This window comes from Salmo salar, chromosome ssa21, assembly GCF_905237065.1.
Source record: "Salmo salar chromosome ssa21, Ssal_v3.1, whole genome shotgun sequence".
Classification (NCBI taxonomy): Eukaryota; Metazoa; Chordata; class Actinopteri; order Salmoniformes; family Salmonidae; genus Salmo; species Salmo salar.
In genome coordinates, this window is record NC_059462.1 from 38,295,990 (window position 1) to 38,584,347 (window position 288,358).

The following is a 288,358-nucleotide window of genomic DNA, read 5'->3' on the forward strand; positions in this document are numbered from 1 at the left end:
GCGACCATCTCTGTCGGCACCATTTTTACACATCTTTATCATTTTACACGTCTACACTCATTAACACAATAGAAAGGTAAGATTCTTTATTATCTCTCCATGGGCGACGGAAAGAAACAAAATGGTGCAGTTTTAGGCCAAGTAGCGAAGAGTGATGCGGCGCTGGAGATGGGGGTGTGAGCACGTAGGTCTGGGCAGGTATGAAGTAGTTGATGTTTGTGTGATGATGTTGTTGTTCTTTGTATGTGTATGTTATATATTGTTTTTAAAAAAACAACATTAAAATAAAATGGATGAATGCAACAACCATGTCTCTATCACTAACAAATTCAGTCATGGGTGGTCACTCTTCAATTTACACTGAACAAAAATATACGCAACATGTAACGTGGTTGGTGTCATGTTTCATGAGCTGAAATAAAAGATCCCTGAAATGTTTTATTCACACAAAAAGCTTATTTGACTCAAATTTTGGCCACAAATTTGTTGACATTCTGTTAGTGAGCATTTCTCCTTTCCCGAGACAATCCATCCACCTGACAGGTGTGGCATAGCAAGAAGCTGATTAAAAACAGCATGATCATAACACAGGTGCACCCACATGACACCATGTGTATGGTGTCATGTGGGTGAGTGGTTTGCTGATGTCAACATTGTGAACAGAGTGCCCCATGGTGAAGGTGGTTATGGTATGGGCAGGCAAAAACTATGAACAACGAACACAATTACATTTTCTCGTTGGCAATTTGAATGCACAGAGATACCGTGACGAGATACTGAGGCCATTGTCGTGCCATTCATCCACCGCCATCACCTCATATTTCAGTATGATAATGCACAGCCCCATGTCGCAGGGGTCTGTACACAATTCCTGGAAGCAGAAAATGTCCCAGTTCTTCCATGGCCTGTATACTCACCAGACATGTCACCCAATGAGCATGTTTGAAATGCTCTGGATCAGCGTGTATGACAGCCACAATCAACAGCCTGATCAACTCAATGTGAAGGAAATGTAATTTTTTTAATAGGGATAGACATCCCATCAGCGGGACACCTGTCGACAACATCTGGTGATTCAAATAAATAATCGTAATATTAAACATTTATGACATTTACATTTAAGTCATTTAGCAGACGCTCTTATCCAGAGCGACTTACAAATTGGAAAATACAATTATCTTATATTGGTTAAAAGCTTAAATTATTGTTACTCTAACTGCATTGTCTGATTTACAATATGCTTTACAGCGAAAGCATACCATGCGACTGTTTGACGGCGCCCCACATCAACATATTTTTCAACCAGCACAGGCTTCATAAAATCACAAATAGCGATTAAATAAATCACTTACTTTTGAAAATGTTCCTCTGTTTGCAATCCCAAGGGTCCCAGCTACAACATGAATGGTCGTTTTGTTCGATAAAATCCTTCTTTATATCCCAAAAAGTCAGCCATCGATATCAGTAATCCACTCGTTCAACATGTAGACAAAGGAATCCAAAAAGCTACCGCTCAACTTTGTTCAAACAAGTAGAACTACGTTTCTATTTAATCCTCAGGTTCCCTAAAATGTAATTCAACTATAATATTTCATATGGACAGAAGTATGTTCAATAGAAAACTAAAATTAGCAGGCCCACCGACAGACTGATTTTCCACTGTGACTCTTTGTACCAAAACTCCAAATTCTTCCTCGTTTTGGAAGAAACAAGCCTGAAACCTTGAACAAAGACTGTTGACATCTAGTGGAAGCCATAGGAATTGCAATCTGGGAGCTAGAATTGCATAGGATCCATAGCTTTCCATTATTAGAGCCTGGGATCTCAAAATAATAAATAATTCGGTTTGGTTTTTCTGTGGATTTTCGCCGACCATATAAATTGTGTTATCGTCTCATACATTATTTTAACATTTCTACGGACTTCAAAGTGTTCTCTATACAATGCTACCAATTAAATGCATATCCTGGCTTCTGGGCCTGAGTAACAGGCAGTTTACACTGGGCACATCAGTCAGGCGGAAATTCAGAAAAATAGACCCTAGCCCTAGGCAAGCCAGTTAAGAACTAATTCTTACTTTCAATGACGGCCTAGGAAAAGTGGGTTAACTGCCTTGTTCAGGAGCAGAACAACATATTTTTACCTTGTCAGCTCCGGGATTTGATCTAGAAACCTTTAGGTTACTAGTCCAACACTCTAACCACTACCACTAGGCTACCTGCCATATCGCACTGCATGAGGCAAATGATGTTCACACCAGATACTGACTGGTTTTCTGATCCAAGCCCCTATCTTTTATTAAGGTATCTGTGACCAACAAATACATATCTGTATTCTCAGTCATGTGAAATCCATAGATTAGGGCCTAATGAATTTATTTCAATTGATTGATTTCCTTATATGAACTGTAACTCATTAAAATCCTACAATCCTACAATCCAAGCTTGATGCCCTCAATCTCACACAAATTATTAATGAACCTACCAGGTACCACCCCAAAGCCGTAAACACGGGAACCCTCATAGATATCATCCTAACCAACTTGCCCTCTAAATACACCTCTGCAGTTTTCAACCAAGATCTCAGCGATCACTGCCTCATTGCCTGCATCCGTAATGGGTCAGCGGTCAAATGACCTCCACTCATCACTGTCAAACGCTCCCTGAAACATTTCAGCAAGCAAGCCTTTCTAATCGACCTGGCCCGGGTATACTGGAAGGATATTGACCTCATCCCATCAGTAGAGGATGCCTGGCTATTTTAAAAAAGTGCCTTCCTCACCATCTTAAATAAGCATGCCCCATTCAAGAAATTTAGAACCAGGAACAGATATAGCCCTTGGTTCTCTCCAGACCTGATTGCCCTTAACCAACACAAAAACATCCTGTGGTGTTCTGCATCAGCATTGAACAGCCCCGTGATATGCAACTTTTCAGGGAAGTTAGAAACCAATATTCACAGGCAGTTAGAAAAGCCAAGGCTAGATTTTTCAAGCAGAAATTTGCTTCCTGCAACACAAACTCAAAAAAGTTCTGGGACACATAATTGAGAATTTCAATAAGCATTTTTCTATGGCTGGCCATGCTTTCCACTAGGCTACCCTTACTGCAGTCAACAGCACTGCACCCCCCACAGCTACTCGCCTGAGCCTTCCCCATTTCTCCTTCTACAAAATCCATTCAGCTGATGTTCTGAAAGAGCGGCAAAATTTGGACCCATACAAATCAGCCGGGCTAGACAATCTGGACCCTTTCTTTCTAAAATTATCTGCCTAAATTGTTGCAACCCCTATTACTAGCCTGTTCAACCTCTCTTTCGTGTCGTCTGAGATTCCCAAAGATTGGAAAGCAGCTGCTGCCATCCCCCTCTTCAAAGGAGGGGACACTCTTGACCCAAACTGCTACACAACTATATCTATCCTACCCTGCCTTTCTAAGGTCTTCGAAAGCCAAGTCAACAAACAGATTACCAACCATTTCGAATCCCACCGCACCTTCTCCGCTATACAATCTGGTTTCAGAGCTGGTCATGGGTGCACCTCAGCCACGCTCAAGGTCCTAAATGATATCGTAATCGCCATCGATAAGAAACAATACTGTGCTGCCGTATTCATTGACCTGGCCAAAGCTTTCGACTCTGTCAATCACGACATCCTCATCGGCAGACTCAATAGCCTTGGTTTCTCAAATGATTGCCTCGCCTGGTTCACCAACTACTTCTCTGATAGAGTTCAGTGTGTCAAATCGGAGGGCCTGTTGTCCGGATCTCTGGCAGTCTCTATGGGGGTGCCACAGGGTTCAATTCTTGGGCCAACTCTTTTCTCTGTATACATCAATGATGTCTGTCTTGCTGCTGGTGAGTCTCTGATCCAGCTCTACGCAGACGACACCATTCTGTATACTTCTGGCACTTCTTTGGACACTGTGTTAACAACCCTCCAGACGAGCTTCAATGCCATACAACTCTCCTTCTGTGGCCTCCAGCTGCTCTGAAGTGCAAGTAAAACTAAATGCATGCTCTTCAACCGATCGCTGCCTGCACCTGCCCGCCTGTCCAGCATCACTACTCTGGACGGTTCTGACTTAGAATATGTGGACAACTACAAATACCTAGGTGTCTGGTTAGACTGTAAACTCTCCTTCCAGACTCACATCAAACATCTCCAATCCAAAGTTAAATCTAGAATTGGCTTCCTATTTCGTAACAAAGCATCCTTCACTCATGTTGCCAAACATACCCTCGTAAAACTGACCATCCTACCGATCCTCGACTTCGGCGATGTCATTTACAAAATAGCCACCAATACCCTACTCAACAAACTGGATGCAGTCTATCACAGTGCCATCCGTTTTGTCACCAAAGCCCCATATACTACCCACCACTGCGACCTGTACGCTCTCGTTGGCTGGCCCTCGCTTCATACTCGTCGCCAAACCCACTGGCTACAGGTTATCTACAAGTCTCTGCTAGGTAAAGCCCCGCCTTATCTCAGCTCACTGTTCACCATTGCAGCACGAGCTCCAGCAGGTATATCTCTCTGGTCACCCCCAAAGCCAATTCCTCCTTTGGCCATCTCTCCTTCCCGTTCTCTGCTGCCAATGACTAGAACGAACTACAAAAATCTCTGAAGCTGGAAACACTTATCTCCCTCACTAGCTTTAAGCACCAGCTGTCAGATCAGCTCTCAGATCACTGCACCTGTACATAGCCCATCTATAATTTAGCCCAAACAACTACCTCTTCCCCTACTGTATTTATTTATTTATTTATTTTGCTCCTTTGCACCCCATTATTTCTATTTCTACTTTGCACTTTCTTCTACTACAAATCTGCCATTCCAGTGTTTTACTTGCTATATTGTATTTACTTTGCCACCATGGCCTTTTTTGCCTTTACCTCCCTTATCTCACCTCATTTGCTCACATTGTATATAGACTTATTTCTCTACTGTATTATTGACTGTATGTTTGTTTTACTCCATGTGTAACTCTGTGTTGTTATATGGTGTCGAACTGCTTTGCTTTATCTTGGCCAGGTCGCAATTGTAAATGAGAACTTGTTCTCAACTTGCCTACCTGGTTAAATAAAGTGAAATAAATAAAATTAAAATAAAAAAATAGTTGATGTTGCTGGATGCAAGGCACTCTGAGAAATATCTGAAAAACGCTTTACACTATGCATTGTGTTAGTTTAACACTGTTCCGGTGTCTGTGATTTAAAACTGTGTTCATTTTAAAAATGTTATAAACACTGAAGAATTTTCTGCATAGGCATAGGGTACATGGAACAAAAGGTGAGTCACAGAACAATTGGAATAGTCTGGTTCCAGATCTCATTTGGCCGTTGTCATGCCAAATAACAACCATCATAGGAGTTGGCAAGGCAGCACAAACAAATCTTCAAGCAGCCCAGCCTGACTAATGACTAGCTGAAAGGGAATGAGAGTGGGAGGAGAAGGAGATGGTGAGGGGAATGGGAGAGGGAGGAGAGGGGGGAGGTGGGAGAAACCACTGACAGGTTCTTGATGTGCTGGAGGGAGCCCAGACACCTGAACTGACCCTTCGCCGGGATGACCAGAGTGTACACAGAGCCTCACAGTCCTCCATACTGCAACACACACAGTAGAGGTTATAGAGGGAAAATGGATCCTTAGGTATCATAATCTACAGCATATACCGCAACACACACTATATATACAAAAGTATGTGGACACCGCTTCAAATTAGTGGATTTGGCTATTTCAGCCATACCAGTTTCTGGCAGGTGTATAAAGGTTCGAGCATACAGCCATGCAATATCCATAGACAAACATTGGCAGTAGAATGCCCTTGCCGAAGAGACCAGTGACTTTCAACGTGGCACCGTCATAGGATGCCACCATGCTGAAGCATGTAAAATGTGTCTGTCCTCGCTTGCAACACTCACTACCGAGTTCCAAACTGCCTCTGGAAGCAATGTCAGCACAAGAACTGTTCGTCGGGAGTTTCATGAAATGGGTTTCCATAGCCGAGCCGTCGCACACAAGCCTAATATCACCATTCACAATATCACGCTTTCTCTGGAGTGATGAATCAAGCTTCACCATCTGGCAGTTCGACGAACTAATCTGGGTTTGGCGGATGCCAGGAGAACACTACCTGCCCCAATGCATAGTGCCAACTGTAAAGTTTGGTAGAGGATAAATAATAGTCTGGGGCTGTTTTTCATGGTTCGGGCTAGGACCCTTAGTTCCAGTGAAGGGAAATCTTAACACTACAGCATACGATAACATTGGAGACGATTCTGTGCTTTCAAATTTGTGGCAACAGTTTGGGGAAGGTACTTTCCTGTTTCAGCATGACAATGCCCTCGCGCACAAAGCGAGGTCCATACAGAAATGGTTTGTCGAGATCGGTGTGGAAGAACTTGACTGGCCTGCACAGAGCCCTGACTTCAACCCCATCAAACATATTTGGGATGAATGGAAAAAGCCGACTGTGAGACAGGCCTAGTAAGCCCAACATCAGAGTCCGATCTTACTAATGCTCTAGTGGCTGAATGGAAGAAAGTCCCTGCAGCAATGTTCCAACATCTAGTGGAAAGCCTTCCCAGAAGAGTGGCGGCTGTTATAGCAGCAAAGGGGGACCAATTCTATATTAATGTGCATGATTTTGGAATGAGATGTTTGACGAGCAGGTTTCCACATACTTTTGGTAATGTAGTGTAAGTGTATAGAGAATTCTATTATATTTTTTTCTATCTGTCAGACATAATTTCTTTTGATTACATTTTTGACTATCTGTTTTTCCATGTATAAATCTGTTATTAAAAGCATTTCTTTGGCCTAATAGCAGTAAGGCCAAATTCAATGTTTCATAAAAAAAACGTATATGTGTTTTTTGAGAGAGAGAAAGAGAGATGTCAGCACTTCATGCATGAGTTTAAATATCTACAGTATGTCTCAATCCATGGAATGTCAACTAGATAAACAATTAAATAGTTTCATTATTGAACAATATTGAAAGGAAGTTGCTTTTCAAAACCCTTCTTTGTTTATCAAACCGAAAGAGTAATGGAATCAGAAACCTCTTCAATATAAAAAGGCAATCAGAACAACAGTCTGAACTACATATAATTTCAGGGGAAAGATCTTTTGAACATGGTTTCAGTTTACATTTTAGTGATTTAACAGACACTCTTATCCAGAGCGACTTACAGGACCAATTAGGGTTATGTGCCATGCTCAATTTTCATAGTTCTGTCATTGACTGTATAAAGGAGGTGCAGGATGAGCAATGTAAAAATCCTCCTGGCTATCAATTTTTGGACAATGTCTCAAAGCTAGAGGAAATGTATGTATCAGTTAACTGTGCATGATGTGTTGGTGTAGTCCTACCATGTCGTTGAAGAAGTTGATAGCTCAGTGGAAGGGTTCTCCTATCCCAGAGATGTGTTGCTGTCTCTTGATGCCGCTGTGGTGCTCATGGACCTCGTAGATCACGAAGCTAGCCGTCATAATAGAGTAGCTAGTCAGGACACACAGAGCCACCAGGATACGGTCCATACCTCAAAGGGGGAGACACTCTAGACCCAAACTGCTACAGACCTATATCTATCCTACCCTGCCTTTCTAAGGTCTTCGAAAGCCAAGTTAACAAACAGATCACCGACCATTTTGAATCCCACCATTCCATCTCCGCTATGCAATCTGGTTTCCGAGCTGGTCATGGGTGTACCTCAGCCACGCTCAAGGTCCTAAACGATATCATAACCACCATCGATAAGAGACAATACTGTGCAGCTGTATTCATCGACCTGGCCAAGGCTTTCGACTCTGTCAATCACCACATTCTTATCGGCAGACTCAACAGCCTTGGTTCCCAAATGACTGCCTCACCCGGTTCACCAACTACTTCTCAGACAGAGTTCAGTGTGTCAAATCAGAGGGCGTGTTATCCGGACCTCTGGCAGTCTCTATGGGGGTGCCACAGTGTTCAATTCTCGGGCCGACGCTTATCTCTGTATATCATCAATGATGTCGCTCTTGCTGCTGGTGATTCTCTGATCCACCTCTACGCTGACAACACTATTCTGTATACTTCTGGCCCTTCTTTGGACACTGTGTTAACTAACGAGCTTCAATGCCATACAACTCTCCTTCCGTGGCCTCCAGCTGCTCTGAAGTGCAAGTAAAACTAAATGCATGCTCTTCAACCGATCGCTGCCTGCACCTGCACGCCTGTCCAGCATCACTACTCTGGACGGTTCTGACATAGAATATGTGGACAACTACAAATACCTAGGTGTCTGGTTAGACTGTAAACTCTCCTTCCAGACTCATATTATGCATCTCCAATCCAAAATTAAATCTAGAATCGGCTTCCTATTTCGCAACAAAGCATCCTTCACTCATGCTGCCAAACATACCCTCATAAAACTGACTGTCCTACCGATTCTTGACTTCGACGATGTCATTTACAAAATAGCCTCCAACACTCTACTCAGCAAATTGGATGCAGTCTATCACATTGCCATCCTATCACAAAGCCCCATATACTACCCACCACTGCGACCTGTATGCTCTCATTGGCTGGCCCTGGCTTCATATTCGGCACCAAACCCACTGGCTCCTTGTCATCTATAAGTCTTTGCTAGGTAAAGCCCTGCCTTATCTCAGCTCACTGGTCACCATAGCAGCACCCACCCATAGCATGCGCTCCAGCAAGTATATTTCACTGGTCACCCCCAAAGCCAATTCCTACTTTGGCTGCCTTTCCTTCCAGTTCTCTGCTGCCAATGACTAGAACGAACTGCAAAAATCACTGAAGCTGGAGACTCATATCTCCCTCACTAAATTTAAGCACCAGCTGTCAGAGTAGCTCACAGATCACTGCACCTTTACATAGCCCATCTGTAAATAGCCCATCCAACTACCTCATCCCCATACTGTTATTTATTTTATTTATTTTGCTCCTAAGCACCCCAGTATCTCTACTTGCACACTCATCTTCTGCACGTCTATCACTCCAGTGTTTAATTGCTATATTGTAATTATTTCGCCACTATGGCCTATTTATTGCCTTACCTCCCTTATCCTACCTCATTTGAACACACTGTATATAGACTTTTCCTATTGTATTATTGACTGAATGTTTGTTTATTCAATGTGTAACTCTCTGTTGTTGTTTGTGTCACACTGCTTTGCTTTATCTTGGCCAGGTTGCAGTTGTAAATGAGAACTTGTTCTCAACTAGCCTATAAAATATATAATTTACTTAAATATACACTACCGTTCAAAAGCAAAAAAATGTGTCCATTAAAAAATCATAAATTTTATTAGAAATACAGTGTAGAAATTGTTAATGTGGTAAATAACTATTGTAGCTGGAAACGAAATATTTTTTTTATGGAATATCTACATAGGTGTACAGAGGCCAATTAACAGCAACCATCACTCCTGTGTTTCAGTGGTACATTGTGTTAACTAATCCTAGTTTATAATTTTAAAAGGCTAATTGATCATTAGAAAAACCTTTTGCAATTATGTTAGCACAGCTGAAAACTGTTGTGCTAATTAAAGAAGCAATAAAACTGGCCTTGTTTAGACTAGTTGAGTGTCTGGAGCATCAGTATTTGTGGGTTCGATTCCAGGGTCACAATGGCCAGAAACAAAGAACTTTCTTCTGAAACTCATCAGTCTATTCTTGTTCTGAGAAATGAAGGCTATTCCATGCGAAAAATTACCAAGAAACTGAAGATCTCGTACAATGATGTGTACTACTCCCTTCACAGAACAGCGCAAACTGGCTCTAACCAGAATAGAAAGAGGAGTGGGAGGCCCCGGTGCACAACGGAGCAAGAGGACAAGTACATTACAGTGTCTAGTTTGAGAAACAGACGCCTCACAAGTCCTCAACTGGCAGCTTCATTAAATAGTACCTGGAAAACACCAGTCTCAATGTCAACAGTGAAGAGACGACTCTGGGATGCTGGCCTTCTAGGCAGAGTTCCTCTGTCCAGTGTCATTGTTCTTTTTCCCATCTTAATCTTTTATTTTTATTGGCCAGTCTGAGATATGGCTTTTTCTTTGCAACTCTGCCTAGAAGGCCAGCATCCCGGAGTTTTATTTAAAAAACAAGGACATTTGTCAGTGACCCCAAAATGTTTCACTACATTTACATTACAAATTAGCTATTCATCACCATCCAGCGTGACCCACAGCTAGTGCATTCATCTGAAGATAGTCAGGTAAGACAACCGCATAGCACAGTCGTATCCCAACCACGCATCACATACAGTGAGGGGAAAAAAGTATTTGATCCCCTGCTGATTTTGTTCGTTTGCCCACTGACAAAGAAATTATCAGTCTATAATTTTAATGGTAGGTTTATTTGAACAGTGAGAGACAGAATAACAACAAAAAAATCCAGAAAAACGCATGTCAAAAATTTTATAAATTGATTTGCATTTTAATGAGGGAAATAAGTATTTGACCCCTCTGCAAAACATGACTTACTACTTGGTGGCAAAACCCTTGTTGGCAATCACAGAGGTCAGACGTTTCTTGTAGTTGGCCACCAGGTTTGCACACATCTCAGGAGGGATTTTGTCCCACTCCTCTTTGCTGATCTTCTCCAAGTCATTAAGGTTTCGAGGCTGACGTTTGGCAACTCGAACCTTCAGCTCCCTCCACAGATTTTCTATGGGATTAAGGTCTGGAGACTGGCTAGGCCACTCCAGGACCTTAATATGCTTTTTCTTGAGCCACTCCTTTGTTGCCTTGGCCGTGTGTTTTGGGTCATTGTCATGCTGGAATACCCATCCACGACCATACATAATACAATACATAATACAATGCAAAAAAATACAATACAAAATGTCTGTGTGTCTCTTCACAATCCCTGTCGTGCAGTAAAGTGTTTTTGTATATGTTTTGTTTATATCTGGTTATATTTCTAGCTTGAGTTACATGGGGTGGCAGAGTTCCATTTAGTCATGAATCTATTTAATAGTCATTACAATTTATGAATCGGACTGGAGAGAGAGGGGGAAGGATGGAGAGAGAGCGTTAGGGAGGGAGGGGAGAGGTCACTAAGCTGGAGGATCACACAGCTAAGCATCCTGTTACAGACAGAAGTGGATGGACCTCCCCCTTCTGCGTGCTCTTTGTGGTCTAGACCTGGTTACTAAAAGCACTTTGTGACAACTGGTGGTGTAAAAAGGGCTTAATAAATACATTTGATTGATTGATTGATTAACTGATCACAAAGCCAAATGTCCCATGTTTATTAGTCCTGCTACAAACTGTCCTGTGTCCTTATTTGACAGGCCTGGAGACAATGTTAGTTTTCCATGCCAGCAGAGCCAGTAATTACTCTGAATGGTTCAGTGGAGAAACCCACAACAAACAGCATTTCATTCATAATAAATGATCTCTCACAAACAGAAATGTTCCAACTCCAGATGTTCCAACTTCCAGCGCCACGAAGAAGGAATTACTGTTTTGCCAACACCCCCTGCCAGAGCTCTCCTTACAATTTATGAATCAAACCAGCTGCTTCCTGCTATTGAAACGTCTCAGTGATAAATAAATATTGTACGAGGGATTGTTGAGAAGCATCATGGGGTTGGCAGACAGATTCATAGTTACTAGCTGGAGTCCTTTAAGAATATCACCTACTGTGTATTTGGTGCCTCCTCATTCATTTGTATCATTGTTTAAGCCAATTAATGTAATGATAGTAGACATAACAAATATTTGTGATTTTGAGTTCTCGTCTGAGAGAAAAGTTAAAAGTCAACTTTAAAAAAGCACAGCATTTGACTCAACATAGGCAGAACAAAACTAGAACTGTGTGTGTGTGTGTGTGTGTGTGTGTGTGTGTGTGTGTGTGTGTGTGTGTGTGTGGGTGGTCGGGAGACTGCCACACTGCATAGCTTACTCAATTAAGGCAAATTGGCAACAGTAGACACAGCAAATATCAACTACTGATTCAGATTTCTCATCTGAGGTTAAGAGTTCATAAAAACTCAAGAGATCTTAAAAAAATTATGATGATGATGAAAGAACTGGGGAACATCTTGCTCAAAACAGGGTTCTCCTCTCTGCTCTGTCAGTTCCTCTCAGTTCAAAATAACCAAAGCTATCTCAGTTTGTGGGTGGGAGAATCCTGCTGCACAATTTTGAGACCAGAATTTTTAAGGTCCCGAGCAGTCATTCTGATTCCAATGTAAAATAGCCGTTTGTGTGGCTAAAGTATCACCATAATATTTTGGGGGGATAGAAATGCAAAATAATAAACTGCACGCTTTCTTGACGAATCGTAGTGGGAGGACCACACAAAATGTCATCGCGGAACTCCAAGTTTACTTCAACATGGTATTATATCAATATTTGTGCATAAAAGCATTTCCACCAACATTTCTCGCATAATGAACACAAAAAGATCCCACCAATTAATTTTATCAACACAAAAGATCCCACCATGTCGAAAAAACAAATTACCTGTCACCGTTTATAAAATTGTACCAAAATGTCCTGTTTCCATCACAGCTGTTGTGATAGATTTTTTTATATATACAGTATGACTTTACACATTGAACCTGTGGGTGAAAACATGGTTACATATGTATTTATTTTTATATACAGCTCCTGTTTGGCACATCTCTTGCGATGCAATTCGCAGCAGCACTGATGAATGTGTTGACATGACAACTGTTTTGAACGACCCTTCCCCCATTTTTGCTCCATGCTAGCTGAAGACCTAACTAGCCAGTAACCATTTAACACCAGACACATATGAAAGAGGAGACATTCAATGCATTTGGAAAGTATTCACACCACTTGACTCTTTCCACATTTGGTTACGTTACAGCCTTACTAGAAAATGTATAATAGTTTTTTTCCGTCATCAATCTACACACAACACCCCATAATGACAAAGCAAAAACATGTTTTTAGAATTTTTTGCAAATGTAAAATGCGTAAAAATTGATTGTTGGGTATGACATTACAAGCTTGGGCTCCTGAGTGGCGCAGCGGTCTAAGGCACTGCCATCATTGTAAATAAGAATTTGCTCTTAACTGACTTGCCTAGTTAAATTGAAAAAAATATATAGTAACAACAACAAAAAAGCTTGGCACACCTGTATTTGGGGAGTTTCTTAAAACCTGTTTTCACTTTGTCATTATGGGGTATTGTGTGTACAGTAGATTGATGAGGAAACATTTTTTTTAAATCCATTTTAGAATAAGGCTGTAACGTAACAAAATGTGGAAAAAGGGAAGGGGTCTGAATACTTTCCGAATGCTCTGTATAAGTATCTTTGCCATAAATGAATAGTGTAAACTTTTAATAACAGTTGAAGTCGCAGCTTTACATACACTTAGGTTGGAGTGTTTAAAACAAACTATAATTTTGGCAAGTCGGTTTGGACATCTACTTTGTGCATGACACAAGTAATTTTTCCAACAATTGTTTACAGACCGATTATTTCACAAAATATTCACTGTGTCACAATTCCAGTGGGTCAGAAGGTTACATACACTAAGTTGACTGTGCCTTTAAACAGCTTGGAAAATTCCAGAAAATTATGTCATGGCTTTAGAAGCTTCTGATAGGCTAATTGACATCATTTGATTTCCCTCTCCGAGTTGGGCATCTCTGGCGCGGTTCACTCTTGGATTGCGTCCTACCTGACTGGTCGCTCCTACCAGGTTAAATGACAAACGAGTAAGTTGTTTTGCTGTCGGTAGCTAGCTAGCAATATAACCTCTCCTTTTACACAAGGCAGTGTTGTTCAGTACATAACAATTTGGAGACCGAATCGGACATAACAGAGCTTGCTAGTAATACTACAATCCAAGCTAGCCAAATTTAGCTAGCTAGCTGGCTAGCTGTGTTTGCTATACCTAAAATGTATTGATGTTATGTTTGAGACTGAGGCCCCTGCGGTGGTCGAATGGTTCTGGCGCAGAGAGGAGGTTTGGAGTGAGGCTCATGTGAGGCTCCAGCGTGCCGTCCGTTGCCAGAAGGAGCAGGCGGATTGCCACCGCAGTGACATACCCGTGTTACATCCTGGTGATCGCATCTGGCTCTCCACCAGGAACCTCCCACTCCGCCTGCCCTGCAAGAAGCTGGGCCCCGGTCTGTTCTCCGGAGGGTCAACGAGGTGACGTATAGGTTACAGCTTCCCAGTGACTACCGTATCTCACCTACATTTCATGTCTCCCTTCTCAGGCCGGTGGTTCCTCGTCCCCTGGCTGATGCTGTCCCACACGACACTCCTCCACTTCCCCCTGGACATCGAGGGAGGAGGCCGTCAGATCCCTACTGGACTCCTCTTCACTGATTACCCCCCTATATTTGTCACCTCCTTAGTTCCATTCCCCAGGCAGTATTGACTATGTGATTCATGTCCATATGCTACTCGTGTTTGTTATATTGTTCTATGTTCCGTTTATTACAGGATCAGTGTCCCCTCCGCGGGACAGTTGAGCTAACGTAGGCTAATGTGATTAGCATGAGGTTGTAAGTAACAAGAACATTTCCCAGGACATAGACATATCTGATATGGGCAGAAAGCTTAAATTCTTGTTAATCTAACTGCACTGTCCAATTTACAGTAGCTATTACAGTGAAATAATACCATGCTATTGTTTGAGGAGAGTGCACAGTTGTGAACTTGAAAATGTATTAATAAACCAATTAGGCACATTTGGGCAGTCTTGATACAACATTTTGAACAGATGGTTTATTGAATCAGTCTAAAACATTGCACATACACTGCTGCCATCTAGTGGCCAAAATCTAAATTGCACCTAACCTGGTATAGTACATTATGGCCTTTCTCTTGCATTTCAAAGATGATGGAACAAAAACTGAATTTTCTAATGTGTTATATTCTCCGACATTAATTTAACATTTCCACAAACTTCAAAGTGTTTCCGTTCAAATGGTATCAAGAATATGCATATCCTTGCTTCAGGTCCTGAGCTACAGGCAGTTAGATTTGGGTATGTCATTTTAGGTGAAAATTGTAAAACAGGGTGTGATCCTTAAGAGGTTATTAAACTCACCACCTGCACTTGCTTTCCGACTCCCAGCGTATACGTTACGCTTATTCTAAAATGCATTAAATCATTTTCCCCCTCATCAATCTAAACACAATACCCCATAATGTATCCCACAAAGTAAAAGTAAAAAATTGTCAAAGACTCCAGCCACCCTAGTCATAGACTGTTCTCTCTGCTACTGCACGGCAAGCGATACCGTAGTGCCAAGTCTAGGTCCAAGAGGCTTCGAAACAGCTTCTACCCCCAAGCCATAAGACTGCTGAACAGCTATTCAAATGGCTACCCAGACAATTTGCATTGCCCCCCCCCCCTTCTACACTGCTGGTATTCTCTGTTATTATCTATGTATAGTCACTACATGTACATATTCCCTGATCATAATTCGATCCTCCTGATTCCTGCTTACAAGCAAAAATTAAAGCTGGAAGCACCAGTGACTAGATCAATAAAAAGTGGTCAGATGAAGCAGATGCTAAGCTACAGGACTGATTTGCTATACACAGACTGGAATATGTTCCGGGATTCCTCCAATGGCATTGAGGAGTACACCACATCTGTCATTGGCTTCATCAATAAGGGCATCAATGACATCATCCCCACAGTGACCGTACGTACATACCCAAGCCAGAAACCATGGATTACAGGCAGCATCCGCACTGAGCTAAAGGCTAGAGCTGCTGCTTTCAAAGAGCAGGACTCAAACCCGGAGGCTTATAAGAAATCCCGCTATGCCCTCCAACGAACCTTCAAACAGGCAAAGCGTCAATACTAAGATTGAGTCATACTACACCGGCTCCGACATTTGTCGGATGTGGCAGGGCCTGCAAACCATTACAGACTACAAAGGGAAGCACAGTCGAGAGCTGCCCAGTGACACGAGCCTACTGGATGAGCTAAACTCCTTCTATGCTCGCTTTGAGTAAAATAACACTGAAACATGCATGAGAGCACCAGCTGTAACGGAAGACTGTGCGATCACGCTCTCCGTAGCCTATGTGAGTAAGACCTTTAGAAAGGTCAACATTCACAAGGCCGCAGGGCCAGATAGATTACCAGGACATGTACCGCGAGCATGCGCTGACCAACTAGCAAGTGTCTTCACTGACATTTGCAACCTCTCCCTGTCCGAGTCTGTAATACCAACATATTTTAAGCCGACCACCATATTCCCTGTGCCCAAGAATACTAAGGTAACCTGCCTAAATGACTACCGACCCGTAGCACTCACGTCTGCAGCCATGAAGTGCTTTGAAAGGCTGGTCATGGCTCACATAAACACCATCAACCCACAAACCCTAGACCCACCCCAATTTGCATACTGCCCCAACAGATCCACAGATGATGCAGTCTCTATTGCACTCCACACTGCCCTTTCCCACCTGGACAGAAGGAACACCTATGTGAGAATGCTATTCATTGACTACAGCTCAGCGTTCAACACCATAGTGCCCTAAAAGCTCATCAATAAGCTAAGGACCCTGGGACTAAACACCTCCCTCTGCAACTGGATCCTGGACTTCCTGACGGGCCGCCCCCAGGTGGCAAGGGTAGGTAACAACACATCCACCACGCTGATCCTCAACACTGGGGCCCCTCAGGGGTGCGTGCTCAGTCCCCTCCTGTACTCCTTGTTCACTCTTGACTGCATGGCCAGGTACGACTCCAACACCATCATTAAGTTTGCAGATGACAAAACAGTGGTAGGCCTGCTCACCGACAACAACGAGACAGCCTATAGGGGGGAGGTCAGAGACCTGGCCGTGTGGTGCCAGGACAACAACCTCTCCCTCAACGTGATCAAGACAAAGGAGATGATTGTGGACTACAGAAAAAGAGGACCGAGCACGCCCCCATTCTCATCGACGGGGCTGCAGTGGAGCAGGTTGAGAGCTTCAAGTTCCTTGGAGTCCACATCACCAACAAACTAACATGGTCCAAGAACACCATGACAGTTGTGAAGAGGGCACGACAAAACTTATTCCCCCTCAGGAGACTGAAAAGATTTGACATGGGTCCTCAGATCCTCAAAAGGTTCTACAGCTGCATCATCGAGAGTATCCTGATTGGCTGCATCACTGCCTGGTATGGCAACTGCTCAGCCTCCGACCACAAGGCACTACAGAGGGTAGTGCGAACGGCCCAGTACATCACTGGCGCCAAGCTTCCTGCCGTCCAGGACCTCTACACCAGGCAGTGTCAAAGGAAGGCCCTGAAAATTGTCAAAGACTCCAGCCACCCTAGTCATAGACTGTTCTCTCTGCTACCACATTGCAAGCAGTACCGGAGCGCCAAGTCTTTGTCCAAGAGGCTTCTAAACAGTTTCTACCCCCAAGCCATAAGACTCCTGATCATGTAGTCAAATGGTTACCCAGACTATTCAGATTGCCCCCCCCCCCACCACTGTCACTCTCTGTTGTCATGTATGCATAGTCACTTTAATTAACTCTACCTACATGTACATATTACCTCAACTAACCGGTGCTCCCGCACATTCACTCTGTACCGGCACCCCCCCGTATATATTGTTATTTTTTACTGCTCCTTTTTAATTACTTGTTGCTTTTATCTCTTATTCTTATGCATATTTTTTGAAACTGCACTGTCGGTTAGGGGCTCGTAAGTAAGCATTTCACTATAAGGTTTACACCTGTTGTATTCGGAGCATGTGACTAATAACATTTGATTTGATTTGAATTACCTCAACACCGGTGCCTCTGCACATTGACTCTGTACCAATACCCCCTGTATATAGCCCGCTATTGTTATTTACTGCTGCTCTTTAATTATTTGTTATTCTTATCGCTTACTTTTTTGTTGTTGGTATTTTCTTAAAACTGCATTGTTGGTTAAGGGCTTGTAAGTAAGCATTTCACTGTAAGGTCTACACCTGTTGTATTCGGTGCATGTGACAAATACGATTTGATTTGAAAAACAGAAAAAGGAAATATCACATAAGTATTCAGACCCTTTACTCAGTACTTTGTTGAAGCACCTTTAGCAGCGATTACAGCCTCGAGTCTTCTTAGGTATGATGCTTGGCACACCCGATCCTCTCAAGCTCTGTCAGGTCAGAAGTGGAGCATCGCTGTACAGCTATTTTCATGTCTCTCTTGAGATGTTAAATCGGGTTAAAGTCCGGGCTCTGGCTGGGCCACTCCAGGACATTCAGAGACTTGTCCCGAAGCCACTCCTGCGTTGTCTTGGCTGTGTGATTAGGGTCATTGTTCTGTTGGTAGGTGAACCTTTTACCCAGTCTGAGGTCCTGAGTGCTCTGGAGCATGTTTTCATCAAGGATCTCTCTTTACTTTGCTCTGTTCATCTTTCCCTCGATCCTGACTAGTCTCCCAGTCCCTGCTGCTGAAAAACATCCCCACAGCATGATGCTGCCACCACCATGCTTCACCGTAGGGATGGTGCCTGGTTTCCTCCAGAACTGGCCAAAGAGTTCAAACTTTGTTTCATCAGACCAGAGAATCTTGTTTCTCATGGTCTGAGAGTCCTTTAGGTGCCTTTTGGCAAACTCAAGCCTGCTGGCATGTGCCTTTTACTGAGGAGTGGCTTCCGTCTGGCCACTCTACCATTAAGGCCTGATTGGTGGAGTGCTGCAGAGATGGTTATTTTTAATACAATTGTGCAAATGTCTAAAAACCTGTTTTCGCTTTTTCATTATGGGGTGTTTTGTATAGATTGATGAGGACAATGTTTTATTTAATCCATTTTAGAATAAGGCTGTAACATAAAATGTGGAAGAAGTCAAGAGGTCTGAATACTTTCCGAATGCACTGTATGTACAACAGCTAGCAATATCTATACCACAATGCAGTTATGAGCATACTAGGCATTTTATAATATACTACAACATCAGTCTAACTGAATATGGATGTTGTGTTGGTTGAATGTTCCAGGCAGGTTCCAGAAGGTTCTACAGCTGGTGAACATCTTATTGTGTTGGCTAGTAGCAGCTGGTTTAGCAGGCTTTGGCACTGCGGCGATTTTCTTCACCACCCACTGCTTCGACCTCTTGCAGAAGATTTGTACTGCAAGTCTCCTGGAAAGACATGAACACTGATCATGAGGATGTGTAGCCATACAATAAACCATATTTATCTGTAAACAAAAAAGGGTACAGTAGACTGGTATGTGTTTTGTTACACTCAGAGTCAATAATGGAGCATTGAGATTGGCTGTCAGCAAAGATGTGAAAAGTTTGAGGGGGGTTTAACTTGTACAGTCTAGTTGTGTATTGTTGTGTATGAGCACCTACTGTTGTGCTGTTCAGTAGACAAGCACTGCTAACAATAGAGTGATGCCAAAGAACTGACTGCAAGGGTGTGAAAAGTTTGAGGAGCACGTGTCTTGTTGACAATTTAGTGTATTGGTGATTTTGTTTTCTCAAGAGGGTATTGTGATTTCATAAATAACTTTGGCTGTCCTGGCTTGTTTCAAAGTCAGATTATGTTGTGCTTCACCTTATTCCAGGCTGAACTTTCCTCCAATGGGTCTACAGGCTCTGTACTACTAAAACTGGTGTTAAGGTCATCATCAGCAGCAGGATTAGTGTGTAGGACACACAGTAGTCAGTGATTAGCCAACATTTTACTACTTTGTCCCCATCAATACACACCCAATCAAGGTGCTATTTCCACCCAACCCCATCGTGTCAATAGATCATACATACTAACCTTCACACACACACACAATACCTACCCCCAACTGACACCAGTCAGTCACCCACACCATCCACTCCTTACTAATACCTATTTTTCTCAAATGTTGACTTCAAGCCTTGAATGAACAATGAACTAAGCCTCCATAATAATGTGATTATCTGAGGACAGCGCTCACCACACAAAACATTACATACAGTTACCAGCCAAGTAGATTAGTCACGAAAGTCAGAAATAGCAATAAAATTAATCACTTACCTTTGATGATCTTCATAGGATTGCACTCACAAGACTCCCAGTTACACAATAAATGTTTGTTTTGTTCGATAAAGTCCCTCTTTATATCCAAAAACCTCAATTTTGTTGGCGTGTTTTGTTCAGTAATCCACAGGCTCAAATGCGGTCACAACAGGCAGACAAAAATTCCAAATAGTACCGGTAAAGTTCGTAGAAACATGTGAAACGATGTTTATAATCAATCCTCAGGTTGTTTTTAGCCTAAATAATCGATAATATTTCAACCGGACAATAGCGTCGTCAATATAAAAGAAAAACAAGAAAGGCGCGCTCTCGGTCGCGCACAGCAAACAGCTCTGGGGACATCCCACTATCCACACACTCAAAGTTGTCATTCTCCCTAATTTTTCAGAATAAAAGCCTGAAACAATGTCTAAAGACTGTTCACAACTAGTGGAAGCCATAGGGAACGGAATCTGGGTTCTATCCCTTTAAATGGTGGATAGGCTTTCATTGGAAAAACAGCCATTTTAAAATAATGGCACTTCCTGGATGGAAGTTTTTTGCCTGCCATTTCAGGTTTGTTATACTCACAGACATTATTTTAAAAGTTTTAGAAACTTTGGAGTGTTTTCTATCCAAATCTACTAATTATATGCATATCCTAGCTTCTGGGCCTGAGTAGCAGGCAGTTTACTTTGGGCACGCTTTTCATCCAGAGGTGAAAATAGTGCCCCCTACCCTAGTGAGGTTAAATATGAATGCCCCATTCAAAAACAATTGAACTGAAAACAGATATAGCCCTTGGTTAACTCCAGACTAGACTGCCCTTGACCAGCACAAAAACATCCTGTGGTGTACTGCATCAGCATCGAATAGCCTCTGCGATATGCAACTTTTCAGGGAAGTTAGGAACCAATATACACAGTCAGTTAGGAAAGCAAAGGCTAGCTTTTTCAAACAGAAATTTGCATCCTGTAGCACAAATTCCAAAAAGTTTTGGGACACTGTAAAGCCCATGGAGAATAAGAGCACCTCCTCCCAGCTGGCCGCTGCAATGAGGCTAGGAAATGTTGTCACTTCTGATAAATTTACGATAATTGAGAATTTCAATAAGCATTTTTCTACGGCTGGCCATGCTTTCCACCTGGCTACCAATACCCCGGCCAACAGCTCTGCACCCCCTGCAGCAACTTGCCCAAGGCACCCCCCCCCCCCCCCGCTTCTACTTCACCCAAATCCAGATAGCTAATGTTCTGAAAGAGCTGCAAAATCTGGACCGCTACAAATCAGGTGGGCTAGACAATCTGGACCTTCTCTTTCTAAAATGATAAGCCGAAATTGTTGCAACCCCTATTACTAGCCTGTTCAAACTCTCTTTCGTATCATCTGAGATCCCTAAAGATTGGGAAAGCTGCCACGGTCAACCCCCTCTTTAAAGGGGGAGACACTCTAGACCCAAACTGTTACAGACCTATATCTATCCTGCACTGCCTTTCTAAAGTCTTCTAAAGCCAATTTAACAAACAGACCACCGACCATTTTGAATCCCACCGTACCTACTCCGCAATGCAATCTGGTTTCCGAGCTGGTCATGGGTGCACCTCAGCCACGCTCAAGGTCTTAAACGATATCATAACCGCCATCGATAAAAGACAGTACTGTGCAGCTGTCTTCATCAACCTGGCCAAGGCTTTCGACTCTGTCAATCACCGCATTCTTATCGGCAGACTCAATAGCCTTGGTTTCTCAAATGACTGCCTCGCCTGGTTCACCAACTTCTTCTCAGATAGAGTTCAGTGTGTCAAATCGGAGGGCCTGTTATCTGGATCTCTGGCAGTCTCAATGGGGGTGCCACAGACTCTTTTCTCTATATATATCAATGATGTTGCTCTTGCTGCTGGTGATTCTCTGATCCACCTCTACGCAGACGACACCATTCTGTATACTTCTGGCCCTTCTTTGGACACTGTGTTAACTACCCTCCAGACGAGCTTCAATGCCATACAACTCTCCTTCCGTGGCCTCCAACTGCCCATGCTAGTAAAACTAAATGCATACTCTTCAACCGATCGCTGCCCACACCTGCCCACCAGACTAGCATCACTACTCTGGACGGTTCTGACTTAGAATATGTGGACAACTACAAATACCTAGGTGTCTGGCTAGACTGTAAACTCTCCTTCCAGACTCACACTAAGCATCTCCAATCTAAAATGAAATCTTGAATCTGCTTCCTATTTTGCAACAAAGCCTCCTTCACTCATGCTGTTAAACATACCCTCGTAAAACTGACTATCCTACCGATCCTTGACTTCGGCGATGTCATTTACAAAATACCCTCCAACACTCTACTCAGCAAATTGGATGCAGTCTATCACAGTGCCATCGGTTTTGTCACCAAAGCCCCATATACTACCCACCACTGTGACCTGTATGCTCTCGTTGGCTGGCCCTTGCTTCAACCCACTGGCTCCAGGTCATCTATAAGTATTTGCTAGGTAAAGCCCCGCCTTTTCTCAGCTCACTGGTCACCATAGCAACACCCACCCATAGCACGCACTCCAGCAGGGGATGACCAGTATATTTCACTGGTCATCCCCAAAGCCAACACCTCGTTTGGCTGCCTTTCCTTCCAGTTCTCTGCTGCAAATGACTGGAACAAATTGCAAAAATCACTGAAGCTGGAGACTTATATCTCCCTCACTAACTTTAAGCATCAGCTATCTGAGCAGCTTACCGATCACTGCATCTGTACACAGACCATCTGTAAATAGCCACCCAACTACCTCACCCCCATATTGTTATTTACTTTTGCTCTTTTGCATCACAGTATCCCTACTTGCAAATCATCATCTGCACATCTATCACTCCAGTGTTAATGCTAAATTGTAATTATTTCACCACTATGGCCTATTTATTGCCTTACCACCCTAATCTTACTACATTTGCACACACTGTATATACATTTATTCTATTGTGTTGACTGTACGTTTGTTTATCGCATGTGTAACTCTGTGTTGTTGTTTTTGACGAACTGCTTTGCTTTATCTTGGCCAGGTCGCAGTTGTAAATGAGAACTTGTTCTCAACTGGCCTACCTGCTTAAATAAAGGTGAAATAAATAAAAAAATTACAAATATTTGCCCTTTGTCCCCAACCCCACTTTTGATCTGAAATCACCATCACCCACTAATTAATGTCATTTTTGCAGATTAAAAGTGTTAGAGCTAGTAATGTATCAATATTTATTTTGAAAAATGTGCTATGACATAGCCAATCAATATATAGCACAACTTTGGATTTCACCCCCCTCTCATAATCGAATGGTTTTTTTGGAAGTCAGTGAGCTTCTCTTTGACCATGCAGTATTGGCAGGTTGAGGTTTATTGTCATGAGTCTTATCCTTGTCCTAGCAAAAGTAATTGCTGTCCTCGTTATGAAATGATCAACTTTACATCTAAAAATGACCATATGTATACTGATTGTTTCAAGCAAAACTACCAAAACTATTGCTGATTGTGAACCTGAACAATCAAAACCAAAAGTAATGTAAGCCCCAATCAGCATGTATAGACCGATTTACCTCAATATTGAGATTTTAACACATAGTAGGGAATAGCATGCCATTTGAGACACATTATATTGGGCCTGCTGTCTGTCCCTGCTAAATAATGCCAGCTTAGGAAAATCAATCTATCAAATAAAAAATGGTTAAATACAGAAAGTCAGTCTCCACATAATCCTTGTTATCTCAGGCTAGAGCTACACCGGTTTCCTTTTGGAGATATCAACTCAGGTTAATGAAAGTAATAAACATTGAGGTATCTTTAAGTATGCCAGGCAGACACAGGAACATCAGGCTTTGGCTTTGATGCCCAACCAAGATAGAAGAAATCTCATGAATACCAATGAAAGTTAGAATTCTCTATTTTTTGTTTACAGGCATAGTAACTCCTTTTAGCAATAAGATATATGATTTTTAGAGTGAACCAAGATAAAGAGAAACTATATTTAGTCTCCAATGTTTATTGAAAATATAAATACATTTGCACAATGAGCACTTGTTGTCTCTCAAATACATTGTTACAATTGTTGGTTAGTTAGCTAGCAATTTTTTTGCCATATTAGCATAGACGTGACATCAGTCCAAAAAAACCACCTCAAAACAAGACATCGTGTCAAGAACCACATAAAACTAGCTTAAACGAGCCACCTATGATTCCCCACATGTCAGCTTCTTGTCATTGTGGTTAGCTTCTGGCCATCCAGAATCACAACAACACACAGACTTCTGACCCATTGAAGTGTGCGCATCAATTTCGTGAGGTTGTCAGCTAACTCGTCTATAGAGACAAAATCAAACAGAATCACTTTAGCAACATTCAAAAGATGAAACCATGACACTGAACAGACTGAGCCAACGATAAAACAACAGTCAGCCAGGGTAGCAGGGTAACATTAGGCTACCACCCCACCCCAAATAACCAACTCATCATCAAGCTATGATGATTTGAATCAGCTGTGCAGTGCTAGGGCAAAGACCAACATGTGCACCCATGGGGGGCCCCAGGACTGAGTTTGGGAAACCCTGCCCTATATGGTGCACTACTTTTGACCAGAGCCCTATAAAAGTAGGGAATAGGGTACCATTTGGGTCACAACCACAGGCTACACTGTGGTGGTGCTGAAATTGGGATGAAACTTCAGTCTGCCTGCCTCAATCCCTGAGTACACCTTTCAACATTGCTGATTGGTATTCAGCCGGCATAGTGATATGAGACTGATGAGGAAACACTACTGCCCCCTGGCTTTAAACAATAGAGCTAAAAGGGTGGAGAATTGGGATGCAGCCCATGCCTTTCAGATTATAAGATCCAAATGGTTGCCCCGTGAGAACCTACACAAAAAGATGCTGGGTTAAAACAACCCAGTGCTGGTAGGTGGTGGGCCGAAGCCGAAAAACGTGAAGTTGATCGATCCCCATCATGGTAGGAGCTGATTTTTTGTATATGACAGTAAAACATTCTTATGATCTCACACACACACACACACACACACACACACACCACACACACACACACACACACACACACACACACACACACACACACACACACACACACACACACACACACACACACACACACACACACACACACCACCTGCTAATTTGCAACTGTTATGTCCTTTAATTATCTCTAACCCACCTGTTCATGTTGGGTGCATTTGCAAGACTCAAACGGTACTGAACTGTATCCTTTGGTTTCCCAGCTGTCAGACTTGGTGCTTCTGGTGCAGACCTATGAAACCAAAATACATGCACAATGTAAACCACAGGCTTGTTCATAAACATAGATTAGTAACAAGTCACTGCCCAAAGGAGATTTAGGGCCAGTTTCCCTGACCCCGATTAAGGTAGTGTTTTATTGTGAAGACCCTTCAAAAAAAACTAAAGATATTCACAAGGTGAACCATAGGCCCGTTTAAAATGGTAAGATGACCGTATAACCGATGTGAAATGGCTAGTTAGTGAGCGGTGGTGCGCGCTAATAGCATTTCAATCGGTGACGTCACTCGCTCTGAGACTTGAAGTAGGGTTTCCCCTTGCGTCACAAGGGCCGCGGCTTTTGTGGCGCGATGGGTAACGATGCTTCGTGGGGTGTCAGTTGTTGATGTGTGCAAGGGTCCCTGGTTCGAGCCCGGGTTGGGGCGAAGAGAGGGACGGAACCTACACTGTTACTGATTCACAACGAAACTAGCCAAACCACTCCAATAACCCTTGTACATACACACACAAATGCATAAACATATAGCAGGAACATCGTACAGGTATTTCCTAACAGACAATGCTCTCCATCAGGAAATAAATACAAATGAAAATCCACACAGGAAATTTAAGATTGGATTTTTAACACCCAGTGTTAAATGTAATACTTTCTTTGAAATGTGACCCACCGAAATAGTGCTAAACACTTAACACTGTGGTAAATACACACTCATGACTGTGTTTGTTAGTCACAGAGACATAGTTGTTGCATTCAATAACTTCTAGTATTGAATCCTTCACCAAGTGACACTGCCTAGCTGAACAACTGAAGTGGCTATTATAGCAAAGTCTTGGTTATGATTATAGCCTACTGTTATGGCTTTGTCAACTTTCAATTGTACTCACACTCAACTGTTTTGATCAACTGATAAGATACATTCTGATGTTTTGCCTCTTCAAATGAACCAATACACGTCCTGATCCACCTCGGCATTGAACATATTTGCTTGTGGGATGTCACAATTATGCCAGTTATTCAACGTTGATTGTTTTGTTAGATTTTTTAAAAATAATGATATTTGAGATTATTGTTTTCAAATAACCTAAAGTGAGCGAGAAAAATGCAATTTTTGAACATGGGGTGAGACATTGTTACTAATTTGTAAATAAAGCCAGTTTGTTATTTAGAATGATATATTTCTGTTTTTAGAGGGAGAGAAACCAATAGTCTACTGTCGCCTCATGGGTCTCCAGGTCGCGGCCAGCACGGGTATCAAAGCAGCATCTGTAGAAACACAGTTTGCACTGCGATGCAGTGTCTTAGGCCGCTGAGCCACTCGGGCAATGTACATCATCACCGGTCGGGAGTAGGCTACAGTACTACAGTAAGAGCAAAATAATCCTAACATTTCCACACCTTAATTGTAGTCTAAGTTTCTCTTCGAAAAAAATGTTAGCGTAAACACTGTTTTAGTAAGTAATACTTAATTAAATAAGTATATTTTTCCAGGTGTGCGCGTGCAGGACAGAGGAATAGCAATTCTTACACTATTGTTCTAAATTCAATCACCTTCTTCATTCAGTTAATTGAAATTCAATGTTGAAGTCGTGCACAATTATCAGTTTCTATTTGGTTTATGTCACCCATTCATTGTCAGTTAGAGACACAGTAGTGCCTTGGGACCCAAAAGCATAATCAGTGCTCTAACTCCCCCTTGTGCTGGTCTGGAGCAATGAAGTAGTGACGCAGGGTACAGTACTAAACAACAAATTACCTCTTAAGTCCTGCAGCATAATCTCAAAACTTTAATTTGAGCAACCACTGTACCTTGTCACAACACAATGGATTGGCTCAAACGCATTAAGGAAAGAAATTCCACACATTTTAAAAAGACACACCTGTTGATTGAAATACATTCCAGGTGACTACTTCATGAAGCTGGTTGAGAGAATGCCAAGAGTGTATGTTGTCATCAAGGCAAAGCGTGGCTACTTTGAAGAATATAAAATATATTTAGATTTGTTTAACACGTTTTTGGTTACTACATGATTCCATATGTGGTATTTCATGGTTTCGATGTCTTCACTATTATTCTACAATGTAGAACATAATAAAAATAAAGAAATGAGTAGGTGTGTCCAAACTTTTGACTGGTACTATATATATATATTTATTTTGCAGTTCACCTTAGAACATATTGGCAGGTGATAGTGACTGCTTTGTGTCTGTCTCAGTCCTTTTGTTGTAAGAAAAAGATTTATGTAATCATCGAAAATATGGTATGTGCTCTGATTGATACTCTTGAAAAGAATTTATAATGAAATAATTTCCAAAATGACAGGCATACAAGTGGAAATAATAAAATAAAAGTCCCAAAATTATCATACCATTTTTATCTGTAGAAAAAAAAAAAGATACTGTAACTGTAATCATTGAAAATAAGTTATGTTTATATCTGATCATATAAAATATAGATCATATTCTGGGCTTCATCATAATTACCTGGTCAATCAATGTTCACTATATGGCTTTGAACTTACCTTTAACAGGTCATGCGGGAAAAAAAAAAAAAAAAAAAATGGAACAACAATATACTATATTTAACCACATACCTGTTTTTCCCTCTGTTCGAAGACTGAAATGTCAAACAAGCAACACAGTTTCTATCATAGGCTATTCACAAAGGAAAAACAAAACAAAAACAGGTTCCTCAAGTTCACAAAATATTGTACAGCATAATGCAACATAAGGTAGATTCACAACCGAATACAGTATGAATTGGCCATAGAAGACACTGCCCTTTCAATGCATGTTACATGACCAACAAATAATTCCCTTATAAAATCGCACAGCAATTGAAATACCATTGATTGCAGCCAGATTTGATCATTCTCACACATAACACTAAAAAAGGCAGATATAATACCTAGAAAGTGATTAGAAAGGTGCAATGAGTGTAAACAGGTGAAATTAAAGTGGTGATTTTTAAATCATCTGACTGCCCAGTCTTTGACCATTTTAGCATCACATTCAGTCACAGTGGTCAATGGACCCCAGTTTGCACGATTCTCAAAACAATACAAACATAACACACAAAAAAAAAACTTCATAAAAAGTAAAAAAACATTTACATGCCTATACACAAACTACCGTTCAAAAGTTTGGGGTCACTTAGAAATGTCCTTGTTTTTGAAAGAAAAGCAAATGTTTTGTCCATTAAAATAACATCACATTGATCCGAAATACAGTATAGACATTGTTAATGTTGTAAATGACTATTGTAGCTGGAAATATCTAAACTCGGCAAAAAAAGAAACGTCCCTTTTTCAGGACCCTCCCATGCTTGTTCAATGAACCATAAACAATTCATGAACATGCACCTGTGTAACGGTCGTTAAGACACTAACAGCTTACAGACGGTAAGCAATTAAGGTCACAGTTATGGAAACTTCGGACACTAAAAATGAGGCCTTTCTACTAACACCAAAAGAAAGATGCCCAGGGTCCCTGCTCATCTGCGTGAACATGCCTTAGGCATGCTGCAAGGAGGCATGAGGAATGCAGATGTGGAAAGGGCAATAAATTGCAATGTCCATACTGTGAGACGCCTTAGACAGCGCTACAGGGAGACAGGATGGACAGCTGATCGTCCTCACAGTGGCAGACCACGTGTAACACCTGCACAGGATCGGTACATCCGAACATCACACCTGTGGGACAGGTACAGGATGGCAACAACAACTGCCCGACTTACACCAGGAATGCACAATCCTTCCATCAGTGCTCAGACTGTCCGCAATAGGCTGAGAGGCTGGACTGAGGGCTTGTAGGCCTGTTGTAAGGCAGGTCCTCACCAGACATCACCGGCAACAACGTCGCCTATGGGCACAAACCCACCGTTGCTGGACCAGACAGGACTGGCAAAAAACATTTCTTCACTGACGAGTCGCTTTTTTGTCTCACCAGGGGTGATGGTCGGATTCACATTTATCGTCAAAGGAATGATCGTTACACCGAGGCCTGTACTCTGGAGCGGGATTGATTTGGAGGTGGAGGGTCCGTCATGGTCTGAGGCAGTGTGTCACAGCATCATCGGACTGAGCTTGTTGTCATTGCAGGCAATCTTGTCCTCTTGCTCAGTTGTGCACCGGGGCCTCCCACTCCTCTTTCTATTCTGGTTAGAGCCAGTTTGCGCTGTTCTGTGAAGAGAGTAGTACACATCATTGTACGAGATCTTCAGTATCTTCAGAACAAGAATAGAATGACGAGTTTCAGAAGAAAGTTCTTTGTTTCTGGACATTTTGAGCCTGTAATCGAACCCACAAATGCTGATGCTCCAGACACTCAACTAGTCTAAAGAAGGCCAGTTTTATTGCTTCTTTAATCAGAACAACAGTTTTCAGATGTGCTAACATTCTTGCAAAAGGGTTTTCTAATGATCAATTAGCCTTTTAAAATTATAAACTTGGATTAGCTAACAGAACGTGCCATTGGAACACAGGAGTGATGGTTGCCTCTGTACGCTTATGTTGATATTCCATAAAAAAATCTGCCGTTTCCAGCTACAATAGTCATTTACAACATTAACAATATCTACACTGTAAATCTGATAAATTTGATGTCATTTTAATGGATTAAAAAAATTGTTTTTCTTTCAAAAACAAGGACATTTCTAAGTGACCCCAAACTTTTTAACAGTAGAGTATATATAAAAAAAAACTTCAACACTGCTTTTGGCATGTTGTTAAAGAGGTGTTGAGCGGGGTTTTGCATTGATGAGTCAGTAGACTATTTTCCAGTGTGTGGGCTGTTCACACTCTTTCTCACTGTCCCCACAGAAGCGGTTGTAGGTGGTTTTGGGTTCGAATCCCAATATCTCTCTCTCCTCGTGGATACGGAAGGAGAAGGTTGACACGGAGGTTCCGATAAAATACCTGGGAAATGGAAGGGAGATAGAGGGAATTCAATTCAGTACAACTTTATTAATCCATCCAAGAGCAACTAAGAAAGAAAGACAACTCACTTTTACAAGTATCAAAACAACAAGAAATATTCAACATAACAATAGACTTCACCTTCCCAAATACAATACATCATCCCATACATCGTAGATCTTATTTAGTGTTTACTTCACCCCTATTCTAGTATTTGTTGTATTTGCCAAACACCCCTTATTTTCTTATTAGTGGTACCAACAAGTCACCCCACTTCTATCAGCCAATCACAGTCTGCCATTCCCCATGCACACAATTATTGTGGATAGTCAGGTTAATATAATAGTTTGATTAAAACGTGTACATGCTTTGCAAGAAGAAGGATTTCCCTAATAATCCTGTTTACATGGAAACATCTGAAATCAGACTACCTGATGACTGCAGAAAATTGGCAATCAAAATAAACGTGTTTACATTTCCTAATAATCCTAAAGATTTCTCAGAAAACCAGGTGTCTTTAAATCGGCGTAAGCTCACTTCGATTTTGACCTTATACCGATTAAGATAAGCAGAGTAATGTGTTCACATGACTATTGCATAATCTGCCAAATTACGACTGTGCATGTGTTACAGGGTTTGGTTTTTCCAGTTATGTTTTGAGGTTGGACGTATAGCATATTAGCACGTAGGGCGCACCGATTGGTGTCACTTCGATAGTCAGTGTGTGTTACAACTGTGCTGGTTGCCATCTCATTGGTGGGAAGGTGTTCCACCTGTGCTGGCCCAGGTCCTATTTAAGAGTGGCTGGCCCAGCGTTCCAGTTGTCTTGAGCGATGTGGAGGGTCAACACCTTTAGTTGGTGATCGCTATTTTAAATTCTAGACAAACAATCTTTTTATCTGATCTTCCCTGTTTTCATTTTGTTTGCCTCTTCTTGGGCAAATTTAGTGGGTTTCTTTTAGGTTCCAGTTGTTGTTGCTAGTCAACTTTCAATGGACACCCCCATGATTGTCTTTTAATCCATGCTAAAACCCTGCCTGTTTCATTTTGGTTGTTGTCAGTGACACTTTGTTAGTTCCCCCTTTGTTTGAGCAACATATTTGGTTTTCTTGCTGGGGAACATAACAGCATGTAAACGTACTCTCTGAACCCCGTTCCTGTCTTCGGAGTGAGAAGAGGATGGACTAGTTGGACTGTTCCTCACCAATCTGTATTTGACCTGTGTTTTAGTGTGTGCATCTAATAGTAAGTACTGTCTGACATGTCATTACTTTAGTTGAGTGTTGCTAGTTCATATTTACCATATCTATGTGGTATTTTTCTTTCATGTGTGTCATGCCACTGCTAGCCAGCTAAGCCAAGATGTTAGCTAGTAATGCTAGCTTGTTAGGCCTGGTGTAGCTCACGTATCATTTCAGAGGTAATATTATCACTTATGGACATTTAGAACATTTATGTAGCCTCATGCTACTGTGCACTCTATTTAGCATTATGTATGCATGTAGCCTAATTTAGCCTGTGACTTCCACGTGGCACAGTTACTATTCCACGGTGGTCTTGCGCACAGAGCCTGGTTTCATTACGGTCACGTTTCTGTTATGTGTTTACCAGTAATTGGGCCTTTATCCTGTAAGTGTTTTTGTTTTTGCGACTTATGTTATATCATGCCGTAGCAGTATACTCTTAAGGATTAACATGTGCACTTCAACAAAAGAGAAGCACAAGAATGTCTGCATCATTTGTACTCATCACAGCTCCCTCCCTACAGTATGCACACATTGTGCAACACTTTCATCTGAATTGTGGAATATATACTGTAAGCATGCAGTGTGAGCTGGGAGCTGTACCTGGCATGTGCGCAGATCCATTGGTCGATGATGGCCACGCCCCCGTCTTTGAGTAGTTCCAGGTCCTCCCAGGTGGGCTCGAAGCGTGTCATCTCTGGTAACATCCTCTTCAGCTCCGCCAGCTCTGCACAGGACAGACATATGCCTCATTAGGAACACACTGGTCCTATTATCTAGGTCTAGGACAGACTCTGTCGAGTAGGGTACAGACAGCATAAACCTGCCAAGCCTTGATGTAGGTATTCTCTCTACTGGGTAATAGGGTTGGGGTCAATTCCATTTAAGAGTCTAAGCCCTGTCTAAGTCGGGGTTCTACTAAGTTATATGGAATTGTTTTAAGAAGGTCATACCAAGGATCATTTTGCTATTTGATTTTGAATTTTAAGAACCCTTGAAGTATTAAAATATAAACAAATATTTTATCAAATTATTTTTGGCCTCACTGCTATTAGCCCATACAAACACATTGAATAACAGATTCACTACATGGAACAACAGATAGTGTCTGTCCTATATCTGAGAGATATAAGAAAGATCAGGAAACATTTGTTATGCATTTAACCCTTTATTGTATTTAACCCCTTATCTTTGGCACTAATGAGTCTTGAGGCCTGTGAGCAAAACATGTTCGTGAGTGTCTCCTTTCTATAGAGGGGTCATAATAGTTTGTAGGCTAAACCATTTGGACGCTACAGACGATTTTGTGAGAAGACCGATTTTCGGGGATGTCTCATGGTCTGACAAACACCGCTCTAGCCCTGACAACTTTCACAGTGCGACAGGCAGATTTTTAACGGGAATCAGATATCCACAGGGGGCGCAGACATTGACTGTGGGCATTCCAATTCCTAACTTCATTATTAATATGTTATTTTCTTTGGGCTGCAAATATGAATCACTTTATTGTCAACTCCTTTCATCTAAATTCAACATCAATCTATCTCAATTGCACCAAAGTAAAACAGTACCTTCATCATCTGCATCTGTGGCCACAAAGACTCTGTCTAGTTTGGTTTTCTTCATGAGGCTCATGATCTTCTTCACAGCTCCTTTGAGGCTGGGCACATCCTCTCTGTGACCCCAGATAAAGTCCTTCCTTCTCAGGTGGACACCCAGGTACGGCCCCCCTCTAGCAGAACCCAGCTTATTCTGAGTTTACACACAGAAATGAATAACACATCAAACCATTCATGCCCAATCCAAATTAACCACCAACAGCAAATCATAACTATCCATACCTTAACATGTCCCCCCAATTAATTGTAAAGGTTAAATAGATACAGTAGACCTACATGCTGCTAGTGCAGGAAGTAATCAATGTGGATGGATAAATAAATATAATCTAAATGTACAAGAATTGGATGCATGTGAAGAGGTCTGAAAACCTTAATGAGAGTCCAGTCCTCGTTGTATACAATCTGGTCCTGCTCGTCTGTGGAGTTCAGGTACTTTGCTCGGAACTCATCCCCTAGGAGACGCAGGTGTTTGGCGAAGACCATGCTGCGGCGAGTCTAGAGAGGAGAAGGCATGAAAAGACAATGAACAAAATTGGGAAGTGTTAAACCAAACGGGTAAGGACAATTCATTAAATTAGTGGTAATAAGGTACAATTGTGATGACAGAACAATTAAATAGCAAAAGGTTGAGGCACTAAAATGCCCAATTTAGTTAATCATCTTGTTACTACAGTATCTTATCTACACTGAACAAAAATATAAACGCAACATGTAAAATGTTGGTCCCATGTTTGAGCCGAAATAAAAGATCGCAGAAATGTTCCATATGCACAAAAAGCTTACTTCTCAAATGTTGTGAACAAATGTGTTTACATCTCTGTTTGTGAGCATTTCTCCTTTGCCAAGATAATCCATTCACCTAGCAGGTGTGGCATATTAAGAAGCTGAATAAACATCATGATCATTACAGGTGCAGCATGATAATGCACTGCCCCATATCACAAGGGTCTGGACACAATTCCTGGAAGCTGAAAATGTTCCAGTTCTTCCATGGCCTGTATACTCACCAGACATGTTACCCATTGAGCATATTTGGTTTTCTTTGGATCGACGTATACGACAGCGTGTTGTAGTTCCCACTAATATCCAGCAACTTCGCACAGCCATTGAAGAGGAGTGGGACATCATTGTCACACTGCATGAGGCAAATAATGGTCACACCAGATACTGACTGGTTTTCTGATCCACGCTCCTACCTTTTTTTAAAGTATCTGGAACCAACAGATGCATATCTGTGTTCCCAGTCATGTGAAATCCATAGATTAGGGCCTAATGAATTTATTTCAATTCACTGATTTCTTTATATGAACTAACTCACAAAAATCTTTAAAATTGTTGCATTTATATTTTTGTTTGTTGTATGATTGTAGGCTATCAACCATTACCAAACTTAAGCTACATTCTTTACAACATAACATCAGACTAACATTCCAGTAGTCCTTTCCAGCGTAGTGATCATGGAGGACAGTCTCTGCTCTATCCAACATCACTGACCTGCAGGGAAAGGAAATATGAAAGGAAATATCAGTGAACATGTGCACATCTCATACAGTACATTCAGAAAATCCAATAAAGACTATGCATCTAACTCTAGAATGTTTTTTTTTGTTTTAGTTTAAGTTGGAAATCCACAGCACATGTCATATGGTTGTATTATTAGTATTTGATCTGCCTAAGACAAGAAGATTTGGCCTAAATCAAGCATTCATAAGGGCTGGTTCCATATGAAATTATTTTATCTTCCATGGCCAAACACAGACTTCTATTGACTCACGTTGATGTGATGTTGTTCTGCAGGAGTGGTGCCAGCATGGAGGCGTGGCCCTGAGCTGAAAGACAAGTGACGTTCACACACCTGGTTTCCTCATAGCCCCAGAACCAACCTCTATAGAGAGGGAGAGAGAAAGAGAGGAAAGGTTGTAAGGCCTCCATTTAAAAAAAGGGGCGGCAGGGTAGCCTAGTGGTGTTGGACTAGTAAACGAAAGGTTGCAAGTTCGAATCCCCGAGCTGACGAGGTACAAATCTGTCGTTCTGCCCCTGAACAAGGCTGTTCCTAGTTCCTAAGTTTAAATCAATTTTTAAAAACACAGGGATGTTTCTATGACTGCAACTACCCCATACTCACTATACTACTACTAACACATTTGCTTCCACTCCCATAACAAAACCTTTAGTAGCTGAAGCAAGTATTTACCTTTTCTAGTTCAACTTTGCGAGACATGGAGATAGGTAAGCACAGATGACAGACTTAATTTCCTCGTGCCATAGTCCTTTGTGTCTTTGGAATGCATTGTGCTTTATCTATTGTGTTGCTATCCATCTCTGAACCTGGTTACTGTACCTGTAATAGCCCTGTTTGTCTTTGGAGTACATTAACCGCTCAACGCAGGGTCTCTCATCCACTTTCTCCTCCCATTTTCCATCCGTCCACCCTTCAGCATAGTTCTGTAGCACCAGCACCTGCTCAATAAATGGACCTCCAGACTCTGGAGCCAAAAACATGGAAATATGAAATGTTACTTTAAGCCTGCAGGTACAATGTTTTATAACTTGTTATAAGTTTGTATGAGCCTTTATAACCAGGAATCACAATGCATTCTTATACCCATGGAACAAACATTAACAGAAGAAAATGGAAAGGAGCCAGGCGTCAGGGGAAGTCAACCAACCACAGCAACAAGTAAATGTACTCAAATGTCTGAGGGGTGGTTCACACTGTAGTGTTTACCAGGGTGTTACTGTGCTGCCTCTGATATTTGCATTCCACAATATCCTTTCCAGCACGATCCCAGTAACTATGGTGGATGTATAACCAGGCCAGCACAGTACAGCTCACTTCAGCTCAGCTGCACTCACCGGCTATAAACTCCTCGTATTCTATGACTGGCACGTTGCCCTGAAGACTGGTGAGGCTGAAGAACTCTCCCCAGGGGATCCTTGTCTGGTGGATGTCTGGGCTCTGCCAGTGGTAGAGACGCCCCCAGGGGGGCAGCACCAGCACCCAGTCACCGTGTCTCCTCAGGGTCTTCACCAGGGACGCCATGCGGATGTAGACGTCCCGACGCAGGTTGAAGCCCTCTGGTGGGTTGACATCGTAAAGAAGATACCTGGCAGCATAAAGTTATAGAGATAGAATATTATAGTACACTGCTCAAAAAAAATAAAGGGAACACTAAAATAACACATCCTAGATCTGAATGAATGAAATAATCTTATTAAATACTTTTTTCTTTACATAGTTGAATGTGCTGACAACAAAATCACACAAAAATAATCAATGGAAATCCAATTTATCAACCCATGGAGGTCTGGATTTGGAGTCACACTCAAAATTAAAGTGGAAAACCACACTACAGGCTGATCCAACTTTGATGTAATGTCCTTAAAACAAGTCAAAATGAGGCTCAGTAGTGTGTATGGCCTCCACGTGCCTGTATGACCTCCCTACAACGCCTGGGCATGCTCCTGATGAGGTGGCGGATGGTCTCCTGAGGGATCTCCTCCCAGACCTGGACTAAAGCATCCGCCAACTCCTGGACAGTCTGTGGTGCAACGTGGCGTTGGTGGATGTTGCGAGACATGATGTCCCAGATGCGCTCAATTGGATTCAGGTCTGGGGAACGGGCGGGCCAGTCCATAGCATCAATGCCTTCCTCTTGCAGGAACTGCTGACACACTCCAGCCACATGAGGTCTATCATTGTCTTGCATTAGGAGGAACCCAGGGCCAACCGCACCAGCATATGGTCTCACAAGGGGTCTGAGGATCTCATCTCGGTACCTAATCGCAGTTAGGCTACCTCTGGCGAGCACATGGAGGGTTGTGCGGCCCCCCAAAGAAATGCCACCCCACACCATGACTGACCCACCGCCAAACCGGTCATGCTGGAGTATGTTGCAGGCAGCAGAACGTTCTCCACGGCGTCTCCAGACTGTCACGTCTGTCACATGTGCTCAGTGTGAACCTGCAAACATCTGTGAAGAGCACAGGGCGCCAGTGGTGAATTGGCCAATCTTGGTGTTCTCTGGCAAATGCCAAACGTCCTGCACAGTGTTGGGCTGTAAGCACAACCCCCACCTGTGGACGTCGGGCCCTCATACCAGCCTCATGGAGTCTGTTTCTGACCGTTTGAGCAGACATGCACATTTGTGGCCTGCTGGAGGTCATTTTGCAGGGCTCTGGCAGTGCTCCTCCTTGCACAAAGGTGGAGGTAGCGGTCCTGCTGCTGGGTTGTTGCCCTCCTACGGCCTCTTCCACGTCTCCTGATGTACTGGCCTGTCTCCTGGTAGCGCCTCCATGCTCTGGACACTACGCTGACAGACACAGCAAACCTTCTTGCCACAGCTCGCATTGATGTGCCATCCTGGATGAGCTGCACTACCTGAGCCACTTGTGTGGGTTGTAGACTCCGTCTCATGCTACCACTAGAGTGAAAACACCGCCAGCATTCAAAAGTGACCAAAACATCAGCCAGGAAGCATAGGAACTGAGAAGCGGTCTGTGGTCACCACCTGCAGAACCACTCCTTTATTGGGGGTGTCTTGCTAATTGCCTATAATTTCCACCTGTTGTCTATTCCATTTGCACAACAGCATGTGAAATGTATTGTCAATCAGTGTTGCTTCCTAAGTGGACAGTTTGATTTCACAGAAGTGTGATTGACTTGGAGTTACATTGTGTTGTTTAAGTGTTCCCTTTATTTTTTTGAGCAGTGTATAATACTGTTGTGTTATATTGATGTGCCCGGCAGCCTGATAAACATGAGTTCTGTCAGACCTAGAGCTACAGTTCCCAGGTACCCAGGGAGGCGTTTCACTCAGAGGCGGTGAGGCAGACAACTGTAGCCTGCATTTTGAGCGTTTTAGTGTCATGCTTGTTCTGCAGGTTTAACTTATCTACCACACTAAGTTACTTGGTGATAAAGACTTTATTCATTCGGTTTAAAATGTATTCTGGTTAGTGTATCCGACGCCTTCAGTTTAAAAAAAAAAAAATTACAGATATGACTGGCACTACTGTAGAAAACTAATCTAGTCAAATGTTACCGAACTGAATAGATTGAAGCTAAATGCCTCCCTAATGCAAGAGGCTAAAGAACAGAGCAGGCTATATCTGTGTTTACTATTGCTAATGAGTACGCTGCCGACGCTCCTTACCGTAGATCCCGTGCTGCTGCAGTGGTCGGTGAAAATACTGTATTTCCTGCACGGAATGCATCTTCAATTTGACCCTCAGCGTCTACAGCTCTCAACCCGAGAACCATCAAACACATTTTGACTACAAATTTAACAGAGAAAATCCACAACACGGGCGAATGAAATCCACTGCAGCTGTGGTCCGCCATTTTTTCGTTGAGCCACGCACTTCCGGGAGGGTGAAGCGTCTGTGGTTGCATAGCAACTGCATTTTGTAACGTCAAGGGGTAGATTTTTAGCAACGCTTTTATAGTTTCTTGTTTTTAGGCTGCTCAGTTGTTCTTCCTCGTTCTCTTTCAATACATTGACATTATTGCACATACAGTCAGAATGGAATACAATTTAGAACTTCCCATTCCAGAATACAGCCTAATTCCAGAAACATTCCATTTCAATATATTGACATTTTGGTAGAATATGGCAATGATCGAATATAATAGAATAGGATAGAAAATAATAGAATCGAAAATATTCTACACATTTAACGTTCAGCAAGAGTAGCCTATATCCTGTATCACATATTTTCGAACATAGAAAATAATAGAATAGAATAAGAATAGAATAGGTGTGTCACACCAAAATTTGAGTTTGCTTATTGCAATTCCACCACTTGACAATAGAGGACGCAATACCAACAAAAAAACTGCAACTGCAGGCCACAATTTGGGCGTTCCTGCATGTCAAAATCAAATCAAACTTTATTTGTCACATGTGCCGAATACAACAAGTATAGACCTTGCCGTGAAATGCTTACTTACAAGCCCTTAACCAACAGTGCAGTACAAGAAGAGTTAAGACAATATTTACCAAGTAGACTAAAGTAAAAAATAATTATAAAAAGTAACACAATAAGAATAAGAACAACAAGGCCATATACAGGGTGCACCGGTACCGAGTCAGTGTGCGGGGGTACAGGTTAGTTGAGGTAATTTGTACATGTAGGTAGGGGTGAAGTGACTATGCATAGATAATAAACAGTGAGTAGCAGCAGTGTACAAAAGGGAGGGGGAGTCAATGTAAATTGTCTGGTGGCGATTTGATTAATTGTTCAGCAGTCTTATGGCTTGGGGGTAGAAGCTGTTGAGGAGCTTTTTGGTCCTAGACTTGGCGCTCCGGTACCGCTTGCTGTGCGGTAGCAGAGAAAACAGTTTATAACTTGGGTGACTGGAGTCTCTGACAATTTGATGGGCTTTCCTCCGACACCGCCTATTATATAGGTCCTGGATGGCAGGAAGCTTGGCCCCATGTGATGTACTGGGCCGTTCGCATTACTCTCTGTAGCGCGTTATGGTCAGATGCCGAGCAGTTGCAATACCAGGCGGTGATGAAACCGGTCAGGATGCTATCGAAGGTGCAGTTGTAGAACCTTTTGAGTATCTAGGGACCCATGCCAAATCTTTTCAGTCTCCTGAGGGGGAAATTGTTTTGTCGTGCCCTCTTCACAACTGTCTTGGTATGTTTGGACCATGATAGTTTGTTAGTGATGTGGACACCATGGAACTTGAAACTCTCGACCTGCTCCACTACAGCCCCGTCGATGTTAATGGGGGCCTGTTCGGCCTGCCTTTTCTTGTAGTCCACAATCAGCTCCTTTGTCTTGCTCACATTGAGGGAGAGGTTGTTGTCCTGGCACCACACTGCCAGTTCTCTGACCTCCTTCATATAGGCCGTCTCATCGTTGTCGGTGATCAGGCCTATCACTGTTGTGTCATCAGCAAACTTAATGATAGTGTTGGAGTCGTGTTTGGCCATGCAGCTGTGGTTGAACAGGGATTACAGGACGGGACTAAGTACACACCCCTGAGGGGCCCCAGTGTTAAGGATCAGCATTGCAGATGTGTTGTTGCCTGCTCTTACCACCTCGGGCGGCCCATCAGGAAGTCCAGGATGCAGTTGCAGAGGGAGGTGTTTAGTCCCAGAGTCCTTAGCTTAGTGATGAGCTTCGTGGGCACTATGGTGTTGAACACTGAGCTGTAGTCAATGAACAGCATTTTCACATAGGTGTTCCTTTTGTCCAGGTGAGAAAGGTCAGCATGGAGTTTGATTGAGATTACGTCATCTGTGGATCTGTTGGGGCGGTATGCGAATTGGAGTGGGTCTAGGGTGTCCAGGAGGATGCTGTTGATGTGAGCCATGACCAGCCTTTCAAAGCACTTCATGGCTACCAATGTGAGTGCCACGGGGCTGCAATCATTTAAGCAGGTTACCTTCGCTTCATTGGGCACAGGGACCATGGAATTCTGCTTGAAACATGAAGGTATTACAGACTTGGTCAGGGAGAAGTTGAAAATGTCAGTGAAGACACTTGACAGTTGGTCCGCGTATGCTTTGCGTACACGTCCTAGTAATCCGTCTGGCCCAGTGGCTTTGTGAATGTTGACCTGTTTAAAGGTTTTGTTCACATCGGCTACAGAGAGCGTTATCACACAGTCATCCAAAACAGCTGGTGATCTCGGGCATGCTTCTGTGTTACTTGCCTCGAAGCGAGCATAAAAGGCATTTAGCTCGTCTGGTAGGCTCGCGTCACTGGGCAGCTCGCGTCTGGGCTTCCCTTTGTAGTCCGTAATAGTTTTCAAGCCCTGTCACATCCGACGAGTGTCAGAGCCGGTGTAGTAGGATTCAATCTTAATCCTTTATTGACGCTTTGCTTGTTTGATGGTTCGTCTGAGGGCATAGCGGGATTTCTTATAAGCATCTGGATTACCGTAATTTCCGGACTATTGAGCGCACCTGAATATAAGGCGCACCCACTGAATTTAAAAAATATATATTATTTTGAACATAAATAAGCCGCACATGTCTATAAGCCACAGGTGCCTACTGGTACATTGAAACAAATGAACTTTACACAGGCTTTAACGAAACACGGCTTGTAACAAAAATAAATAATTAGCAGTAAGCTTTAGTTGTCTTTTTGCACTGAGTCAATTCCTAACGCTGCTGTTTCCAATGTCTTATCATCGACTCATTAAGACCAAGCTCCCATGCAGCAGCTCTATTTCCTTTTCCAACAGCCAGATCAATCGCCTTCAACTTGAAAGCTGCATCATATGCATTTCTCTGTGTCTTTGCCATGATGAGGGTGACAAAATGACTACCGTAATCAGAATGATGGGAAGTTTGAGAGTGCTCGATTTAATCTAAACAGTAAACCAAAAAGTTGTTTGACCTTAACCGTTCGGCAATTTCATTGGTCTAATGAAAGCTTCATGCCGGCAAAAAACTGAGCACGTCACAGAATGTGTTTTTTTTTAATTTATTTTTTATTGAAAGCGGGAAAAATCCATATATTAGCCGCGTCATTGTTTAAGCCGCGAGGTTCAAAGCGTGGGAAAAAAGTTGCGGCTTATAGTCCGGAAATTACGGTAGTCTCCCACTCATTGAAAGCAGCAGCTCTAGCCTTTAGCTCAATGCGGGTGTTGCCTGTAATCCATGGCTTCTGGTTGGGATATGTACGTACAGTCACTGTGGGGAAGACGTCGTCAATGTACTTATTGATGAAGCCGATGACTGAGGTGGTGTACTCCTCAATGCCATTGGATGAATCCCGGAACATATTACAGTCTGTGCCTGCAAATCAGTCCTGTAGTGTAGCACTTCCGTAGTGACCAGTTCCGTATTGAGCGAGTCACTGGTACTTACTGCTTTAGTTTTGTACATTCATTCCTGCATCCTCGAGCAAAAATGGACTAATATACATATAAAGAGGGGTTCCTGCAGATGCAGGAATGCCTAGATGCAGGAAGGCCCTGAATTGCAGATGGCAGTTGCACCCTTCTCAAAGATATTGGTAGGCTAACTAATAGGGTCTTCTTAAGGCATTGGACCGGTAGGCTAACTAATAGAGTCTTAATAGGGCATTGGACCACCATGATCCATCAGAACAGCTTCAATGCAATTTGGTATAGATTTTGTGTCTGAAACTCCTTTTGGAGGGATGTGACACCATTCTTCCACAATCAATTCCATAATTTGGTGTTGTGTTGATGGAAAAAGCTGTCTCAGGCGCCGCTCAGAAAACACTGTCTCAGGTGTGTGATCTGGTCACACACCTATACAGTTGGGTTGAGATCTGGTCACACACCTGTACAGTAGGTAGCGGAATGCACATATAATTGTTGCGAATGCCATCTCTCTCTCTCTCTCTCACACACACCCACACACACACACGCTCCTTTGAGACCCCTCTTTCAAGGTCACTGAGATACAGTATCTTCTACCCATGGTAGCCAAAATAATGGACAACTGGGTATTATGACCCTAAGCATAATGGGATGTTAATTGCATAATTAATGCAGGGAACCACACCTGTGTGGAAGCACCTGCTTTCATTAAACTTTGTAGCCTGTCCCTCATTTACTCAAGTGTTTCCTTTATTTTGGTAATTAGCCTACCTGTATCTCCTATCTGTGGCAATGATGTCCATGATGATTTGAAATTGTCACAAGATGGCGGTATTGCACTGATAGATGTGTTCGCTGCCAATGAGTTATGATAAGCTTAAACTGCTGTGCATCTGTGAATTTAGGACGTTTTTTTCTCTCGATGTTTTACTGATGGTGATTAGAGTTGAAGGACGCCTAGCAGCACTTTGTGCAGCCAGCCACTCCCTATGCCCGTGGACCAGAAGTTGAAGTCGTGGAACCGTAGTCCTTATCCACCTCAGTGCTCAAGTGGAAGTCCTCCTAGCCGGATGAGAGACGCGTCCAGGCACATTCACAACGCAGATAACTAAAAAAGACAACGGGGATAGAGGAGCCTCTTTTTTCAACTGAAGGGATATTCCCGGGATTCTTCACTTTCCTCCAGAGTGGATTAAGGGACAACATTTCCAATTCAGAGGCAAGTAGAATATTATAATTTAACATGTGCCACACTATGTGTAGGCTAGCACATTAAATGCTAGCCTTAAGTCTAGTGTTTGCAACTTTTTTTTGTATCACTTGAATGTTAATTTGTAGCCTAATTGACTATTCCGCGTTGGTTGCAGAATCTGAGAGAATCGGACTAAACCCACATTATATTACGTGTCTATGCAGTAGCCTTATTCCCCATTATTTACACTGCAGTCACTAGTCCCTGGGCGTTTATGGTCAAGATTTTAACATAGCTTATTCTGTTCTTCCTTAGTTGATTTGTTCTACTTGTGCAACTAATGCCACGTAACATTTTGCGTTAGACTACCCCCTAAATGTTTGACGCATCCTTGTCTTTTGGTTGTCGTAATGGTTTTGCAATACTTTTTCACTGATAATCGTTTCTGACCATTCATTCCTCGAGGCCTTGTTCTATTTCGGGGGGAGGAGGAGAGATTGGTAGGCTACTGTCAGGAGGGGTGGGTTTACTTTTGTTACTTGTCTCCCCTCGTCCAAACCTATGGCGATTGTGTATTGTTAATCAAAAATGTGAACATCTGCTGTCATTGCGCTGAAGCAGAACACAACTTTGAGAGAACGGTGCTTTTATTGAGATTTGTAGGACAAGGGTGAAGAAAGAAAGTTGCAACTTTTCTAAAACAAAGTAGATGACTTATCGCAGATTTCATGCACTCACGTGGCTATGTTAGTGTCCTTACTGTGGTCCACACTTCACTAGCCGACAAGAATGTGATTTCACACACAAATCATTTACTTTAGTTGCACACACTTTGAAATAGCCTACCCTTTTAATGAATTAGACACAACCTACAGTGATTGCATGACTTTTTGAATTTCTTACTGTACTTACTGCCTACTGTACCACGCCATCAACTTTTTAAAGCATAAAAATACTTTTTTGTTCTCTGAGAAACATCCCAGAGGTTCTCTACTTTTCCTCCTCCTTTGATTCCCATATTAGAGTCCATTCAGAAAGTATTCAGACTCATTTACTTTTTCCACATTTTGTTATGTTACAGCCTTATTCAAAAATTAATTAAATTATATATTTTTCCTCATCAGTCTACACACAATACCCCATAATGACAAAGCGAGAACAGGTTTTTAGAAGTTTTTGCATTGTCATTATGGGGTCTTGTGTAGATTGAGGGGGGGGAAAAACAATTTTAATGTGGAAAAAGTCAAGTCTGAATACTTTCCTAATGCACTGTAGCAGGGGCCAGACATCCATATGAACTTGGAATTTTGGATCATGGAAGGCCCAAAAACATGAACAAAAATTTGTTTAGGTCTGCATTTTCTAATGTAGCTTGGTAGTTAAGATGCAACCAGGATCTGGGTCTCATGTGATTTTAATTTTAAGTACTGGAACCTCACAGGGATTCGAACCCAACGTCTCTTGTCACTGTGCGTCATACAAAGGAGAATTGCCTCCTGTTTTGTTTTCTGGACTCAACTCTGTCTGTTTAGGGCATAGGTTCTATTGTGTCACAGCATGCCTAACAACAAAGGGAAAGCCCAAAAAATGTTTTACTTTCTAGTACGCTTGAAGATCAGTCGCTATGTTTGAAATGCCACTACAGAGTGCTGCTATCAAAGACACTGGTTCAGATGAACTAATTGATTCCAGGCTGACTGCTCATACAGGTCATGTATAGGCTATTATAAATAGGATAAAGGATCTATGCTATAGTCTCCTCAGCTGTTCACTGCCAAAAGACCAACTGTAATTGGTCATAAAAATACCAAATGGACGTTGTCATAACTATAATGGGGAATGGCCCACTCAGCCCATGTGCACCATAAGTCCATCCAGCAAGCCAGAGAACAGTTCCCTTTTTCTCTATTACTGTGGTTTCATCAGATATGACACTGCCTTCATGAGCCTAGTCACCTTTTTATTAGTAGGACTGATCAAACAAACAGGCATATGTGGATGGTGCGGCGCTGCCCTGAAATTTGGGGAGTTTGTTTAAATGGCTGTTTATTTACCCACCTGGGGACAATGAATTGGAAGCACAGCTAGGTGAATTGCTTTTGATAGGGAAATTAGTGTTGTCTCATTTGTATCTTGCTATTTGTCTAATATCTGCATAGTTTATGCTGGTGTTGTCCACCCTTATTTGTGTTCGGCAGTGGTCGAAAAAGTACCCAATTTTCATACTTGAATAAAAGTATAGATATTTACTCAAGTGAAAGTCACCCAGTAAAATACTACTTGAGTAAAAGTCTTTGGTTTTAAATATACTTAAGTATCAAAAGTAAATTTAATAGCTAAAATGTACTTAAGTATCAATAGTAAAAGTATAAATAATTTCAAATTCCTTATATTAAGTAAAGCAGACTGCACCATTTTCTTGTTTTTAAAATGTATGTATAGCCAGGGGCTCACTCCAACACTCAGACATTATTTACAAAAGCATTGTATTTAGTGAGTCTGCCAGGCCAGAGGCAGTAGGGATGACCACGTGTTCTCTTGATAAGTGTGTGAATTTGACAATGTTCCTGTCCTGCTAAGCATTCAAAATTTACTTTTGGTTGTCAGGGAAAAAAGTACAATATTTTATTTTGGAATGTAGTGAAGTAAAAGTTCTCAAATATAAATAGTAAAGTACAGATATCCCAAAAAACTACTTAAGTAGTACTTTAAAGTATTTTTACTTAAGTACTTTACAACACTGGTGTTCGGAACCATGTGTTTGTCCTCTAGGCTGGCCTAATTTCCAGGGGCAAAGTCCCTCAGCCATAGTGATGAATGTTTGCTCGGATCTGCCTGTGGTGATCTGCTGTTGTGAGTACTGAGGTGCGTGTCCTGTGTGTTATGCCGTGTTCACGTGCTAATCGGAACTAGGAAACTCAGAACATTTCTGACTTGCTAACTGGTTGAACATGGCATGTATATAACTACAACCAGTTAGCAAGTCGGAAATGTCCTAGTTCCGACTAGCACGTGAGTGCAGCATTCGCTCTGCCCCAAGAGGTGGTTGTGAGGGTGATGGAGAGGCTCAACTATACTGTCCACTTCAACTGTGAGAGAGATCGATAGATACACAGTTGAATCCAGAAGTTTACATACACTTAGGTTGGAGTCATTAAAACAAGTTTTTCAACCACTCTACAGATGTCTTGTTAACACACTATAGTTTTGGCAAGTCGGTTAGGACGTCTACTTTGTGCATGACACAAGTCATTTTTCCAACAATTGTTTACAGACAGATTATTTCACTTATAATTCACTGTATCACAATTCTAGTGGGCCAGACGTCTACATGCACCAAGTTGACTGTGCCTTTAAACAGCTTGGAAAATTCCAGAAAATTATGTCATGGCTTTAACCTCTCTAGGGTCGGTGGGACGAAATCGTCCCACCTACGCAACAGCCAGTGTAATCCCGTGGCGCGATATTCAAATACCTCAAAAATGCAAAAACTTTTTTTCAAACATATGACTATTTTACACCATTTTAAAGATAAGACTCTCGTTAATCTAACCACACTGTCCGATTTCAAAAAGGCTTTACAACGAAAGCAAAACATTAGATTATGTCAGCAGAGTACCCAGCCAGAAATAATCAGACACCCATTTTTCAAGCTAGCATATAATGTCACATAAACCCAAACCACAGCTAAATGCAGCACTAACCTTTGATCTTCATCAGATGACAATCCTAGGACATTATGTTATACAATGCATGTTTTGTTCAATCAAGTTCATATTTATATCAAAAACCAGCTTTTTACATTAGCATGTGACGTTCAGAACTAGCAAACCTCCGATGAATTTACTAAATTACTCACGATAAACGTTCACAAAAAACATAATTATTTTAAGAATTATAGATAAAGAACTCCTATATGCAATCGCTATGTCCGATTTTTAAAATAGGTTTTCGGTGAAAGCACATTTTGCAATATTCGCAGTAGATAGCCCGGCATCACAGGGCTAGCTATGTAGACACCCACCAAGTTTAGCCCTCACCAAAGTCAGATTTACTATAAGAAAAATTTGATTACCTTTGCTGTTCTTCGTCAGAATGCACTCCCAGGACTTCTACTTCAATAACAAATGTTGGTTTGGTTCAAAATAATCCATAGTTATGTTCAAATATCCTCTGTTTTGTTCGTGCGTTCAAGACACTATCCGAAGTGTAAAGAAGGGTGACTCGCCCGACGCGTTTCGTGACAAAACATTTCTAAATATTCCATTACCGTACTTCGAAGCATGTCAACCGCTGTTTAAAATCAATTTTTATGCCATTTTTCTCGTAAAAAAGCGATAATATTCCGACCGGGAAACCCTGTTTTGGTACAAAGAGAGAGAAAATAAAAACATGGGGTCGCCACGTGCATGCGCCTCAGTCTCATTGTCCTCTGATAGACCACTTACCAAAGGCGCTAATGTTTTTCAGCCAGGGGCTGCCTCAACATCATTCAGCTTTTTCCCGGGTTCTGAGAGCCTATGGGAGCTGTAGGAAGTGTCACGTTACAGCAAAGATCCTAAGTTTTAAATAAAAAGAGTCAAGAAGCCCAAGGAATGGTCAGAGAGGGCACTTCCTGTACAGAATCTTCTCAGGTTTTTGCCTGCCATATGAGTTCTGTTATACTCACAGACACCATTCAAACAGTTTTAGAAACTTTAGGGTGTTTTCTATCCAAAGCCAATAATTATATGCATATTCTAGTTTCTGGGCAGTAGTAATAACCAGATTATATCGGGTACGTTTTTTTTATCCGGCCGTGCAAATACTGCCCCCTACCCTCAACAGGTTAAGCTTCTGATAGGCGAATCGACATCATTTGAGTCAATTGGAGGTGTACCTGTGGATGTATTTCAAGGCCTACCTTGAAACTCAGTTCCTCTTTGCTTGACATCATGGGAAAATCAAAATAAATCAAATTTACTTATAAAGCCCATCTTAGATCAGCTGATATCGCAAAGTGCTGTACAGAAACCAAGCCTAAAACCCCAAACGGCAAGCAATGCAGGTGTAGAAGCACAACCTAAATCAGCCAAGACCTCAGAAAAGAATAGTAGAATTCCACAAGTCTGTTTCATCCTTGGGAGCAATTTTCAAACGGCTGAAGGTACCACGTTCATCTGTACAAACAATAGTACGCAAGTATAAACACCATGGGACCAGACAGCTGTCATATCGCTCAGGAAGGAGATGTGTTCTGTCTCCTAGAGATGAACGTACTTTGGTGCAAAAAGTGCAAATCAATCCCAGAACAACAGCAAAGGACCTTTTGAAGATGCTGGAGGAAACGGGTACAAAAGTATCTATATCCACAGTAAAAGGAGTCCTATATCGACATAACCTGAAAGGACGCTCAGCAAGGAAGAAGCCACTGCTCCAAAACCGCCATTAAAAAAAGCTAGACTACGGTTTGCAACTGCACATGGGGACAAAGATTGTACTTTTTGGATAAATGTCCTCTGGTCTGATGAAACAAAAATAGAACTGTTTGGCCATAATAACCATTGTTATTTTTGGAGGAAAAAGGGTGGAGGCTTGCAAGCCGAGGACCACTATTCCAACCGTGAAGCACGGGGGTGGCAGCATCATGTTGTGGGGTGCTTTGCTGCAGGAGGGACTGGTGCACTTCACAAAATAGATGGCATCATGAGGAAGGGAAATTATGTACACTGAGGGGCAAAAAGTATTTGATCCCTTGCTGATTTTGTACGTTTGCCCACTGACAAATAAATGATCAGTCTATAATTTTAATGGTAGGTTTATTTGAACAGTGAGAGACAGAATAACAACAAATCCAGAAAAACGCATGTCAAATGTTATAAATTGATTTGCATTTTAATGAGGGAAGTAAGTATTTGACCGCATCTCAATCAGAAAGATTTTTGGCTCCCAGGTGTCTTTTACACAGGTAACGAGCTGAGATTAGGAGCACACTCTTAAAGGGAGTGTTCCTAATCTCAGTTTGTTTCCTGTATAAAAGACACCTGTCCACAGAAGCAATCAATCAATCAGATTCCAAACTCTCCACCATGGCCAAGACCAAAGAGCTCTCCAAGGATGTCAGGGACAAGATTGTAGATCTACACAAGGCTGGAATGGGCTACAAGACCATCGCCAAGCAGCTTGGTGAGAAGGTGACAACAGTTGGTGCGATTATTCGCAAATGGAAGAAACACAAAAGAACTGTCATTCTCCCTCGGCCTGGGGCTCCATGCAAGATCTCACCTCGTGGAGTTGCAAAGATCATGAGAACGGTGAGGAATCAGCCTAGAACTAGACGGGAGGATCTTGTCAATGATCTCAAGGCAGCTGGGACCATAGTCACCAAGAAAACAATTGGTAACACACTAAGCCGTGAAGGACTGAAATCCTGCAGCACCCGCAAGGTCCCACTGCTCAAGAAAGCACAAATACATGCCCGTCTGAAGTTTACCAATGAACATCTGAATGATTCAGAGGACAACTGGGTGAAAGTGTTGTGGTCAAATGAGACAAAAATGGAGCTCTTTGGCATCAACTCAACTTGCCGTGTTTGGAGGAGGAGGAATGCTGCCTATGACCCCAAGAACACCATCCCCCACCGTCAAACATGGAGGTGGAAACATTATGCTTTGGGGGTGTTTTTCTGCTAAGGCGACAGGACAACTTCACCGCATCAAAGGGACGATGGACGGGGCCATGTACAGTCAAATCTTGGGTGAGAACCTCCTTCCCTCAGCCAGGGCATTGAAAATGGGTCGTGGATGTGTATTCCAGCATGACAATGACCCAAAACGCACAGTCAAGGCAACAAAGGAGTGGCTCAAAAAGAAGCACATTAAGGTCCTGGAGTGGCCTAGCCAGTCTCCAGACCTTAATCCCATAGAAAATCTATGGAGGGAGCTGAAGGTTCGAGTTGCCAAACGTCAGCCTCGAAACCTTAATGACTTGGAGAAGATCTGCAAAGAGGAGTGGGACAAAATCCCTCCTGAGATGTCTGCGAACCTGGTGGCCAACTACAAGAAACGTCTGACCTCTGTGATTGCCAACAAGGGTTTTGCCACCAAGTACTAAGTCATGTTTTGCAGAGGGGTCAAATATTTATTTCCCTCATTAAAATGCAAATCATTTTCTAACATTTTTGAAATGCGTTTTTTCTGGATTTTTTTGTTGTTATTCTGTCTCTCACTGTTCAAATAAACCTACCATTAAAATTATAGACTGATCATTTCTTTGTAAGTGGGCAAACGTACAAAATCAGCAGTGGATCAAATACTTTTTTCCCTCACTGTAGATATATTGAAGCAACATCTCAAGACATCAGTCAGGAAGTTCAAGCTTGGTCGCAAATGGGTCTTCCAAATAGACAATGACCCCAAGCATACTTCCAAATTTGTGGCAAAATGGCTTAGGGACAACCAAGTCAAGGAATTGGAGTGGCCATCACAAAGCCCTGACCTCAATCGCATAGAAGATTTGTGGGCAGAACTGAAAACGTGTGAGCAAGGAGGCCTACAAACCTGACTCAATTACACCAGCTCTGTCAGGAGGAATGGGCCAAAATTTGCACAACTTCTTGTGGAAGGCTACACAAAATGTTTGACCCAAGTTAAACAATTTAAAGGCAATGGTATCAAATACTAATTGGGTGTATGTAAACTTCTGACCCACTCGGAATGTGATGAAAGAAATAAAACCCCAAATAAATCATTCTCTACTATTATTCTGACATTTCACATTTTTAAAATAGTGGTGATCCTAACTGACCTAAGACAGGGAATTTTTACCACGATGGTTAAATGTCAGGAATTGTGAAACTGAATTTCAATGTATGTAAACTTCCGACTTCAAATGTATATTTATGAAAGACCATTCCCTGTTTCATCATAGAATTCTCATTTTCTAAAGGGGAATGTCAAAGTTTTATCTGGGAATGCTTATGTTCCATTTCCCTTGGTGCTAGCTGTTCCTGGTTGGCATCTCCAATGTGTCGAATGTGGGATAGGCTTTTGGTAAATGGTTTTCAAGGATGGGACCATCACAGGAGGAGGCTACATATGTAGGGATGTCCTTTTTACTACTAGAAGGGGTATAGGAAACACACTAGTCTGTCAGCCTATGTTGTTTATCTGACTGAAACAATTAATTGAAAAATACATACTTTTATCGGGTAATCATACACAACATGTGAACAGCAAGATGATTTGTTGAAGGGACTAGATCACACGTCAGTCACCAGATTTAAGATTGCACAATTTGAAACCCTTGAACTCCTGTGTAATGCCTCATCTCCCTACAGGAAGTATTACTGTTCAACTTGATTCAATGCTACTAAAATCCAGGGCAGCTGCTTTTCCCATTCAGTTGCTGAAACTAAGCCACAGCAGAGCAACATACTGTACTGTAGCCCACTTACAAGACTTCACTGCACAAAACCTGGAAATGTAAGGTACATTAATTGAGGTAATGGAATATTTAAGTGTGCGGTCTCTGCTTGTGTGTGGCTGGTAAACCTAGAACATGTTGCATCACATGTATTTTGTATCCAATAAACAAGGAATGGGGGGCACTATGAAGTTTATGGCAATAACCTGGCCCCCCACAGGGCAGCAAAGGATGTTGTGGCTGTGCGTGTTGTACCCTGTTATGGCAATACTTTTGAGAGGGAGAGGCACATGTGCAGGGAGTGAGAGCGTGGAGGGAGGCAGGGACGGGGACCAGGGGTAATAACCCTGTGGGGTGGTTAGTTGGTAGTTAAAATCCATCAGGTCTGGTGCAGCACATGGATTGAATAGGACAGCCACCATATAAACATGGCAAGGCAGGGCCACAGCATAAAGGGGTGTGGTAGAGGAACCCTTATTTCCACTCTAGCACTACACAGCTGACTCAATAATCAAAGCTTGATGAGTTGTGTAGTGCTAGGGCAACATCCAAAATGTGCACACAAGAGGGACCCCAGGACCAAGTGTGGGAACCCTGCTCTAGCAGACCAGCAGCACAACCAGAAATCATCTGCAGCAGTAGTGATCATCACTGGAGGCTAACAGGGCTGATTGGATGGACTGGTGGTGGTGATTGTGAGGGAGGTAGGGACCACTACCCCGCTGTCTCTCACTGTCAACAAGGCAAAGAGATTTGCTGTGTGGTGGTGGTGCTCTCTAGTTGGGACCCTTTTGTTTGTTGGGGACAGGCATGGTTGGTAGCTTTGCTGAATGGAAAGCAAGAGTTTTCAACCCATAATACGTAGACAGGCACTAACCTGCCCTCTCTAAAACACATCCAGCAAGAACGACAACCATTTATTTAATATTAACTTTCAAACTAATATCAAGTCCAAATAGAGTCTCTGTTGCCCCAGGCTCTGTTGACTTCGGCTCTGACGGGGAATGTTAATGCTGTTTGCTTATAACTTGTTGTTCATGAATATGTGTTGCTGTACCAAATCAATGACCCTTTTATCAGCACTTTACGCTGACTTTCAACTAGAGGTCGACCGATTATGATTTTTCAATACCGATTGTTGGCGGGCCAAAAAAGCCGATTAAACGTCCTTTTTGAAAAAATGTTTAAATACATTTATTTGTAATAATGACAATTACAACAATACTGAATGAACACTTATTTTAACTTAATATAATACATCAATCAAATCAATTTAGCCTCATATAAATAATGAAACATGTTCAATTTGGTTTAAATAATGCAAAAACAAAGTGTTGGAGGTAAAAGTGCAATATGTGCCATGTAAGAAAGCTAACGTTTAAGTGCCTTGCTCAGAACATGAGAACATATGAAAGCTGGTGGTTCCTTTTTAACATGAGTCTTCAATATTCCCAGCTAAGATGTTTTAGGTTGTAGATATTATAGGACTTTCTCTCTATACAATTTGTATTTCATATACCCTTGACTATTGGATGTTCTTATAGGCACATTAGTATTGCCAGTGTAACAGTATAGCTTCCGTCCCTCTCCTCGCTCCTACCTGGGCTTGAACCAGGAACACATCGAAAACAGCCACCCTCGAAGCAGCGTTACCCACGTAGAGGAAGGGAAACAACCACTCCCAAGTCTCAGAGCGAGTGACGTTTGAAACGCTATTAGCGCGCACCCGGCTAACTAGCTAGCCATTTCACATCGGTTACACCAGCTTAATCTCGGGAGTTGATAGGCTTGAAGTCATAAACAGCGCAATGCTTGAAGCATTGCGAAGAGCTGCTGGCAAAACGCACGAAAGTGCTATTTTGAATGAATGCTTAAGAGCCTGCTGGTGCCTACCATCGCTCAGTCAGACTGCTCTATCAAATCATAGACTTAATTATAACATAAAACACAGAAATATGAGCCTTAGGTCATAATATGGTCGAATCCGGAAACTATCATCTCGAAAACATAGATCCTCCTTAGAAACTCAAAGGTTAGGCAACAAGTCTGGTCAAAAGACACACAACTCATAAATAATCATAATACATTGAAAATAGTGATGTACCACATCACTATTTTCAATCTATGTTTCTATGAATGTTATTTCTAAGTATCTCTGTCAGCTCTACAAGGCAATTCCACTGTAACAGAATGATGCTGAAATTAAGAGTTTTCACTTTAAAATGTATGTCACACAAAAATCAATGATTGCAATGTTGAACCATACAACTCTGTGCACAAGGATGACTTTTAACAATTTAAACCAACACTTTTAGAAACACATTTACTTGAACAGTGCAGATGCATATTTTGGTAACAGAATGATGGCACACAGCACCAACTGTCATTCTGTTACCAAACTGTGTTTTTGGAAAATTTTCTGTGGAAATTGTTAAAAGTAGTCCTTATGCAAAGAGTTGTATGGTTTAACTTTGCAATCATCGGCTTTTGAAAAATCTGAGTCTGCATCATTCTGTTACCGTGGACTTGCCCTATATCAGATCATGTTGTTCTTGACTGTCATGGCCAGCAGTATTTTTATTTTTTTATTTTTATTTTTTTTAAAGAATTACAGAACTACAGTTCTAATAGTCTAGCTCAATTACACCTAGCCATTACAATTATGAATTATTTTCTGAAGGAGGAGTATATTGTATTCCGTTGCATGACTCGCCAGGGCGCGTTTACCACACAAAGTAATGTCATTTAGGAGAAAAATGGGCCTGTATTTATGTTCTCACTCTCTGACTGTACTCTGATAGACCGGTTACTGGAGTCAACTGCACTAATGTTGTGCAAACACAAGTATGATGCACGAATCTGGAATCATGGCCAAATACCACTAGTCCCTATATAGTGCATTACTTTTGACCAGAGCCCTATGGGTAGTGTACTAGGGAATAGGGTAGAGGTCGACCGATTACCGTAATTTCCGGACTATTAAGCGCACCTGAATATAAGCCACACCCACTGAATTTAAAAAATATATATATATTATTTTGAACATAAATAAGCTGCACATGTCTATAAGCCGCAGGTGCCTACCGGTACATTGAAACAAATGAACTTTACACAGGCTTTAACGAAACACGGCTTGAAACAAAAATAAATAGGCTTTAACGAAACACGGCTTGTAATAAAACATTTGCAGTAAGCTTTAGTTGTCTTTTTGCACTGAGTCAATTCCTCACGCTGCTGTTTCCAGCGTCTTATCATCGACTCATTAAGACCAAGCTCCCGTGCAGCAGCTCTATTTCCTTTTCCAACAGCCAGATCAATCGCCTTCAACTTGAAAGCTGCATCATATGCATTTCTCCGTGTCTTTGCCATGATGAGGGTGACAAAATGACTACCGTAATCAGAATGATGGGAAGTTTGAGAGCGCTCGATTTAATCTAAACAGTAAACAAAAAAGTTGTTTGACCTTAACCCGTTCGGCAATTTCATTGGTCTAATGAAAGCTTCATGTCGCCAAAAAACTGAGCACGTCACAATGTTTTTTTTGAGAAAAAATTTGAAAGCGGGAAAAATCCATATTAGCCGCGTCATTGTTTAAGCCGTGAGGCTCAAAGCTGCGGCTTATAGTCCGGAATTTATGGTAATCTGAATGGCCGATTTTAATTAGGGCTGATTTCAAGTTTTCATAACAATCGGTAATCGTCTTTTTTGGACACCGATCATGGCCGATTACATTGCACTCCACGCAGAGACTGCGTGGCAGGCTGACTACCTGTTATGCGAGTGCAGCAAGGAGCCAAGGTAAGGTGCTAGCTAGCATTAAACTTATCTTATAAAAAATAATCAATCTTAACATAATCACTAGTTAACCTGTTATGGCTAGGGGGCAGTAATTTCACAGCCGGATAAAAAACGTACCCGATTTAATCTGATTATTACTCCTGCCCAGAAACTAGAATATGCATATAATTATTAGCTTTGGATAGAAAACACTCCAAAGTTTCTAAAACTGTTTGAATGGCGTCTGTGAGTATAACAGAACTCATTTGGCAGGCCAAAACCTGAGAAGATTCCATGCAGGAAGTGCCCTGTCTGACAATTTCTTGCCCTTCTTGATTATCTCTATCCATTACAGCGGATCTCTGCTGTTACGTGACACTTCCTACGGCTCCCATGGGCTCTCAGAAGGCGGCAAAAAGCTGAATCGTGGCTTTGCAGGCTCTGGTTGAAAAAAAGTAGTGGCTGGGTAGTGGCTGGTTACAGTACTGTGAGACTCAGGCTCGTGCCCGCGTCGACCACATGCTATGTTTTCTTTCGTCTGTTTACCTAAACGCAGATTCCCGGTCGGAATATTATCTCTTTTTTATGAGAAAAATGGCATAAAAATTGATTTTAAACAGCGGTTGACATGCTTCGAAGTACGGTAATGGAATATTTAGAAATCTTTTGTCACGAATTGCGCCATGCTCGTGACCCTTATATACACTTCGGATAGTGTCTTGAACGCACAAACAAAACGCCACTATTTGGATATAACGATGGATTATTTTGGACCAAACCAACATTTGTTATTGAAGTAGCAGTCCTGGGAGTGCATTCTGACGAAGACAACAAAAGGTAATCAAACTTTTGTTATAGTAAATCGGAGTTTGGTCAGGGCTAAACTTGGTCGGTGTCTAAATAGCTAGCCGTGATGGCTGGGCTATCTACTGAGAATATTGCAAACTGTGCTTTCACCGAAAAGCTATTTTAAAATCGGACATATCGAGTGCATAGAGGAGTTCTGTATCTATAATTCTTAAAATAATTTATGTTTTTTGTGAACGTTTATCGTGAGTAATTTAGTAAATTCACCGGATGTTTGCGGGGGGTATGCTAGTTCTGAACGTCACGCTAATGTAAAAAAGCTGGTTTTTGATATAAATATGAACTTGATTGAACAAAACATGCATGCATTGTATAACATAATGTCCTAGGGTTGTCATCTGATGAAGATCATCAAAAGGTTAGTGCTGCATTTAGCTGTGGTTTTGTTTTTTGTGACATTATATGCTAGCTTGAAAAATGGGCGTCTGATTATTTCTGGCTGGGTACTCTGCTGACATAATCTAATGTTTTGCTTTCATTGTAAAGCCTTTTTGAAATCGGACAGTGTGGTTAGATTAACGAGAGTCTTGTCTTTAAAATGCTGTAAAATAGTCATATGTTTGAAAAATGGAAGTTTTCGGATTTTAGGTGCGTTTGTATTTCGCGCCACGCCCATCATTGGATATTGGAGCAGGTGTTCCGCTAGCGGAACGTCTAGATGTAAGAGGTTAACTACACATGGTTGGCGATATTACTAGTTTATCTAGCTTGTCCTGCGTTGCATATAATCGATGCGGTGCCTGTTAATTTATGATTGAATCATAGCCTACTTCGCCAAACGGGTGATTTAACAAGCGCATTTGTGAAAAAAGCACTGTCGTTGCACCAATGTGTACCTAACCATAAACATCAACGCTTTTCTTAAAATCAATACACAAGTATGTCTTTTTAAACCTGCATATTTAGTTAATATTGCCTGTTAACATGAATTTATTTTAACTAGGGAAATTGTCACTTCTCTTGCGTTCTGTGCAACAGTCAGGGTATATGCAGCAGTTTGGGCCGCCTGGCTCGTTGCGAACTGCGAAGATTATTTCTTCCTAACAAAGACGGCCAACTTCGCCAAACGGGATGATTTAACAAAAACGCATTTGCGAAAAAAGCATAATCGTTGCACGAATGTACCTAACCATAAACATCAATGCCCTTCTTAAAATCAATACACAGAAGTATACATTTTTTAAACCTGCATATTTAGTTAAATAAATTCATGTTAGCAGGCAACATTAAACTAGGGAAATTGTGTCACTTCTCTTGCGTTCATTGCACACAGTCAGGGTATATGCAACAGTTTGGGCCGCCAGTTTGGGCCAAACTAATTTGCCAGAATTTTGCGTAATTATGACATAACATTGAAGGTTGTGCAATGTCACAGGAATATTTAGACTTATGGATGCCACCCGTTAGATAAAATACGGAACGGTTCCGTATTTCACTGAAAGAATAAACATTTTGTTTTCGAGATGAAAGTTTCCGGATTCGACCATATTAATGACCTAATGCTTGTATTTCTGTGTGTTATGTTATAATTAACTATGATTTGATAGAGCAGTCTGACTGAGCGGTGGTAGGCAGCAGCAGGCTAGTAAGCATTCCTTCAAACAGCACTTTCGTGTGTTTGCCAGCAGCTCTTCGCTGTGCTTCAAGCATTGAGCTGTTTATGACTTCAAGCCTATGAACTCCCGAGATTAGGCTGGTGTAACCGATGTGAAATGGCTAGCTAGTTAGCGGGGTGCGCGCTAATAGCGTTCCAATCAGTGACGTCACTCGCTCTGAGACCTTGAAGTAGTTGTTCCCCTTGCTCTGCAAGGGCCGCGGCTTTTGTGGAGCGATGGGTAACGATGCTTCGAGGGTGGCTGTTGTCGATGTGTTCGGGGCGAGGAGAGGGACGGAAGCTATACTGTTACACTGGCAATACTAATGTGCCTATAAGAACATCCAATAGTCAAAGGTATATGATATACAAATCGTATAGAGAGAAACAGTCCTATAATAACTACAACCTGAAACTTCTTACCTGGGAATATTGAAGACTCATGTTAAAAAGGAACCACCAGCTTTCATATGTTCTCATGTTCTGAGCAAGGAACTTAAACGTTAGCTTTTTTACATGGCACATATTGCACTTTTACTTTCTTCCCCAACACTTTGTTTTTGCATTATTTAAACCAAATTGAACATGTTTCATTATTTATTTGAGGCTAAATTGATTTTATTGATGTATTATATTAAGTTAAGTGTTCATTCAGTATTGTTGTAATTGTCATTATTACAAATAAATAATATTGGAAAAAAATCGCCCATCTTTTTTTTGGTCCTCCAATAATCGGTACCGGCGTTGAGAAATCCTAATCGGTCGACCTCTAGAATAGGGTGCCATTTGGGATGAAGCCATGACCAAGTGCCAAGATGCTTCATCATTCCTTCCTGATAACGATCACAACATGCATCATTTCAAGTTGAATGGCCTTCTGAGCACACTAAGTATTCCCATGATGAATCCAGATCCACTCCCAGAGAAATCCTCTCACCATCAGGGTTTGTCAGTTCATTCAGTGGCGTTAAGCAGTTTATAAATGCAGGGAAGGAGGAATTATATATATATATATACACACACACACACACACACACACACACACACACACACACACACACACACACACACACAAACTCCATGCTCTAGTATCGCAGGTCACTGTCCCAGCCTTCGGTTGCTCTTATCCTCCTCCACCAACCCCCCTCCCCATGATGCATCTCGCTCTCCCTGCTTTACTAAAGCTCCTCAGCATGCCTGACCGACTGCTTCGTCTCTTTGTTTTTAATCGCTGTGATTGCCAACAAGCTGTGATGTTATCTCACAACCCACACAACCTCTGTCCCTACTACGGGATTTGCAGTCAATTAAATGCAATAATGAACTTTAATATCATTTGTTTGCTCACGCTGCACTATCGTGCAAGGTAGACTGGCGCTTAGGTTTGTCTGGCTCGTAGTGTATCATACTGTTTACGAATGTTTTTGTTGACCTTTTTAATTCGTTTTTCATTTAGCTTACATTTATCATGGTGAAATTGTAGTATGGTTGAACTTGTATATCAGGCTTCCTTTCAAGTCAGTATCCAGAAGCTAGACATTTTTAATTTGGCATGCTTTGCATATTTGTTTTTTATTTGTGTGTGTGTGTGTGTGTGTTGCTCTGCCCAAGGGTGTGACAGACTGAATTCTTTCACACTTTGTACCACGCTATGCGAGTGGAAAATCCCTTATGCCCCCACTCCAGGAACCTTTAATTATGCATTATTTTTGCTGCTCTCATCTTGAAATATGGGGCAATGTCAAACGCTGGAGGTGAGCCAGCACCAATATTATCTAGGTGACTTGCTTTGTAATCCCAGGACCAAGACCTACATGTAACAGTCATTTGAAGTAGACATTTCATATAGCAAAAGCTTTTATTTTTTATTTTTAGGCCATGTAATTGAGTTTCTCTTTAATCTTATGGATTATGAATGAGTAAGATGCTTAATATTTTGTCAAACTATGAAATCTATTTGTTTTCGGAACGGAACTGATTTGCTAATGCACTGTAAACTCATCCAATTATGTACATACCCAAATCCTAAGTAGATTTGATCTACAGTTTATGACAACACAGCATTGTTTTACTGATTCTCTTGAACTGGCAACAATGCCCCCCCCACCTCGATAGGATTCGATATGACAGGCAGGGAGGGAGGCTGCTCCATGTTCAGGCAGTGTCTTTAATGTGGATCCCAGGAAGAATAGCTGCTGCTTCGACAAACAACAACAAATGCATCAATAAAATAGGGTAGTGTTGTGTCACTGGCTGCTGATGGTGCTGCCTGGTAGTGCCATTTGAATCTGGGCTGGCAGGGCAACAGCTCATCCAGATCTTTGTTGGAATCATAAAACATATTAGCAGAGCAATTCACTCTCAGCTGAAGTTTAAGCTGAAGCTGACATCATGCTTTGTATTATTCACAGTACGATAGTAGTTTGATATAGGCCATTTACTTGTCTTACTTTTTTTGGGTGGGTGGGGTGGCACTTTACATTTCCTGTGATGTTTGACATTTGATTGCAGATGGTGGATGATGGCAGTCTGCTATTCTAATTAGTCCCAAAGGTATGGCCCATAAATTAGCAGCAGTAAAGCATACACCAGAGGAGGCTGGTGGGGGAGCTATAGGAGGATGGGCTCATTGTAATTAATGAAACGGAGTCAAACATATGGTTTCATATGTTTGATACTGTTCCATTTCTATACTATTCCAGACATTAAAATGAGCCAGTCCTCCTATAGCTCCGTACACCAGCCTCCTCTGGTATGCACCTAGACTAGGCAGTCCCATCCACAGCAGCTGTGGTCTGTTATAAGCTACAGCAAGTCAGGGTCTTATTCATTAGGACACGCAGTAGCAAAATGTATTTGCATGAAAATGAATGTTTCTTATTTGACAATTCCAGGTAGTCCCTTTACATTTCAGTCTGTTGCCTAATGAACATGGCCAAGAGCAGCTGTGGCCTGTTTCTCAGCTACAGCCAGCTACCGCCAGGTGCAGTGGGGTTCTTCCTGTTAATGTATATTACCTTCCTGCTCTAAATGCTTTTGTGGATTATTATTTCCTCAATTAGTCTGAGAGGGTCCATCTGGTTTAAACTGAGGCAAACCACTCTGCTGTTGTCCTATAGCTTCCTACCCAACCCACTGTGAACAGGTAGGCTAATGATGACTGACAGAAGACAAGGCTTACAATTTATCAGTTAAACTGGTTCATAACTAAACAGTCTATTTGCGACGATTAATATGGAGCCGACATGTATTAGATAAAGCTCTAAGATATTTCCTTAGAATACATTTTTATTTTGTTTTCTTGAATTCCCTGATATATAAGCAATTCAGCTTTTAGCTGCCATCTACAGTGCATTCGGAAAGTATTCAGATCCCTTACATTTTCACATTTTGTTACGTTACCGCCTTATTCTAAAATGGATTTATAAAAAAAAATGTCCTCACTAATCTACACACAATACTCCATAATGACAAAACAAAGTTTTTTAGAAATGTTTGCAAATTGTATTTAAAAAAACACAAATGTATAATGTTTTACATAAGTATTCAGGCCCTTTACTCAGTACTTTGTTGAAGCACCTTTGGCAGTGATTACCGTCTCGAGTCTTCTTGGGTATGACGCTACAAGCTTGGCACATCTGTATTTGGGGAGTTTCTCTCATTGTTCTCCGCAGATCCTCTCAAGCTCTCCGGTTGGATGGGGAGCGTCGCTGTGCAGCTATTTTCAGGTCTCTTCAGAGATGTTCGATCGGGTTCAAATCTTGGATCTGGCTGGGCCACTCAAGGACATTGAGACTTGTCCCGAAACCACTCCTGCATTGTCTTTGCTGTGTTCTTAGGGTCGTTGTCCTGTTGGAAGGTGAACCTTCGCCCCAGTCTGAGGTCCTTAGCGCTCTTGAGAAGGTTTCCATCAAGGATCTCTCTGTACTTTACTCCGTTCATCTTTCCCTCGATCCTGACTAGTTTCCCAGTCCCTGCCTCTGAAAAACATCCCCACAGCATGATGCTGCCGTCGGGATGGTGCCAGGTTTCTTCCAGACGTGATGCTTGGCATTCAGGCCAACGAGTTCAATCTTGGTTTCATCAGACCAGAGAATCTTGTTTCTTACTGTCTGAGAGTATTTAGGTGCCTTTTGGCATACTCCAAGCGGGCTGTAATGTGCCTTTTTACTGAGAAGTGGCTTCCATCTGGCCACTACCATAAAGGCCTGATTGGTGGAGTGCTGCAGAGATGGTTTTCCTTCTGGAAGTTTCTCCCGTCTCCACAGAGGAACTCTAGAGCTCTGTCAGAGTGATCATTGTGTTCTTGCCAATTGCTAAGTTTGGCCGGGAGGCCAGCTCTAGGAAGCGTCTTGTTGGTTCCAAACTTATTCCATTGAAGAATGGAGGCCACTGTGTTCTTGTGGACCTTCAATGTTGCAGAAATATTTTGGTACCCTTCCCCAGATCTGTGCCTCAACACAATCCTGTCTCGGAGCTCTGCGGACAATTCCTTCGACGTCATGGCATGGTTTTTGCTCTGACATGCACTGGCAACTTTGGGACCTTATATTATATAGAGATGGATAGCTAGATAGACACAGGTGTGTGCCTTTCCAAATCATGTCAAATCAATTGGATTTAGCATAGGTGGACTCCAAGTTGTAGAAACATCTCAAGGATGATCAATGGAAACAAGATGCGCTGGAGTTCAATTTCATGTGTCATAGCAAAGGCTCTGAATACTTATGTAAATAAGATTTTCATGTTTTATTTTTAATACATTTGCAAACATTTCTTAACCTGTTTTTCCCTTTGTCATTATGGGTATTGTGTGTTGCGCAAGGGGAAACTTTTTAAATCCATTTTTAGAATAAGGCTGTAATGTGAAAGTCCAGGGGTCTGAATACTTTCCGAATGCATTGGAATAAACAACAATTTTAAATTATTGTTTTCTGTACTGTGTGTCTTAAAGTGAGTCGTGTGTTTGGATCGTGGAAGCTTGTGTCCTACTAAGGATAACTTTTAATTTTTTTTTAATAGCCTCATAAGTGTGCCCTCTAGCAGAACAGAAGCCAGAAAAACACAGTCAGGAAGTCCAGTTTTCAACAGAACTCTACCCATTGCTATGCAATGAAGAAAATAAACCTTGGAGTTAGTGATGCGCCAATACGACATTTTTGGCCGATATCCAATATTTACCTTGTCAAAAAAAGATATTGATATTTAAAATGTTTGCGGCCTTTTAAGCATTCTAGTACAGTTAAATAGTTAGACTGCTGCATCCATTGTATTTTAAGGCACTGCATCTCAGTGCAAGAGGCGTCACTACAGTTCCTGGTTCGAATCCATGCTCTATCACATTCGGCCGTGATTGGGGGACCAATAGGGCGGCGCACAATTGGCCCAGTGTCGTCCGGGTTAGGCCGTCATTGTAAGTAAGAATTTGTTCTTAACTGACTTGCCTAGTTAAATAAAGGTGTTACACACACCACACTGACATTTTTTGTTTGTTGGCATTTACACTTAATCAAAACCTATTTCTTTCACTTACTTGCTGTGCCATTTCGTTGTTCATTTCTTCAGTCGTTTCATTCTCAACCAGGATTTCTATGGAACGCCGTTTGGGTCTTTGCATGTCAAAAAAGATACACATCAAATAACACTTTGACGTGTCAAATAAGCTTGTTGACCAATCAGGATCTGAATATGACTACACATCACATAATACTTTAACGCTTTCATTAATTTATGTAGTTATTATACTCAATCGTATTTCATGTGTCACAACGATTCATCAATACATTTGCTATGATGCTGGTAAAGGTGTCTCGCGCCTCTACAGTGCTGATCATAAATAAAAGGTAGTTAGCTCATGGATGCAAACAATGTTCTTCCCCAAAAACATAGCAAAATGACATCTGTTTCAGTAGCTATAGCTAGCTAACTATATATAGCTTGGTATCATCTAAAATAACCCTAATTTATAAGACAGTTCTGATTTGATTGATGGTGGTCGGACCCATCTATGTGAAGCTAGCCACAATACAGATTAGCCACAATAGTGGACTTTGCGGTTAGCCTTCCAAAAAATAAAAGTATGGCATAATTCTATTTGTATTAATTTGCATCACTGTCAATGACACTTACTTTGAAGGCAAACCGCAAATTCCTCTTGTGCCTAATCCTTATTGTGGCTAGCTTTACAACACACAGTCCGGTCGAGCATCGCTAGCCAGATGAAGTTAGCTGGCTGCTTATAATGTTAGTTTTGGGCAACAGGGTCAAGTAGCTGGCTAGCTATTTATTTTCATGAACTGAAGTTCAGTTTCAATAGGCGAACAACAAGTGGCGACCTAGCTAATACTTACTCACAAGGATTCCTAAATCATTGCTAAGAATAATGAAAATGACTGCAGTTTCTACTCGTCATTATTTTCAGGCTGGTTGTATTGGTGCTTCTGGGGTACCAAGCTAAAGCTAGCTACCCCAGAAGTTGCGGTCGAACAAATGATGCTTTACTACCAATGCGGTACTGTAAACACATCGCTCGTGGCCGGTGTTTGCTTGTTTGCAGACATGCTTTGACAGTACTACTGTATCTTTTTTTGACACGCAAATACTCAAACAGCGTTCAATAGTGTGTACAGTTGAAGTCTGAAGTTTACATACACTTAAGTTGGACTCATTTAAAACTAGTTTTTCAACCACTCCACAAATGTCTTGTTTCGGTTAGGACATCTACTTTGTGCATCTCACAAGTCATTTTTCAAACAATTGTTTACAGATTATTTCACTGTGTCCCAATTCCAGTGGTTCAGAAGTTTGACTGTGCCTTTTAAACAGCTTGGAAAATTCCAGAAAATGTTGTATTGTCTTTAGAAGCTTCTGGCTAATTTGCACCATTTGAGTCAATTGGAGGTGTACCTGTGGATATATTTCAAGGCCTACCTTCAAACTCAGTGCTTCTTTGCTTGGGAAAATCAAAAGAAATCAGCCAAGACCTCAGAAAAAAATTGTATACCTCCACAAGTCTGGTTCATCCTTGGGAGCAATTTCCAAATGCCTGAAGGTACCACGTTCATCTGTACAAACAATAGTACGCAAGTATAAACACCATGGGACCGCGCACCCGTCATACCACTCAGGAAGGAGATGCGTTGTGTCTCCTAGAGATGAACATACTTTGGTGCGAATACTGCAAATCAATCCCAGAACAACAGTCAAGGACCTTGTGAAGATGCTGGAGGAAACCGGTACAAACGTATTTATATCCACAGTAAAACGAGTCCTATATCGACATAACCTGAATGGCCGCTCAGCAAGGAAGAAGCCACTGCTCCAAAACCGCCATTAAAAAAAGCCAGACTATGGTTTACAACTGCACATGGGGACAAAGATGGTACTTTTTGGAGAAATGTCCTCCGTTCTGATGAAACAAAAATAGAACTGTTTGGTCATAATGACCATTGGTATGTTTGGTGGAAAAAGGGGGATGCTTGCAAGCCGAAGAACACTATTCCAACCGTGAAGCACGGGGGTGGCAGCATCATGTTGTGGGGTGCTTTGCTACAGGAGGGACTGGTGCACTTCACAAAATAGATGGCATCATGAGAAAGAAACTGTTGATATATTAAAGCAACATCTCAAGACATCAGTCAGGAAGTTTAAAGCTTTGTCGCAATGGGTCTTCCAAATGGACAATGACCCCAAGCATACTTCCAAAGTTGTGGCAAAATGTATTTTTGGAGTGGCCATCACAAAGCCCTGACCTCAGTCCCATAGAAAATTAGTGGGCAGAACTGAAAAGGCGTGTGCGAGCAAGGAGGCCTACAAACCTGACTCGGTTACACCAGCTCTGTCAGGAGAAATGGGCCAAAATTCACCCAACTCATTGTGGGAAGCTTGTGGAAGGCTACCTGACACGTTTGACCCAAGTTAAACAATTTAAAGGCAATTCTACCAAATACTAATTGAGTGCATGTAAACTGACTCACTGGGAATGTGATGAAAGAAATAAAAGCTGAAATTAATCTTTCTCTCTAGTATTATTTTGACATTTCACATTCTTAAAATAGTGGTGATCCTAACTGACCTAAGACAGAGATTTTTTTTACTAGGATTAAATGTCAGGAATTGTGAAACTGAGTTTAAATGTATTTGGGTAAGGTGTATGTAAACTTCTGATGTCAACTGTATGTCGTGAAGCTAATAGCAGTGACTCTATTACTGTGTAACTCCGGTGGGGCAACATCTGAAAAATAACGCACTTGGTAGTGTGTACCGGTGCTCGACCAGTCGGCGAAAGCCAACATCACCCACGACAGAGAACGGTTGATTGTCAAGGGCACTGAATTCCATTATCTTGGCTTTAATGGATTTCGCCTTTGAGTTGTCTCCCTGTTACTCTTTCAAATGACTGCTCGACTTGTTGACTGCTCGAGCCACACAGCAGACATTGTTTTTCCTAACAGAGCAGTCATGTTTTTCCCCCCCAGATATTGGATTATGTTGTTTTTGCAGAGATCTTTACACGTTACTATGAATTAAGCCTCGTGTTTGCATTACACAAACTTGCTGACTTAGTTCTGGGCCCTTTTTCTTAATAGCATCTTAATGTAATAGTGCTGCTCTAGGATCAGTTTTGCCATTAAAGTCCTAATGAATGAGTTAGAGGGGGGACCTGATCCTAGATCAATACTCCTACTCTGTTTTATGAATACGGGCCCTGGACAGGAAAGGCAGCCAAAACTAAAACTGCTGTCTCTGTGGGACCTGAAGGCCTGAGGTCTCCAGAGGAGCTCTTGATCAGCCAATAACAAACACTTCTAAACATAGCCAGCTCAAAATAAACTCTCCGGGATGTGTTTGTTCAGCGGAGGTTTGGTTTGGGGCCGTTTCATTGGCTGCTCCCTCGATGCATGTTGAAATCCATCGAGTCGGTGGACTCGACACAGTGGACTTGAGAGATTCCTCTGTGAATTATGTAATCGAAGAACGGACATCGCACTTGACTTGTGGGTGGGCCATGGACGTCTGCTTTGCTTGAGAGAGGCAGGGTTGGGTTTGCTCCTCAAACTGAGGCTGCGTTCCAAATGGCACCCTATCCTCTATATAGTGTGCTACTTTTTACCAGAGGGCTCTGGTCAAAATAGTGCACTATAGGGAATAGGGTGCCATATGGGATACATTGACAAAATCTGAATGGAAAGACCAGACTCGACCCGTTCAAACAGTTGAAATGACCTCCGAAACACGAAACCTGGGGAGCACAGGGCAACTACCTTTCTTTTACACACACAAGTATGTGACACCCCTTAAAATTTGTGGATTCGGCTATTCCAGCCACACCTTTTGCTGACTGGTGTGTGTATAAAATCAAGCACACAGCCATGCAATCTCCATAGACAAACATTGACAGTAGAATAGTTTCACTGAGGAGCGCAGTGACTTTCAACATGACACCGTGATATGCCATCTTTCTGACAAGTCAGTTCGTCAGATTTCTGCCATGCTAGAGCTGCCCCGGTCAACTGTAAGTGCTGTTATTGTGAAGTGGAAACGTCTAGGAGCAACAATGGCTCAGCCGCGAAGTGGTAGGCCACACAAGCTCATAGAACAGGACCACCAAGTGCTGAAGCACGTAAAAATCGTCTGTCCTCGGTTGTAACACTCACTACCGAGATCGAAACTGCCTCGAAGCGACGTCGGCACAAGAACTGTTCATCGGCAGCTTCATGAAATGGGTTTCCGTGGCCGAGCAGCCGCACACAAGCCTAAAATCACCATGTGTAATGCCAAGCCTCGGCAGGAGTGGTGTAAATCTCACCGCCATTGAACTCGGTGGCAGCGCGTTCTCTGGAGTGATGAATCACGCTTCACTCTCTGGCAGTTCGACGGACGAATCATCTGGGTGTGGCGGATGCCAGGACAATGCTACCTAACCCAATGCATAGTGCCAACTGTAAAGTTTGCTGGAGGAGGAATAATGGTGTGGGGCTGTTTTTCATTGTTTTGCTAGGCGCCTTCGTTTCAGTGAAGGGAGATGTTAATGCGACAGCATACAATGAAATTCTAGATTATTCTGTGCTTCCAATTTTGAGGCAACAGTTTGGGGAAGGCCCTTTCCTGTTTTCAACATAACAATGTGGAGGATGTTATAGCAGCAAAGGGGGGACCAACTCTCTATTAATGCCCATGATTTTGGAATGAGATGTTTGACAAGCAGCTGTCCACATACTTTTGGTCATTTGTGTTTGAGGGGATGGAAAAACTATCACCAAAATATACACAAGACAGTCGGGTTGAGTTGAATTTCGAAAACAAAGAATTAAAACTTAAATTCAATGTTTTCAAGCAAAAGAACACATTATCCATGGAAAATGCATAGAATTGCAGGAAACTAGCTTCAAAACTGCAACATTTTATCTCGAATGCATGGCAAAATGTGTAGAATTTCAGGAAATGTCTCCACAGTGTCAAGATGGGGGGGCCTCAAATTAACTAAAATGTAGCCATGCTGATGGCCGACCTCACTCATTGCCATGCCCCGCCCACCATCTAAGCCCCTTTTTGATCCAGATAAAACCCTGGGTAATATTTAGAAAGCAGGGGAGAGATCAGGAGACAAAGACACTGCTGGGAGTGGCGGTTTTTCGGCCTCTTTCCCTGTCCCCTGTGGACACTAATCCTAGTGCTATAGGGCTGAAGATAAAGAGGCCTAGGGCCACATTCAAGGCCTTTATATCTGGGATTTGCTGTACCACAAACTCTGTGTGTTGTTGTAATAGAGGGGCCGGGGTGAAGCGATATGCCCATCGTCTATTGTCTACAGTTCTCCCGTTTCTAACCCAGTCCTTTTAGATCAGCAATAACAACCTACCATGATGCACAAACATGTGTTTCTAGGTTGGTTGGGCTTGTGTTTTTCCAAAGGTGACACTTGTAATATTAGCATAGTTATCACACTAACTGTAAACAAGCTGTGAATATTTTGTTTTTACCTGCATCACACTGTACGGCACAGAGTTGCTGCCATCATTCTGGGGAAACCAGCACTGTTCTGTAGGCATGCATTTCACACTATGTAGAGCAGTTTAAGATGGCCATTTGTAGAAGTCAAATACCATGCTGGACCTGGATGAGGCAAGTTAATGTGAGGGGATTACAGAAATTGGATCAGCAGGTAGCACGCTATCTGTTCTGGAGCGCGATGGGTTGGGTTGGGGGGTTGGGTCGGAAGGGGCACTGATGGACTGTCCTTGACACGAATGATCCAGACAGACCACAGCTGGACTACTAGAAGTGGACTATGGACATGGGAGGCTATAGACTTCTATAAGGTGGTGGACTGCCAATCACGCTCCCTGTATATCACTATTCCACATTAGATTGCCACTGCACGAGGATGAGTGCCTAATCATACTTTGTCTAAAGTTATGCATTGACTGACAGATGATGATGTCATCTGAAGCAACTATATATTTTTGCTACCAATATTGTGCCACATCCATGTTATCTTGTTTCAACTCTGTCTGTATAATGTATTCAATTTGTTACTTTTCTCTACAGGGGGGATTGCTGATTCCAAAATGGAGGTGAAGACGTCACTTCTAGACAACATGATAGGGGTGGGGGACATGGTCCTGCTAGAACCCCTCAACGAAGACTCATTCATCGAGAACCTGAGGAAACGCTTCGACCACAATGAGATCTACGTAAGTTCTCCCTCATCAAGTTAGAACCATTTTATAACACACACAGATATATCTATATACCACAGATGTATATCTGTATACCAACCCTACATTCTATTCATTAATCTATTCATTCATCAGTTTTAGTTTTATACGTACAGTACCAGTCAAAGGTTTGGACACGCCTACTCATTCAAGGTTCTCTTTTATTTTTACTATTTTCTACATTGTAGAATAATAGTGAAGACATCAAAACTATGAACTAAAACATGGAATCATGTAGTAACCAAAAAATGTTAAACAAATCAAAAATATATTTTAGAATCTTCAAAGTAGCCACCCTTTGTCTTAATGACAGCTTTGCACACCCTTGGCATTCTCTCAACCAGCTTCACCTGGAATGCTTTTCCAACAGTCTTGAAGGAGTTCCCACATATGCTGAGCACTTGTTGGCTACTTTAACCTTCACTCTGCCGGCCAACTCATCCCAAACCATCTCAGTTGGGTTGAGGTTGGCTGATTGTGGAGGTCAGGTCAACTGATGCAGCACTCCATCACTCTCCTTCTTGGTTAAATAGCCCTTAAATCAAATTGTATTTGTCACATGCACCAAATACAACAGGTGTAGACCTTACAGTGAAATGCTTACTTACAAGCAACCAAATATACAGTTTAAAGAAAATATTTGTGAAAAACTAACATAATTAAAAAGCAGCAGTAAATAACAATATCGGGGGTCCCGGTACAGAGTCATGTGCGGGGGCACCAGTGTCGAGGTAGTATATGTAGGTAGAGTTATTAAAGTGACTATGCATTGTTAATAACAGAGTAGCAGCAGCGTGTGTGTGTGTGTGTGGGGGGGGGCAGCAATGCAAATAGTCTGGGTAGCCATTTGATTAGCTGCTCAGGAGTCTTATGGCTTGGGGGTAGAAGCTGTACACAGCCTGGAAGTGTGTTGGGTCATTGTTCTGTTGAAAAACAAATTATAGCTTAGTGGGACTCAAACCAGTTGGGATGGTTTATTGCTGCAGAATGCCATGGTGGCCATGCTGCTTAAGTGTGTCTTGAATTTTAATAAATCACTGACAGTGTCACCAGCAAAGCACCATCACACCACCTTCTCTATACTTCACGGTGGGAACAACACATGCGGACATCATCCGTTCACCTACTCTGCGTCTCACAAAGACACGGGGGTTGGACTCATCAGACCAAAGAACAGATTTCCACCGGCAAGTCTCTTCTTATAGGTGTCCTTTGGTATTAGTTTTCTTTTGCAGCAATTCGACCATGAAGGCCTGATTCCCACAGTCTCCTCTGAACAGTTGATTTTTGAGATGTCTTACTTGAACTCTGAAGCATTTATCTGGGTTGCAATTTCTGAGGCTGGTAACTCTAATGAACTTATCCTCTGCAGCAGAGGTTACTGTGTGTCTTCCTTTCCTGTGGCGGTCCTCATGAGAGCTAGTTGCATCATAGCGCTTGATTGTTTTTGCGATTGCACTTGAAGAAACTTTCAAAGTTCTTGATGTTCCTGATTGACTGACCTTCATGTCTTAAAGTAATGATAGACTGTCGTTTCTCTTTGTTTATTTGAGCTGTTCTTGCCATAATATGGACTTAATCTTTTACCAAATAGGGCTATCTTCTGTATACCAACCCTACCGTATCACAACACAACTGGTTGGCTCAAACGCATTAAGGAAAGAAATTCCATAAATTAACATTTAACAAGGCACACCTGTTAATTGAAATGCATTCCAGGTGACTACCTCATGAAGCTGGTTGAGATCATGCCAAGAGTGTGCAAAGCTGTCATCGAGGCAAAGGGTGGCTACTTTGAGGAATATAAAATATATTTTGGTTTGTTTGACACTATTTTTGGTTACTACATATTTCCTAGTTTGATGTCTTCACTATTATTCTGCAATGTAGATAATAGTAAAACATGTATAAAAACCCTTGAATGAGTATGTACAGTTGAAGTCAGAAGTTTACATTCACTTCGGTTGGAGTCATTAAAACTAGTTTTTCAACCACTCCACAAATTTCTTGTTAACAAACTATAGCTTTGGCAAGTCGATTAGGACATCTACTTTGTGCATGACACCAGTAATTTTTCCAACAATTGTTTAGACAGATTATTTCACTTAGAATTCACTGTATCGCAATTCCAGTGGGTCAGAAGTTTACATACACTAAGTTGACTGTGCCTTTAAACAGCTTGGAAAAATTCCAGAAAATGATGTCATGGCTTTAGAAGCTTCTGATGGGTACACCTCCAATTATGTCAATTAACCTGTGGATGTATTTCAAGGCCTACCTTCAAACTCAGTGCCTCTTTGCTTGACATCATGGGAAAATCAAAAGAAATCAGCCAAGACCTCAGAATAAAGATGGTAGACCTCCAAGTCTGGTTCATCCTTGGGAGCAAATTCCAAACGTCTGAAGGTACCACATTCATCTGTACAAACAATAGTACGCAAGTATAAACACCATGGGACCACACAGCCGTCATACCGCTCATGAAGGAGACCGTTCATCTCTAGGAGATAGAATGCTACTTTGGTGCGAAAAGTGCAAATCAATCCCAGAACAACAGCAAAGTACCTTGTGACGATGCTGGAGGAGATGGGTACAAAAGTATCTATATCCACAGTAAAACGAGTCCTATATCGATACAACCTGAGAGGCCGCTCAGCAAGGAAGAAGCCACTGCTCCAAAACCGCCATAAAAAAAAAAAGCCAGACTACGGTTTGCAACTGCACATGGCGACAAAGATGGTACTTTTTGGAGAAATGTCCTCTGGTCTGATGAAACAAAAATGGAACTGTTTCGCCATAATGACCATTGTTATGTTTGGAGGAAAAAGGGGGATGCTTGCAAGCCGAAGAACACCATCCCAACCGTGAAGCACGGGGGTGGCAGCATCATGTTGTGGGGGTGCTTTGCTGCAGGAGGGACTGGTGCACTTCACAAAATAGGTGGCATCATGAGGAAGGGAAATGATGTAGATATATTGAAGCAACATCTCAAGACTTCAATCAGTAAGTTAAAGCTTGGTTGCAAATGGGTCTTTCAAATGGACAATGACCCCAAGCATACTTCCAAAGTTGTGGCAAAATGGCTCAAGGACAACAAAATCAAGGTATTGGAGTGACCATCACAAGCCCTGACCTCAATCCTATAGAAAATTTGTGGGCAGAACTCAAAAAGCGCGTGTGAGCAAGGAGGCCTACAAACCTGACTCGGTTACACCAGCTCTGTCAGGAAGAATGGGCCAAAATTCACCCAATTTATTGTGGGAAGCTTGTGGAAGGTTACCCGAAACCTTTGACCCAAGTTAAACAATTTAAAGACAATGCTACCAAATACTAATTGAGTGTAAACTTCTGACCCACTGGGAATGTGATGAAAGAACTAAAAGCTGAAATGAATCACACTATTGTTCTGACATTTCACATTCTTAAAATAAAGTGGTGATCCTAACTGAACTAAAACAGAGAATTTTTACTAGGATTAAATGTCAGGAATTGTGAAAATGAGTTTACATGCACCTTAGCCAAATACTTTTAACCTCTCTAGGGGGTGTGGGACGCTTCCGTCCCACCTGGCCAACATCCAGTGAAATTGCAGAGCGCCAAATTCAAAAACAGAAATACTCATTATAAAAATTCATGAAACATACAAGTGTTATACATCGGTTTAAAGATTAACTTCTTGTTAATCCAACCACGGTGTCAGATTTCAAAAAGACTTTACGGCGAAAGCAAACCATATGATTATCTGAGAATAGTGCCCAGCAGACAAATCATTTCAAACAGTTAGCAGCCAAGAAGAGAAGTAACAAAAGTCAGAAATAGCGATAAAATGTATCACTTACCTTTGATCTTCATATGATTGCACTCCCAAGACTCCATGTTACACAAATGTTTGTTTTTGTTCGATGAAGTCCCCCTTTATATTCAAAAACCTCCATTTTGTTGGTGCGTTTTGTTCAGTAATCCATTGGAACAAAGCGCGGTCACAACAGACGAAAAATCCAAAAAGTACCATAAAAGTTCAGAAACATGTCAAACGATGTTTATAATCAATCCTCAGGTTGTTTTTTGTCATAAATAATCGATCATATTTCAACCGGACAATAGCTTCGTCAATGGAAAAGAAAAACAAGAAAGACACGGTCCCGGTCACGCTCAGGACTCATGCCTGGAAATTTCCACTGTCCTCTCATTGAAAGTTGTTTCTCCCTCATTTTTCAGCGTAAAAGCCTGAAACAATGCCTAAAGACTGGCCACATGAAGTGGAAGCCATAGGGAACGTGGACTGCGTCATAGGTCTTTGTATGGTGGATAGGCTTTCAATGGAGAAACGGGCATTTCAAAATAACAGCACTTCCTGGATGGATTTTCCTCAGGTTTTCGCCTGCCATATCAGTTCTGTTACACTCAGACATTATATTAACAGTTTTGGAAACTTTAGAGTGTTTTCTATCCGAATCTACCTTTTTATATGCATATCCTAACTTCTGGACCTGAGTAGCAGGCAGTTTACTTTGGGCACGCTTTTCATCCAAAATTCCGAATGCTGTCCACTACCCTAGTGAGGTTAAACTCAGTGTGTGTGTGTAGTAAATGTACTTGATGCTTGAATGTATGCAAATATGCAAATTAATTTGACTGAGGCAGCTGGGACAAAACCCAGTTAGTGTCAATGCTGTGGTTCAGCTTTATTTTTGTTCCCTCAATTTTGTTTAAAGTGTATGCTTACATTTTAGCCTAGACAAGCTGTCTGCTTCTGCAGATACATAATTAATTGTTCCTAAACTCACTGCTAGCTATGTGCTTAAACCTATTCATTTTCGTCCTTAAACAGTGGCACAGATACAGCAACCTCACCACAGAGCCCTGAGTTTACCAATCAATAAATCACATCACTGAAGAATGTAGATGTCTCAAATGAGGCAGAACATCCAAAGCTCCAGGGATGACTCTGGAGAGCTGGCTCTGTGGCTGCTTCACTTGAGTGAATGATTGGAGCCGACCTGGGTTCAAATACTATTTGAAATGTTTCAAATACTTTGAGCTTTTGCTCCTGCCTGCCTGGAGTGCCAGATGGTCAGGGTTTGCAGTTTTAGGACTATTCTATTGGTCTTGTAAGATCAATCAAGCAAAGACATGATGTTGATGATTGCAAATAACTTAATGATTTCAAATTGTATATTTGAACCCGTGTCTGGAATAAAGGGGCTGGGTGAGGGCTCTGGCTCAGAGCTCTGCTCCTAGGAACACTGCATCTCTGTGGGTCAGCGTATCCAGACGTCAGCCTCTATGATTATTGCTCTGGTTCTCTCCACTACTGACTAGGACAGAGCCAAGCCAGAGAATGTCGTCACCATACTGAGCTGTGATTGGCTGGCTCCCTCGGCTTCATAATATTCTAGTTGAATTCATACAGCTTCCTGTGGGGATATGTGTTTGACATCTTAGCTTTACTCAAATTTCTCTGTCACAAGCTGTAAATTCAGATTGTGTTGTATTGACTCTCAACAAATGAGATGTCAAACTGCACTGAACAAAAATCTAAACGCAACATGCAACGATTTGAAAGATTTTACTGAGTTACAGTTCATACACTGAACAAAAATCTAAACGCAACATGTCAAGTGTTGGTCCCATGTTTCATGAGCCGATATACAATATCCCAGAAATGTTCCATATGCACAAAAAGCTTAATTCACAAAGTTATTTTCAGCAATGCAACAGTTGAGTACGGAGTGGAAACATACAGTGGTGTCAGTCAGTAACATAGAGGTGGGCCTAAAGCATATGGTTGGTCTTAGTCTGTAATAATAACATTTGGGTGGCGCCTTCCTCAACTAGTGGCCTAGCCAGGAGTGGTTTAACCTGCCTGACTTGCTGGCCGGCTGCAGCCTACATTTAGCTACTAATCCCTAGCTGGCCCGTCAGGTCAGTGTCCCTTGTTATTATGCTGTCAATTTTCTTTCTTTCTTGGTCTTTTCATCCCTTACCAGTTGTCATGCCAACCCCTAGTGTCACATGACACCCTGCTCACAACATCCCCTCCTTGGTTTGGTGTTCCTGGGATTTGGATGGAAGTATCTCATTACTGCAGGAAATGTCACATTTTTAACAATTTCAAGCCTTATTTTGCCCATGATCCTTTCTGATGTCATCCATCTGTTTTGATGAGCCAAGCCAAACACACTTTTTTTATGTAAATTTAGGCATGACATTTCCTCTGACTATACACATTCCCTTGAAAAGGTCTTGCCTTTTTATATATTAGATCTAATTAGACTGTTAGACTGTCTGGATTATGATGCTTAGCTTGGAATGAGAAAGTATTTTATTTTCCTCTTTGGACTTTTTAAATTGTTTTTTGTAATTAACTCATCACTGCCTAACTTTCATCCTGAACTTTAAAGAGCTAGCTTTGAAATTGCCCCTTTTTTTGTGTGGGACATCACCACTGCACACTCTTGTATGGGACTAACAGTCATATTCATTATCATCTGATTACTAGTATTGTTGGTCATACTTTGACTCTGGCTTTCAGTTAATAAGCTCATTGGCCAGAGATCTTCCTGTTGAGACTAAAAAGGCCTTTGGCCGCCTCCTTAACATTGCCTTAGATGGCCATCAGATGTGTACAGAGCCATTAACAGCGACCCTACAGTGTTTTTATTTTGCACACTCCATTTGTCTTTGTCCGGCCTCGGCTTCTCCATAAAGTTGATTATGCCTCCCATGTACTTTTTGGCTGTAGGATGTGGTCTTGCCATGGAGAAGGTCTGGCTCGCCTGTTCTGAGTGTGTTATATAACTTCCATTATAACAGAGAGGAGAAAGTGAAGAGGATCAAGAGTTGTTTAGAACCAACTGTAATTGCAGTGTGGTCAATGTAGTGTTTTCAGTTTGATTGATTACGTGGTGCTCTTTCAGAAAGTACTAACTTTCGTCACCCACACACTGCAGTAAGACATGGAGCTCAGAAAATGTCAAATATGAAGTAGTTATGTATCATTCTTAACATTCTCTGAGCAGTAATTGCAAAGTGCATAAGTTCATGTTTTTCTGAATCGGAATTTAAAGGAATAAGATTTACGGTACATAGAGAATGCTCTAATGCTGTATTTAGACAAGGAAAGCAAAAACCTTCATGCCAGTTGGCAGGGACAACAAAGCAAGAAAGACGGTAACGACAAAGGCAATCCAGCATGACGCTATGTTGCTATGGTGATTTCACTTAACAAACGGTGCAAATCCAACATCCGGTAGAAAACAACGCTATGGCAAAAGTTTAAATATTTGAACTCTGGCGGCAAGTTCTGTCTACTGTGGCGACTGACGGCATTCACCGCCAGCCTCGACGGCATTTACCTCAAACCACGTAAACACAGCACAAGAAATTGCACCGGCTATGCTAATGTTGCCAAGCTTACCCATTTTTCCTTCCGACTAAATCTCAGTTCTATTTCCTTGAATTCAGTGTCTCATATCAGCCATCACTATTGGTAAAGAAGTCTCAGAACGACTGCCCCCTCTCCTTGAAGCCACGGAAGTTCAAGACCGACCGCAGTACTGCAGGCATTGTCAGCAGAAAACAGGATCCCCCCTCATTATAGTGAATGGAAAAATTGCTATCTTCGTGGAAATAAAAAATGAAACGTAATCACGGTAACAATTGTTTCTAACAGCCTCATTTCTTTTTTTTGGTTTTTTTTTTAGCAAATATTTTTCTTTTAACTCTGCATTGTTGGGAATGGGCTCATAAGTAAGTGTTTCACGGTCAAGTCTACACCTGTTGTATTCTGTTCATGTGACCAAGAATTTGATTTGACGAATGTCCTTGAACTGATTTTATTTTAAAATCACACAAAGTTAAGGATAATTAAGTTGCTAATGGCAGCCTGCAGTACCCTGGTCGGCCTTCAACTTAAGTTACTCAATGAGGGGCAGCGCTTACCTAGCCTGCAACGTCACTTCCTGGAGTTGTTCAAACTGCGCATGTTATGTCTCCATTAAACACCATCTTAACAGACTTCATATGGTTTCAATGCGCTGTTGAGTCAACACATGGGAATGAATAGCTTTGTCCATTCATATATAGTAATTTCCCCCACCACCCTCTGCCCCTACATTCCTCCATCTACCGGACACCTCTGTGGCAACTTAACCTTTGTTGCCCATCCACTGCTCAAAGCGTTGTTCTCCAACCACCGCGTCCCAGGATTCCACACATATTTCCTTAGCTTTTACGTCTCTTGTCTGTGCTTCCTCCACTCCGGTTTCAGCATGCCTAATTAAACGCAACATGATGGAATTCCCAGCTGGGAAGAGCTGAGGGAGGCAGAAATTAAACTCCTCTCAGCTCAGTGCTTCCCTGAGAGCAGATCTGGGCATGTTATCACTTTCAGACACCACAGCAGTATGCCCTACCTGAGATTCAAACTCTCTGAACACTACTCTATCTCCTACACCACTTGAGGCATCTAGCTAAACACCCTGATGGCAATCAACTCTTGTTCTTTCTCACTCTTACACTTTACGGTCACTTCTGCTTCTGAAGTCTCTCTCTCGCTACACATCAGTATTGTGGTGATCTCTACTGTCACAAATGTCTTAACACTACTACTTACTGCATATCATACCCTGATGTCTTGTTTTCTCTCTCTGCAGACATACATCGGCAGTGTGGTGATCTCCATGAACCCCTACAGGTCTCTGCCTATCTTCACACCAGAGAAGGTGGAGGAGTATCGCAACAGGAACTTCTACGAGCTCAGCCCACACATGTGAGTCCCTGGCCTAGGTCCTTCCTCCACCCGGTCTTTGTTAAGAGCCGTCTACCTCCACCCCACTGCTGGCATGTTGTTGTGTAGGTTGCATCTTTTTGTCAAAGTTGAGGCCACAAGCAACAAAGGCCCCCTGTTTTATAAAGACTTGATGTTTCAGGCAAAATGTCAAACACACAAGTGAACAGCATTGTTTGGTGCACACCATCAGAAATATTTGAGCCCAACAGAAACAATCCACATGTCGGACAGTAGGTTGGTGGAGAGGTTTTGGTTTTGCCTCCTTTGAGTTCAGTTTACTGTTCCCTTTGTGATTCCCATGGACCAGTATGGTTGAACAACTACAGTTCAACCAAATTAACCAGTAATGAGATGGAGGACATGCTGTGCTGCTGACCTACACGCTAGCCCTTGTTTTGGCATACAGACAGTTGGGTAGTGGGGGGCTGTGCCTCAGACCCCGTGTTGTGCCACACGCCAGCGGGTGGCTGTCTGTCCCTCCACAGCGGTGCCAGAACCAGCTCATAGGCCCTGCTACTCAGCCACAGTAAAACGAAGGACAGCGTTCGTCAATTAGCTTGCCTGCCTGCTGTCTCCCTGGGCTGCAGCAGACACTCTGTGGCTCTCTAAGGGAGAGGGGGGGGGTGAGAGAGAGGCCCTTAAGCCGTCCCAGCAATGACAGGCTTCTCACAGACAGACAAAAGAAAGGGTATTTTATTTACACTAGCACTTGCACTCCAAAGGGCCTGCTCCTCTTCCAGAACCCCCTTTTTCTCTTCTTTCTCTCCAAATGCGGTAACTCGGTGACCGCAGATGTGTCCAGCTGTTTGCTTTTGGCAAGCTCCTTCCTGGATGTTTTCCACTCTGTCTCCAGACCCTATAGCTGTTGTGTTCACTGTCTTTCTCTCGCCTGCAGTTTCTCTTCCACCAGCGTCATCAGTCTTGTTTAAAAGAAGTGCTTCAGTTAGCAAATACAGTATTCAGACCACTTAACTTTTCCCACATTTTGTTACGTTAGTCTTATGCTAAAATTGATTCAATCATTTTTTTCCCTCATCAATCTACGCACAATACCCCATAATGACAAAGCAAAAACAGGTTTCTAGACATTGTTGCAGATGTATTACAAATACAGACACACCTGTATTAAGCGAGTTTTTCCCATTGTTCTCTGCAGGTCCTCTCAAGCTCTGTCAGGTTGGATGGGGAGCTTCGAGGCACAGCTGGTCTCAGTTCTCTCCAGTGATGTTTGATCGGGTTCATGTCCTGAGCGCTCTAGCAGGGCCACTCAAGGACATTCAGAGACTTGTCCTGAAGCCACTCCTGCGTTGTCTTGGCTGTGTGCTTAGGGTCGTTGTCCTGTTGGAAGGTGAACCTTCGCTCCAGTCTGAGGGCCTGAGTGCTCTGGAGCAGGTTTCCATCAAGGACCTCTCTGTACTCTGCTCTGCTCATCTTTCCCTCGATCCTGACTAGTCTCCCAGTCCCTGCTGCTGAAAAACATCCACACAGCATGATGCTGCCACCACCATGCTTCACCGTAGGGATGCTGTCAGGTTTCCTCAAGATGTGACGCTTGGCATTCAGGCCAAAGAGTTTAATCTCGGTTTCACCAGACCAGAGAGTCTTGCTTCTCATGGTCTGAGTCCTTTAGGTGCCTTTTGGCAAACTCCAAGTATGCAGTCATGTGCCTTTTACTGAAGAGTGGCTTCCGTCTGGCCACTCTACCATAAAGCCCTGATTGGGTTCTTGGTCTCCACCCTGACCCGATTGCACAGTTTGGCTGGGCGGCCAGCTCTAGGAAGAGTCTTGGTGGTTCCAAATTTCTTCCATTTAAGTATGATGGAGGCCACTGTTCTTGGGGGACCTTCAATGCTGCATAACATTTTTGGTACCCTTCCCCAGATCTGTGCCTCGACACAATCCTGTCTCTGAGCTCCACGGACAATTTGTTCGACCTCATGGCTTGGTTTTTGCTCTGACATGCACTACCTTTCAAAAGTTTGGGGTCACTTTGAAATGTCCTTGTTTTTTAAAGAAAAGCACATTTTACATTTTTTAATTTTTTATTTAACCTTTTATTTATCTAGGCAAGTCAGTTAAGAACATTCTTATTTGCAATGACGGCCTAGGAACAGTGAATTAACTGCCTTGTTCAGGGGCAGAACATCAATTTTAACCTTGTCAGCTCGGGGATTCGATCTAGCAACCGTTGGGTTACTGGCCCAACACACTAACCACCTGCCGCCCCACATTTTTTTTGTCCATTAACATAACATCAAATTGATCAGAAATACAGTGTAGATATTGTTAATGTTGTAAATGACTATTGTTGCCGTAAACGGCAGATTTTTTTTTTTTAATGGAATATCTACATAGGCGTACAGAGGCCCATTATCAGCAACCATCACTCCAGTGTTCCAATGGCATGTTGTGTTAGCTAATCCAAGTTTATAATTTTAAAAGGCTAATTGATCATTAGAAAACCCTTTTGCAATTGTTATTTTTGTGAGTTTTATTACAGGCTCAAAATGGCCAGAAACAAAGAACTTTCTTCTGAAACTCGTCAGTCTATTCTTGTTCTGAGAAATGAAGGCTATTCCATGCGAGAAATTGCCAAGAAACTGAAGATCTCGTACAACGCTGTGTACTACTCCCTTCACAGAATAGAAAGAGTGGGAGGCCCCGGTGCACAACTGAGCAAGAGGACAAGTACATTAGTGTCTAGTTTGAGAAACAGACGCCTCACAAGTCCTCAACTGGAAGCTTCATTAAATAGTACCCGTAAAACACCAGTCTCAACGTCAACAGTGAAGAGGCGACTCCGGGATGCTGGCCTTCTAGGCAGAGTTCCAGTGTCGGTGTTCTTTTGCCCATCTTAATCTTTTATTTTTATTGACCAGTCTGAGATATGGCTTTTTCTTTGCAACTCTGCCTAGATGACCAGCATCCTGGAGTCGCCTCTTCACTGTTGATGTTGAGACTGGTGTTTTTGCGGGTGCACACACAACCTGTTGCAGCATACATTGATCTTCAGTTGAAAGTATTTTCTGTCATTATACTGTACATGCACGAAGTTCCCCTTACTCAATCAATATCTGCCAATGCCATGTCTGATTCTTTCTACAGTACATTGCAGTCTGCATTCAAGGTTGTAGTACTCAGCATGTTTTCAGCTCTCTTCAATTTTCTCAGACAGGTTAGTTTGAAAGATGCCAATCTAGGCTAAAATGGTTAAGGTTGTCCTGACAGTGCTCAACGTTTCTCATATCACTTGCTAGTCAGACGTAGTTTGTAGGCATGTTCAAAGTCCAGAGTTATAACATGGCAGGAAAAGTCAGTGGCTGTAAACACACATCTAACCTGATGCTAAACTATTGAGCTAAGAGGAATAGATGGGGTATAGCTCAACATAGATACAAACCATTGTTCTCCTAGTATGTGTCCCAAATGGCACCCTATTCCCTACATATAATGCACTACTTTTGACCAGAGGCTCTGATCAAAAGTAGTGCACTATGCAGGGAGTAGGGTGCCATTTAGGGAACACCACTAGTTAGGCTGAAACCGAACGGATTTGTCCCTCTTTATTGGGGTGGTTTCTCTGAATGGTCCAGAAGTGGCTGTCTGTCATGGCCCAAACCAAACGCTTCATACATTGATCTTAATCCTCCTGTCCCTGTCATACCATCTGGACCGGTCATTCTGTTTTTGTTTTGTTGACTAACCACCTGCTCTGTGTAACATGAGACCACCGAGTCCAGACCACTGCCACACGTCAAACCTGTCTGTCACTCCATTTCACCACAACTGAAAACTGAGGAAATGCCATAGTCAGGGTTGAAAATAGCTGGAAAAGTCAGTCACTACTACAGCTCAGTTTGAGATTCTGTATGACACTTGACACCCACCCTGAATGATTTTTAAGGTATTGATAATACACAAGTTGGCTTCACCATTATCAATGACTTGCAGTATGAACATCTGTAACAAATTGTCCAGTGTAGGAAATCTACACTGCTACCCTAGTTTATAGAAAGACCCTAATGCAGTCAAAGAAAAATGTATGTGATCAACAGGCTTGTTTTTATGAAGTGAACATCAATTCCCTTCCCCTAAGGTAGATGTTAATGTTTGGTAGGGAAAAGCATTTGAACAGAACATTTGAACAGTCTTTGCCTTAGCTTAGCTGGTATACAGAGCAGACATGCATCACTGCAGGCAAGGAGGCTTGAGTTATCTATCTTTATCACTTTGCACTACAGTGTCTTCAAAGTATTCATACCCCTTGAATTATTCCACATTTTGTTACAGCCTGAATTCTAAAAGGATTTTTTAAAAACATGTTTATCTCACCCATCTACACACAATACCCCATAATGACAAAGTGAAAACATGTTTGTAAATGTTATGATAAATAAATGCAGATCTCATTTACATAAGTATTCACACCCCTGAGTTAATACTTTTGTTGAAGCACCTTTGGCGGCGATTACAGCTTTGAGTCATCTTGGGTATATCAGTATTAGTTTTGCACATCTGGATTTGGGGATATTCTTCCTCGCAGATGTTATCAAGCTCTTAAGTTAGATAGGGAGTGGTGGTGAACGGCAATCTTCAAGTCTTTCCACAGATTTTCAATGGTATTCAAGTCTGGGCTTTGGCTGTGCCACTCAAGGACTTTCACATTCTTGTTCTGAAGCCATGTTAGTGATGCTTTGGCTGTATGTTTGGGTCATTGTCCTGTTGGAATGGAATTCTTCGCCCCACTCTAACATGCTGACCACACCGCCTGCTGCAAAATAAATGTATACATGCATGTTATTCAATCATTGCATCTGCATTGCCAGGCGCTAAAGTAGATCTTGGGTCTATGCTTGACACGCTGCAAGTCCTGCTTCTCCCATCTCCTCATTGGTTTTCAGGAGCATATACCCACGTGGGTGATTGAAAGCTGAACTGAGGTCCACACTCCAGTCCAGTTGGTGGTGGTAATGCACCTTAAAGTTGGTTGCCAACTGCCGTATAAAGTCCAAAGAAGAAGCCTGATGGAGGAGAGATTACTAGAAACAAACTCGGTTTACCATTTTATCCATGGATTAATTGTCAGAGCATTATAGGTAAAATAACAACCTTATGTTTATATCCCAGGACAAATTAGCTAGCTAAACATTTAATGCTTTTCGACCTGTCCCCAAATTAATATAGTTTGTTCAGAGTCCGTTTTGATATTTCAACCTGCGTGTCTTGATCGTAAAGTCGTTTTACTCAGGAGTTGCCACTGTCCGATAAAGCCCAGATTGGTGAAGTGCTGTAGAGACTGTTGTCCTTCTGGCAGGATATCCCATTTTAGCCAAGGAACTCTGTAGTTCTGTCAGATTAGTCATTGGGTTCATGGTCACCTCCCTGACCAAAGTCCTTCTTGTCCGATTGCTCCATTTGGTTCGATGGCCAGCTCTAGAACACTCTAGATATTGTTTTATACCCTTCCCCAGATATATGCCTCATCACAATTCTATCTCGGAGATCTACGGACAGTTCCTTCGACTTCATGATATAGTTTCTGCTCTGACATGCAGTGTCAGCTGTGGGAACATTACATAGACCGGTGTTTCTTTTTAAATCATGTCCAAACAATTTAATTGGTCACAGGTGGACTCCAAGTTGTAGTGATATCTCAAGGTTGATCAAAGGAAATTGGATGCACCTGTGCTTATTTTGGAGTGTCATAGCAAAGGGGTGTGACTACTTATGTTAATTCGATTTCTGTATTTAATTTTCAATACATATGCAAAAATGTCTAAACATGTTTTCACTTTGTCATTATGGGGTATTTGTGTACGTGTGGGGGGGAGGAATCTATTTAATACATTTTGAATTCAGATTGTATCACAGGGTTTCCCAAACTCGGCCCTTGGGACCCGAGTTTGGGAAACGCTGCTGTAACACAACATAATGTGGAACAAATTAAGGGGTATGAATACTTTTTAAAGGCACTTTATGTAATAGAAATATACTCTAGGCCAGGGGTATTCAACTGGACCCTACGAGGCCCGGAGCCTGGTGGTTTTTTGTTCTACCTGATGATGAATTGCATTCACCTGGTGTCCCAGGTCTAAATCAGTCCTGATTACAGGGTAACAATGAAAAAATGCAGTGGAACTGGTTTCGAGGTCCAGAGTTGAGTTTGAGGGCTCTAGATGGACTATTGCTGTTGATACTGGATGAGGAATGGCACATAATATTTAGTGCTGGACTGGGCCTGCATTCTTAGTTCATCTCAGAGTAGGAGTGCTGATCTAGGATCAGCGTTGCCTTTGGATCACAAATACATATGAACAGGGGAACCTGATCCTAGATCAGCACTCCTACTCTGAGATGCCTTATGAGTGAGTATGGGCTCAGGAGTACCTCGGCCAGTATTTGGGATGGTGGTGATTTTTAATCTTCAGCCATTTCCCTCGATTACCATTATCAGATCTACAAGTCACAAAAGACAACAGTGGGCTATGACTAAATTGGGCGTTGAATCAGCTCGACAGGAAAGGCAGTATGTATTAATACAGCTTGTGGACAATGTGGTAGAGTTATTGGCTGGTTAGATTCAAGGGGAATGAGCCGCTCCTCAAGAAAACACTTTATTTTACCACACCAACCTGTTCTTTCAAAGGTCGACCATACAGTAAAACGACAAGATTAAATGAAAGAAACATTTACTTGGCTTAGCAAGATCCCCACACATGCAGCTCTGCTCAGCCAAGTGGTCTTTTACGCTGTGACCCAAAAGGCCACTGGGTATTTACATTTGAAATTAAATAATACATGCACACACACTCAATTTTCATGCAAACCTGAAAGGATCAAGAGTGAAACAAAAAGAGTATCTAAGTGTTCCAATGGTTTTCACTAGGCACATAATCCTGATGTAGGCCTGTAGTTGTGATTTATATGAATGATAAGAAGCCATTAGTTAATTCATCCATGCATGGTTTGATCCTATTGTCTAAATGATTACAAGGATTCTTATTTAAGGGCTGGACAAAATATCATGTCACTGTGTTTTACGTTTTTGGAATAATGCATGTTCTACATTTTGCTTTGTACTGTGTGACCCTAGGGTGGCACCACATGCATTCTAAGTAATTTCAATGCGTCTCTCTCTATTTTGATTTGTTTTATACTGTTTAAACTTGAACCCAAAATAATTTTCTGGATTTTTATCAATTTCTGCATTTCCTGTATTCATTTGAGATAATTTCCACACTGCCACATGGGCTGCACGATATGGGCAAAAAACATCTAGGCTTTATTTTTAACCAAATTTTGCAATTTGACTTGTGATTTTAAATTAAAACACTTGAGTGAACGATTGGAATCATGGAAAAATAATTATTATTATACACCTTCCGGAGACACCTGAAACCCCACCTCTTCAAGGAATACCTGGGATAGGATAAAGTTATCCTTCTAACCCCCCCCCCCCCTTAAAAGATTTAGATGCACTATTGTAAGTGGTTGTTCCACTGGATATTATAAGGTGAATCCACCAATTTGTAAGTCGCTCTGGATAAGAGCGTCTGCTAAATGACTTAAATGTAAATGTAACATGACAATGAATGAAAATGCCAGGGAGGGCTTATTGTGACAGGGAAGGAACTAAAGTATTAGTCAGTGTTTCCTAGGGGATCCTATAATCTTTGGTTACATGAAATGTTTTCTCTTAGCTGCTTCATGTAGCTAACATTGTCATGCTTCACCTATTCCTCTTTGATTTAGAAGATACTGTTGCACAAACAACTTTCAGATTTAGGCCTACACCATCACTGGTATCAGGCTGTATAGCTACGTTTGCGCTGATTCAGTACATTTATTAGCTAGCCAGATGTAAGAAACACAATCTAATAGTGTAATTATAGAAAGCTTGTGCATTTATATTTAGAAGCAAAGTGGAAACCGCATTGTAGTAATCAACATTGTTGCATGTGCTGCATTGACCATGCAGGCTGAACGCAAGTGTCTTGTGGTCGAGCAACAACATGCACTCAATGAGTGATAATAAAAATCACATTTAAGAAACCAAACATTCAAATACTGTTAAGACTACAGGCCTCAAGCTTCACGTACAGGAGCTGTCACCAGCTGTGTGGCCTGAGGTTTAACAGGCTGTGAGGTGCTGATGACCAGGGTGGGCCATCCTAGTGGGAGGTGGTAGGCCACCCCTGGTGTAGTCACACCTTTTTTAGTTTTATGACCAGTCCAAGGAGGGGAAAAGTGGATGAAGTTACAGGCAGTTTAGTCTCCTTCACTGCACACCGTGTCCAGGGATTCAGAGATGGTTCAATGATGTGGACTCTGTTACGGATTTTAGAAAGTCATTTTTTTTCATGCCTGTTTTAAATGGAATGCTGTTGAGAAAACAGTCATCTGTTCTAGCTCAGTTTGGCTCAGAAGTAAGCATTTTCCAACCATGGTGGGTGGGTTATTATGCTATCTTAGTTTTAATATAATACACAAGATTAGGCAGTAAGGCTTGACTGCTTCACCAGTCATTATGGAATGCTATGAAGTTATACACTGAGGCTTCCGTCCATTATTAGAGCCTGGCTCGCTGCATGTTTGCTGCTGTGGTTTCTAGAGAAAAGCCAAGCCCATCACTGTCATTTTATTATTGCCGGGCTAGCTACCTGCTCTGCTTTGAGGAAAAACTGTTTGTGCATATCAGTCAAAGTTTGCTGGACAAATTTAGCTCTGGTTCACGGTTAAATTAGATACGGAATGCTAAGCATTATCATATGGCGTAACAGTCCCTATGAGGGAGTGTACGCTTTCCAGATTTTCCATTCATTGGAAACTACCTGGATCCAGAGGAGTTTCAATCAAAGCAAGATCAAACTAATTTCATGTAGTGCTTATGAATAGGCCTACTAGCATCAGATGGTTTTATACGTTGTGTACATTTGTCAATCTAATTGTGAGTTTTGGCAATGATGACGGATAGATATCCAATTTGTTCTCAGAGGGATGTGTTATGCTGGGACCAGTGTGTGGAAATACAGTGCATTCGGAAAATATTCACACCCCTTGACTTTTTCCTTATTTTGTTACGTTACAGCCTTATTCTAAAATTGATTTAAATTGTTTTTTTTCTAGAGGTCGACCGATTAATCGGAATGGCCGATTTTAATTAGGGCCGATTTTCAACTTTTCACAACAATCGGTAATCAGTACTTTTGGACACCGATTTGCCTTTTACATTTTTTATTTTATTTTTTTAACACCTTTAACTAGGCAAGTCAGTTAAGAACACATTCTTATTTTTCATGACGGCCTAGGAACGGTGGGATAACTGCCTTGTTCAGGGGCAGAACGACAGATTTTTACCTTGTCAGCTCAGGGATTCAATCTTGCAACCTTACGGTTAACTAGTCCAACGCTCTAACCACCTGCTTTACATTGCATTCCACGAGGAGCCTGCCTGTTACGCGAATGTAGTAAGAAGCCAAGGTAAGTGTTAACGGAATTTTATATCTTAATGATAATAATTAGTAATCAATAAGCCTTGACTAATCCACTGGGTTTAAGAATAATTAGGCAAGGACTCAGCTTTCTGCAAAAGGTTCATTCGGCTTTATTCAGAGAACATTCTGTTGTCCAAATAACAAAACATCATATACCAGGCTCCTCATTTACGCACACTCCTCCACACAAACCGTAGATTACATACATACATACATACATGTAACCGATGTGAAATGGCTAGTAGTTAGCGGTGGTGCGCGCTAATAGCGTTTCAATCAGTGACGTCACTCGCTCTGAGACTTGAAGTAGGGTTTCCCCTTGCGTTGCAAGGGCCGTGGCTTTTGTGGCGCGATGGGTAATGATGCTTCGTGGGTGTCAGTTGTTGATGTGTGCAAGGGTCCCTGGTTCGAGCCCGGGTTGGGGCGAAGAGAGGGACGGAACCTACACTGTTACATACACACAAATATTAGATGCATGTTTCACTCCCCGGATTTCTCACAACCGTTAATCACTATCCAGCTCTGCCCGTTCCTTTCCCTCGAGATTAGAGAAACCTTGGAGATGCCTCCCTGCTACTAAAACACCCCTGCTTAAAACACACACACACATTTTTTTCCCGGCCTTCTACTAGACCGTATGGGACTAACTATTCAGTACATTAATTATTCTTTATCCATGCTACATAACTACTAATTAATAATGGATTATTGATTCATTTACCTTTTATTAGACAATTCTTCTATAAGTAAGTTGCTAGCTAGCATTAAACTTATAAAAAACAATCAATCTCAAAATCATAATCACTAGTTAACTACACATGGTTGATGATATTACTAGTTTATCTAGCCTGTCCTGTGTTGCATATAATCGATGCGGTGTGCATTCGCGAAAAAGGACTGTCATTGCTACAACATGTACCTAACCATAAACATCAATGTCTTTCTTAAAATCAATACACAAGTATATATTTTTAAACCTACATATTTAGTTAATATTGCCTGCTAACATGAATTTCTTTTAACTAGGGAAAATGTGTCCCCTCTTGCAACAGAGTCAGGGTATATGCAGCAGTTTGGGCCGCCTGGCTCGTTGCGAACTTTGTGAAGACCATTTCTTCCTAACAAAGACAGCCAACTTCGCCAAACGGAGGATGATTTAACTAAAGCGCATTTGTGAAGAAAGCACAATCGTTGCACGCTGTACCTAACCATAAACATCAATGCCTTTCTTAAAATCAATACACAGAAGTATATATTTTTAAATCTGCATATTTAGCTAAAAGAAATCCAGGTTAGCAGGCAATATTAACCAGGTGAAATTGTCACTTCTCTTGCATTCATTGCACGCAGAGTCAGGGTATATGCAACAGTTTGGGCCGCCTGGCTTGTTGTGAACTAATTTGCCAGAATTTAACTTAATTATGACATGACATTGAAGATTGTGCAATGTAACAGGAATAACGTTTTGTTTCCGAGATGATAGTTTCCGGATTCGACCATATTAATGACCTAAGGCTCGTATTTCTGTGTGTTTATTATATTAGAATTAAGTCTATGATTTGATAGAGCAGTCTGACTGAGCGGTGATAGGCACCAGCAGGCTCGTAAGCATTCATTCAAGCAGCACTTTCATGCGTTTTGCCAGCAGCTCTTCGCAATGCTTCAAGCATTGCGCTGTTTATGACTTCAAGCCTATCAACTCCCGAGATTAAGCTGGTGTAACCGATGTGAAATGGCTAGCTAGTTAGCGGGGTGCGCGCTAATAGCGTTTCAAACGTCACTCGCTCTGAGACTTGGAGTAGTTGTCCCCTTGCTCTGCACGGGTAACGCTGCTTCGAGGGTGGCTGTTGTCGATGTGTTCCTGGTTCGAGCCCAAGTAGGAGCGAGGAGAGGGACGGAAGCTATACTGTTACACTGGCAATACTAATGTCCCTATAAGAACATCCAATAGTCAAAGGTATATGAAATAGAGAGAATTAGTCCTATAATAACTACAACCTAAAACTTCTTACCTGGGAATATTGAAGACTCATGTTAAAAGGAACCACCAGCTTTCATATGTTCTCATGTTCTGAGCAAGGTACTTAAACGTTAGCTTTCTTACATGGCACATATTGCACTTTTACTTTCTTCTCCAACACTTTGTCTTTGCATTTTTTTAAACAAATTGAACATGTTTCATTATTTATTTGAGGCTAAATTGATTTGATAGATGTATTATATTAAGTTAAAATAAGTGTTCATTCAGTATTGTTGTAATTGTCATTATTATAAATAAAAACCGGCTGATTTAATCGGTATCGGCTTTTTTGGTCCTCCAATAATCGGCATCGGCGTTGAAAAATCATAATCGGTCGACCTCTAGTTTTTTCCCCGCTCATTGATCTACACGCACTACCCTATAATGACAAAGCAAAATGTTTTTTGTTTTGTTGCAAATGTATTAAAAATAAATAAGATCACATTTACATAAGTATCCAGACCCTTTACTCAGTACTTTGTTGAAGCACCTTTGGCAGTGATTACAGCCTCTAGTCTTGCTACAAGCTTGGTACATGTGTATTTGGGGAGTTCTTCATTCTTCTCTGCAGATCTTCTCAAGCTCTGTCATGTTGGATAGGGAGCATCGCTGCACAGCTATTTTCAGGTCTCTCCAGAGATGTGTGATGGGGTTCAAGTCCTGCGCTCTAGCTGGGCCACTCAAGGACATTGAGACTTGTCCCGAAGCCACTCCTGCATTGTCTTTGCTGTGTTCTTAGGGTCATTGTCCTGTTGGAAGGTGAACCTTCGCCCCAGTCTGAGGTCCTGAGCACTCTGGAGCAGGTTTCCATCAAGGATCTCTCTGTACTTTGCTTCGTTCATCTTTCCCTCGATCCTGACTTGTCTGCCAGTCCCTGCCGCTGAAAAAACATCCCCACAGCATGATGACCACCATGCTTCACCGTAGGGATGGTACCAGGTTTTCTCCAGATGTGCTGCTTGGCATTTAGTCTTGGTTTCATCAGACCAGAGATTCTTGTTTCTCATGGTCTGAGAGTCCTTAACGTGCCTTCTGGCAAACTTCAAGTAGGCCTTCATGTGGCTTCCATCTGGCCACTCTACCAAGAAGGCCTGATCGGTGGAGTGCTGCGGAGATGGTTGTCCTTCTGGAAGGTTCTCCCATCTCCACAGAGGAACTCTAGAGCTCTGTCAGTGACCATTGGGTTCTTGGTCACCTCCTGGACCATGGCCCTTCTCCCCCGATTTCTCAGTTTGGCCGGGCGGCCAGCTCTAGAAAGAGTCTTGGTGGTTCCAGACTTCTTTCATTTAAGAATGATAGAGGCCCCTCTGTTCTTGGGGACCTTCAATGCTGCAGTGATTTTGAGTCTTATATACAAAGGGTCTGAATACTTATGTAATTATTTTTAAAAATCAATTTGCAAAAATGTCAACCTGTTTTCTTTGTTGTTATGGGGTATTGTGTGTAGATTGATACATAAAAAAATACAAATACATTTAGAATAAGGCTTTAACTTAACAAAATGTGGAAAAAGTCAAGGGGTGTGAATACTTTCTGAATGCACTGCATGTACATGTATGCTACAACATTGTCTTCCATATTAAATCTCATTGGATTGACTAATCGAGGCACAGATGTATGTATGTCACAATGGAGCACAAACTCACAATTCAGTGGCTATGAACTCTGCAGCAGGCTGTGACCAGGGAGGTGCTACAGTATGCTGATCTCTGAAGGCCTTGGCCCAAGACCCAGTACTGCAAACAGGTGTGATCCGGTGTGCGCTCTCTCTTGTGTGGTGGTCGGTGTGAATGAGTTGGCTCACTTCATTGTCATTGCTGAGCTGCTTCAGAGAAACAATTGCACCCCACTAATGATGTAGTTCTCACCCCCACCACCTCTGTAAATAACACTATCACTTGGCTGTACCCTGAGAGCGGTGAATACAGTTTGATTGGGTTTGTTATAGGGCTTGGCGTTATGGGCAAAATATATCACTGTATTAAAACAAATAAAAAATTGACTGACTGTATTTGACGATATTTTTAGTTTTTGAATAATAGATGTAGATTTGCTTTATGAGTAGTGAGTGATCCTAGGGTGGCAACACATACATTCTAAGTGATTTAATGAGTCTTTCTCCATTCTGATTGTTTTATACTGTTCAATTCAACTTCAACTAAAACAAATTTCAGCACTTATCATTTCTGCATTTCCTGCACTCAATTGCAGTGGTGGAAAAAGTACCCAATTGTCATATTTGAGTAAAAGTAAAGATGCATTTTAAAAATACTTATGTATCAAAATAAATGTAATTGATAAAATGTACTTAAGTATCAACATTTCAATTTTCTTATATTAAGCAAACCAGATGGCACCATTTTCTTGTTTTTTATTTACAGATAGCCAGGGGCACACTCCAACACTCAGACATAATTTACAAACAAAGCATTTGTGTTTATTGAGTCCACCAGATCAGAGGCAGTAGATGACATGGGATGTTCTCTTGTCAAGTGCGTGAATTAGACCATTTTCCTGTCCTGCTAAGCTTTCAAAATGTAACGAGTACTTTTGGGTGTCAGGGAAAATGTATGGAGTAAAAAGTACAATTTTCTTTAGGAATGTAGTGAAGTAAAAGTTGTCTAATAACAATAGTTAAGTACAGATACCCCCAAAAAACTACTTAAGTAAAAATACTTTCAAATACTACTTAAGTACTTTACACCGCTGCTCAATTGAGAGAATTTCAAATCACATTTTATTAGTCACATGGGCTGAATACCACAGGTTACACACACCTTACAGTGAAATGCTTACTTACGAGCCCCTAACCAACAATGCCGTTTACAAATACGGATAAGAAATAAAAGTAACCCGTAATTAAAGAGTAGCAGTATAATAACAATAGTGATACTACTGTATATACAGAGGGGGGTACCAGTTGAGGTAATTTGTACATGTAGGTAGAATTATTAAAGTGACTATGCATAGATGACAACAGGGGGGTGCAATGCAAATAGTCTGGGTAGCCATTTGATTAGGTGTAGAAGCTGTTTAGAAGCCTCTTGGACCTGGACTTGGTGCGCCGGTACTGCTTGCCATGCGGCAGCAGAGAGAACAGTCTAAGACTCCAGCCACCCAAGTCATTGTCAATTTTTAGACCCTTCCTCTGACACCGCCTAGTATAGAGGTCTTGGATGGCAGGAAGCTTGACCCCAGTGATGTACTGGGCCGTTCGCACTACCCTCTGTAGTGCCTTATAGTCGGAGGCCAAGCAGTTGCCATACCAGGTAGTAATGCAAGCAGTCAGGATGCTCTCGATGGTGCAGCTGTAGAACCTTTTGTGGATCTGAGGTACCATGCCAAATCTTTTCAGTCTCCTGAGGGGGAATAGGTTTTGTCGTGCCCTCTTCACGACTGTCTTGGTGTGCTTGGACCTTGTTAGTTTCTTGATGTGGACCCCAAGGAACTAGAAGCTCTCAACCTGCTCTACTGCAGCCCCGTCGATGAGAATGGGGGCATGCTCGGGCCTCTTTTTCCTGTAGGCCACTCATCTCCTTTGTCTTGATCACGTTGAGGGATAGGTTGTTGTCCTGGCACCACACGTCCAGGTCTCTGACCACCTCCCTATAGGCTGTCTTGTCGGTGATCAGGCCTACCACTGTTGTCATCAACAAACTTAATGATGGTGTTGGAGTCGTGCCTGGCCGTGCAGTCCTGAGTGAACAGGGAGTACAGGAGGGGACTGAGCACGCACCCCTGAGGGGCCCCTGCGTTGAGGATCAGCGTGGTGAATGTGATGTTACCTACCCTTACCACCTCGGGGTGGCCCGTCATGAAGTCCAGGATCCAGTTGCAGAGGGAGGTGTTTAGTCCCAGGGTCCTTTGCTTGTTGATGAGCTTTGAGGTCACTATGGTGTTGAACGCTGAGCTGTAGTCAATGAATAGCATTCTCGCGAAGGTGTTCCTTTTTGTCCAGGTGGGAAAGGGCAGTGTGGACTGCAATAGGGCGGCAGGGTAGCCTAGTGGTTAGAGCATTGGGCTAGTAACCGAAAGGTTGCAAGTTTGAATCCCCGAGCTGACATTCTGGGATAATGGTGTTGATGTGAGCCATGACCAGTCTTTCGAAGCACTTCATGGCTACAGATGTGAGTGCTACGGGTTAGTAGTTCTTCTTGGGCAGAGGCTCTCAGGTGGTCTTCTTAAAACATGTTGGAATTACAGACTCGGACAGGGAGAGGTTGAAAATGTCAGTGAAGACACTTGCCATTTGGTCAGCGCATGCTCGCAGTACACGTCCTGGTAATTCGTCTGGCCCTGCGCCCTTGTGAATTTTGACCTCTTTAAAGGTCTTAAAGGTCATCAACATTGGCTACAGATAGCGTGATCAGTCTTCCAGAACAGCTGGTGCTCTCATGCATGTTTCAATGTTATTTGCCTTGACGGGAGCATAGAAGTAGTTTAGCTCGTCTGGTAGGCTCATGTCACTGGGCAGGACTCGGCTGTTCTTCCATTTGTAGTCTGTAATGGTTTGCAAGCCCTGCCACATCCAACGAGCGTCATATCTGGTGCAGAGCAATTTGATCTTAGTTCTGCATTGACGCTTTGCCTGTTTGATGGATTGTCGGAGGGCATAACGGGATTTCTTATAAGCTTCCAGATTAGTGTCTTGCTTCTTGAAAGTGGCAGCTCTAGCCTTTAGCTCACTGTGTTTGTTTCCTGTAATCCATGGCTTCTGGTTGGGGTATGTACATACGGTCACTGTGGGGATGACGTCATCGATGCACTTATTGATGAAGCCAATGACTGATGTATACACCTCAATGCCATCGGAGGAATCCCGGAACATATTCCAGACTGTGTATAGCAAATCAGTCCTGTAGCTTAGCATCTGCTTCATCTGACCACTTTTTTTTATTGATCTAGTCACTGGTGCTTCCTGCTTTAATTTTTGCTTGTAAGCACACTGCCATGTAGGGCTGCACGATATGGGCAAATAATCAGACTTATTTTTAACCAAATGTTGCAATTGCGATTTGACTTGCAAATTAGAGCAAAACTGTTGGAATCATGGAAATAGAATGACTATTCTAGTACTATAGTTAGAATATAATAGTGGGCACTTTGAATACAGTGTTTGAGATGACAACGAATTAAAATGCCAAGGAGGAGTGATTGGGACAGGGTAGGAACTAAAGTGTTGATAAGTGTTTCCTAGGGGACCCTATAAGCTTTGGCTACATAGCATGTTTTCTCTTAGCTACTTCATGTAGCTAATATATTCTTGTTTTGTATATTCCTCTTTGATTTAGAAGATATTGTTGCACAAACATGCTGATTTTGGTCTACACCATCACTGGTATCATCAGGCCGAGTTAGCTAATAGTGTCATTATAGCACGCTAGTAGATTTATATTATGAAGCAAGTTGAAAACAGCATTCATCAACGTTGCATGTGCTGCATTGACCATGCTGACTACGCAAGTGTCTTGTGGTTGAGAAACATCAATGCACTCCTTGAGTGACGGGGTGTGACTAGATCTGTGTGGAAAGTGGCACGGAGAGAAGTAAACCATGAAAATTGACATTACACGTGGTGTATCACATTTAACAAACCAAACATTCAAATACCGGTAAAGAAAAACACAAACCGGTCCCTGCATCAATACCGGTATATCATAAAATGCATTATACCGCCCAGCCCTAGTTTGTTATTAATAGTTCAGTAGAAATCTGATATCCTGTCCAGCTTCTAGTGCAAGGGTGTCAAACCGGCACCTGGGTTGTTTGAGTAATATAATGTATTACTAAAACCAAATCGATACTGTGTAGAAATGATAATGGACCTATAATAATAAAGCTTCTTGACTATCCAGCTCACTCATAATCGCGAGACAGTCAGGGAGCATCGAATTTCAAAAACGATGGATAGAGGACTAATTATTATTTATTTTTTGCAAATTTTGATGGCAAGGAAATATCATTGATTTTCAGTGCGGTCCTACGGACCTTGTTGAAGACCCAATGTGGCTCTCGGAGCAAAATGAGTTCAAAACCCCTTTTTCGAGTGTGATGTTGACTGAGGCAGACTGATTAGACCCCTCTTGTTGCTCCACTTGTTTGGGCCTGGAGACTGCAGGTGGACAGGGGATAGTTGAGTAGCACTGGGGGGCCCAAACTGTTTTCTTTCACTATTTGGCTAGAGGAAAAACATGCCCCTAGATTTGGTCAAACTGTGAAGGGGGGGGGGGACTAAAGGTTGTCTGCCTTCTCCAACACAGCTTGTGGATAACTGAAATATGAAGTTCTCTTTTTTGTTATTACTGTACATGGGTTGACGTAAAGGGAAAATATAGCCTAATGCCAAAACTGCATTTTTGAGCTCTGAGGGCTATGGTAGTGTTTTACACCATCTGAAAACATGTGCATCGTCTTGTTATGCAAAGTTGGATGTCTTATGCAAATCAAATGTTTGTCACTTGCTTTGTAACAGGCACAGTTGAAGTTGGAAGTTTACATACACCTTAGCCAAGTACATTTGAACTCAGTTTTTCACAATTCCTGACATTTAATCCTAGTAAAAATGTCCTGTTTTAGGCCAGTTAGGATCACCACTTTATTGTAAGAATGTGAAATTTCTGAATTTCAAATGCCTCTCCTGTGAAGTCATGACTTGCGACATACGCCTAGTTTCCTGAAACGAGTCACATTTGTGCACAACATTTGAGAGAAATAATATTTTTGTGCGTATGGACAATTTCTGGGATCTTTTAATTCAGCTCATGAAACAAGGGACCAACACTTTACATGTTGTGTGTATATTTTTGCTCAGTATATATTGAATGCATTGATAGAAAATATCATAACCAAACAAACATTGTAAATGAGAAATTATAGGAATTAAAGGTAAATGTAGGCCACTACTGGTGATGTACAGTTGTCAGAAGTTTACAAACCTTAGCCAAATACATTTAAACTCAGTTTTTCACAATTCCTGACATTGATTCCTAGTAAAAATTCCCTGTCTTAGGTCATTCAGGATCACTACTTTATTTTAAGAATGTGAAATGTCAGAATAATAGTAGAGAGAATGATTCATTTATTTCAGCTTTTATTTCTTTCATCACATTCCCTGTGGGTCAGTTAGTATTTGGTAGCATTTCCTTTAAATTGTTTAACTTGGGTCAAATGTTTTTGGGTAGCCTTCCACAAGCTTCCCACAATAAGTTGGGTGAAGTTTGGCCCATTCCTCCTGACATAGCTGGTGTAACTGAGTCAGGTTTATAGGCCTCCTTGTTTGCACATGCTTTTTCAGTTCTGCCCACAAATTTTCTATAGGATTGAGGTCAGGGCTTTGTGATGGCCACTCCAATACCTTGACTTTGTTGTCCTGAAGCCATTTGCCACAACTTTGGAAGTATGCTTGGAGCGATTGTCCATTTGGAAGACCCGTTCGCGACCAAGCTTGAACTTCCTGACTGATGTCTTGAGATGTTGCTTCAATATATCCACATAATTTTACTTCCTTATGATGCCATCTATTTTGTGACGTGCTCCAGTCCCTCCTGCAGAAAAGCACCCCCACAACATGATGCTGCCACCCCCAGTGGTTGGGATGGTGTTCTTCGGCTTGCAAGCCTCCCCCTTTTTCCTCCAAACAAAATTATGGTCATTATGGCCAAACAGTTCTATTTTTTTGTTTCATCAGACCAGAGGACATTTCTCCAAAACCGTAGTCTGGCTTTTTTTACGGCGGTTTTGGAGCAGTGGCTTCTTCCTTGCTGAGCGGCCTTTCAGGTTATGTCGACTTGTTTTACTGTTGATATCGATACTTTCGTACCTGTTTCCTCCAGCATCTTCACAAGGTCTTTTGCTGTTGTTCTGGGAATGATTTGCACTTTTCACACCAAAGTACGTTCATCTCTAGGAGACAGAACGCGTCTCCTTCCTGAGCAGTATGACGGCTGCGTGGGCCCATGGTGTTTATACTTGTGTACTATTGTTTGTACAGATGAACATGGTACCTTCAGGTGTTTGGAAATTGCTCCAGACTTGTGGAGGTCTACAATTTATTTTCTGAGGTCTTGGCTGATTTCTTTTGATTATTCCCATGATGTCAAGCAAAGAGGCACTGAGTTTGAAGGTGGGCCTTGAAATACATCCACAGGTACACCCCCAATTGACTCAAATGATGTCAATTAGAATATCAGAAGCTTCTAAAGCCATGACATCATTGTCTGGAATTTTCCAAGCTGTTTAAAGGCAGTCAACTTTGTATGTAAACTTCTGACCCACTAGAATTGTTATACAATGAATTCTAAGTTTAAATCTGTAAACAATTGTTGGAAAATTGTCATGCACAAAGTAGATGTCCTAACCGACTTGCCAAAACTATAGTTAGTTGACAAAAAATTTGTTGAGTGGTTGAAAAACAAGATTTAATGACTCCAACCGAAGTGTATGTAAACTTCCGACTTCAACTGTATATACTAACAGTGAAATGCTTACTTACGGGCCTTTCTGAACAATAGAGATTGAAAATAATAACATGAGTAACGGTAACTTGGCTATATACACTGGGTACCGAGTCAATGTGCAGGGTTATGAGGTAATTTAGGTAGCTATGTACAGTGCCTTCAGAAAGTATTCATACCCCTTGACTTATTCAAAATTTGGTTGTGTTACAGCCTGAATTCAACATTTTATTAAGTTGTTTGTTTTTCTCACCCATCTACACACAATACCCAATAATGACAAGTGAAAACATGATTTTAAATTGTTTTGCAAATTTATTGTAAATGAGAAACCATTTACATAACTATTCACACCCTTGAGTCAATACTTTGTAGAAGCACCTTTGGCAGCAATTACAGCTGTGAATCTTTCTGTATAAATCTAAGAGCTTTCCACACCTGGATTGTGGAACGTTTGCCAATTTATTATTTTCAAAATTCTTCAAGCTCTGTCAAATTGCTTGTTGATCATTGCTAGACAACCGTCTAGCAATGGTTAGCAACTCCAGTGTAGATTTGGCCTTGTGTTTTAGGTTATTGTCCTGCTGAAACGTGAATTAATCTCCCAGTGTCTTGTGGAAAGCAGACTGAACCAGGTTTTTCTCTAGGATTTTGCCTGTGCTCAAACCATTCTGCTTATTTTCTTAATCCTGAAAATTCCCTAGTCCTTTTAACGATCACCAGCATGCCCATGACATAATCAAATCAAATGTTAGCCTCCACCTATTTATGAAGCATGTGACAAACATTGAAATGCTTACTTCCCAACAGAATACAATCAAAAAAATATAATAGCAGAAAACAAATAGTAACACAAGGAATACATGCGCAATGATAGCTTGGCTATGTAAATGGAGTACTAATATGGAGTCGATGTGCACGGGTAAGAGGAAATTGAGGTAGATATTTACATCATGTTATTTGTGACATACACGTGTTGAGCAGATGTTTATTTCAGGTGTAGCAAAATGTTTTTTTCTAGCTCCAACAGTGCAGTAATATCTAACAAGTGATATCTAACAATTTCACCACAATATACACATCTAAAGGAATGTAATTAAGAATATAAATATTTGGGCGAGCAATGTCAAAGCGGCATAGACTAAGATACAGTAGAATAGAATACAATTTATACATGAGATGAGTAATGCAAAATGTGTAAACATTATTAAAGTGACTAGTTTTCAGTTGTTATTAAAGTGGCCAGTGATGATTTCAAGTCTATCTAATTAATAAAACATTTCTTTATTTAACCTTTATTTAACTAGGCAAGTCGGTTAAGAACAAGTTCTTATTTACATTGACGGCCTACCGTGGAACAGTGGGTTAACTGCCTTGTTCAGGGGCAGAACGACAGATTTTTACCTTGTCAGCTCGGGGATTCAATCCAGCAACTTTTTGTTTACTGGCCCAACGCTCTAACCACAAGGCTACCTGCTGCCCTACTCAGCAAAAAAAAGAAACGTCCTCTCACTGTCAACTGTGTTTTATTATAAGCAAACTTAACGTGTAAATATTTGTGTGAACATAAGATTCAAAAACTGAGACAAACTGAACATGTACCACAGACATGTGACTAACAAATGGAATAATCTGTCCCTGAACAAAGTGGGGGGGTCAAAATCAAAAGTAACAGTCAGTATCTGGTGTGGCCATCAGCTGCATTAAGTACTGCAGTGCATCTCCTCCTCATGGACTGCACCAGATTTGTCAGTTCTTGCTGTGAGATGTTACCTCACTCTTCCACCAAGGCACCTGCAAGTTCCCGGACATTTCTGGGGGGAATGGCCCTCATCCTCCAATCCAACAGGTCCCAGATGTGCTCAATGGTATGCTATGGCTCTTCGCTGGCCATAGCAGAACACTGACATTCCTGTCTTGCAGGAAATCACGCACAGAACGAGCAGTATGGCTGGTGGCATTGTCATACTGGAGGGTCATGTCAGGATGATCATGCAGGAACGGTACCACATGAGGGAGGAGGATGTCTTCCCTGTAACGCACAGCGTTGAGATTGCCTGCAATGACAACAAGCTCAGTCCGATGATGCTGCGACACACAGCCCCAGACCATGACGGACCCTCCACCTCCAAATCGATCCCGCTCATTCCTTTGACGATAAACGCGAATCCGACCATCATCCCTGGTGAGACAAAACCGTGACTCGTCAGTGAAGAGCACTTTTTGCCAGTCCTGTCTGGTCCAGCAACGGTGGGTTTGTGCCCATAGGCGACATTGTTGCCGGTGATGTCTGGTGAGGACCTGCCTTACAACAGGCCTACAAGCTTTCAGTCCAGCCTCTCTCAGCCTATTGCGGACAGTCTGAGCACTGATGCGTTCCTGGTGTAACTCAGGCAGTTGTTGTTGTCATCCTGTACATTTACATTTTAGTCATTTAGCAGACGCTCTTATCCAGAGCGACTTACAGTAGTGAATGCATACATTTCATACATTTTTTTCTGTACTGGTCCCCCGTGGGAATCGAACCCACAACCCTGGCATTGCAAACACCATGCTCTACCAACTGAGCCACACGGGACCTGTACCGCAGGTGTGATGATCGGATGTACCAATCCTGTGCAGGTGTTGTTACATGTGATCTGCCACTGCGAGGACGATCAGCTGTCCGTCCTGTCTTCCTGTAGCGCTGTCTTAGGCGTCTCACAGTACGGACATTGCAATTTATTGCCCTGGCTACATCTGCAGTACTCATGCCTCCTTGCAGCATGCCTAAGGCACGTTCACGCAGATGAGCAGGGACCCTGGGCACCTTTCTTTTGGTGTTTTTCAGAGTCAGTAGAAAGGCTTCTTTAGTGTCCTGAGGTTTCATAACTGTGACCTTAATTTCCTACCGTCTGTAAGCTGTTAGTGTCGTAATGACCGTTCCACAGGTGCTTGTTCATGAATTGTTTATGGTCCATTGAACAAGCATGGGAAACGGGGTTTAAACACTTTACAATGAAGATCTGTGAAGTTATTTGGATTTTTACAAATTCACTTTGAATGACAGGGTCCTGAAAAAGGGTTGTTTGTTTTTTTGCAGATTTTCTGTAGGGCAGCAGCCTCTCTGCTAGTGATGGCTATTTAACAGTCTGATGGCCTTGAGATAGAAGCTGTTTTCAGTCTCTCGGTTCCAGCTTTGATGCACCTGTACTGACCTTGCCTTCTGGATGGTAGCGGGGTGAACAGGCTGTGGCTCGGGTGGTTGTTGTCGTTGATCCTTTTGGCCTTCCTGTGACATCGGGTGATGTAGGTGTCCTGGAGGGCAGGTAGTTTGCCCCTGGTGATGCATTGGGCAGACTGCATCACCCTCTGGAGAGCCCTGAGGTTGCCATACCAGGTGGTGATACAGCCCAACAGGATGCTCTCAATTGTGTATCTGTAAAAGTTTTAGGTGCCAAGCCAAGTTTCTTCAGCCTCCTGAGGTTGAAGAGGCGCTGTTGCGCCTTCACCACACTGTCTGTGCGGGTGGACCATTTCAGTTTGTCAGTGACGTGTACGCCGAGGAACTTGAAGCTTTCTACCTTCACCACTCTGGTTCCGTCGATGTGGATTGGGGGGTGCTCCCTCTGCTGTGTCATAAAGTCCACAATCAGCTCCTTTGTTTTGTTGACATTGGGTGAGAAGTTATTTTCCTGCCACCACATTCCCAAGGCCCTCACCACCTCTAGGTAGGAGTAAATTGACTGGGCAACAGGATCGATAATAGACAGTAGCAGCAGCATATGTGATGATTATGTAAATGTGTGTGGCGAATGTGTGGCTGTGTCTTTGTGCCAGCATTGGTTTGTGGTGTTAAATGGGCAGCTATGAAAAATAGACGGTCTACAACTTATCATGAGATAGTTTAACTCAGTCGAGCAAAAACTTGAGACTTCCGTAATATTAGAAATCCCGCACAAACTGCTGTTAACAAGGAGACACCCCTTCCCACTTTGTCTTACCTGTCCGGTCTAGATCAGTTGTTCTCAACTGGTTTTTCCTCGGGACCCAAATTGAATCAGGTTGTCTTGGTAGTGACCCAATATTCGCAATGCAAAAAATAATTGCCAAAATAAAGTCTGGACAACTCTTTTTTTAATGCTATATTGATTGTAAATGTAGCAATTATATTTCAAGGGAACAACATTCCCATCTCATTGTCAATAATTACATTTTGCCCCCAAAATCAACCAAAATAGTGCTGCTAATAGCTCTATAATGAAAGTGCTGTGATTTGAATATACTATTTTATAATTTAATCTCTGAAAAACTGAAGTTCATTATCATTCCTACACACTTTCTACCTAGTTTAAGTAATTTAAGTTCAGACGAGTGTTTTTCATGGAGAAAAAATATTTTGTTCCTCCAACACCCACGATCCACTCAACCTTCCAGGTAGCGGCCTACCCACCAGTTGGGAATCTCTGGTCTAGAAGATGCATGTAGAAACTTGCAAGATATATGTATGTCCTTGTTCAGCCAAGAATCTGAGATACATATGTAAATAGAACATTACCAGTCTTCAGGTCTCGTCGATAGGATAGTCTCGAATGGCGTTCATCCTGTTTGTTCTCTGGTGACTGCACATTCGCCAATAGAGCAGAGGGCAATGGCAGTCTATTTGTTAGCCGACGTAATCTTGTCAGGAGGCTGCCTCGCCTGCCTCCTGACAAGAATGTCCAGAGCTGCTGACTCATGGAAGTAGAAACCTTCATCCAAATCGAGGTTGGTGATCGCTGTTTTGATGTCCAGAAGCAGTTTTTGGGCATATGAAATAATGGTGGAGACATTATGTAGAATACCAAAATAGCATGGAAAAATAAACACACAGAAGCCTGTAAAACAACTGCTATCCACTGCAGCGCCATCTTCATGCATGCACAATATGGTGTTATGGGAAGCTGTTAGCCTGCCCCTTCTGGGTGTTGATCTGCCAAAGATCGATCAAATGAAGTTCATCCTCTTAAGTGACTTCTTAAATGAACGGTTGAAACTGTCAGAGCCGTTCAAATATGTAACCTACTACCGGTAATGCTATAGAACTATTACATAATTATATGCTCATCCCTTCCTCACCTAACCCTACGCTTCCCAGTGTGTTAGTCTGGGAGGGAAGGGGCCCTAGGAGGGTACTTTGAAGGGCTACAGCTGGTCCTACTGTAATGGGTTCATTGTCTCCTTATTGGGTTCCACTGTCATCAGACTCCATTACAGGGTAGAGCAGTGATCTCACGTTGTATGACTCTGACCAGAAGGTATCTTATCTACTAGTGTTGCACGTTATACTGTAACTTTGGTACTTTTTAGATACTAAAACCTGAGAAACGGTTCGGCACTAGAATTTGTTACTTTCGGTACTTCTGTTAAATGTGTCTCACAGATCAAGTCTATCGGCGCAGCTGATGTCCCCCTTATAGCGTGAGCGCACCGTGCCTGCCCTACTTAGCCTGCACTGGGAGTCTTGGGTGCATTATTTTAGCTTCCCATTCATGCTGCACTGAAGTTTACAAAGTTGAATAATGCCACACGGCATGTAGAAATGTAAAAATCTTCATTACTGTTCGCAAAACAATGTCTGTACAGGCTAGAACAAGAACGTGGCGGTAGCTTCCGGCCTTGTATGCAAACTTTCCTTGCTAGCTTACAGCTGAAGCACGCTTCTATTCACTACCCTAGTACTTAGTTTATAATATGCAAACCATAATGCTAAATATGCTGACTTCAAAGCTGATTGCCACCTAACTTTTCATTCTCTTAACCTTTGGGAGAGATGTGAGCCCGATTTATCTATTGCCTCAGCGAACTTGCCTCATGAATGATATCATTACTGTTTAGAAAGAGCGCTCACTTTCACAAAATAAACGGCTTCTATGCAAATGTTGTTGATCAGTACCACATGGAAGGGAAACAGATTTTTTTTTTTTCTTCTCATCTCTAGCCCCATGAAATCTGCAAAAACAAGCTCAATAACTCAATCCATTCACACACTCCAATTGACTATGCGTTCACCTGTATTGTGAATAGGCCTAGGCTACATCTTGATTTACCAATAGAGATTTACCGTTATGTAGTTAGTTTGATTTATTAATGCATACATGGCTGTCTGAAATGTTGATGTAATACATTTTTATTTTATTGATAATGAACTCAAAAGATGCCCAATGATTAACAGAGCAGTAACTGAGTTTATCTGTCTAGATCAACTGCTATTCTGTGACTTTCGCTTCGCTAATATGCCTTTTTTGCTGTGGTTTTGGTATTACGTATCGTGATACTAAACCTGGTTTCTGGTATCGTAACCACACTATCTACCTATCCCTCCTCCACTCTAAGCTACGCAATGACAAATGTTGTCTTTTTTTTTTATGAGCCCTGCTCGTCTATATTATAAGACAGGTGCTGCCCCTTCAACACCCATCATGGTCTTGTAGAATATCCGGCAGTGTCCTTACAGATGGCGTGTCCTGTCTTTTTTTGTATTTCACCAGTGGTGTCCAGCCAGTCAGTTAAGCACGGATTGCGTTGGGCGGGTACAGTTGGGACTGGGGAGTGGGGGGTTTGTGCAGCAGGCAGGGAAGCTTAGTCTCCTGAGGGGATAATGTTATGGCTGTGGGTAATGAGGTAATGAGACCCTGGTTCCCTCTCAGGGCCCACGCAACCCCTCTCAGGGCCCACGCAACCCCACGCTTCCCCTCATGGCCCACACACACACGCTCCATTATGTCATTCAGCTGTGGCCCCAGATCCACCAGGGTATTCATTGGTCCACAGGGGGCATCACAGCTGACTGATGGGCCAGAGGGGGTCCCTCAATGATATTGTGGAACTGCATGGGGGTTTTGACTTTTTCTTGGATAGTAGTGGAGTGGTAGACTACTCCCTAGACTGCAGGGAATACATGCTTTTATCAGTATACAGGTAGAGTTTCTGACACACGGGATGTTACAGTGGCATTATTGGTGTTGTAAATCTGATCTAGAATTTCTATGGGAAACAATAACAATCACAGAGAGCACAATGCATTAGCTTTCCCATACTTCAGCAATAAGTATACTCATCTCTCTCTCTCTTTTCTTTCTTTTTCCCCCTTTATGGATGATACAATATTGTTGTGGCCTGAGCCTGTCAATCATTCTCAACAAGGAAATACCAATGTCAAACCTGTGTTTTGTGATTGGGGGGATCAATAGTTGCTTATCGGGATAGTATTTTGGACTATACATAAAAAAATAATAAGTGGATAAGGAATAACATTACTTTACCACATTGTCCTAGGCTATATGGCCATGAACAATAGGAGAAAAATTCAATTTCAGACTGATTTTCAGATTATTATTAATACACAAATGAATTATTCACATAGGAATTGCATTCTATTACACATCCTATCATATTTAAAAAAATATTGAGGAAAAAAAGTATTATCAGTTCATGAATCTACTTAATTGTATAGCCTAACAAATTCAAGAATGATTGACAATAAATAATTGGTATCAAATTGAAATGTTTATGCATAATGAGTTCATTATCTGAATGCGTCTCTATAGCCTAGGCGTTAACAAAATATTCATACAAATATGATAAGGCCTTGTAGAAAGAGGGTCAATCAAGTTATGTTTGCCAAATTAATGTAACATTGGAAAAAAAGACATAAATCCAGCCATAGATTATATAATCACCATTAAAAAAAAATGTTGTTTATAGATTGATGCTTCTAATTGTGCATGTTGTATAGAGCAAGCGTGACTAAATTCAAGCCCAGTAACTTTGCTCACCGCATCCTCCTTCGATTGTCTCGTCTGGCTGTCCTGAAAAGCCCCCACCTTCTGATCTGCACGATGTGTGTGCGTGCCACTGGCGATGTACATTGCTGGACATGCTAGCTGTTCTCGGCGGCGCATCATCACTTAAACGCATTCTGTTGTGGTTATCGGTTGGCCTACTACTACTGGTAGTACCGGTAAAATGTAAGTTATGAATTGCAAATCACCATACAGCTGAGACACTTCGATTTCATCAATAACATGTCACTTCAATTTGGTTGTCCAAAATACTATCAGCTTGCACTGTCTTTGCTGATGAATGCCCTGATCTCTGGCCAGTCAATTGGTTAAATTACATTGTTTGGTATATTAATTGCTTCTAATAGAGCTGAAAATTATGCCATAACCATGAATTTAACCGACTGATTGTTTATAATGAGGGACGTCCCACGTTTTAACCTGGACACGCAAAAGTAGGAATTTGCGCTGACTTCAGCCATGATAGCATGACACGGAACCCAAACCGGCTGCGCACTCCATCGTGCATAAATGTATTTTGTCCCCCCACACCAAATGCGATCACGACACGCAGGTTAAAATATCAAAACAAACTCTGAACCAATTGCATTCATTTGGGGACAGATCGAACAGCATTAAACCTTTATGGCAATTTAGCTTGCACTTGTTAGCTAATTTGGCCTATTTTGCTAGCTTGCTGTTGCTAGCTAATTCGTCCTGGGATATAAACATTGAGTTGTTATTTTACCTGAAATGCACAAGGTCCTCTACTCCGACAATTAATCCACACATAAAACGGTCAACTGAATCGTTTCTAGTCATCTCTCCTCCTCCTAGGCTTTTTATTCTCTTGACTTTATATTGCGATTGGCAACTTTCATAAATTAGGTGCATTACCGCCACCGACCACGTTCGTCTTTCAGTCACCCACGTGGGTATAACCAATGAGGAGATGGCACGTGGGTACCTGCCTCTATAAACCAAGGAGGAGATGGGAGAGCCAGGACTTGCAGCGCTATCTGCGTCAGAAATGGAACTGATTTCTATTTTAGCCTTTAGCAACGCAGACTCTTGCGAGCAGTGTGGGTGCAATAATTGAATTACAGATTTCAAAATGTATTTTGCGACGCGAGCGATGTAGTCGGCCTGTGAGCGAGAAATTAAACATCTGCACATCGCCTGCAGGTGCAAGTGTGTGTGTTTCATTGTCTAATCCGAGGCTCGAACATGATCTGAGCACGTGATCTGAGGCTGTTTGGTCTCTTGGGTATCAACTTGGGAACGCCTCAATGGAGAGCGGACAGTGCATTAAAAATAGAGTCGCATATATTGGCCAAAAAATAACATCTGATTTTTTTTTATTTTTTGGGGGGTGGAGGAAAGTGAGGCGGGGCATCCGTTAAACAGAAATTCAACTTTGTCCGGCCTTAATGATCAAAACTTGTTTTCTCATGGCTCTCTTGTCCCTCTGTTGCAGACATATAGTGAGCAATAGGTTCAGAACATTGAATCACAATAAAAAATGCACTATCGAATCGCAATACATATAGAATTGTGAGAATCGCAATACATAACGTGTCGGCACTTAACTATCGTGACAATATCGTATTGTGAGGTCCCTGGCAATTCCCAGCCCTACCTGTGTTGTAATGATTTTACATTCAATATGCCATACTATACTTCCAGTGGCAAGGATTTGCTGAAGGTCACAGCCTGGAGCAGATGGTGTGTCCTGGCATTGCCATGTTCTGGGAACATGACAAGTCATGTTCAGGCACAAAAAACAAGAATCTGAAAAGGAGTGAAACAAGGAGGTACGATCTGAACTCGCCCAATAAGGAACTCTAATTTAAATGTTCTGGTTTAAAATGTTTTGCTACGGTATGACTTAATGAACACTACCATAGTGTCGTGTTCAACTTCATTTCACCTCAGACCCAGGACCAGCCTCCTGCCAGAAGCCACAACCCAAGGCAGAGACGGTTAGTATTTATCCCCGGATTTGAACAGGGATTCATGTTTTGATCTGAAAATGACATGGTCACTGCATGCTGCTTCAGCTCATAATATGATTGCAGCCCGCTGTGCCAGTATGACTAAATACAGATATGGTGGAATAACATTAAACTTGCTGAGCCTTGCATGTTTCAAGAGGAAAAGGTGTCTTACTGCAACTCTAACATTTGCCTATCCCTAGAGGAGGACTTGCATACAGAATGGCTTCAACCACATCAGAATAGCATCTGTTGCTAGTGACTGTAGCTACTGAAAGGAAGCTTGTGAAATGCTTGCTTACGAGCCCTTAACAATGCAGAGGAAAAAAGACAAAAGGAAAATCATAACAAAAGTAATAAATACACTAATAATGATAACATGCCTAATAACACGTGGTACGAGTCGATGTGTAGGGGTACGAGGTAATTGAGGTAAATGCATTCGGAAAGTATTCAGACCCATTTTTCTACATTTTGTTACGTTAATCTTATTCTAAAATTGATTCAATGTTTTTCCTCATCAATCTACACACACTACTCCATAATGACAAAGCAAACGTTTTTTGGTGTTTGCAAATGTATTAAAAATAAAACGACCCTTATTGACATAAGTTTTCAGACCCTTTGCTATGAGACTCGAAATTGAGCTTAGGTGCATCCTATTTCCAGTGATGTTTCTACAACTTGATTGGAGTCCACCTGGGGTGAATTCAATTGATTGGACATGATTTGGAAAGGCACACACCTGTCTATATAAGGTCCCACAGTTGACAGTGCATGTCAGAGCAAAAGCCATGCCATGAGGTCGAAGGAATTGTCCGTAGAGCTCTGAGACAGGATTGTGTCGAGGCACAGATCAGGGGAAGAGTACCAAAAAATGTCTGCAGCATTGAATGTCCCCAAGAACACAGTGGCCTCCATCATTCTTAAAAGGAATAAGTTTGGAACCACCAAGACTCTTCCTAGAGCTGGCCGCCCAGCCAAACTGGGCAATCGGGAGAGAAGGGCCTTGGTCTGGGAGGTGACCAAGAACCCGACGGTAACGCTGACAGAGCTCCGGAGTTCCTCTGAATGTCCTTCCAATTAATATTAGAATCTCAGAATATATGTAACTTTGTTTATCTGGCATGGTCAATACTGTCACATATATCATCCAAGTAAGATACATTTGAACATGGTGGCCTGTACACACATCCCACCAATATTGGTGGTTGAAATTAACCTATAGCCATAGTATTTCTATTTAATTTTTGCCCAAGTCATCCCTCAGTTTAAAGTCTGTGTGTGTGTGCGACACCACCTCATCTGTTCCTGTCCTTTCTAATAATAGTATAACCACTGTTGCTGACCTGTCCATCAGTAATAGAATGCTCCAGGGTTTTTGTGATTGCTGGGACCATGCACATTATTTTTATGCACAAAGACCTAGGCGTTTAATTCATGGATCTTAATTAGGGAGGCTACACACATTTATATTTATATATAAATGGGTGAAATGGATGGATATATTATATGGGTGAAATGCAGTCCTTTTAACTTGAAATCAACAGAATGATAAATTATTGTGGAGGTAGTCATTGCTTTTTTAGCATAACACTGGCTTCAGGAGTCATGGTAAACCGAGGGTTGATGTGAGCCACGACCAGCCTTCAAAAGCATTTCATGACTACAGATGTGAGTGCTACAGGGTCACTAGTCATTTAGACAGGTTACTTTGGGTTTCCCTTTGTAAACCATGATAGTTTCCCATCCCTACCACATCCAACACGTGTCAGAGCTGGTTCAGTAGTGTCTTAGAAATTACCACTAAGGACCCCAAAGTCAAGCTAAAATTAATTTGTTTATTCACGCCAGCGGAGAGATTACAAAGTTAGTCAGTATTAAAATGCTGAGTGGGAAATATCTCCTCAGAGCTTCTATCACTACGGGTTACACAAAGATGGCCAAGTGTACCCTTTCTCAGCAAAGCGTTTGCTCCCAGAGACCGGCTGGGCGTTCAGCCAATATTCTGCTCCTACTGAGCCAACCCTGTGAGAGCAAACCTCAGGCACCCTGTCTGCCTATAGCAGGCACATTTCTAAGTATGCAACAGGTCAAACATGTATGATAAGTGTGAGACACTGTAAGCAGAAGGAGACACAGTAAAATTCCATTACAGTAGGGTTCAATCGTGGTCCCATATTGACACTTTGCCTGTTTTGATGGGGGCGTAGTGGGATTTCACAGAAGCGTTTTATTTTTATTTTTTTTCCCCATAAGAGTATTTTCCTCTAGTTGCACTTGTGACATGCTGGTAGAAATTGGGTAAAACAGATTATAGTTTTCCTGCATTAAAGTCACCGGCCACTAGGAGTGGGTGAGCATTTTATTGTTTGCTTATGGCCCTACACAGCTTGTTGAGTCCGGTCTTAGTGCCAGCATCGGTTTGTGGTGGTAAATGGACAGCTATGAAAAATATAGATAAGCTGTAGACCACACTATCTAACAAAAGTTATCATGAGGTATTCTAACACAGGCGAGCAGAACATTGACACTTCCTTAATATTGGAGATCACGCACCAGCTGTTAACGAAGAGACACACACACCCTCTGAGTTTCCCCAGCTTAGCCCTTCTGTCGTGCGATGTACAGAAAAAAAGCTAGATTTATATTTACCATGTCCTTTTTCAGCCACAAAACAGGATGTTACAGTTCTTCAAATCACATTGATAGGCCGCTCTCTACTGATGTAAAATGTATACATTTGCAAAAATGTCTAAACCTGTTCGCTTTGTCATTATGGCAGGATTTTGTGTAGATTATTATAATTATTTTTTAATTTTTATTTAATCCATTTTAAAATGGGTAAAGTAGCAAAGTGTAGGAAAAAGTCAAGGGATCTGAATACTTTCCGAAGGAACCATGTCACTTTTAAACAGACAAAAAAATGAAATATACATTTTTTACTCATATATTAGCACATATAGTTGTTTCAAGCAATAGAGCATATACTTTGAATGCTGTTCTGTAGGGAAAATCTGCAGTTTGACAAATTATCATTTCACTTTGCTCTTTTTGTCACATACAAGGCTTTTGTATTAGAGGTCGACCGATTTTAATCGGAATGGCCGATTTTTAATTAGGGCCGATTTCAAGTTTTCATAACAATCGGAAATCGGTATTTTTGGACGCCGATTTGGCCTTTATTTTGTAATTTTTTTTACCTTTATTTAACTAGGCAAGTCAGTTAAGAACACATTCTTATTTTCAATGACGGCCTAGGAACGGTGGGATAACTGCCTTGTTCAGGGGCAGAACGACAGATGTTTACCTTGTCAGCTCAGGGATTCAATCTTGCAACCTTATGGTTAACTAGTCCAACGCTCTAACCACCTGCTTTACATTGCACTCCACAAGGTTACGCGAATGCAGTAAGAAGCTAAGGTAAGTTGCTAGCTAGCATTAAACTTATCTTATAAAAAACAATCAATCAATCACTAGTTAACTACACATGGTTGATGATATTACTAGTTTATCTAGCCTGTCCTGCGTTGCATATAATCGCTTAGGTACACGTTGCTCCAACCATAAACATCAATGCCTTTCTTAAAATCAATACACAAGTATATATTTTTAAACCTGCATATTTAGCTAAAAGAAATCCAGGTTAGCAGGCAATATTAACCAGGTGAAATTGTGTCATTTTGCGTTCATTGCACGCAGAGTCAGTGTATATGCAACAGTTTGGGTCGCCTGGCTCGTTGCGAACTAATTTGCCAGAATTTTACGTAAGTATGACATAACATTGAAGATTGTGCAATGTAACAGGAATAACGTTTTGTTTCCGAGATGATAGTTTCCGGATTCGACCATATTATGACCTAAGGCTCGTATTTCTGTGTGTTATTATTTTATAATTAAGTCTATGATTTGATAGAGCAGTCTGACTGAGCGGTGGTAGGCAGCAGCAGGCTCGTAAGCATTCATTCAAAATAGCACTTTCGTGCGTTTTGCCAGCAGCCCTTCGCAACGCATTGTGCTGTTTATGACTTCAAGCTTGTCAACTCCCGAGATTAGGCTGGTGTAACCGATGTGAAATGGCTAGCTAGTTAGCCGGGTGCGCGCTAATAGCGTTTCAAACGTCACTCGCTCTGAGACTTGGGAGTGGTTGTTTCCCTTCCTCTACGTGGGTAACGCTGCTTCGAGGGTGGCTGTTTTCGATGTGTTCCTGGTTCAAGCCCAGGTAGGAGCGAGGAGAGGGACGGAAGCTATACTGTTACACTGGCAAGACTAAAGTGCCTATAAGAACATCCAATAGTCAAAGGTATATGAAATACAAATCGTATAGAGAGAAAGTCCTATAATATCTATAAACCTGTAACATCTTACCTGGGAATATTGAAGACTCATGTTAAAAGGAACCACCAGCTTTCATATGTTCTCATGTTCTGAGCAAGGAACTTAAACGTTAGCTTTTTTACATGGCACACCGGGGCGAAAATCTGATATCAACTTTGGAGGGGACAATTACATGAAATTTTCTCAAGAGCAATTCCTGAGGGGGACACCAAAAGTAGTGCTGTAACACATAGCCTACATTGTAATATGGTAAATGTATATTGAGGAACCAAAGAAATAAGGTGTTTGCCGTACTCCTAACTACCGGTACACAAAACTACACAACTAATCACAACAGCAATACCATTGCCTTAAACTGGTGACTGAAGTAAGATTTGTTAAAGTTGAGAGTGGGGGTATCCATGGCATTTTCCAATTATGTTCCTATTTTACAAGTCAAAAAAATTGAGAACCTTTCATAATGTTGCCAAACAAAGACTCAACAAACTTACCTGAGACTCCCTGTCTCTGCCAGTCTGTCCCTGCATATCTGTCCCCAACTCTGCTGTCTGTGCCATATGTTGCCTGCTCTGCCTAATGACAACATTGTGAAACATTTCCATTAGAATTTCATTTCTTTCTTATGAACATTATCAACTAGTCTTTGAGATATTAGGCTACTAGGGTTCTTACTATGCGTTTTGGTGTATTGAAAAATACTCTGATGTCCGTCTTTTATTTTTCTGCCATTTTCTACCTGGCTGGCTGGCTGGCTACACACACAGTGTGTAGGTTATTTACAGTAGGAGATGGGCTTCTATCATCTTCAATCATTCTATTTGGGCTTCGATCTAAAAGGTAGCTAGCAAATGTGAAACGGATTAAAATGACGAGTTGACAGCTGTATGAGTTCACCATTTACACAACATATGCTGCAACCTTTTGTAATTTTAATAGTTTGTTTCATATTGGCAGGCTTCCAACAATAGCTGAATTTGCAAAGCTAGCGAGCACCAATTCAGTTTCAGTGGTGTTTGCTATAATCTTTGCTACCCGGGTTAAATAAAGGTGAAATAAAATAAATAAATAAAAGTTCCCTTGCGACAATTTAGCTTTTGCAACGAGACCATTAAATATATTTAAGACAATGGTAGAAGAGTGTAGTTCTGTTCAGTTTGGATTTCAGTTTATCGCTAACCTTTATCACAGGGACTTTGAAGTACTAACTTACATCATCTGCTTGCTGATCTTGGAATAAATTGACGATAGCAAAGATTCCATCTTTGACGACGCCACATAAATGGAATAGGTACTAGCTAGCTTAATAGTTAATATTTGCGCGCTAGCTCTGCATATTCAGCTAGTGTGTGTGCGCGATTGACTGGATTAACCTCACGTCAGTTACGTGCATTGAGTGCCTTTCAGACAGTAGATACGACCTCTCTGTTACAGAGCAAGCTAAGGAACTGGCAGTGGATCAAACCATTGTGAGGCAAAGGGTGGGGGGGTCGCAATCTTTTGAAACTTAAAAACGCGCTATTAAGTGTCTATAATCAGCACAATTGCTTTCATTGCGTATTATTAATATTATTTAAATTACATAGTTATATTTCAGTGATAGATTGGGGGGGACAAATCATATTTTTCCCAGGATGGGGGGGTCGTGTCCCCCCCCGGGATTTCCACCCCTGATGGCACATGGTGAGAAGCCATTTCAGTGCAGCCAGTGTGATATGCGCTTCATACAGAAGTATCTTCTCCAGAGACATGAGAAAATCCACACTGGTGAGAAGCCCTTCCGCTGTGAGGAGTGTGGCATGAGGTTCATTCAGTTTTACTTTCCTCTCCAACACTTTGTTTTTGCATTATTTAAACCAAATTGAACATGTTTCATTATTTATTTGAGGCTAAATTGATTTTATTGATGTATTATATTAAGTTAAAATTAGTGTTCATTCAGTATTGTTGTAATTGTCATTATTACAAATAAATAAAATCGGCCGATTTAAATCGGCATCGGCTTTTTTGGTTCTCCAATCGGTATTGGCGTTGAAAAATCATAATCGGTCGACCTCAATTTTGTATGGCTGTTGAAATGTGCAGAACATTTCTTGACTGTCATGGGACCTGCGCCTATACTTGGCACACTCCATTGAAGCAGCATCAGCGCTCACAACACACCTCGCATTCTCCTCTCTGATTGCTTCCAATGTCACCAAAGTGCTGACAAGCCATAATATGTCTATCACTTTTGATATAGCAGTGGCTCCCCCATTGAAAGTGGCTACTGTGTCAATGAGGCTTTTGCCCACAAAGACAGTTTTGGGCCATCGTGACCATATTAGAGTTTAGACATTCATTTGCAGTCTGGGGCGGCAGGTAGCCTGGTGGTTAGAGCGTTGGGCCAGTAACCGAAAGGTTGTTAGATCGAATCCCCGAGCTGACAAGGTAAAAATCTGTCGTTCTGCCCCTGAACAAGGCAGTTAACCCACTGTTCCTAGGCAGTCATTGTAAATAAGAATTTGTTCTTAACTGACTTGCCTAGTTAAATACATTTGGAAGTTGGAAGTTTACATACACCTTAGCCAAATACATTTAAACTCAGTTTTTCACAATTCCTGACATTTAATCCTAGTAAAATTCCCTGTTTTAGGTCAGTTGGGATCACCACTTTATTTTAAGAATGTGAAATGTCAGAATAATAGTAGAAAGTTATTTATTTCAGCTTTTATTTCTTTCATCACATTCCCAGTGGGTCAGAAGTTTACATACACTCAATTAGTATTTGGTAGCATTGCCTTTAAATTGTTTAACTTGGGTCAAATGTTTCGGGTAGCCTTCCGCAAGCTTCCCACAATAAATTGGGTGAATTTTGGCCCACTCCTCCTGACAGAGCTGGTGTAACTGTCAGGTTTGTCGGCCCCCTTGCTCGCACACACATTTTCAGTTCTGCCCACAAATTTTCTAAGGGATTGAGGTCAGGCCTTTGTGATGGCCACTCCAATACTTCGACTTTGTTGTCCTTAAGCCATTTGCCACAACTTTGGAAGTATGCTTGGGGTCATTGTCCATTTGGGAGACCCGTTTGCGACCAAGCTTTAACTTTCTGACTGATGACTTGAGATGTTGCTTCAATATATCCATGTAATTTTCCATTCTCATGAAGCCATCTATTTTGTGAAGTGCACCAGTCCCTCCTGCAGCAAAGCACCCCCACAACATGATGCTGCCACCCCCGTGCTTCACGGTTGGGATGGTGTTCTTCGGCTTGCAAGCGTCCCCCTTTTTCCTCCAAACATAACGATGGTCATTATGGCCAAACAGTTCTATTTTTGTTTCATCAGACCAGAGGACATTTCTCCAAAAAGTATGATCTTTGTCCCCATGTGCAGTTGCAAACCGTAGTCTGGCTTTTTTATGGCGGTTTTGGAGCAGTGGCTTCTTCCTTGCTGAGCGGCCTTTCAGGTTATGTCGACTTGTTTTACTGTGGATATAGATACTTTTGTAACTGTTTCCTCCAGCATCTTCACATGGTCCTTTACTGTTGTTCTGGGATTGATTTGCACTTTTCGCACCAAAGTACGTTCATCTCTAGGAGACAGAACGCGTCTCCTTCTTGAGCGGTATGAGTGCTGCGTGGTCCCATGGTGTTTATACTTGCATACTATTGTTTGTACAGATGAACATGGTACCTTCAGGTGTTTGGAAATTGCTCCCATGGATGAATCAGACTCTACAATTTTTGGCTGATTTCTTTTGATTTTCCCATGATGTCAAGCAAAGAGGCACTGAGTTTGAAGGTGGGCCTTGAAATACATCCACAGGTACACCTCCAATTGACTCAAATTATGTCAATTAGCCAATCAGAAGCTTCAAAAGCCATGACATCATTTTCTGGAATTTTCCATGCTGTTTAACCTCTTACATCGAGACGTTCCGCTAGCGGAACACCTGCTCCAATATCCAATGATGGGCGTGTCGCGAAATACAAATTCCTCTAAAACCCGAAAACTTCAATTTTTCAAACATATGACTATTTTACTACATTTTAAAGACAAGACTCTCGTTAATGTAACCACACTGTCCGATTTCAAAAAGGCTTTACAGCGAAAGCAAAACATTAGATTATGTCAGCAGAGTACCCAGCCAGAAATAATCAGACTACCCATTTTTCAAGCTAGCATATAATGTCACAAAAAACAAAACCACAGCTAAATGCAGCACTAACCTTTTGATGATCTTCATCAGATGACAACCCTAGGACATTATGTTATACAATGCATGCATGTTTTGTTCAATCAAGTTCATATTTATATCAAAAACCAGCTTTTTGACATTAGCATGTGACGTTCAGAACTAGCATACTCCCCGCAAACCTCCGGTGAATTTACTAAATTATTCACGATAAACGTTCACAAAAAACATAATTATTTTAAGAATTATAGATACAGAACTCCTCTATGCACTCGATATGTCCGATTTTAAAATAGCTTTTCGGTGAAAGCACATTTTACAATATTCTCAGTAGATAGCCCAGCCATCACGGCTAGCCATTTAGACACCGACCAAGTTTAGCCCTGACCAAAATCAGATTTACTATTAGAAAAGTTTGATTACCTTTGATGTTCTTCGTCAGAATGCACTCCCAGGACTGCTACTTCAATAACAAATGTTGGTTTGGTCCAAAATAATCCATAGTTATGTCCAACAGCGGCGTTTTGTTCATGCGTTCTAGAAACTATCCGAATGGTAAATAAGGGTCGCGCGCATTTCGTGAGAAAAGATTTCTAAATATTTCATTACTGTACTTCGAAGCATGTCAACCGTTGTTTAAAATCAATTTTTATGCCATTTTTCTCGTAAAAAAACGATAATATTCCGACCGGGAATCTGAGTTTCGGTAAATAGAGGGAAAAACAGAAAGACGGGGGCGGCCAGTGCACGCGCCTAAGCCCACTGTCCCCTGATCGGCCACTTGACAAACGCGATAATGTGTTTCAACCAGGGCTTTGAATTACGTCATTCAGCTTTTTCCCGGGCTCTGAGAGCCCATTGGAGCCGTAGGAAGTGTCACGTAACAGCAGAGATCCTTTGTAATGGATAGAGATAATAAAGAAGGGCAAGAAATGGTCAGACAGGGTACTTCCTGTACAGAATCTTCTCAGATTTTGGCCTGCCAAATGAGTTCTGTTATACTCACAGACGCCATTCAAACAGTTTTAGAAACTTTGGAGTGTTTTCTATCCAAAGCTAATAATTATATGCATATTCTAGTTTCTGGGCAGGAGTAATAATCAGATTAAATCGGGTACGTTTTTTATCTAGCTGTGAAAATACTTCCCCCTAGCCATAACAGGTTAAAGTCACAGTCAACATAGTGCATGTGAACTTCTGATCCACTGGAATTGTGATACAGTGAATTATAAGTGAAATAATCTGTCTGTAAACAATTGTTGGAAAAATTACGTGTCATGCACAAAGTAGATGTCCTAACCGACTTACCAAAACTATAGTTTGTTTACAAGAAATTTGTGGAGTGGTTGAAAAACCAGTTGTAATGACTCCAACTTCAACTGTACATTTGCAGTCTGTGTTTGTCTGTGATGCATTCTTTTGAGGAGGTTATCATTTGACTTCCTTTGATCTACAGGTACCATTTTCTGTGCAACCTCTCTATTCAAAAATATATGGCCGCCATGGTTTTTGTGACTGAGTGGATCGTCATCATTTACTAGGGCTTGCTGGTACCAGCACCAATGCACAAGCCTATTCTATAGTTGGAAGTGAATCCTCTCTTGTGCCATCAAAGGATACATGAATGTCTATGATCTCATCCTCCTTCAGCGACTCTGCTATGTCTGGGTCTATATCTTTGTATGCTCTTCTAATTAGCTTTGCAGAACTCTCCATTGACTGTGGTCCTCTCTGAATCTCCCACTAAAGTAGCAGGCAAAATGTCTGTCTGTTGACAATAGTCATAACTGCAGGACTAAATATCAGCATGTTACCCTATGTAAATGTTAGCATATCAGCATGGATTTACTTTATGTAAAGCTAATTTCTCATTAATCACAATAGGCTACAATCCTGTGACACTCTAGGCCTATGTTACAGTCTCATTGTATAGTTATGTTTTCCTAACTCTGTTTATTTACCTTGAATACATTTGCTGGAGAAAGTTAACAAATATTATTTATACACAGCAAGTCACCTAACAATAATGGGCTACTCTCCCTTTTTATTTGCCTGTCATTCTCCTGTCTTGTCTCTGATATGAGCTGAGACGCAAGGAAGGAATCCCTAGGACTTTGCTTATTTTCTTCAAAGCTGCAGAACCAGGTCTTAGTTTGTGGGCTAGAAGAACCATCCTCACCTTTATAGCAAATGCTACATCTCCCCTGGAGCACTGCTGCAGCCTGGAGGAAGTGTAAACACTCCTCCTAAATGCATCACGATCACCTTCACAGTGTGCACATTCTATAGAATCCCTGGTTGGTGGGGTCTTTATTTGTTTTGTCCTGTGGTTAAACACTTAGTGCAAATCAAATCATGTACAAGTTGGTGTATTTGTGACGTGTAATAAAAGCCACTGTTGGCTGTCTGGTTGATCGCTGCTAGCTGTCATCTTCATCTCAACTAATTTGACTCGCTGCTACCACCTCTTCCTCCTCTACCTGTACTGCTACTGCCTCAATCGGCCGATCAGGCTTTTTGTCTTTCATTCACTGCTTTTCTCGCATTGGCTAACTAAGATTGCCTATTTTTGTTTACATACTGTCTGTATATTCTTTGAGATTTGCTCATTTTGTCTCTCTTTACGGGGATTCTTCGCAGGAGATATAAAAATGTTAAAAAGGAAGTGTTGTGTGGCACGAGGCATTTTAACCAATCAGGTTGCCCGAAAGGGCCTTTTAATGCCGGTAACCAATTGGATAAAAAAGCTATTGAATGATATGATTCAACATTGAGAGTTACAAAAAACCCCATTGTGGTTGAAGTTCTACATGTAACATACAAACTGAATTTATGCTAGGTGTAGTTGACAGAGTTGGGATAAAATTATACAAATCAAGTATTTATATACATTATTTGTACATTTTATGAAAGTTATAGTTGCAAAATATCCCAGAATCTGAAAATTGACAGATGGAAGCAAAATCAACATTTTTGCCTGTGGTGTCTGGCCTTAAAATGCACCTCCATCAGAAATGGTGACTAAGATCCTGAAAGCCCTCTCAGGGACACTCATAACAACATGCGCTCCAGAGCAGAGGTTGGCAAAGCCACAATGTTTGTGTCTGGAGGTAGGAGGCAGGGTAGAAGGTAGGTAGCAGAGGGAGTGTTGGCTAACCAGCATTACACAGAGTAGCACTCTTGTTCCTCTAAGCTCCCTCCTACACACAGTGAGAAACACAAGGCAACAGAGAGTGGGATGTAATATCAGCAAGTTCATTGAACTGGGATGTCACTTAATGAAAATCCTCCATAGCAGAGAAGAGCTTTTTATGAGAATCACTAGCCCGGATGAAAGTTTGCACTGAGGGCTGTATGTTTCTATCAGGATGGCTGTACTGTAATGAGACCATGGGTTCAGAGCTTGATGTTTCTAACATGATGGCTGTACTGAACTGAGGCCAGGGATTTACAATAGTGATGACGGAGAGATCTAGACATCTGGCCCACACCCTGGATAATAAGAACATCTACAGTATAGCTGCTGCGTCTCATCGCATGGCTGTGAGATCTGGCACTGAGAGACCAAGTCCATCACACAGACCCTAGCAGAGACACACATGAGAAACACATTACTGGACATGATTAATCTAACCTTGGCTCTAAAAATTCCCCTGCGAATGTTGAAATTATCCACCCATATCCAGTGCGTAATTTCCCTAGAAAGTTTGAGTAATGGTGTTGTGCTATGGGCAACCATTGTACTTTAGACCCTTAGCTTTGTTTGCTTTATCACCGTTTCAGGTAAGAGAGTGCGGTGTTGAAAAGTCAATGAGGAAAAATTACACTCATCTTTTCACTATAAGTACAAAGCCATTACAGTGAAAGCACTCACAAATATCATGGTGATGTCATGGTTTCATCTTGTCCATTCAACAATAAGAACTGTCAGATGAGTGTTCAGTAGGGTCAAGTGTTTTCCTGTGTAAGTCTGCTATGGAGATGTCACAGGTGTGACCATAAAGATACAGCCGTCTTTGACACTTTCGTCTTTGTTTACAGTACAGGCAGTGCAGTACAGTACAGTACATTTGATTGCTTTTCCTGACCTTTTAGTCAGTAGAATTTTGCAAGGTGCTATCCATGTGGTATGTAGCAGGTTTCTCTTGGAATGTAGCTTACATATGTTTCTTAAGTACCTGTCTACTAAAGACATGAGGTGTTTATGGTTATGTTAACATAGCATGTCATGTTATGGTGAATTTGCAGTTGTCCATTACATGCTATCCATTACACCTGGTTGTATTCCTTTTACACAACTTTTCTTTGTTTTAGATTTAACAAACTGCTTTGAATCCAATATATTTTTACAGAACACCTGGCCAGAAAGTCCACGTGCAACATGTATGTAGGTAGTTGTTAGATAGCTACTGAAAATGGCATGTTGGAAAGAAAGTCTACATGCAACATGCATGTAATTGCTAGTGGGCACTTCAAATACACCCTGTTAACTCAGGTGGGTAGAGTGCTCCACTCTGTAGCTCGTGATGTGTTGGCGTAATGTAGACTAGGTGACAGTAGCAGCATTTATTGGCGTAAGGTGAAGGTAGAGTGGGATGAGGGGGCAGTAGTGCTCTCGCTGAGTGTGCCTGCCTCTAGCCTCCGTTCTCCTCCCACACTCGCACCATACTGTGCCCAGCCCAGGGACTATAAAATGCAAATGCAGTACCTCTGTAACTATGCTAACGGCTTTACAATCAACAGCTGTATTTGTGGATACCGACAAGGCCTAGGCCACAGACACTTAAAGGAACAGCCCTAGTCTCTTTTCTCTAGCTTATGGCTCCCGAGAGAAATACGAGGATAGGAAAGAAACTCATAGACTCACTGGAAAATTATTTCAGGCTAAACTATTACGTGGTTTATTGTACTTTTGCAACATAGTACTTAAGAAGGGGTTGATTCTGCCTCTGACTGTTTGCATTGGCATAGTGTGCATTGCAAACCTTGTGACGAAGCTGAAGCAATGTGCTAGACGTCCTTCTCAATGTGTTTATGAATATGGAGGTTTAGAAGCAGAAATATTATCATGGTGAAAATTAAAAATACCCTATTCCAGTGAAAGTGTCCCAAAACCATCTCTGTGGCTGTCCATGATTTGACTCTAGCTTTGAGTAGGAGTAGGTACTCATTTACAGGTTTATATACTGAACAAAAATATGAATGCAACATGTGAAGTGTTAGTCCCATGTTTCATGAGCTGAAATAAAAGATCCCAGAAATGTTACATATGCACAAAAACCTTATTTCTCTCAAATTTTTCACAAATGTGTCCCTGTTGGTGAGCATTTCTTCTTTGCCAAGATAATCCATCCACTTGACAGGTATGACATATCAAGAAGTTGATTAAACGGCATGATCATTACGCAGGTGCACCTTGTGCCGGGGACAATAAAATGTGCAATTTTGTGTCACAACAATGCCACAGATGTCTCAAGTTTTGAGGGAGTGTGCAATTGGCATGCTGACTGCAGGAATGTCCACCAGAGCCGTTGCCCACTAATTGAATGTTAATTTCTCTACAATAAGCCACCACCAACGTCGTTTTAGGTTTTCTGATTCAAGCCCCTACCTTTTAAGGTATCTGTGACCAACGGATGCATAGCTGTATTCCCAGTCATGTGAAATCCATAGATTAGGGCCGAATGAATTTATTTCAATTGACTTATGAGTTGCAAATCAGTAAAATCTTTGAAATTGTTGCGTTTATATTTCTGTTTAGTGTAGATTTCTGTTGATCATTGATTGATTGATTGATTGATTAACCAGTGTCTTTGTGAAACCTCCCTATTCATTACCAGAACAATAATGTCCATCTTTATCTGCTTGTACATATAGCTTACGTAACCACCAAAATGAAGCACAACAGAATAAAGACAAATGGACAAGATTGTCAAAATTGAAATCAATCTTGTTCCTTCCCTGTCACCTTTGACAAACCATGAAGACTATGATTCATTATACTCTTGGGTAAAGTATTTATTTCTCGGGCAATATTGGTAGAAATGTTACAAATGGGGAGGTTCAGGACCATCGTAAGAGGGGAAAATGGAGGGTTGTATTGCGAAAGGAAAGATGGGTTAATCTGTGGACATCGGAGGGTTGGTCATAAGATCAGAAGGAATGGTGGATTGGCTGCTGTGGGTGAAAATCCAGCACTTCAAGAAAGAGGAAATTAGAAATACATGTATAATTATTTAACTACAGGTACTGTAGATGTGAGCGACCTGGCTGTAAGTAGTAGAAGTGATGTTGGTTTAGTTTACTCCAATTAGGGTAAGGTAAAATGAAAAAATACTGCTTCAATTGCAGTACCATATCAACATCCATGTTCACATTAATGAGCATGTCATTCCATTTCAAGGAGCTACTCTGTTTACTTTGAACTCTGACATGGGTTACTGTGTGGGGTTTTGTTGGGTTTTCTCATTTGCTTACATTCCAAAGAATTGACGTGTTTCTCAAACTTTCTAAGTTAATCATGTGGGCTTGGAATTGATATGGCTCGAGCAATGTACATTTTGGATAAGGCCTGTTTAAACCAACAAACTTTGTTTTTTGGCTTGTGGCTGGTACATTGGCAAATGCTACTCATATTCATTAATCGATATGCATCTTACACCCGCATGGTGCCGACTACCGAGGCAATTCCACAGCTCGCAAGTTCGTCATCTTTTCCAAGCACCAGTCCTATTTTTCACCAACAGCTTTACTTCACATTTCAGCGTTAAATATTTTACTGGGCAGTCGCAATATTTGTTTTGGCACATATTTTGAAAAAGTCCCCAATCCCTCTACTTCCCAATGATGTTCCTCTCAAGCCACCGTACCCCTCCTCGTTTCCTGGCTTGAGGATAAGTAAACAAACAGTAATTCCCTCCTCCAGTATGGTGTAGTGTTGAGGAAGAGACTTTCAGTCAGTTAGAGCCACAATGGCAGTGTCTGTAGTGTGATTTGAGCCATGATGAAGCTCAGTGGCTGGCCCTCTGTAGGTATCCAGGCTCATGTCCAGGCCAATGCTTCCTCTGAGACATGTAAGTTGATAGTTGTGTGATTTTTCTAGAGTATTATGCTGTACTATGCCCTCTTTGTCCTCTAAAGAGTGACTGGTTATGTATGCGTTTAGAGCACAGTGAATGGGGTCTTGGACTGTGCCCTTATTGTATACTAGCCTAATGTTTAAAGTGTATTTGAGCATATGCCAGATGAACCCAGTACAGTGTATTATCAAACCATAATTGGATTTAAAGAGCACAACAGTTGCCTATTCAGGAGGAATGCTGAATGAGTGAATGACAGGAGGCTTTTAATGTGCTTGGCTCTTAACTTTGCCTAATGCCCACCTAGTCTCTTCCGCTCTCCCTGCTTCCTTGAAAGTTGTCTTCATGGTAGAGGGATAGGTCCAGATTGTTTGACGTTCATCTCGTTGAACCGGCCGCAGTGTTGCTTTGCTTAATTGCAAGTTGTTACTTGCAAATGTTATATTGAGGACTCACCCTCTAATAATAAACTTCTAGAATCTAGTATCTCAATAGCGGTGTCAGCCATTGACTGATGTAGGATGGACAGGACCGAAGTAATGCTGAGTCACCATGCAGGGCCAGAAGAGACATGAAAAAGCTTTAAAGCTACTGTAGCACCATCAGAGATAAGTCTTGACTTCTCCCTCTTTCCAACATCCTGTCGAGAGGAGAGAGTGTGTTTCTGTCCAAAGGAGATTTGGGGGGAGGGGGGCGGTTCCCCCTCAGAACACAAGCCAGTCACGCACACATGCTACCCCAAAGTATCACTCCCAATTGTCTGTAGGTTGAGGCTGTTAACCAATACCCCAGGGGATTGACCGTCAACTCTTTCAATCGTTTACTAAGGAAATATATTCTCTCCCATTGGGGGTCTAATTTGGTTTGAATTATATGGTTTGTTCTATGACCAAATGTAACACTCATCAATGTAGATGCTATCTCTCACAAGTAGATGTCAAGGTTGCTCAAATAGCCTAGTACGTTAATTCCTCTTGTTTTGATCTAGTATTGGGGAAAACACTTTCAGAAGTTGTTTCACTGCCCTTAGTCAACATGATAGTTCATTGTTCTGTACTTTCTCAAGGATCAAACCAACAGCTTTAAATGTGAAATGTTCTCACTAAATTGCAGTGCAGTTAATAAAATCAAAGCCAGGACCCCCTCAAAGTCCGAGGAGAAAAACACATGATATAAGTAGACGGTCTCCTTTGAGGATACTCCAAAAGACAAAGTGCTTGCATTTATTTTCACTCTGTGGCAGACTTTCCATTGTGTTACTTTCTACTGTTCAAGTTTATTACTACAGAAAGTTACCCTCAAATGTCCTATGTGAATTAGGGCTGTCACCAACAACAAAAAAAGTTTTGGTCGACTGAAAGTTGTGTGTTATTTCATTTTAAAACTTTTTTATATATATATATATATATATGTATGTATGTATGTATGTATGTATGTATGTATGTATGTATGTATGTATGTATGTAGATATATATCTATATCTATATGTATATATGTATGTATATATATGTATATAGATATATAGATATACATATACATATACATATATATATATATATATATATATGTATATATGTATATATGTATATATATATATATCTATATACATATATATACATACATATAGATATAGATATATATCTATATACATATATATACATACATATATACATATATATATATCTATATATCTATATATCTATATACATATATATACATACATATAGATATAGATATAGATATATATATCTATATATATATATACATACATATAGATATATGTATATATATATAGATATAGATATATATATATATATATATATATGTATATATGTATATATGTATATATGTATATATGTATATCTATATATCTATATACATATATATACATACATATATACATATAGATATAGATATATATCTATATACATATATATACATACATATATACATATATATATATCTATATATCTATATATCTATATACATATATATACATACATATAGATATATGTATATATAGATATAGATATAGATATAGATATAGAGATATATATATATATATATATATATATATAGATATGTGACACGCCCTATGTGTTTTAATAAAATCAACTCTATGCTTGTCTGATGCTGTTTGATGACATAAGACAAAAATGACTCAAAAGGGAGCCAGAGATTAAGATGACCAGAAGAGAGAAACCTTAACCTGGCCCGACCAGCTTCATCCCGTTATTGCTGGCTTTCGCAGATTCTGCCATTACTCTCCTGAAGTTGCCGGTAATAGGCTACACAAGGAGTCAGCAACCTTTGTCATGCGGATTGCCAATTTATCTTACAATATCTACTGATTTGCATGCCAGTTATGGTTTTCATATGCACATTTTCATGGAACTGTTTCAGTTAATATATAATAACATCTTTGTAACTCAAGCCTTGTCATGTGGTTAAATTAATGATACAAACCTGAAAGTTACTTCTATTGCCAACTATATAAAAATAGCCTAAATAAAGCCAAGAAATAAAAAATTATCCAGATTTTTAAGAAATAACTATCCTATAAATCACATTGGCTGTGCATGGCCTGTTTGCAACCAACTTGAAACATTGTATTAACTTGGGTTCAGCTCAAAGCTTGCACTTGCAACATTGTATAAAATATTCTAGGCCCTCAGTTTCCTGCACCAGTAAGTTCGGGACAGACACAGCTGTAGACTATTTTGCCCAAGTAATAAGAGCTCATCAGGTAGACTTATTTTATGACGTTTCCACAGGATCAGGTAATGATATTTTTCCCTTTCTTCCTGAGTGGTTATCGTAAGGGAGAGAGCTGGAAAGATTTTTCAAATACATTGAGGAACTACTATCATTCTCAATGGATGTTAATAAACTAACTTGTTTCTCACAAGTGTAGTTTAGGTTGTGTGCTCTGCAAACAACTTGTCCACTCTGACAATGGTAAAAGACTGGAATAATAATATACTGAACAAAAATATAAACTCAACATGCAACAATTTTACTGAGTTACAATTTATATAATTAAATCAGTCAATTGAAATAAATTCATTAGGCCCTAATCTTTGAATTTCACATGACTGGGCAGGGCGCATCCATAGTTGGGCCTGGGAGGGCATAGGCCCACCACTGGGGAGCGAGGCCCTGCCAATCAAAATTAGTTTTTTCCCCCCACAAAAGCGCTTTATTAAAGACACGAATACTCATCACTTTGATCAGCTGTCCGGGTGGCTCGTCTCAGATCTCGCAGGTGAAGAAGTCGGCTGTGGAGGTTCTGGGCTGGCGTGGTTACATGCGGTGTGCGGTTGTGAGGCCGGTTGGACGTCTGCCTAATTCTCTAAAACAATGTTGGATGAGGCTTATGGTAGAGAAATTAACGTTTTAAATTATCTGGCAACAGCTCTGGTGGACATTCCTGAAATCAGCATGCCAATTGCAAATCAAAACTTGAGACGTGGCATTGTGTTGTGACAAAATTGCACATTTTAGTGGCCTTTTGTCCCCAGCACAAGGTGCACCTGTGTAATGATAAGCTTCTTGATATGCCATATCTGTCAGGTGGATAGATTGTCTTGGCTAAGGAGAAATTCTCACCGACAGGGATATAGGCCCACCACTGGGGAGCGAGGCCTTGCCAGTTTTCCAAGATGGCGTAGCAGTCAGACGTCTTTGTCCTGTCGTGTCCCTTGTATATATTTTTTACATCTTTTTCTTCGCATAACTTTTTTTAATATTTTCCTAAACCTCAACTTCTAAATACTCTCCTGCAACCTGCCTCACCCAATGTGGTGTGGATCTGTTTTTTTCCTTTTTTTTCCTAAAGTATTTCTATTTACTTCGGATCTGGAATCCCTCAACTGAAGCTAGCCAGCTAACTACCTACCAGCTATCAGTCAGCAAACCATTGCTAGCGGTCATCAGCTAACCTTTAGCTCGGAAAGCTCTTGCCAGTTTGAACAACGTGACTCAAACCAGAGCATAACGGACCTATTATTATTTTATATATTTTCTTTACCCATATCCCCGGATTCCTACCACAAACAATGAACATTTTCATCTGGATCTTCGCAACTAGCTAACCGCAATCCCAGGTGACTACTCCTGGCTAGCTCGGCCAGGGCTCCTGTGCTACCACCGAGCCCACTCCTGGTCTACAATATCCGGACCCCTTCTACTGCCGGTACAGGGCACGGAACCCCGCCTACAACTGGAATACCGACATAATCTGCCCGAGGATTCCAACAGGCCCCTCAGGCGCGACGTCCGCTGAAGGCCCATTCTGCTAACCGGCCTGCTAGCTATCTAGAGCTACTTGAACCCTACTAATTCCACGACTGGTCTATTGATGTCACCGCACGAAGAGGCAAAAACAGACTTACCCCCATTGCAACTTCCCCCAAAGGCTAATTTGCTAGTCCCGGTCTGCTAACTGCTAGCTTGCCTGCCCCGGTCTGCTAATTGCTAGCTTGTTTAGCCCTGGCCTACTAACTGTTATCTTGTTAGCACCGGTCTGCTAACTGTCTGAATCGCCGTGTCCCCAGTCAGCCCAACCAATCACTGGACCCATATGTTCACTTGGCTACGCATGCCTCTCTCTAATATCAATATGCCACGTCCATTACTGTCCTGGTTAGTGATTACTGTCTTATTTCACTGTAGAGCCTCTAGCCCTGCTCAATATGCCTTAACCAACCATGTTGTTCCACCTCCTACATATGCGATGACATCACCTGGTTTAAACGTCTCTAGAGACTATATCTCTCTCATCACTACTCAATGCCTAGGTTTACCTCCAATGTACTCACATCCTACCTTACCTTTGTCTGTACACTATGCCTTGAATCTATGCTATCGTGCCCAGAAACCTGCTCCTTTTACTCTCTGTTCCGAACGTGCTAGACGTCCTTCTCAATGTGTTTATGAATATGGAGGTTTAGAAGCAGAAATATTATCATGGTGAAAATTAAAAATACCCTATTCCAGTGAAAGTGTCCCAAAACCATCTCTGTGGCTGTCCATGATTTGACTCTAGCTTTGAGTAGGAGTAGGTACTCATTTACAGGTTTATATACTGAACAAAAATATGAATGCAACATGTGAAGTGTTAGTCCCATGTTTCATGAGCTGAAATAAAAGATCCCAGAAATGTTACATATGCACAAAAACCTTATTTCTCTCAAATTTTTCACAAATGTGTCCCTGTTGGTGAGCATTTCTTCTTTGCCAAGATAATCCATCCACTTGACAGGTATGACATATCAAGAAGTTGATTAAACGGCATGATCATTACGCAGGTGCACCTTGTGCCGGGGACAATAAAATGTGCAATTTTGTGTCACAACAATGCCACAGATGTCTCAAGTTTTGAGGGAGTGTGCAATTGGCATGCTGACTGCAGGAATGTCCACCAGAGCCGTTGCCCACTAATTGAATGTTAATTTCTCTACAATAAGCCACCACCAACGTCGTTTTAGGTTTTCTGATTCAAGCCCCTACCTTTTAAGGTATCTGTGACCAACGGATGCATAGCTGTATTCCCAGTCATGTGAAATCCATAGATTAGGGCCGAATGAATTTATTTCAATTGACTTATGAGTTGCAAATCAGTAAAATCTTTGAAATTGTTGCGTTTATATTTCTGTTTAGTGTAGATTTCTGTTGATCATTGATTGATTGATTGATTGATTAACCAGTGTCTTTGTGAAACCTCCCTATTCATTACCAGAACAATAATGTCCATCTTTATCTGCTTGTACATATAGCTTACGTAACCACCAAAATGAAGCACAACAGAATAAAGACAAATGGACAAGATTGTCAAAATTGAAATCAATCTTGTTCCTTCCCTGTCACCTTTGACAAACCATGAAGACTATGATTCATTATACTCTTGGGTAAAGTATTTATTTCTCGGGCAATATTGGTAGAAATGTTACAAATGGGGAGGTTCAGGACCATCGTAAGAGGGGAAAATGGAGGGTTGTATTGCGAAAGGAAAGATGGGTTAATCTGTGGACATCGGAGGGTTGGTCATAAGATCAGAAGGAATGGTGGATTGGCTGCTGTGGGTGAAAATCCAGCACTTCAAGAAAGAGGAAATTAGAAATACATGTATAATTATTTAACTACAGGTACTGTAGATGTGAGCGACCTGGCTGTAAGTAGTAGAAGTGATGTTGGTTTAGTTTACTCCAATTAGGGTAAGGTAAAATGAAAAAATACTGCTTCAATTGCAGTACCATATCAACATCCATGTTCACATTAATGAGCATGTCATTCCATTTCAAGGAGCTACTCTGTTTACTTTGAACTCTGACATGGGTTACTGTGTGGGGTTTTGTTGGGTTTTCTCATTTGCTTACATTCCAAAGAATTGACGTGTTTCTCAAACTTTCTAAGTTAATCATGTGGGCTTGGAATTGATATGGCTCGAGCAATGTACATTTTGGATAAGGCCTGTTTAAACCAACAAACTTTGTTTTTGGCTTGTGGCTGGTACATTGGCAAATGCTACTCATATTCATTAATCGATATGCATCTTACACCCGCATGGTGCCGACTACCGAGGCAATTCCACAGCTCGCAAGTTCGTCATCTTTTCCAAGCACCAGTCCTATTTTTCACCAACAGCTTTACTTCACATTTCAGCGTTAAATATTTTACTGGGCAGTCGCAATATTTGTTTTGGCACATATTTTGAAAAAGTCCCCAATCCCTCTACTTCCCAATGATGTTCCTCTCAAGCCACCGTACCCCTCCTCGTTTCCTGGCTTGAGGATAAGTAAACAAACAGTAATTCCCTCCTCCAGTATGGTGTAGTGTTGAGGAAGAGACTTTCAGTCAGTTAGAGCCACAATGGCAGTGTCTGTAGTGTGATTTGAGCCATGATGAAGCTCAGTGGCTGGCCCTCTGTAGGTATCCAGGCTCATGTCCAGGCCAATGCTTCCTCTGAGACATGTAAGTTGATAGTTGTGTGATTTTTCTAGAGTATTATGCTGTACTATGCCCTCTTTGTCCTCTAAAGAGTGACTGGTTATGTATGCGTTTAGAGCACAGTGAATGGGGTCTTGGACTGTGCCCTTATTGTATACTAGCCTAATGTTTAAAGTGTATTTGAGCATATGCCAGATGAACCCAGTACAGTGTATTATCAAACCATAATTGGATTTAAAGAGCACAACAGTTGCCTATTCAGGAGGAATGCTGAATGAGTGAATGACAGGAGGCTTTTAATGTGCTTGGCTCTTAACTTTGCCTAATGCCCACCTAGTCTCTTCCGCTCTCCCTGCTTCCTTGAAAGTTGTCTTCATGGTAGAGGGATAGGTCCAGATTGTTTGACGTTCATCTCGTTGAACCGGCCGCAGTGTTGCTTTGCTTAATTGCAAGTTGTTACTTGCAAATGTTATATTGAGGACTCACCCTCTAATAATAAACTTCTAGAATCTAGTATCTCAATAGCGGTGTCAGCCATTGACTGATGTAGGATGGACAGGACCGAAGTAATGCTGAGTCACCATGCAGGGCCAGAAGAGACATGAAAAAGCTTTAAAGCTACTGTAGCACCATCAGAGATAAGTCTTGACTTCTCCCTCTTTCCAACATCCTGTCGAGAGGAGAGAGTGTGTTTCTGTCCAAAGGAGATTTGGGGGGGAGGGGGGCGGTTCCCCTCAGAACACAAGCCAGTCACGCACACATGCTACCCCAAAGTATCACTCCCAATTGTCTGTAGGTTGAGGCTGTTAACCAATACCCCAGGGGATTGACCGTCAACTCTTTCAATCGTTTACTAAGGAAATATATTCTCTCCCATTGGGGGTCTAATTTGGTTTGAATTATATGGTTTGTTCTATGACCAAATGTAACACTCATCAATGTAGATGCTATCTCTCACAAGTAGATGTCAAGGTTGCTCAAATAGCCTAGTACGTTAATTCCTCTTGTTTTGATCTAGTATTGGGGAAAACACTTTCAGAAGTTGTTTCACTGCCCTTAGTCAACATGATAGTTCATTGTTCTGTACTTTCTCAAGGATCAAACCAACAGCTTTAAATGTGAAATGTTCTCACTAAATTGCAGTGCAGTTAATAAAATCAAAGCCAGGACCCCCTCAAAGTCCGAGGAGAAAAACACATGATATAAGTAGACGGTCTCCTTTGAGGATACTCCAAAAGACAAAGTGCTTGCATTTATTTTCACTCTGTGGCAGACTTTCCATTGTGTTACTTTCTACTGTTCAAGTTTATTACTACAGAAAGTTACCCTCAAATGTCCTATGTGAATTAGGGCTGTCACCAACAACAAAAAAGTTTTGGTCGACTGAAAGTTGTGTGTTATTTCATTTTAAAACTTTTTATATATATATATATATATATGTATGTATGTATGTATGTATGTATGTATGTATGTATGTATGTATGTATGTATGTAGATATATATCTATATCTATATGTATATATGTATGTATATATATGTATATAGATATATAGATATATATATACATATACATATATATATATATATATATATATGTATATATGTATATATGTATATATATATATATCTATATACATATATATACATACATATAGATATAGATATATATCTATATACATATATATACATATATATATACATATATATATATCTATATATCTATATATCTATATACATATATATACATACATATAGATATAGATATAGATATATATATCTATATATATATATACATACATATAGATATATGTATATATATATAGATATAGATATATATATATATATATATATATGTATATATGTATATATGTATATATGTATATATGTATATCTATATATCTATATACATATATATACATACATATATACATATAGATATAGATATATATCTATATACATATATATACATACATATATACATATATATATATCTATATATCTATATATCTATATACATATATATACATACATATAGATATATGTATATATAGATATAGATATAGATATAGATATAGAGATATATATATATATATATATATATATATAGATATGTGACACGCCCTATGTGTTTTAATAAAATCAACTCTATGCTTGTCTGATGCTGTTTGATGACATAAGACAAAAATGACTCAAAAGGGAGCCAGAGATTAAGATGACCAGAAGAGAGAAACCTTAACCTGGCCCGACCAGCTTCATCCCGTTATTGCTGGCTTTCGCAGATTCTGCCATTACTCTCCTGAAGTTGCCGGTAATAGGCTACACAAGGAGTCAGCAACCTTTGTCATGCGGATTGCCAATTTATCTTACAATATCTACTGATTTGCATGCCAGTTATGGTTTTCATATGCACATTTTCATGGAACTGTTTCAGTTAATATATAATAACATCTTTGTAACTCAAGCCTTGTCATGTGGTTAAATTAATGATACAAACCTGAAAGTTACTTCTATTGCCAACTATATAAAAATAGCCTAAATAAAGCCAAGAAATAAAAAATTATCCAGATTTTTAAGAAATAACTATCCTATAAATCACATTGGCTGTGCATGGCCTGTTTGCAACCAACTTGAAACATTGTATTAACTTGGGTTCAGCTCAAAGCTTGCACTTGCAACATTGTATAAAATATTCTAGGCCCTCAGTTTCCTGCACCAGTAAGTTCGGGACAGACACAGCTGTAGACTATTTTGCCCAAGTAATAAGAGCTCATCAGGTAGACTTATTTTATGACGTTTCCACAGGATCAGGTAATGATATTTTTCCCTTTCTTCCTGAGTGGTTATCGTAAGGGAGAGAGCTGGAAAGATTTTTCAAATACATTGAGGAACTACTATCATTCTCAATGGATGTTAATAAACTAACTTGTTTCTCACAAGTGTAGTTTAGGTTGTGTGCTCTGCAAACAACTTGTCCACTCTGACAATGGTAAAAGACTGGAATAATAATATACTGAACAAAAATATAAACTCAACATGCAACAATTTTACTGAGTTACAATTTATATAATTAAATCAGTCAATTGAAATAAATTCATTAGGCCCTAATCTTTGAATTTCACATGACTGGGCAGGGCGCATCCATAGTTGGGCCTGGGAGGGCATAGGCCCACCACTGGGGAGCGAGGCCCTGCCAATCAAAATTAGTTTTTTCCCCCCACAAAAGCGCTTTATTAAAGACACGAATACTCATCACTTTGATCAGCTGTCCGGGTGGCTCGTCTCAGATCTCGCAGGTGAAGAAGTCGGCTGTGGAGGTTCTGGGCTGGCGTGGTTACATGCGGTGTGCGGTTGTGAGGCCGGTTGGACGTCTGCCTAATTCTCTAAAACAATGTTGGATGAGGCTTATGGTAGAGAAATTAACGTTTTAAATTATCTGGCAACAGCTCTGGTGGACATTCCTGAAATCAGCATGCCAATTGCAAATCAAAACTTGAGACGTGGCATTGTGTTGTGACAAAATTGCACATTTTAGTGGCCTTTTGTCCCCAGCACAAGGTGCACCTGTGTAATGATAAGCTTCTTGATATGCCATATCTGTCAGGTGGATAGATTGTCTTGGCTAAGGAGAAATTCTCACCGACAGGGATATAGGCCCACCACTGGGGAGCGAGGCCTTGCCAGTTTTCCAAGATGGCGTAGCAGTCAGACGTCTTTGTCCTGTCGTGTCCCTTGTATATATTTTTTACATCTTTTTCTTCGCATAACTTTTTTTAATATTTTCCTAAACCTCAACTTCTAAATACTCTCCTGCAACCTGCCTCACCCAATGTGGTGTGGATCTGTTTTTTTCCTTTTTTTTCCTAAAGTATTTCTATTTACTTCGGATCTGGAATCCCTCAACTGAAGCTAGCCAGCTAACTACCTACCAGCTATCAGTCAGCAAACCATTGCTAGCGGTCATCAGCTAACCTTTAGCTCGGAAAGCTCTTGCCAGTTTGAACAACGTGACTCAAACCAGAGCATAACGGACCTATTATTATTTTATATATTTTCTTTACCCATATCCCCGGATTCCTACCACAAACAATGAACATTTTCATCTGGATCTTCGCAACTAGCTAACCGCAATCCCAGGTGACTACTCCTGGCTAGCTCGGCCAGGGCTCCTGTGCTACCACCGAGCCCACTCCTGGTCTACAATATCCGGACCCCTTCTACTGCCGGTACAGGGCACGGAACCCCGCCTACAACTGGAATACCGACATAATCTGCCCGAGGATTCCAACAGGCCCCTCAGGCGCGACGTCCGCTGAAGGCCCATTCTGCTAACCGGCCTGCTAGCTATCTAGAGCTACTTGAACCCTACTAATTCCACGACTGGTCTATTGATGTCACCGCACGAAGAGGCAAAAACAGACTTACCCCCATTGCAACTTCCCCCAAAGGCTAATTTGCTAGTCCCGGTCTGCTAACTGCTAGCTTGCCTGCCCCGGTCTGCTAATTGCTAGCTTGTTTAGCCCTGGCCTACTAACTGTTATCTTGTTAGCACCGGTCTGCTAACTGTCTGAATCGCCGTGTCCCCAGTCAGCCCAACCAATCACTGGACCCATATGTTCACTTGGCTACGCATGCCTCTCTCTAATATCAATATGCCACGTCCATTACTGTCCTGGTTAGTGATTACTGTCTTATTTCACTGTAGAGCCTCTAGCCCTGCTCAATATGCCTTAACCAACCATGTTGTTCCACCTCCTACATATGCGATGACATCACCTGGTTTAAACGTCTCTAGAGACTATATCTCTCTCATCACTACTCAATGCCTAGGTTTACCTCCAATGTACTCACATCCTACCTTACCTTTGTCTGTACACTATGCCTTGAATCTATGCTATCGTGCCCAGAAACCTGCTCCTTTTACTCTCTGTTCCGAACGTGCTAGACGGCCAGTTCGTATAGCCTTTAGCCGTACCCTTATCTTACTTCTCCTCTGGTGATGTGGAGGTTAATCCAGGTCCAGCAGTGCCTAGCTCCACTCCCACTCCCCAGGTGCTCTCATTTGTTGACTTCTGTAACCATAAAAGCCTTGGTTTCATGCATGTTAACATTAGAAGCCTACTCCCTACGTTTGTTTTACTCACTGCTTTAGCACACTCTGCCAACCCGGATGTCTTAGCCGTGTCTGAATCCTGGCTTAGGAAAACCACCAAAAACCCTGAAATCTCCATCGCTAACTATAACATTTTCCGCCAAGATAGAACTGTCAAAGGGGGCGGTGTTGCAATCTACTGCAAAGATGTTCTGTATTACTATCCAAGTCTGTACCCAAACAATTCAAGCTTCTACTTCTAAAAATTCACCTTTGCCAGAAACAAGTCTCTCACTGTTGCCACTTGCTATAGTCCTCCCTCTGCCCCCAGCTGTGCCCTCGATACCATATGTGAATTGATTGCCCCCCATCTATCTTCTGAGCTCGTGCTACTAGATGACCTAAACTGGGAAATGTTTAACACCCCGGCCATTCTACAATCTACACTCGATGCCCTCAATCTCACACAAATTATCAATGAACCTACCAGGTACAACCCCAAATCCGTAAACACGGGCACCCTCATAGATGTCATCCTAACTAACTCGCCCTCCATGTACACCTCTGCTGTTTTGAATCAAGATCTCAGCAACCACTGCCTCGTTGCCTGCATCCGTAATGGGTCTGCGACCAAACGACCACCCCTCATCACTGTCAAACGCTCCCTAAAACACTTCTTTCTTATTTACCTGGCCGGTGTATCCTGGAATGACATTGACCTTGTCCCGTCAGTAGATGATGCCTGGCTATTCTTTAAAAGTGCCTTCCTCACCATCTTAAATAAGCATGCCCCACTCAAAAAATGTAAAACTAGGAATAGATATAGTCCTTGGTTCACTCCAGAACTGTCTGCCCTTGACCAGCACAAAAACATCCTGTGGCGTTCTGCATTAGCATCAAATAGCCCCTGTGATATGCAACTTTTCAGGGAAGTTAGGAACAAATATACACAGGCAGTTAGCTTTTCTAAGGCTAGCTTTTTCAAACAGAAACTTGCATCCTGTAGTACTAACTCACAAAAGTCCTGGACACTGTAAAGTCCATGGAGAATAAGAGCACCACCTCCCAGCTGCCCACTGCTCTGAGGCTAGGAAACACTGTTACCACCGATAAATCCACTATAATTGAATTTCAGTAAGCTTTGCTCTACGGCTGGCCATGCTTTCCACCTGGCTACCCCTACCCCGGTCAACTGCACAGCACCCTCCACAGCAACCCGCCAAAGCCCCCACCATTTCTCCTTCACCCAAATCCAGATAGCTGATGTTCTGAAAGAGCTGCAAAATCTGGACCCATACAAATCAGCCGGGCTAGACAATCTGGACCCTCTCTTTCTAAAATTATCAGCCAAAATTGTTGCAACCCCTATTACTAGCCTGTTCAACCTCTTTCATATCGTCTGAGATTCCCAAAGATTGGAAAGCTGCAGCGGTCATCCCCCTCTTCTAAGGGGGTGACACTCTATACCAAAACTGCTACAGACCTATATCTATCCTACCCTGTCTTTCTAAGGTCTTCGAAAGCCAAGTTAACAAACAGATTACCGACCATTTCGAATCCCACCGTACCTTCTCCGCTATGCAATCTGGTTTCAGAGCTGGTCATGGGTGCACCTCAGCCACGCTCAAGGTCCTAAACGACATCATAACCGCCATTGATAAGAGACATTACTGTGCAGCCATCTTCATCGACTTGGCCAAGGCTTTCGACTCTGTCAATCACCACATTCTTATCGGCAGACTCGACTGCCTTGGTTTCTCAAATGATTGCCTCGCCTGGTTTACCAACTACTTCTCAGATAGAGTTCAGTGTGTCAAATCAGAGGGCCTGTTGTCCGGACCTCTGGCAGTCTCTATGGGGGTGCCACAGGGTTCACTTCTCGGGCCAACTCTCTTCTCTGTATACATCAATGATGTTGCTCTTGCTGCTGGTGATTCTCTGATCCACCTCCTACGCAGACACCATTCTGTATACTTCTGGCCCCTCTTTGGACACTGTGTTAACTAACCTCCAGACGAGCTTCAATGCCATACAACTCTCCTTCCGTGGCCTCCAACTGCTCTTAAACGCAGTTTAAACTAAATGCATGCTATTCAATCGATCGCTACCCGCACCTGCTCGCCCGTCCAGCATCACTACTCTGGACGGCTCTGACTTAGAATACGTGGACAACTACAAATACCTGGGTGTCTGGTTAGACTGTAAACTCTCCTTCCAGGCACACATTAAGCATCGCCAATCCAAAATTAAATCTAGAATTGGCTTCCTATATCGTAACAAAGCATCCTTCACTCATGCTGCCAAACATGCCCTCGTAAAACTGACCATCCTACCGATCCTCGACTTCGGTGATGTCATCTATAAAATAGCCTCCAACACTCTACTCAACAAACTGGATGCAGTCTATTACAGTGCCATCCGTTTTGTCACCAAAGCCCCATACACTACCCACCATTGCGATCTGTACTCTCTCGTTGGTTGGCCCTCGCTTCGTACTCGTCGCCAAACCCACTGGCTACAGGTTATCTACAAGTCTCTGCTAGGTAAAGCCCCACCTTATCTCAGCTCACTGTTCACCATAGCAGCACCCACTCGTAGCACGCGCTCCAGCAGGTATATCTCACTGGTCACCCCCAAAGCCAATTCCTCCTTCGGTCGTCTTTCCTTCCAGTTCTCTGCTGCCAATGACTGGAACGAATTGCAAAAATCACTGAAGCTGGAGACTCATATCTCCCTCACTAGCTTTAAGCACCAGCTGTCAGAGCAGCTCACAGATCACTGCACCTGTACATAGCCCATCTGTAAACAGCCCATCTATCTACCTACCTCATCCCCATACTGTATTTATGTATGTATCTTGCTCCTTTGCACCCCAGTATCTCTACTTGCACATTCATCTTCTGCGCATCTACCATTCCAGTGTTTAATTGCTATATTGTAATTACTTCGCCACCATGGCCTATTTATTGCCTTAACTTACCTCATTTGCACTCACTGTATATAGACTTCTAGTTTTCTTTTGTTCTACTGTATTTTTGACTATGTTTTGTTTATTCCATGTGTAACTTTGTTGTATGTGTCAAATTGCTACGCTTTATCTTGGCCAGGTCGCAGTTGCAAATGAGAACTTGTTCTCAACTAGCTTACCTGGTTAAATAAAGGTGAAATAAAATCAAAATATAAACATGTGAGCGACCACCTTGATTCAGTCTTATGTTTGAAATAGTATTTTTAATTTTTTTTGTACTTTGGGTGAAAGTAGAGACGGAGCTACACAATGGTATATCATACACAACAGTTGAGGAACAATCGGAAAGTAATTCTGCTTCGAAAGTTGATAAACTTGTAACACCACTTTTTGAGAAAATAGCCCTTGAATGTTTTGGTACACCTACTGGAGAGCTCTTCTTTGTCCACACCCATTCAGCATTGTTCACACCCTCTTCACCATTGTTCACACCCCCCCACCCATCTCTTTTAAGGATTCACATGTGAGGTCATGTGCTAAAAATTCCAGGTAAAAATATTTTATAAATATTAGATGACACTAACCCAGACACACTTGTCTAAATTTGTGAAAGAAATGCTATAACCCCCAGCCACATGTTGCTATGTGCATGGGTCGCTACATGAGGTGTAAATGGTACAGCAAATGGTTACTTCCATAGTAGAATTATTGAAAATAGATAGGATGGCGTATCACTATCTGATTTGCGCTTAGTGGGAGTATCATTTGTTTTTCAACAGGACAAAAACATACCTCTGGGCTGTGTAAGGGCTATTTGACCAAGAAGGAGAGTGCTGTATCAGATGACCTGGCCTCCACAATCACCTGACTTCAACCCAATTGAGATGGTTTGGGATGAGTTGGACCGCAGAGTGAAGGAAAACCAGCCAACAATTGCTCAGCATACATGGGAACTCCTTCAAGACTGTTGGAAAAGCATTCCTCATGAAGCTGGTTGAGAGAATGCCAAGAGTGCAAAGCTGTCATCAAGGCAAAGGGTGGCTAATATGAAATATATGTTGATTTGTTTAACACATTCTTTTGGTTACTACATGATTCATATGTGTTATTTTGTAGTTTTGATGTCTTCGCTATTATTCTAAAATGTAGAAAATAGTAAAAATAAAGAAATCCTTGAATGAGTAGGTGTCTATACTTTTGACTGCTACTGTATATATCCTTAATCAGTATAAAGGAGGAAATGTTGCTTACTTGTTGAGCAAAATCAAAGCTGTAATGCATCCTGATGTCTTGGCTTGCTGGTTCAGTTGTGTCCCCCAGTGACAACTTCATGGCTTGACAGGTGGTCATGCAGTCAGCAACCATCTTCTGGTAGACAGGCCGCTCACTCTGAACAAGCAGGACATGCTGCTCTTGCTTCTCAGCTTGGCTGATTTAACAGCTGGCAGATTTGAAGACCTGATAGTTGTTCCTCTGGCACTTCCAGCACAGGTTGTACCTGGGCTTAGTGCTTGATGTGTGGCAGCAATTTTCTCTGTAGATTCCTGAGGGAAGACAGCCAGACTACATATAACTCTGGAAAATACGAAAATAATGTGAAATCAATAAAAGTAGTGCCATTCATGTTGGAGGTATATTAAATAATCAAAATATCTTTATGCTTTACATACCAAGTGTTATCGAGTCCTTTTGGAGATGCCACACCGCTGGTTTTGTCACATGGGTGTTTGTGTCCTGGTAATACTATTGCATTATCTTCTGCGTAGTTGTTAAAGTTCACAACTCGCTGCAAGTCATCATGCTTCAGGTGTAACCTGTGCTTGTTTGGGCCAGCTCTCTTTTTGATGGGAGGCATTAGACCATTATCCTTGTATGACTGGATGAGGAGAGTCGGGCGTGTAATACTGATGCTGAAAGAAATTCCAGATACAAATATTTTTGCATTATTATACAATAATGGTCGTAATCACCGTAGGACACACCTGGCTATATTAATGGGTCATGTAATCATCTGGCTAAGTGGAGTCTTTTGTTTAGACATGATACCTAAAGAATGACGCATAATCCCAATCCATAGAGTACTAGCAATTAGGGTTGCACATTTTGGAATATTCAGAGGTGGAAACTTTCCGTGGGAATTAACGGGAATATATGGGAATTAATATCGAATCCAATTTTATTGGTCACATACATAAGGTTAGCAGGTGTTAATGCGAGTGTAGCGAAATGCTTGTGCTTCTAGTTCCAACCATTCCATAATATCTAACAAGTAACCTAACAATTTCACAACAACTACCCTATACACAAGTGTAAAGGACTGAATAAGAATATGTACATATAAATATATGGATAAGCGATGGCCGAACGGCATAGGCAAGATGCAGTAGATGGTATAGAGTACTGTATGCATGTATGTATGTATGTATGTATGTATGTATGTATGTATGTATGTATGTATGTATGTATGTATGTATGTATGTATGTATGTATGTATGTATGTATGTATGTATGTATGTATGTATGTATGTATGTATGTATGTATGTATGTATGTATGCACACACACACATATGTGTATGTATATATATGTATGTGTGTGTGTGTGTATGTATATATGTATATATATGTGTGTGTGATGAGTAATGTAGGGTACGTAAACATTTATATAAAGTGCCATTGTTTAAAGTGATACATTTTATTACATCCAATGTTTAATTATTAAAGTGGCTAGAGATTTGAGTCAGTATGTTGGTAGCAGCCACTCAATGTTAGTGATAGCTGTTTTTCAGTCTCTCGGTCCCAGCTTTGATGCACCTGTACTGACCTCGCCTTCTGGATGATAGCGGAGTGAGCAGGCAGTGGCTCGGGTGGTTGTTGTCCATGATCTTATTGGCCTTCCTGTGACATCGGGTGGTGTAGGTGTCCTGGAGGGCAGGTAGTTTGACCCCGGTGATGCGTTGTGCAGACCTCACTACCCTCTGGAGAGCCTTACGTTTCTGGGCAGAGCAGTTGCCGTACCAGGCGGTGATACAGCCCGACAGGATGCTCTCAATTGTGCATCTGTAAAAGTTTTGTGTTTTTGGTGTCAAGCCAAATTTCTTCAGCCTCCTAAGGTTAAAGAGGCGCTGTTGCGCCTTCTTCACAGCGCTGTCTGTGTGGTTGGACCATTTCAGGTTGTCCGTGATGTGTACGCCGAGGAACTTAAATCTTTCCACCTTCTCCACTACTGTCCCGTCGATGTGGATTGGGGGTGGGGGGGGTCCACGATCATCTGAAGTCCACGATCATCTCCTTTGTTTTGCTAACGTTGAGTGTGAGGTTATTTTCCTGACACCACACTCCCAAGGGCCCTCACCACCTCCCTGTAGGCGTCTCGTCGTTGTTGGTAATCAAGCCTACCACTGTAGTGTCATCTACAAACTTGATGTTTGAGTTGGAGGCGTGCATGGCCACGCAGTCATGGGTGAACAGGGCGTGCAGGAGAGGGCTGAGAACACACCCTTGTGGGGCCCCAGTGTTGAGGCTGATCGGGGTGGAGATATTGTTTACTACCCTCACCACCTGGGGGCCGCCCGTCAGGACGTCCAGGACCCAGTTGTACAGGGCGGGGTCGAGACCCAGGGTCTCGAGCTTAATGACGATTTTGGATGATGCTATGGTGTTTTATGCTGCGTCGTAATAGATGAATAGCATTGTTACATAGGTATTCCTCTTATCCAGATGGGTTAGGGCAATGTGATTGCAATTGGGTCATCTGTGGACCTATTGGTGCGGTAAGAAAATTGGAGTGGGTCTAGGGTGTCAGGTAGGGTGGGGGAGTATTTGATCCCCTGCTGATTTTGTGTTTGCCCACTGAAAAATAAAGGATCAGTCTATCATTTTAATGGTAGGTTTATTTGAACAGTGAGAGACAGAATAACAACAAAAATATCCAGAAAAACGCATGTCAGAAATGTTATAAATTGAATTGCATTTTAATGAGTGAAATAAGTATTTGACCCCTCTGAAAAACATGACTTAGTACTTGGTGGCAAAACCCTTGTTGGCAATCAGAGGTCAGACGTTTCTTGTAGTTGGCCACCAGGTTTGCACACATCTCAGGAGGGATTTTGTCCCACTCGTCTTTGCAGATCTTCTCCAAGTCATTAAGGTTTCGAGGCTGACGTTTGGCAACTCAAACCTTCAGCTCCCTCCATAGATTTTCTATGGGATTAAGGTCTGGAGACTGGCTAGGCCACTCCAGGACCTTAATGTGCTTTTTCTTGAGCCACTCCTTTGTTGCCTTGGCTGTGTGTTTTGGGTCATTGTCATGCTGCAATACCCATCCACGACCCATTTTCAATGCCCTGGCTGAGGGAAGGAGGTTCTCACCCAAAATTTGATGGTACATGGCCCCGTCCATCATCCCTTTGATGCGGTGAAGTTGTCATGTCCCCTTAGCAGAAAAACACCCCCAAAGCATAATGTTTCCACCTCCATGTTTGATGGTGGAGATAGTGTTCTTGGGGTCATAGGCAGCATTCCTCCTCCTCCAAACACAGCGAGTTGAGTTGATGTCAAAGAGCTCAATTTTGGTCTCATCTGACCACAACACTTTCACCAATTGTCCTCTGAGTCATTCAGATGTTCATTGGCAAATTTCTGACAGGCATGTATTCTTGAGCAGGGGGACCTTGCGGGCGCTGCAGGATTTCAGTCTTCACGGCGTAGTGTGTTACCAATTGCATGCAGAGAGGGTTGCAATTCCATTGAATTGGGGATAGTTTAACCAAAATATCCCACAAAAAAAGGTAACTGATTTTAAAAATGAATTTAAGCAAAATGGAAAATGTTGCAGAAAGTTTCCGACCCTTTGCAACCCTACTAGCAATGCAAACTGATTTTGTCATAGCTAGCTAAAGTTAACCAAATAGGTTCAATGTTAGCTTGCTAACATTAGGCCATAATTAGCAATGCAAATGGATTTCTGAGATATTACGTAACGTACACGTAACGCCTGCCACCTAACGTTGGCTTTCTAGCTAACAATAAGCGTTAACTTGCAATAAAAACGTATATCTGAAAAATGTAGTTAGTCTCTTACCCGTATACATGGATGAACGCTTCACCCCTGACTTCAACCACTATCATTAAATAAGATGTCCTGTGTTTTTTACGTTTTGGTGTTACAGCTTGGCCCGTTGTGTCAAGTCACTCTGGTTTACACTGACTGTGTGCAATACCATAAGAATCATTTAGATCTTTATATTGTCCAAAAAACTGCAGTAGAAAGGATTATCTATGCATAACGAGCAGCTGATTTTATAGACAAGATGATACATGGCAGACCAATCCAAACTTCTCTCTCGGCATGTCCAGCCCATTCATTATCTCAGCCAATCATGGCTAGCGGGAAGGTTCCTGACTTTCTGTGGCTAAAGCAACTAGGCTCGTAATTTAACAACTTTGTTTGTATTTACAGTCTACATACAAGTTTATTAAGGCACATGAAAGGTCAAATGTTCCTGAAGGCATTTCTGCCATAAAAAATAAACTTTCAAATGCCTCTCCTGTGAAGTCGTGACTTGCGACATACGCCTAGTTTCCTGAAGCGAGTCACATTTGTGCACAACATTTGAGAGAAATAATCTTTTTGTGCATTTTGGACAATTTCTGGGATCTTTTATTTCAGCTCATGAAACAAGGGACCAACACTTTACATGTTTATTTTTGCTCAGTATATATTGAATGCATTAATAGAAATGATCATAACCGTACAAACATTGTAAATGAGAAATTATAGGAATTATTGTAAATGTAGGTCACTACTGGTGATGTACAGTTGAAGTCGGAAGTTTACATACACCTTGGCCAAATACATTTAACCTCTATGGGCTAGGTGGGACGCTTACGTAACAGCCACTGGCAGCCTGTGGCGCGATTTTCAAAACGTTAAAAATCCTATTACTTCAATTTCTCAAACATATGACTATTTTACAGCTATTTAAAGACAAGACTCTCGTTAATCTAACCACACTGTCCGATTTCAAAAAGGCTTTACAACGAAAGCAAAACATTAGATTATGTCAGCAGAGTACCAAGCCAGAAATAATCACACACCCATTTTTCAAGCCAGCATATGTCACCAAAACCCAGAAGACAGCTAAATGCAGCACTCACCTTTTGATGATCTTCATCAGATGACAACCCTAGGACATTATGTTATACAATACATGCATGTTTTGTTCAATCAAGTTCATATTTATATCAAAAACCAGCTTTTTACATTAGCATGTGACGTTCAGAACTAGCATTACCCCCGCAAACTTCCGGGGAATTCGCTAACATTTTACTAAATTACTCACGATAAACGTTTACAAAAAGCATAACAATTATTTTAAGAATTATAGATACAGACCTCCTCTATGCACTCGATATGTCCGATTTTAAAATAGCTTTTTGGTGAAAGCACATTTTGCAATATTCTAAGTACATAGCCCAGGCATCACGGGCTCGCATATTTATACACCCGGCAAGTTTAGCACTCACCATAATCATATTTACTATTATAAAAGTTTGATTACCTTTTGTTGTCTTCGTCAGAATGCACACCCAGGACTGCTACTTCAATAACAAATGTTGGTTTGGTCCAAAATAATCCATCGTTATATCCGAATAGCGGCGTTTTGTTCGTGCGTTCCAGACACTATCCGAAATAGTAAAGAAGTGTCGCGCGCATGGCGCAATTCGTGACAATAAAATTCTAAATATTCCATTACCGTACTTCGAAGCATGTCAACCGCTGTTTAAAATCAATTTTTACGACACTTTTCTCGTAGAAAAGCGATAATATTCCGACAGGGAATCTCCTTTTCGGCAAACAGAGGAAAAAATCCCAAAGGCGGGGGCGGTCGGGTCATGCGCCTAAGCCCAGTGTCCCTTGATCGGCCACTTGAGAAAGGCGATAATGTGTTTCAGCCTGGGGCTGGAATGACGACATTCTGTTTTTTCCCGGGCTCTGAGCGCCTATGGACGACGTGGGAAGTGTCACGTTAGAGCAGAGATCCTTAGTAAATGATAGAGATGGAAAAGAAGTTCAAGAAATGGTCAGACAGGCCACTTCCTGTAAAGGAATCTCTCAGGTTTTGACCTGCCATTTGAGTTCTGTTATACTCACAGACACCATTCAAACAGTTTTAGAAAATGTAGGGTGTTTTCTATCCATATGTAATAAGTATATGCATATTCTAGTTACTGGTTAGGAGTGGTAACCAGATTAAATCGGGTATGTTTTTTATCCAGCCGTGTCAATACTGCCCCCTAGCCCTAACAGGTTAAACTCAGTTTTTCACAATTCCTGACGTTGAATCCTAGTAAAAATTCCCTGTCTTAGGTCAGTTAGGATCACTACTTTATTTTAAGAATGTGAAATGTCAGAATAATAGGGATATACACTGCTCAAAAAAATAAAGGGAACACTTAAACAACACAATGTAACTCCAAGTCAATTACACTTCTGTGAAATTAAACTGTCCACTTCGGAAGCAACACTGATTGACAATACATTTCACATGCTGTTGTGCAAATGGAATAGACAACAGGTGGAAATGTATAGGCAATTGGCAAGACACCCCCAATAAAGGAGTGGTTCTGCAGGTGGGGACCACAGACCACTTCTCAGTTCCTATGCTTCCTGGCTGATGTTTTGGTCACTTTTGAATGCTGGCGGCGCTTTCACTCTAGTGGTAGCATGAGACGGAGTCTACAACCCACACAAGTGGCTCAGGTAGTGCAGCTCATCCAGGATGGCACATCAATGCGAGCTGTGGCAAGAAGGTTTGCTGTGTCTGTCAGCGTAGTGTCCAGAGCATGGAGGCGCTACCAGGAGACAGGCCAGTACATTAGGAGATGTGGAGGAGGCCGTAGGAGGGCAACAACCCAGCAGCAGGACCGCTACCTCCGCCTTTGTGCAAGGAGGAGCAGGAGGAGCACTGCCAGAGCCCTGCAAAATGACCTCCAGCAGGCCACAAATGTGCATGTGTCTGCTCAAACGGTCAGAAACAGACTCCATGAGGCTGGTATGAGGGCCCGACGTCCACAGGTGGGGGTTGTGCTTACAGCCCAACACCGTGCAGGACGTTTGGCATTTGCCAGAGAACACCAAGATTGGCAAATTCGCCACTGGCGCCCTGTGCTCTTCCCAGATGAAAGCAGGTTCACACTGAGCACGTGACAGTCTGGAGACGCCATGGAGAACGTTCTGCTGCCTGCAACATCCTCCAGCATGACAGGTTTGGCGGTGGGTCAGTCATGGTGTGGGGTGGCATTTCTGTGTGGGGTGGCATTTCTTTGGGGGGCCGCACAGCCCTCCATGTGCTCGCCAGAGGTAGCCTGACTGCCATTAGGTACCGAGATGAGATCCTCAGACCCCTTGTGAGACCATATGCTGGTGCGGTTGGCCCTGGGTTCCTCCTAATGCAAGACAATGCTAGACCTCATGTGGCTGGAGTGTGTCAGCAGTTCCTGCAAGAGGAAGGCATTGATGCTATGGACTGGCCCGCCCATTCCCCAGACCTGAATCCAATTGAGCACATCTGGGACATCATGTCTCGCTCCATCCACCAACGCCACGTTGCACCACAGACTGTCCAGGAGTTGGCGGATGCTTTAGTCCAGGTCTGGGAGGAGATCCCTCAGGAGACGATCCGCCACCTCATCAGGAGCATGCCCAGGCGTTGTAGGGAGGTCATACAGGCACGTGGAGGCCACACACACTACTGAGCCTCATTTTGACTTGTTTTAAGGACATTACAAAGTTGGATCAGCCTGTAGTGTGGTTTTCCACTTTAATTTTGAGTGTGACTCCAAATCCAGACCTCCATGTGTTGATAAATTGGATTTCCATTGATTATCTTTGTGTGATTTTGTTGTCAGCACATTCAACTATGTAAAGAAAAAAGTATTTAATAAGATTATTTCTTTCATTCAGATCTAGGATGTGTTGTTTAAGTGTTCCCTTTATTTTTTTGAGCTGTATATTTCGGCTTTTATTTCTTTCATCACATTCCCAGTGGGTCAGAAGTTTACGTACACTCAATTAGTATTTGGTAGCATTGCCTTTAAATTGTTTAACTTGGGTCAAATGTTTTTGGGTAGCCTTCCACAAGCTTCCCACAATAAGTTGGGTGAATTTTGGCCCATTCCTTCTGACAGAGCTGGTGTAACTGAGTCAGGCCTGTAGGCCTCCTTGCTCGCACACACTGTTTCAGTTCTTCCCACACATTTTCAATAGGTTTGAGGTCAGGGCTTTGTGATGGCCACTCCAATACCTTGACTTTCTTGTCCTTAAGCCATTTTCCACTACTTTGGAAGAATGTTTGGGGTCATTGTCCATTTGGAAGACCCATTTGCGACCAAGCTTTAACTTCCTGACTGTCTTGAGATGTTGCTTCAATAATTTTACTTCATGATGCCATCTATTTCGTGAAGTGCACTAGTCCCTCCTGCAGCAAAGCACCCCCACAACATGATGCTGCCACCCCCGTGCTTCATGGTTGGGTTGGTGTTCTTCGGCTTGCAAGCCTCCCCCTTTTTCCTCCAAACATAACGATGGTCATTATGGCCAAACAGTTCTATTTTTGTTTCATCAGAACAGAGGACATTTCTCCAAAAAGAATGATCTTTGTCCCCATGTGCAGTTGCAAATCGTATGCTTTTTTTATGTCGGTTTTGGAGCAGTGGCTTCTTCCTTGCTGAGCGGCCTTTCAGCTTATGTCAATATAGGACTCGTTTTACTGTGGATATAGATACTTTTGTACCTGTTTCCTATAGCATCTTGGCAAGGTCCTTTGCTGTTGTTCTGGGATTGATTTGCACTTTTCGCACCAAAGTACGTTCATCTCTAGGAGACAGAACACGTCTCCTTCCTGAGCGGTATGACATCTGTGTGGCCATTGTTTGTACTTGCGTACTATTGTTTGTACAGATGAACGTGGTGCCTTCAGGCGTTTGGAAATGAACCAAACTTATGGAGGTCTACACAAAAAATTCCGAGGTCTTGGCTGATTTCTTTTGATTTTCTCATGATGTCAAGCAAAGGGGCACTGAGTTTGAAGGAAGGCCTTGAAATACATCCGCAGGTCCACCTCCAATTGACTCAAATGATGTCAATTAGCTGATCAGAAGCTTCTAAAGCCATGATATTTTCTGGAATTTTCCAAGCTGTTTAAAGGCACAGTCAACTTAGTGTATGTAAACCTCTGACCCACTAGAATTGTGATGCAGTGAATTTTATGTGAAATAATCTGTCTATGAAAAATTACTTGTCATGCTTAAAGTAGATGTCCTAACCGACTTGCCAAAACTATAGTTTTGTTAACAAGAAATTTGTGGAGCGGTTGAAAAACGAGTTTTAATGACTCCAACCTAACTGTATGTAAACTTCCGACTTCAGCTGTATGTAATCGGTAATTGATATACACGAACAATCAAGGCAAAAAATTCACACAATTTAAGTTATGAAACAGTGAATGTGCACAAATTGGTGGGAGAGAACACATTCTGGAGAGATGTTTATTTTAGCCACCCTCCCCTTCTCCCCTTCTTCTTGGACTCTATCATCCACCCGGCTTGCGCAATAGATTAGTTCACTGAAATGGGTGCAAATCATACAGGTGTCTCTTGTGCCATTAAAAAAATAGAATTAAGGTATGTATGTATGTATTTGCTACTGCTCGACTAAATAATCTTGGTTGACCAACAGCCTATCGACCAAACAATAAACCAGTCGACTATTTGGGGTCAGACCTAATGTGAATACAGGCCTTCTATCCTGGCTGTAGATGGATGAGATGGGTTCTAGTAATCCCATAAAGCACTTGGTGAAAAGGGTTATCTAAAAATAACCCTTTGCTGTCAGCCATTTCTGACAGCACCTGCATTTTGTTTTTGGTAGGCTATTCTGAATTTCAGTAGCCGGTTGTGACTGGCCCCATTGTTTGATTCATGGTTGAGGCTGCCACAGTGGTCACATTAATGACACCTAGACCTGTGGCTACAGCCGGAAAGGTTAGCTTCCTCTGTGGCTCAATCAGTATAAGACACGGATATCCTGGAACCAGCAGCCTGTCTCTTGCTGGAGAGCCACGTGCTGGGCTGGATGAGAGGCTATTGTATGACAGAACTTCCTTACAACCTTGGCTAGCTGTCATAAAGGAGCCATGGAAGTGTAGTTATTTTTAATAACATCAGGCTGCTGGAAAACTTTACTTGAAGTACATGAAATACTGTCTAAATACTCAGATATTAAAGAGCTTCTATTGAGAGTGGAACAGTGAACACCGCGCAAACAGCTATGTAGATATAGTCCTAAACAGTTTTTAGCGTCTCAATATCAACATGAAAATCTGCAGTTGGTTGAGGGAGGATCTGTCATTCCCCATTTAGCTGGGTGGGCCATGGTTTCAGCACTAACTTCATGCCAACCAGGAATCATGTCTGCTGAAGAATTGGACTCCGCGTTGAAAGACAAATGACATCCGAAAAGGACGGATGCAGCAGGTTGCAGAAATCTCCCCTCCCTCCCTCGTTCTCAGGGTTTGGAGTAGCAAGGCTGAATGGATATTTTCTGCCGCTTGCCTCATGCCAGTCTGGCTTTGCATCCCACTGCTGCCACGAGGACGCACAAATTAAAGCCGCGGTCTCCTGCTGTGGATCTGTGTGTGATCAGGGTGTGCCAGGCATCACTCCACCCTACTACCCCACCTCTCTCTCCCTATCCCGCTCTCTGAGACCCCAGTCAGATCAGGGTGCATTTGGGCCTTTGGCTTACTGGCTTTTGGTTTGCTGCTACACTTTCATGTGCATTGGGTGCCTTGTCATAATTTCCACACTGATATAAGAAGCCCTGGTCTGTAGCCTATAAATGGCAACTTCTATTTGGCCTATGGTGGATCAATTTGGCGTTCTCTCTCTCTTTCATGGTCTTGGTGATTACACGATGCTGTGGCCAAGCAGATGGTCTGATTTAATTCAGTTTTTCCTCTTTTCTTTTTTTTTCTCCTTTTGTCTCAGGGTGTGGCCTGGACATTGCTGGGTGAGGACAGCCAGGACAGATTGGGTTTCCCTGTCTTGCCCCTTAAGCCTTGAGTGTTGAGATGCTTTGACTTTTGGGAGAGCAAGAGTAACAAACAAGTTGCTACCATGTCTTTGTGTTGCCCCATTCCTTACCTTGCCATACAGACATAGAGAGATGGGAGTTTTACTGGCTTTCCTTTGTCTCTGTTGGGACCCTCCTAGTTCCCCATGCACCAGCTTGCAGGTCTATTCATATTGTGATTGGCCCTTTCATATTCATTTGACCTGTTCAACTTCATAATGGGTGAATGCTCGTGGCCACGTTGTGTTTGTGTGTGACTGCTTATCATTTGGCACATTTCCTAGCAGGGGACCTCCCTCCCACCACCCCTGCTCCTTCCCTACTAGCCCTCCTCTACTAACCCCCAACCACACTAACACCCCCTTCTCAGGCTAGATTAGCCCCCCCCACCCCTAGACAACCCCCCTCTCAGGCCAGGGTAATTGTGTGATGCTTGTCTTTTGTCTGGCTCACGTTGAACGGCCAGGCTGTTTTCACAAAGCGCAGACATCTGCTGTGGTCGTGGTGCCCTGCACATTTCAACAATGACATAATGTCCCATGTCCCAACTTCCCTCCCATGATTCCCGTAAGTGGCGTGAACCTAGTGGCTGGGTAGGGATTGATTTGGGATAAACTGGGCTAGTACTTAGGCTGGCTGGGTTAGGGTTGGGTTGCGGCTGCCTGTCCCTGGACCGGGCCTTATCCCAGAACACTGATGGTGTGGAACCCAGATCTCTATGAGCTAGCCAGGCAGGATGCAGTGTTAACTTTTTACTGTGGCCTGGCGTGCATTTATCTGTCTCTCTTCTTCTCACGGCTGTCTGCTAAGCTAGCAGTCAAGTCAATCAGTGCACATAGCACATCAGCAGTGGTTCAGCTTTTTGTGATTATGCAAGTTATGTTGCTCTCCCCAAGGATCCCTGTTACATAGGATATGTTAAATCTGATCGTAAATACGATTTCATAGATCTCCAAGGTCTAAATCATTGTAAGCCAACAATGTAAAGTAATGTGATAATGTTCGTAATGTAAACCTATTGTCTGACTAAAATATGTTGCGCTGCTGTGGGTCTAGGGCTTTGATTGTGGCGTGTGAAAGATCTTGCGTGCCACTGATGCTTAAACAATCTGGTCTTAATGGTCATGTAATTGGTTAATAACATTTCTCACATCATTGAGACTAGAGAATACCCACAATCCCCCTTGGGGGGGGGGGGGGCGTGGTGAGGAATGAGGTCAGGACGTGCTACTAAAATTATACACTTGGGAAAAAGCCCATTTTGATGACTACATTCCTGCAAAATTACCTCTAGCACTAGCCTGTATGTTTGGGTTCATATGGCTGTCAATGTAACCATTAGTGACATTTCAAGGATATTGTAGACCATAATTCTAAATTCTATGTCTTTGACAGCCTGTGTTTTTGTTACTGTCAACCATTGGGACCAGGGATGGATGCGGAGTATAACACATTTGACATTAACCATATGAATTTGGAGTTTGGACCTTGAGTCTCCTCCGGTTTAGTCCATTGCCATAGTGGAGGGGAGACATGTCAGAGTTACCTTGCCTTTTAACAAGAAACCATTGCGATATTTTCTTGGTATATGAAGGTGATGTGGGGGGCTGGCAAAAGGGAAACTACAAGCAACAGTTCCTCCACAATCAGAGCTATTATTAGTGGTGGCAATGGAAAATTCCTGAGTAATGAATGTAGAAAAGTACAGACAGAGAGGAAAATGGGAGCTGGGGGACCTTGCAGGCTTGCCAGGCAAATTTGGAGTCTGGTGGGCTGGTTAGGGAGAGTTTGGAACACTGCTACTATAACAGAACTGTAGAATAGATAACTGTTTAGGTGACAAGTGTGATTCGTAAAGAACTATGCCTTAACCAATAGGGAAGCTCCTACATTGGTATCACCCAATAGGGTGGTGACAAATATGGCCTCACCAAATTTCAAAGTATAGACCATCGTAACACCCAGTCAGCCGTCATCAAATCTGTATAGTGTTGCTTGCTTTCCAGACTGTGCCACCCCTACGCACACACACACACACACACGCACCCCACCACACACACTTGCATCAGAGCAGGTCAATGACAATCCCATCATTGTTAGGGGGAATCCAATGAGTATGCTATACTGTCCCACTTTCCCATTGTCACTGTCCTGTTAGGTTTGTACAATGGCTGAGGTTCATTATACCCCATTCATTTAGACCAGCTTCCCCTTTATGATATTGAGGATAATATAATTTAGGCTTATGCAAAATGGATCATTCAAGTTTCATTGCCTCTCAATGGAAGATTTGCTTGTGACTGATTTCCACTAAACTGTGTCTGCTTAATAAGATTGCTGTCATTAAACAAAGATAATCAAAATGTCTTGCTTGGCTCCTTGTCAATTTTCCACACATACCACTTACTGCGGATGAAAGCATCCAACATTTCACTCACAGAAGATCTTTGTTTTTCAATCAGAGTTTAGTTTGGGTGATCCTGCTGGAAATACATTAATCAATAGGACACTGCTAACTAAGCAGAGCAAAGTGACTAAATTCAACCTGGTCAATACGACAGTGCCAATACCATACATCTAGCGAAGTGAGCTAATGCATCCACATGATGATGCTCCATGATATCCAAACATCGGATTTCTCCACAGATGCGATGCAAGCTAGATCTGGGATGCAACGTGTCATTGATCTGTAAGCATGTGGCCGGGCCCACAGTTTGTCAGTCATGTAAATATTCACTGTATGTTCACTACATGCCACATAGTATGTGGACACCTGCTCGGCCATTGAAACCCGTTTCATGAAGCTCCCGACGAACAGTTCTTGTGCTGAAGTTGCTTCCAGTGGTAGTTTGGAAATCGGTGGTGTGTGTTGCAACCGAGGACACTCGATTTTTACGTACTACGCGCTTCAGCACTCGGCGGTCCTCGTTCTGTGCGCTTGTGTGGCCTACCACTTCATGGCTGAGCCGTTGTTGCTCCTAGACGTTTCCACTTCACAATAACAGCACTTACAGTTGACCAGGGCAGCTCTAGCAGGGCAGATGGATAATAAAAAAAAAATACTGTACCATTTTGGACACATCTACTCATTAATTTTCTTTTTTTTAAAAATATTTTCTACATTGTAGAATAGGAATACATCAACTATGAAACAACACATATGGAATCATGTAGTAACCACAAAAGTGTTAACCTCTATGGGCTAGGTGGGACGCAAGCGTCCCACCCGTGGTGCACTCCATCAACAGCAGGTGCATTTCAAGAGCGGCAAATTTGAATCCAAATAAATGTCAAAATTCAAATTTTTCAAACATACAACTATTTTACACCCTTTGAAAGATAAACATCTCCTTAATCTAACCACGTTTTACGATTTCAAAAAGGTTTTACGGCGAAAGCATAAATTTAGAGTATGTTAGGACAGTACATTTACAAGAGTTGTGTGTAATGTTTTGTCAATTCAAAGACAGGGTCACCAAAACCATAAAACCAGCTAAAATGATGCACTAACCTTTTACAATCTCCATCAGATGACACTCCTAGGACATTATGTTAGACAATGCATGCATTTTTTGTTCTATCAAGTTCATATTTATATCCAAAAACAGAGTTTTACTATGGCATTGATGTTGAGGAAATCGTTTCCCTCCAATAACCGGCAGTCAAGTCAGCACCACAAATTAAATAATTAAAATTAGAAAACATTGGTAAAATATTATATTGTCATTTAAAGAATTATAGATTTACATCTCTTGAACGCAATCAACTTGCCAGATTTAAAAATAACCTTACTGGGAAATCACACTTTGCAATAATCTGAGCACTGCGCCCAGAAAAATACGCGTTGCGATACAGACTAGCCGTCATGTTGGGGAGATCTAAAATCGAAAATACTATGTAAATAATCCATTACCTTTGATTCTCTTCATCAGATGTCACTTCCAGGTATCACAGGTCCATAACGAATGTAGTTTTGTTCAAAAAAGCTCATTTATGTCCAAAAATCTCCGTCTTGTTAGCACATGATCTAAGCCCGCCGGACTTCACTTCATGAACGAGGGGAAAAAATATATTTACGTTCGTTCAAACATGTCAAACGTTGTATAGCATAAATCATTAGGGCCTTTTTTAACCAGAACATGAATAATATTCAAGGTGGACGAATGCATTCTCTTTTATAACGTATTGGAACGAGGGTACTCAACATGAACTCGCGCGCCAGGTGTCTAATGGGCCATCATCGTTCCATGGCTCTTGTTCGGTCAGATCTCCCTCCAGAAGACTCAAAACACTTTGTAAAGGCTGGTGACATCTAGTGGAAGCAATAGGAAGTGCCAAAATATTCCTCAGCCCCTGTGTTTTTCAATGGCATAGGTTTAAAGGTAATACAACACATCAGGTATCCACTTCCTGTCAGAAAATGTCTCAGGGTTTTGCCTGCCAAATGAGTTCTGTTATACTCACAGACACCATTCAAACAGTTTTAGAAACTTTAGAGTGTTTTCTATCCATATATAATAAGTATATGCATATTCTAGTTACTGGGTAGGATTAGTAACCAGATTAAATCGGGTACATTTTTTTATCCAGCTGTGCAAATACTGCCCCCTAGCCCTAACAGGTTAAACAAATCAAAATATATTTTAGATTCTTGAAAGTAGCCACCCTTTGCCTTGATGACAGCTTTGCACACTCTTGGCATTCTCTCAACCAGCTTTATGGGGAATGCTTCTTCTTGAAGGAGTTCCCACATATGCTGAGCACTTGTTGGCTGCTTTTCCTTCACGCTGCTGTCCAACTTATACCAAACCATCTCAATTGGGTTGAGGTCAGGTGATTGTGGAGGCCAGGTCATCTGATGCAGCACTCCCTCACTCTCCTCTCCTTAGTGAAGTAGCCCTTACAAAGCCTGTAGGTCTGTTTTGGATTATTGTCCTTTTGATAAACAAATTATACTCCCACTGAGCGCAAACCAGATGGTATGGTGTATTGCTGCAGAATGCTGCGGTAGCGATGCTGGTTAAGTGTGCCTTGAATTCTAAATAAATCACTGACTGTCACCAGCAAAACACCATCACACCTCCTCCATGCTTCACGGTGGCAACCACACATGCAGAGATCATCCGTTCACATATTCCGCGTGTCACAAAGACACGGGGGTTGGAACCAAAAATGTCATTGGTACTCATCAAACCAAAGGACAGATTTCCACTGGTCTAATGTCCATTGCTTGTGTTTTTTGGCCCAAGCAAGTCTCTTCTTATTATTGGTGGCCTTTAGTAGTGGTTTCTTTGCAGCAATTCAACCATGAAGGCCTGCTTAACGCAGTCTCCTCTGAACAGTTGGTGTTGAGATGTCTGTTACTTGAACTCTGTAGCATTTATTTGGGCTGCAGTCTGAGGCTGGTAACTCTACTGCAGAGGATAAGTTCTTTAAAGGTAACTCTGGGTCATCCTTTCTTGTGGCGGTCCTCATGAGAGACAGTTTCATCATAGTGCTTGATGGTTTTTGCGACTACACTTGAAGTAACGTTCAAAGTTTTATATTTCTTGGATTGAAGGACCTTCATGTCTTAAAGTAATGATGGACTGTTGTTTGTCTTTGCTTATTTGAGCTGTTATTGCAGTAATATGGACTTGGTATTTTACCAAATAGGGCTATCTTCTGTATACCACCTTGTCACAACACAACTGATTGGCTCAAACGCATTAAGAAGGAAATTAATTCCACAAATGAACTTTTTACAAGGCACACCTGTTAATTGAAATGCATTCCAGTTGACTACCTCATGAAGCTGGTTGAGAGAATGCCAATAGTGTGCAAAGCTGTCATGTGTTTTTTCATAGTTTTGATGTCTTCACTATTATTCAACAATGAAGAAAATAGTAAAAATAAAGAAAAACATGTGTGTGTGGGTGTTCACTGTCTGCCTTGTTATCCCTACCTCCCTCGATAGCAACGCTATCTCGATTGTCTTGGGAACAAAGTTTAGTTTTGCCCTAGCATTAATTCATTTGATTCAACTATTAAACTTAACAAGCCTGTAATTAGTGGAATCGGTGTTGGTGTATACAATAGAACAAGCTTGGATGATAGAAAATATAGGAATGAACGTGTTGTTTAAGTTGCCTGGAAATGATGGGCCGACATCTGTGATGTGTTTGTGGACTATGAATTAATGTGAATGTGTATATCCTTGTTGTGTTGCAGCTATGCCCTGGCAGACGAGGCCTACCGTTCGCTGAGGGACCAGGATAAAGACCAGTGTATCCTCATCACAGGAGAGAGTGGCGCTGGAAAGACCGGTGAGTCTAGTCCTGCATCAAACACACTTTTATGGGCTCATTTTGAGAGGAATTAGTTAAAGTTAACTGTATTAGTTCAAGTTTGTGGGCGTAGTCACAGAACCACAAACCATGGTCAAATGTTTGTTCTTCCGCCTTTAATTGCAGTACATGAATTGATCAGTTGTATTGTAACACTTTTTTACAAAACATAATACCAATACATCAACATTTACACTGCCTTCAGGAAGTATTCACACCTTGACATTTTTCTACATTTTTCTTGTGTTACAGCCTAAGTTGAAAAGGGATGACATGTTTTTTTCTTGTCACTGGCCTACACACAATACCCTATAATGTCAGCGCAATTATGTTTTTCGAAATGTTTACAAATTAATTAGAAATGAAAAGCTGAAATGCCTTGAGTCGATAAGTATTCAACCCCTTTGTTATGTCAAGCATAAATAAGTTCAGGAGTAAAACTGTGCATAAGTCGGATAATAAGTTGCAAAGACCAGGGAGGTTTTCAAATGCCTCGCAAAGAAGGGTGCCCATTGGTAGATGGGTAAAAAAAAAAAAAAAAAGCAGACATTGAATATCCCTTCGAGCATGGTGAAGTTACTCATTACACTTTGGCTGTTGTATCAATACACCCAGTCACTACAAAGTTGCCGGAGAGGATGGAAACCACTCAGGGATTTCACCATGAAGCCAATGTTGCCGTTTAAACAGTTAGAGGTTAATGGCTGTGATGGGAGAAAACTGAGGATGGATCAACAGCATTGCAGTTACTCCACATTACTAACCTAAATGACAGAGTGAAAAGGAAGCCTGTGCAGAATAAAAATATTCCAAAACATGCATGTTTGCAATGAGGCACTAAAGTAATACTGCAAGTAAGGTGGCAAAGGAATTTACTTTTTGTCTAGAATAGTGTTATGTTTGGGGCAAATCATATAAAACACATTACTGTGTACCACTCTCCATATTTTCAAACATAGTGTTGGCTGCATCATGTCATGGGTATGCTTGTAATCGTTAATGATTTAAAAAACTATATGGAATGGAGCTAAGCACAGGCAAAATCCTAGAGGAAAAGCTGGTTTAGTATGCTTTTCACCAGACTGGGAGATGAAAATCCCCTTTCAGCAGGAAAAATAACCTAACACACAAGGCCAAATCTACACTATAGTTGCTTACCAAGGTGACAGTGAGTGGCCTAATTACAGTGTTTTTATATATATATATACTGCTCCAAAAAAGAAAGGGAACATTTAAACAACACATCCTAGATCTGATGAAAGAAATAATCTTATTAAATACCTTTTTCATTACATAGTTGAATGTGCTGACAACAAAATCACACAAAAATAATCAATGGAAATCCAATTTATCAACCCATGGAGGTCTGGATTTAGAGTCACACTCAAAATGAAAGTGGAAAACCACACTACAGGCTGCTCCAACTTTGTAATGTCCTTAAAACAAGTCAAAATGAGGCTCAGTAGTGTGTGTGTGGCCTCCACGTGCCTGTATGACCTCCCTACAACGCCTGGGCATGCTCCTGATGAGGTGGCGGATGGTCTCCTGAGGGATCTCCTCCCAGACCTGGACTAAAGCATCCGCCAACTCCTGGACAGTCTGTGGTGCAACGTGGCGTTGGTGGATGGAGCGAGACATGATGTCCCAAATGTGATCAATTGGATTCAGGTCTGGGGAACGGGCGGGCCAGTCCATAGCATCAATGCCTTCCTCTTGCAGGAACTGCTGACACACTCCAGCCACATGAGGTCTAGCATTGTCTTGCATTAGGAGGAACCCAGGGCCAACCGCACCAGCATATGGTCTCACAAGGGGTCTGAGGATCTCATCTCGGTACCTAATGACAGTCAGGCTACCTCTGGCGAGCACATGGAGGGCTGTGCGGCCACCCCACACCATGACTGACCCACCGCCAAACCGGTCATGCTGGAGGATGTTGCAGGCAGCAGAACGTTCTCCACGGCGTCTCCAGACTCTGTCACGTGCTCAGTGTGAACCTGCTTTCATCTGTGAAGAGCACAGGGCGCCAATCTTGGTGTTCTCTGGCAAATGCCAAACGTCCTGCACGGTGTTGGGCTGTAAGCACAACCCCCACCTGTGGACGTCGGGCCCTCATATCAGCTTCATGGAGTCTGTTTCTGACCGTTTGAGCAGACACATGCACATTTGTGGCCTGCTGGAGGTCATTTTGCAGGGCTCTGGCAGTGCTTCTCCTGCTCCTCCTTGCACAAAGGCGGAGGTAGCGGTCCTGCTGCTGGGTTGTTGCCCTCCTACGGCCTCCTCCACGTCTCCTGATGTACTGGCCTGTCTCCTGGTAGCGCCTCCATGCTCTGGACACTACGCTGACAGACACAGCAAACCTTCTTGCCACAGCTCGCATTGATGTGCCATCCTGGATGAGCTGCACTACCTGAGCCACTTGTGTGGGTTGAAGACTCCGTCTCATGCTACCACTAGAGTGAAAGCACCGCCAGCATTCAAAAGTGACCAAAACATCAGCCAGGAAGCATAGGAACTGAGAAGTGGTCCCCACCTGCAGAACAACTCCTTTATTGGGGGTGTCTTGCTAATTGCCTATAATTTCCACCTGTTGTCTATTCCATTTGCACAACAGCATGTGACATTTATTGTCAATCAGTGTTGCTTCCTAAGTGGACAGTTTGATTTCACAGAAGTGTGATTGACTTGGAGTTACATTGTGTTGTTTAAGTGTTCCCTTTATTTTTTTTGAGGTGTGTGTGTGTGTGTGTGTGTGTGTGTGTGTGTGTGTGTGGTTCAAGCTCTGTCAAATGGGTTGTTAATCATTGCTATTTTGTGTGTGTGTGTATGTATATTCAAGCTCTGTCAAATGGGTTGTTAGTCATTGCTATTTTTTTATATGGTTAGTATTTGTTCTACAATCAAGGTGTGTGAAGCTCTTAGAATCAACTTTGGTCTTTCTGGTTGAGTCTAATATGTATTGACTTAGGGGTGTGAATACTTATGTAAATTAGATTTCTGTGTTTCATTTTTAAAAACATGTTATCACTGTCATTATGGGATATTTAATCCATTTTGAATTGACTGTAACAGCAAAATGTGTCATACTTCAAGGGGTATGAATACTTTCTGAAGGCACTGTACAACACTATTGTGGATTATTTTGAATGTACCACACAAGGGTTTACTGATCTTGACTGCTAGCTTAACCTTGTAGGCCTGTGTTCTGTTTGCATTGTTCTAGTACATTCTGTTCTGTCTGTAGAACATACTGAGACTTGTAGCTGAGGGCAAATGGATAATAAGGGCAGGCAGGCAGCAGTAACCACAACAACATGTTGGATTTAGATCAGAGTTAGATAAACTTACCTTTTGCCAGAGCAGAGCTGGGGCAAGGATTTGTTATGGGAAAGCCAAAGTCATGTTTGTACCTGAAACAGTAGGTGCAAATGTACATGCAGGCATTGCAAAACAACTGAGTGTAAAGACTAAAGGGGCTGACTAATGGAAACAAACGTTGACAATAAAATTAAAGTCAGACGAAACGCTAGGAACAAACCATGACGGCTCTTGATTATTATTTTAATTTTGTCATGGTGTGCTGTCAGTGTTTTTTTAAAACCTGTGTTCTGATCTTGGAAAGTGTTTTGTAGGTAAAGATTAGCTGTAAGAAATCACACATGGAATGGTATTTACTGGCTAGTTGTTAAATACTGTACTTTAGCAGAGCAATTCTTTCTCCAGGTGATGGCCATATTGAATTGACAGGGAAGCATCTCCCTGCTCCTTATATGGGATGATATCACTATCACGCCTTGTCCTTCTCCTGACATCAGTTAAAATTACATATTCTCTTTTGTTGGTGGTTTTATGTTACTCTTTTACTAAAACTATGATAAGCCAATTGACATTTACATTTTAGTCATTTAGCAGACACACTTTTCCAGAGCGACTTACAGTAGTGAGTGCATACGTTTTCATACTTTTGTTCCATACCCATACCCGTATGAATCGAATCCACAACCCTGGCGTTGCAAGCGCCATGCTCTTCCAACTTGAGCCACATGGGATCACTTCACATAACATTCACTTAACATACTGTAACTTCACAACATTTTGCCCTGCTGTTACTCTTTTGAGTTTCCTTATTTTCTGCCTCTAACCTAACGCTTTCTCATTTCCACTTTAATAACACAAGACTGTTGGTGGGACTTTCATTCAGAAGTACACTGGGTGGTGGCTTTGAAAATCTGCCGACACAATAAACCAGGACTTGGTATTTTAAAAGTTGCATTTTCCTGTTAGAAGACCCTTTGTGGCATCGGTTTGTGGTGGAATTAATAGAATTCTCAGAGGTTCTAACCATTCTATTATTAGAATTCTGGCTTTCCTTCTGCTGGCCTGGCACCATTCATCTGGAGTCCTGGAGGCTGGAGTCAAACTACAGTACACTTCCCTGCCAGGTGAAGTGGGCTACTGGGTGATTTACAAAGGTGGTGTCAATCTAGTTTACTCTCCACTTGGATCAGAAGAAACTCCCTACACGTGGCCTTCATCTCAGAAATACATTTATGTTAATGTCAGCAGATATCCCACAGCCCTGAAACCATTGTGGTTAACTGGTGCTTTGATTATAAGGCTTTGGGCTATCTGTCACTGCAATGTTGACATCCTCATTTATTTTATGCAAAACATTAATGTTAGTCAAGTGGTATTACATTGTTCAACATCATTAATTGGTCTCCTTAGCAATGACAGTGCTGACAGAGGTCAGAGTTCACTATTTTTATAACTCCTTTTCTCCCTCAAACTTTTAGTCGAATTAAGTTAAGTGTGGCAACTTTATACAATTTGCTGACATTAGTGTACATTACAACCACTCACCATTTGTTTTCAGGTATTTTTTTCCTCCTTTTATCAGGGTGGGAAAGGACAGATCGAGACACTCATGGCTTTAAAGTCCCAATGCAGGAAGGGCGTCAGAGAAGCCAGGGCAATGAGATGTTAGGATTTTGGGTAACCTCGTCATTTTTGTAGGTTTACAGGCAGGACAGGAGGGGGGTAGATGTGGCTGAAGAAAATGGGTCTGGGTTTTCGGTATGGGGCGACTGGGGTATTCAGTCCAATTCATTACGCAGTCATCTTATGAAGAAATCGAATGATAGTATTTTGCTTATGGCGTTTTACGCGACAGGATTAATAGTACACTACATGACCAAAAGTATGTGGACACCTGCTCATCAAACATCTCCTTCCAAAATCATGGGCATTGATATGGAGTTAGTCGCCCCCTTTGCTGAATTAACAGCCTGCACTCTTCTGGGAAGGCTTTCCACTAGATGTTGGAACATTGCTGCGAGGACTTGCTTCCATAAAGCCACAAGCATTAGTGAAGTCGGCACTGATGTTGGGCGTTTAGGCCTGGCTCGCAGTCGGCGTTCCAATTAATCTCAAAGGTGTTCGATGAAGTTGAGGTCAGGGCTCTGTGCAGGCCAGTCAAGTTCTTCCACACTGATCTCGACAAACCATTTCTGTATGGACCTCGCTTTGTTCACGGGGCATTGTCATGCTGAAACAGGGCCTTCCACTAACTGTTGCCTCAAAGATGGGAGCACAGAATCGTCTAGAATGTCATTGTATGCTGTAGCATGAAGATTCTTTCACTTGAACTAAGGGGCTTAGCCCGAACCATGGAAAAACAGCCCCAGAAAAGTATTCCTCCACCAAACTTTACAGTTGGCACTATGCATTGGGGCAGGTAGCGTTCACCTGGCATCCGCCAGACCCAGAATTAACCATTGGACCTCCAGATGAAGTGTGATTCATCATTCCAGAGAACGTGTTTCCACTGCTACAGAGTCCAATGGCGGCAAGCCTTAAACCACTCCAGCCGTGCGCATGGTGATCTTAGGCTTGTGCGGCTGCTCAGACATGAAACCCAGCTTCATGAAGCTCCCAACGAACAGTTCTTGTGCTGACGTTGCATCCAGAGGCAGTTTGGAACTCAATAATGAGTGTTGCAACCGAGAACAGATGATTTTTACTCGCTTCAGCACTTGGCAGTCTCTTGTTCTGTGAGCTTGTGTGGCCTACCAATTTGCGGCTGAGCCGATGTTGCTCCTTGACGTTTCCACTTCACAATAACAGCACTTACAGTTGATCGGGGCAACTCTAGTAGTGCAAAACTTTGACGAACTGACTTGTTTGTAAGGGGTCATCCTATGACGGTGCCCTGTTGAAGGTCACAGCTATTCAGTAAGGCCATTCTACTGCCAATGTTTGTCTATGGAGATTGCATGACTGTGTGCTCGATTTTATACACCTGTCAGCAATGGGTGTGGCTGAAATAGCCGAATCCAGGGGCTGTCCAAATACTTTGCATCTATATGTATCGTACTGCCTTGTATGACTGCACCACCAATGGATTAATTTCTGACCGTACAGGGTCTGCCATGTAATACTTCTGCATATCTAAACTCCCTTACCTCAAAGAAAATCTCTGCCAATACTCCAAATAACAAGTAGCCTAGTTCCCTTTCAAGCCACCTGAATCTTTCATCACGTTTAGGGAACATGTAACCATTATCTTTGTATGAAATATCTGATGGGGTGAGATGGTAAATAAGTGGATGCATTAATCACAATTGGTCACTATCTACGTATCAGAGGATACCTCTGACCTAGGGAGTGTATCAACATGTTTAGTTATACTAGGTCTAGTCTTTGAAGTAGCATTGAATGGAGAGCTGTGACGACAAAAGCTGTTATCGGACAATATACAGGTGACAATGCAAGCTTCTGATTCCAGAGATATGGCTGAATGATATTATTATTTTGGCATTGAGTCTTCAAAGGTCATGGTGGTTCTAAATACTGCTGCTACAGATCAGATACCTTTTGAGATTACCAAACATGATATCGGTGATTTTTGGCTTAGTCACTGAGGTTTCTTACTGATATGATCCTCTAGATTTGCTTTAGGTTCTATGATCCTTTAATTCAACTATTGTGCTGATTCTCTGCTCCTCTCTCTACCCTCTCTCTCTTAATAGTATATGGGTTGTCATATAGGCCCTCTTAATAAGATTTTCTTCTCTGCTTTTTGGCTCTCCTCTCAATACTTACTTCCTTCATCAGATCTATACTCTTAGTGTCAGTAATCCACCAGTGCCACTAGCCAGGTTCATTTGTGGGCTGAGAGAACCACTGTTGTCCACCACATCCTCTTCCTCTATTTGATTGACAGGTCTCAAACTGTTTTTGGGTCACAGCTAGACACAGTCATCTTATTGACTAGGGCTGTTCTGAAGTCTGGACAGAACTTTACACTAATACTACAAACCATGACTGGACTTCATAACACTAATACTACAAACCATGTAACTTCATCATGAGGGTTTCTATCAAGACCAGACAGAGGATGATTCAGGAACATTTCTTAATAATATCAATGCACATAAATGTATAAATCCCATGGATTTGAATCACAAGCTGGCCTAGGCTAAAGGCTAAATCTTGACATGGGAATTGATTCTGGGAAAAACCAAGGATTATCCAAACTGATTATTCATACATACAGGCCATTTTTAAAGAGCTGGGTCTAGGAACCAACAAGTTCTCTCAACAACTTCTCCTATATAATGTGCCCAGTGTCTAGTGCGATCAGGACTATTAATGGTGATTATTGCTGTAATAATCAATGTTATAATGAACACCATGTAAGTTAACAAGGTGGTGGGTGGTGGTAGTTCTGGACCGTGTGAGTCATGTTTTCTTCTCCAGAGAGGGGCCCAGACCCCATCCCTGTAGGGCCTCTGGAGGATGATGTAAGGGGGATTTTGGGGTGTGGAGGGAGAGACTGGTTAGGGCTGGTGTAAGGGGGATTTTGGGGTGTGCCTCAGTTCAGCCATGTCTAGATGTAGAATGATTTTTGATAAAAGAACCCTGTCTATCTCTCTCTGAACATCCAGAGGCCAGTAAGCTGGTGATGTCATATGTGGCGGCGGTGTGTGGGAAGGGCCAGGAGGTGAACAAGGTGAAGGAGCAGCTGCTGCAGTCAAATCCCGTGCTGGAGGGTGAGTGTCCTAACCGTACCCATTTTATCAACCCCACCCTTTTTCTCATTCCCATGCTTTAGGTTCAGAGCCAGCAAGGCCAAGGCATCAGAGGGACACACCCACTTTAAGACTTGCCCTTCACTACAACACACTATGATACACTTTCTAGAATTTCTCTACCTCCTTTCAAATATTCACTGATCCCCAGTCCAATACATCAGGAAGGGAAAAACCCTCTCCATACTTGGGTGCTGGCACAAAGACGGCAGTGTTTTTAATTTGGAGTCTGTAGACAGGAAATGCCCATGAAGGAGGAAGCCAGGCTACTGATGCCCAGTACTGAGCTGCTACGCTACAGAGCCAGGCCCAGAACACATCTGTGAGAGTTTAACTGCTACAGGCTGTAATGACCCGTGGGGGAGAGAGGGAGAGGGAGAGAGAGAGGGAGAGAGAGAGGGAGAGGGGGAGAGAGAGGGAGGGAGAGAGGGAGAGGGGGAGAGAGAGGGAGAGGGGGAGAGAGAGGGAGAGGGGAGAGAGAGGGAGAGAGAGGAGGGGAGAGAGAGAGAGAGGGAGAGAGAGAGAGAGGGAGAGAGAGAGAGAGAGAGAGAGAGAGAGAGAGAGAGAGAGAGAGAGAGAGAGAGAGAGAGAGAGAGAGAGGGAGAGAGAGAGAGAGGGAGAGAGAGAGAGAGAGGGAGAGAGGGAGAGAAGAGGGAGAGAGGGAGAGAGGGAGAGAGAGGAGAGAGAGAAAAAAAAATCCTGCTACACAAGGCTCCAGTCTATACCCCAGGCTTCCAAGGTACCTGATTTTTACATGGTGGTGTGTTGAATGACAAATTAATGCTGTTTAGTGTGAAATGTGGTTAGACTGGTTTTGGAGAGCAGTAGAGAACACGAATAATGCAGTTTTACTGTAGTTGGTGCTCTCACAAATATATACCGATAAATGAGGACTAGGATTGGCTTTTGCTGGTGTGACACTTTCTAGAAATGGGTATACTAAACTGAACAATCAAAACCATCCGTATGCAAAGTGTTAGTGCTTATGATTTAGCAGAGAAAGTGGTGAGGTTGCTTAATTACTTTCCCTAATTTGAAGTTATACAATCAATATTAGTTATCTACTGATTTGGAATGCCCTCTATCTAACCGATATGTGTTCTTCTTTTCAGCTTTCGGGAATGCTAAAACTGTGAGAAATGACAACTCATCCCGATTTGTAAGTATTTCTTTTTTTTCTATTTGTTGTCCTGAAACAAACAGTGGAGTTTGGCGGTGCTTTGATGGTCTCCTCCAATAAGAATCAGTGTCTGATGGTCTCCTCCAATGAGGATCGGTGTCTGGCGGTGTCCTCAAATCAAATTTTGTTTTCACATGCTTCGTAAACAACAGCTGTAGACTAGGGTATGTTTGGCAGCATGAGTGAAGGATGCTTTGTTGCGATATAGGAAGCCGATTCTAGATGTAATTTTGGATTGGAGATGCTTAATATGAGTCTGGAAGGAGACTTTACAGTCTAACCAGACACCCAGGTATTTGTAGTTGTCCACGTATTCAAAGTCAGAGCCGTCCAGAGTAGTGATGCTGGACGGGTGAGCAGGTGCGGGCAGTGATCGATTGAATAGCATGCATTTAGTTTTACTTGCGTTTAAGAGCAGTTGGAGGCCACGGAAGGAGAGTTGTATGGCATTGAAGCTCGTCTGGAGGGTAGTTAACATAGTGTCCAAAGAAGAGCCAGAAGTATACAGAATGGTGTCGTCTGCATAGAGGTGGATCAGAGAATCAGGCCCTCCGATTTGACACACTGAACTCTATCAGAGAAGTAGTTGCTAAACCAGGTGAGGCAATCATTTGAGAAACCAAGGCTGTCGAGTCTGCCAATAAGAATGTGGTGATTGACAGAGTCGAAAGCCTTAGCCAGGTCGATGAATACGACTGCACAGTAATAAATGTTATTGATGGCGGTTATGATGTCATTTAGGACCTTGAGCGTGGCTGAGGTGCACACATGACCAGCTCTGAAACCAGATTGCATAGCGGAGAAGGTACGGTGGGATTCGAAATGGTCGGTAATCTGTTTGTTAACTTGGCTTTCGAAGACCTTAGAAAGACAGGGTAGGATAGATATAGGTCTGTAGCAGTTTGGGTCTAGAGTGTCACCCCCTTTGAAGAGGGGGGATGACTGCGGAAGCTTTCCAATCTTTGGGAATCTCAGACGATACGAAAGAGAGGTTGAACAGGCTAGTAATAAGGGTTGCAACAATTTCGGCAGATAATTTTAGAAAGAGAGGGTCCAGATTGTCTAGCCCAGCTGATTTGTATGGGTCCAGATTTTGCAGCTCTTTCAGAACATCAGCTATCTGGATTTGGGTGAAGGAGAAATGGTGGGGGCTTTGGCGGGTTGCTGTGGAGGGTGCCGTGCAGTTGACCGGGGTAGGGGTATCCAGGTGGAAAGCACGGCCAGCCGTAGAGAAATGCTTATTGAAATTCTCAATTATAGTGGATTTATCGGTGGTAACAGTGTTTCCTAGCCTCAGAGCAGTGTGCAGCTGGGAGGAGGTGCTCTTATTCTCCATGGACTTTAGTGTCCCAGAACTTTTTTGAGTTAGTACTACAGGAATGCAAATTCTTGTTTAAAAAAGCTAGCCTTAGCTTTTCTAACTGCCTGTGTGTATTTGTTCCTAACTTCCCTGAAAAGTTGCATATCACGTGGGCTATTCGATGCTAATGCAGAACGCCACAGGATGTTTTTGTGCTGGTCAAGAGCAGACAGGTCTGGCGTGAACCAAGGACTATATCTATTCCTAGTTAAAATACATTTGAGTGGGGCATGCCTATTTAAGATGGTCAGGAAGGCACTTTTAAAGAATAGCCAGGCATCATCTACTGACGGGATGAGGTCAATGTCATTCCAGGATACCCAGCCAGGTCGATTAGAAAGGTCTGCTCGCAGAAGTGTTTTAGGGAGCGTTTGACAGTGATGAGGGGTAGTCGTTTGGTCGCAGACCCATTACGGATGCAGGCAGTGATCGCTGAGATCTTGATTGAAAACAGCAGAGGTGTATTTGGAGGGCGAGTTAGTTAAGATGACATCTTTGCCTGTGTTTATGGATTTGGGGTTGTACCTGGTAGGCTCATTGATAATTTGTGTGAGATTGAGGGCATCAAGCTTAGATTGTAGGATGGACGGGGTGTTAAGCATGTAGCAGTTTAGGTCACCTAGTAGCGCGAGCTCAGAAGATGGATAGGGGGCAATCAATTCACATATGGTATCGAGGGCACAACTGGGGGCAGAGGGAGGTCTATAGCAAGCGGCAACAGTGAGAGACTTGTTTCTGGAAAGGTGAATTTTTAGAAGTAGAAGCTCGAATTGTTTGGGTACAGACTTGGATTGTAATACAGAACTTTGCAGGCTATCTTTGCAGTAGATTGCAACACCGCCCCCTTTGGCAGTTCTATCTTGGCGGAAAATGTTATAGTTAGCGATGGAGATTTCTGGGTTTTTGGTGGTTTTCCTAAGCCAGGATTCAGACAAAGCTAAGACATCCGGGTTGGCATTGTGTGCTAAAGCAGTGAGTAAAACAAACTTAGGGAGTAGGCTGCTTATGTTAACCTCTATGGGCTAGGTGGGACGCTTGCTACTCAACAGCCAGTGTAATCCCGTGGCGCGATATTCAAATACCTTAGAAATGCTGTTACTTCAATTTCTCAAACATATGACTATTTTACACCATTTTAAAGACAAGACTCTCGTTAATCTAACCACACTGTCCGATTTCAAAAAGGCTTTACAACGAAAGCAAAACATTAGATTATGTCAGCAGAGTACCCAGCCAGAAATAATCAGACACCCATTTTTCAAGCTAGCATATAATGTCACATAAACCCAAACCACAGCTAAATGCAGCACTAACCTTTGATCTTCATCAGATGACAATCCTAGGACATTATGTTATACAATACATGCATGTTTTGTTCAATCAAGTTCATATTTATATCAAAAACCAGCTTTTTACATTAGCATGTGACTAGCATGTGACTTGCATTCCCACCAAACACTTCCGATGAATTGACTGAATTACTCACGATTAACGTTCACAAAAAACATAACAATTATTTTAAGAATTATAGATACAGAACTCCTCTATGCACTCGCTATGTCCGATTTTAAAATAGCTTTTCGGTGAAAGCACATTTTGTAATATTCTGAGTAGATAGCCCGGCCATCACAGGCTACCTATTTTGACACCCACCAAGTGTGGTACTCACCAAACTCCGATTTACTATTAGAAAAGTTTGATTACCTTTGCTGTTCTTCGTCAGAATGCACTCCCAGGACTTCTACTTCAATAACAAATGTTGGTTTGGTCCCAAATAATCCATAGTTATATCCAAATAGCGGTGTTTTGTTCGTGCGTTCAAGACACTATGCTAATGGTAAAGGGTGACGCGCCCGACGTGTTTCGTGACAAAAAAAATCTAAATATTCCATTACCGTACTTCGAAGCATGTCAACCGCTGTTTAAAATCAATTTTTATGCTATTTTTCTCGTAAAAAAGCGATAATATTCCGCCCGGGAGTCGTTGTTTTCGTTCAAAGAGAGAGAAAGTAAACATGGTGTCGGCTCGTGCAAACGCCTCCAGTCTCATTGTCCTCTGATCGACCACTTTCCAAATGCGCTAATGTTTTTCAGCCAGGGCCTGCAAAGACATCATTCAGCTTTTTCCCGCCTTCTGAGAGCCTATGGGAGCTTTAGAAAATGTCACGTTATGCCAGAGTTCCCCTGTTTTGGTTAGAGATGATCAAGAAGGCCATGAAATGGTCAGAGAGCGCTTCCTGTTTGGAATCTTCTCAGGTTTTGGCCTGCCAAATGAGTTCTGTTATACTCAGACACCATTCAAACAGTTTTAGAAACTTTAGGGTGTTTTCTATCCAAATCAAACAATTATATGCATATTCTAGTTACTGGGCAGGAGTAGTAACCAGATTAAATCGGGTACGTTTTTTATCCGGCCATGCAAATACTGCCCCCTATCCCCAACAGGTTAGCATGCATGAAACCAAGGCTTTTACGTCTACAGAAGTCAACATATGAGAGCACCTGGGGAGTGGTAGTGGAGCTAGATACTGCAGGATAAGTAGGATAAGGGTACGGCCAAAGGCTATACGAACTGGCCGTCTAGCAAGTTCGGAACAGAGAGTAGAAGGAGCAGGTTTCTGGGCACGATGGCATAGTGTACAGACAAAGGTAAGGTAGGATGTGAGTGCATTGGAGGTAAACCTAGGCATTGAGTAGTGATGAGAGATGTAGTCTCTAGAGATGTTTAAACCAGGTGATGTCATCGCATATGTAGGAGGTGGAACAATATGGTTGGTTAAGGCATATTGTGCAGGGCTAGAGGCTCTACAGTGAAATAAGACAGTAATCACTAACCAGGACAGTAATGGATCAGGCATATTGATATTAGAGAGAGGCATGCGTAGCCAAGTGAACATATGGGTCCAGTGAGTGGTTGGGCTGACTGGGGACATGGGGATTCAGACAGTTAGCAGACCGATGCTAACAGTTAGTAGGCCGGGGCTAAACCAGCTTGCAGTTAGCAGACCGGGGTTGGCAAGCTAGCAGTTAGCAGACCGGGTTAGCAAGCAAGCAGTTGGCAGACCGGGGCTAGCAGTTAGCAGACCGGGGCAGGCAAGCTAGCAGTTAGCAGACCGGGGCAAGCAAGTTAGCAGTTAACAGACCGGGGCAGCAAGTTAGCCTTTGGGGGATGTCGCGATGGGGATGCCGCCTCTTCGTGCGGTGACGTCGATAGACCAGTCATGGAATTAGTAGGGTTCCAAGTAGCTCTAGGTAGCTAGTAGGCCGCGGTTAGCAGAATGGGCCTTCAGCGGACGTCGCACCTGAGGGGCCCGTTGGATCACGTTGATGGGATAGTTTAGAACGGAGCACATCCAGTTTATTCTCCAGTGATTACATGTTTGCCAATAGAACGGTGGGTAGAGGCAATTTTCCACTCTTCGATGTAGTCTTGTCAGGTATCCCACACTCCGGCGTCTCCTCAGAGTATTGGGGATTTGGGCCTGGTCCACGATAATCAATACGTCTTTCGCTTCCGACTCATTGAAGTAGAATTCCTCTTCCAAATGGAGGTTAGTGATAGCACTGATGTCCAGAAGTGCTTTTCGAACATATGAAACGATGGCGGAAACATGTACAAAAAAAGTTAAGATCAGCACAACAAAAAACTCAAAGTAGCACAATTGGTCAGGATCCTTTAAAACTGCTGCAATTCTCTCCGGCGCCATCCTCTGAGACTCCGTTTCTGATGGTCTCGTCCAATGAAGTTCATTGTTTACTCTAGATTAAGACAGAAAAACAAACCCTCAACCTTTCTCTTTTATCTCACTCTTTTTTTCCTCCCATGTCTCTCATATCACTTTCTCCCCTTGTCCTTCCCTCTTTTTCTTCTCTCAGTATAGCCTGTATTTGTCTCTCTCTACAGAACCTGACATAACACCAAGCCATTACATTTACAGTTGCAGCAGCACAGGATAGAGGTGACACCCACATCGGGGTATTTGTTTTTGGCAACTATATCCAGATGTCTGCCAATGGCCCCTGCCAAGTTACCTTTGGAAAACGTATCTTTTCTCCAGAAGCGCAACTCCTTGGCGTCATGTTTTCCGACAGGGAGATGGCTCTTAAAGCATTAAAGATATCCACTCCCACCTGGCCCAGGCGCCAGTACGGTGCTGCTGGTACAGTTTAAGATTACAGCACATCATGCAAAACGCCTTGTGTCTCGGGCCTCAGCTGGTGTGGAGACTGTATCAACGATACAATCTCGTCAGCCAATGGGAGGGTTAGGTTTACAGTAACTGTGTTACTGTGACCACTGACCTTTGACCTTTCAAGCTGCTCCTCAGCTGCCATTGGCCAACTGCCCCTGTGGAACTAACATAATTGGAGGCCTACTACTCTACCTCGCCTTCCCTAAAATGACTTATGCACAGTGAGAATTCTGTTGCGAACGTGGCTCCTGCAGCACTGGAGCATTAGGAAACGTTGACTGACACTTTGAATGATGGAACTAACATCAGCAGGTTGATGATGCAATCACTATCTTGCTCTTGCAAGGTTTTTGTCTGGCAGACTAATCTAGGAAAACATTTAATTTCCAGACGCTGTAGAGAAAAAAAATGAGATGTCACATTTTGGACTGCAGCACGTTTTTGCATGGTATTTCTTTCTCACGCTTCCTTGCTGGCTAGCTGTGTATTCCACAGGGGTCCATTGGCAGCCAGCAGCTGCCTGTTCCAGATTCCAATGTTTCTGATGTCATCACATTACTGCAGGCTTCCCCAAGACTGGAAACGCATTGACTGACTGACCCATACCCCACACTGCCTCAGGGGCTAACCAGTCCTCACCTAATGCCTATTTATCTAACCTTTACTTAACCAGGCAGGTCAGTTAAGAACACATTCTTATTCATAATGATGGCCTAATGTCTAGGGATGTGGTTAGGGATCTGGTCATCAGTACAAAATTCACAGCCCCTACTCATGTCATGTATAATTTTGTTGTCTTAACTTAAATGTTCCATGAGTCAGTTTAGTCTGGAGTACAAGTGCTCCATGTACCAAACTATATGGCCTCTGTGGCATCCATAAGGTTGTGCCACTCACTCACCAACCCCATGGTGTACCTATCTATCTGGCCCTAGCCTGTGCTCAGCTTTAGGATATCATAGCAGGGGAATCATTTGGGATTATGCCTGATCTGTTTATATTTAGGTAACCTTGGTATAAACCGCTGGATGAGCACCTCCTGTGTGTTCCACTGAATGCCATTTTGTCCAAACTCCTCTCCTCAAAACAAGGACCGAATGTTTGCTCTGTTTCTTCCCCCTGCAGAGAGACTGGTGATGTTGTTGAATCTGGCAGCGTCCATCGCCAGTTTAAGCTACAGCTTTTTGAAGAACTGTCAGCTATAAATAAAAGGAAGAAAAATCTAAACCGCCACAAAGACACTGGGCCCACTGTCATTTATAACTTCTATTCCAAACCTGAAACAGAACAGAGGGAGAAAGTGAGCGAGATGGTTTGTTTTACTTACCTTTCAAATGGGAGAAGAAACAAAGGCATTTCCTCCACTTACAGTCTATCACGTCACAGCAAACCAATATGTGATTTGGCAGCTGACTTTATGAACAGGTCTAGTGCCTGGAGACAAAACGACTTCTTCAAAATGAATTTAAAGAGAAACTCCTTTCTCCTTTCTATTCCCTCTGGTAACGTAAAGCTCATTTCAGTGAGGTTTGCAGTGATCCCTGCCTGTGCATATGAGAGCTTCCTCCTGCCTCTTACCTACTGCCTGGGATCTGGAAATCTTTTCAATGGCCATTTCAGTTGTTAATACACTGCTCAAAAAAAGGAAGGGAACACTTAAACAACACAATGTAACTCCAAGTCAATCACACTTCTGTGAAATCAAACTGTCCACTTAGGAAGCAACACTGATTGACAATACATTTCACATGCTGTTGTGCAAATGGAATAGACAACAGGTGGAAATTATAGGCAATTAGCAAGACACCCCCAATAAAGGAGTGGTTCTGCAGGTGGTGACCACAGACCACTTCTCAGTTCCTATGCTTCCTGGCTGATGTTTTGGTCACTTTTGAATGCTGGCGGCGCTTTCACTCTAGTGGTAGCATGAGACGGAGTCTACAACCCACACAAGTGGCTCAGGTAGTGCAGCTCATCCAGGATGGCACATCAATGTGAGCTGTGGCAAGAAGGTTTGCTGTGTCTGTCAGCGTAGTGTCCAGAGCATGGAGGCGCTACCAGGAGACAGGCCAGTACATCAGGAGATGTGGAGGAGGTCGTAGGAGGGCAACAACCCAGCAGCAGGACCGCTACCTCCACCTTTGTGCAAGGAGGAGCAGGAGGAGCACTGCCAGAGCCCTGCAAAATGACCTCCAGCAGGCCACAAATGTGCATGTGTCTGCTCAAACGTTCAGAAACAGACTCCATGAGGGTGGTATGAGGGCCCGACGTCCACAGGTGGGGGTTGTGCTTACAGCCCAACACCGTGCAGGACATTTGGCATTTGCCAGAGAACACCAAGATTGGCAAATTCGCCACTGGCGCCCTGTGCTCTTCACAGATGAAAGCAGGTTCACACTGAACACGTGACAGACGTGACAGAGTCTGGAGACGCCGTGGAGAACGTTCTGCTGCCTGCAACATCCTCCAGCATGACCGGTTTGGCGGTGGGTCAGTCATGGTGTGGGGTGACATTTCTTTGGGGGGCCGCACAGCCCTCCATGTGCTCGCCAGAGGTAGCCTGACTGCCATTAGGTACCGAGATGAGATCCTCAGACCCCTTGTGAGACCATATGCTGGTGCGGTTGGCCCTGGGTTCCTCCTAATGCAAGACAATGCTAGACCTCATGTGGCTGGAGTGTGTCAGCAGTTCCTGCAAGAGGAAGGCATTGATGCTATGGACTGGCCCGCCCGTTCCCCAGACCTGAATCCAATTGACCACATCTGGGACATCATGTCTCGCTCCATCCACCAACGCCACGTTGCACCACAGACTGTCCAGGAGTTGGCGGATGCTTTAGTCTAGGTCTGGGAGGAGATCCCTCAGGAGACCATCCGCCACCTCATCAGGAGCATGCCCAGGCATTGTAGGGAGGTCATACAGGCACGTGGAGGCCACACACACTACTGAGCCTCATTTTGACTTGTTTTAAGGACATTACATCAAAGTTGGATCAGCCTGTAGTGTGGTTTTCCACTTTAATTTTGAGTGTGACTCCAAATCCAGACCTTCATGGGTTGATAAATTGTATTTCCATTGATAATTTTTGTGTGATTTTGTTGTCAGCACATTCAACTATGTAAAGAAAAAAGTATTTAATAAGATTATTTCTTTCATTCAGATCTAGGATGTGTTGTTTAAGTGTTCCCTTTATTTTTTTGAGCAGTATATTTACCCATTGATTCCTGAAGAATATCACTTAAAGGAAAACTCCACCCAAAAACAATATTTTGGTAGTTTCATTAGTCTATTGTTGACATAGTCCCAAAATGTTATGCTTGTCAGCAATCAAGTTTTCAAGATATGCAACTTTCAAAATACAGAAATCATCCCTGTATGATGCATTTTGCATCATACAGGGATGATTTCTGTATTTTGAAAGTTGCATATCTTGAAATGCATAGTGAGAATAACTTTAAAGCCACACCAGGGCATTGTGGTAATGCCAGTGCTCCAAAGTGACGTTGCCACGATATTAAAGACCTTAATGCTCTGTCATCAAGGGGTGGGCCCTGTGCCCGACTCATCCCATTGGTCCTTTTTTATCTTGTTTTGGCTGCCTGGAAAACCACTTCATTGCTAAAAGGACATAGAGGGAAATCAGAGAAGGGAGTGTCCCAAATGGCACCTATTCCCTATATAGTGGTTGTCAGGCACTTCTAACCACTGTGTTCTCTCTTCTTCTCTGCAGGGAAAATACATGGACATTGAGTTTGATTTCAAAGGAGACCCTCTGGGTGGAGTTATTAGCAACTGTGAGTATTATAAAGTACACACACACCTTAGGCTGCGATACAATGGCCACATGCTAAGCTCTCTTCCATCCCTCTAGCCCTGTCATGTCACTGATGTGAGCGTGGTAGTGATAGAGTAGCCCTCTCACTGTTATATCCCACTGACACAGTTGGCTCAATTAAATCCCCCAGTAAGTCAGTCAGTCATCCCACCCTGATAATGGTTTGTCTCACACCATACACCACAGGGCCAGATCCAGGGAGAGAGAGAGAAATAGAGAGGGAGTCATAGAGCAGGACTGGGAGATATAGAGAGAGGGGAGGGCCTGAAAGAAGGGAAGAGATGGGGTAGATCATAACATGTCACATTCCGCATGCTGTCCCTGCACGCCCGGTTGGTCGGCTCACCAAAGAGAGATGGAGATCAAAGATATGACATTGTTTCCAGTCAATGGAGGGTCATTGACACAGAGGAACTAGAGTGTGAGGAAGCAAACTAAAACAACCTCAACAGTTGCCAAACATACACATTAAATCATGGAAGAGTAGTTTCTGACTGCAGTGCCTCGTCTTGTCGCTCTATCTTGCCCCTCCAACCTCTGTTATTGTTTCGTCCTGTCTCATGTTCATGTTTTGTCTGGCGTGAAGAGATTCAGCCATGAGGTCACAGGAAACAGAGTGGTTGATCTGTCACACATACTCCACTGTCCTCTCTGTCTTATGGACTACCTGGTCTGATGACTCCTTGCTGTCCCCAGTCCACCTGGTCGTGCTGCTGCCCCAGTTTCAACTGTTCTGCCTGCGGCTATGGAACCCTGACCTGTTCACTGGACATGCTACCTTGTCCCAGACCTGCTGTTTTCAACTCTCTAGAGACAGCAAGAGCGGTAGAGATACTCTGAATGATCGGCTATGAAAAGCCAACTGACATTTACTCCTGAGATGCTGACCTGTTGCACCCTCTACAACCACTGTGATTATTATTATCTGACCCTGCTGGTCATCTATGAACATTTGAACATCTTGGCCATGTTCTGTTATAATCTCAACCCGGCACAGCCAGAAGAGGACTGACCACCCCTCATAGCCTGGTTCCTCTCTAGGTTTCTTCCCAGGTTCTGGCCTTTCTAGGGAGTTTTTCCTAGCCACCGTGCTTCTACACCTGCACTGCTTGCGATTTGGGGTTTTAGGCTGGGTTTCTGTTCAGCACTTTGTGACATCAGCTGATGTAATAAGGGCTATATAAATAAATGTGATTGAAATTTGATTATGGAGTAGCTAATGAAGACGGTCCAGTACAAGGAGATATTTATTAGGATGAAGTGACGAGAAGGACAGACTGGGATGGATGGAAGGGGAAAGGCCTTGACTGCCTGAGGGCTTCCCTCAGAAGTCACAAGCTATAAATTCCTCTGGGTCTTTGTTGCTGCTGCAGCACAGTCAGCTGACAGCTCGTTATGGCCCTCACACCAACTCCAGCTTGCTCCATGACCTGAAGGTCTTCTTTAACTGCGGATATAGAGCAGGAACACCTCTAGGGAAGTTGTTCTCAAACCTCTCCTTGGGACCCACAGACATTTCACAATTTTGTTGTAGCCGAGAACTAACTTGCATGATTCACTTAGTCAAGGGCCTGATAATTAGTTGACAATTTAAATCAAATGTTAGCTGTTGACTAGATCAAATACATGGAACGGTTATGGGTCCCCAGGAGAGGTTTGAGGACCCCTGCTCTAGGACATGGTCACAGTACAGTGGAGCAGCTAGGGTTAGGCCACAGTGGAGAAGGGTTTAGGACACTGCATCCATGCATGCTAGTTTTGTATGGGATAATGTGTGAAACTGTGTGTTGAACTTTGGACTGAGAATCTTGTTTTATGTTTTTAACTTTGTATGTCATTGGGGAATTAGTTTGGTACCCTAACATTTACACTATTGCGATAACAAAGTAGACTTGAATAGTGGTAACGTGCCAGGAAGAGGGTTTCCAATGCCCAAACGGCCAGTCGTTTGGTGCTTGCTATACCCAAGTCAAAACAGCAAGACAGGACTTCCATTCTTACTTTGCAGTATATATCATGTCTGACATTTCTCCTTAAATGTATATTTGTTCATAATACCATTCTAAATTTGACATATGCTTTATAGCAGGCATGGAAAACATAGCGAAGTGGCCTTAGTAGTGAAAAGCAATAACAGGGCTGAACTCTTCCAGTGTACAAAAGAGGAAAGGTCACAACAGAGAGAAGAGCCCCCTGTGGGGGAGACCCTGAATGTTCAGAACATTCTTGAGCCACTTTTCTTGTTCCTGTGTCTTATTTTCTGTTGTTGGAACTCACTGTTGTGAGTTTGGTCTGGTCAATAGGATGCTTGTAGGCAGTTACGTGTGAATCTCGTAGGGTACAAGCCAAGGGGAGCCACAAATTGAGACTAACAATTTTTATGACTGGGGGAGGGGGCAGAGAATAGTCTCATTGCAAGACTTCATTGTCTTGTATGTACTCAGTATTAGAAAATAGATATCAAGGTTTGGCAGAGAGGGAGAAAGGATTCATGTTCTGTCCCCTTTTTGATTACAGTTCAGAGGCAATGCATCGCTCAGCTCGGCTCGTCTGTCGCTCTGTAAAAGATGCTATGTTATTGATGAGCTGACGGAAAACCCAGAGAGAACCACTTAGTAATTAACACACACACTTAATGATGAACACACACTTAGTGACAACCATGTGACGTTGAAGCGTGGCTAGCAATAGCTGGCACCGATTCGTGACCACCACCTACCTTATAGCTGTTGACGCTCGGGGCTCACTCATATATATATATATATATATATATATATATATATATATATATATATATATATATCGCACGTACGTACGCACGTTCTATTGACCTGTGTCAGAGAGGGTGTAAATTCATTAGGAAGTGGTTCCTGACACTCTTCAAGCAGTTAATGCCCCTGCTGAGAAGATGAGTCAGGACTTATGGCTCGTAGCGGAATGCCAACAGGCATCCTATAGCCCTATCTTCAACATAACTTGGCTTGTCAAGCAAACAGTGCTTTTCTATGCCTGTCCATTACCAAACTCAAAACCAAATTCTTAGTTTTCTGATCAACTTGAAAGACCTAGGGCTCTTACTCTGACCACAACATTAACTGATTAAATACAAAAGTGTGTGTAATTTATGTTCATGTGTAATTAATCGAGGATGCCATTTCTTAGTTAAACTCCTTAGTATCATAAGTATACATCCCATATATCCTTTCAATATAGGTGTTGTAGTTGGTCATTAGCCATGGAGGAGCAGCTGACTTGATCTCTTCATATGGTTTCCTCCTCGGTGTCTTCTTGTGCCGGCTGGCTAGGAGGCTCCACTTCTATACAATGAACAATGAGACGCCAACATGACCATGGCTTGGTCACCTTGGAAACACTAATATTTGGCTATAACAGGGAGATACATCCCTCGGTGCACTACCGATGTGGTCTGACACTGACCATGTGTACACGTAAAATATCAGTTGTGTTCTTAGCTCATCGAATGGAATCTTTTATGTCCTGCCCGTGTAGAAAGCTCATCAAATAAGTTATCTCTTTTTAACAGTCGTGTCTTTTTAATCCCCTGTATTTTTGTTGTCCCATAGATTTGTTGGAGAAGTCCAGGGTTTGCAAACAGCCAAGAGGAGAGAGAAACTTCCACATCTTCTACCAGCTTCTTTCTGGAGCTTCAGGTGACACCCTGAGTAAGTTATACACACAGTTATCGGTAACACTTCATTTGACACCAGTGCTTATAACACCTGCATGACAATGTCATTAACATGTTATGAAGCGTCTTTACATGTGTCATAACATCTCAGAAATGGTCATGAGTGTTTAAGATATGTAATGACACTTAGAAACGGCGGTAAATAAAATGTCACGAGTTATCTAACGGATGCATGTCTTGGTTACGTGACCATTACTTAAACATGAACCTGTGATTAAGTACAGAGAACAAAGACTAAAACCAGTATGGCTTATTTGTTCTCAGCTGGAGCTCAGCCACTGTTTGGCAGTATTGTTGAAGGAGAACAATATCATGGTGGACAAATATCAAATGACTTGATTTAGCAGCAGTTAATGTAACCTGTAATCCAATACACCATGCAGTGGAATGGCTTTCTTTGATCCCTGATACAGGCCTTTAAAGGTGCCCATTGAAACTGCGTCTCTGAAATGTTTGCTTGTGTGTATAGCACCTGCACACCAGCATTGACTGAATAGGCCATGCTAAAGCCATGTGTGTTTGTCTTTCTGGCCCACAGCGAAGCTGAAGTTGGACAGAGACTTCAGTAAGTACAACTACCTGAGTCTGGATTCAGCCACCGTCAATGGACTAGACGACGCAGCAAGCTTTAGGACCGTCAGGGTGGGACACTATCACACTCACTCACTCACACTAATTCCTGTCTGTCATTGTAATTTTTGGTTTAACTGAGGCGTGTGGCAAAGGGTAAGGGCTGGTCTGAGCTCTTTATCTCCAGAGCAGGTTGATTGGATTAAGGTAACTCTTGTCCATGCTAACCTGCTCCTTACCAGCCAAGGGTTGATTATAGGCTAGCCGCCTCTACAGCCTCTCCCCCTGTTATGTAACTTCTATCTATATCTACTTTTTAGTACTCAAAGGGGAATTTCACCTGCAGTGCCGGCCTTCCCAACAGTAAACAATAGCTAAATACTTTAGAATACACAGTGGCAGTCTGGCTGCCCGTTTCTGTGCTGCTGTGGGAAACCTGAGGGAGAAACAGCAGCTGCATCCTCCCACACTGACATGTGGGGCTGTCGCTGCAGAGCATGGTCACCATGTGCAGTCTCTCAGCCCCTCTTCCTCTTGACTCACTTACTGTTGACGACACACAGAGGATGTTATGTTGTGGGGTGCCTGCCTTCCCTTTATCCCAAACCACTGTCTTGCTGCCCTTGGACTCTGTGGCAGTGGCTGTGTCTCAAATACAACCCTATTGCCTATACAATGCATTCTATTGGCTCTGGACAAAAGTATTGTAGCTTATAGGGTATAGGGTGCCATTTGGGATGCGGACTCCGTGTATCCTGTCTTAGTACTTTTCTCAGTAAGGGAGCAGGCCACGTCTCAGCTACAGTCCAACTCAACACGATTGAGTTCAGTGCTATACCACAATGGGCCTCTCCACTGGATATGATGCTGTTGAAGGAGCCAAAGGCAGCCTGCTACAGTCTTCTCTCACCCTTGTTCACAATGGTGTAAAATCACAGTAACACACATTTAATCATTTAAAATATTTCCCCAACCACAGTCCACATCACTTTGCCCTCTGTCACTAGTTGTCTCGCTCTTCCCTCTCCAGTCCAGATACTCACTCTTCTTCCTGTTGTCCTTGTTATTAGTGTGTGTTTGATGTTGACTACATGTACATTGAAGTCAGACTGAGGAGAATCACTGATCTTCAAATCACCTTGCATCCCAAATAACTACTCATTAACTGATCAAGATTAGTTCTTCTGCACCTCGCCTTGGCTAAGTGTCTGATAGGCTGTTTCTCTCTATGTTCTCTCCCAGAATGCAATGCAGATTGTGGGCTTTATGGAGGATGAGGTGCAGTTGGTCCTAGAGCTGGTAGCAGCCGTCCTCAAACTGGGGAACATTGAGTTCAAACCAGAGTCCAGGGTCAACGGCTTCGACGAAAGCAGGGTCAAGGACAAGAATGGTGAGACAATAGTCTGACTGTACAACCAGCAGCTTTACGGTGGGACACAATGTCCTGTTACAGTACACATGCATACACATCTCACTTTTTAAAAAACTTTTGTGCCACCGTGGATTTCTCTTGCATCTTGAAAATGTAAATATAATGTATTGTGGTTGTAGAAAATGTTGTTTTTGCATTGTCTGGTCAATTGAAGGACGTATAAAATAGACGCTATAAAATAAGCATACTGTAACGTATCAGTTAGATTATAACCACTGACCAATGGTAATTCCCTCCACAACAAACAATACCAGTAAGTTCCATCAGCAGTAGCCTATGTGTTGCACTGCCCCCTACTGGTTAATGTTTAATTTCATGGTTTACTAAAGCCAGGTGTACACTACATGATTTTGGCACCGATTTTAGTTGTCCCAGACAAGTTTGAGATCGAAACCAAAATCCCCTTGCCTACTCGGGGCGCGTGGTCGTCACCGGCACTCGTTTATTGTGACCGGGTCATAGACGCAATCTGAGGGCTACCGATCTTGTCTGTGAGCAGCCCCAGACATCCCGATATTTTCAACCGGGTTTGATTTTATCAGCAAAAAATCTGCAATGCTCTTGTAGTGTGAGATGTGCAATAGCCAATGAGAGCTCGCCAGAGAAGAAGCCAGTGAAATGATTGATGTTTTGCGTCACCCAGAATGTGTTGACTCGCGCAGGAGCGATGACTACTAAAAGTATGCATCTGTACTTGACTTTAACCAAAGCCAAAGTGTCAAATCGTTACAGCTCTGAAGTACACAAGCAATATTATTCAATTCAAAATGTTGGCTAGACATTTCAACACTGTCAAGCGTGAATGTCAGGACTGAAAATGTTTTAGGCTGCTTTGAGCCAGACAGCGTGGTATCCAACAATCCTCACGACCAAGTGAAGAATCTTGTAGTGTGACCACTGTCTGTGCCAGATCATTTTGTGTGCGCACCACTGCGTTGTCAAGACAAAACAACCTACAGGAAAGATGGTTGTTTAATGTGAGAGGCTCAGCAATGTTAGGATTTGAAAGCCATGTAGTGTCCACCCGGCTTAAGGTGTGGATCGAAATTTAAATAAAGGTTAATGGAGGGTCATGCTTTTTCAATTTCAGTCAAGGGGAGGGTTTATTTTTTTTATTTTTTTTATCTAGTCCAGGGGATGAACATGTAATTGGTAATCAATGAAATTTCAATATTTCTCAGTGTTTTAGAATTAGTTGCTAATTAGGCTATAAATGGCTGTGTGCCCGACACCTCCCCTCATCTGACTCTCTGCTGGGCGCCCAATATCAAGTCTCAATCAAATGATCCATAAACTATAGGCTACGAACTGCATGCTCGGAGAAGCACAGCGCAAAGTTTTATTTCTAAGATAGATGCTGGGATGGTATAAATACAACTAGGCTGCATTACACACTGCAGTTGATATTCCAACCCTGATCCCAGGCCTGCTCTGTTCTTGCTGATCAAAAATGTTGTGTGCTGCCTAACCAATGGCTGTGCTGTGTAGGCCTACAGTGGCAGTTCAGGAGGGAAGTCAAAGGGTTCGTCCGTATTTATAAAAAAAAAAATTGCAGAGAGATGAGCCTATGTTTTCAGTTTAAAAAGGAGAGTGCGAAGATGAGAAGGAAGACCGGAGGTCAACTTTGATACCTTGCCAATACTATGATTGTTTTTAATAAAAATGTTCCTTGCTCATGATGTACAGTTGAAGTCGGAAGTTTACATGCACCTTAGCCAACTACATTTAAACTCAGTTTTTCACAATTCCTGACATTTAATCCTAGTAAAAATTCCTCGTCTTAGGTCAGTTAAGATCACCACTTTATTTTAAGAATGTGAAATGTCAGAATAATAGTAGTGATTTATTTCAGCTTTTATTTCTTTCATCACATTCACAGTGGGTCAGAAGTTTACATGCACTCAATTAGTATTTGGTAGCATTGCCTTTAAATTGTTTAACTTGGGTGAAAGGTTTCAGATAGCCTTCCCCAAGCTTCCAGGTAGCCTTCCCCAAGCTTCCCACAATAAATTGGGTGAATTTTGGCCCATTGCTCCTGACAGAGCTGGTGTAACTGAGTCAGGTTAGTAAGCCTCCTTGCTCACAAACGCTTTTTCAGCACTGCCCACAAATCTTCTATCGGATTGAGGTCAGGGCTTTGTGATGGCCACTCCAATACCTTGACTTTGTTGTCCTTAAGCCATTTTTCCACAACTTTGGAAGTATACTTGGGGTCATTGTCCATTTGGAAGACGCGTTTGCGACCAAGCTTTAACTTCCTGACTGATGTCTTGAGATGTTGGTATATCCATATAATTGTACTTCCTCATGAAGCCATCTATTTTGTGAAGCGCACCAGTCCCCCCCTGCAGAAAAGCACCCCCACAACATGATGCTGCCACCCCCGTGCTTCACGGTTGGGATGGTGTTCTTCGGCTTGCAAGCCTCCCCCTTTTTCCTCTAAACATAACGTTGGTCATTATGGCCAAACAGTTCTATTTTTGTTTCATCAGACCAGAGGACATTTCTCCAAAAAGTATGATCTTTGTCCCCATGTGCAGTTGCAAACCTGTAGTCTGGCTTTTTTATGGTGGTTTTGGAGCAGTGGCTTCTTCCTTGCTGAGCGGCCTTTCGGCTTATGTCGATATAGGACTCGTTTTACTGTGGATATAGGTACTTTTGTACCCGTTTCCTCCAGCATCTTCACAAGGTCCTTTGCTGTCATTCTGGGAGTGATTTGCACTTTTCGCACCAAAGTACGTTCATCTCTAGGAGACAGAATGTGTCTCCTTCCTGAGCAGTATGATGGCTGCGTAGTCCCATGGTGTTTGTACTTGCGTACTATTGTTTGTACAGATGAACGTGGTACCTTCAGGCGTTTGAAAATTGTTCCCAAGGCTGAACCAGACTTGTGGAGGTCTACAATTTTTTTCTGAGGTCTGGGCTGATTTCTTTTGATTTCCCCATGATGTCAAGCAAAGAGGCAGAGTTTGAAGGTAGGCCTTGAAATACATCCACAGATACACCTCCAATTGACTCAAATGATGTAAATTATCCTAACAGAAGCTTCAAAAGCCATGACATCATTTTCTGTAATTTTCCAAGCTGTTTAAAGGCACAGTCAACTTAGTGTATGTAAACTTGTGGTACAGTGAAATAATCTGTCAAAACTATAGTTTGTTAACAAGAAATTTGTGGAGTGATTGAAAAACGAGTTTTAATGACGCCAACCTAAGTGTATGTAAACTTCAGACTTAAACTGTATTTATCAGTTATTGACCTCACAATAAGCTGAAACTTGAAGCATTAGCCACGACACTATCAGTAGAAAGGGACAGCTCATGGGTGCTGAAAGCAGTCAAATTTCAGTATGCATTTAAAGTCTTAATTTTTAATTAGACTTTACTTTTAATGGGAGGGCTTTGTGAGGGAGTGCATTTCTTCATGTCTTAGAAGTTGGAGGTATGCCTACCTGTTTGACAGATGAAATTAGGTTATAGGCTGCAATATCCATACATTTGTTGGTCAATTCCTCCACCCACCATGCACTCTTTAAATAGCCTACTTCTGTGTCAGTGAAGGGCTGTACAGTTAAAACCAAGACTCAATTTGAAGGGATATGAGGGTATGCCATAGGCCTACCTTTGAATGAAGGAAAATGGCAAAAAGCGCAAACCTACCCATTGTTAGCTTAATATTTTGAAGAAAATAAAACCGATCTGATTTATATAATGTGATATTTAACAGTGCTTTGTTCCGCGATGCTTCATGCTAGAAACGAGCTGTAAAATACCTGGGAAAGACGTGACTGGTGCATATGGGGATATCATTGTTTTGTTTCTTTAACATTCAGAGGCTGAGCTACAACCTTCTATAGCCAAGGATACAAAAAAATAGACTTTGCATCTAATTCTGTTAAAATCAATTGATGAAGCTATTCACTTTCTGTACAATAGAAGATGTTTAAATCCAAACAGCTTTTAGGGAAACACTTGTGACCTCTCGTTGGGTTGAGCCATGTAAGAAGAATAGCGAGCAGTTAAAGCTGCCATTTTTCTCCATTGGTAGGCCTATTCTGTCTGGGGTGGAAATTTAGGCCTAACATTTGAAAGTACCATGCTCAGATTCATAATGATATCTCAGATTTATTTATTTGCCAATAGGCACAGTTTTGTTGCAAACGAGACACACTGATTTCACATTGGAGAAATATGAGACGATGAACACAGGCCTATCTCTGTCCATTCCTAGCCTGTCATTTCGGTAATTTGTGTGGCGTAACAAAATATCCTTCTAATATTTAAAATGCTGTAAAACTGCATGAAATGTTTATAAAAGGCCATTTTTTTCTGGGACCTGCAAATACGATGATAGATTAATGCAATACTTTTACTATAAAGGAGATCCCACAACCTTCTGGCCCGCAGCTCTGTGCACTATCAAAATTCCTGTGTTGCTATGTAAAGCTTACAGGACGAAGAATGGTTTCTGAAACTGCATGTCTAGCGCTCTGGTCTGTCTGAGAAGTAATGGTAAATGGTAGACATGAATTATTATCTAGGATATAGGGGATGCTCACTTGTTTTTATTCTTCAAGCATTCGTGGAGGATGTAGGTGAAATATGGAGGGCCATCCATTTTAAATTGAGTGAGGTCCGGTTTTCTCCATGTAACCCTTATGAATAACATTCACTCCTTAACTACAGTTTGCCTTAGTATGCAATGTTTTCTGATGGTAAGTAAAGTATGCCTACTTATGTAACTGCTAACAGCTCTCCCCTATTAAGCAAATGTAATATTTTGCATGTCTGAATAACCCAGCCGTGGCACAACTTTGCATTCTTTCTTTGCAAACAAATCTCCTTTCTAATCTACAGGATACACTTAAGTGGAAGAAGTCCACATGGCCTGTGGTGTGAATCATGAAGTCCACACTTCTACTTTCTACATTATTAATGGAATTTCCCCTTGTGACCATTTGACAGCTGTCACTATACACAAAGATATTTGTCAACAACACTACTCTTACATAAGACAATTGAGTGAGACACTTGACCTGTTAATACCTAAATACACTGCTCAAAAAAATAAAGGGAACACTTAAACAATACAATGTAACTCGAAGTCAATTACACTTCTGTGAAATCAAACTGTCCACTTAGGAAGCAACACTGATTGACAATAAATTTCACATGCTATTGTGCAAATGGATTAGACAACAGGTAGAAATTATAGGCAATTAGCAAGACACCCCCAATAAAGAAGTGGTTCTGCAGGTGGTAACCACAGACCACTTCTCAGTTCCTATGCTTCCTGGCTGATGTTTTGGTCACTTTGAATGCTGGTGGTGCTTTCACTCTAGTGGTAGTATGAGACGGAGTCTACAACCCACACAAGTGGCTCAGGTAGTGCAGCTCATCCAGGATGGCACATCAATGCGAGCTGTGGCAAGAAGGTTTGCTGTGTCTGTCAGCGTAGTGTCCAGAGCATGGAGGCGCTACCAGGAGACAGGCCAGTACATCAGGAGACATGGAGGCCGCCATAGGAGGGCAACAACCCAGCAGCAGGACCGCTACCTCCGCCTTTGTGCAAGGAGGAGCAGGAGAAGCACTGCCAGAGCCCTGCAAAATGACCTCCAGCAGGCCACAAATGTGCATGTGTCTGCTCAAACAGTCAGAAACAGACTCCATGAGGGTGGTATGAGGGCCCGATGTCCACAGGTGGGGGTTGTGCTTACAGCCCAACACCGTGCAGGACATTTGGCATTTGCCAGAGAACACCAAGATTGGCAAATTCGCCACTGGCGTCCTGTGCTCTTCACAGATGAAAGCAGGTTCACACTGAGCACGTGACAGAGTCTGGAGACGCCGTGGAGAACGTTCTGCTGCCTGCAACATCCTCCAGCATGACCGGTTTGGCGGTGGGTCAGTCATGGTGTGGGGTGGCATTTCTTTGGGGGGCCGCACAGCCCTCCATGTGCTCGCCAGAGGTAGCCTGACTGCCATTAGGTACCGAGATGAGATCCTCAGACCCCTTGTGAGACCATATGCTGGTGCGGTTGGCCCTGGGTTCCTCCTAATGCAAGGCAATGCCAGACCTCATGTGGCTGGAGTGTGTCAGCAGTTCCTGCAAGAGGAAGGCATTGATGCTATGGACTGGCCCGCCCGTTCCCCAGACCTGAATCCAATTGAGCACATCTGGGACATCATGTTTCGCTCCATCCACCAACGCCACGTTGCACCACAGACTGTCCAGGAGTTGGCGGATGCTTTAGTCCAGGTCTGGGAGGAGATCCCTCAGGAGACCATCCGCCACCTCATCAGGAGCATGCCCAGGCGTTGTAGGGAGGTCATACAGGCACGTGGAGGCCACACACACTACTGAGCCTCATTTTGACTTGTTTTAAGGACATTACATCAAAGTTGGATCTGCCTGTAGTGTGGTTTTACACTTTAATTTTGAGTGTGACTCCAAATCCAGACCTCCATGGGTTGATAAATTGGATTTCCATTGATTATTTTTGTGATTTTGTTGTCAGCACATTCAACTATGTAAAGAAAAAAGTATTTAATAAGATTATTTATTTCATTCAGATCTAGGATGTGTTGTTTAAGTGTTCCCTTTATTTTTTGAGCAGTATACATTAAGGCTAATGCACTAACTCATAAACATTACTCCGTCCGGCTGCTTTGGGGTATCCTGGCCAGGAGACAACACTGATCCTAAAGGAGATCGTTTGAGATCTCAGAGTAGATCACCTTCTCTCTAAGGAAAGGGTTTAGCTAATGCCCTTATGGCTACCCACTGGAACCGTGATACTGACATCAAGTGGCATTGTTGGTAAAGCTTAACATTGATATGGATTCTTTATTCACAGGGGATAGATTTCCTTTATTGAAGCGTTTCATCTAGTCATTGCCTATTTTGTTTGCTATACAGCTATTCTTTGCCTTCAGCCTCTGTACAAAGCTCTATGATTTGAGCATTTGTGTCAGTTGTTCGGTCAGTGAGTGTGTGTTTCCTCTGCTCTATTTTCCAGACCTGAAGGAGATGTGTGAGCTGTTGGGGATTGAGCAGTCTGTGCTGGAGAGGGCTTTCAGCTACCGCACCGTGGAAGCCAAGATGGAGAAGGTGTCTACCACACTCAACGTGGCCCAGGTGGGAAGATCAGCACTGTATAGCATCACACTTCTTTAGTTCTATCTATTTAAACATGAGTATGTATATAATGTATTATACAACGGGTGGGTCTAATCCTGATTGCTCATTGGTTAAAAGCGCTTTCCAGCCAGTGTCTATGCCACAAGTTACCACCGGCTAAAGCTATGACGTTAAAATGGCTAATTACTCTGTTCCATCTGACAGTGCAATCCACTGTCTCATCAGCCCAGGCATGGAAGTTATAAACTTGATCGCCACTATAAAAAGCCTCTAGACATTTCTTTTAGGCTAAAATGTAGTTTTCAACAGCTGAGATTTGTATAAACCTTGCCGTCTGTCTCTCCGACATTAGCATCATTTTTTCAATATTCAAATTGTATCTCCCACTGTCTCATAGTAATGAACGTGTAGGGGTCAGGAGGAGACAGACAGGCAGGCAGCGTTTCTCAGCCAGTCGAAATCATGAAACATCTGGCCTCATTTTTATGGATTTATATACAAAGAAATATCAATTGAATAAATGTAAACCAAAACAAAGTGCAGCTAGTTTGCAGTCTTTCCAACATCAGTTTGAAATGATTGTGTTAGCTGTGTTGTTGGCTAGCTCATCTGATGAGAGCACATTTTCTATGTCGGGCCTAACAACCCCCGTGCCAATATATCCTCCTAACACTGGCTTCTCGGGCATTATCGCTTTATTCATGTATGCCACTTTTATCACCACACAGTACAGTGAGTGGGAGTGCATTGATTTTATGTATTTATTTTAGTAATATATATATTTGCCATCTTTTTTTTGCCAACGTACAAAAAAACATACGTAGACAAACTCAATAAACAACTTAACGTTTACATTCATACAATGTAATCCCACATGTTCCCATTGTATCCACACCCAGTGTTGGTTCTAGTACTGGACTCTACCCCATATGACACTGCATTGATTTTAGTATGTATATTTGTTCCCTGTGGGACTTGAACCCACAACCTTGACTTTGCTAGCGCCATGCCCTCAGCAACTGAGCCACACAAGACCACCTGTCATCAGTGTATAGCAACACACTTACTTTCATGATAGCACTGACAGACTAAGACTCAGGGGATGTTTCACACTACAGTTATGGGTGGATGAGAGGATTATTTCCCTTTGACTTAATTCTCTGGCTAGCTTACTTCCTATCCCCATCTACTGTACATGGAAACATGTCCATTATGGATGAGGATTTGGTGAACTCTCCTCTGGAAATTGCAGAAGTAGGCCAGGTTTTGGGGTTAGTGAGTTCAGGCAGTCAGGCACATTCATGTTTAGGATAAACATATAGGAATAGAAGCTTGTTTCCTCTCCTTATGCTGGAGGTTTGAGTTCAGGCAACATTCAGTTGGTGATGAGAAGAAGGTCAGGGGCTAGTCCTCTCTCTAGTCCTCTCTCTAGTCCTCTCCCTGTTCTCCACAAAAGCAGCTTAAGAAGGGTAGTATGAAGGGATGAGCTTCACATCTCCTGAAGTGTGATTTTAAACATCCTTGGCAGTTTTCTGGTAGCCTGGTCCCAGATCTGTTTGCTGTGTTGCCAACTCCTAAATTGCTGTGAAAATGACCATAGGAGTTGACAAGACAGCACAAACCGATCTGGGACCAGGCTACAGATCTGGCTCCTTGAGACCGGGACACCCTCCCCTGGTGGTACTGTGTGCTTTCTCTTATCTTCACAAACATCCGGCCAGATGGCGTAAACAGAAGGGTATATAAAGGCCAGGCTGAGACAATAAATCAGAGCACATTGTTTCGAGCCTTTGGAGGAACTATCGAACTAAAGGATCACCAGCTCATCCATAGCACATCACCAGTCCAAGCATCACCCCCTAGAAGTGTTTGTTTGTTAGGGAGGTTATGCCTGGTCCTGTCCATGCCACAGCGCTCTGTCACTGAAAGTTCACCTCTTCCGTTGTGTTTGCATGTGTGTGTTTACGTGAGGAATGACAGCCTCTACTCCAGTGTGGCTGTATGCCAGAGGATGAGCCTCCATAACTATAGGGATGCTATTCGGCCCACGCTAGGACACACCTCCTCAGACAGCTCAATGTATAATTTTGTTCCCTTGTGGATGGTTGGAATGAGAAACATTCTACAGCTGGAATTACAGCTTGACTGTCACTTTACATCCATAAAGACTGATAAATTCCTTTCCCAGTTGAATGCCACACTACTACAAGCATTTACCAGAGATATTTACTACAACTATATTTCTCTGCGCATGAGAGCACTGAAATCTACACTGAACAAAATGTGAAGTTTTGTCACAACACAATGCCACAGATGTCAAGTTTTGAGGGAGTGTGTAATTGGCACGCTGACTGCAGGAATGTCCACCAGAGCTGTTTCCAGATAATTTAATGTTAATCTACCATAAGCCGTCTTTAACATCGTTTTAGCAAATTTGGCAGTACGTCCAACCAGCCTCATAACCACTCCATGTGTATGGCGTCGTGTGGTGAGCGTTTTGCTGATGTGAAAATTGTGAACAAAGTGCTCTGTGGTGGTGGTGGGGTTATGGTATGGACAGGCATAAGCTACGGACAGACAATGAACAGAATTGAATTTTAGCGATGGCAATTTGAATGCACAAAGATACCGTGACATGAATCTGAGACTCATTGTCATTCCATGCATCCGCCGCCATCACATTTCAGCATGATAATGCACTGCCCCATGTTGCAAGGATCTGTACACAATTCCTGGAAGCTGAAAATGTCCAGTTCTTCCATGGCCTGCATACAAACCAGACATGTCACCCATTGAGCATGTTTGGGATGCTCTGGATTGACGTGTACGACAGCATGTTTCAGTTCCCGCCAATTCCCAGCAACTTTGCACAGCCATTGAAGAGGAGTAGGACAATGTTCCACAGGCCACAATCAACAGCCTGATCAACTTTATGCGATAGAGATGTGTTGCGCTGCATGAGGCAAATTGTGGTCACAGCAGCTACTAACTGGTTATCTTATCCATGCCCCTACTTAAAAAAAAAAAAGGTATCTGTGACTGCATGAATTTATTTCAAATGACTGATTTCCTTATATGAACTGTAACTACAATCTTTAATTGTTGCATGTTGCATTTATATTTTTGTTCAATGTATATACAGTGCATTCTGAAAGTATTCACTTCCACATTTTATGTTACAGCCTTATTCTAAAATGTATTAAATTGTTTTTGCATCAATCTACACAAAATAGCACATAATGACAAAGCAAAAACCTTTTTTTTTCATTTTTGCTAATGTATTAAAAATAAGAAATGGAAATATCACATTTAAGTATTCAGACCCTTTGTTGAAGTACTTTTGGCAGCGATTACAGCCTCGAGTCTTCTTGGGTAGGATGCTACAAGATTGGCACACCTGCATTTGTTGTTTCTCTCCCATTCTTTGCTACAGATCCTCTCAAGCTCTGTCAGGTTGGATGGGGAGCGTTGCTGCACAGCTCTTTTCAGGTCTCTCCAGAGATGTTCGATTGGTTTCAAGTCCGGGCTCTGGCTGGGCCACTCAAGGACATTCAGAGACTTTTCCCGAAGCCACTCCTGCATTGTCTTGGCTGTGTGCTTAGGATTGTTGTCCTGTTGGAAGGTGAACCGTAACCTGCTCAGGAACTCAGACTGGGGCTTTCGTCGACGATCTCTCTGTACTTTGCTCCGTTCATATTTCCCTCGATCTTGGCTAGTCTCCCAGTCCCTGCCACGGAAAAACAACCCGACAGCATGATGCTGCCGCCGCCATGCTTCACCGTAGGGATGGTGCCAGGTTTCTTCCAGACCTGATGCTTGGCATTCAGGCCAAAGAGTTCAATCTTGTTTTCATTAGACAAGAGAATCTAAGTCTTTAGTTAAGTCTGAGTCTTTAGGTGCCTTTTGGCAAACTCCAAACGAGCTGTCATGTGCCTTTTACTGAGGAGTGGCTTCCGTCTGGCCACTCTACCATAAAGGCCTTATTGGTGGAGTCCTACATAGATGGTTGTCCTTCTGGAAGGTTCTCCCATCTCCACAGAAGAACTCTGGAGCGCTGACAGTGACCATCGAGTTCTTAGACTCCTCCCTGACAAAGGCCCTTCCCCCCCTATTGCTCAGTTTGGCCAGGCGGTCAGCTCTAGGAAGAGTCTTAGGGGTTCCAAATTTCTTCCATTTAAGAATGATGGAGGCCACTGTGTTCTTGGGGACCTTCAATGCTGCAGAAATGTTTTGGTACCCTGTGCCTCGACACAATCTTGTCTCGGAGCTCTACGGACAATTCCTTCCGCCTCATGGCTTGGTTTTTGCTCTGACATGCACTGTCAACTGTAGGACCTTACATAGACCGACAGGTGTGTGCCTTTCCAAATCAAGGCCAATCAATTGAATTTACCACCGGTGGACTCCAATAAAGTTGTAGAAACATCTCAAGGATGATCAGTGGAAACCGGATGCACCTAAGCTCAATTTAGAGTCTCATAGCAAAGGGTCTGAATACTTATGTAAATAAGGTATTTCTGTTTTTTATTTTTAATACATTTGCAAAAAAATGGAAACCTTTTTTTGCTTTGTCATTATGGAGTACTGTTTGTAGATTGAGGATTCTTTTACCATTTTATAATAAGGCTAACCTAACAAAATGTGGAAAAAAATCAAGGGGTCTGAATGCTTCTCGAAGGCACTGTATACTAAGCCCTTATTTGTGATTTGCTAGGCCTACTATGCCCGTGATGCCCTGGCCAAAAACCTCTACAGCCGTCTGTTCAGCTGGCTGGTCACAAGGATCAATGAAAGCATCAAGGTAGGTCTGGTCTCATTAAACGAGCCAGATTTGTCAACTATTATTCTATAAGCCATTGACTGTAAAGATATAAGCCCTACTAAAGTAGATTAAATGAGTGTCAGTAAGACAGGACTATCATTTTATATGTATCTTATACGTTCTCTTTCTATTTCTCCACTCAGGCTCAGGCCAAAACACGCCACAAGGTGATGGGAGTCCTGGACATCTATGGTTTTGAAATATTTGAGGTAAGAGTAATGGCTCAGTTTGGCAAATGGGTCCCTGGCCTAAATGGACAGAAATACCCAACACGACCCCTCACCCATGAGCAAAAGCATATTGTTTGCCTAAAACAAAGAACTTGTGTGGTTTCATGAGATTATACATTTGACATAAACAACTAGCAACTAAACTTCCATAGTCCAGTGTATCTTTTTAAGTTGATCTCAAGTTCATGTTCCTAATGTGCCTGACTGTTCCCCACTCATTGTGAAGTCGTTCCATTCCTCTCTACTAAATGTTGTTGTCTGGGCCGACAGGATGGAGTAAGTACACCTGCCGAGAGTGTGCAGTGTGCATGCTGCGATCTATCTTCTAGTCTTAATTCAGATCCTCATCTATAACAGGTCTTCCATTGTGGTTTTTTTGTGGCGGGATATGAAGGAGTACTGGTGCATCTTAAGTGAAGGAGAGGACATTCAATAGCAGAGCTTTTCTGAAGAGTGTATGATGTAGCCTAGTCCCAGATCTGTTTGTGCTGTCTTGTCAACTCCTATGGTCCTCGTCATGCCAAGTGTTTGGCAAGGCTGCACAAACAGATCTGAGACCAGGTTATGTATGAACACTCTCCTTCTGTTGCCATGTATGGCCTGCTTTTCATGACCAAAGGTGTCCAGTACACCCTTCGCCGCATATTGATGCTGTTCTAACCAACTGTAACCTAAGCAAATGGAGTGATATTGTTTCCTAACCCAACCAACGCTGATGCTGTTTGCCAAGTAGGGTTGATTGCAATGAAAAATTAACTTGTCATCTTAATTAATAGGAAAAGGGGATAATTTTCATAATTTGGGCTTTGAAATGGTTAACAAACTATCTTTCATACTCACTGTTCAACACCTTTGAAACAAGTTTATGATTAACACTGAAGCTTTACCGAGGTTAGTTTACATGTATTCATGATAAGAAACAAAGGTAGGATTTTTTGATCATGCAGCTATTTGTCTTATTGTCCAAAGACACTGTCCTTTGTTTGTTCAACAGTGGTTGTAAAGCAATGAGGAATGTCACCAAGAAATCGAAAGTTCTGGACATGTTCTGCTTGGTTGGTTGCCTAGATTGATAGCTAGCATTGCCTCAGTTTTATAGTAAATCAGTTCCCACAGTAGTTCAGAGAGAGAAAATAGATTCTCTCGGTTTGTTTGGAAAGAGACATTTTCTTTGTTGGCGTGACATTGCAGTGAAGGAATGGAGCTCTAGCAATTATGGAGCCAGCCCGGGTCTGTTTTGGCATTACCCTAGTGTGATCCAACAAGCGGGACAAAGGGGAAGAAGGACCCCGGAAGTGACCCAAAAGCTTATTGAACGGCTGCATGACAACACAGAAACAGATGGGGACATTTCACAGTGGCAGGCAGATGAGAGAGTACTGAATGTGGTGCCATGTGGTACCCTGCTGTTTGCATCTGGACAGGCTAAAATGTGGCCTAATGACCGAACATGAGTCTAAATGGTATCTATGGGTGTTCTCCTCTACAGGACAACAGCTTTGAACAGTTCATCATCAACTACTGCAACGAGAAGCTTCAGCAGATCTTCATCGAACTGACACTACGTGAAGAGCAGGAGGAGTACGTCAGAGAGGTAATGAACGGTTCCCCCGGTTCCCTTACTGGGGACAACAGGGCTGTAGAGCACACTGTATCAAAACGTGTAGAAACAGAATAAAAATGAGTGTTACTTATTGGACCACGCAGTACAGGTGGTCCCTCCGTTTTTCAGTATAGTTTCTTAAGTTTGGTGTCTAATGAACACGACCCAATCTTCTGGCATCCACAGAGGAGGGAGTTGCCCCATAAAGCCTTGCACCGTTCACCCACAACCATAGTACCCTCTGCCCCCCTGACACTTCTACACTCTAACAGGTCCATTTGTAGTGTGAGCCAGGCCTGTCAACCTGTGTACTAGTACATCTGGGCTGTGATGTTGATCATGCCTATATCACTCTGTTTTGTCCAGTTGCTCCCGTTCACTTCATGTACCTCTTGCTCTTTCACTCTTTTCTTTCCCATCCATTTTGTCTTTCATTTTTCTCTCTGCCTCTGTACCTCATTGCACTTCCTCCATGTTCTATTGTCCACCTCATTTATCGTTATAGTCCTCTCTCTCCCTCAACCTTCTCTCCTGCTTTCTTCACCACTCTTTCCATATCTCTCTTCCTCTCCTCTGTGGGTTTGGGGACTGAAGTGATCCTTCACTCCAGCAGGGGTAAACAGACTTCTTCCCCTGGGGCTCAGGCCTCTGTTTGCTTTCAGAGCTCTAAGTATGTGAGTGCTGCTCCCTTGACCTCCCCTCCATGATATTCCATTGCCTGGCCTCGCTCCACATCAGTGCATGGGAAAATACCACACTGTGGGAGACGGGAGGGATGCAGAATCCGGATGCAGGATGCAGAATCCGCATCCCCACATGGCTAACCCAGCCCCGCCCCCAAACCTGGTTTCCCTGTCTGTCACACAGACCAAGTCAGCCAGAACCACCAGTTACCAGCCCTGACATGTCATAGCACTCCAAAGCCCAACCCAAGCCCTGTGATTGGGCACCACTGTTAATGTTGTCCAAACAGGCACGCTCTTTCAGAAACATGCTGTGCTCTTGAGTCTTTTGCTCTTATTGAAGTGTATATAAATGTATATACATTGAATAGAAAATATATTTTAAGGACTCTTACTGTTTAAACCCCAAGCTACAGCTGTGTCAACCCATTAAACCAGCAACAGCAGATCTGACTGAATGGCTTTGGTCAGTCAGGCCAGACAAATGTTTTAGATACTATCAGACATAGTGAACTGCTTAAAAGAAAATTCCACCCAAAGCTATCTTTTGGTATTTGTTTCAGTAATTCATTGTTGATATAGTCCCAAAATGTTTTGCTTGTCAGCAATCAAGTTTTCTATATATACACTACCGTTCAAAAGTTTGGGTTCACTTAGAAATGTCCTGGTTTTCCTGATATTCCTGGAATATCTACATAGGCGTACAGAGGCCCATTATCAGCAACCATCACTCCTGTGTTCCAGCGCCACATTGTTTTAGCTAATCCAAGTTTATCATTTTAAAAGGCTAATTGATCATTAGAAAACCCTTTTGCAATTATGTTAGCACAGCTGAAAACTGCTGTTCTGATTAAAGAAGCAATAAAACTGGACATCTTTAGACTAGTTGAGTATCTGGAGCATCAGCATTAGTGGGGTCGATTACAGGCTCAAATTGGCCAGAAACAAGTAACTTTCTTCTGAAACTCATCAGTCTATTCTTGTTCTGAGAAATAAAGTGTGAGAAATTGCCAAGAAACTGAAGATCTCGTACAACGCTTTGTACTACTCCATTCACAGAACAGCGCAAACTGGCTCTAACCGAAAAGGAGTGGGAGGCCCCGGTGTACAACTGAGCAAGAGGACAAGTACATTAGTGTCTAGTTTGAGAAACAGACGCCTCACAAGTCCTCAACTGGCAGCTTCATTAAATAGTACCCGCAAACCACCAGTCTCAACGTCAACAGTGAAGAGGCAACTCCGGGATGTTGGCCTTCTAGGCAGAGTTGCAAAGAAAAAGCCATATCTCAGACTGGCCAATAAAAATAAAAGATTAAGATGGGCAAAAGAACACCGACACTGGACAGAGGAACTCTGCCTAGAAGGCCAGCATCCCGGAGTTGCTTCTTCACTGTTCACGTTGAGACTGGTGTTTTGCGGGTACTATTTGGTTGCTGATAATGGGCCTCTGTACACCTATGTAGATATTCCAGCTACAATAGTCATTTACAACATTAACAATGTCTGCACTGTATTTCTGATCAATTTGTTATTTTAATGTACAAAAGTTTGGGGTCACTTAGAAGTGTCCTTGTTTTTGAAAGAAGAGTTTTCTTTTTTACGGTAGTGTATATAAAACTTTCACATTATAGAAATACAGCCGGTATGATGCATTTTGATTCTCTGTTCTGTAAGTTGTTGACTAAATAGAGCCCCAGAGTTGAGGTGTCATAATACCCCTAAAACCTAACGGTCAAACAGGGAAATGGTTCCATTCATTTTTCTACCATTACACATGCAAGACTACAAATCCCTGCAAGCTCCTGCATGTCATCTCTAGCTGATACCTTTGCTAACAGGTATTGTGTCAATTTAAAACTTACACGAGACAGTTCACAGAATTGTCCACTTAAAGAAATGTAACAAATTAATTACTACTTTTATTTAACAATATGTAGTTAATCCAGAGATTCTTACCTTTGCCTTGATTTGTCCGTCTCGTCCAGAATCATGGAATTTGTAATTCTTTATGATAGCCACATTAGCAGCTAATTAGCATTTCATTTGGGGGGGGGGTAAATACAAGCAAATATATTGATAAAAGTAATCTTGTCCTAGAGAGATTTACACAGTTATCAGAACATCACGCTAGGGTAAGCCTACACAGAACACAGCCCTTATTTTAAGGTTTTCTAAAATCCCCTATGGGAAAAATGAATGGTGGATAAACGATTGGAAGCATTTTCCCTGTTTGACCGCTAGGTTATATGGGTATTATGACTCATACTGTGGTATTCTATAGCCCATTGGTTAGCTGCCTGTCTGAGAGTTTTGAAAGTCAGTGGCTTTATCTCTTAAGCCACTCAGGTCTGTATAAGTAAGTCTAGGTGAGGTCAGGATTACACTACAGAACAATGCTTTGTTGGAAAGCCCAAGACATAAGTGAAAGTTAGTGGGGAAAAAGAGAAACCTGTTTGTAACCTCTTGTTCTCTGTTTGACAGGGCATTGAATGGACCAACATTGAGTATTTCAACAACGCCGTTATTTGTGACCTCATTGAGAATGTAAGGTGGTCTCCCCAATGTCATCTGATTCTTGTAAAGCAAAACAAAGCAATTTCACAATCATGAATAATTACCTTGAAACAATTTTCCATGGTATACACATGGTTTATCGCTAATGACCAGACAAGATTACCTCAAATATGGGTTAACTTTGGGCTGTAATCACAGTTGACTCTGTTTAGAGCAATTATAATACTGTATCGTACATTTAGAATTTATTTTGAAGAATGTATTCTCAGAATAATATGTTAATAGGAATGTGTTATAATCCACTCTCTCCTCTCCTTCTCTGTTGCAGAACCAGAATGGTATCCTGGCCATGTTGGATGAGGAATGTCTCAGGCCAGGCACAGTGACTGATGACACCTTCCTAGACAAGCTCAACACCATCTGTGCTGAGCACCAGCACTTTGAGAGTCGCCTCAGCAAAAACTCCAAGTTCCTGACAGACCACAGCTTGCCTCACAGCTGCTTCCGCATCCAACACTACGCTGGGAAAGTAGGGAGGAGAAACACACTGTACCTATACTGGGAGACTGTGTGGGACCCAGGGTTGGGGTCAATTCCATTTCAATTCAGGAAGTAAATTGAAATTTCCAAGTCCAATTTTAGGTTTATTTCCTGACTTGACTGAATTTAAATGGATAAATTAACCCCATCACTGCTGGGACCTGAATTAAACTGAATCATAGACATGTATAACCTAGATATGACACTCTGGTAATCACTGGTGAGGAGAAAAGATAGGATCAATACTGATTATAGTCACACGAGCAGAGTGGAGAGGAGCGTGCAGATTGGGTTAAGAGCATTACCTGGAGTGCATCACATGCAGTGATTGTAAAAGAATATCAGTAATGCAGAGGTTTTCCTTGACACATGATGGACCAGAATAGCCCAGAATATATCCTGCTTTAAAGACACTCTGGGTAAATAGACTTATAATCCCCATTTGGTCAACATCCCCGACAAACAGTGTTGTATTTGTATTAATCGGATTCAATCCATGTCAAGTATTTCCTCAGGATGAGTTTAGGATTGACAGTAAAGTACTACTACTCCTCCTCCCTCTGGGTTGTCGTTCTTTTCATGGGGCAATAACAGATATTTTTCTGTGCTTCATGTCTGAGTATTTTCATCACTGTCTTGGTGTTTTCATAATTGTCTTGTGGTCTAGGTGCTGTACCGCGTGGAGGGCTTTGTAGACAAGAACAATGACCTGCTGTACAGAGACCTGTCTCAGGCCATGTACAAGGCCACCCACAGCCTGATGAGACAGCTGTTTCCTGAGGGAAACCCTGCTAAGGTCAACCTGAAGAGACCCCCCACCGCAGGCTTCCAGTTCAAGGCCTCTGTAGGGGGACTCATGAAGAACCTGCAGACCAAGAACCCCAACTACATCAGGTACAGTAAACCTAGAACCCCACCTACATCAGGTAAATTACCGTTCGCTCTGAGGATCATGTATTCAAAAGGAACAGTATTGTGATCAGAAAGAAATCAACTAACTCTATAAGATCCTTGGGGCAGTATTCTGAGATCTGTGTTAACTCTGATCAGGTCCACTGCCTACCATTGCATGTCCATGCCATAGAGTCTGACCGTCTGTCTGTTCTCCTCAGGTGCATCAAGCCCAACGATAAGAAGGCGGCCCACATCTTCACCGACTCACTGGTGTGTCACCAGGTGCGTTACCTGGGTCTGATGGAGAATGTGCGTGTGAGGAGGGCAGGCTACGCATTCCGCCAGCCCTACGAGCCCTGTCTGGAGCGATACAAGATGCTCTGCAAGCAGACCTGGCCTCACTGGAGAGGACCCGCCAGGTAGAACCTCAGCTCTGCCTTTACAGAACTACTCTAGTTATTATCAGCCTGTTGGGAATATTTTATTTACCATGTGATGATCATAGAGTAAAAAGATCTACCTCTTCCTCAATCAAATCAATCTAATGTATTTATAAAGCCTTTTTTACATCAGCAGTTTTCACAAAGGGCTTTTACAGTTTCCTTTCCCATGTTTAGCAGTGTTCTAACTGGATAACAATGTAGCAACAGCAGTATAGTCATCCATGGATGAATTGCCCGTTCATATCCCACCATGATATGTCAACAAGCCGTTTTGGGTTGGCTAGATCTGGTTGCGCTGGGGTGACTATCAGATCATCTAACAGCTCAGTAATTTCCTTTACTTTGTCCAGGGCATGTTGAGGCTGTTGCCCCATATCTCTGCTGTGTGCCAATTTCACTCTAAGTCATGTTGCATTCACTGTAAACGTATTAGGGATGGGCACGGTTAATCGAACACACTTTAGTATTCGATTACCTGAGCGTACAATTATTTGCGGGGGGAAAAAATTTGAGGCCTATTTTAACAATGAAAAAGTTTTGTCTAAATTAAATTATCCTTGTGACATTTTTACCTACAAGGATATACCGTGACATTTAAATGATTAATTTAATAAAACAAACTTTTGAATGTAGTTTTTATAATGGTGTATTGAGCTACCGCTACTCATTCAGCCCTGCAGACTGCCCTGACAACGGTATTTACTTAAAATAGCATTTCCACAATAGATGGCACAGATCAATGCAAAACACTCATCAGAAACCCTTTTCAGAATCAGTTCTATCATGGCGAAAATCAGCCTTTTCAATCGCTTTTGATTTTAGCCAAACTACTGGAGAAAGGTAGCATGTCCGGCCCTGCGATATGCATTTGCATCATTCTGATCGGTCGAGAGTCAATAGCAAAACATTTTGTATTTCTTTTGTTACTATCCGGATATCTTTTTTTACTTTATTTAACCTTTATTTAACTAGGCAAGTCAGTTAAGAACATTCTTATTTACAATGACGGCCTACTCCGGCCAAACCCGGACGACGCTGGGCCAATTGTGCGCCACCCTATGGGACTCCCAATCACGGCCAGATGTGATACAGCCTGGATTCGAACCAGGTACTATAGTGACACCTCTTGCACTGAGATGCAGTGCCTTAGACCACTGCGCCACTCGTGAGCCCTAATCACTTGGGAGCCCATATCATTCGAATAGTGAAATAATTTCAAATACCTATCCCTAAAATGTATTGCATCGATTCCTATCTGATGTGGATTATACACGACAGCATATTTGGTGTCTAGTTTGTGTGCTTACTATACTCCTTATATGGTGTGTAAGTGGTTCATGAGGTTACAACATGTTTTCCTCCCACATGTTACTTCAGATATGGACTGTTATCGTCTTAGAATGGCATTCTTGCCGCCTGTGTTCTCTATGCCTTATCCTATGCATCTACCCTCTGTCTCTTCCTCTCCCTCGGTCTCTCCCTCGGTCTGTCTCTCCCTTTAATCCCCTATCTTTTGTCCTTTCCGCTCATCTGAACTATCCCCATGTTGTACCTTTAATCATGTACATGTCACATGTCTAACTAGTTAAGAGAAGGGTCGTAACATAGTTAAGAGTTGTACCTCTGTCTCCTTGTAGGGATGGAGTGGAGGTGCTGCTGACAGACTGTTCTGTTCCAGCTGAGGAGTTTGCCTACGGACGCTCCAAAATCTTCATCAGGAACCCCAGAACGGTAGCATGACATGATATAACATGATATTGCTGAGGCACACCCAGTTGATCTTGACCCTGTTACTGTGTTTGATAGTATTAATGGTACTACGGGATTTTTTTACATTTATTTTAGATTTTTTTATAACATAAGTCACATGCTTGGCGGTAACCCTTAACGTTGGAAAGAGCAGCATGCTCTGTAACTGGCATTTGTCCAGTTTTATTAGTACAGAAGATGTAGCCATAGATCATAAATGTGAGGAGACGGATGTATTCATATACAGTTAGACTAATGCCAGAATCCAGTTGGCTGATGCTCTCATGTTTGACCTGTGTTAAAAAGCTTCTAGAAGCAGGAAGTCGTGCCCCTCTCTACTAATTACGACGCTTAACCAACATTATGGAACATGCTGAGAACACATGGCTTCACTTATCCATTATACAGCGGCTCAGATAGGAGCATGTGGGGGGAAAAGGAACATTTAGGCCTAGTCTCCATAGCATCATGGGCTTTTAGAAACTGCAGTGGTGGGTGGAACAACATACTCTTTAGTCAGTCCAGGAGCCAGCCTAAACAAAGCCTGATCTCAAAGGGGTTTGTCCTTATCCTTGATCTGCTGTACCTTCTTACCAGATTAGCTAGGTATCTCCATCTCTCAGCTGTACAGTGAAGGTTCAGTCAGGCTGGTGGTAGGGTGGGGTCTAGTCTAGGTCACTCATCCCCTAGATCTGTCTTTGAGGTGGAGGATATGTTTGGGCACATATAGAAGCCCCTTATCAATCTCAAGATCTTGTGCTGCTTCCAAAACCACACAATATTGTTCCAAAATGGCATCCTGTCTCATTAAACATGTCTGCTCATTCCTAAATTATACAGACTATGCTGGCGTCCCTAGTATCATAGTACATGTTGATGTTCCTATCATCCTCTTGATGCCCACCCTCTTCCTGTGTCCCCAGCTGTTCACCCTGGAGGAGAGGAGAAGGGCGTGTCTGGAGGACCTGGCCACCCTGATCCAGAAGATCTACCGGGGGTGGAAGTGCCGTACTCACTTCCTACTGCTGAAGAAAAGCCAGGTGGTGGTAGCAGCCTGGTACCGCAGATATGCAGTGAGTTAGCTTGTCTCAACTATGGACATGCTGGCACACACAACTTCATACCAGCCTTTATTCAGTCTCAAAAGTAGGGTTCCAAAATTCTGGAAACTTTCCCAAAGTCCACAGGTTTTCCAGAAATTCTAGTTTGGATGATTCTCAGAATCAGGAGGGGAAAGGCAGGGAGAGAATCATGATTCCTCTCCTATTCATTTCTGGAGCTGTTGTACAGGTGTAGGTTCTTAATTTAACCAGTTTCTCACAGCAGGACAATAATCCTGCAGTAACAGGAAATGTGAATTATTGTATGGATTATAATTAATGGACATTTTTGTGTGAGTTGATACATTTCTACTTAGGGCAAATCAAGTCTGTTTCAAGCCTTTAAAACTCGAATACACTACAAGTTTACATTTCCTACTGTTCAGGAAATTTCATGAAACAGGGCGGTCAAATTAAGTTCCCACATCTGTATATGCTAGCTAGAGATTTCAGATCTCTGTAGTTCGAATTTACTTGTCTATTGAGCTCAGTGTTTTTTGCTTTGTCCTGTTTCAGCAACAAAAGAAATATGAGAAGATCAAGAGCGCTACACTAGTGATGCAGTCCTTCACCAGAGGGTGGAAGGTATGTCTATGTCAGCATGCCAGTCAAACACTATAAGAACACATATTTTTCTTTGATAACACTGCAGTAAAGGTATGTTTTTAAACAAATTGTTTTTCTCCAGGCCCGCAAGATCTTGCGACAGCTGAAATACGAGAAGAGATGCAAGGAGGCAGTGACCACCATTGCAGCATACTGGCACGGGACTCAGGTACTGGCTCAAACACTACCTAATGGCAACATAATAATTAGACAATGTAAAGACGTGGAGAATGAAGATATTGGGAAGAAAGTTGATGGATTACTGATTATGGGCATCCACTGACTTTTTGCTTTTACAAGGTTTGTCTGTGACACAGCCAGGTAGGGAAATACAGTATTTTAAGACATGGCTCTGCTCAGGTCTCCCAGCTATACTTAAAGCTAAACTAGAGCAATTCCACAGCCTTTTCCCCTCTAGTCGTCTTCTGCTGGCTGATCTTACGACCGCTGCTTTTTATCTCTTTTTCACTCTTTCCCCCTCTCTCTAATTCTTTCCTCATCTCACTCTCTTCCCTCCCTGCTCCCTCCATCCTTCCACCCTCCTGCCCACCCCCAGGCCCGGATGGAGCTGCGGCGCCTAAAGACGGAGGCACGGAATAAGCGTGCCGTGTTTGTCATATGGGCATACTGGCAGGGGACCAAGGTATTTAAGCCTGCTGCCATCGTGTTTTGACATCCCAGCTGTCAAACATCCCCCATTTCCCGCCCCTCCCCTTGAAACTGACCAATTAAATTGCTCCTCCTCATCCCTCTGTTGTCCCATGGTCCACTAATGTCAGCCCTCGTCTACCATTGTTTGTAACTCATGTTTTATTTTCCCTTTAATAGGTGTCATTTTGGGGGTTGTTGAAAGGGTTACCCAGTAACATATTTTTACCCCTTTAAACTAGAGGTCGACCGATTTTATGATTTTTCAACGCCAATACCGATTATTGGTGGACCAGAAAAAAACGATACAAATTAATCGGACGATTTTTATATATATTTGTAATAATGACAATTACAACAATACTGAATGAACAATGAACCCTTTTATTTTAACTTAATACATAAATAAAATCTATTTAGTCTCAAATAAATAATGAAAGATGTTCAATTTTGTTTAAATAATGCAAAAACTGTTGGAGAAAAAAGTAAAAGGGCAATATGTGCCATGTAAAAAAGCTAACGTTTAAGTTCCTTGCTCAGAACATGAGAACATATGAAAGCTGGTGGTTCAAAATTCTCAGTTCTTCATTATTCCCAGTTAAGAAGTTTTAGGTTGTAGTTATTATAGGAACAATGACGTGTCAACTATTTCTCTCTGTACCATTTGTATTTCATATACCTTTGACTATTGGATGTTCTTATAGGCACTTTAGTATTGCCAGCCTAATCTCGGGAGTTGATAGGCTTGAAGTCATAAACAGCGCTGTGCTTCAGGCATTGCTAAGAGCTGCTGGCAAACGCTGTAAAGGGCTGTTTGAATGAATGCTTACGAGCCTGCTGCTGCCTACCACCGCTCAGTCAGACTGCTCTATCAAATATCAAATCATAGACTTAATTATAATAAACACACAGAAATACAACCCTTTGGTCTTTAATATGGTCAAATCCGGAAACTATCATTTCAAAAACAAAATGTTTATTCTTTCAGTGAAATACGGAAGCATTCCGTATTTTGTCAAATGGGTGGCAACCCTAAGTCTAAATATTTCTGTTACATTGCACAATATTCAATGTTATGTCATAATTATGTAAAATTCTGGCAAATTAATTATGGTCTTTGTTAGGAAGAAACACAGTTCGCAACAAGCCAGGCGGCTCAAACTGTTGCATATACCCTGACTCTGCTTTCACTGAACGCAAGAGAAGTGACCCAATTTCCCTAGTTAATATTTCCTGCTGTCATGCATTTATTATAACTAAATATGCAGGTTTAAAAAAATATACTTGTGTATTGATTTTAAGAAAGGCATTGATGTTTGTGGTTAGGTACATTTGTGCAACGAATGTGCTTTTTTTGCGAATGCGCTTTTGTTAAATTATCACCCCTTTGGCAAAGTTGAGGTAGGCTGTGATTCGATGATAAAATAACAGGCACCGCATTGATTATATGCAACGCAGGACAAGCAAGTTAACCTAGTAATATCAAAAACGATGTGTAGTTAACGTTTTTTATGAGGTAAGTTTAATGCTAGCAAGCAACTTACCTTGGCTCATTTCAGCCACAAGGTCCTTTTGACACTGCACTCGCGTAACAGGTGGTCAGCCTGCCACACAGTTTCCTCATGGATTGCAATGTAATCGGCATCCAAAAAGGCTGATTACCGATTTGTTATCAAAACTTGAAATCGGCCCTAATTAATCGGACGACCTCTACTTTAAACTATAAACCTCTGTGTGTTAGTTTACTGCAATGGAGCCCTCCTTCCCTTAGGAACAACAGAAAGTGCTACAACCCACCATTGTCTTGGTCTGTTGTTTTCTTGAAGTTTCATTGCATTCCGCTGTAATCTGTTACTATGTGAGACTTGATGTACAGTAGGCTGCATTAGATAATCAAAATGGGTATCATGTGTTCACTTTGATGCATTCTGAGAATAGACCATGCTGAGAATGGACTGTATTCTATCTGCTAAATATCACAATAGAGAGCCACCCTTCATAACCTAAGCCCTTATCAACATAGCACCTATGCAACCATTAGCACTTTATCAACTTAGCATGATATTCTTTGCTTTAGAGGCCACATATAATCCTTTAAAACTGTCCATGCACAACATGTCATATTTGATGGGCCTTTAACCACGGGATGCAGTCAACTGATGACACAGTACTGCTATCTTTGGAAGACCTCTGACACTATTTTGTATCTCAGCAACATCTTATCTAAAGGCTTAACGCACAAACTGACTAGATAATCATCAAATGCCTTTTATTGACACATTTATCAAGCCTACTGTAGTCTGTTACATGACCGACTAATTGGCCGATCTGTTACAGTCGTGACTAATTGGCCCATCTAATTGGTGGATCTAGTCTCTTAGCCTGGGAAAAGCCCACAGTACTTCCACTGAATCAGTGGCGCCAGTGATTTATGTGAGCTGTTCTACTAAAACAGACCATGCCAAGTTCTAATGTGGTATCAAATAGCCATACACAATAGTCACAAAGTTGAATCAATATAATTGATAATAGATACAATTAACTTCTGTCTACATCAGGGAAACCTGGACTTTTGTACTAATGGTGCTAAGTCCTATCACTCAGTCATAAGCTCCAAAAAGTAGTTAATGTTATCCTCCATTGCCTTAATCTTTCTGCTACTTCATTGCGGGGTAGGCTACACATTTCTGTCTGCTTCTTATTGCTACCAACACCCATCCCAACGGGTATATTCTTTCCAAAACACAAACCATAAACCCCACCACTTCCCAAGGCTCGGCGAGAACTGCGGTGTCGAAAGAAGGAGGTGCGAGAAAAGCACGCTGTGTCTGTCATTTGGGCTGGCTGGCAGGGGAACAAGGTATTTGGGAAGCAGCCTGTCGTCGACAATATCCATCCATATCTCGCCGCACACCTGCCATTTCCCCATTTCTCCATCAAATAAACCCAGACCGATGCCAGACCCCTGCATTAGTTAAACATTGGTCTGAGCAGACCCCAAAAGGTCTCTAGCTATCCTCCCCATTACCACCACCCATCCTATCTATATTGCATGAAAAGGTGCCATACAAACCCCTCATCCAATGTCCCATCGCATGCCAAAACAGAATTGAAATGGGGGGGAAAGTCACCTAACCTACTGGAATGGAACAAGACCCCTAAGCCCCCATTCTGTCTCTCTCAGCCCAACTAGGTGCTGTTAGCTAACCTTGAATGGTTTAATGGAAAACATCTAGAAATAGATGGCTGGAGTTCTGGTGACCCTTGGCTCTGGTAGATAATGGACAGGCCTGGGCACTAGGGGTGGATGGGGGAGGGGTGGGGTAAAGATACAGTCACTTAAGCCTCTTTGCTATGCAGCCTGGTGGATTATAGCTGATCCAGACTCAAATTGGTGGGGGGGGGGGGGGGCAGCATCACACAAACACACTCGCACAGTGCCTGCCCGACCCCAAACCACCAACACACTCAGCTGTCCTGGCATTGATTTCTCCTCCTTTGTTATCAAAGGTCAGGATGTTTGGGGGTGTGGTGTTTCTATTCCTCCCTGAGGCATGCTGCATGCTGCGACTCTTTGCTTGCTGATTCCTTGAGGCTTGCAGTGATTCATTTTTTTTTTCCAGAGTGCAGTTTATGGAAACTTGGAGAAACCTGCTGACTGACTTTTGAACTTTGTACTTTGCTCATGCCCAACACAGCCATCTGTTTCAATCAAAAAAGTTATTGTCAATATAGATGTACAATACGTAGACATTTAATAATACTGTAGTCTATTTCATGATAATTGCATTCTTCCCATAGTGGGTTAAATTATCTTCAGGCTCTTGTTGACTAGACCGGGCTCTTGTGTGATGTGTGTCCTCACACAGGGCAGTATCTCCTCCTCCATATCAGTCTCTTATTATTCCCATATTTTAACTATTTTCTTCCCTCTGTCCTTCCTTGTTCCTGACAGGCACGCAGGGAGCTAAGGTGCCTGAAGGAGGAGGCCAGGCGTAAGCACGCCGTCGCTGTCATTTGGGCCTACTGGCGGGGACTCCAGGTATACCTGCCCTCTGCCCAGCCACTCCCTCCTACCCTCCAGCCACTCCCTCCTACCCTCCAGCCACTGCCTCCTACCCTCCAGCCACTGCCTCCTACCCTCCAGCCACTGCCTCCTACCCTCCAGCCACTGCCTCCTACCCTCCAGCCACTGCCTCCTACCCTCCAGCCACTGCCTCCTACCCTCCAGCCACTGCCTCCTACCCTCCAGCCACTCCCTCCTACCCTCCAGCCACTCCCTCCAGGCACTCCCTCCTACCCTCCAGGCACTCCCTCCTACCCTCCAGGCACTCCATCCTACCCTCCAGGCACTCCCTCCAGCCCCTCTTTGCCCTGCCCAGCCGCTCCCTCTTTGCCCTGCCCAGCCGCTCCCTCTTTGCCCTGCCCAGCCGCTCCTTCTTCTCCTTCTTCCTCTTTGTCTGATGCTGTATCTACTCCATTATCTCATCCTTTTCACTAGTATTATTGTTGTCTGAGTGACCCCAATCCTCTCATTAATTGACTGCACAATGTGCACATCACAGAGCAGCTCTTAGAACCTGTTAATGATTAACTGACTCCAATCAGTGTGATTTAAATTTACCTCATCAATGTATTATGTAACATCTTATTTTCAGCAAAACCATTTGGGAGAAAATCCCATTATGATTAGAGTTGAGTTCTCAACAGTTTACATATAATATTTTATGACTTTGTATGTTGGGTTCATTGTTTAACTAACCACATCTGCCTGTTGTTCTAGTGCAGGGTTCTCCAACCCTGTTCGTGGAGAGCTTCCTTACTGTAGATTTGTTCTACAACCCTTGATAAGATTCATTGATTAATTAAAACTGGGGTTGGAGTGAAAACCTACAGGCGGACATCTCCCCAGGAATAGTGTTGGAGAGCCCTGTTCTAGTGTCATGTCAATCAGTGTTGTTGTGATGTCATGCCTCAAATCAGATCACTATGGTGATGATCAGTTGTCTCCTTGGTTATAGGTTCGCCGGGAGTACAGGAAGTTCTTTAGGGCCAACGCTGGCAAGAAGATCTACTGCTTTATCATCCAGAGAATTGTAAGTGGGAGCGTGAATGTAAGCTGGTCCGAGTCGGTAAGACGACACAATTAGATCTGGGACCAGGCTAGCATGAAGGAGCTGTATATCCATTTTAAGCACTGATGGACAGTGTTTGTTTGAATCACTAAGAGGACGGTTTCCCAGAGACAGATTAAGCCTAGTCCTGCATTAAAAAGCTATTTAAATGGAGAATATCCATTGAACATATTTCCCGGACGATGCTTAATCTTTGCCCGGGAAACCGGTTCTATATGTTCCTGAATTTTAACAGTAATCCAAGTCTGAATGGGAGGTATTGAATATATGCCGGTCTCCCTTCAGATGCAGAAGTACTTCCTGGGTCTGAAGACTACCGTGCCCTCCTTGTCACCCATAGACAACACCTGGTCGGCCCAGCCTTACAGCTTCTTGGAGGGAGCTCACACTGAGCTCAGGAGGATCTTCCACCTCTGGAGGGTCAGTTAGTTATTATCTTTGGCAGTTCTTTCAAGTGGTCATCACAGATCCTACAGGTTATTATAAGAGTCAAGTAGTATATGACACTACCCAGCGTGCAAATCTGGTCAATATGATGCCATTATAACCAGATTACGACCTGGTTGTAAACTGGTTGTACGGATGTATAACCTCGCTTTATAGTTTACAGTACGGGGGACATCAATATAACAAACTTCCCAGTGATTTATGTGTATTTTGAATGATCAGTGCAAGAAGCACCGGGGCCAGTTCACAGAGGAGAAGAAGGCTGTGTATGAGGAGAAACTGGAGGCCAGTGAGATCTTCAAGGACAAAAAGGCTCTGTACCCCAGCAGGTATATCATATCGTCATTTTTTATTAATACATTACATAATGTTTGATGTAAAGTTAATGTTTCAAGCAGTGAATCTGGGAAAATAAATCCTCTGAGTATAATCTATGCATTGTTGCGGGTTCCTCTCTTCCGTCCTTCGGTCCATGGAAAGTGCTATATAAAATGCATGCATTATTATTGTTTCAGTGTGAGCCAGCCTTTCAAAGGAGACTATCTAGAGATCCATAAGAACCCTAAGTACCAGAAGCTGAACAGTGCTGTGGAGGAGAAGGTGCTACTGGCTGACGTGGTGAACAAGATAAACCGGGCCAACGGCAAGGCACGTACCTTTCTCGAAGTACCTTACCTCTGCAAAATCAGATTGACAAGTTCAATACTGTCGCCCTATGTGCATAGTCATTGAACACTGGTCACTTTAATAATCAGTTGAATACATTCAGTTGGACAACTGACTAGGTATCCCCCTTTCCCTAAATGTATACATACTGTTTTACCCACTTTATACAGAGCCTTCAGAAAGTATTCGCACTACTTGACTTTTTCCACATTTTGTTGTGTTAGTCTGAATTTAAAATAGACTAAATTTGTATTTTTTGTCACTGGCCTACACACAACACTTCATTATGTCAGTGGAATTATGTTTTTGTTTTAAATTAGAATTGAAAAGCTGTAATCTCTTGCGTCAATAAGTATTCAACCCCTTTTTTAGGGCAAGCCTGAATAAGTTCAGGGGTAAAAATGTGCTTAACAGGTCACATAAGTTGCATGATTTTTGAATGACTACCTAATTTCTGTAATCCACACATACATTTTACCTGTAAAGTCCCTCAGTCAAGCAGTGCATTTCAACCACAGATTCAACCACAAAGACCAGGGAGGTTTTCCAGTGCCTCACAAAGAAGGGCACCTATTGGTAGATGGTTAAAAATAATAATAATTGACTATCCTTTTGAGTTATTAATTACAGTTTTGGATGGTGTATCAATACCCCCAGTCGCAACAAACATACAGGCGTCCTTCCTAACTCTGTTGCCGGAGAGGAAGGAAACCGCTCAGGGATTTCACCATGAGGCCAATGATGACTTTAAAACAGTTACAGAGTTAAATGGCTGTGATAGGAGAAAACAGAGGATGGCTAACAACATTGAAGTTACTCCACAATACTAGCAGAGTGAAAATAAGGAAGCCTGTACAGAATAAAAATATTCTAAAACAAGCATCCTGTTTGCAATAAACTAAAGTAATACTGCAAATAAACTCAGCAAAAAGAGAAACGTCCCTTTTTCAGGACCCTGTCTTTCAAAGATAATTTGTAAAAATCCAAATTACTTCACAGATCCTCATTGTAAAGGGTTTAAACACAGTTTCCCATTCTTGTTCAATGAACCATAAACAATTAATGAACATGCACCTGTGGAACGGTCGTTAAGACACTAACAGCTTACAGACGGTAGGCAATTAAGGTCACAGTTATGGAAACTTAGGACACTAAAGAGGCCTTTCTACTGATTCTGAAAAACACCAAAAGAAAGATGCCCAAGGTCCCTGCTCATCTGAGTGAACATGTCTTAGGCATGCTGCACTGCGGATGTGGCCAGGGCAATAAATTGCCATGTCCGTACTGAGACGCCTAAGACAGCGCTACAGGGCGACAGGACAGACAGCTGATCGTCCTTGCAGTGGCAGACCACGTGTAACAACTTCTGCACAGGATCGGTACATCTGAACATCACACCTGCGGGACAGGTACAGGATGGCAACAACAACTGCCCGAGTTACACCAGAAACGCACAATCTCTCCATCAGTGCTCAGGCTGTCAGCAATAGGCTGAGAGAGGCTGGACTGAGGGCTTATAGGCCTGTTGTAAGGCAGATCCTCACCAGACATCACCGGCAACAACGTCGCCCATGAGCACAAACCCACCGTTGCTGGACCAAACAGGATTGGCAAAAAGTGCTCTTCACTGACGAGTCGTGGTTTTGTCTCACCAGGGGTGATGGTCGGATTCGTGTTTATCGTTGAAGGAATGAGCATTACACCAAGGCCTGTACTCTGGAGAGGGATCGATTTGGAGGTGGAGGGTCCGTCATGGTCTGGGGCGGTGTCACAGCATCATCGGGCTGAGCTTGTTGTCATTGCAGGCAATCTCAACGCTGTCCGTTACAGGGAAGACATCCTCATGTGGTACCCTTCCTTACATCACCCACCAGCATGACAATGCCACCAGCCATACTGCTCGTTCTGTGCGCGATTTCCTGCAAGACAGGAATGTCAGTGTTCTGCCAAGGCCAGTGAAGAGCCCGGATCTCAATCCCATTGAGCACGTCTGGGACCTGTTGGATCGGAGGGTGAGGGCTAGGGCCCTTCCCCCCAGAAATGTCCAGGAACTTGCAGGTGCCTTGGTGGAAGAGTGGGGTAACATCTCACAGCAAGAACTGGCAAACCTGGTGCAGTCCATGAGGAGGAGATGCACTGCAGTGCTTAATGCAGCTGGTGGCCACACCAGATACTGACTTACTTTTGACCCCCCCCCCCCCCCCTTTGTTCAGGGACACATTATTCCATTTCTGTTAGTCACATGTCTGTGGAACTTGTTCAGTTTATGTATCAGTTGTTGAATCTTGTTATGTTCATACAAATATTTCCACATGTTAAGTTCGCTGAAAATAAACGCAGTGAGAGGACGTTTCTTTTTTTTGCTGAGTTTACATGTGGCAATATGAAGTGTTATGTTTGGGGCAAATCCAAAACAACACATTACTGAGTACCGCTCTCTATATTTTCAAGTATGGTGGTGGCTGCATCATGTTATGGGTATGCTTGTAATCGTTAAGGACTGGGGAGTTTTTCGAGATTTAAATTAAAGTGAATGGAGCTAAGCACACTCAAAATCCCAGAGTCAAACCTGGTTATCTGCTTTCCACCAGCCACTAGGAAATTAAGTCCCCTTTCAGCAGGACAATAACCTTAAACACAAGGCCAAATCTACACTGGAGTTGCTTACCATCAGTGAATGTTTCTGATTGGCCGAGTTACAGTTTTGACTTAAATCTACTTGAAAATCTATGGCAAGACCTGAAAATGGTTGTCTAGCAAGGATCAACAACCAATTTGACAGAGCTTGAAGAATTTAAAAGTATAATGGGCAAATGTTGCACAATCCAGGTGTGGAAAGCTCTTAGAAACTTGCTCAGTAAGACTCAGAGTTTTAACCGCTGTCAAAGGGGCTTCTACAAAGTATTAACTTGTATGTAAATTAGATTTTTCTGTATTTTATTTTTAAAATGTGCAAACATTTCTAAAAACATGTTTTCACATTGTCATTAATATGAGGTATTGTGTGTAGATGGGTGAGAGAAAAAAATCTGTTTAATCTATTTTGAATTACAGCTGTAATACAATGTAGAATAAGTCAAGGGGTATGAATGCTTTCCGAGGGCACTGCATGTGTATATACTGTATTCTAGCCATGACTACTGCTGTACAAACAGTACATTTGCTATTCAAATACCGTCTATACACAATATTCATATACACACTACACTCAGTGGCCAGTTTATTAGGTACCCCACCCCGTTAATGAAAATGGTTTGCTCCTACAGACAGTGAGTCATGTGGCCATGGCTTGCTATATAAAGCAGGCAGACAGACATCGAGGCATTAAATTACTGTTTGATTGAACGTTCGCAAAATGAGTGACCTAAGTGACTTTGAGCGTGGTATGATCGTCGGTGCCAGGCGCGTCAATTCCAGTATCTCCGAAACTGCTGGCATCCTTGGCTTCACGCACGACAGTGTCTAGGGTTTACAGAGAATGGTGCGACAAACTAAAAAAAGTTCAGTCAGCGGCCGTCCTGTGGGCGAAAACAGCTCATTAATGAGAGGTTTAGGGCGAATGGCAAGAATCATGTAAGGTAACAGTCAAATAACGGCGCAGAACGGCATCTCGGAACTCATAACTCATCAGTACATGTCAAGGATGGGCTATTGTAGCAGACGACCACACCGGGTTCTACTCCTATCAGCTAAAAAGAAGCGTCTCCAGTGGGCACACGATCTCCAACACTGGACAATTGAGGAGTAGAAAAACATCACCTGGTCCAACAAATCCCAGTTCCTGTTGCGTCATGCTGATGGCAGAATCAGGATTTGGCGTAAACAGCATGAGTCCATGGCTCCATCCTGCCTGGTGTCAATGGTACAGGCTGGTGGCGTAATAGTGTGGGGATTGTTTTCCTGGCACACACTAGCTCCCTTGATACCAATTGAGTAACGTTTGAACGCCACACCATGTAGAATCCATGCCCCAAGGAATTCTGGCTGTTCTGGAGGCAAAGTGGGGTCCGACCCATTAATAGATGGGTGTACATAATAAACTGGCCACTGAGTGTATATTTATATTCTGGACTCATTGCTCGTTCTGATATTGCTCATTCTGTTGTGTTGTAGCCCTTACACTCATACCCATATACGGGTTGAAAATGACAGATTTGGAAACTGGTAAGTGCATAAATTGGAATGCAGTGACTGTGCAGTAAGATGCGTGTCAGAGCTCTGGGTTTCTACTTCACAGCTCTGTATGGGTTTCGACTGACAGCCGTTCTGAACTTGAATGCAGTGCGTGACAAATAGAAAGCAACTACAAGTGTGCTTGCTCTAGTTCTGCAACAGCACAGCTAGGAGAGTTCAAAAAAAGCACCTTATAGTTGAAGACTCTTCTTTGAGTCATACAAGTGCATTGAAATTACTTTGGAACTGTGCACACTTTGTAGAGTTGTGTGGCCTCTTGGAAACACCAGTTAGTTCTCGCACTTAAACCATTGTCATTGTTGTCTTATGTTGCACCTACCCCAAATTTTTCAAGAATATTCTTATGTTACTGAATGTATTTTCAGAGTTCATTATCAACAAGTGCATTGAGTACAGTAAATGTAAAATGAACATAAAATCAGCAGTGTCATGTTAGGATTCAGTCTTGACAGATGAACTGTTGTCACTTTTAAATATTTTCCCATCTCTTAACTGTTCCCATTTAATTTCTACCATGGTTATGCATATGCTTTCCATATTTCTTCAGTAACAAACATTTCAATTTAGACCTATGCATATAGGCCAATTCCCACGAGTGTAAGGGCTTATTTTCTTGTTCTTTTGTAAATCTAATCAAATCAAACTTTATTTGTCACATGCGCTGAATACAAGTGTAGACATTACCGTGAAATGCTTACTTACAAGCCCTTAACCAACAGTGCAGTTCAAGAAGAGTTAAGAAAATATTTACCTATTAGACTAAAGTAAAAAATAATAAAAATTAACACAATAACATAACAATAACGTAACAATAACGAGGCTATATACAGGGGATACCGGCATGTATGGGGGTACAGGTTAGAGGTAATTTGTACACGTAGGTAGGGGTGAAGTGACTATTCATAGATAATAAACAGCGAGTAGCAGCGGTGTACAAAACAAATGGAGGAGGGGGTCAATGTAATTGTCCGGTGGTCATTTTATTAATTGTTCAGCAGTCTTATGGCTTGGGGGTAGAGGTATTAAGGAGCCTTTTGGTCCTAGACTTGGTGCTCCGGTACTTTTTTGGATTATGTATGTATTGATATTTCTGCGTTGTTGGAGCTAGAGACATAAGCATTTCGCTGCAGCTGCGATAACCTCTGCAAAAGTGTGTATGTGACTAGGGCTGTTGCGGTAACCGTATTACCGCCACACCGGCTGTCATGAAGGCAGTCAAATTTCACATGACCGTTTAGTCACGGTAACTAGGCTTCTCCAAGCTCTGATGCTGGTCATTAGTAGCCCACCAAACTTGCTAACTACCTGGTACTCGGCACTCTATTGTCCCTATAATCACTCTGACATCAATGCAAATGTATTCGAAAAACTAATCATATGTTGCACAACATTTTCTATAGGCTATGCAATTGCGGGAGAAAACCAAGTGATGGCTTTTAAGAAAAATACGAGGATCCCATCAGCTTTCTATAGGCTATGCCTACTATATTTTTCTAAACATTCCTAATTTTAAGCACATTGCTTATATTTACAACAGGAGTATTGCGTACCTGGCTGGCATGAAAATGAACCACTGGGAAAAGTGTCCTCCATTCGCTATCTAAGTGCATAGAGTATGTATTTTTTTCCTGCTGCCCCTGTTTCAATACAAGTGCATGATAATGGTCCATTTCTAAATTAAAACAAATGTCACATATATTATTTAGTATATGTAAAGACCAGATTAAATCAAGAATAGTCTGATGGGTGACAATATTAGCTTATCACTTGTGAATTATATATTGTCACTTGTGAATGATGCCCAGCATAAGTAACTATGCCTTGTTTTTTTACTTTTTCAAATCATAGTCGCACACCTCATGTAGCCTAGCCCCATAGGCGAATGTTTTACTAATGTTTAACTAAAGTGGCCAAAAAAACATCTTAAAATTTAAAGACATTTGTCCACTTTACAAAGGGTCTAACCGACATATATAAGCAGCGCATGAGTTTCAACTTTGGGGAAGGTCAATTTCACCATAAAAATGCACCTTTTATAATACAGTGGGGGGGAAAAAGTGTTTGATCCCCTGCTGATTTTGCACGTTTGCCCACTGACAAAGAAATTATCAGTCTATAATTTTAATGGTAGGTTTATTTGAACAGTGAGAGACAGAATAACAACAAAAATATCCAGAAAAACACATGTCAGAAATGTTATAAATTGATTTGCATTTTAATGAGGGAAATAAGTATTTGACCCCTTCTCAATCAGAAAGATTTCTGGCTCCCAGGTGTCTTTTATACAGATAACGAGCTGAGGTTAGGAGCACACTCTTAAAGGGAGTGCTCGCAACCGCAGCTTGTTACCTGTAAAAAAGACACCTGTCCACAGAAGCAATCAATCAATCAGATTCCAAACTCTCCACCATGGCCAAGACCAAAGAGCTCTCCAAGGATGTCAGGGACAAGATCGTAGACCTACACAAGGCTGGAATGGACTACAAGACCATCGCCAAGCAGCTTGGTGAGAAGGTGACAAAAGTTGGTGCGATTATTCGCAAATGGAAGAAACACACAAGAACTTTCAATATCCCTCGGCCTGGGGCTCCATGAAAGATCTCACCTCGTGGAGTTGCAATGATCATGAGAACGGTGAGGAATCAGCCCAGAACTACACGGGAGGATCTTGTCAATGATCTCAAGGCAGCTGGGACCATAGTCACCAAGAAAACAATTGGTAACACACTACGCCATGAAGGACTGAAATCCTGCAGCGCCCGCAAGGTCCCCCTGCTCAAGAAAGCACATATACATGCCCGTCTGAAGTTTGCCAATGAACATCTGAATGATTCAGAGGACAACTGGGTGAAAGTGTTGTGGTCAGATGAGACCAAAATGGAGCTCTTTGGCATCAACTCAACTCGCCGTGTTTGGAGGAGGAGGAATGCTGCCTATAACCCCAAGAACACCATCTGCACCGTCAAACATGGAGGTGGAAACATTATGCTTTGGGGGTGTTTTTCTGCTAAGGGGACAGGACAACTTCACCGCATCAAAGGGACGATGGACGGGGCCATGTACCGTCAAATCTTGGGTGAGAACCTCCTTCCCTCAGCCAGGGCATTGAAAATGGGTCGTGGATGGGTATTCCAGCATGACAATGACCCAAAACACACGGCCAAGGCAACAAAGGAGTGGCTCAAGAAGAAGCACATTAAGGTCCTGGAGTGGCCTAGCCGGTCTCCAGACCTTAATCCCATAGAAAATCTGTGGAGGGAGCTGAAGGTTCGAGTTGCCAAACCTCAGCCTCGAAACCTTAATGACTTGGAGAAGCTCTGCAAAGAGGAGTGGGACAAAATCCCTCCTGAGATGTGTGCAAACCTGGTGACCAACTACAAGAAATGTCTGACCTCTGATTGCCAACAAGGGTTTTGCCACCAAGTACTAAGTCATGTTTTGCAGAGGGGTCAAATACGTATTTCCCTCATTAAAATGTAAATCATTTTATAACATTTCTGACATGCGTTTTTCAGGATTTTTTTGTTATTCTGTGTCTCACTGTTCAAATAAACCTTCTATTAAAATTATAGACTGATCATTTCTTTGTAAGTGGGCAAACGTACAAAATCTGCAGGGGATCAAATACTTTTTTCCCCCACTGTAAAAGCATTACATACATAATTGCATTTGTGGTCACTTTTGATAATGGTGTTTTCCAGCTAATGGAACATTTACGCTTATAGCCTAGTACCATGTGCGCATTGCTGCGCTTATAATGTGAAGAAATAGCCTAATAGTTGACCAACATTTTAAGCTGAACGTTCTGATCTGTTGCGTCAGCCATGTTGCATAAAAATGTTTTTTTGATGCTAGTGGTTGTATTCATTTGGGATCGATTTCATCCCACAACTGTCGCAGACTATGTTTGGAATATTTCTTTCTGGCACAAAATGGAATAGGTCAACTTTTTTACTATGGCGGATGTAGATTGATATAGGCTAGTGCTTTTGTTGTTCGTTAGGCCTACTCATCTTGTTGGCTGACAAAAAGTAAATGTGGACAGTTCTTCTAATGTCTTCAATATGCGCCTCGGAATTATACAAGGGCATGCGCAGTTGCATGTCTGTCTTCACTTGTAGCCTGTGTGAAAGACTGATCACCTGACGGAGAGCCATGTGAGTGGGCGGCGCTTCGATTGCGCAGCACACTCAGAGAGAAGGGCAACGCAGCACTCCGGGCCGCGAAAGGCATGGATTTTTTGGGGGGTGGGAAATTCGAAGCATTATCAAGTGCTTGTCAAATTGTGAATGAGAGACTATTGGTGTGTGTACAGCCTGCGTAAAAAAACAAAGCAGCGCTCATGCCTTTCCAAGCAACTTTTTTTCAAATCATCATTAACCTTTATTTTACTAGGCAAGTCAGTTAAGAACAAATTCTTATTTACAGTGACGGCCTACACCGGCCAAACCCGGACGACTCTGGGCCAATTGTGCACCGCCCTATGGGACTTCTAATCACGGCCGGTTGTGATACAGCCTGGATGCAGCCTTGCAATGTATTGAAAATCAAAACATATAGCCCGACGTTTGTAGAACAACTAAAGTTACATCAATAACTCTAAATTAAGCATAAGGAGTACCTATTTCTTTAACCGCTCAAAACAGAATAGTGCGGAGTCCCTCAAATCATTTGGAGGAAATATTTATATTTTATTCAGCTTTGTTCAATTGTATTCTTCATACTATAAAATAATGCCAAGGAATTATAAGTAAATCTTGTCTACTAAATGATCTAATGTAGCCCACAGCCATTTGGCATAGCCACATCAGGACCTAACATAAGGACAACTCAGAGTATGCTATTATTTTCTACTGAAATAGACATTTTCTTCAAATCATGCTTCTTTAGACCTAAAATAAATAATGGATTTATTGTGATGGTGTAGGCTATATTATATGGATGTATTAGACTTTTTAAAATGGCTTGCATGTGTGGAAGCCAGGATTACGTAAATAATTAATCATTTCTGTAACGTAAAATAAAGTGTAACCAAGTTCTTAGGGTTTTAAACCTAGCCTCTCGTTGTTACAGGGGTCACCAAGGCTCTTCTTGCTGACCAAAAGCAACTTTGTCTTAGCTGACCAGAAGACAGGCCAGGTGAAGGCCAGCGTGCCGCTGCCAGACCTCACCAGCGTGTCGGTCAGCACTCAGAGTGACGGCTTCTTCGCCCTCAAGCTCAAAGAGGTGATGGAGGCAGGGAGCGTTACACCATCTGCACTGTGATGCACTTACACATGGACATCCATCTAGCTAACTAACCAGCTGGCAAAACTGGTTGAAATGAACCTGCTTTGCTTGCTGCATATCAACTGGTTGCAAACTGATTCTAATGATGTCATATCAACCAGTTTTGCCTGCCATGTATCTAGTTGTAATAGTAAAGTTCTGTTTTTTAACTTTTAATGTAACAGTAAGGTTCTAATCATGGAAAGATTGGGTAGGCATATTGACTTTTAAATTACTAACCCTCTTCTCTGTGTGTTTAACCCATAGGGCTCTGCTTCAGCTGCCAAAGGTGACTTCCTGCTAAGCAGTGAGCATCTTATTGAGATCATCACCAAACTCCACCGCACAGGGACCACCGCTGCAGACAAGGACCAAATCAACATTGATATCTCAGACGAGTAAGAGAGCCGTCGACATGTTGACTTTACATTGCAGTGCTGTTGTTGTTTCTCTTCGTCAAGTCTTGGTCCCATATGTGTGTGTGATGTCTTGGCAACTGCTACAGTCATTATCATGTTTTCACAAACAGATCTAGGATCAGGCTAGTTAAATCCCAGGAAGGGATGTCAGAGGATGTTTCTAATCCTCCTTCCTCTTTGTGTCCCTGGCAGGTTCCTCGTTCAGTTCAAGCAGGACAAGGTGTGTGTCAAGTTCATCCAGGGGGGGCCTAAGAACGGCACCAGTGCTGCCTGCAAGCGCAAGAACAACCGCCTACTGGAGGTGTCTGTGCCATCATCGCCATAGAGACGACACAGCCTCACTGATAGGGTTGTCATGACAGTTCACCATCAGACCTAAACTCCAGCCCCACCCCCAATGACAGTGCAATTTACGCTACTTTTTGTTATTTGTTCTCTCTTATTTCCTCTTCAGAGTCATTACATCACTGTAATATTTAATAGTGCTGCCACTTTTGGTAGAGAGTGAAAGACCCTCATGATCGCATGACGATAAGGTTATAAGAGAAAGATGTTACTTTGTTTTACTTGTATTGTTAAAGTTGGTGGTGGGTGAAGGAAGGAAAGAAGTGCACTCCTCTTGTCAATGGAGCATAAGATATCTCCAGTCAGATAATGACGATGATAATGATTGTTGAGCTTGGTGAAGCTAATATGCAGGCTTTGTGGTGTGGTATCAAAGCCATCCATGCCAAGCCGTACCCATATTCAGTGATCTCTAAAAAGGGGCAAAGAAAGAAAGTATTGACAAGTCACACCCCTGAACTAGCTTTCAAAAAATCTGATTATTTTTTCTGTTTGAGCTCTGAAATGGCAACTCTATAGACCAACGATGACCAGAGAGCTTTCAGGGTTGCTCTAAAATGTTCTCTGAAAGTAAAAAAAAAATACAATATGATGGCACTTGTTATGTTCACTCGGGTGAGTTAAAATAAGAAAAAGATCATGATGAATAGGCTGAATATTGGCTGGGTTGTTTCTGTTTTTGTTGTGCTTTGCTGACACCTACACAGCTGACTGTACAGTGGGTGGTCAAGTAGAAGAATCAACAGTTGTCAAATGTGATTTTGCCAAGTGATCTATCATTAACCACTTAGTATCCATGACAACTCCCTTCTCTGTGTGGTGCCACGACGTGTTACATGTATCAGTGTTGTCATCTAATCAGGTCTTGGACTAAGTGAAAACCAAAAAGGTGAATGGTTCCTACACTGTTTGTCATTAAGTAAATGCCACAAAACCTTTTTAAGGGGGACTTAATCAAGCAGGAACAAGGCTTTATTTGATAACACACTACACGTGATCAATATTCATTTCCTCACTTTTCAGTTGTCCTCAAAGTACATGTCTTCTCTAAGCTTTACTCAATATACATGTATGTACAAATAATTATTCTAAACTTAGCTTTTTCTATGTGTAATTGAACAGTGTATATCCTTATAAATGTCATTACTCAGACAATAATTCAGTGGTTTGGTGCACAAGGACCTCCCCTATGCCCCTTATGAAGGCTTGTGATCGGTCGGATGGACAGGAAGTTGTTAGAATTGTCAGGAAGTTTCCAACCACCACAGGAAATGAGATGGACCCCAGGGTTCCCAAGCCTACCCTATGCCCAGTTTTTTCAAAGTTATTTATCTGGATTTTGCATATGGAAAGGATGAAATGCATTGAAATTGAATGAATAGAATGGAAGTCCCAATTCAATCATTCATCCGTTCTATTCATTCTATTTCTATCTGTTTCATCTTAGCCGATAGGCGAAATCCAAATAGATAACTTGTGAAAAACTGGGCCCAGATGACTATCCTAGATTCCCAGATTTAAGGCTGGTCAGTCTTTTTAGAGCCACGAGGCTGCTAGTTTTCAATGGCCCTCTTGTTTGAAATGTAAGGGAAATTAGCTATTTGCCTGGAAGGCTGCCTAGGCTAGGCTACACCATCTCAAGCATTCCTCCTCCCTTTGGCCTGAGTAAATTAGTAAAAGGACGCAGCATGTCGACAGACGGAACACAAGATTAAGTCCTACACTCTGACAGATGTTTCTGAAGCACATGCTGTTGAGAGAAACACTCACTCACTGACTATCATACATCAGCTAAGACATAGACCCAGCATGGATAGGGTATGTAGGGGTAAATTATAGTGTCCTTATGCTAGTTCTCTTATTGCTGTGATGCAGAAATATCTATGCGGTTTTTGCCATCACAATGTAGGCAGTTCAGTTTTTTGTAGCCCCATTCTGGCTAATAATAAGTGCAGTGTTTTTCTTGGGACTGGCCCCAGCTGTTTGAGTGCATATGGCCATATAGTACATTCTTGGCAGTTTTTTCAGAAATCTAGCAATCACCGCTTTACTGTCTCCTCTACCTGTGCACAGACTATACTTTGTACACACACAAGCCAATGTCCCTGATCTTTGACATTTGGAAGTCTATTTTAATATGATATTCTTTATCAGGAGGTTTCATGGGGGTTTGGACTGTTGACTTCAAACAGTTGGGTTCTCTGGTGGTGGTTGTAGCTCAGCCGAACTGCTCTAGATCACATTCCTATAGGGTATTTTCATTTTAAGTTCTTGTAATTTCACAGAAAATCCACAGGTGGACTTTGAGGAATGTTTTTTTCCTTGCACGGGAAGGATGTTGTGCTAAATCGAATGATGTTTGTTGCTTTTCAGTTCTGTACAGTTTGAGATTTCAATGCAGTTTGCTACAAGGTTAATAACTCTCTCGCGCTTCTGTTTATATTTGAAGTAAAATATGAAAATAGAAATGCAAAATGATGTATGCATTCTTGTCGTGTGCCTAATGTAAGACAGAGAAAGAACATGGAAGTGTTTCAATAATATTCAATGTAACACATTTACAAGTAATTTTTTTTAATAAAAAAAAGCTATAAATACTTTGACTTTGTGATTGTGTTGGTTTTGAAAGAGTGGAAGCGTATGGGCAATTCCACATCACTCTAACTGGAAGTGCCCATATGTGTACTGTACATGTTCATCAGTTCAGTTTATGATCTCTCAAGACAGATGTTTGAGTCATCAGCATTACCAGGCATCGACCGCTAACCATTGATGCATACACAAACATAACAGTATATCCATCACAACACTCAAGTAATAATCTTTCTGAGCTCCTGTTATTGCCTTTTCACATCTGACCGTCCACAGTAGACCTACCATACAGTACTTAAAGTGGACGGGGCATTGTAAACCCTACTTACCACTTCATCCATTAGATCAAATGACTGAGTCTGAGATGCTATTCATCAGTAGTGTATCAGATGAGCTGAGAGAGAGGCCCTCTGTCCCACCCTCCCTTTCAGCTCTCCTGGTACACTGATAGTAAGGGGTGGACCGGAAGGGCCTGTATGTAAGACGACCCGACCAGGCAGCTACCCAGATGTTTTCCATCACATCTGGAGAGTTGTTCTGGGTTAAATTCCGCGGCTTGGGGAGGCTGCCGGCATGAGGCCCCTGAGGAGCAGCCCTCGACAGATTGTCCACAGATAGAAATAGCCCACAATTATGGGCTGTCCCGGTCCAAGTTCCCACCATCCTGTAGTCCTCTGGATGCTGGGAAAGGAAGGTGTGGCCTAGTATCCTGCTGAGTAGAGAACCAGTCCTCTGGGAGGGGCTAACAAGGAACAGAACAGACAAAGCATCACCTCATGTTACGTAGCTACATGTGATTGACAGTGGATAAGAAATCAGAGCTCACAACATTCAAATATGATCTATGAACGCAATTGCAATCATTTGTTTGATTCGTCACAATTTTGCTTACTAAAGCAGCGCCTGCTTGAGTGTAAAGTTGAGTTTGGTGGTCTGCACAGAGTTCCAATACTTTTAGACCTAAACACCTGCATAATATAATCACATCAGTGATGTTAATAAACATACTGACCCTCAGGTATTTAGAGATTTCAGTTACAGAATGCTCTGGCGCCACCAAGTGGAACTTGGTACCATCTTAGATCGGCTTCCGGTATTCTGTTTCACCCTACTAATGGGAAAGATTGACTTATCAAAAAGGTCCGCAATAGTAAATCATCCCTCATATCTACAGATGAAGTTGGAAGTTTACATACACCTTAGCCAAATACATTTAAACTCAGTTTTTCACAATTCCTGACATTTAATCCTAGTAAAAATTCCCTGTCCTGTCTCAGGTCAGTTAGGATCACCACTTTATTTTAAGAATGTGAAATGTCAGAATAATAGTAGAGATAGTAGAGGGCCATTAATAGTCCTCCAAACATAATGATGGTCATTATGGCCAAACAGTTCTATTTTTGTTTCAACAGACCAGAGGACATTTCTCCAAAAAGTATGGTCTTTGTCCCCATGTGCAGTTGCAAACCGTAGTCTGGCTTTTTTATGGCGGTTTTGGAGCAGTGGCTTCTTCCTTGCTGAGCGGCCTTTCAGGTTGATCGATATAGAACTCGTTTTACTGTGGATATAGATACTGTTGTACCTGTTTCTTCCAGCATCTTCACAAGGTCCTTTGCTGTTGTTCTGGGATTGATTTGCACTTTTCACACCAAAGTACGTTCATCTCTAGGGGACAGGACGCGTCTCCTTCCTGAGCGGTATGACTGCTGCGTGGTCCCATGGTGTTTATACTTACATACTATTGTTTGTACAGATGAACGTGGTACCTTCAGGCGTTTGGAAATTGCTCCCAAGGATGAACCAGACTTGTGGAGGTCTCCAATTTATTTTCTGAGGTCTTGGCTGATTTCTTTTAATTTTCCCATGATGTCAAGCAAGGAGGCACTGAGTTTGAAGGTAGGCCTTGAAATACATCCACAGGTACAATTGACTCAAATGATGTCAATTAGCCTATCAGAAGCTTCTAAAGCCATGACATCATTTTCTGGAATTTTACAAGCTGTTTAAAGGCACAGTCAACATAGTGTATGTAAACTTCTGATCCACTGGAATTGTGATACAGTGAATTATAAGTGAAATAATCTGTCTGTAAACAATTGTTGAAAAAATTGCTTGTCATGCACAAAGTAGATGTCCTAATCGACTTGCCAAAACTATAGTTTGTTAACAAGAAATTTGTGGAGTGGTTGAAAAACGAGCTTTAATGACTCCAACCTAAGTGTATGTAAACTTCCAACTTCAACTGTATGTGCAGTCACTGTGGGGATGACTTCCTCGATGCACTTATTGATAAAGCCAGTGACTGATGTGGTGTACTCCTCAATGCCATCGGAAGAATCCCGGAACATATTCCAGTCTGTGCTAGCAAAACAGTCCTGTAATTTTGCATCTGCTTCATCTGACCATGTTTTTATAGACTGAGTCACTGATGCTTCCTGCTTTAATTTTAGCTTGTAAGCAGGAATCAGGAGGATAGAATTATGGTCAGATTTGCCAAATGGAGGGCGAGGGAGAGCTTTGTACGCGTCTCTGTGTGTGAAGTAAAGGTGATCTAGAATTGTTTCCCCTTTCTGGTTGCGCATTTAACATGCTGATAGAAATTAGGTAAAACTGATTAAAAATGTTCCTGCATTAAAGTCCCCGGCCACTAGGAGCACAGCCATTGGGTGAGCGGTTTCCTGTTTGCTTATTTCCTTAAACAGCTGACTCAGTGGGGTCTTAGTGCCAGTGCCAAAAAATGTATGAAAACTCTCTTGGCAAATAGTGTGGTCTACAGCTTACAATGATATACTCTACTTCAGGAGAGCAAAATCTAGAGACTTCCTTAGATTTCGTGCACTAGCTGTTGTTTACAAATATACACAGACCGGCCCCCTCGTCTTGTGCTGTTCTGTCTAACCGGTGCAGCGTATATCTCGCTATCTGAATGTTTTACATGTCGTCATTCAGCCACGATTCGGTGAAACATAAGATGTTACAGTTTTTGTTGTCCCATTGGTAGGATATTCGTGATCGTACTTCGTCTAATTTATTGTCCATTGATTGTACGTTGGCAAGTAATATTGATGGTAAGGGCAGATTTCCCACTCGCCGTCGGTGAATCCTTACAAGGCACCCCGCCCTGTGTCCTCTATACCTGCGTCTCTTTATCTTGCCTATGACGGGAATTTCGGCCTTGTAGGGTGTCTGAAAAACATCCTGTGTGTCATGCTTGTTGAAGCAAAAATCTTTGTCTCATCTGAGATGAGTGATCGCTGTCCTGATATCCAGAAGCTCTTTTTTTGCCTTAAGATACGGTGGCAGAAACATTATGTACAAAATAAGTTACAAATAATGTGGAAAAAACACATAATTGCACAATTGGTTACTCGCCCGTAAAGCGGCTGCCATTTCTTCCGGCGCCATCTTCATATATTTTATTCGTATATTTTATTGTTATTAGCAATTTACAGTCAGTGCATTCAACCAAGGTTGATTAAAAAAACACATAGCACAGTCATAGCAAGTAAAACGTTTCTGTAACCATTACTGAAAATGTTGCTGTAGTTAAGGACACATTGGTCTTACATGTTTTTGTAAATACAGCAATATATCTTATGACATACAGAATCTCTGACTATCTCTATTTAGTGCCTATACAATGCTACTGAGATATTCCCGGTAACTTGATGCCAGAGCAATGAAACACAGTACAGTAAAAGGGACTATTAAACTGTAAGAAAATTATTTATACCGTATTTTACAGTAATTAAAAGGGATTAGAGCTAGCAGGTTGGCTGTATGCATTTGCATATTACAGTATATTAATGAATACTAGGTGTTTTATATCAGTTGCTCTTCTAGAGGCCTAAACAAAGGCTTCCAAACTGGCCATGATTACGGGGAAAAACATAACAAATTGACACAAGGTAATATTCAACCATTAAAAGGTGTCAGACCCACTATCCCTCTGATCTGTTTCCTATATGGGTAGTTGCCATATGACCAAAACAAAAGTAGAAAAATAATTTCCTCTAAAATGTAGGTAAAAAATGTTTTTGTTACAATAAACTGTCTAAACAACTCAAAATGTTACATGGCCAGCTTCAATTTTGAGTTTATATCCAATTGAATTAACCATTTAATGCATTAGTGCCTTGAATTTGTCCTCTGGTGTGACATTACACTTAATGGTAAAGTAAAGGTTTTAATGATTCCCAAATAGACAAGACAATTTTTTTTTTCATTATTTAGTTACTTCTGGCTTTAAATCAGTAATCATATTCGAGAAATAAAATGAAAAACACATTATTTCCTTATATAATTAAATCAAATCAAATGTTATTTGTCACATACATGTGTTTAGCAGATATTATTGTGGGTGTAGCGAAATGCTTGTGTTTCTAGCTCCAACAGTGCAGTAATATCTAACAAGTAATATCTAACATATTTCACAACAATACACACAATACACACAAATCTAAAGTAAAGAAACGGAATTAAGAATATATAAATATTTGGACAAGCAATGTCAGAGTGGCATAGACTAAGATACAGTAGAATATGATAGAATAAGCTGTATACATATGAGATGAGTAATGCAAAGTGACTCGTGTTCCATTATTAAAGTGGCCAGTGCTTTCAAGTCTATGTATATAGGGCAGCAGCCTCTAATGTGCTAGTGATGGCTATTTAACAGTCTGATGGCCTTGAGATAGAAGCTGTTTTCAGTCTCTCGGTCCCAGCTTTGATGCACCTGTACTGACCTCGCCTTCTGGATGATAACGGGGTGAACAAGCAGTGGCCTGGGTGGTTGTTGTCCTTGCTGATCTTTTTGGCCTTCCTGTGACATCGGGTGCTGTAGGTGTCCTGGAGGGCAGGTAGTTTGCCCCGGTGATGCGTTGGGCAGACCGCACCAGCCTCTGGAGAGCCCTGCGGTTGTGGGCAGTGCAGTTGCCGTACCAGGTGGTGATACAGCCGACCGGATGCTCTTAATTGTGCATCTGTAAAGGTTTGTGAAGGTTTTAGGTGCCAAGCCAAATTTCTTCAGCCTCCTGAGGTTGTCTGTCTGTTTGGGTGGACTATTTAAGTTTGTCAGTGATGTGTACGCCGAGGAACTTGAAGCTTTCCACCTTTTCCACTGCGGTCCCGTCGATGTGGACAGGGGGGTGCTCCCTCTGCTGTTTCCACGATCCACGTTCAGCTCCTTTGTTTTGTTGACGTTGGGTGAGAGGCTATTTTCCTGGAACCACACTCCCAGGCACCTCAACTCCTCCCTGTAGGTTATCTCGTCCTTGTTGTTAATCAGGCCTACTGCTGTTGTGTCATCTGCAGACTTGATGATTGAGTTGGAGGCGTGCATGGCCACGCAGTCATGGGTGAACAGGGAGTACAGGAGGGGGCTGAGCACGCATCCTTGTGGGTCCCCAGTGTTGAGGATCAACGAGGGGGGGGGGTCCAGGAGCCAGTTGCTTAATCATGAGCTTGGAGGTTACTATGGTGTTGAATGCTGAGCTGTAGTGAATGAACAGCATTCTTACATAGGTATTCCTTTTGTCCAGATGGGATAGGGCAGTGTAAAGTGCGATGGCGATTGCATCGTCTGTGGATCTATTGGGGCTGTAAGCAAATTGAAGTGGGTCTAGGGTGTCAGGTAAGGTAGAGGTGATATGATCCTTGACTAGTCTCTCAGAGCACTTCATGATGACAGAAGTGAGTGCTATGGGGCGATAGTCATTTTGTTCAGTTACCTTTGCTTTCTTGGTACAGGAACAATGGTAGACATCTTGAAGCATGTGTGGACAGCAGACTGGGATAGGGAGAGATTGAATATGCTAACCAAGTGTGTCGCAATTACATTTTAGGTAAGATACACAGTTATTTCACTAAGCCTAAGTAAAAAGCAATTATCTTACTTGCTAAACAATTAATTTAACATTTTATTCAAGATAACTCATTGTCACATCGATGGACAATACACAATAGGCAGTCAAATTTTATTGTTAAGATATAATTAATGACACTTTCAGAAATTTCATACCACTATAAAAATGCTTCTAAACATCAGTTCTAAACATCAGTAATGGATCCTCATTAAAGAATTTGAAGTGTACTCATTCCAATTACAGGGACTTCCCGAATCGGAAGTGGACCATTTGCGTTCCTGCTGCCTTCCTTGGATGTGGTAGCCGTATCTCAGGCTCCCTCTCCAGAATCAAACCCTGATTCCCCGTTACCCATGGTCACCATGGTAGGCACAGAAACTACCATCGGAATTTGATGGGGCACACATTCAAATGATATGCCAGTGCCACGAAGGGTCACCCTATATGGGTTTTGGGTCTGATAAATGCATGTCCCCGAAGGTCAACAATTGTTGGCATATCTTAGCACTAGAATTGACACAGTTATCAAAGTAACCTTAACTGATTTAATGAGCCATTCACATTTTCACTGTACCGGCCGTGTGTACTAAGACTTGCATGGCTTAATCTTTGGGACAAGAATATGGCATAGTCAACCAGTTAGAGCAGGGGGGAACAGTCTCCAAAAGAGACAGCTCAGCACAGCTGATTTGGCCCTCTCAAGATGGATCACGTATGTCAATTAGAGGAGTGAAACTGGTAGGACAGACAGAGAGGGACCAAGGGGAGGGATGGTCTAATGCAGGGAGTGAGAACCAGGAATAGGAGTACCACAGCCCCCAATATGTGCCTGCACCATCACTAGGGCCACGTAAAAGAACTAGATCCTCCCCAGAGGGCAGAGACAGACCCAGAGGTCACCAGAGCAATGTTCACCTGCCGAGAGTGAGAAACCAGGCCTGGGATAATGAAAACATAAATATTGCATTCAGAATCACTTAAAATGATCAAAATTGCAACGGGATGCAAATAGGTCTCATGCAAATAAGTGTTATTTGATGAAAAATAAGTCTAAAAAGGTAATTATAGAAGTTTATTAATTGGTTATGTTCCCTGGAGTGACAGCTACTTCCTTTGGTGTGACACACCAAGGGAAAAAAGCTGTCACACCATTGGAAATCTCAGGCTGTATGGTCCATTTTGGGGCTTATTGTTAACAGTAAGCTTTCCATATGATTTCACCACAACATGTTTTCATTGCTTTGTATATTTCAATTGTCAAAAAAGTATTCTTATTTGTAATATATACACATTCAAACTGCATCATACCAAAAAACATAGAAACTGGCCCCTTCTATGGCAATGGCAGAAAAGTGCAACATTATGACAAATATTTATCATAAAGCTTTTACAATCTGGTTAGGCCATGTGCTCCAGCCATGTCTTCAGTACTTACTCATTGCAAGATAACTGTCCCTACCACAATGGTGCCCAAATGCTGGCTCATTATTTAATCACAGAATTGTGTCACACCAAGTGGACATTGCTTTTATGGACAAAATGTAATCAATCAAAACTATTTGGAAATATCATGAATAGACTTGAGGACTATTGTTATTTTAAATAAACTTCTGTATTATAAGTAAAAGATTAGGCGAAGGGAATTGTATTCATTTAAATAAATGTTATAATTATTACTTAAATTCAGTCACACCATTGGACAATTGTCACATTTGGTTCTAAATTGTAAGAAAACAAATAATACACGGCATGAATGTACTTATGATCCAAGTTTAAAAAAAACAATGCTTTTAGTATTATATAAATTTTTTGGGCCAATTTAGGTTCAGTTAAATTTGTTCTTTGCCATAATGGACAAAAAAAGGGGTGTCACAACTACCTATATACATTTAATTATTAGGTGACTACTATCATATCATTTTACATGCTATAAATTATGTACGTGATTGGATAACATTTGCTTTGAAAATTCCGCCATGCTTGCTGTGTTCTTTGTTTAGAGAGATCTAAGTGGGAAACTCGTAGTTGAGGATGAAATATTAACAGTGGGAGGGCGTTCAAGTGGGTTTTCCGAGTCGTATGCAGGTATTTAAGAAATGTACAGATGTTATGAATGTGGCTGATGTGATGTTGGAGAAATGGCAGGAGCAGTGGAATAGAGATACTAAGGGCAGGCATTTATTTCAAGTACAGAGGAAAGTTGGGGAGGGGAGAACGGCAGGAAGAGACAGAAGAGAGGAGGCTATATTTACAAGATTAAGGGTGGGACACAGCCAGTTGAGTAAGACCTTACATGTGATAGGAAAGTATCCAACAGGAAAATGTGAGTATTGCCAGGAAACAGAGACAGTGGAGCATGTATTGATACAGTGTGGACATTGTTGGAGGGAAAGAGGTACAAATAGGGATGAGATCTAGTATGAGGGAGAAGGGGATACAGGAAATTAGTTTAAAGAGTATATTGAGTAGAACGTCATTAGATAAAGTCTCAAATATTTTGTTATCTTTTTTAAGAGCAACGGGGCTGGCAGGTAGGATTTAGTTTCTCCGTCTCTGGCCAACACTCCGGTACAGTAGGTGGCGGTAATGCACCATAACGTTGGATGCCAACCGCCGATAAACCCCACCAAAGAAGAAGAAGAAGACGCACGAACGTATGTCTACGTCATATCAACCTTTCCCAGCTGTAGTACACCCTTCACTTTTCACTGAGTTTTTTTGGTCTGGCCTGTTAAGTTGTGTCGCAGTATTTCGTGTTTCTTCGACTGTTTTTGAGGATAACTTTGATTTCGGTAAGTAGTGTAATTTAACGTGTATGTCTGGTATGCTGACGATAGTAGTAGCTTGCTAAATCTGACATGAATAAAGTTTATTTGACGCCTGCTTATGTTTGCTAACTTGAGCAATCATGCTAGCTAGCTAACGTTAGCTATTTAACTCTGTCAATCATGCCTGCATTGTAGTTAGCTATGTCTTCACAGCAGTAGTTTGCTAGTTCGTCTTGCAAGATGTTCAGTATTTGTTGATTTGCAAATCAATTCGTCAGTAACTAACTAGCTAGCTAATTGGCCATGCATGGATTGCGTCTCCGAGGCTGGTGTGTTAGCCAGCCGGCGGGCCTTTAGCTAGCTAGGTTAAGCATAGCCAGCAGATCCGACCCCCTTGCATTCAGTTAGCTAGGGTCGGAAAGCATTCCTGTGTCTATGACACCGCAGGAGCAGGCGAGATATGACATGTAAAACGTACCTCAATCCATGGATGTACGCCGAATGCAGGAGGCATGTAGATGTACTTTTTTACCGGTGTTGGACACCCAAGTACAAACATGCTTTATTTTTTTTCTTCTTCACACTACAAAAAATACAAGGTAGTCTACTCTGCTGACACTGACAAACATATCAATAACAACTGTTGTCTGATCCATGTAATTTGCCAACGAAAAGGGGAGACACAAATACAATATGAGATCCATCGAATCTGGAGGAGGAAATTGTGAGTGAAAGTGCCACAGACCCAATGACAAAGACAGTGAATATGCACACTCACCAGGGATATATGTCCAATGTTCTCCACTGGTGCAAATAAGATGGGCTACTGTTAGCACAATTTAGTTAAGAAATTTGATTACTTTAAGACAGATTGGAGTCTTTTCATTGTCATCTCTTTACAGCAATAGCCATTTGCTTTCCGAAGTTTTTTCTGTGATTGTATTTTTAAATATTGCGATATCCCTGGCTGGGTCTCTTTGCTTTTCACTGACAGTCGCACTTAAACAATCATCTGTTTGATAATTGCAGCTCGCGCTGCCCAAATTGCAGGCCCTTCCGACTGTAGGCTGTGGGATGTAAATGTAACCTTTATTTAATTAGGCAAGTCAGTTAAGAAGAAAATTCTTATTTACAATGACGGTCAACACCGGCCAAACCCGGATGACGCTGTGCCAATTGTGCGCCGCCCTATGTGACTCCCAATCATGTCTGGTTGTGATACAGCCTGGAATCGAACCATGGTGTTTGTAGTTAAGCCTCTAGCACTCAGATGTGGTGCCTTAGACTGCTGGGCCACTCGGGAGCCCCCAATGTAAAACAATCCACATGTCTTAAAAGTTAATGATGTTCTGTTGCCAAATCATACTTTCTGTTGTATCCTATTTTGAATTATTTTATTTATTTCTGTATACACAAGAGTAAGCTAATTAGGCTATATAAGTTAGGAAATTTAATTCGATATACTTTAGGGAAAGCTTCCCCTAGTCTTATGGACACGTCACCTATGCCTTTTTAATGTGGCATTAACACAACCAGTCATGATGTTTTCATCTGCTTGCCAAACAAAGATGCTCCTGTAGGCTACCCGCACATATTTGTCCACTTACAAAATAATTGCAGTATCCAAACGCAAACAGTGCACTGTGCACCTGCGATTTGATGAATGGGAAGAGACATCTGTTACAAAACACCTACGTGTATTGTAATGATATTCTGTGATTGTCATTGGGCCTACACTTGTAGCCTGAATTGATGCATCCACTGTTGTCCATGTACGCCTCGGTCTTGGCCACTCATCTCCGCCTTGTCTGCGAGCGTCTCGGCCACTCATCTCCCAGTGACAAAATGTAAGTGTTCTCCTCAAACCACATCGCAATTTGGTTTCCAGTCAATTTGCACATTTTCATGCGGCTGACATGCAGTAATGTTAAATAATTGTGTAATAGTCTATAGTTTTTGGACATGTAGTATTAATTGTTATAGGCTAACGTTTTATCAGTACAGTGTACCCCCACTATTTATTTTGCCTGATGCTGTACCGGAGCGCATCGCCTTTTGCCCCTGGTCCCATAATCACAACTGTTACACAGAGAAGATTGAATGACTTTGTTTATAAGTAAACTGACATTTTTGTCCTCATTAGCTAGCAGTAACAACAGCAGTCATTATGAAATGGCACATCCCGTTGAACAACAAATGAGCTGTTTCCAAAATGGCTCCTGTGGCTTCTGCTACCTAGATTCGGGACAAAAAGGATAGTTTTCCTGAAAAACTTAGCAGTCGTTCAATCTTCTTGATGTAACAGACAATTTGGAGTACAACGCATTTCTCAATGGATTGAGGTAATTTTCCCGAGCCATGTCTTGTGCCGGCCCCGCAGTGTCTTAATATACACATGAATGCTGTCTGACCCTAGTACAGCTGTAAGCGATCGCATCTGCTGCCTAATTAAAGCAACTAACATTAGCTAATCTTTCAGCTATAGTATAATCTTCTCTCTGTCTCATTCAGGGTGTCTTTTTATGAGTAATCAAAAGATTCAGAAGCCAACGCTTACAGGCCAGCGTTTTAAAACTAGGAAGAGAGGTGGGTTTAAACTGAATATTGATATCATGACTGGTCAATTGCTGTTATGATTTCTCCCTAATGAATGCATTGATCTTTCAACAGATGAAAAGAAGGTGTTTGACCCTACTCAGTTTCAGGAAACCATTGTACAAGGTTTGAACCAAACTGGCAGTGATCTGGACGCTGTTGCGAAATTTCTTGATGCCTCTGGTGCCAAGCTTGACTACCGCCGCTATGCTGAGACGCTCTTCGACATCCTGGTGGCTGGCGGAATGCTGGGTAAGGATAGAATGTTGGCGTAAGGATGGAAAAGAATAGAATGCTGGGAAAATAATATAATTCTGGTGATAGAACAGAATGAAAAAATGTGTGTGAAAGTCTGTATAATAACTTCCCCTTTTTATTCTTGTTCAGCCCCAGGTGGTACCTTGTCAGATGACTTGACCCGTACGGAGTTCTGTCTGTTTACAGCACAAGAAGACCTGGAGACCATGCAAGCATATGCTCAGGTACACTTGTGCAATAGTGTTTGTTTTTGGTTTAACAATAAAGAGCTGAATATGATGATACCTTGACTTACTAGCAATATTAGTAGTGGTGGTTCAAACCCCTTTCCCTTTTTTACTGACAGAAAAGATTGATTATGATAAGTGTGCTACAGTTTTGATTGACATTGGGCTGTTTTTTTTAGAGATCTGATTTCATTTCCCCATTCGATACCTAGGTTTTCAACAAGCTTATCCGGCGTTACAAGTACCTGGAGAAAGGGTTTGAAGAGGAGATCAAGAAGGTGAAGGCATTGTTGATTGTCGTCTTCAATAACATTGTTCAAGATGTGACTTGCTCTCTTATCTGTTGGATCGTTCAACCGTAAACTAGTTATTCAACTCATTGATGTTTCCCAAATTACATCCATATGGTGCTGGTAAAAATGAGTGCACTGTAAAGGGAATAGGGTGCTATTTGGGATTCAGTCTTGATAGATGTCAGAATGGATAACATTATTGATCCTGGCATCGTTATAGAATATGCAATTCTTTCAACTTATGTTATCCAGTCCAAAGTGCTGCATTCTATCCAAACCGTGTCTTTGGTGAATATGCATTTCAAGTTTGCTAAGGGTAGAATGGAATAGAATTGCATTCTGTTCTTATACCAGTATTCTATTGTATTCCATTTTAAGTTTGTGTTTGAGTTTCCCTCTTGTTCTTCTCTCCTATGCAGTTGCTGCTATTCCTGAAGGGGTTCACTGAGTCTGAGCGCAACAAGCTGGCCATGTTGACTGGCATCCTGCTGGCCAATGGCAACATCTCAGCCTCTATCCTCAACAGCCTCTACAATGAGAACCTCGTCAAAGAAGGTGTGCAGCAGTGCCAGCTCAATAGGGCAGGCTTCTGCTACAAAAGTTAAAGGGATAGTACGAGATTTGATCTACTTACCCAGAGTCTGATGAACTCATGGATACCATTATGTCTCTGATTGGCTGTTTAAACTACCTCTTAACTTTCTTCATACTGGACACAGAGTCCATGAGTTAATCTGATCGCTTTAAGCCTGGTCCTGAACAAAAAATTACTTTCAATAGAGATTCTCCATTGATCATAATTTTTTTTAAATCTAGGACTAAATTTAATCTGTCTGGAAAACCAGCCTGTATACTTACAAGCTCATATCCAGTTACTTTATTACTTAAATTAAACGTTGCGTACATTCACTGTAAGATGTGAATTTACGAAGGGCATATTTATGTTTTTGTCTCATACAACAGTCCTTGTGTCTGAAGTTGCTTCATTTCTGTTTTTACGGGGCAGACTTGTAAAACTTGTAGAATCGTGTCCTGTGGTATTTGGCTTTTCACCTGGTAGGCACTAGGCCTAAAATATGGTTTCCCCATATTTTTTTACCCAGGTGTCTCTGCAGCCTTTGCAGTGAAACTTTTCAAATCCTGGATCCATGAGAAGGATATCAACTCTGTGGCAGGAAGTCTCCGGAAGGTCGGCATGGATAACAGACTTTTGGTGAGTGAGACCACCAATCGTGGGTGATGTCCAATCCAAAGCCATGCTAGTTTTCCTTGGGTCAGTGTAAAACGATCATTGTGTAGCAGGGAAATTCAGAATGGGCAGCTCTCCTGGGAATACGAAAGCTGTATCTCTATTTGTCTATCTCCTCGCCGCCTCAACTGTATTGAAGGAGAAGATCCAAGGTCGATCTCCTTTGACAATCTTTCCAATGGGTTTTGAGGGGGAGGTAATGAGTATGCAAGGAATCGAGGAAAGATTAATTGAGAAAGAGCCAAGGGGAAGCCTTCTCAGTTGGACAGTGCTTAATCATAAAGATGCAATGTAATAGTATTTGTTCTATTTAATTCTGTGATGTAAAGCCTGTTTCTCCACCTTGTGTTTTGCAGGAGCTGTTCCCTGCCAACAAGCGGAGCTGTGAGCATTTCTCTAAGTACTTCACAGACGCCGGTCTCAAAGAGCTGTCGGACTTTGCCAGGAACCAGCAGGCCATAGGGTCCCGTAAGGAGCTTCAGAAGGATCTCCAGGAACAAATGGAACGCGGGGACCCTTTCAAAGACGTGAGTCCTAAGTCTGGGTCTATGCTGATTGCTGGAGAAGCACTCCACTGGTTGAGTTCCCTACCCTTAACCCTTAAAGGGTGCAATTGCGCTCATTCTCCCTTCTGTATTTAGAAGCATTGGGTTGGTGTTAGCATGAGTAAATTTGAGCACACTTGGGGTAGAAAATCAGATCACAGCCTTGGTCTGTGTTGATGAAGGATATTGTTTGATTGTGATACCTAATTTCTTTAGCATGGGATGCAGATGAAATGCCCAATAACCAGAAGCGGTTGTTCCTTACTTACTGACCTACTTTCCTGTCATCCTTTCCCTCCAGATCATTGCCTCAGCTAGGGAGGAGATGAAGAAGAACAACATCTCAGAGCAGACCATGATCGGCATCGTGTGGACCAGTGTTATGAGCTATGTGGAGTGGAACAAGAAAGAGGAACTGGTCACAGAACAAGCCATCAAGCACTTGAAGGTGAGCTGGTTGGTTTACACTGATTTCACAGAGCCATCACTTTCACCGCTGTGACGGGATTGAGTGTCTTTTTTTGCCACTAGTTTTCATGACTCAACAAAACACCACCTTTCTCTCCACCTCTCCACAGCAATACAGCCCCTTGCTGAAGGCGTTCACATCCCAGGGAGCCTCTGAGATCCTGCTGCTCGTGAAAATGCAGGAGTACTGCTACGACAACATCCACTTCATGAACTCCTTCCAGAAGATTGTGGTGCTGCTCTACAAAGGTAATAGCACGGGTAGAAGGAGCAGATGAGATATCTTGGGTTAGTTACCAGTATCTTTGGTAAAAGCGATGCCTCTCTGCTTAGCACTCAGCATTAAGAAGATGGATTGAGGGAAAGGCCCTGTAACAGACTAGCTTCCTGTCCAGGGAGTGTGCTTGTACATCAAGCTGCCTTATGCCACAGAAACAGGAGAAGGGCTCCTGCCTTACGGGTTGTTCTGGCTTGGACAGGGCTTACTTATACAAAGGTAAAGGAGATCAGTGAATAGCGTTGTCTACCTCCTCAGTCCTTGTTTCCTCAATCCCTATCAAAGCTCATTGGAGGAGGATGTCTGAGGGAGGGACCTTGGATACTTGTATCCATTGAGCAATGATCCTATCTTCTGATCCTTTCTGAATGACCCTGGATTCAGACAGTAGCAACCAAAACCTTCCCGCCTTGCTGATCAAAGCGGGATCTGGATTAACTACCATTAAAAGTATGTTATTCCGGCTAGCCGATCTGAACCTACCCAAAAATATTGTAGGGACAGTGGTCAGTTTATATTGGTGTGTCTTCTTCCAAATATAAGAGTGGGAGAGGTGAGAAATATGTACACTTTCACTGGCTGAAGAAGCAGATTTTGCTGTTAATGTGTGAATGCAAGGTGAGTGTCATGAGAGTATTTTTCTGTTGCCTAACAGATTCACATCAACACTTTATATTTTGGCACAATTGTCTTCGTCAAGTGGCTATAACTGTAATTTTCATGTTGATGTATTTTTCCCAGCGGATGTTTTGAGTGAGGAGGCCATTCTTAAGTGGTACACAGAGGCCCACGTTGCCAAAGGAAGGAGTGTGTTCCTGGAACAGATGAAAAAATTTGTGGAGTGGCTCAAGAACGCAGAGGAAGGTGAGCATGGCTTACATTTTATGTTAGTCAGGTAATTTAGCAGGAAATCTTATCCAGCGCCACTGGAAATCAATTCAACTAGCTCATGTAGGTATAAAAACCTTCAAAATATCCTCTAGTCCCTGTGGTTTTGTCTGGATTCGCCATAGCACCGTATTCTGTTCATGCAGTTGACTTGAATCTCATCTTTTTTCCCAGAATCTGAGTCAGAGGAGGACGAGGCTGCTGACTAACGGACCTCAAGCCAAATCCAAGGCGTCATTTTTTTTATTTTTTTATAACGTACAGTAGCACCAGGAGCAGTAGAATGTTCTGTTACAGAAGTGCTTGTCTCTCCCCCCCTCTTTTCTTTTTTCTACCTCCTCCACTCCAACCATGATGTATAGATGTAAGGGCTTTTACATTCTGTTCATTTTAAAACTAATAAAGTTTACACTTGTGGATAGCATGAATCATGAATAGTCTCCCTTGAAATTCTTAATGATTCCTCATTTGAAGGGAAAGACATGTTGCCACATTTAACCCCCTAAGGTCGATGTCCGCGCCCCTGCGGAAATGTAATTGGCATATTAATAAAAAATCCCCATTAACAATCTGTCAATTTAAGCTAGGGGGGGTCACTATCTGTTCCATGTAGTGAATCTGTTATTCAATGCATTTACGTATGGCTAATGGCGATAAGGCTAAATTAAAATGTTTCATTAAATCATTTTAAAATATTTGTTTTTGATACTTCAAGTGATCTTCAAAATCAAATGGCAAAATTATCATTATGACCCTAACAATTTCATATAGATTAGATTTAATATTGGTTGTTTTTATAATTTCTTTACACTATCAATTTGACTTTTTAAAATACAGTTTAGTCTCATATTCATTGTTGGTGTAATTACTCTGAGATTGTGTCATTCTGAATAGTGTAATTTACTCCTGAGGCTTCTGAAATGACCCTCAACAGCAGTTATGGAAAGTTGGGGCACAGAGATATTGTTAATGTAAGTGCGAAATGAGTTATTTAAAAGGATGGATTATGTTAGTGTAAATTATTTTAATAATGGGCAATTCCATGGTGATAGTGACAGACACATTTAAAAGTGAAACTGTCAAACAAAAACCAATGATTGCAATGTTAAACAAACCATACCACTGCATGCACAAGGACTACTTTTAACAATTTCCACTCAACATTTTACCAAAACACATTTACTTGGAACAGTGCAGAGTTTGGTTCGAAACAGAATGATGGTTTGTGCAGATCCCTTACCCATCCCTTTCATATGATTCATGCTCATACACATGCAATATTAACCTAACCTACATGTAATCCAAAGTACCTGGAAAGACTAAAATTATGCACTACATACCTTGAAGTGCACAAGGAGCAACATTATTCACGGTGTACAAAACAACGATCCAACTCTCTCCTCACTTTAAATGGCAATTATGGCTCAGTCAAGCATGATGAAAACAAAGGGATGAGACAGTAATTTAAAGCCCAACATAAACACTTGAATATCACCTACTGTAGGAGGTCGAGGCAGTGAAAAACAAGTCATTTAGAACAAAATACATTTAATTTGTGAAGCACTTTTCTTTAGTTCTCAAAGCTCTACTGAGGAAAAATAAATAATTATATACAATAAAAATCCATTTGGAATAAAGGCAGGTGAAATGGCAATAGTGGGCTAGGTGCTAAATACATTTTTGCTAATCACCAACAGATGGCAGTATGAGTATGTCTTAAAAATGTGGTCCTCCAGTGAAACATAAGACAAATAAACCTATTAAATTGGCAATAGCTTGAAAGTGCTATCAAAACTAGGAAGTATTAGACATTTCTTTTTGTCCCTAAGGAAGCATAGCTTTGTTGTTTTTGTTTTGTTAAGTATTTATAAAAAAAAGAAGCATTTGGGAAGAGTGGCATGCCTGTATAGGGAAGGCACTGTTCTGAGAGAGGTAGGTGTGTGTGTGTGTGTGTGTGTGTGTGTGTGTGTGTGTGTGTGTGTGTGTGTGTGTGTGTGTGTGTGTGTGTGTGTGTAGCTGAGCAGGCAGCCATGTTGTTGATGGCTGTGATGTCCTCCCTCCTCTCTGTACTGTCAACAACACCAGCGGCGCCAAGGCAGTGGGACTTTGCTGTGCCTGTCAAGCTGCTGCTGCCTGCCACAGTCTTGGTAAGCTGTCACAGTGCACTCCCCTCCTCCCCTCTCATCACTGTATGTCAGTAGATGCTCTGGTAGAAGTGTAAGCCAAAGGTGTGTGCTGTTGCGACGGGACCATGCTACCGAATATGCCCTGCATGCAGGAGTTTTCCCTGTCAACTAAAGGAGCTGTTTGTTTCTTAGTACTTGAGCACCTATTTTCCATTGCGAGATGGCGACTAGATTATAACACCTGTTGACTCTTGGCATTCTTTGTCTAGTAATAAGGGACTCTGAGATGAGGGGGATAGAGTTGCCTTGATGAGTGGATTCTCAGGGGATGTTGGTGTACCTCATATTATTGCTTGACATTTAGCCTTGTTCTTGCCAGACTTTTAGGATTCTCCTAGTCATGATGTGTATGCAACAATACACCATCTAGCTATGCAATACTACTTGATATTGACAACAAATCACTTGAAGAGAGCTATGGATTCCACCATTTCATATTGTTGTGGAAAACTCGATCCAGAGATTAAGGCAGAGACTATTTCATTGTATAATAGAAAAATCTTTAATCAAGCAGCTGCGAGGGAGATCTGTCTCTTATTTCACAGGGAAGAACTCGATTAGTAAATGGTTCCATGTCCCTTATATCGTGAGAGGTGATAATACATTCATATTGTTACACAACAGTTATTTTCGACAAGCAACAGTTCCGGAACACAACGTGTTAGGGTGCAGACATACCAGGAGTCTATGAAAGGCATAACATCACAGTCCAACACAGAACATATCCCTTGAGAAGTTACAACATCTTACCCCAAATTCTGCCACCACAATATTATAAACAAACACAACTGCTCTTATATAAACAACTGGCAGTTTAGGGTTAGGTTATTGAAACTTAAAAATGTTTCTCTTCTCTCTCTGTTGGACTTGCAGCGTGAACTGAATAGAACTCATTGTGCCAAGGGACTTGTGAAAACAATTATTCTGGATTTCACACTGCTTCTTGGTCAATAAACAGACTCAGAATGCAATGCAGAACTCATCTAAATAACACTGTCAGAAAACAGACACACACACAACACAGCCAAGACAGGACTAGTTTGCTGATGACACCACGGTTGTAGGCCTGATAACGAGTCAGCCTACAGTGAGGGGAAAAAGTATTTGATCCCCTGCTGATTTTGTATGTTTGCCCACAAACACAGAAATGATCCGTCTATAATTTTAATGGTAGGTTTATTTGAACAGTGAGAGACAGAATAACAACAAAAAAATCCAGAAAAACGCATGTCAAAAATTTTATAAATTGATTTGCATTTTAATGAGGGAAATAAGTATTTGACCCCCTCCCAATCAGAAAGATTTCTGGCTCCCAGGTGTCTTTTATACAGGTAACGAGCTGGGATTAGGAGCACACTCTTAAAGGGAGTGTTCCTAATCTCAATTTGTTACCTGTATAAAAGACACCTGTCCACAGAAGCAATCAATCAATCAGATTCCAAACTCTCCACCATGGCCAAGACCAAAGAGCTCTCCAAGGATGTCAGGGACAAGTTTGTAGACCTACACAAGGCTGGAATGGGCTACAAGACCATCGCCAAGCAGCTTGGTGAGAAGGTGACAACAGTTGGTGCGATTATTCGCAAATGGAAGAAACACAAAAGAACTGTCAATGTCCCTCGGCCTGGGGCTCCATGCAAGATCTCACCTCGTGGAGTTGCAATGATCATGAGAACGGTGAGGAATCAGCCCAGAACTACACGGGAGGATCTTGTCAATGATCTCAAAGCAACTGGGACCATAGTCACCAAGAAAACAATTGGTAACACACTACACCGTGAAGGACTGAAATCCTGCAGCGCCCGCAAGGTCCCCCTGCTCAAGAAAGCACATATACATGCCCGTCTGAAGTTTGCCAATGAACATCTGAATGATTCAGAGGACAGGTGAAAGTGTTGTGGTCAGATGAGACCAAAATGGAGCTCTTTGGCATCAACTCAACTTGCTGTGTTTGGAGGAGGGGGAATGCTGCCTATGACCCCAAGAACACCATCCCCACCGTCAAACATGGAGGTGGAAACATTATGCTTTGGGGGTGTTTTTCTGCTAAGGCGACAGGACAACTTCACCGCATCAAAGGGACGATGGACGGGGCCATGTACCGTCAAATCTTGGGTGAGAACCTCCTTCCCTCAGCCAGGGCATTGAAAATGGGTCGTGGATGGGTATTCCAGCATGACAATGACCCAAAACACACGGCCAAGGCAACAAAGGAGTGGCTCAAGAAGAAGCACATTAAGGTCCTGGAGTGGCCTAGCCAGTCTCCGGACCTTAATCCCATAGAAAATCTGTGGAGGGAGTTGAAGGTTCGAGTTGCCAAACGTCAGCCTCGAAACCTTAATGACTTGGAGAAGATCTGCAAAGAGGAGTGGGACAAAATCCCTCCTGAGATGTGTGCAAACCTGGTGGCCAACTACAAGAAACGTCTGACCTCTGTGATTGCCAACAAGGGTTTTGCCACCAAGTACTAAGTCATGTTTTGCAGAGGGGTCAAATACTTTTTCCCCTCATTAAAATGCAAATCATTTTATAACATTTTTGACATGCGTTTTTCTGGATATTTTTGTTGTTATTCTGTCTCTCACTGTTCAAATAAACCTACCATTAAAATTATAGACTGATCATTTCTTTGTCAGTGGGCAAACGTACAAAGTCAGCAGGGGATCAAATACTTTTTTCCCTCACTGTATATGGAGGAGGTAAGTGAACTGGCATTGTGGTGCCAGGACAATGTCGTGTCTGTGACTATCATTAAATGTGAAGACTGTATATTATCAAATCAATTATCGATGTTTAATTTAATTACGCAATTAAACTAGTCATGTAAATTGAATTAACTAGGAAGTCGGGGCATCATGGAAAAATGTTGTTTATAGAGTGTCAATTTCCCGAAAATAACTCTTCAGATATTTTCATATCTTATCTAAACAGTCGCTTATTAATGAATTGTTATTATTACCTCATCAGTTCTCATTACTGAACGTCGCAAACCCATGGATATCTGCACGAACCCTAGCCTAAATCATGAATCAGCGATATACAAATTGGCTTATTTATTTACCAACTAAATAATCACAGAAATATATTACAAACAGTAGATACTGGTTACTAACACAATGCATTGATAAGTCCCTAGTGGGCTAAATCGGTATGACGGCTTGGTAGACAATGGAAAGGGGTGGGGACAGATAACAGCAGGAAAGACCAAATGGATTCACTACACACATTTGATAATTATATTCATTGAAATGCTAATCCTTTGCACATGAACGGCCGCTCATTTTGAAAGAAACTGCAATGTACATATTTACGCTTGTATGTCTTGTCTCTCTCTGAAATCGCTGGTCCGTCTGCTGAAGAGTCAATTGACAGAAAGTCTCAGGTTGTGTTCATAATGGATGTCAGGCGTACCATGTTCTTAGAATAGTTGTTTCGGCGGCTGTCGGTATTCTCGTCCTAGGTTTATGTAATTTCTAGCTGCAGACTAGTAATTCTACGTCTAAGATTTGCTCTTATTCTGTAGTGATCGATAGTCTCAGAGTTTAGCCATTTCCAGCCGTGCAGCCAACACTACACGCAGTCTGGTTTTCTGGTCTTGTAGTTTTAAACTATATGTCAGCCATGAATCCACCGCTGCACGCTGACTGGTCTAATGTACATTTCGTCAGGAGTGAGTTTTATACACTTCTGAGAAAAGGGCGGGCCATGACTCCGACGTAATGTCTGTGCTCATGGGGGTGTGGCCACTGACACAAGTATCTCGTTTAGAAGGCTAACATGACATTACATCTTCTGGGGATTAGGAGTTGAACAAAGAGAATGTTTCTTTCCCCTCTCTTTCTGCATGACCAAGGGAGAGAGTCTCTGCCAGGAATTTATGACCTGTCATAAAGTCATAAAACTTGTGGTGGGAGAGTGAGAGAGGGGGGAGCCACGATATAGACCCCAAAGGGCCACGTCGTGACAACAACAACCTCTCTCTCAAAGTCTGCAAGACAAAGGAGTTGATAGCTGAATTCAGGAAGCAGAGAAGGTAACATGCTCTGAACCACATTGCTAATCACCAACAGATGGCAGTATGAGTATGTCTTAAGAATGTGGTCCTCTAGTGAAACATAGGACAAATAAACATATTAAATTGGCTTTAGCTTGAAAGTGCTATCAAAGCTAGGAAGTATTCAACTTTTCTTTTTGTCCCTAAGGAAGTGTAGCTTTGTTGTTTTTGTTTTGTTAAGTATTTACAAAGAACATGGAGCAATTGGGAAGAGTGGCATGCCTGCACAGGGAAGGCACTGTTCTGAGAGAGCCGTGTGTGTGTGCGCTTGTGTGTGTGTAGGGTTGCACATTTTGGGGAATATTCAGAGGTGGAAACTTTCCATGAGAATTAACGGGAATATATGGCAATTAACGGAAATATATGCAAATTAAAACGAATACCATTTAAATGTAAATGTTTTTTGCATTGGATATATTTACCATATCATATGGAGACAGAAACATAAACCTTTTACCTTATCATTAGTAGACATAATTTCAAATGATTAAATCCTTCCAGTAGAAAAAATAAATAAATAATTTGTTACGAATTGAACTTTAATTAAATGAGTTGACTCTTCACATGGGATGATTTCACTGAACAACAAAAGAAAGGGAATATTCAATGATCCATCGCATCTCCCAAAAACCTTTTCAACATACATCTGTGAAATGATAGTCTAGAAACTAAAGCTTTGGTTGTCTTCCTCTCAAGCTTCCATGTCTTCTCGCTGGACCTCCTCAATATCCACCACTTGAACATCAGACTCTGAGGCCTCATCTTCACTGTCACTTTCCAACCTTGTTGAGGATGGCTTGTTGTCAGGCTCAAAAAGCCTCAAATTTGCCCAGATGGCCACCAATTTTTCAACTCTTGTGATGGTCAGCCTATTGCATGCTTTGGTGTGTGTTCCCAAACAAGGACCAGTTGCGCTCTGAGGTGGCTGATGTTGGTGGGATTTGGAGGATGATGGAGGCAACAGGAGAAAGAGCCTCAGATCCACAAAGTCCCTTCCACCAGGTGACTGATTAGATATGTTGGCATGACTGCCATATTGCATCTCCATCCCAAAGCCTGGCTTGGAATTGTACTTCGCCAGACTGCCAAGAACCTTGCCCTCATCCAGGCCAAGGTGGCGAGACACGGTAGTGATGACACAATAGGCCTTGTTGATCTCTGCACCAGACAGGATGCTCTTGCCAGCATACTTGGGGTCCAACATGTACGCTGTGGCGTGTATGGGCTTCAGGCAGAAGTCTTCACACTTTTTGATGCATTTCAGAACTGCAGTTTCCTCTGCTTGGAGCAACAGTGAAGTGGGCAGGGTAGTACGGATTTCTTCTCTTACATCTGCAAGCAGAGTCTGAACATCAGACAGGATGGCATTGTCTCCCTCAATCCGTGCAAAGGATACTGCTATAGGTTTCAGGAGTTTCAGGCTGCTTACCACTCTCTCACAAAATACATCATCCAGGAGGATCCTCTTGATGGGGCTGTCCATATCGGCAGACTGTGATATGGCCATTTCTTAGAGAGACTCCTTCCCCTCCAGGAGACTGTCAAACATGATGACAACACCACCCCAATGGGTGTTGTGGGCAGCTTCAATCTGGTGCTCTTATTCTTCTCACTTTGCTTGGTGAGGTAGTGCTATAACTTGATGACCCTTCACATACATAATAATTTCATTGGCTCTCTTGTAGAGTGTATCCATTGTTTTCAGTGCCATGGTGTCCTTGAGGAGCAGATTCAATGCATGAGCAGCACAGCCAATGGGTGTGATGTGAGGGTAGGACTCCTCCACTTTAGACCAAGCAGCCTTCATGTTCGCAGCATTGTCTGTCACCAGTGCAAATACCTTCTGTGGTCCAAGGTCATTGATGACTGCCTTCAGCTCATCTGCAATGTCGAGACCGGTGTGTCTGTGCTCTTGTAGAATACTGGTTGAAGGGTGGAGATGATGGAGTTAATTATTCCTTGCTCACGAACATTAGACCACCGATCAGAGATGATTGCAATACAGTCTGCTTTCTCTATGATTTGCTTCATCTTCACTTGAACTCTGTTGAACTCTGCATCCAGCAAATGAGTAGATAAAGCATGTCTGGTTGGAGGGGTGTATGCTGGGCAAGGAACATTCAGAAATCTCTTCCAATACCCATTTCCTGTGAGCATCAGAGGTGAACCAGTTGCATACATTCATCAGCATTTCTCTGACTACGTTCCTCCATTGAGTCAAAAAAACTTCTGATTCCAAAAGGGCCATGAGCTGTTGCTATCGATAAGGTGTCTGATTCATCATTTTCACTTTGAATAGTAGTAGAGGGACTTTTGTCAGAGGTTGCTTGTTGTGAGGGAACTTTATGCACTTGGCCAGATGATTCTGCATCTTTGTTGCATTCTTCACATATGATTTGGCACAGTATATGCAAATGTAGACAGCTTTTCCTTCTATGTTAGCTGCAGTGAAATGTCTCCACACATCAGTTGGTGCCCGTGGAATATTCTTGTAAAGATTAGAAAAAAATTGTAAAAAATTCCCAAATACAATTCCATGTACTAATAAATATTTAAGCAGTTAGATTAAACAACTCCTTTGTAAGATAAATGTTTTAAAATGAAACATGTATGGAAACAGGTGAATTAACACTCCTCAGTTAGCAGGCTTAAGCAAACTAAAACCCACATGGTAGCAAAAACTAACTAGCAGAAATTGTAAACAAGTTAGAAATTATTTAAACACACTTTGCTGCATGCTACTATTTACTAGTTAACAAAAAATCATGTATGTCATATAAAATATATTCACCCCACCCAGTATTGTAATCAAAAATGACCAGAAAGCATGTAGTCCTTGGCTCTGACAGTGTAGTAGTGTGGGCTCAATATCATCTCATTAATGTGCAAGATCAGCTGTACATGTGATGGAAGAATGCACTCTGCATGCAGAGGGTTGCAATTCCATTGAATTGGGGATAGTTTATCCAAAATATTCCACAAGACCTTGAATTTCCTTATGTGTATCCCACAAAAAAAGGTTCACTGTTATAAGCTAACTTTTTTTTAAATTAATTTAAGCAAAATTCCCCAAATTCCCGGGCTTAACTTCCCATGGAAAATGTATGTAAAAATTCTGTAAATTTACCGGAAAGTTTCCGACCCTTTGCAACCCTGTTGTTGATGGCTGTGATGTCCTCCCACCTCTCTGTACTGTCAACAACACCAGCAGCGCGAAGGCAGTGGGACTTTGCTGTGCCTGTCAAGCTGCCTGCCGCAGTCTTGGTAAGCTGTCACAGTGCACTCCCCTCCTCTCTTCCCCTCTCATCACTGTATGTCAGTAGATGCTCTGGTAGTAGTGTAAGCCAAAGGTGTGTGCTGTTGCGAAGGGACCATGCTACCGAATATGCCCTGCATGCAGGAGTGTTCCCTGTCAACTAAAGGAGCTGTTTGTTTCTTAGAACTTGAGCATCTATTTTCCATTGCGAGATGGCAACTAGATTATAACACCTGTTGACTCTTGGCATTCTTTGTCTAGTAATAAGGGACTCTGAGATGAGGGGGATAGAGTTACCTTGGTGAGTGGATTCTCAGGGGATGTTGGTGTACCCTATTTTATTGCTTGACATTTAGCCTTGTTCTTGCCAGGCTTTTAGGATTCTCCTAGTCATGATGTGTATGCAACAGTACGGCATCTAGCTATGCAATACTACTTGATATTGACAACAAATCACTTGAAGAGAGCTATGGATTCCACCATTTCATATTGTTGTGGAAAACTCGATCCAAAGATTAAGGCAGAGACTATTTAATTGTATAATAGAAACATCTTTAATCAAGCAGCTGCGAGGGAGATCTGTCTCTGATTTCACAGTGAAGAACTCGATTAGTAAATGGTTCCATGTCCCTTATATCGTGAGAGGTGATAATACATTCATATTGTTACACAACAGTTATTTTCGACAAGCAACAGTTCCGGAACACAACGTGTTAGGGTGCAGACATACCAGGAGTCTATGAAAGGCATAACATCACAGTCCAACACAGAACATATCCCTTGAGAAGTTACAATGGGTTACCCCAAATTCTGCCACCACAATATTATAAACATAAACAACTGCTCTTACATAAACAACTGGCAGTTTAGTTTTAGGAAATTGAAACTTAAACATTTCTCTTTTCTCTCTCTGTTGGACTTGCAGCGTGAACTGAATAGAACTCATTGTGCCAAGGGACTTGTGAAAACAATTTTTCTGGATTGCACACTGCTGCTTGGTCAATAAACGGACTCAGAATGCAATGTAGAACTCATCTAACTAACACCGTCAGAAAACAGACACACAACACAGCCAGGACAGGACTAGTTTGCTGATGACACCACGGTTGTAGGCCTGATAACGAGTCAGCCTATAGGGAGGAGGTAAGTGAACTGGCATTGTGGTGCCAGGACAACAACCTCTCCCTCAACGTCTGCAAGACAAAGGAGTTGATTGTTGAATTCATAAAGCAGAGAAGGTAACATGCACTGAACCACATCAACAGGAATGCAGTAGAGAGTGTCAGCAGCTTTAAGTTCGCCGGCGTACACATATGTTCGTCAATAATTTCCTCCAAACTACTTGCTGTCACGCGTCAACAAGCGTCCGCATAGCCAGGCGCTAAAATCGAACTTAGTTCTATTTTTATGCTTGACGCTCTGCAAGTCCCACCTCTCCAATCCCCTCATTGGTTTTTAGGAGCATATACCCACGTGGGTAATTGAAAGCTGAACTGAGCTCCACACTCCAGTCCAGTTGGTGGTGGTAATTCACTTTAAAGTTGGTTGCCAACCACCTTTAAAGTGCAAAGAAGAAGACTGAAGGAGGAGAGATTAATAGAAACGTGCTAGGTGTACCCTTTTATCTGTGGATGAATTGTTGGAGTAGAGGACCTTGTGCATTTAAGGTAAAATAACAACCCAATGTTTATATCCCAGGACAAATTAGCTAGCTAGATGACCATGAATGTTTCATGCGTTTCGACCTGTCCCCAAATTAATATTGGTGGTTCAGAGTTCGTTTTGATATTTCAACCTGCGTGTCCTGATCGCGTCTGGTGTGGATGGACAAAATCAACATGCGTGAGAAGGCGCATGCGGATGCACACCCATGCCCAGTCTAGTCAGCATGTTAAGGCGGCTGAAGAAATTCTCTCCAAATACTACCGCTGCACCATTGAGAGCATCCTGACCGGTTGGTACGTGCCTGGTACTGGAATTGCTCCGTCCAATACCACAAGGCCCTACACTGGGAAGTGAAGAAGGCCCAGTACATCACTGGGACCATTCTCCCACCCATCCAGGACATCTATTTTAAACTGTCCCTGAGGAAGGCCCGCGGCATCCTCAATGACCCCAAACACCCCAACCATGAGCTGTTCACTCCCGTACCGTCGGGCAGAATGTATTGGAGCATGAGGTCTGATACCAACAGGCTACAAGCCATCAGACTGCTGAACACTATAATTGGACTGACCACCTGCTCTGATTCTCCGCACCTTAGCATACATGCACTCACTCACATACACATACACACCCACACAAACACACATACCTTCATGCTACACACACATCAACTACCAGACTTTTTATTATGATTGCTAAATACGGCACAATTTAAACACTTATTCCCCCTTCCCCAAAACACGTGTAAATATTAGACTATAAATTATGACTTCCTGTTTGCTATGCTAAAATGTTTATTCTACTGAGCCATTTACTTTATGTTTGTATTCTTATCTTTCATTATTTCTTATTGTTGTTGCATTGTCAAGAAGGAACCTGGAAGTAAGCATTTTGTTGGATGATGTATATCATACATATGACAAAAAAACTTGATTTGTCTGAATAAAGAAAAGAGGGTTTGATTTAATTGCTGGATTGCTCTCAGAATAGCCTAGACTGTGTAGTTGTGAAGCGTTGAGCAAATAAGGTACAATGTTTTTGTTTTTTCCACAAATTGTCAGTGATATTGTATGCTTTACATTTCTAGTACTTCGCACAGGCAGGATAGTAGGCAAGTATATGTTCACCATTCCTAATCTGCTGTGGCAAGAGGTCTCATTCACAGTTTTTATTTTATTGATTTGCTTTGTAAAACAACCTAGTGGACATTGATAAACAGAGTTCTTCGGGATCGGTGTCCCTTCCACGGGACGGTTGAGCTAACGTAGGCTAATGCGATTAACATGAGGTTGTAAGTAACAAGAACCTTTCCCAGGACATAGACATATTTGATATTGGCAGAAAGCTTAAATTCTTCTTAATCTAACTACACTGTCCAATTTACAGTAGCTATTACAGTGAAAGAATACCATGCTGTTGTTAAGAGTATTCTTAAGATGTTTAAAGCCAATGTTGCCCCCCAGCAGCCATTGGCAGCCAAGGATATTAATTTACCAGCTGAGTTTCTTAAAACAATGTTAGTTGAGTTTCCTAAAACAATGTAAGCACGAAAGTGAACAGCAGCTGTATAATGAGAACAGTTTTGTGTGCCCTTAAAACCAATGGAGCTGGGGTTCTTAAAGGGGATATGGGGAATCAGGCACTGTTGCATGTCAAATCTCTCAACTCTTATCTCTCTCTCTGGGGCAACCATTCCCTGCCTTCTGTTTCAGATTTGTATTGAGCAGACGGATGTGAGTAGATGTGTGCTTGCTTATGGAGGCACAATGCGCTGAAAGATTGCATGCCATAGCTGATAGCTCTCTGTCCTTCATGGAAGCTGCAAGGTTCTCAATTCTGTGACCAGTGTCTCTACAGTTGTGAACAGACAGACAATAGTTTGAAAAGAACCCTCCATTCTAGTTGATGTGAACCATTCAAATGCAGTCAATCATTTTTTTTTGCAACTTCCATAATGACTACAGAAAACCAGCCTGAAATCTAAACTGAATATCGCTGTTTCACTTGTGTAACTGAATTATACCCAGGCTACATGAAGACCATCCTCTACTACCAATGTTCTAATCTAGCTCATGTAAGTGTCAAGTCCGTCAGACAAAAGCTCTGTGTATGGGACTCTAGGGAGAATGGCTGTAATCATCTTGGCAGTGTAGTGGAGGGCTGCTTCATATCGTACCAGGCTTCTGTGCCTACACTGGGATTGCAATGGCTTGCATGATGAGATTAGAGATATCTAGAGACAGTCTAGTGAAAACGGCTGGTAGTGGTACAACACTTAACCAAACAAGCGGCATTCAACCTACTCAGATTCCAACACAATAGACTAACCCAGAGAACCGCGTGAGGAGCACTATAACTTACAGTATAACTAGAACTGTTTGCCAAGGAGAGAGGATAGAGTCATAGAATTAGAATTTCAAACAGTATTCTATAGATAGAATAAGGTCGGAATGTGGAGTGGAAAGAGTAGTCATGTAACAGAGCATCTCCCTCACTCACTTAAGGTTCCTTCTCCTGGCTTATGAAGCCCAGATAGGACCACACTAGTGGTGGGGTGGTGTGTAATCACCTGGCTGAGAGAGTGAAGGGATTAATCACATAACCCTGAGTCAACTTAGAGTCATCATAAACATTACTGAGGCCTAGGCTGCCATCCCCCCGTCATCCCTCCTGTCGGCTTCTATAATGTGTACACAAGTGACCAAAGAAATGGATGGCCTGATTTGAAGGCGAAAGCAACGGAGTGTATCTGGCTTCAACTGTGCTGTGTACTGAAATTGGCCCATCATTTGGTCTCCGAGCTCAGTAGCCCAAAGGGCCTTAAGTGAAGAGGATACATCACTCATTAGCACTCCTTGCTTTCTCTCTGAGCCTGTCTAGTTAGCTGATCTGTGAAGATCGGAAGGGCGAAAGGGCTAGTCATGCCTCTAACCCGACCCTCTATATTATCAGCAGCACACTGGCTTAACTAACATTGAACTACAGAACCAAGAACATTCAATTGGAACACTACAAGGGGAAAAAATGTGGCGGAATCCCCAGGAGGACAACAGGACTGCATGGCAGCACTGTGACAAACCGCACTGATAATTTACAAATGAAATGAAAGTTTGGATCTCTCCAGAATGTTTTTAACGAGTCTCCCTTGAGTGTGGCTTAATGACTATGTAACTTTGGAACTTTGGAATGGGGAAAGAGAGATATAGAGAGAGAAGTGGGGAATATACAGAGTGTTGGGTCTACACGGTACACTCCGCTTTCATTTACCCACTTATGCGCCAATGGCTCTGGGGAGGCACACGGAAAGCCTCTACAAAACTATTTGCTTTTGCATGGACTTGTTGAATAGGAAGAATGCATTTAATGTTAAATAATCCACAGGGAGATCCTATGTTATGTAACAGATATTGGAAAAACCCACCAAAACATACATTCTCAGTGTGAGAATAACCAAAACTCAGATTACCACAAATATAATCCCAGAATAATATGAATAAATGCAAAACAAGAAACTAATTTGAGATTGTTTGGCGGTTGTTTTAAGTATTTGATAGGCAGTATAAGTATCCAGAGTTTAACAGGAAAGTTATTTCAATAATATTGTTACAGATACTAGCTAACTCTTCATGGGTTTTAAACAATCTTTTGTTCTCTATCTAAAACATGTCAGAAATTAGTTCCCTGTGGAGTTTCTTACAACTGTTTCCCCCACAAGTAGTATTAATTGCACATACAGTATGCTAGTCTGTGTTTACACAGGCAGCCCAATTCTGATATTTTTTCCCACTAATCGGTCTTTTGACCAATCACATCAGATCGTTTCACATAAGATATTGTTTTAAAGCTGATCTGATTGGTCAAAATACCAATTAGTGAAAGAAAGATCAGAATTGGGCTGCCTGTTTAAACACATCCGAAGGTACCTGTATAATGTGATGTTAGTCTTTCTGACAGTTTTAACCCTGATTGACAAATGCTGAGGAGCTTTGGGACTGCCATTGGGTAACTCTGATGGACAGGATATTTCATGTACCAAAACTAGTCTTGTTTAAACAAGCAAAATCAAATGCACTTCATCAAACAACACAGATTTTTTTTTTTAAGTGTGTGGAGAGGAGAGATTTCAGTAGCATTAATTACCAACACTACTTGTGTGATGCTTGTTAAAATAGCAGTCCGTCAGTAAATCAATAATAATGTTATTTCTGTTTTTAACCAAACTATGCTTAGAATACGTATTTGTCTAAGTGAAGAGTGACTTTGATTGTTGCAAGAGTAGCCCGTTGAAGAGAAATTAAGAGAGCAGTTTCATGATTTTAGAAAGTGCCATATGAAGAATTTATCGTCCCTTAATCCACTTTACAAGTCAACTCTTTATTTTGTATTTTTATTGAACCTTTATTTAACTAGGAAAGTCTACAGCCCATTCCCCGTTTGAGCTCCAGTCAGGTATGCCTTTTACATTATATTTAACATTTTGTTGCTATTTTATTCCCTTGCATAGGCCTACTATGTGCCTCCATGATATTAGTAGACATAATGGAACATGCTCGAGTCAGTTATGTTGTTCTGCTGATGGCTACAGGCCAGATACTGTATGAAGAACTGTGTCTATAAACATAGTCATGAGGTATTGGGAATACATCACTCAATCCAAGTATGTTGATGTGTCAAATGGGCCCATACATAAATTAAAAACGAATCTAGAGAACATAAGTAATTACTGGCAAACTTGAGATAAATAATCTATAGTGCTGTAGTTCTGAACTAACCACCCTACTTATTTTAGTGATCAAATTTGTCCCAAATATAAAGTGATGAAATGTTTTTGAATGTTTTGCTGAAATAGGGAGGGCACCATTCCTTATCAGCAGCACAAAATAAGGCTTGCCTCAGCCGAACAAAGATGTCTAAAGCCTTGTAGCGTTTCCTCAACCATGAGATGAGGGATTTGAATTAGAATAACTGCAGTGGGACGTAAGCCACGTACACAGGCACACACATACACACAGAGTGTAAAACTGCCACACAATACACACACATACTGTCGTTGCCTCAGAAAGCACCCAACAAGCTCTGATTTATCTTCTGTAGCTAATGGGAGATGGCCGGTGGGACTGAATCATGCAGAGGATGTGCATTAAAAGTTAATAAAACACACATGCATATAAAATCCTTTAGAGTTTATACAAATACACGTACAAACACACACACACAGTCACTCATTCATTCAGTAGGGGGTTGGGTGGATCTGCCACCTAGGACTGTAATCATTCTGTCATGAAATGTATGCAATCATGCAAATATGTTGGCAGTTTAACACTATTTTGAACAATGCCTGCTGATGTCTAAAGTTATAAATGTCATTTCAGGAGACCAACATACAGTACATGCGTGAGCTATTATGCTGATGTTTGTATTCCATGACTGAAAAATAGGGGTAGGGTTGTAGAAAATTCGAAGGAGCGTGAATGTAATAAGAAACCTTAGGTGCTGGCTTAAGGCCGGTAGAAACCACTACAGAATGTCCGGTCAGAACAAGGATGAGGCAGATGTCCAGGTTAATGGAAGAAGATGTCCACATTTACACACACATCTGACCACTCATTGTTCAGATAAATTACATTCAGGTCCAGTCAGAACTGACATTAACTATGGTTCTGAAAGGAAAGAGGAGAAAGAAATTGTAGGCTTTAACACTGCTATAATATGAATGACATGAACGTATAAGCTAGCACAGGTAAGCATATAACAGCAAGAGCTATACATTACAGCAGGCTTAAGGCCTAGTCACATGGCATAGACTAAACAGCCTGTTGGACTTGTACACATGAAACTCAGACAAATGTGTTCAAATGAACATTACAGTAGCCTAGCACCATAAATGAGCAATTCTAATAAACGGCTAATCGCTAACAGTCATGCTAAAATGCTCATGCATTCCAATGCAAATACTAACGGTAGTGCTAGCGGGAGCGCAAGCTAGCTAACAAGCTCAACCCACGGTAAATATACACAATGGATCACAAAACTTAGCTCCACATATTATGACACCGATATCCAGGCACTTACATTTAGATGCACGCACAACTAAACATCAGACATACAAGAATTCAGTCCACAGGAGGAAAAGTTCAGCAAGAGGGAAAACTATGGAAGTGCTCATCAAAATGGGAAATGTACATTTCTGATCACACAGCATGCTGGGGTCTTAGACTAACTGAAACTGAGGTCCCGGGAACAAAGGCCACTGATAGGCTGAAGGATATGTAGTGATAAGTATTTGGCGTGACCTTGACCACTAAGACACTAACAAAAGTGGGGGTCCTCTGAATGGGAGACTAAGCAGCCCGACTAGAACTAACCAGAAGCGATGCCTAGAATCAGCTGACTGTAGCTGACTAGCTGGCCGTTTTAACAATGAGAGTAATGTGTGTGTATGGGAAAAAAATATGAAAATGTATGCACTCACCACTGTAAGTTGCTCTGGATAAGAGTGTCTGCTAAACGAAAATGTGTGTGTGAACCATACACTGTTACAGTAATGGTGGTGAATCCAGGTGATGTGTTCACAATGCTGTCATATGTAGCCCCTCAGACTCTCGCAGATGCCATTCAATCAAAATAACCTTAACAAACTTTTACAGATGCACCATTGAGAGGATCCTGTCGGGCTGTATCACCACCTGGTACGGCAACTGCACCGCCCTTAACCGCTTGGCTCTCCAGGGGGTGGTACTGTCTGCCCAACGCATCACCGAGGGCACACTGCCTACCCTCCAGGACATCTACAGCACCCGATGTCACAGGAAGGCCAAAAAGATAATCAAGGACATCAACCACCTGAGCCACGGCCTGTTCATCCCACTGTCATCCAGAAGGCAAGGTCAGTACAGGTGCATCAAAGCTAGGACCGAGAGACTGAAAAACAGCTTCTATCTCAAGGCCATCAGACTGTTAAACAGCCATCACTAGCCGGCCTCCACTGCTGCCTTACTGTATGTACATAGACATGGAATCACTGGTCACTTTAATAATGGAACACTGGTCACTTTAATCATGTTTACATACCGTTTTACTCATTTCATATGTATTTACTGTATTCTAGTCAATACCATCCTATTCAACTATTGCTGTATATATACAATTCTATCCTACATGTTCTACAGATATACTAAATATTCTATCCACATACTGTCCATAATGTCTATACATCCCATCACACTCACTCTACCAGCTTCACTTCCACTAATCAGTATGGCCCCCTGTAATGGTACTGTGACTACATTGAATCAAATCTTCCCTTTTTTCTTTAAATAAAACATATTATTTTTCTAAAATAAGCGCCTGGAGTAACATCAATGAATATACTGTATGGGGCCTGGCCAAGGGTTTAAAAATGTATACATCCTCCACTTCAATGCTCTGCCTTTTTCCTGTGTGGATTCTGATCTGATGTGGTGGGGAGTCCGAGTGCTGCATAACGTTTTCTTCACAAACGACTCATGCATTTTCTTTCTTTTCAAAGTTGAAATGATTCATGTGTTTGTACAGGGAATACATTTGAGCTTTATTTAAAAAATAATAATAATTGTGAACTGGTCTAAAGATGTGATTTGATGTGACATTATGGATATTGTGTTTGTAATTGAGCCACGCAATGTAATGGAAGGGACCCAAGACTAATTTCCTTTTCACCCTGCTACACATCCTGCTATACAATATATATATATATCAATAATAATATCCTGAATGGGTGTTTTTGCCTTTTTCCTGTGTGGGATAATCTTCTTTTGCTAAATTAGACCATATGTCACACTCAGCCAGGTCACTCCAGATCCAAGGCAATTTTCAACGTTCATCTAGGTCCCCAGGACGTCGGGAGATGCCTTCAAAATCGGTGACTAAGGGCGACGGTGAGCACTATTACCATCAAGTAGGCTTGCGGCTTACTAGGGCATTGGGGATGGCGGATGGGTGTAAGCCTTAACCGTAGAAATGTGACGTTTATCCAACCCCTGGGCAAACATCGAATATTGAAGTCAAACCGTGCCTAACCATGAGATCTTGTTGGTCACGCTACCTTATGCCAGTTTAAAATCACAAACAACCAAGCAACCAACCCGGTGAATCACAACCTTTATGGATACATTCTCAGATGCCCCAATTTCTCCTTTCACATAGATTTCCGACCCATATACAGTGAGTTCCAAAGTATTGGGACAGTGACACATTTTTTGTTGTTTTGGCTCTACTCCAGCACTTTTGAGAAAGTTAGACGCACAAATATAATTTCCCCCCAAAATGCTAACCTCTCCTGTTATTGTAATGGTGAGAGCAGTGTTGTGTTCGAGACCACCTAATCCAAGACAGATTCAAGACCGGAGCAAATCGAGACCGAGTCAAGACCAAGACTGAGAGGGGGACAAGGGGTCCAAGACCGAGACAAGAAAAATGCGAGTCCAATTCAAGACCACGATTGTCATTTTGTCAAATCACCACTATAATAAGAGTTAAAAATGTCCAGTATTTCTGTGTTCATATTGCAGAACAACATATGGATTCTTTAGACATTCAGAATAGTGAAAAAATGACACTCTACTTATTGACTAACCCAAAAAAATAGAGACACTCTACAAATTATTACTAACCCAAACACAGTGGGGAACAATGGGCCTTCTACTCCTTCAGAGAAGGGCTAAGGATTTATAAAATTATAATTATAATATAATTATAATTAAATGATTATTTTCAATGATTTTCTTATGTAATCTCTTCAGTTTGTGTTGGAAAGGAAAGCTAGCTAAGTCAGTCATTGGCTAGGCCATCAGAAGCTACAGTGGATAAATGCATCTGACATTCAACTGTATTAGGGCAAAATTGTGGAGTGACAGTGGAATCAACCAATCACATTTTGACTTAATGGTTGGGACCGTTTTTACAATAACGTATGGAAACTTCTGCCTTCTTGAAGGCCAACAGGTCACTGCGCAATAGCGGGCAGTCTAGCTAGCTCGATTTTATTGTTGGCTAGTTTGCAGCTGCTGCTGCAGGTGTTATCAAAGAGGAAGTTGTTGCTAATTTGTTAACTTCTCCCTTTTTAAGAATAACTTTCAACAAGAAGTTAAGTTTCAAATCATCATCATCTGGTTAGTGGAACTGTGTTTTTTTTATTGCAGAGCGCTTGCTGTTGTTAGCCATCTCTTTGAAAATAACTAATGTGTGTGAAACATTGTTGCATTGAAAATGGAACTGACAGCATTTTAGCAACATGAAATCTTATACAAATCTGTTCATATACACCCCCAGGAAGAATATGACACTTTTAAAATATTTTCTGGCAAGCGACCACTTGGATATGGTCATTTTCACGTGTTCATAAATTCTTGGAATGTTTGGCAATTGTGTATACTAAGGCATTTGTGAAAATTATGGAAAGCGGCTGTGCGTTGGGACAATGAATAGACACTGCAGTAAATAAAACCAAATAAAAACATATGTCTTGTCCAGGACAGAAGTCTACTCAGACCGGTTTGCTATAGCCAATCAGAGCTACAGTAGGCCTTTATACAAACTAGCCATTTGCCACACGGGCCATGAAAAGGTTGGAGGCTCTTTCTCCCTCAGTTATCCACATCAACAACAACAAGATCAACAACTAATGCTACGAAGGAACTTTTGTTAGTTGTCCGTCAAAATTGCACTGATAAACGAAGGGGCATTGTAGCTTCCTCGTCCTTCTGCAGCTTGCCTGCCAATGCATGCTTGTCCCAGCCAAGCACCCAAGTTAACTGGCTAAAGTTGGCTAGCTAGCTACTTCCAGACACAAATGAGAGAACACCTCAATCTGACCATTTTTCTCGCCGTAGCAGAGCTGGTTAGGCTTTTTACATGTTATCTAGAGCGTTCTTGACTAACTTTTGCTTTTTTTGCCTAAGTTTACTGACACCGGTCATATTCAGCGGGTGTTGTGCTTTCGTAAATTCATCAGTTGTTCTGCGCTCTGGCACACTCAGACGAGAGTGCTCTGAAATAGGAGTACATAGCCAGAGAGAATTTGCGAACCCAAGAGATATGCTAACTGGATCACAGTCGTTCTAGTTCTTGCTAGCAAACCAAATGGCACCTGCATCTCTAGCTGTGTATAACCAACGAAAAACTACATGAGTGGAAAAAGTCAGTCGCTCACCCACTCCTCCAATTGCATGACACGACATCCACCTAGCAGCTAGCTATCAAGCTAACATTAAGCTCTGTGTTTTTAGCTTGCTACATAAATTGATACGCTAGCTTATTAGCTACGTGATGACTGACTTGTGATAATTTCCCTTGCTAGTTTTATTGTATTGACATTCCCAGCTTTACATATATTTGTCTGTTCCTGGGGAATATTTGGTCATTGAAACTGAAATAGTGCATCCCGAATGGAGGCAGCAAACAATGTACCAGGCCAGTTGATGTACAACCTGATATTTCTTGGACTACCAAGAAATGTATTGGTGAATTATATTAATCATGCATTGAACTGCCAACAATGCCTTAGTGTACATCATGGAATGTTGAGTCAAATATAACCTATTTTTAAAACCTTTTATAAAGTTTGTTTTGTAGCATAAAGTGGGAAATACACTTTTTTCACTGTCTGTTTCATATCTGCAAAGTAGTTAAAACGCTGTCAGTTCCACTATAAACTTTAGGTCACTGGTTACTTTGTGTGCTAAACATGTCTGCAACAAATATAAAGACTGTTAAGATACTAATGTTTCAAGAAAGAAGTGTATATATTTAGCCTGGAAAAGCGGTTTTATGCGCTGACTGAATGGAAACTATGTTTTTTTACTTTTTCCTGCTGGTCTCAGGAAGAAATTAGGGGTCCTCACTGTACGAGATGAAGTCAAAACCAAGGGCAAATGCATCTGACACCGAGACAAGACCAATACACTCAATATGTAGTCTCAAGACCAGACTCAAGACTGAGACTGGTCTCGAGTACTACAACACTGGGTGAGAGGTTAGCGTGTCTTGGGGGTATGATATTTGTGCATCTGTAACTTTCTCAATCATCGTTATTCACGATTCATTCAGGATTGTCCATAACCATGGTAGCATCCACATCAATGTAGAAGTGTTCAGAAACATATTCTGTTCTTATTTACAATAAAAGTGACTCCAAGCTTGATGTAGGTAATCATTGTGCACTATGAATATGGGGCCAAATACTTACCTTTTTACTACTTTAATACACACATACTATATATACAAAAGTATGTGGACACCCTTTAAAATTAGTGGATTTGGCTATTTCAGCCACATCCGTTGCTGACAGGTGTATAAAATCGAGCACACAGCCATGCAATCTGCATAGACAAACATTGGCAGTAGAATGGCCTTACTGAAGAGCTCTGTGACTTTCAACGTGGCACCGTCATAGGACCTTTCCAACAAGTCAGTTATCAAATTTCTGCCCTGCTAAAGCTGCCCCGGTCAACTGTAAGTGCTGTTATTGTGAAGTGGAAATGTCTAGGAGCAACAATGGCTCAGCCAAGAAGTGGTAGGCCACACAAGCTCACAGAACGGGAACGCCAAGTGAGGAAGCGTGTAGCGTGTAAAAATTGTCTGTCTTTGGTTGCAACACTCACTACTGAGTTCCAAACCTCAGGAAGCAACATCAGCACAATAACTGTTCGTCAGGAGCTTCATGAAGTGGGTTTCCTAGGCCGAGCACCTGCACACAAGCCTAAGATCACCATGTTCAATGCCAAGCATCGGCTGGAGTGGTGTAAAGCTTGCCACCATTGGACTCGAGCAGTGGAAACGTGTTTTCTGGAGCGATAAATCACTCTTCACCGTCTGGCAGTCCGACGGACAAATCAGTTTTTTTTTATTTATTTATTTATTTCACCTTTATTTAACCAGGTAGGCCAGTTGAGAACAATTTCTCATTTACAACTGCAACCTGGCCAAGATAAAGTAAAGCGGTGCGACAAAAACAACAGCACAGAGTTACACATAAACAGACCTACAGTCAAAAACACAATAGAAAAATCTATGTACCGTGTGTGCAAATGTAGAAAAGTAGGGAGGTAAGGCAGTAAATAGGCCATAGAGGCGAAATAATTACAATTTAGCATTAACACTGGAGTGATAGATGTGCAGATGATGATGTGCAAAGTAGAGATACTGGGGTGCAAAAGAGCAAGAGGATAAATAACAATATGGGGATGAGGTAGTTGGGTGTGCTATTTACAGATTGGCTGTGTACAGGTACAGTGATCGGTAAGCTGCTCTGACAGCTGATGCTTAAAGTTAGAGGGAGATATAAGACTCCAGCTTCAGTGATTTTTGCAATTCGTTCCAGTCATTGGCAGCAGGGAACTGGAAGGAAGGCGGCCAAAGAAAGTGTTGGCTTTGGGGATGACCAGTGAAATATACTTGCTTGAGCGCATGCTATGGGTGGGTGCTGCTATGGTTTCCAGTGAGCTGAGATAAGGCGGGGCTTTACCTAGCAAATACTTATAGATGACCTGGAGCCAGTGGGTTTGGCGACGAATATGTAGTGAGGGCCAGCCAATGAGAGCATACAGGTCGCAGTGGTGGGTAGTATATGGGGCTTTGGTGACAAAACGGATGGCACTGTGATAATCTACATCCAGTTTTCTGAGTAGAGTGTTGGAGGCTATTTTGTAAATGACATCGCTAAAGTCAAGGATCGGTAGGATAGTCAGTTTTACGAGGGTATGTTAGGCAGCATGAGTGAAGGAGGCTTTGTTGCGTAATAGGAAGCCAATTCTAGATGTAATTTTGGATCTGAGATGCTTAATGTGAGTCTGGAAGGAGAATTTAAAGTCTAACCAGACACCTAGGTATTTGTAGTTGTCCACATATTCTAAGTCAGAACCGTCCAGAGTAGTGATGGTAGTCGGGCGGGCGGGTGCGAGCAGCAATCGATTGAAAAGCATGCACTTATTTTTACTAGCATTTAAAAGCAATTGGAGGCCACGGAAGGAGTGTTGTATGGCGTTGAAGCTCATTTGGAGGTTTGTTAGCACAGTGTCCAAAGAAGGGCCAGATGTATACAGAATGTTGTCGTCTGTGTAGAAGTGGATCAGAGAATCACCAGCAGCAAGAGTGACATCATTGATGATATACAGAGAAAAGTGTCGGCCCGAGAATTGAACGCTGTGGCACCCTCATAGAGACTGCCAGAGGTCTGGACAACAGGCCCTCCGATTTGACACACTGAACTCTATCTGAGAAGTAGTTGGTGAACCAGGCGAGGCAGTCATATGAGAAGCCAAGGCTATTGAGTCTGTCGATAAGAGTGCGGTGATTGACAGAGACGAAAGCATTGGCCAGGTCAATGAAGACGGCTGCACAGTACTGTCTTTTATCGATGGCGGTTATGATATCGTTTAGGACCTTGAGCGTGGCTGAGGTGCACCCATGACCAGCTCGGAAACCAGATTGCATAGTGGAGAAGGTACAGTGGGATTCGAAATGGTCGGTGATCTGTTTGTTAACCTGGCTTTCAAAGATTTTAGGAAGGCAGGGCAGGATGGATATAGGTCTATAACAGTTTGGGTCTAGAGTGTCTCCCCCTTTGAAGTGGAGGATGACCGCGGTAGCTTTTCAGTCTTTGGGGATCTCTGACGATACGAAAGAGAGGTTTAACAGGCTAGTAATAGGGGTTGCAACAATTTCGGCTGATCATTTTAGAAAGAGAGGGTCCAGATTGTCTAGCCCAGCTGATTTGTAGGGGTCCAGATTTTGCAGCTCTTTCAGAACATCAGCTGTCTGGATTTGGGTGAAGGAAAAGTGGGGGGGGGATTGGGCACGTTGCTGCAGAGGGTGCTGAGCTGTTGGCTGGGGTGAGGGTAGCCAGGTGGAAAGCAATGCCAGCCGTAGGAAAATGGTTATTGAAATAATCAATTATCGTAGATTTATCGTGCATTGGGCAGCTGGGAGGAGGAGCTCTTATTCTCCATGGACTTTACAGTGTCCCAAAACTTTTTGGAATTAGTGTTACAGGATTTAAATTTCTGTTTGAAAAAGCTAGCCTTAGCTTTCCTAACTGACTTGGTTCCTAACTTCCCTGAAAGTTGCATATCGAGGGGGCTATTCGATGCTAATGCGGAATTCCACAGGATGTTTTTGTGCTGGTCAAGGGCAGTCAAGTCTGGGGTGAACCAAGGGCTATATCTGTTCTGAGTTCTACATTTTTTGAATGGGGCATGCTTATTTAAGATGGTGAGGAAGGCACTTTTAAAGAGCAACCAGACATTATCTACTGACGGGATGAGGTCAATATCCTTCCAGGATACCCGAGCCTGGTTGATTAAAAAGGCCTGCTCGCTGAAGTGTTTTAGGGAGAGTTTGACAGTGATGAGGGGTGGTCGTTTGACCGCGGACGCATTACGCACACAGGCAATGAGACAGTGATTGCTGAGATCCTGGTTGAAGACAGCAGAGGTGTATTTAGAGGGCAAGTTGGTCAGGATAATATCTAAGAGGGTGCCCATGGTTACAGATTTAGGGTTGTACCTGGTAGGTTCCTTGATAATTTGTGTGAGATTGTGGGCATGTAGCTTAGATTATAGGACGGCTGGGGTGTTAAGCATGTCCCAGTTTAGGTCACCTAACAGTACGAACTCTGAAGATAGATGGGGGGCAATAAATTCACATATGGTGTCCAAGGCACAGCTGGGAGCTGAACGGGGTCTATAACAAGTGGCAACGGTGAGAGACTTGCTTCTGGAAGGGTGGATTTTTAAAAGTAGGAGCTAGAATTGTTTGGGCACAGACCTGGATAGTATGACAGAACTCCACAGGCTATCTCTGCAGTAGATTGCAACTCCGCCCCCTTTGGCAGATGCCTGCCCGAATGCATTGTGCTAACTGTAAAGTTTGGTGGAGGAGGAATAATTGTCTGTTGCTGGGCCCCTTAGTCCCAGTGAAGGAAAATCTTAATGCTACAGCATACAATGACATTCTAAACAAATCTGTGCTTCCAACTTTGTGGCAACAGTTTGTGGAAGGCCCTTTCCCGTTTCAGCGTGCACAAAGCGAGGTCCATACAGAAATGGTTTGTCAAGATCGGTGTGGAAGATCTTGACTGGCCTGCACAGAGCCCTGACCTCAACCCCATCGAACACCTTTGGGATGAATTGGAATGCCGAATGCAAGCCAGGCCTAATCACCAAACATCAGTGACCGACCTTACAGTGCCCGACCTCACCACAGCAATGTTCCAACATCTAGTTGAAAGTCTTCCCAGAATAGTGGAGGCAGCAAAGGGGATCAACTCCATATTAATGCCCATGATTTTGGAATGAGATGTTCAACGAGCAGGTGGCAACATACCTTTGGTCATGTAGTGTATGTAAAAGTGAATTTGGCCCAGTACTTTTGGTCCCTTTAAAATGGGGGGACTATGTACAAACAGTGCTGTATTTTCTAAACGGTTCACCCGATATGGATGAAAATACCCTCAAATTAAAGCTGACTGTATCATTTAAAATCCAAACTGCTGGAGTACAGAGCCAACACATAAAAAATATGTCACTGTTCCAATACTTTTGCAGCTCACTGTGTTGAAATAATAATCTCATTTTACATAGCCCATAACACCAATGTAGTGATTCCTGTGATTTAGTCTGGCTAATGCATGGAACAAGGCAGAAACAGGGCCCTGTTACAGCTATGACGCAGTGCTAGCCAATTGCCTGGTGACTTTGATTAAACGGCAGTCTCATACATGATTAATTATGCCACGTTACACTTCAGTTCCAGAACCCTTTTATGGTAGTAGTTCTGCACGTGTAAACATTCCAGTAATAGGGAGTCAGTTCAATAAGGGTGAAGGAAGCATGGTTTGAATGCATGGGATCTATACCAATGAAAGAGTGCACAGATCAAACTATGGCTTAGTTCAGTATATGTACTCTTCAGCATATTCCATTTGCAGTCTAGGATTTATTGTGTATTTTAAACTGAATAGATTACTGGAACATTTTGGTTCTTAGAAAACACCAAGATTCTACTAAATGGCATTCCAAATTCCAATGGAAGACACATTGGGAAAAATGAATGCTCGGCCTCATCTTTTTCCTATTGTGTCCATCATTTTTTATATTTATTTTGTCTTCAATGCAGTATTTGTATGCAGGCTATGGATGGTTATCCCCTGCAGGAGAAAAGCACATATTTTGAGGGAATGCTTTTATTTGCAGAGGTCTTTGGAGTTAATGTCTGCCTTTATGTGTTTTGTAACCTTTAGAGTGATGCCATCTTTGTGACAATTCTGCACATAAATGCCTCTGCTCCGTCCATAACCTTTAGAAAATGTCAAACTATGAGCTTTAATCATTCAAATTGGCACTAGCCCACCACCTCACCTGAGACTTGGTGGATACACTGTAATATATACAATGAGTGTACAAAATATTAAGGACACATGCTCTTTCCATGACATAGACTGACCAGGTAAATCCAGGTGAAAACAATTATCCCTTATTGATGTTACTTGTTAAATCCACTTCAATCAGTGTAGATTAGGTGAGGAGACAGGTTAAAGAAGGATTTTAAGCCTTGAAACAATTGACGTCACAACGGGTGTGTTGTTTGACCACCTGGTGGCGTTCACATCATTGTCAAACACAATGCCCATCCTTTCTCTCCCTCCTAAACTCTTCCAAACTGTGTCCATCTCTAAAATAGTGTTTGCCTTATTGTTACAGAGCAACAGAAAGCTATTGATATAGAAAGGAATTTTAGCATTTTTTCTGCACAGTTGGATTCTGCACAGCCGACAGGTGGTATATTGGTTGAATAAGAGGAGCCAAATACTATTCATTGAGCTGCCAAAAGGTGAGATTGTTGCTTTTTATTCTCCTGAATTCAATTGAGTAAGAATTTGACAGCTTAAATTACAATACAAACACATCAGTGTTGTAATTTTTTTCTATGTATTGAACTCTGTTCTATATTCTCCAACACGGGTGCACGGGTGCATTCTGATTTCCCAGAATGCGAGGCAGGCCATGCAGGCAGGAGGGAGGAGCTTAACATATGAAATGAACATTGTCCAAGGCCAAAGTGATTATTCCTCCACAGTCGGTCAACACCACACAGGAGGCTGGAGAGACCAGGGCATTCATTATTCATCCCATTGCAGTGCTCATAACCTGTATGGGATAGGGGGCAGTATTTTCACGGCCGGATAAAAAACAAACCCGATTTAAACTGGTTACTACTCTTGCCCAGAAACGAGAATATTCATATTATTAGTAGATTTGGATAGAAAACACTCTAAAGTTTCTAAAACTGTTTGAATGGTGTCTGTGAGTATAACAGAACTCATATGGCAGGCAAAAACCTGAGAAAATTCCAAGCAGGAAGTGGCCTGTCTGGAGAATTTGTAGTTCTCCTTTTGCTTCTCTATCGAAACTACAGGATCTGTGGGTTACGTGACACTTTGTAAGGCTTCCATTGGCTCTCTAAAGCGTTCAGAAAGCAGATTGAGGCGTCTCCTGTCTCTGGGCAGAGTATAGGAGCACAGTTTGTCAGTGGACTGCCTGGTGACTTAAGAGATTGGAAATGCGCGTTCACGAGACCTCGCCATTTTTTCTTTTGCCCTTTGAATGAATACACTATTGTCCGGTTGGAATATTATCGATATTTTACGAGAAAAATACCATAAAAATTGATTCTAAACAGCTTTTGACATGCTTCTAAGTACGTTAATGGAACATTTTGAAATTCTTTGTCTCGAAATGCGCTCGCGTGTTACCCTTTGGATAGTGACCTGAACGCACAAAGAAAATGGAGGTATTTGCACATAACTATGGATTATTTGGAACAAAAACAACATTTGTTGTGGAAGTAGCAGTCCTCGGAGTGCATTCTGACGAAGAACAGCAAAGGTAATACCATTTTTCTAATACTAATTCTGAGTTTAATGAGCCCCGAACTTGGCGGGTGTCAAATTAGCTAGCCGTGATGGCTGAGCTATGTACTCTGTTTTTGCCGAAAAGCTGTTTTAAAATCTGCCATAGCGATTGCATAAAGGAGTCCTGTATCTATAATTCTTAAAATAATTGTTATATTTTGTCAACGTTTATCATGAGTAATTTTCTAAATTCACCGGAAGTTTTTGCTGGGAATGCATGTTCTGAACATCACACGCCAATGTAAAAAGCTGTTTTTGGATATAAATATGAACTTGATTGAACAAAACATACATGTATTGTATAACATAATGTCCTAGGAGTGTCATCTGATGAAGATCATCAAAGGTTAGTGCTGCATTTAGCTGTGGTTTGGGTTTATGTGACATATATGCTTGCTTGAAAAATGGCTGTGTGGTTATTTGTGTCTATGTACTCTCCTAACATAATCTAATGTTTTGCTTTCGCTGTAAAGCCTTTTTGAAATCGGACAATGGGGTTAGATTAACGAGAGTCTTATCTTTCAAATGGTGTAAAATAGTCATATGTTTGAAATATTGAAATTATTGCATTTTTGAGGTTTTTGTATTTCGCGCCACGCTCTTCCACTGGCTGTTGAATAGAGTGGGAAGCTAACATCCCACCTTGCCCATAGAGGTTAACATATTGCAGGGACAATGGGCAAACGTGATGGAACATAGGCCCTAAAGCCTAAGTAAGGGCCCTAAAGCCTAAGCTCTGGTCAAAAGTAGTGCACTATGAAGGGCATAGGGTGCCATTGGGGATTTAACCTAAAGTATGCATAGAATGGAGCACTCTTTACAGCACGTTGTGCTCACCCCTGAGTTCTGTGTGAAGTAGTCTAGCATGGTGATGACAGATAGCACAGGTTAATGATTTTATAGATGAGGCTTGTTGAGAGAAGAACTATTGTGCATCCCAAAGGGGGTCCTATTCCCTATATAGTGCACTACTTTTGAGCCCTATCAAAAGCACACAGCTAATTCTCCAGTGTTAAATCAACACTAAGAGGTTAAATGAACACTGATTTTCCAGAGTGCCTAGCTTTTAGACTGAATTGTAGAGTTACCACCCATTACTAGATTTATTAGTGACAGAGACATGGTTGTCACGTTCATCCATTTTCATGCCTATGGACTTCACTAAGTGAAGCGAATGTTATAATTAAAATGTAATTAACACAATACAATATATATTTCATAAAGCTTTATTTTGAGGTCCTACACTCTAAACATAACAATTACAATTAGCTCTGTAAGTGTTGAATTAACACTCATTGGTGTAAAATAACCCCAGTGTTGGTGTTAATAACTACTGATGTGTGCCGATGCCTGTATCACTCTATCAGAAGCATGTGATCAATGACGTCTGAAGCTTTGTTTCATTGAACAACCACCTGATTGGTTTGGTATAGGTTTGGTAGAAGACAAAAAGTCTACACTGTGCATGCTTCCAGGGGGTGTGGGATGTCATCTATAATCATTTGACTGTTCTAAAATATTTTAACCAGCAGGTGTCACTAGTGTATACTGTGTTGATCAAAGCCTCGAGTAATGAACCTATTTTTGATACAAATGGCTGTTAATAACCCGAGTTTAACCAAAACCATGCCCATCATTATCATTTTTTCTAGCATGCTCTATTGCAGGTTGATTTTAAGAATTGTTGGTTTCAATATCTATGTTTTTGCTTGTACATTGATTAATTAATCTAATGCATCTCAAATATAAATGGCATACATTTTCTTAAATAATCCAATATGTTACTTGGACTAACACCCGTTACCGAAATGGTTGTTCCAGTTTACATGGTTTAGGTAGTCTCATATTTCAGTCTTCCCAACCCTGGTAGTCATTCTGAATGCAGGTTGAGGGTGATTTAAAAGGTTGGCTATCCCCTCGCTGGCTGGATTTCAATAGGACTTACAGTTCACTTTGCAGGAGTGAGCTCCTCAGTGGTGCAGCTGTCTAAAGCACTGCATCGCAGTGCAAGAGGTGTCACTACAGTCCCAGGTTCAATTCCAGGCTGTATCACATCTGGCCGTGATTGGGAGTCCGATTGGGTAGCGTACAATTGGCCCAGCATCGTCCGGGCTAGGCCACTTTTATTCTGCGTTAACCAAGCAGCTTGGTCTTTTTTTTAATGAAATCCATAGGTTATTTTCAGGTGGTGTGGCTTATTAGCGGCATAGCTTTTGTAAGATTTACACTAAGCAGTGTGCTAATTCAACACTGTTCAGTGTCTACAGGTCTACACTTTCAGTGTTAATTCCCAAGGGTTAATTTTGCTGTGCACTATAAAGGGAACAAGGTGCCATTTGGGACAGACACTATGGGTGCCATCAGAGATCAAAAGCTCCCATTGCTTAACATTTATTGTCTTGCCTACATCATGAAGTGGAAGTCTCCTGGTGGTTTTAGTCTTATTAGAGCAAGCCGTCTCACCAACCTTGGTGAGAGATTGGGATGAATAAAGACATTTTGATCTGAATTATGATGAAATATATGAAGTACCAGTCAAAAGCTTGGACACACCTACTCATATATTTCTTACTTTTTATAGTTGAGGTGAACCATTTCCTTTTTTGAGAAGAAAATATATACTTCGAATGTACTGTTCAATACTAGACACCTACAGTACCAGTCAAAAGTTTGGACACACCCACTCATTCAAGGGTTTTTCTTTATTTTTACTATTTTCTATATTGTAGAATAATAGTGAAGACATCAAAACTATGAAATAACACATGGAATCATGTAGTAATCAAAAATCAAAACCAAGAGTGTTAAACAAATCAAAATATATTTAATATTTTAGATTCTTCAATGTTGCCACCATTTGCCTTGATGACAGCTTTGTACACTCTTGGCATTCTCTCAACTAGGTTCACCTGGAATGCTTTTCCAAGAGTCTCGAAGGAGTTCCCACATATGCTGTGCACTTGTTGGCTGCTTTTCCTTCACTCTGCGGTCAACTCATCTGATGCAGCACTCCATTACTCTCATTCTTGGTCAAATAGCCCTTACACAGCCTGGAGGTGTGTTGGGTCATTGTCCTGTTGAAAAACACATGATAGTCCCACTAAGTGCAAACCAGATGGGATGGCGTATTGTTGCAGAGTGCTGTGGTAGCCATGCTGGTTAAGTGTGCCTTGAATTCTAAAGAAATCACTGACAGTATCACCAGCAAAGCACCCCCACATCATCACACCTCCTCCTCCATGCTTCATGGTGGAAAACACACACGCAGAGATCATCCGTTCACCTACTCTACGTCTCACAAAGACACGGCGGTTGGAACCAAAAATGTCTAATTTGGAGTCATCAGACCAAAGGACAAATTTCCACCGGTCTAATGTCCATGGCTCGTGTTTCTTGGCCCAAGCAAGTCTCTTTTTATTGGTGTCCTTTAGTAGTGGTTTCTTTGCAGCAATTCGACCACGAAGGCCTGATTTACGCAGTCTCCTCTGAACAGTTGATATTGAGATGTGTCTGTTACTTGAACTTTGTGAAGCATTTATTTGGGCTGCAATTTCTGAGGCTGGTAACTCTAATGAACTTATCCTCTGCAGCAGAGGTAACTCTGGGTCTTCCTTTCCTGTTGCTGTCCTCATGAGAGCCAGTTTAATCTTAGTGCTTGATGGTTTTTGAGACTGGACTTGAAGAAACGTTCAAAGTTCTTATAATGTTCCAGAGTGACTGACCTTCATGTCTTAAAGTAATGATGGATTGTCATTTTCTCTATGCTTATTTGAGCTGTTCTTGCTTTAATATAGACTTGGTATTTTACCAAAGAGGGCTATCTTCTGTATATCACCCCTACCTTGTCACAACACAACTGATTGGCTCAAACACATTAAGAAGGAAAGAAATTCCACAAATTAACTTTAAGCAAGGCACACCTGTTCATTGAAATGCATTCCAGGTAACTACCTCATGAAGCTTTTTGAGAGAATACCAAGAGTGTGCAAAGCTGTCATCAAGGCAAAGGGTGGCTAATATAATATATATTTTGATTTAACACTTTTTTGGTTACTATGTAGTAACCTAAGATTACGATTCCATTAGTGTTAGTTTTGATGTCTTCACTATTATTCTACAGTATAGAAAATAGTAAAAAGGAAGAAAAACCCTTGAATGAGTGGGTGTGTCCAAACTTTTGACTGGTACTGTAGGTGTCTAGTATTGAACAGTACATTCGAAGTATACATTTTCTTCTCTAAAATGAAATGGTTCACCTCAACTATGAAAAGTAAGAAATATTAAAGATTCAGGGTTCATTAGAAATGAGGGCATGCTGTACTGCACAACAGCATACAGATGTAGGGTCTTAATTTGAGCCAGTTTGTTACATCAGGAAAATAATCCTGCTACAACAGGAAATGTGAATTATTATGTATATTATAATCATTCTCTCTTTCTCCCCTGACCCATCTGTCTATCTCCTCATTTGAATTCCATGCTGTCACAGTTACCAGCCCTTTCAAGCTTAACATCCTTATCATTTATCGCCCTCCAGGTTCCCTTGGAGAGTTCATCAATGAGCTTGACGCCTTGATAAGTTCCTTTCCTGAGGATGGCTCACCTCTCACAGTTCTGGGTGACTTTAACCTCCCCACGTCTACCTTCGACTCATTCCTCTCTGCCTCCTTCTTTCCACTCCTCTCCTCTTTCGACCTCACCCTCTCACCTTCCCCCCCTACTCACAAGGCAGGCAATACGCTTGACCTCATCTTTACTAGATGCTGTTCTTCCACTAATCTCATTGCAACTCCCCTCCAAGTCTCCGACCACTACCTTGTATCCTTTTCCCTCTCGCTCTCATCCAAAACTTCTCACTCTCCCCCTACTCGGATGGTATTGCGCCGTCCCAACCTTCGCTCTCTCTCTCCCGCTACTCTCTCCTCTTCCATCCTATCATCTCTTCCCTCTGCTCAAACCTTCTCCAACCTATCTCCTGATTCTGCCTCCTCAACCCTCCTCTCCTCCCTCTCTGCATCCTTTGATTTCCTCTGTCCCCTATCCTCCAGGCCGGCTCGGTCCTCCCCTCCTGCTCCGTGGCTCGACGACTCACTGCGAGCTCACAGAACAGGGCTCCGGGCAGCCGAGCGGAAATGGAGGAAAACTCCGCCTCCCCTGCGGACCTGGCATCCTTTCACTCCCTCCTCTCTACATTTTCCTCTTCTGTCTCTGCTGCTAAAGCCACTTTCTACCACTCTAAACTCCAAGCATCTGCCTCTAACCCTAGGAAGCTCTTTGCTACCTTCTCCTCCCTCCTGAATCCTCCTCCCCCTCCCCCCTCCTCCCTCTCTGCGGATGACTTCGTCAACCATTTTGAAAAGAAGGTTGACGACATCCGATCCTCGTTGCTAAGTCAAACGACACTGCTGGTCCTGCTCACACTGCCCTACCCTGTGCTTTGACCTCTTTCTCCCCTCTCTCTCCAGATGAAATCTCGCGTCTTGTGACGGCCGGCCGCCCAACAACCTGCCCACTTGACCCTATCCCCTCCTCTCTTCTCCAGACCATTTCCGGAGACCTTCTCCCCTACCTCACCTCGCTCATCAACGCATCCTTGACCGCTGGCTACGTCCCTTCCGTCTTCAAGAGAGCGAGAGTTGCACCCCTTCTGAAAAAACCTACACTCGATCCCTCCGATGTCAACAACTACAGGCCAGTATCCCTTCTTTCCTTTCTCTCCAAAACTCTTGAACGCGCCGTGCTTGGCCAGCTCTCTTGCTATCTCTCTCAGAATGACCTTCTTGATCCTAATCAGTCAGGTTTCAAGACTGGGCATTCAACTGAGACTGCTCTTCTCTGTGTCACGGAGGCTCTCCGCACTGCTAAAGCTAACTCTCTCTCCTCTGCTCTCATCCTTCTAGACCTATCTGCTGCCTTTGATACCGTGAACCATCAGATCCTCCTCTCCACCCTCTCCGAGCTGGGCATCTCCGGCACCGCGCACGCTTGGATTGCGTCCTACCTGACAGGTCGCTCCTACCAGGTGGCGTGGCGAGAATCTGTCTCCGCACCACGTGCTCTCACCACTGGTGTCCCCCAGGGCTCTGTTCTTGGCCCACTCCTATTCTCGCTATACACCAAGTCACTTGGCCCTGTCATATCCTCACATGGTCTCTCATATCATTGCTATGCAGATGACACACAATTAATCTTCTCCTTTCCCCCTTCTGACAACCAGGTGGCGAATCGCATCTCTGCATGTCTGGCAGACATATCAGTGTGGATGACGGATCACCACCTCAAGCTGAACCTCGGCAAGACGGAGCTGCTCTTCCTCCCGGGGAAGGACTGCCCGTTCCATGATCTCGCCATCACGGTTGACAACTCCCTTGTGTCCTCCTCCCAGAGTGCTAAGAGCCTTGGCGTGACCCTGGACAACACCCTGTCGTTCTCCACCAACATCAAGGCGGTGACCCGATCCTGTAGGTTCATGCTCTACAACATTCGCAGAGTACGACCCTGCCTCACACAGGAAGCGGCGCAGGTCCTAATCCAGGCACTTGTCATCTCCCGTCTGGATTACTGCAACTCGCTGTTGGCTGGGCTCCCTGCCTGTGCCATTAAACCCCTACAACTCATCCAGAACGCCGCAGCCCGTCTGGTGTTCAACCTTCCCAAGTTCTCTCACGTCACCCCGCTCCTCCGCTCTCTCCACTGGCTTCCAGTCGAAGCTCGCATCCGCTACAAGACCATGGTGCTTGCCTACGGAGCTGTGAGGGGAACGGCACCTCCGTACCTTCAGGCTCTGATCAGGCCCTACACCCAAACAAGGGCACTGCGTTCATCCACCTCTGGCCTGCTCACCTCCCTACCTCTGAGGAAGCACAGTTCCCGCTCAGCCCAGTCAAAACTGTTCGCTGCTCTGGCACCCCAATGGTGGAACAAGCTCCCTCACGACGCCAGGACAGCGGAGTCAATCACCACCTTCCGGAGACACCTGAAACCCCACCTCTTCAAGGAATACCTGGGATAGGATAAAGTAATCCTTCTAACCCCCCCCTTAAAAGATTTAGATGCACTATTGTAAAGTGGTTGTTCCACTGGATATTTAGGTGAATGCACCAATTTGTAAGTCGCTCTGGATAAGAGCGTCTGCTAAATGACTAAAATGTAAATGTAAATAATCAATGGAAAAACTTTTAGGGGTAGATTCGTTTTTCATTGGGGCAAATCAAGTCTTGCATTTTAAAGTGGAAATTACTAACGTTAGAAGCTTTTTAAACCTCGGATACACTACAAGTTTGCATTTCCTGCTGTTCAGGAAAATTCTCATGAACAAAAGAGTGATCAAATTAAGATCCCACATCTGTAGCTTTGCCTAACAATCAAAGGTCTAGCGTGAAATGAGAAATCTCAGCAGCTTTTTTGCTGCTAATGACTCTGTTAAACACACACACACACACACAGTCTGGTACAGCTAACCTTGTGGGGACACACAATTCAGTCCCATTCAAAATCCTATTTTTCCTAACCTTAAACATAACCCTAACCCGTACTCTTACCCTTAACCCTAGCCTTAACCCTAACACCTAACCCTAGCTCCTAAACCTAATTCTAACCCTAACACTAATTCTAACCTTAAAATAGCATTTGACCTTGTGGGTACCAACAAAATGTCCCCAGTTAAACACACACACACACACACACACACACACACACACACACACACACACACACACACACACACACACACACACACACACACACACACACACACACACACACACACACACACACACACACACACACACACACACACACACACACACACACACACACACACACACACACACACACACACACACACACACACACACACACACACACACACACACACACACACACACACACACACACACACACACACACACACACACACACACACACACACACACACACACACACACACACACACACACACACACACACACACACACACACACACACACACACACACACACACACACACACACACACACACACACACACACACACACACACACACACACACACACACACACACACACACACACACACACACACACACACACACACACACACACACACACACACACACACACACACACACACACACACACACACACACACACACACACACACACACACACACACACACACACACACACACACACACACACACACACACACACACACACACACACACACACACACACACACACACACACACACACACACACACACACACACACACACACACACACACACACACACACACACACACACACACACACACCCTACCTCCTTTCAGGCCTGACATGTGAGATAGTGAGACTAGAGGCAGATGTGGAGGTGTATACCACAATAGTAAGCCATGCTGTGGTGGGCATCAGCCCCACTATCAACAGACACAAGGATTATATGCTGAACCTTACTTTCAATACACTTTGCAGAGCACGGGTCAGATTCAAATTGTTGGGGGGTATTTCTGAGACAATTACAATTTTTGTTTGTATAGTCCGAGGTAGGGGCAAATGTGAGTTTGAATTTCTAAATGGGTTTGGCTGAGGAGCTAAGAGGATACGATATACATGTAACTGCCATAATAAAGGAAACACTTGAGTAAAGGAGGGATACAAGGTGTATTGCAAGCAGGTGCTTCCACACAGGTGTGGTTCCTGAGTTGATTAAACAATTAAGCATCATGCATAAAAAATCCCAGTTGGCCATTATTTTGTCTACCATGGCTAAGTGTCAGTGACTTTGAAAGAGGGGTCTCAAAGGAGCATAGGGGTTTTAAAGTGTGTGTGTGTGTGTGTGTGTCAGTCAGTCAGTCAGTCAGTCAGTCAGTCAGTCACTAGATCTCAACTCAATTGAACAGTTGATTCTGGAGCGGTGCCTGAGACAATGGTTCTACCACCAAACCTCCAAATGATGGAATTTCTTGTGGAAGAATGGTGTTGCATCCCTACTAATTGAGTTCCAGACACTTATAGAACCTATGCCATGGTACATTGAAGCTGTTCGGCAGCTCGTGGTGGCCCAACGCCCTATTAAGACTCGTTATATTGGTGTTTCCTTTATTTTGGAATTTAACAGGATGCCATGCATTCGTATGGCTTGGATGAGATGTGGGACTGTCAGGTCTCAGGTAGCACTCATTGATGCGTTTGACCCTGGGTGTCAGAGGATTTTCTGATGGAAGGGACTCAGCATGGGAGGTGAGAGAGGCAACCTCTAACTCATTTCCTCTGCTCGATTGCTAGGGAGCGAGAATGAGAACAATGGTAGGAGGCATAGGAATACTATGGTAGTATCCACATTGCTCTGCAATGAGGTGTGTATGTGTGCGTGATTGGCCATCGCTACAGAAACACAAATCGTATGAGAAAGAATAAAAATACATGATTAAAAAAACTAATGTGACCAAGTACAGTACATTGCTGCCCTAATGCCAATGATTATTTTTGTTGTTCCATTGCACCTCCTTGTTAATATGGGCAAATTGGCTCAAGCTAACCTTTGCAATTAAATTAATTCCTTCCTGGTCTGTCTATTGTGTCTACACTCTTAGAAAAACATTTTCTACCTAAAACCATAAAGGGTTCTTCGGCGCTCCCTGGAACCCTTCTTGGTTCCAGGTAGAACCATGTAGCACAATTTTTGGACTCCTGTGTCCTGAATCTAACTGCATTGAAGGACAGTTTCTTAGAAGACACATTTATTAAGCCTAGTCCTGGACTCAAAAGCCATTTTAATGGAGATTATTTTCAGTTTAGGACTAGGTTTAATTAATCTGTGTCCGGGAAATCTGGCCAAAGACATTGTGTCCCAGTCCCCTTCATGGTTTTGACCAATATATTTATTTTAAATATCTCTGTCACTGCAGACCAAGCTATTGAGAAATGTGTCAGTTCAGTTATGCTTGATGTGTTGTTGTGCCCTATATGATTGGGGAGAGAACCAAGGCTGAAAATGCATCAGAAAATGTTAACTACTGTGTGGGTTTACTGAGAAGCCTGCTATAAAATCCCTCTTTAATGTTTTTCCACCACTTTTCATGCTTGCCCAGGCAACGTTCCCTTCAATCAGCACAGCCATTAGTTCAATCGGGATTTAGTTGATCAGTGTAAAACTCTCTCTCTCTCTCGAGAACTAACAGGGTTGAGTAGTTTCGCTGTAGATTAAGTAGTTTAGCTGTAGGTTGAGTGGGTATAAACTGCATTGTATAACACACCACTTACCTACCATGGTAGTGTAACATCAGTTCCAAGATAACTGCTGCAACTGTCACAGTTAAAAATGTGACAGCAAGGTAGTGGTAACTCAGTCAGTTCATAGACTCAGTTCAACTGTATTAGATTCAAGTCCAATCAAGGCACTCATCTGTATCTGTGTGGTATAGAATACTACAGTATGAGTCATAATACCCATAAAACCCAGATGTCAAACAGGGAAATGGTTCCATTCGAGACTGCTGAATCCAGGCAAAGGTAAAAATGTCTGGATTAACTATCTAATGTTAGCTAAATGTAGTAATAAATAAATAGTCAAATATCTTTAAATGGACAATTCTGTGAACTGTCATGTTCAAGTTTCAAATTGACACAATACTGGTTAGTAAATGTGTCAGCTAGAGATGACGTGCAGGAGCTTGCAGGAATTTGTAGTTTTGCATGATGTCTTCTTTGATGCTAATTAGCATTTTCGAAATATGAGAGTAAATAGAGCCGAATATATTTTAAAAAGTCACCTTGTCCGAGAGAGATTTACATGGTTATCAAAACATCACGCCAAGGTAAGCCTACATGAAACACAGCCCTTATTGTTTCTAAAATCCCCAAAGGGAAAAATGTAATGGTGGAAAAACGGTTGGAACAATTTCCCTGTTTGACTGCTGGGTTTTATGGGTATTATAACACCTCCACTGTGGGGATCTATATGGGCCGATGATATACAGTTGAAGTCGGAAGTTTACATACACTTTAGCCAACTACATTTAAACTCAGTTTTTCACAATTCCTGACATTTAATCCTAGTACAAATTCCCTGTCTTAGGTCAGTTAGGATCACTACTTTATTTTAAGAATGTGAAATGTCAGAATAATAGTAGAGAGAATGATTCATTTAAGCTTTATTTCTTTCATCACATTCCCAGTTGGTCAGAAGTTTACATATACTCAATTAGTATTTGGTAGCATTGCCTTTAAATTGTTTAACTTGGGTCAAACATTTCGGGTAGCCTTCCACAAGCTTCCCACAATAAGTTGGGTGAATTTTGGCCCATTCCTCCTGACAGAGCTGGTGTAACTGAGTTAGGTTTGTAGGCCTCCTTGCTCGCGCACGCTTTTTCAGCACTGCCCACAAATGTTCTATGGGATTGAGGTCAGGGCTTTGTGATGGCCACTCCAATACCTTGACTTTGTTGTCCTTAAGCCATTTTGCCACAACTTTGGAAGTATGGTTGGGGTCATTGTTTATTTGGAAGACCCATTTGCGACCCTTGCTTTAACTTCCTGACTGCTGTCTTGAGATGTTGCTCCAATATATCCACATAATTTCCATACTCATGAAGCCATCTATTTTGTGAAGTGCACCAGTCCCTCCTTCAGCAAAGCACACCCACAACATGATGCTGCCACCCCCGTGCTTCACGGTTGGGATGGTGTTCTTCGGCTTGCAAGCCTCCCCCTTTTTCCTCCAAACATAACAATGGTCATTATGGCCAAACAGTTCTATTTTTGTTTCATCAGACCAGAGGACATTTCTCCAAAAAGTATGATCTTTGTCCCCATGTGCAGTTGCAAACTGTAGTCTGGCTTTTTTATGGCGGTTTTGGAGCAGTGGCTTCTTCCTTGCTGAGCGGCCTTTCAGGTTATGTCGATATAGGACTCGATTTACTGTGGATATAGATACTTTTGTACCTGTTTCCTCCCGCATCTTCACAAGGTTCTTTGCTGTCGTTCTGGGATTGATTTGCACTTTTCGCACCAAAGTACGTTCAACTCTAGGAAACAGAATGCTTCCTGAGCGGTATGACGGCTGCGTGGTCCCATGGTTTTTATACTTGCGTACTATTGTTTGTACAGAAGAATGTGGTTCCTTCAGGCGTTTGGAAATTGCTACCAAGGATGAACCAGACTTGTGGAGGTCTCCAATTTTTTTCTGAGGTCTTGGCTGATTTCTTTTGATTTTCCCATGATGTCAAGCAAAGAGGCTCTGAGTTTGAAGGTAGGCCTTGAACTACATCCACAGGTACTCCTCCAATTGACTCAAATTATGTCAATTAGCCTATCAGAAGCTTCTAAAGCCATGACATAATTTTCTGGATTTTTCCAAGCTGTTTAAAGGCACAGTCAACTTAGTGTATGTAGACTTCTGACCCACTGGAATTGTGATACAGTGAAATATAAGTGAAATAATACGTCTGTAAACAATTGTTGGAAAAATTACTTGTGTCATGCACAAAGTAGATGTGCTAACCGACTTGCTAAAACTATAGTTTGTTAACAAGGAATTTGTGGATTGGTTGAAAGATGAGTTTTAATGACTCCAACCTAAGTGTATGTTAACTTCCAACTTCAACTGTGTCTTCATATGAGATAAATCTGAGATGTTCACAGAATGTTTCTACTTGTACAGAAGGTAGTTTAACTGTCCCCAAGATTAAATATGTAACCTATAGGTACCAAACATGCTTTTGGTAAAATGCATACATTTGATGTTACAGCAAATACTCATTATACAATTTTTAATGACATAGGAAAGGAGAATAAAAATGTCACAGTATGCTTTAAGTTTATATCAACATGTCACGAGTTTTTTCAGTTTCATACATTGTCCAGGTAACGGGTTTATGTCCTTTGCTTTATTTTGGTGCCATTTTCTCTTTGTTACAAAGAGTAGAAAAAAGTTCCTGACTTCTCTTCTCTTCGGATACACATCCACAGTACTCAAATGCCTGGCTTGTGTTTTACCTAGTAGCACATGCAGATCACAAGACGATCTGCTGATCGTTTTCTGTTTTCTGTCTGCTCACCACCTCAGGGCCACTCAGAGTCATAAAAGGTGAATGGCAGGCCTTAGACTGTAGAGGGTTAATCATCGTAAATAATGCCATAGATTCAGTTTTAGAAAAATAGTCAACTTGAAAGCAAAAAAGGAAAGCTACTAAAGCCAACTGCGCCGTGGAGTTTTGATGAAAGCAGTGAAAAAAATAAGTATCTGATAATCACACATTGCAATTTATTGTTGACCAGCAGATGCCACTAATGTGCGTTGTGAACAGATAATGAAGCTCAGAGTAATTAACCGTTTTTCTGCACAATTTGGTGAAAGTGCCGAAGCCTTCAGAAAGCCTTTGTTTCCATCACTAGTTATTCATGCAACCTATATGTCATGCTGGTTTGCCAAGTGATGTGTAATTCCTATTGAAATTCTGCAAGAGTTGAGATAGACAGCCTTTTGGTTCAACTCTAGTTATTAACACCAACACTGGGGTTATTTTACACCAATATGTGTTAATTCAACACTTACCAAGTTAATTGTTATGTTTAGAGTGTAGGCCCTCAAAATACGTCTTGTGTTAAATAATTACATTTTAATGATAACATAGTCGCTCAGGATCTCACTACGTAAAGTCCAAAGGACTGAAAATGGATGAATGCAACAACCCTGTCTCTGTCACTAACACATATGGTCATGCGTGGTAAACTCTACAATTCACACGACAAGCACTCTGAGAAATTAGGCTTTACACCAAGCAGCATGTTAATTCATAACTTTCCAGTGTTTATATGGTTTCACACTTGCAGTGTTATTTTAACACTCTCAGTGTTGATTTAGCACTGCAGAATTTGCTGTGTATTAATCTATGACTGCAATTCTTGATTGCCGAATAAAACACCCCTGTAAAATAGATTGGGTATAACATGGACTATCGGCCCGTGTCACTCTGGAATTGGTTAGTATGTGGCTGGGGTTTGTGAAAATCTCAGATTTCAGAAATGAATCCTGTGCTAGGTTGTTGGGGTTGCCTGGAGATAGTTTGTTGGTGTCTGTGTAGGTTAGGAATTTAGGAATGTCCGCAACTCTGGTATGTTCCCATGGTGATTTAATCAGACACACAAAAAATACAAAATTCCAATTCGAGTAGGATCTTTGTCAGGTTATACACCCTGGTGAAGATCCAACTCGGATCTAAATGTGGTCTTTTGTCCTGCACATGATAAGATGGATGTGCATTTTTTTTCTCTTTTGTCTGTATAAATTGCCATGGTATAGGTCAGCCTGGTGCAGCCTGGTGCAGCCTAGTAATCACTTGATTCTTCAAACGCGTACATAGACTGATTGCTTGTGGAAAAGGATAACTAAAACTACAACAAATGCATTAACTGTTTTACAGTCACCTCCGCCTTTACAAAACGGTGCCAACATGAGCTGTTTTTTTAAATGCTAGTTTAGTCGCATTCAAAATAACATCAGGAGAGATACCATTTTCACTGTAACCTTGTCATCCTTTTTGCCCCTGTGACTTATCTTTAGATAAAAACAGGTCTCATCCTTTCTTTCCTAAAATATATTCAACACGAAACTGAAAGCATCGAAAGACAAAAGGAGAGAGAAAAAAACAAGACCTGGATAAAGACCTGGATAAAATGTGTTTGCAAAAGGAAAGAAGCTGGCCATGTCCGAATACACTACACTTGTGTCACAAATAATAGGCGTTTAAGTATGCGAAAAAATAAAGCTTAATAGTATGTGACATTTCGAAAATAGAGTATACTTTGACAACAGCTGATCAATTAGAAATGGGGAGGCGCAACCAAAATCAACAAATAACGGGAAACAACACAATCGCGCGTGATGGGTTTTCAGTATGTGAATATAGAGTATGTGAATTTTCTAAAATTGAGTATGGTTTTAAATACCAGAATATTATACTAATTTTGGCTTTTCATCAAGTAGAATTGGATTCACACTTTTCCACAATGCATTGGAAGAGGTGGGCTGCGAGTCATTAGGCCCTAGTTCTCTTCAAGAAGCCAAACAATAAAACTAGGCTACTTAATTGGGAAGATGCCGAATAGAGAAGCTTCTGCGGTGGTGTTCAAATGTAGGCTAAGTAGATTTTGTTCTCCTTAAAATGATCACGAGTATTGCATTGCAGACTACATCTTTGAAAACAGAAATCTTTTCTTAGTATTTTTTACCCAAAATGGATTTCTGTTTTCTCACACTTTTCTCAAGTGTTTCTTGGTCTTCATCAGTGCATTTATACAAAATGCTAAACAATCTTTTTCTTTCTAAATGTGTCGGCACCAGGGACTTGGGATGTGGCTGAGTTATTGATGCAAAATAAAATAAAATTGTATTTGTCACAAGCGCAGAATACAACAGGTGTAGACATTACAGTGAAATGCTTACTTACAAGACCTTAACCAACAATGCACTTTTAAGAAAAATAGATAAGTAAAAAATAAAGTAATATGGCAAAAAATAATAAGAAATTCACTTTTTGTCCTGAATACAACATCGTATGTTTGGTTTAAATCCAATCCAATACAACACATTACTGACTACTCTCCATATTTTCAAGCATGGTGGTGGCTGCATCATGTTATGGGTATGCTTGTCGTCGGCAAGGACTAGGGAGTTTTTTTTAAGGATAAAAAGAAACGGAATAGAGTTAAGCACAGGCAAAATCCTAGAGAAAAACATTGTCAGTTTGCTTTCCAACAGACACTTGGAGACAAATTCACCCCCTGTATATAGCCTTGCTTGTTATTTTACTGCTGCTATTTAATTATTTGTTACTATTAACTAATATTTTATATTTTTTACTTATCCATTTTTTACTCAACATTTTTAAGCATGGTTGGTTAAGGGCTTGTAAGTAAGCATTTCACTGTTGTATTCAGCGCATGTGACAAATAAAATTGGATTTGATTTGACCCTTCAACAGGACATTTACCTAAAACAGAAGGCCAAATATACACTGGAGTTGCTTACCAAGACAACATTAAATGTTCCTGAATATATCTAGTTACAGTTTTGCCTTAAATCGGCTTGAAAATCTATGGCAAGACTTGAAAATGGCTGTCTAGCAATGATCAACAACCAATTTGACGGAGCTTGAAGAATTGTTTAAAGAATAATGGGAAAATATTGTACAATCCAGGTGTGCAAAACTCTTAGAGACTTGCCAAGAAAGACTCACAGCTGTAATTGCTACCAAAGGAGATTCTAACATGTATTAACTCATGGGTTTGAAAACGTATCCAATTAAGATGTATTAGTGTTTCATTTTCCATTAACAAAAAAAATATGTTCACATTTTTCTCCCACTTTGACATTACAGAGTATTTTGTGTAGATCGTTAACAATAGCTACGGTATACACTACATTACCAAAAGTATATGAACACCTGCTCATCGAGCTTCTCATTCCAAAATCATGGGCATTAATATGGAGTTGGTCCCCCCTTTGCTGCTATAACAGCCTTCACTCTTCTGGGAAGGCTTTTCACTAGATGTTGGAACATTGCTAGCCACAAGAGCATGACTGAGGTCGGGCAGTGATGTTGGGCGATTAGGCCTGACTTGCAGGCGGCGTTCCAATTCAGCCTAGACAATCCTGCAGGTGAATAAGACAGATGTGGAGGTCCTGGGCTGCCGTGGTTACACGTGGTCTGCGGTTGTGAGGGCAGTTGGACGTACTACCAAATTCTCTAAAACAATGTTGGAGGCGGCTTATGGTAGAGAAATTAACATTAAATTCTCTGGAAAAAGCTCTGATGGACATTCCTGCAGTCAGCATGCCAATTGCATGCTCTCTCAACTTGAGACATCTGTGGCATTGTGTTGTGTGACAAAACAGCACATTTTAGAGTGGCCTTTTATTGTCCCCAGCACAATAATTGTGTTGTGTAATTATCATGCTGTTTAATCAGCTTCTTGATATGCCACACCTGTCTGGTGAAATTATTATCTTGGCATAGGAGAAATGCTCACTAACAGGGATGTAAACAAATTTGAGTGAAATAAGCTTTTTGTGCTTATGGAAAATTTCTGGGATCTTTTATTTCAGCTCATGAAATATGGAACCAACACTTAACATGTTGCATTTATATTTTTGTTCAGTGTAGTTGCAAGTAGGCAAAAAGTAGTAAGTAGTTTCAAAGTTGCTAATTAGCTATAATGCTAAAGTTGTCCATGAAGAGGGTTGAACACATAAACTTTGGTTTGCTAGACGTTTGTGTTATAAGCCCACCCATCCTCCTTTCCTTTTTGCCTTAAGCAACCTTCTGTCTTATGTAACCATATGTAACATATCATACAAATTTGAGGTTCCCGGATTTTAGTGTACTCTGTTACATCTAGTCTATTAGACCAGCCTGCAGGACCAAATGACAATTCTACTTTATTATGGCTAAACAATTTAAGTGGGCAAACGTTGGCTCAGCATTCAAGGCTCCTAACAGTTAGGAGTATGGACCTTTTTTTAGAGAAAACAATAAGACATTCAGTAATTGAGATGAGTTACATTAACTAGAGTGGAGGCATGAGGATTTTAGGGGTTTGTTTGTGTGTTTGCGCGTGTACGCATGTCAGTGCGTTTTCAGTGTTTCAAATGATTAATGCTTCCAGCAATCACAGCAGCTCAGTCTGGCCGCACCTCAAATAGTTTTATTCTTTATGCAGGTCCTGTTCTGTCCATCTCCGATCTGTTTGATTACAAAGACTCCCTCCCTGTGTTTCACAAAAACACCCAAGGAAATATAAACCAATAGTTGTTCTACGATCATAATAAATGCTGTAAAATGTAGAAGCACAACACCAATTGAGAACTAGAGGCGTAGTAGACAAAGTGCAAAAGCCAGGGGAAAAGTTTTTTTAAATACGTTATTTGGAAAGTATCTGTGTGGCTCCTAAATGGCACCCTCCGGCTCTGGTCAAAAGTAGTGCACTATGTAGGGAATAGGCTGCTGATTGGGATGATACAGCCCCTGTCTCCCTATGTATTCTCACAAACAATTCCATATGGTGTTCCTGGGAGCTGCGAGATTTAATATATGCAGATTGATATGTAGTCCAGTCTTTGAAAATTCCTTCTGTTCTCTGTTTGCTTTATGGATCAGCAAAGTCACCCGGATCATATGTTCATTTAAAATACATTGCATGTGTGTGCAGTGCAATATAAATTATAATGTATGTTAAATATTGCAAACTCTTTATGCTGTAGTTTCATATTCACATCAAAAGTATTTCATCTATATATGTATACAGCAGAAAATGAAGATTGTTGAGTGTCTAAAATCTGCTACTGTATGCTTAAAGATGTTGGTCCAACTGTACAATACATACTGTGCCTTACAAAAGTATTCACCCCCTTGGCATTTTTACTATTTTGTTGCATTACAACCTGTAATTTAAATGAATTTTTATTAGGATTTCATGCAATGGACATACACAGAATAGTCCAAATTGGTGAAGTGAAATTTAAAAAATGACTTGTTATAAAAAATAAAATTAAAACCCCAGAAAAGTGGTGCATGCATATGTATTCACCCCCTTTGCTATGAAGCCCCTAAATAAGATCTGGTGCAACCAATTACCTTCAGAAATCACATAATTAATTAAATAAAGTCCACCTGTGTGCAATCTAAGTGTCACATGATCTGTCACATGATCTCAGTATATATACACCTGTTCTGAAAGGCCCCAGAGTCTGCAACACAACTAAACAAGGGGCACCACCAAGCAATAGGCACTATTAAGACCAAGAAGCTCTCCAAGCAGGTCAGGAACAAAGTTGTGGAGAAGTACATATAAGGGTTGCTTGATAAAAATATACCCGAAACTTTTAACATCCCACGTAGCACCAATAAATCCATTATTAAAAAATGTAAAGAATATGGCACCAAAACAAACCTGCCAAGAGAGGGCCGCCCACCAAAACTCACAGACCAGGCAAGGAGGGCAATAATCAGAGAGGCAAGAAAGAGACCAAAGATAACCCTGAAGGAGCTGCAAAGAGCCACAGCGGAGATTGGAGTATCTGTCCATACGACCACTTTAAGCCGTACACTCCACAGAGCTGGGCTTTACGGAAGAGTGGCCAGAAAAAAAGCCATTGCTTAAAAAGAAAAAAATAAGCAAACATGTTTGGTGTTCACCAAAAGGCATGTGGGAGACTCCCTAAACATATGGAAGAAGGTATTCTGGTCAGATGAGACTAAAATTGAGCTTTTTGGCCATCAAAGAAAACACTATGTCTGGCATAATCCCAATACCACCCCCCAAAAATCTATTTTAATTCCAGGTTGTAAGGCAACAATAGGTAAAATGACAAGGGGGTGAATACTTTCGCAATGTGTGTGTGCAGTGGTGTAAAGTACTTAAGTAAAAATACTTTAAAGTACTACTTAAGTAGTTTTTTGGGGCATCTGTGCTTTACTTTACTATTGATATTTTTTGCAACTTTTACTTTTACTTCACTACATTCCTAAAGAAAATAATGTACTTTTTACATTTTGAATGCTTAGCAGAACAGGAAAATGGTCCAATTTACGAACTTGTCAAGACAACATGCCTGGTCATCCCTTCTGCCTCTGATCTGTTGGACTCACTAAACACAAATGCTTCATTTGTAAATTATCTTTGAGTGTTGGAGTGTGCCCCTGTCTATCCGTAAATTTAAAATACAAAAATATGGTGCCGTCTGTTTTGCTTAATATAAGTCTTTTTTAATTATTTCTACTTTTACTTTTGATACTCAAGTATATTTAAAACCAAATGCTTTAAGATTTTTACTCAAGTAGTATTTTACTGGGTTACTTTCACTTGTACTTGAGTAATTTTCTATTAACGTATCTTTACTTTTATTCAAGTATGACAATTGGGTACTTTTTCCTCCACTGTGTGAGTGTGTGTGTGTATACAGTACCAGTCAGAAGTTTGGACACACCTACTCGTTCAAGGGTTTTTCTTTCTTTTTTTTACTATTTTCTACATTGTAGAAAAATAGTGAAGACTTCAAAACTATGAAATAGCACACATGGAATCATGTAGTAAATAAAAAAGTGTTAAACTAATCCAAATATATGTTATATTTGAGAGCGCTGCTCTCAGATCAGCTTTCTCCATTCAAATATTACCTTAACATTAGAGGTAAGATTATGCCACAATACTGACAACGGATAAGCTCCTAGAGATATTATCACATATGGCTGCAAATATTGAGGCGGCTTATTCTAATGTTTACCCTATAATAATGCACTAAATCAAGATTTGGCACATCACTGCGCACGTTAGGCTACACATCATAACATTTTGCCAAATTGCTAAATGAAACCCAATTGAATAAACATGGAATTAACT

At 42.0% G+C, this 288,358-nt stretch overlaps 3 protein-coding genes and 1 long non-coding RNA gene across 13 annotated transcripts; 2 read left to right on the forward strand and 2 right to left on the reverse strand.

Moving 5' to 3' along the window:
* Positions 1-18,790: 18,790 nt before the first annotated feature.
* On the reverse strand, positions 18,791-28,895 carry LOC123729574 (uncharacterized). Its single transcript, XR_006761221.1, has 3 exons — positions 27,841-28,895; positions 25,169-25,261; positions 18,791-19,103 (listed from the first exon to the last, which is right to left on the reverse strand). It is a non-coding gene; the product is annotated as an uncharacterized lncRNA (long non-coding RNA).
* Positions 28,896-29,844: 949 nt separating this feature from the next.
* LOC106582296 (GDP-fucose protein O-fucosyltransferase 2) lies at positions 29,845-38,392 on the reverse strand. The gene is made up of 9 exons (XM_014165231.2): positions 38,182-38,392; positions 35,882-36,132; positions 35,367-35,511; positions 34,800-34,910; positions 34,453-34,519; positions 33,395-33,520; positions 32,978-33,158; positions 32,010-32,133; positions 29,845-30,162 (listed from the first exon to the last, which is right to left on the reverse strand). The coding sequence occupies exons 1-9, from the start codon at positions 38,367-38,369 to the stop codon at positions 30,009-30,011; spliced, it is 1,347 nt and encodes a 448-aa protein (XP_014020706.1). The 5' UTR covers positions 38,370-38,392; the 3' UTR covers positions 29,845-30,008.
* Positions 38,393-42,731: 4,339 nt separating this feature from the next.
* Positions 42,732-223,424, forward strand: LOC106582299 (unconventional myosin-Ib). Of its 8 annotated transcripts, XM_014165236.2 has the most exons (33): positions 42,732-43,062; positions 69,227-69,372; positions 78,054-78,169; positions 156,893-156,987; positions 164,958-165,062; positions 166,214-166,260; positions 175,566-175,629; positions 179,255-179,353; positions 179,918-180,021; positions 181,192-181,339; positions 188,400-188,518; positions 193,236-193,322; positions 193,487-193,552; positions 193,844-193,849; positions 195,063-195,167; positions 198,341-198,403; positions 198,702-198,902; positions 199,581-199,807; positions 200,026-200,226; positions 201,888-201,981; positions 202,923-203,072; positions 203,616-203,684; positions 203,788-203,874; positions 204,262-204,348; positions 207,127-207,213; positions 208,309-208,395; positions 209,375-209,449; positions 209,774-209,908; positions 210,158-210,264; positions 210,451-210,583; positions 219,869-220,021; positions 220,331-220,461; positions 220,675-223,424. In XM_014165236.2, exons 2-33 carry the CDS (start codon positions 69,247-69,249, stop codon positions 220,805-220,807), a joined length of 3,507 nt encoding a protein of 1,168 aa, XP_014020711.1. In that variant the 5' UTR covers positions 42,732-43,062; positions 69,227-69,246; the 3' UTR covers positions 220,808-223,424. The 8 variants fall into 8 exon arrangements, with proteins under 8 accessions (XP_014020711.1, XP_014020714.1, XP_014020713.1 ...); XM_014165239.2 differs by lacking the exon at positions 207,127-207,213; XM_014165238.2 differs by lacking the exon at positions 193,844-193,849.
* An 8,447-nt stretch (positions 223,425-231,871) lies between these two features.
* LOC106582300 (basic leucine zipper and W2 domain-containing protein 1-A) lies at positions 231,872-239,286 on the forward strand. 3 transcript variants are annotated; one of them, XM_045704757.1, is made up of 13 exons: positions 231,965-232,075; positions 233,795-233,898; positions 234,563-234,637; positions 234,722-234,898; positions 235,034-235,128; positions 235,344-235,409; positions 235,844-235,979; positions 236,528-236,637; positions 237,030-237,200; positions 237,520-237,666; positions 237,797-237,935; positions 238,705-238,827; positions 239,026-239,286. In XM_045704757.1, exons 3-13 carry the CDS (start codon positions 234,574-234,576, stop codon positions 239,058-239,060), a joined length of 1,263 nt encoding a protein of 420 aa, XP_045560713.1. In that variant the 5' UTR covers positions 231,965-232,075; positions 233,795-233,898; positions 234,563-234,573; the 3' UTR covers positions 239,061-239,286. The 3 variants fall into 3 exon arrangements, with proteins under 3 accessions (XP_014020719.1, XP_045560712.1, XP_045560713.1); XM_014165244.2 differs by lacking the exon at positions 233,795-233,898 and having other exon boundaries at positions 231,872-232,075; XM_045704756.1 differs by lacking the exons at positions 233,795-233,898; positions 234,563-234,637 and having other exon boundaries at positions 231,925-232,075.
* Positions 239,287-288,358: the final 49,072 nt, after the last annotated feature.

Bases quoted from the DNA above. Each gene is read 5' to 3' on its own strand.
- LOC106582300 (XM_014165244.2), top strand. From the start codon at position 231,940: ATGTCTACGTCATATCAACCTTTCCCAGCTGTAGTACACCCTTCACTT. The intron at 235,980-236,527 runs GTGTGCAGCAGT...TTTTTTACCCAG, and splicing joins TGAGAACCTCGTCAAAGAAG to GTGTCTCTGCAGCCTTTGCA. The intron at 237,667-237,796 runs GTGAGCTGGTTG...ACCTCTCCACAG, and splicing joins AAGCCATCAAGCACTTGAAG to CAATACAGCCCCTTGCTGAA.
- LOC106582299 (XM_014165236.2), top strand. From the start codon at position 69,247: ATGGAGGTGAAGACGTCACTTCTAGACAACATGATAGGGGTGGGGGAC. The intron at 78,170-156,892 runs GTGAGTCCCTGG...GTTGTGTTGCAG, and splicing joins TACGAGCTCAGCCCACACAT to CTATGCCCTGGCAGACGAGG. The intron at 207,214-208,308 runs GTATTTGGGAAG...TGTTCCTGACAG, and splicing joins CTGGCTGGCAGGGGAACAAG to GCACGCAGGGAGCTAAGGTG.
- LOC106582296 (XM_014165231.2), bottom strand. From the start codon at position 38,369: ATGGCGGACCACAGCTGCAGTGGATTTCATTCGCCCGTGTTGTGGATT. The intron at 36,133-38,181 runs GTAAGGAGCGTC...TTATGCTGCCAG, and splicing joins GCAGCAGCACGGGATCTACG to GTATCTTCTTTACGATGTCA. The intron at 35,512-35,881 runs GTGAGTGCAGCT...TTTTGGCTCCAG, and splicing joins ATACGAGGAGTTTATAGCCG to AGTCTGGAGGTCCATTTATT.